Consider the following 288,358-nt stretch of genomic DNA (forward strand, 5'->3'; position numbering starts at 1 on the left):
TATTTATGTATACGTGTCCTATTCCTAGTACAACACATAGTACCTTGTAGGCACATATCACCTCTTAACTGACTTTATTCTCCATCTCATAAGAAGCATGAGAATAGCACCCAGAAGAAACACATGACAAACCAATGCATTGGAAGCCACTTTCAACACGACCGAGGAAAGCATGTCATGTTGTGACGGTTGCCTGCCTCAGCCTTCTGCTCAGGGACGTGGATGTGGTCCCAGAATCAATGACTGGTCCTGTACTCTACTTATAGTCTCCCTTAACCACCTCAGAGCCTACCTCCCTTCTTTTCCTGGCCAATACTAAGTCCCTAGTGTGGGACAGGTTCTTTGCTTTTGTGTTATAGGACCATGTATATAAGACCTTAGGGCTTAAGGGAGGTCTCCCTGGGGAAGTGATGATCAAAATGAGATCCAGGGAAAATTAGGAGCTAGCCAGGGAAGGAGAAATGAACGAGTGTATTGCAGACAGAGAAAACAGAATAACCATGAAAGCAACGTTCACTGAATGTCCAGCCTTAACGTCACAGAGGCACTAGGGAGCCGGGGACGGTGAACACTGGAGAGCTAACGTACTCAGCTCCAACAGACTGTGGCCGTGCAAGAAGGGTGGGGGGAGGGGTGTGAATGCCTGTTCCAATTTTTCAAAAGAAACTGAAAACCTGGATTTTTATGAGAAATTCCCTGATTTTAAATGTTGGCTCAACTTTAAAAATACACTGCTTGTGCCAAATAAAACACACCTGTGGGTTTTAATGGGCCAATGGGTAGCCAATTTGAGAGCACTGGGTTAGAATGGATATAAAACGTGAGGTAGGAAGCGGCTAGCAGTGAGCAAAGGTAGAGGTCAGAGAATGAGAAAAGTTTCAAGGTTTGTTAAGGAGATTAACTGGCAATGAAAAGACGTTGGAGGATTTGAAAAAAAAAAAACAAACCACGATCAGATTTATATACAGGAGGACTATTCTGGTTGCAGTGTGGAGAATCAATGGGAAGGGATCAGCAGGGTAATGAGGAAGACCAGTTTAAAAAAATGATTGTGATAACACAGGTGAAATATGTAGGGGTCTGGTCTCAGGTGGTAGCAGTGGAGGAGAGTAGAAGTGAATTCACTCAAGAGAGACTCCGGATATAGTATCACAGCACTTGGTGTTTGGTTCAATGCAAAAATGAGAGGAATAAAAGAACAGTCAAGAATGATGTCCAGGTTTCTGGCTTAGACAATGGAGTGTGTTTTAGCATCATTTAACAAGACAGAAAAAAAGAAAAAGAAAAAGCAGATTTGGGAAAAGTTGAGTTCCATTTTGACCATGTTGAAGTTAAGGGGCTGGAGACACATCCAGATGGAAATTTCTAGCGGGCAATTGGATTTCAATAAAAGAAATATGTGTTAAAAAATAGATTTTGGTCAGGCACGGTAACTCATGCCTGTAATCCCAGCACTTTGGGAGGCGGAGGTGGGCGGATCACTTGAGATCAGGAGTTCAAGACCAGCCTGGCAAACATGGTTAAATCCCGTCTCTACTAAAAATAAAAAAACTAGCCAGGCATGGTGGCACATGACTGTAATCCCAGCTGCTCGGGAGGCTGAGGCACCAGAGTCACTTGAACCAGGGAGGTAGAGGTTGCTGTGAGTCAAGATTACACCATTGCACTCTAGTCTGGGCAACAGAGTGAGATTATGTCTCAAAAAAATAAATAAATAAATAAATAAATAAAAAACCCTAGATTTTGGAGTCATCAGCAGGTTATAATAAAGCCATGAAGGAGCTTGCAGTCCCCAATGGAGAGAGTGCAAGGTAAGGATAGAAAACAGCCCAGCACAGAGCTTACTTTAGGAGTGAATAGAGGTGAAGAAGTTGCAAGCAGATCAAAGTAAAGTCAGAAAAGAAGGAAGAAAACCGGTAGAGTGTGGTCTCATGGAACCCCAGGAAAGCTTTTGTTTCTAGGAGTAAGTGGACTGCTGTGTCAAATATTGCAGAGATACCAAGTAAGATAAGGACTGAAAGGTACTCATGAAGTCAGTGATATAGAGATCCATGGTGATCCTAGGGGCCACGGTCTCACGGAAGTGGTTAGGATGAAATCTAGCTTACAGAGGATTGAGGAGAAAATAACACTTGAGAAGAAATATACGCATTTGGACAGCTCTTTCGAAGATTCTGGCTGTGAAGGGAAGAGAAAGAAAAGACCTGAAAGAGGGTGCAAGATGAAGGGAAGGTTTTGAACATGTTTTATTCTGTATGAGAAGTCTTTCTAGAGGGAGAAGGAAGTGGAAGAAATAAGAGAGGAGAAAAAGCATCAGTAGCCCTAAGGTTAAGAAGGCAGGAGAGGATAGAATCTCAAGCATGTGGGGAGAGATCACCTTAGACAGGAGAGACCTTTGGAAGGAAGAGGGAGGAGGAATGCAAGTAGGTTGTGAGCTTCATTTGAGGGCTTCTGTGTTTTCCCTCTGAAATCAGAGTTGACATTACCAGCGGAGAGTAATTGTGGAAGTAGAAGCATTCTGAGAGTTGAGGGGAAGTGAATCATCTTTGTGAACACCTGGAGAGAAAGTGACTGTCTTGCTCTAGTTCCTACAACTGGTAAGTTTGGGACTTTCTGTGTGTTCTAGTAATCCCTCTTCTCTCCTTGAGAGGGCAACTGGATTTCTAAGCGACAGACCACAGGGTATGTAGCACTTCCTACCCCTTCCTACCCCAAGCCTACCACAGAAAAAGGCTTGAACTGGAATCAGGAAGCCGGAGTAGAATCCCAGCCCTACCACTTCCTAACCTGGATTGAAGATAAACACACCAGCGCATGAGGGGCCAGGAGGGTAATGCCAAATAAAAGGAGAGGTGTGGGCCGGGCATGGTGGCTCACGCCTGTAATCCCATACATTGAGAGCCAAGGAGAGCGGATCACTTGAGTCCAGGAGTTCAAGACCAGCCTGAGCAGCATGGTAAAACCATATCTCTGCAAAAAATACAGAAGTTAGCCAGGAACATTGTGGTGCACCCCTGTAGTCCCAGCTACTTGGGAGGCTAAGGTGGGAGAATCGCTTGAGCCAGGGAGGTGGAGGTTGCAGTGAGCCGAGATAGTGCCACTGCACTCCAGCCTGGGTGACAGAGTAAGACCCTGTCTCAAACATGAAAAAAGAAAAAGAAAGGAGAGATGTACATGTGGATGTGTGTGTGCCTGAGCACACTGTTACCCAGAGCCTTCACACCATCTTCAGTGCTAAGTGCTTGGCCCTCATCTCTGCCTCTCAATTCCGGTCTCCAACAGTTCTCTCTGAAAGTATTCAGTCTTCAGGACGTTACCACTCCCATATACTGAGTAGCAGTAGTTCTCTATTGTTCATGCCCAAAGCTTTCATTTCCAGGTTTGGCTTCGTTCTGATACTCATCCTCTCTCACTAATGTTAGACAGAAAATAAGGAGTCATTTTCCTCTGGCCTCTACCTTTTAAACCCAGTCAGGTGGCAAGGTCTAGGGGACATCACAAGGGTCAGGCAGCAAACTCAGACGAAGGCAATGCTATCTGCTGAGTGAGCCCAGAGAAGATATTCTCTCTGATCTTTCCCATTTGGACTGAGAATAATACCGTGCTCTTCAGACGGCTGGTGAGATTCTACTGGCCTCCAGATTGACCTCCTTCTCTGGCCTCCAGAAGGGGCGACATCTAAAGATTCCAGACAAATGAATGAGTGAAAATGCAGCTCACTGCCTTGCAGGAAAGAGATTTTGGCTCCTCTATCTCTTGCTAAAGTGAAAATGCATGCACTTTTTTTCTTTTTCTTTTCTTTTCCTTTTTTTTATTTTGAGATGGAGTCTTGCTCTGTCGCCCATGCTGGATTGCAGTGGCTTGATCTCAGCTCACTGCAAGCTCCGCCTCCCGGGTTCACGCCATTCTCCTGCCTCAGCCTCCCAAGTAGCTGGGACAGCAGGCGCCCGTCACCACGCCCGGCTACTTTTTTGTATTTTTAGTAGAGACAGGGTTTCACCACGTCAGCCAGGATGGTCTCGATCTCCTGACCTTGTGATCCGCCTGCCTCGGCCTCCCAAAGTGCTGGGATTACAGGCGTGAGCCACCGCACCTGGCCCCTTTTTTTCATCTTTTCTCTGCACACAGGAGTTTCTTCTTGCTCTTCTCAGAATTCACGTCATATCTGTCTCAGACTTCTACTTCTAGTCTCCTATTGCCCATTGTTCCTTTCAATTTAGTTTTGGTCCGTGAATGGCAATACTAATGCTACGTAACAACATAGAAAAACTTGGATTCTCCAGAATTTCTCTTAGGAGGGAAATTGTACTTTAAAAAATAGATGTAGGTAGTATAAGTGCACTTGTGTTACATGGATATATCGCATAGTGCAAAATCTGGGTTTTTAGCGTAGCCATCACCCAAATAGCGTACGTTGTACCCAATGGGTAATTTTTCTTCCCTCACCCCTCTCCCTCCCTCCCACCTTTTGCAGCCTCCAGTGTCTGTTATGCCACTCTGTATGTCTGTGTGTACCCAGTGTTAGCACTCACTTTGAGTGAGAATATGCAGTATTTGACTTTCTGTTTCTGAGTTATTTCACTTAGGACACTATCCTCCAGTTTCATCTATGTTGATGCAAAAGGCATGATTTCATTCTGTTTTGTGGCTGAATAGTATTCCAAGGGGTGTGCGTGTGTGTGTGTATGTGTAGTAGTTATACCATATATAGTACTGATATATTAATTATTAATAAATAAATAAATGATATATTAATATATACTATTTATATGGTATTAGTATTATAATATATGAACATTAAAATATATTTATATTAAAATATATTCATATATTACAGTATACAAATATGTGGTGATATGTAAATACAGTATATATTAATATGTATCAATTATCAATTAATTATTAATATATTACTATATTAATACTATATAGAGTTAATGCTATACTTTAGTACTAATATTAATTCTACTAATTAGTATACTAAAGTATTAGTATTAATTCTATGTATATACTATTTATAATATAGTATATATAACATTCTATATACTATAATATATGTACTATATATTATATACCAATTAGTATTGCTATACTAACTAATATTAATACTAATATTAATATTGGTACTAATTAGTATTAGCAATATACCATCAATTAGTATAGTAATCCTGATTAATACTACTATATTGGTACCAATATTAATATTAATACTACATGTACACCATGGAATACTAACTGTGGTCTATACATAAATATACACACACATATATAAATAAATACATATATATACACACACACACACACCCCACATTTTTTGTATCCACATTTTCTGCATCTTCCGCCTCTGTTGCTGGACACTTACATTGATTCTGTGACTTTGCTATTGTGAATAGTGCTGCAATAAACAAACGAGTGCAGGTGTCTTTTTTACTATAATGATTAGTTTTCCTTTAGGGAAACTGTAGTTTTTGACAGGTGCTTGGGCCTGAATATAGGTAGAACTGTTTGTCACAGGTCAAGGGAAATAATATGCTACTGTCCATTGCTCAGGGGAAAGGAAAAGAGAGGAGAGGGGATGAAGTCTCTGCTTGCCCTAAATTCTCATGAAGAATACCTCACTCATAAAATAGTTGGGTCTGTCTAGATATTTTTGTGGAAAACAGGGTAGGGGCACAGACACACGATTGTGAAGGCAAAGAGAAATAGGATCGATATCAAGATTCTATGGAAGTTTATTATCTACTGTGTGACAAATTACCTCAAAACTTAGTGGCTTAAAACAGTTTGTTTTTGTATCTCAGTGTTTCTGTGAGTCAGGAGTCTAAGCAGAGGCTGAGCTGAGTCCTCTGTCTCAAGGTCCCTTTACAGGGAGACAGTCAAGATGTTGCCAAGGCTGGGGTCTTACCAGAAAACTCTACAGAAGAACGATCCTCTTCCAAACTCATACATTGTTGGAGATCTTTATCTTCTCTCTGGTTGCTGGCCACAGGGTGCCCTTGGTTCTTTGCCATGTGGACCCACCCAGTAGAGTCCACTAGCAAGACAGAAGTCAAAAATCTCTTGTAACCTAATCACAGAAGTGCTGTCCTTTCAACTTTGCCGTATTCTATTGATTAAAATTAAGTCAATAGGTCCGGCTCATACTCAAGGGGAGGGAGTTATATACAAGGGCAGGAATACCAAGAGGCGGGGGTCACTGGAGCCACCTTGAAAGCCTGCCTGTCACAGGTAAGGTCTGGATTTTCACAGGGTTGTGAAATAGGGGTTCAAGCCAAATATAATCATGTCTTAGAAAGGTAGAGTGGCCCCAGCTTACCCGTGGCTTTTAAAAAGCTACCACCAGTTGGCACAATTATGTGCCAGACACTGTGTAATACACAGGCATTTCTCTTTTAATGTACAAAATAATGTTAAAAATAATGTTTTCAGGATCCAGATGTAAGATGAGGAAAGGAAGTCTTATATTAAGTAATTTGACCAGAGTACAAAGCCAGTTCGTGGCAGGGCCAGGACACAAACACAGGTTTGTCTACCTCCAGACCTGTACCATGAAAGGTACATTTGTGCTCTCCTTTCAGCCAGTTCTATGCACTGGACTCTGCTGCCTACTGTGCCTCACCTATGGGTACCAAACTCTGGATCAGTTAAGAAAGAGTCTGGCTTTAATAATCAATAACTTGGAAAATAAGAAGGCTTAAATAAAAGCTATGAGCTAGGCAGTCCAGGGTTGTGTCGGTGGCTTCACAATTTCATCAGCATCCCAGGCTCCTTCCGTCTTTCAGTTCTGTGAACTTCAGTGTTAGTAGATGACTGCTGCAGCTCCTGGGGTCTTGTCTACCTCTAGGCAGAAAGAACAGAGCCATTTTCTTCACCTTTTGTAGCTTTGTCTTTTTATTCAAAAAAGAGATCCTTCTCCAAGCAGATCTGCATGTATATGTCATTGGGTAGAAATGGCGCTGTCCTACTCTCCCTAGTTGCGAAGGATGTTGAGATGGCTACAATTTTAGCTCTCCAACTTCTATTAAAGAAAGAGGATTCCAGATAACTGGGGGCTGATATAGTCTGTATGTTAGTCCCCTACAAATCTCATAGTGAAATGCGATCCTCGGCCGGACGCGGTGGCTCACGCCTGTAATCCCAGCACTTTGGGAGGCCGAGGTGGGTGGATCACGAGGTCAGGAGATCGAGACCATCCTGGCTAACACGGTGAAACCCCGTCTCTACTAAAAAATACAAAAAAACTAGCCGGCCGAGGTGGCGGGTACCTGTAGTCCCAGCTACTCAGGAGGCTGAGGCAGGAGAATGGCGTGAACCCGGGAGGTGGAGCTTGCAGTGAGCTGAGATCCGGCCACTGCACTCCAGCCTGGGCGACAGAGCGAGACTCCGTCTCAAAAAAAAAAAAAAAAGAAAGAAAAAAAAAGAAATGCAATCACCAATTTTGGAGTTGGGGTCTGGTGGGAAATATTTGGGGCATGGGAGCATATCCCTGTTGAAAGGCTTGGTGCCATCCTCAGAGCAAGGAGTGACTTCCCTCTCTACCAGTCCCCACAACATCCGATTGTTCAAAAGAGCCTGGCACCTCCTCCCCTCTCTATTTTTTCCTCTCTTGCCAGTTGATGCCTGCTCTCCTTCCCCTTTCATCAAGAGTAAAGCAATCCGAGGCCCTCACCAGAAGCACTTGCTGGCACCATGCTTCCTACAGTCTGCAGAGCTGTGAGTCAAATGGACTTCTTTCCTTCATAAATTCCCCAGCCTAAGGTATTCCTTTACAGCAACACAAAATGGACTAAGGCTAATACAAAAATACACTCATAACAAACCTTCTTGAATATCTATTAGATTAAAGTAGGCATTTTTCTGAGCAACAGTGGTCAAATAAACAGATTCTATTGACTGCAGACCTCCCTGCCTCCCATATTAATGATGAAGAAATAGGTACAATTAAACTTCTTCTCACCTCCATCTCAACATTTCTTATTACTTTTATTACTATTTCTTTTTATGAGACAGTGTTTTGCTCTCGTTGCCCAGGCTGGAGTGCAACGGCACGATCTTGGCTCACTGCAACCTCTGCCTCCCAGGTTCAAGCGATTCTCCTGCCTCAGCCTCCTGAGTAGCTGGGATTACAGGCAGGCACCATCATGCCCAGCTAATTTTTGTGTATTTTTAGTAGAGATGGGGTTTCTCCATGTTGGTCAGGCTGGTCTCGAACTCCTGAGCTCAGGTGATCCGCCTGCCTTGGCCTCCCAAAGTGCTGGGATTACAGGCGTGAGCCACTGCGCCCGGCCCTTTAGTATTTCCACCTTGTCAAATTGATAGCACTTACATTCTCTTCTGAAACCACAATTCGTACACTTTTAAAATTGTCATTCTGTATTTAAATTCTTTCAACATAGCTCTTTCATTTATCTTTTTGTGAATAAATAGTATGTGAAACCATATAAAATTGCTGATATTTGACCACTGTTGCTCAGAAAAATGCCTATTTAATATGCTTAATCTAATAGATATTCAAGAAGGTTTGTTAAGTAGTGTATTTTTGTATTTGGTATATATTTTGTATATTTACAAAATTGCGTATGCTTAAAAATATCTGTCAGTGCCTTTATATGAAACAACAGCTCTTTCTATATACTGTTCTTGTGTGACACCATTTCCTTGAGGTTTTATAGACCTTGCTTCACTTTCCTCTAATGTAAGAATTTTTGTTGTTGAAGTCTCAGCCAGCCTGATAGTATTTTGCTCAATTTGGATGCCCATAATATTATTTATTATATTTATCATTTTTCTGATTTAAAAAATCCTTAATCCTATAATTCCAGTAAATTTGCTGAGATACCTATCAATTTAGATCATTATCAAATATTTTCCTGGAACACAATTTGTCCAGGCAATTGTGGGAAACATGCCTGTAATCCCAGCACGTTGGGAGACTGAGGCAGGTGGATCACGAGGTCAGGAGTTCAAGTCCAGCTTGGCCAAGATGGTGAAACCCCATCTCTACTAAAAATACAAAAATTAGCCAGGCATGGTGGCGGGCGCCTGTAATCCCAGCGACTCGGGAGGCTGAGGCAGGGAATTGCTTGAATTTGGGAGGCGGAGGTTGCGGTGAGCTGAGATCATGCCATTGAACTCCAGCGTGGGTGACAGAGTGAGACTCCATCTCAAAATAAAATAAAATAAAATAAAATAAAATAAAATAAATAGGTTTAGAGAGGCTGAGAAAATGGAAGAGCTGAAATTCAGCTCAATAATTCTTAGGTGATTGATAGATGATAGATAGATGATAGATAAGATAGATAAGTAATGAATTAGATAGTATTTCAAAAACCTTTCAAATGATAATAGTCTGTAATCATTTTGTGTATTAATTTATTATCCCACAGTATCGTGAATTCTTATTAATTTTAATAAACGTCCCTCAATAAAAGACTGCTAAAACAAATTGTGAAGTATCATTAATATGAATTACAATCAGCTGTGATAAAACAAAGCATAAGGAAACTTTTGATGTACTTCTATAGGAAGAATACCAAGATACATTGTCATACAAAAAAAATCGCCGTGCAGAAGAGTGGGTATTGTATCTTCCTGTTTTCACATTAAAACTGTATCTGGAAGGATATAAAGAAAGACTAATGACAGTGGTTTTCAATTTGGAGTAGAAGGGAATTTGTGAGAATACATGGGAGGGAAACCTTTCACATGATACATTTTAATGCTTTCTGATGTTTGTGTTCATTAGCTCTAGCTTTTTTTTTTTTTTTTTTCCTGAGACATAGTAGTGCAATCTCAGCTCACTGCAACCTCCACCTCCCAGGTTCAAGTGATTCTCACGCCTCAGTCTCCAGAGTAGCTGGGACGACAGCTACATTCTAAGAATTGAGCTTAAAGGGCTATGCCCTCCATGTCCTCTCTTTCTCTCCCTCTACTAAGCTAAAGTAAAAACAAATCAGTGAGACATGTTGAGTCATATGTGTCACAGCAACAGCCTTGAGATGGAGCAGTAAAATAGACCACCTACCAGTCCTGAGTTGCTTATACCCAGACTACTACATAAGAGAGTAATAAACTTCTATCTTGTTTATTTGACTGTTATTTTAGTTATCAATTATAGAAGTCAACCTGTATTCCAACAAATATTCACTGGATCAAGGAAAGAGGGAATCCAACAAAAGAGAAAGTCAAAGGAAATTCCCAGGATGCTTCTGCAGGCATATCCTAGGATTATACCTGTGCACCAAGCCTAAAAAGTAACCAGTAAATTGCGGAACTGGTTAGAAGGCTCCAAGAGAGCAATGTCTTCAAGAAGATGAAATTGATGAAATCCCTGATATATTTGAACAGGCTGAGAAGCACAGGTGTAAATTAGCTATATGTACACAGAAAACTAAACAAAGAAAAAAACTAAAAGGTAATTAGTAACTATTGAAAAAACAAAACAAAAAATATGTATAAAAGTAAACTAGGTCATAAAGTGTTACATGGTTAAACTATGAATGCGTAATATATAATGATGTTCATTTTGAATATTGATCTAAGGGAAATTATAACTGTATTGGAAGGGTAGTGAAGCCAAAAGTGTATTTGTGTGTTGTGCTAGAGTCAGAGTAAAAAGAAAGCTAATTTCTCACCTTCTATTATAAGAATTTAATAAGTAATTCGTAAGTAGAAATGCAAGATGGAAGTATAAACTATTATTTAAATATGTGAAAGTAAATACCGAAAGAAATGGCTTTACCAAAAGAATCAAAAGTTGTTGCTTCTAGGGACTAGGAGATGAGACAGGAAGTGGAACAGGGGAGTTCTCTTTCTTATAATAAATCTTGTAGTTAATTGCTTCTTTAAATTATTTGTACCTGTATCTTTGACTTTTAGAAAGAAAAACCTTCAAATTATATTTATAGATCAAGTAAACCTGACCACCTTTAAATAAAAATCAGCAAACAATTTTCACTTATGAATATCTAAGGAAAGTGTTGATCCCAGAATTTGTAAGGATAATTCAATATTTTTAAATCTTTGATATAATTCTTCATTTTAATAGATTAAAAGATAAAATGCTACATGGATGCTGAAAAATAAAATTAAACATCTTTTCTTCTGTAAAATGCTTAAGAAAATAAGAATAAATGAGTATTTTCTTTATTTGAGAGCATACATCTATCACACCTAAAAGTCAAGTATCCTCCTAAGTGCAAAAATATAAAAAGGAATCCTATTAATCTCAGAACAGGACAAGGATGTTCACTATCCAGGAACCAGAAAAGGTAATTAAAGAAGAAACAGAAATCTGACATAAAATTAGAAAGATAGAGATCAAGTATCATTACCTGTAAATGACATTATTGTATATGTCAAGGGTTGTCAGACATTTACTTGGAATGTCCAAATAGCAAAGACTGCAGACTTGGTGGGCTGCCTATGGTTGCTGTTACATATCTTTCTTCTTCCTCTTCTTTTTTTTTTTTTTTTTGAGACGGAGTCTGGCTCTGTCTCCCAGGCTGGATTGCAGTGGCACGATCTGGGCTCACTGCAAGCTCCGCCCCCTGGGTTCACACTATTCTCCTGCCTCAGCCTCCCAAGTAGCTGGGACTACAGGCGCCCGCCACAATGCCCGGCTAATTTTTTGTATTTTTAGTAGAGACGGGGTTTCACCATATTAGCCAGGATGGTCTCGATCTCCTGACCTCGTGATCCACCCGTCTCGGCCTCCCAAAGTGCTGGGATTACAGGCGTGGGCCACCGCACCTGGCCTTCCTCTTCTTTTTTTTAACCACCCTTTTAAAATGTAAAAACCAGTCTTAGTTCTTGGCTGTATAAAAACATGCCATGGCGGGATTTGACCCATAGGCTATAGTTTACAGTTCCCTGGTATATTCGGAAAAAAAAAAAATCAAATAAAACCATTACAAAACTCCAACTGAATTCAATAAATTCCATTTATACATGTGGAAATCAAAAAGCACTCACATCTACAAAAATAGCTGGTTAGAAGATATAAAGAATGAAAAGATCCCATTTTAAAATGGCAACAAAAAATAAAATTCCTAAGAATAAACTTAAGAAATATGCAGGACCTATAATTTAAAATGTTAATGGTACAGAAGGACACAAAAGAAGGCTTAACAATGCAAAGAAACATCATGTTCTTAGATTCTCAACATCATAAAGCTGTCAAAGACAGTTAATCTATAAATTTAATGTGAGCCCAATAAAAATACCAAAAGGGTATTTTTTGGGAACTAAACTAGCTGGTTCTAAATTTCATGTGGAAAAATTACCAAGAATAGTCAGGAAAACTTTGGAAAAATTAAAGTAACAAGGAAAGTTAAAACTACCATGTATAAAAACCTGTTATAAGTCCTCGATAATAAAAACAAGGTGAGTAGAAAGACGACTAAAACCAAATAGAAAATTCACAAATAGATTTAAGTATATGTGAGAATTTTGTATATTCAGTAAATAATGTTTGTTCAACTGGATATCCATATGAAGAAACAATAAAGGTGATCCCTACTTTACAACTAGTACCGAAGTAGATTGTGATAGATGAAGATTTAAATGAAATCATAAAATTACTAGAAAACATGAGAAGAGTTGATAACTTCATGTGAGAGAAAGTATGGCACAAAACTCCAACACATTAAAAAAAATGATGAATCTTAACCTATTAAAACCTTTTACAACATCTGGAAAGCAAAAATAAAATAATACTACTAATAATTTCTCAATAAAGTCAAAAGATAAAGAACAAACTGAGAAAAATATTTATAATTCATACAATAGGAAAATGCTACATTCCTTAACATATAGGGAACGAAAAATAAGAGAAAAGTCGCTATCCAATAGAAACATGAACAAAGAATAGGAATAGTTCACGACAAAGAAATCCAAATAGCTCCTGAACATTTGAGAAGATGTCAACCTCGTTAAAACAAAGGCTAATTAAAGCTACAATGAAACATCCTTTTTTTCACCTGTAAAGTTGGTAAGGATTTCCTTTAAAGTTTGATAACCTACTGTACTAACAATAATGTGGGCCGGGCGTGGTGGCTCACACCTGTAATTCCAGCACTTTTGGGAGGCCGAGGCGGGTGGATCACCTAAGGTCAGAAGTTCCAGACCAGCTTGGTCAGTATGGGGAAACCCTGTCTCTACTAAAAATACAAAAAATTAGCTGGGTGTGGTGGTAGGCACCTGTCATCCCAGCTACTCAGGAGGCTAAGGCAGTAGAATCGCTTGAGACCCAGGAGGCAGAGGTTGCAGTGAGCCAAGACTGTGCCATTACACTCCAGCCTGGACAACAAGAGTTAACTCTGTCTCAGAAAAAAAAGTGTGTGACAGCATTCACATACTGTTGATGGGAGTATAAATCAGTGCATCCTCTATGCAGGGACATTTGCCAAACTATCAAAATTACAAATTCACATATCCTTTGAGTCAAGAGTTTCATTTCTAGGCATCTATCCTGCAAATATGCTTGCACATATGAAAAATCACTCTTTACAGAAACATTAATTAATGTTTTATTTTCAGACAGGGTCTTGCTTTGTCATCCAGGCTGGAGTGCCGTGATGTGATCTCGGCTCACTGCAGCCTCAACCTCCTAGGCTCAAGCCATCCTCCTACCTCAGCCCCGCAAGTAGCTGGTACTACAGGCGCCCACCACCACATCCAGCTAAGTTTTGTATTTTTTGTAGAGATGGGCTTTTGCATGTTTCCCAGGCTATTCTCATACTCCTGAGCTCAAAAGATCTGCCTGCCTCAGCTTCCCAAAGTGCTGGGCTTGCAGGTGTGAGCTGCCATGCTCCGTTTAATTAAATTTTGATATAGCCATACAATGGAATAGTATGCATGGTCTATTAAAAACTGTATACCAGCTTTTTGTCCTGATTCAGAAAAATTGCTAAGATAAATAAAAAAGACAAGGTACAGAACAATGTATATAATATGCTACCACTTGTATAAAATATACTGTGTATAAATGCATGATGTGTGTGTGTGTGTATGTATGTGTGTGTATCAAGCAGCTGGTAACTGTGGTTGCCTCTGAAGAAAGGAGCCAGGTAGATGAGGAAGAGGGATGGAAGGGGGACTTTCTTTTCATTAAATATCTATTTTTTGTACCATAAACATGTAGAACCTATTTTTAAAGTAATAGAAAATATCAAAACAGTAAGGAAGAAAAACACATAATCTTGCCACCAAATACGACATTTTGGTGTGATTATTTTCCAGTAATTATTATTTATTTTTATTATTTTATTTTTTTATTATTTTATGTTCACTTTGCAGGAGTTGTAAAAAGTTTTTTTCTACACATGTAATTTTTTGGCAGTAGGTGTGTTAAGATCATACCATGGGCTGGGTGCTGTGGCTCATGCCTGTAATCCCTGCACTTGGGAGGCCGTGGTGGGTGGATTGCTTGAGTCCAGGAGTTTGAGAGTAGCCTGGGCAAGGTGGCAAAACCCTGTCTCTATTAAAAATACAAAAATTAGCCAGGTGTGATGGTTTGCGCCTGTCGTCCCAGCTACCGTGGGGCAGGGGTTGGGGGCGGGTGGGGATGCTGAGGCAGGAGGATCACCTAAGCCTTGGGTGGTCAAGGCTGCAGTGAGCCATGATTGTGCCACTGCACTCCAGCCTGGGTGACAGAGTGAGACCCTGTCTCAAAAAAAAAAAAAAGATGAAACCATGTATGCATGTATGGTTTTGTATGTTCATCATTTCCTTTAACATTATATCATGAACAACTGGAATTATGTTGATACTTGTATTTCATTTTACATTATGTAGGCAGCACCTTCTCGGGAAGAAATGCTTTCACAGGCCACACAAGCCATTCCAAGTTTCTGACCCAAGCTCATGGAAGAAAGGAGCTGGAGATTCTCAGGAGCGCTTCTTGTGAAGTGTAGTACCTGATAGGAAGAAACAGAGGTGACTAGACAGTCTGTGGTGGAAGTCGCCAAGTGGTGGAGTAGAAGGAAGACATTAACAATCACCCTGAGGTTGGGTGTCGGAAGCTCCCAAGACCCTGAGGGCAGGGGTTGGGGGAGGGGAGGGGACATGCAAGGGGAAGGCAGGGGCCTCAGAGGGCTTAAACCAGAGCCAAGGCTACTGAGCACACACCCCGAGTTTTCTACTTATAACCCAAGGAATACATTTAGCAGACTCTTTGAGTGCCTGCCGTGACACTGCTGGATGAGGCACTGGGAATCAACAATGAATACGATTCAGGCTCTTCTTCGGATGGGCTCTGCTGGTAGAACTCACTAGCTGCGGTTAAAAAGGAGTGTGGTGAAGGCTCCATGAAGGAGTGCAAGGTGGAGCCGCAAGGCCTGAGTGCCTGAGCGTCCAAGAGGCTGGAGCCTCCTGAGACCTGGAGACTGAGCTCGTCTCTGCAGTGTTCTGTACCGTGTGCCGTGGAGATGGCAATGGGTTGGGGTGATGGCTTCCGTTTCTGGATATTTGACTACACCTTGAAAAATGACGGTAACTTGTGTCTTTCTTCGGGATTTCCTGAAAGCAGAGTTTGAGACAAATATTTGTTTGAAAACATGATTCTAGGGAGCAGAGAGGAAGGGAACATTTATACAAGAATGCTTTATTTAGTTGGCCACTAGGAAGAGCAAAGGATGCTAGATCCCGTGGGATTCCTCTGAGGAGCTCATGAAATGCGTGTCGACCCACGGTCCTGAGAACACAGGGTGAAGCATTTATCCCCAATCTCTTGTATCCCTTAGCTCGAGGGTGACCCCACCAGTTGTGCTTGAGTGAATAGATTCCCCAGAAAGCCCAGGCCCCAGAAGGGGAAACAGAGGCGCAGGTCAGCTGCGTGAGGTGCTGTCATGGGAACCTGAACGAGGCTGTGGGAAGCCTGTGCAGATGGCCACCTTGCAGAGGCTGGATGAAAAGGGAGGGCCAAGAGAATTGGAAATGGCACACGAGTGTTCCGTAGACTGTAGAAAGGCCGCAGGGGCAAAGGCCCTGAGATGGGAAGGGCATCTTAACACAGGGTTTGCCCAAGCATTGTTGGAGGGTCGTGGTGCATCTAGAGGCTGGGGCAGACTTGAGCTGGGAACACACTGCAGTGAGTCCTGAATCCAGGTTAGACTGTAGTAGAAATTATGTGTGTCCTTGTGGTGGAAATGAGAATAAAATAGTCCCCACCTCAGGGCTGCCATGTAAGTTGTCTGGCCTAACAGAGTTCGTGCTGGTTTCCTCTCTTGATACACCATGCGGAGGATTTCACCATCCCTAACAGACATATAGACGGGAAACGTCAGGGAGAGACCAAAAAAAATCAATTTATTTGGCTTTTCCCCAACTCTAGTTCTTTCTAGGGTGCAAATGGTGCTCTTTTAAACTTTGTGACACATTTAACTCAGGGCTTGGACTGTAGTAAATGTTTAAAGGGGAACTAACATTTTACTCATTGTCTCATATGTACCAAGGACTGTGCTAAGTACTGTCTGCGTGTTATTTCATTTAATAGTCCTCAGGATTCTGTGACATACGGGCAGTGTTCTTTTCTCCGTCCCTATAGGTAAGGAAAGCAGGATTCAGTCACATTACATAGTGTATCTGGGATCACACAACTAGTATGATGGACACAGAATTTAAACCCAGATCTCTCTGATTCCAAAGCCCAAATATGCTCATTCCCCTCCACACGTTGCTTGCTACATTAGTTTCCGAGGACTGATGCAACACATTGCCACAAACTGGGTAGCTTAAGAAAACAGAAATTTATTATTTCACTCTTCTGGAGGCAAGAAGAGCAAAATCGAGGTGTTCGCAGGGCTGTGCTCCCTTTGAAACCTGGAGGGTTGAGTCCTTCATTGCCTCTTCCTAGCTCTCGGGATGGCCAGTAATCTCTGGCGTTTGTTGCCTTGCAATTGCAGAGACTTCACTCTGTCTCCGTCATCACACGGCATTCTCCCTTGTTCATCAATGCCTCTGTGTCTCTTCTCTTTTTTTTTTTTTTTTGAGACGGAGTCTCGCTCTGTCGCCCAGGCTGGAGTGCAGTGGCAAGATCTCAGCTCACTGCAAGCTCCGCCTCCCGGGTTCACGCCGTTCTCCTGCCTCAGCCTCCTGAATAGCTGGGACTACATGTGCCTGTCACCTCGTCCGGCTAGTTTTTTGTGTTTTTTAGTAGAGAAGAGGTTTCACCGTGTTAGCCAGGATGGTCTTGATCTCCTGACCTCATGATCCTCCCGCCTGGGCCTCCCAAAGTGCTGGGATTACAAGCTCTTCTCTTCTTACCAAGATACCAGTCATATAGGATTAAGGGCCCATCCTACTGTAATATGGCCTTCTCTTAAATAATTACATTTGCAACAACCCTAATTACCAAATAAGGTGACATTACGAGGTACCGGGGGTTAGGATTTCAACGTAACTTTTTGGGAGACGCAATTCAACCTGTAACACTTGCCTCATCTATATTTGATGAATGGATTGACAGGTGAATGAGTACATGAATAGGAATAGAGGAGCTTGATGAGAAATAGGAAATGTGGTTAATAATTCCTCTCTCTGGTATAGAGCTCTAATTTACATGCTTTTCATATCCATCATTTTCACTCATTCTCAGTGGGAATTGCTGAAAAGTGAATTCTTTCCACATGTATCTGGTGGAATAAGTTAACCTTCTCCACACTCTTTAGTTACTCATTTTTAACCATATCCAAGACCATGTGTCTCCATTCACCTAACCTTTACTGCAACCATGTGAAGTATGAAACAGCATTGTCCCCATTTCACGGATGGGGAAACTGAGATATAGAAGATTAGGTGCGAGGCCTGTTAATAAGTGACAAAACCAGGACTGCAGCCTGGAACTTTTGCCCCCACAGGCATTTTTCTTCTCATAAAAAAATTATTCATTTTTTCATTGCACTTACAATGTATGAACATGTGTTCACCATAAACCGTTTTTAATAATACAGAATTAAACAAGGCAAAATGTTATAGAGCCTTTTTGCCACCCCCAACCCACTCCCAGAACCAATTCCCAGCTGAGAGGTCATCGTATCTGCAGCCTTCTCCTTCCTGGATTGTTTTTCTCTACATTTACTGTCAAATACGTATATGTACGCCTATTTTTAGGGCTTGTTTTTTATTTACCTAAAGGGGATCACACTCCTTGTGCTGTTCTGGTACTGACATTTTCCACTTAACAACACCCTGGAGATTTTTTTCATGTGTCAGCAAAGCTGATCTTCACTCTGTGTGCACCAGGAGGTCAGTGGGGCCAGGTTCTGCTCTGCTGGTCGGGTGTCTGTTCTGACTGGTCTTGCTCAAGCAGGAGCTGCAGGCTTTGGGGGTGCTTTTTTGTTTTTGTTTTTGTTTTTGTTTTTGACACAGGGTTTTTCTCGGTCACCCAGGTTAGAGTACAGTAGCACAGTCATGGCTTACTGCAGCCTCGACCTCCTGTGCTCAGATGATACTCCCACCTCAGCCTCCTGAGTAGCTGCTACTACAGGCATGCAGCACCATACCCGGCGAATTTTTTATAGAGACGTGGTCTTGCTTTGTTGCCCAGGCTGGTCTTGAACCCCTTGGCTCAAGCGATCCTCCTTGCCTTGGCCTCCCAAGTACTGGAATTAAAGGTGTGAGCCACCGCACTTGGCTGGTTGCAGGCTTTGAATATCACCCTGCGTGCCAATACCTACAGGTGTGTCTCACTTCATTTACATTGCCGTGTCTTGTTCTAGAGCATGGAGTTCTCATTTTTATGTAGCCATCTACTATTAGTGCAGATTCAGGTTTTTCTGGTTTTTCAGTATTTTTGAGCAAGGTAACCCTCAACATGCTATACCTGCCTCTCTGTGAACCTGTGTGAGAATGCAAAATACTCTCTCTATCACTGTTTATACAGTAGAGACACCTGTGAGCTCTTCTTGCCCTACAGTAGGACCCTTGAAGAAGGCCCAGGTGTCTGGACCTCAACACCTCCAAGAATCTAAGTCACTGCAGGACCATTAGCTAGGACAGTGGCTCCCCACACTAGCTGCCATTAGGATCATCTGGGAAGATTCTGAAGAAACACCCATGCCTGGGTCTCATCTCCAGAAGATCTGATTTAACTCAACCAAGGTTGGTTCCAGGCATCAGGATGATTTTTTTTAAGAGTTGGGGTCTCACTCCATCATCCAAGCTGGAGTGCAGGTGCAATTACAGCTCACTGCAGCCTCGATCTCCTGGGCTCAAGTGATCCTCCCACCTCAGCCTCCTTAGTAGCTGGGACTACAGGTGTGTACCACCATGCTCACCTAATTTATTTTTTTAATTTTTTGTAGAGGCAGGGTCTTACTATGTTGTCCAGGCTGGTCTTGAACTCCTGGCTTCAAGCAATCTTTGCATCTTGGCCTCCCGAATAGCTGGGACTAGAGGTGTGCGGCACTACACTCATGATTTTTTTAAACTGCTATATGTACTTCAAATGCACACTCAAGCTTAAGAACCAAAGCCAAAGGACCTCGAAGACTTTTATAAAGCGCCTATCAAAAGATTTGAAACCTGAAGAGGGAAAAATACTAACAACAGACAGGGAGAAAGGAAAAAGAAAAAAGGACAGAATTGTTTCTTTCACCCCACAAATGCTGAGACCAGCCCCAGCTCCAGCCCTGCAAGAGCCCACAAGTTGGGCTGTGTCTTTCTCCAGGAGCTGCATCCCCCCGTGTGGCTCTCTCGCAAATCCATTACCCCAAACAAGGCGCCAGCTCTCAACCAGTGGTTCCCAGCCTCTGAGGATAAGGACCCCTAACATCATGGTGACTTTCAGGGCACTGAAACTCTTCCGAATGAGACTGTAATGGTGGGTACATAACATGATGCATTAGGCAAAGCCTGTAGGGACTGTACAACACAAAGAGTGAACTCTAATGCTAACTGTGGACCTGTGGACTTTAGTTGACAATAATGCATGGATATTGGTTCATCTTTGTAACAAATGCATCACACCAATGCCAGATGTTAATAATAGGGGAAACTGAGGCGAGTGACTGGGAGTATATGGGAACTCTTTGTATTCTCTGCTCAATTTTTCTGTAAGTGTAACATTGCTCTAAAAAACAAAATCTATTAATTAAAAAAAAAAAGACCTTCTTACACACAGATATAAATCTTCCCTCTCTATCTCACCTCCCACTTCCCAGGAGAGAAGTTAACATTTTAAGATCTTTTGATTGAGAAATTACAGGATGAGCAAGACTCTATAAATGCCTAAAAGCTTTTTAAAATAGATAAGTAAATAAATCAATAGTTTATTCATCCCCACGGCATCAGCACCCATCGAACGTTGCTCCATCCATATTCAAGTCCTCTTTCTTCTTCAAACTACACGCAGTGCCTGCCGCGCTTACAGCTTCTCCAGGTCCTCCACGGCCATCTAAGGGTTAAGGACCTCCGTGTGTGTGTGTGTGTGTGTGTGTGTGTGTGTGTGTGTGTGTGTGTGTGTGTGTGTGTGTGTCTGCATCCCTACCGCTGCCATTCTCCCTCACTTCACGTTTCAGGGCCCAAGACTCCTTTTGCAGCAGAGGTTAATCTGATTAGAGTGGAGGTGCTAATAACTTAAATGAATGCCTTTAAACACTAGCTGATCAAATCTGCATTTAAACCTGAGCTCCCAAAGGGCCAGAGGCTGTAATGTCAAGCATCTGGGTAGGGCAGGAGTGAGACGAGTGGGGAGGGGGTCTTTTCCCGGTCCTTGGGTAGCCTCCCGCTGTCTATATGATAATCCCTTTCACTGGCACAGAATTTTATAGTTTGTGACGCAATTTAATAAGGACTTTTGAGTGCACCTAAGCCTCAGATACAGTGCTCAGTGCTTTATACAAATCATCTCATTTGATTTTTATAACAACTCAATAAAGGTATTGCTGTCTCCATTTTGCAGAGGAGGCATCTGAGGTTGGGTGAGCCAAGAAACTTGCCGGTATGCAGTACGAGGGAAATCCAAACCTAGTTTGAATCCCGCTTCAATCCCTTCCCTCGCTAATCTACTTCTCCCTAACTAGGTATTAGTGGAGGTTAGATGGGGTAGAATTTCTGTCACTCCTGGGTGACAGCAATGGGCAGGACCCTGGGATGCTTGCAGCCTTCCCCCTGGTGGACCCAACTTTCCACCCTCCCCACCTCCCCGCTAGTCCTCCCTCTCCTCCTGGCCCTGCATCGCTGAAGTTATCAACCCAGCCTGGAGAGCACTCCATCTTTCCTGACCTGACTCTGCCTTCAAGCCAGCTTTGATATAGGCAGGTTTGGTTCTCACGGGTCTGTACATGGCACCACAGTTGGCCCAGGTGTTGGAGCATCATGCCAAAGACACCAGGACCATGGGTGTCATTCACTATTTCCTGTGCACTCATCGAGTGCCTGAAGAAGTACTGCGGCTAGGACACCAACTATGTCCGAGATGCGTTCCCTGCCCTTGGAACGTCCCCGGTCCCATGGAGGAGTAAGAAATCCATGGAGGAGTAAGAAAGAGGCGAGGTCTGGGTGTGGTGGCTCACACCTAGAATCCCAGCACTGTGGAGGCCAAGGCACGCAGATCACCTGAGGTCGGGAGTTCAAGACCAGTCTGACCAACATGGTGAAACCCCATCTCTACTAAAAATACAAAATTAGCCGGGCATGGTGGTGCATGCCTGTAATCCCAGCTACTCAGGAGGTTGAGGCAGGAGAATTGCCCAGGAGATGGAGGTTGCAGTGAGCTGAGATCGCACCACTGCACTCCAGCCTGGGCGACAGAGTGAAACTCTGTCTCAAAAAAGACAAAAAAGAAAAAAGAAAGACAGGTGAGAAAGAGAGGGGAGAATTAGGGTTAGGGGTTGGGCAGGCCATTTATTCTGGAAAATCCACACGAGGAATTCTGGTGTTCCCCCTGCTTTACGAAAAGCACTTTCACAGAGCATATTCCAGTCCGAGGGGTCCCTCTCACCCGTCCCTTTCGGCAGATGTGGCCATTAGGCTTAAGGAGACAGATAAAATCACACGCATGAATGATTTCAAACCCATGTCCTCCTTGTCTGTTGCTCTATTTGACCCACATATACTGTGTGCCCGCCTCGTGCCTGGCACTGTTGTGCCCTCTGGAGGGAAACAAGATGGAGGAGATGCCTGCCTTGAAGGAGCTCACCTTCCAGTTGGGTCACCCGTCCATAAACTGATAAATAAGTAGACATAGTACAATCGCCGGTGACATTTAGTGCTGGGAAGGAAAGAAAAGCAGGGTCAGGGAAAGGTGAGAAAGTATCACGTGAGAAAAACAATTTCGCCTCACAAGTGCGCCAGCGATGTCAGTTCCACCTGAAAAGCACAGCCCTGCCATTGAAAAATAAGTTAACGTGTGCATGCAGATCGCAGAAGGCATGACAGTGTCACACACAGTATGACCAGGCGGCGATCTGGGACTTGAGTGCCTCTGCAGGGCATTGCTTAAGAATTTGAAATCTGGCCAGGTGTGGTGGCTCACACGTGTAATCCCAGCACTTTGGGAGGCTGAGGTGGGCGGATCATGAGGTCAAGAGATCAAGACCATCCTGGCCAACATGGTGAAACCCCGTCTCTACTAAAAATACAAAAATTAGCTGGGCGTGGTGACAGGTGCCTGTAATCCCAGCTACTCAGGAGGCTGAGGCAGGAGAATCACTTTAACCTGGGAGGCGGAGGTTGCAGTGAGCCAAGATCACGCCACTGCAGTCCAGCCTGGTGACAGAGTGAGACTCCATCTCGAAAAAAAAAAAAAAGAAAGAAAAAAATCTGAAATCAGTCCAGGTCCAGATCCAGCTTTTATCATTTGCTAGCTGAGTGATAAGGGGACAGTTACATGTTCTTTTCAACTCTCAGTTTCCTCGCTTGAAAAATGGGGCCGGGTGCGGTGGCTCACGCCTGTAATCCCAGCACTTTGGGAGGCCGAGGCGGGCGGATCACGAAGTCAGGAGATCGAGACCATCCTGGCTAACACGGTGAAACCCCGTCTCTACTAAAAATACAAAAAATTAGCTGGGCGTGGTGGTGGGCGCCTGTAGTCCCAGCTACTCGGGAGGCTGAGGCAGGAGAATGGCGTGAACCCAGGAGGCGGAGCTTGCAGTGAGCCGAGATTATGCCACTGCACTCCAGCCTGGGCAACAGAGGGAGACTGTCTCAAAAAATAAATAAATAAATAAAATAGAAAAATGGGGAGAGTAATATCTATCTTAAAGATTGCTGTGACATTTAAAAATAGATCATATTTGTGTAGCACAGTATCTGGTACTCAGCACTCAAAAAGTAGTAAATACAATTTTTAATTTTTGTTACTAAAAGCTGAGATGGTCCAAAATGTTTTCTTATTTTGTTATTAATAGAAAGCATAATAACTTGAATTTGTAATGCTTTCTTTTTTAAAGTACTTTTACCTATGTTATCTTAATCCTCATAGCAAATCTGAGAGTTGAGTATCATATAGGGACATTTTCCTGGGAGCCATATTGTTGACTTCTCACATAGGATAATGGACACTAAGTGATGTTTTGATCATGCTCCCCTTTGCTTTTGACTCATTAGTGTCTTCTTGTTGCTTCCAAGAAAATGCCCAGAGTCCCTAACATGACTGCCCAGTCCCGCATGGTGGGGGCGCAGCCCTTCCCAGCCCCATCCCACACCACCCTTCCCCTCTGATCTGCATCCTCCCTGCACGGGGCTTCCAGCGTCTGTTCCACGCTGTGCTTGCTGTCCCCGTGGGGCCTCTACCTAGGCTGACCCCCCCTCCCAACCCTGCAGCCCTCTGCCCCAGCACCCGGCCACTCGCCCCCACTCCTCCTTGATACTCGACACCCTCCCCTCACACCTCCATCTAGGTCAGGTTTCCATGTAAACACTGTATCCACTGGGAGTTACATTCATCTCTGAGCAATTACGATTCCTTTCCCAATGGTGGCTTAACCAAAATGGGTAGGAGAACCAGGTGGCAGTGGGGGAGTCCTTTTCTCTCATGAGACTAGCAGCCCAGAGGTAGGCAGTGGAGGCAGGCCCACCTGGTGCCCCTGTGCAGAGGTCTCCTCCTCGGGCTCACCCTCCTGGGGCCTTGGCCAGCACTGCATTCACTCCCTAGTAGAGAGCTTCCCCAGAAGTCCTGCTCCAGAAATTTCACTCTTTAAAAAAAAAATTAGCCAGGTATGGTAGTGCAGGCCTGTAGTCCCAGCTACTAGGGAGGCTGAGGCAGGAGGATTGCTTGAGACTGGGGAGTCTGAGGCTGCAATGAGCCACGTTCATGTCACTGCACTCCAGCCCGAGTGACGGCGTGAAACCCTATCTCAAAGAAAAGGAAAAAGAAAAGAATTTTACTATAGTTTATTCACCTCAAATGAGCTAAATAACTGCTCCAGGGGAGGGTAAGAAAAACGTAGCATTCCAGCTGGACCCCTTTTTCTCCCTAACCAAATAAGGATCCAATGAGGAAAGAAGAGAGGAGACTGGATATTGAGGAATCTATCAGCAGCCTCTGCCGCATCGACTTTCACGGAGCTGTTCCCTGTCCTTCATAGCACTTCCCCTAGTTCGCAGTTACCCATTCCTTAGATTCAGTGCTTGTGTATTTTATTAATATCTGCCTTCCCGCTGGACTGTAAACTCCCTAACAGCAGAGGCTGTCTCTGGTTTTGTTCACTAGTGAATTGCCGATGCCTAGCACACACGTGACGTGGAGTCAGGTGTGTGCTAGGAATGAATGAATAACTGGAGAGCAAGCATGAAGCTGTATGGAGGCGCAGCTATGGAGCTAGCTTCCTACTAGCCTATCCCATCTGGTCACTCTGTAGTGATGAGGGCAAGGTGATAACTGAATTCCTACATATTCAGGGATCTGTAGACAAGTGGAGAGAAGCAACAGATGAATTATGGCTTCCGTAGGAGCTGCCCACGGAGACAGATCACCGGGTGATACAGAGCATCACACGTTTAAGCAGGAAATTGACTCCTCCCCGCTCAGTCCTGGCGGGCACAGTAGCTGTGGGTCCACTGTGTGACACTGAGTACCTAAGCTAAGAGGCCATGACTTCCTGGCCTTGTTTACATCATTCACACCCAAGGCGTGACCTGAAAGTGACAGGTTCACTTCCCTGCGAAGAACTCATTATCTAGAAGCCTCTGGCCTCCTGGAATCGATAGCAGAAAAAGTCCAACTAGTAAGCGTCCAAAACCATACCTTTCATGAACATCCACTCTGGAAAGTAAGTCACAGAATGTTTGTCTCATGAGAGACCACAGCAATGACCTTGCCAACCCTTTCATCTTCCATCCCGGGACACTGAGGCTCGGAAGATGAGGGGTTCCCCCAAGGTACGTGGCAAGTCAAGGGCAGAGGGAGGCCTGCAAGCCAGGACCCCATTCTTCGTACTAAACTACTCGAATCGGAGCGAATCCGAGAGCAGAGAGCAGAGGGCCCACAGTGAGAACCGGGAGTCCTTTCCCACTTCTCTCCCCTCCTCTCTCTGTTCAGCAGCAGAGCAGATTTTCCGAGCAGTCACTACCCATTGAATTGTAAGCAGTGGCTTCATGAGAGCTCCTGCTCTCAGGAAATTTAGATTATTAGAGGGTACTGGATGTGTAGCTGAAACAAATGACCCCTAAATGGAGGTGCTAACGGGCGCTTTTCCCCGAGAGGATGACCAGGTGCCTTCTCCATCCTGCAACTTGCCCTTGCTGTCACCAGCTGCAGTGGAGGCCGGTATAGTATGAATCAAATGATCGCTGTTTAGTCTACATCTAGGTCAGTGTTTTCATCCAAAATTACAAGTTTGGGTTCCTGGCATAACTCTTTACTTATTCATATTATTGTTGTTGTTCTACATATGTTTGTTATACATCAATATTTATTGATTGACTGCCTAAATGAATTAATTAGCAGACATACATAGTAACAACCGGTTGAGGAATGTGTTGCAAACAACTTCAATCAAGATTGTCTTAATTATTATTTATTTAGTATGTATTATGTTCCAGGTCCATTACATACATTATTTTTAATCTTTACAACAAATATGCAAAGAAGATATTTTAAAAGACGATCATTTGCCCAAAGGCATATAGCTTTTTAAGTAATGGAGACGGGATCTGAACTTGGTTCTGGCTGATGCCAAAGACTGCTCTTCTACCACTGTGCTTCCTTCTAACTTTGCAGGATATGCTTGTCCACACAAACATGGCTCAGCTCTGTTCTTTCTACCATGGGTGTCACATGAAATTACTTTTTGCCATCAGCCTCGCTTACAGTTTTCCAGTTTCTGGACCAGTAGGCAAGCAATTATTTGCAAGAATATAGAACACTCAGTAGGGTAGGGGTAGGGGTGAGAAGACGCCTCTCTTTTTTGCAGATAGACAGGAAGCAGGTAGTGGGCATTCAGTATATTTTTACCAGGTAAGTATCCTTAGAGTGGTAGAACTGCTTAAAAGAAACAGGCCAAGATAAAAGGGATTTCTCATCCCCTTTGCAAATGATGTTCTCTCTCTTAAGACTGCCTAACACAATGAACAGAGGCCAGTCTTTCCATCTTTCATGTAACAGATTGTTCAGGCTTTGCCCCTCCGGTGAAAGGGGTCCCGCAAGGTTGAATCTCCTATAACAGCTCCCACACCATCTTATGCTCCCTAAATCACTGGAGGGGACACAGATTGGGCTAGCGTGGAACAAAGGATGCACAGAGGGGGAGAAGGTGAGGAAAGCGGGGAGGAAAAGGGAGGAGTGCGAGATTCCACTGGGAACCTAATGCGTGGTTATCCATCAGCCTCTGGCGTTCCTGACTCTGGGTTGTTTACAAAACCCTCACCCTAGTATGCACTGGACTACCTGAAATAGCCCTTGCTCCTTCCTTTAAGGAGACATTGCTTTTGTGATAGCAAAATTCAAAAGCCTTAACTTACCACCAGGCAGGACACGGAGAGAAGCTGGCCTGGGGAAGATGGGATGACCGCGCAGGTGAGTTCAACACCCACCCAGTGTGGATGCTTTCTCTGAATACTCTCAAAGATGTTCTCCCCTCCCCTCTGCCCACCTCACACTGTTCATGTGAATGATTCTATCCTAAGCACGGGGTGGGGAAATGTGAGTGCTGGGAGCCTTGTGAGGTGAGTGCCAGCAATTCCAAACCGGAACGGGGAAGGACTGTCGCAGGCAAGCCATGAAGCCTCTCAGTCACTTCACGGTGATCTGTATATCCCAGCAAAGCCTAGGCCCCATTAGGGAACCTAAGTACCTAAGCTTCGGGAAAAGGGTACTCCTGTCATCCCAAGTGCTCATTCGTGAGTGAGGGCAGATACGGGGAGCCGCATTGGACAGCATCCGAGATGGAGAGCCGTGTAGTGCAGCATGGTGCCCTCCCGTCAGTGCCACCTGCACACACTCCAAGGTTCCAGGGCACACGTAAACCATCTGCCCAGCCCTGAGACACCATGCCACCTGTTCTGCATATATGCAAGCTCCACTCCCCTCTGTCCTCAGCACTGGCCTCTAGTCCATTTTCCATCCCCATTCTACCTCTCACAAAATAAGTGTGTGCTCAGGGAACGCAAATGCATTGACGAAAGCTTGAAGAAAGGAGTTGAAGGTAGGTCCACTGCCTACCTGTACCAAGAAAAACAAAAAACTCTTAAATATTACTAAGGCTGTGACCCCTGATTAGGGATGCAAATGCATCTCTACTGATCAAGATTATAAATCAATGTTTAAGAAATCAGATCGTTTGGCAGATGTATATTTAGAGGAACTGCATTGTAGACCCTTTTGCACAGTGTGAAACCTCATCTCCCCTAGTACATCTTGACCCCGGGTAGCCATGGGCGTGGGGCGCCGGGAGCTCCTGGTGAAGGCCTTTCCCTGGCATGTCCACAGGCCAATGGAGCTGCAGTGGATGGGGTTTGGTCCAGCGTCTCTCATGGATTTACTTTTTGCAGGAGCTTGAGCTGGCAGATCCCAAAAAGTATTTGCCTTCATCATATTCTCCCTTGATTTTCACACCTTTCCGCATTTCAAGAGTAATGTAACTCATGGGGGCCTGATTCACTGAAAATAGCTCAGCGAAGTCTGGTTCGTGAGAGCCATTTGATTTCTAAGACACCTTTCTTTCCTCATCTTCTGAGCCCATCTACTCCAAACTCCAACTCTGGCTGGAAGTTGGAGAGGCAGAACCGAAAGCAATAGCGGGGGGGGGGAGGGGGGGGGGAGCCCAGGCACCGTGCAGAAGTGTATTTAATCCTCTGAAATCACCCATGATTCTTATCCCCATTTAGCAGATGAGAGCATTGACACTCAGACAGGGGCAGCACCTGCCTTACAGTTTACAAGTGAGAGATCTGCCACTGCACTGCCCCATACCCTAGGGAGCAAACTGCTCAGCCCCGAGATGCCAGCCCAGGCTATGCTTCACTTAGTGGCTCTTTTGAGCTTCCTCCTTCTGAAGCCCTACACTAGCAGGAACCCAGAAAGGTCCACTCACAGTTACCCTGCAAATCAGTTCTGGTTCAGACCCTACTATTGGCATTGAAAGTTTTCCCTGTCCTTAAACACCGGTCCTGGCGGCTTGGGGAGTAAGTGGTGAAGTTGAGAAGGACGAGGCATACAATACTGCCATGAACCTTTGAAGGAGCCTCAGCGGTCTGCCACCCTGGGGCCACATCCTGCTAGGCTTCAGGTTCCCTGGTCACCAAGTCTCCTTCTCATCCTGACAACCTGCAAGGTAAGTGGATACAGATATGTTGGTGCCAGAGGCGATGCTGTTCCAGATTGCATCTGAAGGCAGAACCAGGGGTCAGAGGCTACAATTACAGCCGGAGGATTTAGATTAGAGAGAAGGGCTTCCTGACAAGTTGCTAAAGTCAGCAGGTAATTAGGGAGAGTTTACAGAAACTCTTTCCCAGGAAATATAATCCCATCACCCTACTTAGGAAGAGTCTCCCTAGGAGAATGAACCAGAAAGTTTCAGGCTAGAAAGACTGTGGATGTGAGTCTCGTGAACTGAAGCGGGGTTGATGGGGAGTTCTAGTGGGTGAAATCAAACCTGACCTGACTCCTTTACGGACTTGCCTGGATACAAGGAGATAACATCTCTGCAAGCATTTGTCAGCCGCTTGGTGCCAAGGCGAGGATAAGGGATTTTTATTGTGTGCAGGAGCTGGGGTCTCTCCCATGAGGCTTTAAGGAGTAAATAAACGCAGCATCGCTTTACACAGAGGGTAGCAAACTACTCAACTGAGAACAGTGTAGACTGAGGAGGGCAACAGGCTCCAATCAAAACTTGAAGACAATTCACGAATATCAGGGGCTTCCAGGTTAAAATCGAGGCACGTCGCTGTGGCTTTAACACAACCCAAAAAACTGTGATGCTCATCTCCCTTATCATCCGTCACTCTTTGTATATGCATTTTGCACATTTTCTCCTTTGATCCTTATCACACTTCTGGAGAGCAGCTCAGGGAGGTATTACCCTGTTCTACCAGCGAGGAAGTTGAGGTTCAAAACTGGGTTGTGTGAATCGCCCAAGGTCACCTAACCAGCAAGTGGTGCCACTGCCTTGTTGAACTTCAAGTGGAGGGCAATGCCCTTTCCACTCTAACTTTGCCCACTTTTGTGATCAGTTCCTTCATTCATCCACGTGTTCATTAACTCAACAGATATTTGCAAAACATCTTTAAAACAAAGGAAACAGCAAACTGGAATATATTGTTTTTCCAACCTCATTGTGAAATTGGGACATATTCCGTGAAATAGGAACATCATTTCATTCCCTTGCTCTAAAAACACTTACTGTCGTCTCGTTGTCTGTGACACTTCTTACTAAGAGCTGACAAGGTCTTAACAATTTGCCCCATCCCTCCGACCCCATCTTCTGCTGCTTCCCACCTCCTTCTCTAGATCCTGGGTACACTGACCTTTCCAGTCCTCAGTGACACCAGCTAGGCTGCTTCCTGCCTCAGGGCCTTTGTGCATGCTATTTCCCCCGTGCACACGTGTCTGCACCGTTCTCATAATTCAGGTATGAATACTAATGTCATGTTCCCAGAAAGGATTTTCCTGACCTGCTTCATCACACACAGGCCCTCCCCATCACAGTACTTTTCATTTTCTTGATGGCATTTATTACTTTCTAAATTGTTTATATTTATATTTACTTGTTTGCTATCTGTATCCCCTTGCCCCCAGCTTCAAATTCCAGGAAAGCGAGGATCTTGTCTGGCGTGCTTGCTGAAGCAGGCACCTGCCCTATGTTTGACATATAATAAATTAATTAAATCATGAATTGTTGGTCAAAAGTATTCATTACATTACACTCGATTGCACAGTACAATTATTGTTATAAGCTATAGCTTAAAAAAATTTTTTTCTTAGGTTGCACTGAACTCTAATTGCAAGGAAACTGTGTCTGCAGCAGCAGTCAGGTTCCCACAGAGTATATACCCTGGATCAGAATACTGTTCCCTTCATTCTGTGTTTTGTTTGTTTACGTAAGGCTTCAACTTGCGGACACAGTTTCTTCTGCTTCCACACTTACCTTGGAAGTCCTTAATAAATGCTGAATATGGACAAAGTTTCAGTAAGTTGTGACCAGTGGACAGCAGTCCACTTAGGAGTTATTGTGAAGTTAAAAATCCTGACAGGTCACAAAGGAGGCTGGGTCTCCAGCCAAATCGAAGACTTCTGCCCCTAGACTTAGAACTAGACCTGCAAGAAATGAAGCCAGCTTGAGCCTCTTTCATCAGCTGTTTTCTTCATGGCTGGCAGCTTTTCCTCAGCTACTTCTCCTTTTCTCTTTCTTATTTCCCTCTTTCCTCATCTCACTTGCTCTTACGAAAGGAGCTTTAAAAAAAAAACCTTATTCACATTAAGATGTAAATGACTGTCAACTTCCCAGGAGTCCCTGCAGACTGAGAGAGAGAACCCACACTAAGGAATAAAGCCGCAGTGGGAGTCCAGGCATGCAGCAGCACCTGCTTAGAAGGCTCTGCCCTGCTCCTTCCTGCTCCAACTCTTAAGTGTCCTGAAAAAAGAAAGACCTTACAGGCCATCTAGCCGTGCTGATGAAAATGGAGACCCTGGATCTAAGGAATTGATAACAATAAAGTGTCGCACGGCCTGAAGATAAATCTGGAGGGACCTTCAAGGTACTCGCTGCGTCTTCCTTGCTGTCACCACTCCACATAAAATTTCCATCGGCAGGTGTATCTTACAGGCATTTGGCTGCAGAACTCTTAACTCTTCTCTTGTCCCAGTGATATGGGAGGTAATCACAGACAGTGAGTGTGGGTTTAAGGAACTTTCAGGAAAATAATCACTCATTTACAAGGCACTCCCTTTATAGTTGCTGTTGTCAGGGCAGGACTAGCACCTGCTTCCTTGCTGTGGTTTGAGCTATGTGATATTAACATGACTCCAAGAACACTGTAATAAATACATTTCTATTTATTGAAGAGTGCTTTATGTAATGCCCACATCTATCCTCTGAAATAGATATTGCTACGTCCATTTTTCAGCTGAGAAGAAAACTGAAGCTCATGGAGGTAAAACTAATTTGCCCAAGTTCACGTAGCTGGACATGGTGAGGCCGGGATTCCCCCTGACTCTGAAGGTCTTGATCTTTCCCTTAGTTTCTGTCTTCAGGTTTGCAGCTCATAGTAACCTATTGTAGACTGAGCTCATAATTCCCAATAAAATGTATGCAATTACATTTCTAAGTTCCCGAATGAGAAGTAAGCGTTAAAACTATGTTTTGAGTCGTTTCGTTGAGTTGATCAAGTCAGTCTATGTGATAGTCACTTTTTAAACAAATATTGACTGAGCAGATACTAAGTGCCAGATGCTATCATTTGAGGACACAGGGAAAACTGTTTGTGACCAGAAGAGCCCAACAACTCTGTCTTCAAAGAGCTTACATTCTATCTGGGGAAGGTGGAGAATCAACAAATAAGGAAAACCTAGACTGTGTCAGGGAGTGAAGAGTATTTTGGTATCAAACAAAGCAGAGGGCAGAATCGGGAATGCCAGGAATGGGGTTTGCAATGTTAAATAGTCTGTTCAGGGGAGGCCTCGCTGAAAAGAAGGATTTTGAACAAGGAGCTGACAGAGTTGGGGAATACAGCATGGGGTTCTCTGGGGAAGCCTCATTCCAACAGTGGGAGAGCAAGGACAAAGGCTCTGAGCTGGAGTACCCCACTTTGCTCAGTTACTTACAAAGACCGATTAATATGACAGATGTCAGTCCAATAAGTTGTTTGGTATTTTAGATGCCAAAAAAAGAGGGAGAAAATCTTAAGATCAATCTCTGAGATAGAATCAGGAGGCAAGGTTGCTGTAGGAGAGGGTGGGTTATGGCTGAGGGGGAGGGGGCTGCGGGGTGAGGGGGCTGAGGGGGGAGGGGCTGCGGGGTGAGGGGGCTGAGGGGGGAGGGGCTGCGGGGTGAGGGGGCTGAGGGGGAGGGGGCTGCGGGGTGAGGGGGTTGGGGGGGAGGGGGCTGAGGGGGGAGGGGCTGAGGGGGGAGGGGGCTGAGGGGGGAGGGGCTGAGGGGGGAGGGGCTGAGGGGGGAGGGGCTGAGGGGGGAGGGGGCTGGAGGGTGCTGGGGTGGTTCCACATCTTGATCGAGGTGGAGGTTAGAGGTTTACTATCACCTGCTGCATGTTGAGGACCGTGCACTTTACTCTGTGACGTTATATCTCAGGGTTTTGTTTTGTGTTTTGAGATGGAGTCTGGCTTTGTCTCCCAGGCTGGAGTGCAATGGCGCCATCTCAACTCACCGCAACCTCCGCCCCTGGGTTCAAGCAATTCTCCTGCCTCAGCCTCCCGAGTAGCTGGGATTACAGGCATGCACCACCACGCCTGGCTAATTTTTGTATTTTTAGTAGAGATGGGGTTTCACCATGTTGGTCAGGCTGGTCTCGAACTCCTGACCTCAGGTGATACACTGCCTCAGCCTCCCAAAGTGCTGGGATAACAGGTGTGAGCCACACTCTGTTTTTATTCCTTATCTCAGTTTTTTAAAATGCATCCGGCCCATTAGCTCAGTTTTTTAAAATGAATTTAAAAAAGAGGCCTTAGATGTCCACTTCGGGTATTCTGAAGTTACATATTCACATGCTGTGTAATATCAGAATTTTTAGTGCACATTTCATGGTTCCTTCTTTGCTGCTTAAGCTTATGAGATTCACTGAGAAAAGTGCAAGCTTAGAAAGAACAGGGATCAAGTGCTTGCTCTGGGATCTTGAGAGAATTGACCATCCTTCCTGCATCTGAGTTTCTAAACTATAAAGTAGGACTGGTAATAGTGGTATCCACCTTGCAGAGCTATTGGGAGGCCGAAACAAGATCATGTCTGGGAAAGTTCTCATTTAGTTGCAAGACCACAGAAATCTTACTTCATGTTATAATTATAGGTGCATCCAGTGTTTTACTGGAGTGCCTGCGGGGTCACCACTGCGTCAGCTCCTACTTTCCTACTTGGGCTATGTCCCTTGCCTCTTGTCTCCTGCCAGTCACGCTCTATTAGGCAGTGGCCACTGCCACACATGGCAGGTCACTCAGCCAAATGATGTTCTATGGTGGGGGGGCAAAATGACTCCTCTTCCTTTTGGGTAATGCTCTGACTCTCAAACAGATCATTATACTCTAAAATCTCAGAAGGTGACTCAACAGCCCTTTCTCTAGTCACCCCCTCAACCCTGCAAGACTCAGACCTGAGTGCAGGGGAAGCTGGACCAGGAGAGCCTTGTGACTGGTGGGAGAGGCGAGGCTGTGAGCTGCTGAGACCTCCACCCGTCCCACTGATGACTAAGACTTGTCACTAGATCATGCTTGTCCTCCTGTTCCTTCAGGAGAAGGTTCCCAGGTATCAGTCACTTACATGGAGACAATTAAGTTTGCAGGCGGGGGGCGGGCGGAGGGGTGCATCATCAACAGGGGATCTGGAACTTAGGGAAACGCAAATGGGTTTGACTTTTATTATCACCGTGCACTTGAAGTTCTAAAGAAAGTCAGTGACACAATACTGCCCCCCTCAAGACAAACCTTATCTGTCTAAGTCCCAAATAGTTGCTGTGCTTACTGTTTATTGACTTTAATTACATATAGATATATAATTACATCTGTATAATATTGTTATATGATGTAGATGATTACCTTTTCATTGTTTACTTTTAATAAACATTGTGTTCTCTATGGCAGTTAATTTTGAGAACTCCCAATTGTATAGTGCTCTCCCCAGCTACTAACCCCAACCCCCAAAGACTTAGCTAAATTCCTCTGTTTCCAGAGCTATTCCTAATGGTATAATGGTTTGGAATGATTAGAGCTTTCTTCCAGGTATAGTCTGCCCACGTGGTATCACATATTCTTGCATTTAAACAGTTTGCTTGAAAAAAATAAGCACATTGATTATATTAATAAAGGCAAAGAAACAGAATGTGAGTGAGTTCAATTCTGCCATCCTATGTGAGAACTTAGAGTTTTTATCTGTGTTTAAAATTGAAAACAGTGAAATAAAGTGTGAACTGCAAGGTATAATGTTTTGTTTGGTAACAGTTCATTTGGGTTCAAATATAAAACGTTTTACAAACTATGGATATCTTTAATATTGCTGCTTATTTTTTAGTTGTTATTTTTAAAGTTAAGAACAAATCAAGAAAATAAAGATGATTACATGAAGAACAAATCAAGAAAATAATTATTACTACATGGCTATTATGGAAAACAGTTTTGCGGTTCAGAGGGAGGAGGTATCAAATATTAACAACGCCAGGTTCAGATGCACTAGGCACAGTGAAGAGTGTGTGTACCGCCCAGCCGAACATACTGAATGCCAGTGATGGACATATTTGACTCTCAAGATCCATGCCCAGTGATGTTGCTCTTGCTACCCTCCCAGGATGGTTTCAGATACAGCCCCTTCAAGAAGCAAGGGGGTGATGCAGATGGCCTAGGAGCTCTCTGCTGTTATCACTCATACATTCAAAAAGCACTTATTGGGCAGCCTTAGTGCACATTGGCCTGGCAGAGCTCTGCACTTGACCTGGAGGTTATAGGGTTAAGGAGGCTAAGGTCTCCCAGTATATACCCAAACTGAGAAAACCAGCACCAGATGAAGGCTAAATATCTTGCTGTTTGGTTGGACACAGTGGCTCACACCTGTAATCCCAGCACTTTGGGAGGCGGAGGCGGGCAGATACCTGAGGTCAGGAGTTTGACACCAGCCTGGCCAACACGGTGAAACTCCGTCTCTACTAAAAATACAAAAATTAGCTAGGTGTGGTGGTGTGTGCCTGTAATCTCAGCTATTTGGGAGGCTGAGGCAGGAGAATCGCTTGAACCCAGAAGGCAGAGGTTGCAGTGAGCTGAGATCACACCACTGCACTCCAGCCTGGGCAACAGAGTGAGGCTCCATCTCAGCAAAAAAAAAAAAAAAAAAGAAAGAAAGAAAGAAAAAAAATCTTGCTGTTTAAAAGGCTACAATTACAGTATCATTTCCAAAGCACATCTATTAAAAAGACAGCTTTATAGGGAGGAAATGCACACCTATAATGTAATCGTTGATAAACAGAAAACCCATTTATGTTATTATACAGTTAGAAGATGAGTCCTAACCTGCTGTGGAGAGACTAGTAATTGTGGAGAAACTCGTCCGTAACGGAGGACAACACATGCTCCAACATCACCCGAGCATTTAGAGGCCTCTTGAGGTGTCTCTGGAACTGCTGTAAAGTGCATCTTCCTGATTTATTTAATAAAAGCAATTCCTGCTTGTTATTCCTCTTATTATCATTGGTAATAATAGTCACAGGGTGTTTGAACATGTTAGTTTAGCTCTGGGATTGGCCAGGAGGAGAGGCTTATATTCTACTGTTTATTACTCATCTAATAGCGAAGACCCGTGATCCAACTGGAACGAGCATGGGAGGCTGGGAGCGGTAAAGACACTGCCAGGCAGGCCAGGGAGAGGGTGATCAGTGTGACATGTCATTGGTGGCAAAAACCATTGGACACTGGTAACTGACTCCCTCTCCGTAAGAGCAGAGATGCAGACGTCCTCCCTGGTATGAAAACAGTAACTAGCAGTTTCATAACTTGCTGGGTTCTCCAAACTTTCTCACCTAGGAAAGGTCTTTTGGCTCATTTGTAAACACTGGTGCAGTCCTTTTTGTTCTAGACTCTGAGGAGCTGGAAATCAACCAGGAATACCAGGAAAAGCAAGCTCTAGCATTGACCTGAGTTTGAAGCTCTTTTACTGGCTGTAGGTGAAACTTTCTAGAAGTTTCTCAAGCGTCAGGAGCCCTGTGTTCCTCAGCTGTTTAGGGTACACCATATTACCAAGCATTTGGCACGTTATGAGAATTTGATGCAAAGCTCTATGTTAAAGCAGCTAGCGGCCGGGTGTGGTGGCTCACGCCTGTAATCCTAGCACTCTGGGAGACCGAGGTGGGCAGATCACCTGAGGTCAAGAGTTCGACACTCGGCCGGCTCGGTGGCTCACGCCTGTAATCCCAGCACTTTGGGAGGCCAAGACGGGCGGATCACGAGGTCAGGAGATCTAGACCATCCTGGCTAACATGGTGAAACCCCGTCTCTACTAAAAGTACAAAATATTAGCTGGGCGTGGTAGCAGGTGCCTGTAGTACCAGCTACTCGGGAGGCTGAGGCAAGAGAATGGTGTGAACCCGGGAGGTGGAGCTTGCAGTGAGCCGAGATCGCACCACTGCAATCCAGCCTGGGCGACAGAGCGAGACTCTGTCTCAAAACAAAACAAAATAAAACAAAACACAGCTAACATACACTGTGGATCCGCCCTGGTACACAAATACATGGTTGTACTTCTGTGCCCAAGTACAGCTCCTGTCATCCTCATTTTCATTACAGTCCTGTCCAATGGGGACTGTTGCTGTCACTGCTCCTTCTTCTTACTCAAAGTCTTGAGAAATTCTTCCTTCCACATGCTAGTAATGGTCAGAATAAGAAGAATTAATTAGAAATGTCTATTTCCTAACACGGCACTGAAAGATCGGTCTGATTAAAAAATTACTTCACTGGTGTTTAATAACTGCACTAAGGGCAAAGTGTAATTATTCTCATGCTTTAAATAGAGAAACTGAGGCTGGAGACGTTAAGGAAGATGCTCAAAATCATGTAATAAGCCCGAATTTTCGTTCAGGGAGTGCTGGATGTTTTTTCCCTCTTAGGGATGCTTTCCGCTATTATCAGGTTGGTTAACAAGAAAATCCTTTCTTGAGTATGAGTGAAATAAATTGGAACCAATATTAAACAGAGTTCTTTACGGTTTTACAAAGCACTTTTACAAAAAGTTTCTAACTTCATGCAGGATTACTTGTATTACTAAATAGTACTACTAAATATTATCATTTTACAAAAGAGGAAACCGAGATTCGGAAACATTGCTTGACCTGTGCAAAGTCACGATATTCAGACAAGTAGAGCCCAGACCACTGTGGTTCCAAACACCCGTCCTACCATTGTATTTGCTAGACATGTAAAGTAAAAATGGTATGGGTGTGCTCCCCATCCCTGTATTCCTCACCACCTGCCTCCTGCATCTTTTCTCTCAGTCCATGTAGCTTCCAGTCTTCAAATTGCTTGCTCCACTATTAAGACTTCCTTGATTAATACCTTTCTTTCTGACCTCAAGGAGTTTTTTAACCTTGTCTGTGTAGTCCCGACACTCCAAGAACATTGGATGTGAGTCATGTGTTTGCAGATTTCTATTTTATCACCTGATTTTAAAACCCAATCCCTCATGAAGGATAATCTAACGTTTCTGGGTCCTGAAGCTATGCAATTTGGGGAGTCTTTTGTAGGATAAAAGAAAGAAAAACAAAATTAGATACAGAGCTTTGAAAGAAGCCCATCTATGTGAGGGGTCGGTACTAATGCTTAAGCTTCAGAGCTTTAAAGTAGAAGCTATGAATTCACCTCCAACCCCATGTAAGATTCAACTCCAGTCTGGTTCTTCTTCAGTGAATCTACTTTGGGCCAATACTGAGCTGTCCGCCTTGCAGGTTTAGCTCACCTAACTCTCACAGCAACACAGACAAGAAGGGATGATTGTCTATTTTCCTTTTAGACAGAGTTTTACTCTTGTCGCCCACGCTGGAGTGCAATGGCACTATCTCAGCTCTCTGCAACCTCCGCCTCCTGGGTTCAAGCAATTCTCCTGCCTCAGCCTCCCAAGTAGCTGGGATTATAGGCATCTGCCACCACGCCCAGCTGATTTTTGTATTTTTAGTGGAGCATGTTGGTAGGGCTGGTCTCAAACTCCTGACCTCAGGTGATTTGCCCGCCTCAGCCTCCCAAAGTGCTGGGATGACAGGTGTCAGCCATTGGGCCCAGCTGATTGTCTGTATGTTATAATTTGACTACTTTCTAGTTCACTGTTTTCAATTCAAGTTTCAGTTTGTTGAGCCAAGGAATCTTGCTTCTAATTTCTTGGTAGGACCTCCCTTGATCCCAGCACAATCTTGAGTTCTTAAACGTTTTATGAATGAATGGATATTTGAACAAATGAATGAATAAAGGAACATGTGCAATGACTACTTGTTGAATTTATAGCAGAAAATGTAATTGTTATAATAATTGCTACTTTTTGAGTGCCTATTATGATCCAGTCAGTCCTCATGTATTATTTCTAATTCTCACAGCCTCCCTGCGGAGTGGGTATTATTATCTCTAATTTATAGCCAAGGAAACTGAGGCTCTTTGCAGTTAAATTATTTGCCCAAGGTCAAACAGTTAGTAAGTGGCAGAGCCAGATCCGATTTACTCCAAAGCCTAAGTTATTTCCATCTCACACCACATCTCAGAAGCGACACTCCGGTTGCTGTGGTCAGGGGCTGTGTCCTGCCTGGTGCCGTACCTGCTCACAATTATGCCTCGCCTGTACATGGAGGTGGGTGAGGCGCCTTCCTGCTTCACCAGGCTCTTTCTTCTCCTGCCCCCTGTGCTCCCATAGTACCTTGGACATGCTCTGCACATGTAACATGCTTGTCACATGGAAATGAGCAGTGGGCAAATTCCCTTATGGGTCTACAGGAGGAAGTAGAATGAAATAGGAGTTGCCTTGGCAAACAGAGAATGCTTGCCAAGGAGACCACGGTGTTGAAAGAAACAACTACCTGGGCCCAAGCAGAAGGGAGGAGGCAAACAAGATCCTCTGGGACTTTTTACTGTCTGCCCAGGACGGACCACACGAAAGATGCCCTTTGTGGTCTCTTTGGACCAACAAGACTCTGTGATCATAGAGGAATGTGAGCATGAATGCCAGATTCCCACCAAGTGCTGGTAATGATGAAGTGTCTCTTGGGCAATTTTTATATGATGAAAATGTAGTCGTGCTTTTAAGAGGTTTCAAGAGCCTTAGGCAAAAAGATGCTCTGATAACAGTGGAATGGGATGCTCAAAGACTCTCACCTCCATTATCTCATTGAAGTCTCTCCAGTCCTGTAGGGATAAGAGGGAAGCAGTCAAGGTAATTCCCGTCTTATAGAGGGGAAATTAAAAGCCCAAGATCTTAGAGCCCAGAAGTTCACCATGTTTATTCTATATTAGCTTAGTAAGTGATTACCTTTAATACAAGAAGTTTCTAGTAGACAGGACAACTTGGAATATTTCCTTCCTTTACATTAAAATTCAATATAGCATCACTGAGAATTTGGTATTTAAAAAACGCTGTTTGCTGCTGGGAAAGAAGGTTATGGTGAAGATGGTGGTGATGCTGACAATGATGACTATGAACAGGACCAGAGACCTGAATTCATTCAGGAATAACAGTACAAAGAACACCTGTCCCCAGGTCCTTCAGCACTGAGGCCCAAACACCTTGCAGAATCCCCCCAATTTGGGGACAAACCACTCCTAACATGAGCTAACAAAAAAGGGGAGCAGGGAGATTGGGATAACCAGCTCTTTAGTGGATAATCCGGGTCCGTAGTCTATGGTTCTGGATTCCGGATGATTCCCTGAACCAGCCTGTTAATAACTGATTCCAGCAGGGTTGTCTGGCTTGGGCTGGGGGCACTGGCAGATAAGGACATGCACTGCTCAGACACCGCTTCAGAAAAGGACTTGCAGAGTGTGATTAGCTGATGGGCTCCAGCTTGTAGCTCCCCGGGGGTCTGCCATGACTTCCTAGCTGAGGTCACACATTCCTTGCAAGAGGGTGGATGGGAGTCAGCCAGTGGTCGAGCAACGTGCCAGCACAAATGCATGTCCACTTCCATGCTACTCCTTCATTGGGCAGTCTTTGCTCTGGAGCTGCCCATTGGGCTGGTATGGACTTTGTTGGATGTACATGGTAATCTTGTGCCTCCCTCTGCCTGGTTCTACTTTCTCCCCTTTTCTCTCACAGGTTTTCCTCCTGCAAACTTTCTGCACTCCTAACTCCGCCACAGCATCTGCCTCTTGGAGAACACAGCTGTCACACCTGTGTTAAGCTCCAAAGCGCTGGAGGTACCCAGTGCCTGGATGAAACTAGAAACATGGAGATATTGCACCCAAGAGGAGAACAAGGATGAATCCAACCCACAGGCCACCAGAGAGGAGGAATACAGCTAAGTGGCTGAGGGCATGGATGTTAGCAGCTGCCACCAGCGCTAACCAAGAGCTTATCAGGACAAGGGAGGCAGCTCCCCTCCATGCCAGCCAACTGCACTTAGGTGACGATGCTGAGGATTTCTGCAATCTAACTTACTCTGAAGCTTGGGTAAATCATTTTACTGTCTTCAGCCTCAGTTACCCCGTACATAAAATGGGATAAGTGACATGTGTTGTTAAAGTTCACCTTTCACTGGACCCCACAATGATTCTAGAGATAGAGAGTAGATTAGGGGTCACTTAGGGCTGGGGAGGATGGGGCTATAGGAGGATGATAGCTAAAGGGTACAGGGTTTCTTAATATAATGAAAAAGCTCTAAAATTGACTGTGGCGATGATTGCACAACTGTGAACATACTTAAAAATCATTGAATTGTACACTTTGAACGAGTGAGCTGTATGATACGTGAATTGTATTTCAATAAAGCTGCTGTTTTAAAACATATAGCTCAATGAATCACTGCAAGATGAATAAACCAGGTAACCATCACCCAAGTCAGGAAATGGAATATTCTAGAATCCCAAAAGTCCACCTACCGCCTGCAAGGACATGTAGTTTTTATTTGTTTGTTTAGTCTCCTGTCCCCAGAAATCTTATGGCACGTCTCTGAAATAGATCATTTGGTGTGACTGGTATTAACTTCCACTGGGTCTACAAGGAAACCTGGTGGCTTCTCTGGTGATCCTCATGAAACACAGAGTTCATTCCTGGCCTCCTATTTTAAAAGGGATACTGGCAAATCTGAGCCTATCCCAAAGGTGTGTGAACAGATAAGGAGAGGACTAGATCACGTGAACAAAAGCTGAGGACCCAGGTCCACAAAGCCTGAAGAAAAGATTTCTGGGGGACCGAATAGTTGTCTTCCCATAGTAAGGGGTTACCACATGGAAGTGAAGGCACCTGTGCTTTGTCACCCACAGGGCAGAACTAGGAAACAGGAGATAGGGGCAGTGCCAACATGTATAGTGTCCAGCATTACCTATGGCACGTGACACACAAACACCACCAGAGTCATTTATCAAGGGCCTACTACACAGTGGGCTTTGCGTGTTCTCTCGAATCCTCACAAAGACCTTGTCAGATCGGTATAATAATCCATGTTTCGCAAAAGAGGAATGAACTGGGAGAAGAAGATTTGCCAATGGGGACAGATGGGACAGTGTGGTCCTCTTGGGGGCCAACATCTTTATCCTGCATTACATGAACATGCAAGCTTGTCCAACACATAGGCATCAAAGGGTGTTTAGAAGACGAGGGAAAAGAAATGGAGAAGGAGCAGAGAGTCTCCCAAACTCATTGCAGGTGTGGCCCTAAGAACTGCAGACGCCTGGCCAGACGCGGTGGCTCACATCTGTAATCCCAGCATTCTGGGGGGCGGGCGGATCACGAGGTCAGGAGATCGAGACCACCCTGGTTAGCATGGTGAAATCCCATCTCTACTAAAAAAATACAAAAAAATTAGCTGGGAAAGGGGGTGGGCGCCTGTAGGGAGGCTAAGGCAGGAGAACGGCGTGAACCCAGGAGGCGGAGCTTGCAGTGAGCTGAGATTGCACCACTGCACTCCAGCCTGGGCAACAAAGCGAGACTCTGTCCTAAGAAAAAAAAGAAGAAGATGATGATGAAACTGAGGATCAGGAAGGTTAAGTGACTTGCCTGGGCCAAGTCCATCAGCTGCATGAACCTCTTCACAAAATGTTGGTCTAAAAAGCTATGTCAGGCTTATTCCTCATTCCTCATCTAAGCTGCTGTGACATTATTCACACACGTCACCCTTTCCTTGGCCTTAGTTTCCCAATCTTTGAGCGTGGGGCCTGAGCAGAGGGCTGTATAGCAGCTTGAGCAAGTGGTCTGGCAAGAAGAAAGAAAGCGCCCTTTGAAATTGAGTCTGTTCTGTAGCAGCATTTGGGTACAGCCCCCGATTTTGGCCCAAATTGCGCAAAGAGTTGACCATAAAGAAAATTAAACAGACAAGTGAGATTTGCGCCGGTGGTCTCAAGATGGGACAGGTTTGTTCTAGATCTGAAAGTCATGGTTCGATGCCCCAACGTAGCAAATTTTCTGTCCCCGGGGCTCTGGGGAAACCCTTGTGTAGTATATCTGCTTTCAGTTTCCTTTGACGGAGGTAGGGAGCTGGTGAGTGGGGGAAACACGCTCTTTTTCTAGGATCCCTCAATGCTTAATAGACGTGCAATCACCATCATCCAGCAAGGGCGTTGACAGCTTCTCAACTTCTGAACATTAACCCAGCAACCCGCGCCATGCGCCTGCGGTCTGGCCCTTGTCCAGCCTGCTGAGCCTTCTCTGTCAGAACCTTCGTGAAAACAGGAACAGGATTTCTGATGGCCCAGAGGCTAACTCTGTCTCCTTTCTTGCCCATTCTACTCTGGGTCCTCCCACGTGCCCTCCAAACTCTGAAGGGAAGATTTTCTCTACGCAGTGAATGGCCACGCATGTGTCTCGCTTCTGCAGTACTGGCTTGGAGAACTTTAGTGTCTCAGAGCTGGAAGAGGCTTGGAAGTCATCAGGTTCATCCCACTGCCTCTGGGTTGGCCACGTCGAGAGCAGGACTCTCTGCCTCCTCATGTTTCTTAAGCCCACATCTGTGCAGAGTTTGTGGATCCTCAGTCAGATCAACCAGTCAATCTCCAAAGCTGCTCACCATCCAGTGCCAATGAGAACCTTAATAAAGATATAGATAGTGACCTGGTAGCTCACATGTACTACCCAGGGCTTTAGAGAATACTCAAAAAGTACAAGTCCTTGTATGACTCAGGATGAGTCAAGTAGGTAGCTCCCGGGAGACAGGGAGAAGTCAGGTAGCCCCTCCACTGTGTGTTTAGCTCTTTCAACAATCTCTTGTAAGGTCTGTTAAATTATCTTGGGCACACAGCTCATTATCTCAAATAAAATTTGTTCACTTTAAGGAATAGAGATGCTTTATCCCTCCTCCTATTATTGCTGGCATCAAACCCGGCAAATAGTAGTAATAATAATAGCTATGAGTTATGAGTGCCTACTGTGTTCTAGACACCGGAAAAGGAACTGTAAATACATTAGTTTACCTTACCTTGACGACAATTCTATGAGTCAGATATTGATACCATTTGAAAGACAAAGAATGAAGGATCAGATTCATTCAGTGACTTGTTCCATCCTGACCTTTCAGCCTGTAGCTGATGGAACCAGCGTTCTAACCCAGGATGATCTGAGAAAAGGCTGGATTAGTCAGGATAAGCCAAGCTGTGCTGCAGGTACACGTAAACTCTAAAGTTTCAGTAGCTTTGTATCATAAAAGTATATTTTTCACCCATGCAAAAGGGGTTGCAGATCTGAGTGCATCTCCAGGGTAGTTTTCCTCCTTGTGGCAGCTCAGCTACCCTTCCCTTTTCCCACCCCAACGTGGGGCCTCTGTTGTCAATATCCCTGAAGACAAAGGGCTGGAGCTTCACGAAGGGGCTTCCATGCTCAGGGCTGAAGATGACCTGGCTGTATCACCACACACACACTCCATTAGCTGGTCATTCACAGGGCCCCACCTAACTTCAAGGAGGCTGGGAATGTAGACTTCTCTGTGTCTGGGAAAGAGAAAAACCAGGTATGGAGAGTCCCTAGTAATCTCTGCTACAAAAGATAACATGCTTTCTACATGCTAAACTGCCTCAAAACTGAAAGTAAAAACTAAAGTATGTTCTAATGACATTGCCACTGAGGTTGTCATGTGCATACAAAAGACTGGAGTGGGTGAGTTAGGGGAAATAGAGGAGCTGTTCATGCTGTAGACAAAACACAAGACTTTTTGGTACATCGAATCAGCCTTCAAATCCCCGACCTAATTAGCACCCAGACAGAGGAGCTGTACTGTCCCCATCTTTCCCCTCAGATGGATTGCCATTCTTCTGTGACTTCTTCTCATCAAGATGCCCCTCATATTCACTGTAACAAAACCTCCCACATACACATCACTTGCTGGTGGGGTGCATAGCAGAGAGAGAGGAAGTTAGGAGGTAGGGCTGGCATATGTGACACTTTACATACATTTTCGCATTTCATCCTCGCAGCAAACCCACTGGGTGTAGCTCTGGGTAGTTTCACCATTGAATAGTACAGGAAATTGAGACTCCGAATAATTAAATAACTTTTGAAAGGCCACTTACAGGGATCTTCTTACTCCAAATTGACTTTTTCTCACCACTACCACGTCGAATTTGCCCCCAGTCTGTTTCATTTACTTAAGTGGATCTCAGTTGCATGGAAATGGATTAATCATAATACTTATTTAATGATGCACTCCTGTAGTTGCCCCATGCGTAACCTACTTGATTGTTTGGATATTGTTTTGAATAATGTAACACGCTCCTAGAAACATACCACCCAACACATGGTTCTTCTTCATCCCATTCTCCCTGCCTCTTCCATGCAATGTAATTAATATACTACATTTTAGATGCATCATTATCTTGCTTTCCTTTTATATAATTTCATTTTGTTTATTTATTTATTTTAGAGACAAAGTCTTGCTCTGTCACTCAGGTTGGAATGCAGAGGTGCAATCGTAACTAACTGCAGCCTCAAACTCCTGGGCTCAAGCGATCCTCCTGCCTCAGCCTCCCAAAATGCTGGGACCACCAGCACTCACCACCATGCCCAACTACTTCTTTCTAATTTTTTTTTGTAGAGATTAGGTCTCACTATGTTGACCAGGCTGGTCTTGAACTCTTGGCCTCAAGCAACCCTCCCATCTGAGCCTCCCAAAGAGCTGGGATTACAGGCATGAGCTACTTTGCCTGGCTGCTTTATTAATTTTGAACACTGTGTAATATTTCGTTGTGTGAAATACTACAAATAATGTTTTCAGCTACTCTCTTATTTTTGCTATTGCGAACAATTGCTATGAAATGTCTTTTGCTGTGCGTGAAAAGTTGTTTGTGCAACCAGGAGTGAAATTGCTGGGCTATAGAGTATGTGAACATTTTTCAAAATGGTTGCAATCATTTATACACCCTTAAGGAATGAGAGATTTGTGGATTTATTAATACATCTTCTGCAACATTTGGTTTGGTTAGACTTTGTAACTTGCCAGTAGAATTAACACATTTCTCTGATTACAATGAGGTTGAGTATCTGTTTATTAACATGTGTGTTTCCTCTTCTGCAGAAGACCTATCCAGGTCTCTTAATAATTTTTCTATCAGCTTGCTTATGTTTTTCTTATTGATTTTTAGGAGTTCTTTATAATATTCTTCAAACTAATCTGTTTACAACTTATCTTTTCTGTTTATTCAAGGCATTACCTGACGTTCTTTGCTTTAATATCTCTAAGGTTAGCACTTTCTGTATTTTGAGAAACTGTTCCCTGCTCCGAGGTTTAAAAGATATTTGCCTATGTTTTCAACTAAATTTAGAATTTACAAGCTGAAGTTTAAAAATTTTAGGTTTTCTTTTTGACAATTAAGTCAATCTGGAGTTGTTTGTTTTTAGATAGTGTGAGGTAGGGAATAATTTTCATATTTTCCTTATAGATAACTTTTCTTTCAGCTTTATTTAGCAAATAGTACACAGGTCTGTTTCTGCATTCTCTATCCTATTCCATCAGTCAAGGTGCCCATCCTGTGGCACTACCACAATGTCTTCATTACTCAGGTTGTGTGTGATTAGCCTCTCGTGGCTCTGTTTCCCCTGAAATTGGCAATGATGTTATCTGTCTCTTTAGAACTTTATGGTTCAGATGAATTTTCTTTTCTTTCTGACCTACTTAATTGTAAACTGATACTTGTCATACCCAAAAGGTCTTCACACACGGAGGGAGCAGGCAAAGTAAGCTCTTGCTCCCATCAGGCACCTTCCTCTAGGTACTGTCGCCTGTTCACCCTTCAGTGGCCAGGGCCTGGAATCTCAAACTTGCTTGCCTCTAGCACCAGGCACCTCTGTCCATCCCAAACAACTTCCATCACCACTGGAAAGTCTCACAGTATCCCAGCCAGGCATAGTCCCCATCTCCAGTTTTTTGTTTTCGTTTTTGTTGTTGTTATTGTTTTCTTTTTTTGAGACACGGTCTCCCTCTATCACCCAGGCTGGAATGCAATGGTGAGATCTTGGCTCACTGCAACCTCTGTCTCCTGGGTTCAAGTGATCCTTTTGCCTCAGTCTCCCAAGTAACTGGGATTACAAGCATATGCCACCATGACAGCTTAATCTCTGTATTTTCAGTAGAGATGGGGTTTCACCATATTGGCCAAGCTGGTCTGGAACTCCTGACCTCAAGTGATCCACCCGCCTCAGCCTCCCAAAGTGCTGGGATTACAGGTGTGAGCCACCATGTTCAGCCCCCGTCTCCAGTTTTACTAAATCCCAGCAAAGCATTTGTGATGGGAAGAGAAAAACTTTACAACTTCTGTGGCTGACTCTGGTGGATGAGTGAGTCTTGCTTGTCTAAGATTTGATCCAGTTCAAATTAAGAAAACTGTAATTTCAGAGTTTCTCTTGGTTCTTTGTGTACTTAATGACAAAACACCTGGGGTTTAGGACATCTCAAAGGGATGCAAAGGCAGATAGATCTCAGAGCTCAGTGTGATATTGAAGTTAAAAGTGAAATCGCTTAGTGATCTGGTAAAGAGCTATCTTGACATTATATAGATGTTGGAACTCTGAAAGAGAGGAGATGGGTGCAAAGGTCTGGAAAGGAGGGTCTTCAGTAGGAGCATGCCCAGTAAAAGCATTCCAGATCAGAGAAGGGACAGCGGGTTTCCAGAAACAGTAGTGTCTGACCTTCAGTGTGTAGTTCTTCCTGTTCTGTGCCACTCAGCCAGGGATTCTCAATCCTTGGAAAAATCTCTTCAGCACAATAACCTTGTGTTAGTGATGTTTTGCAGGGAAAAGAAGGGGCTCTGCCTTCTGGACAAGAGAGAAACGAGAAAGAACAGCTGCCCCATGGTGCGGGTGGGGAGTGGGGAGCGAAATATAAGTGAGAATCAAGAACTTCATGAGGGAAAGAATTAGGAGAAAAATATGAACATGAGAATATAAACCCCCAGTAGAATTCTGGGAAATACTTGGGAGGGTTCTAGGGAAGGCTCTGGGCTTCCCATGGTACTGCCATGAATATGCAAATTGTATTATTTGGATATTAAAACAAAGGTAACAACAAGAAGGCAGAGGATATGAATTCATTTAGTGATGCAGGAACAGAGGGGTTGCCAGGGAGGTGATGGTCATGAAAACATATGGGGCCTCTTTAAGTCTGGTCTGAGCCCTTCATTTCACAGTTGCTTTGTGGAAGGAGCAGAGACAGCTAAGTGGGCAACTCCAGGAGCTGAAGGATCAACTTACCAGAGCTGAAAGACAAAAATCCATCCCTTAGGAGACCCTACGTTCTAACAACAGGCCCTTTTCTGAGGCAGGAGGCTGGCCAGAGTCAAATGTTGGCGGAGACCTTTCTTTCTTCCTCCCTCCAGTCTCCTCTGTTGCCCATGGATATGATCACCCCAGAGAGCATTGGTCAGGCCTATCTGAGCTTAGGCTGCACCGGGCAAGCTTGTATGAAGGAAAAGGACACAGCCCTTAATGTGGCACTGGGTCAGAGGCCCCCAGCCACTCACCACTGATGACTGAATCTTCTCTCTCTCTCATATACATTTTTATTCTGATAAAATATAAATTTCAACATTCACCATTTTAAGCATTTTAAAGTATACAGTTTAGTGCTATTAATTATATTCACAATGTTGTGAAACTGTCACCACTGTCTATTTCCAACATTCCTCATCATCTCAAATGGAAACTCTGTACCCATTCCCCCATTCCCCACCTCGCCCAGCCCCTGCTAACCAACCTCTAATCTACTTTTCGTCCCCGTGAGTTTGATCTAGATACCTCATGTAAGTGGAATCATGCAATGTTTGTCCTCTTGTGTCTAGCTTACTTAGCATAATGCCTTCAAGTTTCATCCGCATTGTAGCATGTATCAGAACTTCATTCCTTTTTATGGCTAAATCATAGTCTATTGTATGTAAATACCACATGTTGTTTATACATTCTCTGTTGATGGAAATTTGGATTGTTTCCAACTTTTGGCTATCATGAGTAATGCTGCTATGAACACTGATGTACAAGCATCTGTTCAAGTCCCTGCTTTCAATTCTTTTCGGTGTATACCTAGGAGTGGAATTGCCAGATCATATGATAACTCTATGTTTAGCTTTTTGAGAACTCATCAAACTATTTTTCCATAGCAGCTGTTCCATCTTACATCCCACCAGCAATGCACAAGTGTCCCGATTTCTCCACATTATTTGCATCATTTGTTAGGTTCTGTTTTTTTTTTAATTTGTTTTTCATAATAACTATCCTAAGGGGTATGAAATGGTTTCTCATTGTGGTTTTGCTTTGCATTTCTCTAATGACTAGTGATGTTGAGCGTGTTTTCTGGGCTTATTGGCCATTCATAGATCCTCTTTGGAGAAATGTCTATCCAAGTTCCTTGTCCATTTTTTAATTTGGTTGTCTAGTTTTTTGCTGTTGAGTTGTAGGCATTCTTTATATATTCTAGATATTAATCCCTTATCAGATACTTAATTTGCAAATATTCTCTCCTACCCTGTGTGTTGTCTTTTCACTTTTTTTTTTGAAATGGACTCTCACTCTGTTGCCCAGGCTGGATTGCAGTAGCATGATCTCAGTTCACTGAAACCTCTGCCTCCCAGGTTCAAGGGATTCTCCTGCCTCAGCCTCCAGAGCAGCTAGGATTACAGGCATACACCACCACTTCTAGCTAACTTTTGTATTTTTAGTAGAGACAGGGTTTCACCATGTTGGCCAGGATGGTCTCAATCTCCTGACCACGTGATCCAACTGCCTCGACCTCCCAAAGTGCTGGGATTACAGGCATGAGCCACTACACCTGGCCCACACTTTCTTTTTTCTTTTTTCTTTTCTTTTTTTTTTTTGAGATGGAGTCTTGCTCTGTTGCCCAGGCTGGAGTGCAATGGTGCTACTTGGCTCACTGCAACCTCTGCCTCCTAGATTCAAGTGATTCTCCTGCCTCAGCCTCCCGAGTAGCTGGGATGACAGGTGTGTGCCACCACACCCAACTAATTTTTTGTATTGTTTAGTAAAGAGGAGGTTTCACCATGTTGGCCAGGCTAGTCTTGAACTCCTGACCTCAGGTGATCCACCCGCCTCGCCCTCCCAAAATGTGGGGATTACAAGTGTGAACCACTGCACCTGGCCCACACTTTCTTAATAGTATTCTTTGATGCACAGCAGTTTTAAATTTTGATGTGGTCTAATTTATGTATTTGTCATTGCCTGTGCTTTTGGTGTCATATCCAAGAATTAATTGCCAAATCCAATGTTATGAGAATTTTCTCCTTTTTCTGCTAAGAGTTTTATAGTTTTAGCTCTTACTATAGGTCTTTGATCCATTTTGAGCTAATTTTTGCATATAGCATAAGGTAGGAGTCCAATTTTATTCTTTTGCTTGTAAAATTCAGTTTTCCTAGCACAATTTATTGTGGAAACTGTCCTTTACCTATCGAATAGTCTTGTCTCCCTTGTTGAAAATCATTGACCATGTATTTGAAGGTTTATTTCTGGACTCTCTATGCCATTCTGCTGGTCCACATGTCTGTCTTTATGTCAGTACCACAGTTTTGATTACCATAGCTTTGTACTAAGCTTTGAAATGAAGAAGTGTGAGTCCTCCAACTTTGTTTTCCCTTTTCAAGATTGTTTTGGCTATCTGGGTTCCCTGAGATTCCATGTAAATGTTAGGATGGGTTTTTCTATTCCTACAAAATAATCAAATTTTAATAGAAATTGCAATCAGTCTCTAGAAATAGAATCTCAAGAAATGAAATTATTTTACTCTGTTGTCAGAAATGAAGTTTAAAATATATCTTGAAAAGCACTTTGGGTATAAATTTATGATAACAAATGAATGACTAGCATTAGATCCTCCCTTTGGAACAATTCTTAGACTATTAGAACTTGTAGGAACTTTAGAGATCACTGTAGCTGAAGGCCCAGAAAGGTTAAGTTTTTCTGACTCTTTTCAAGTGCTATTTATGTTATAACACACAGCAAAAACACAAAACAGGCCCCTGCAACTCTATAGATAAGAAAAGGATCTCGAAAAGCAGAAAAGGCACAGAACGGGGTGAAGCATTGGAGAGTTGGATTGGTTCTGAGGACAAGTCCTCACTACTTCACAATTTGGCTAGCAGTCACCCAGAGACAAATTAAATTGCACAGCCCTATTTCTGAAAAAGGCGTGGCATGGATCTGAATGCAAGAAAATCAGGTCCAGTTGTAGAGTTCAATTCTAGAAACTACGGGGAAAGCAACCATGGGAATCTTTGGCTGGCAGAAGTCCGGCCTGCATCATCAACGTTCTTAGGGTTGTTCGTTTCTCACAGCTACGTCTCTCTACTCTGCCTGCCTCTGTCTTGCTATCCTACTCTCTACCCTAGCCTCAACCCTAGAGGGCAAAATGGAAGAGCAGGGAGCAAGTAATGAGAAAGCCTTCAGAGAACATGGCTGAGTCTCCACCCTGAAGTTCAGGGAAGGTCAGAAGCAGGAGTCAGAAGAGTTGGATTTGAGCTTCATTTCTTTCTTTAGCTTGTTTGTGTTCCTGAAAAAAAGAAAAGAAAATAAATCACTTTACTGTTCTTGACCTCAGCTTCCTCATCTGAAAAATGGGGAACTGCATTAGTTAAGATAACACTAGCTAATAATATGGCAGTGAAAGTCCCAAATCTCAGTACCTTAAGACAAAGGAAAGTTCGCATTCACTTAAGGTCCGCCTGGTACCAAAGATGGGGAGCCACTTCACAATATCATTCAGGAACCCAGGCTGGCACTGGCTCTGCCATCTTCAACTTGGCTTCCAAGGACACCTAGATGGTGACATCCAGCTGCCAGATGGAGTAGAGAAAGTGGAGTGAGGATTCTGTGAGAGGCGTCTATTCTAGGGACCCGGCCTGTAAATTGCATATATCATTTTTTACACATTCAATGGCAGCATCCCACCGCAAGGAAGACTGGGAAACATAGATGAGCCATGTACCTCAGGGATAAGGGGAACAGGCTTCGTGAGTAGCAAGTCAGCCTCTGTCATAGGAGCCCAATATCTGCTTCGTAGGGGTCATGGGATTGTTTTGACTTTTAATTAGATAGTAGGTATCAAAATGCTCTGAAATATCAACATTGCCACACAATGTGTGGAAGTGATGATAATTGTGATAACAATGATTCATCACTGGTCCAATAAATAGTTGTGCAACACCTAATATATGCTCTGAGCACTGGAAATTGAGCATTTGCAGACCTTGCACTTCTAAGCCTTGCTGCTCTCAGCGTGGTTCGTGGACCAGCAGCAGCATCATTTCCTGGGGAAGTATTGGAAAGGCAGAAGCTCAGATCCCGCCCTAGATGCACTCAGTCAGAATCTGCATTTTAACTAGAGCCTCCGGCAGCCTGTATGCACATTGCAGGTGTGAGAGTAAGTTCTAGTAAGGGGAAATGAGGACGCGGGTCCAGCAGCCCAGGTTACCCGCTGACAATGCGGAAGGACTGTGGAGTCCAATGATCCAGCCTGAATCCTGGCTCTCCCACTCGTTACCTGCATCATCTCGCGCAAGATCCTCAGCAAAGTCTCAGTTACCCCGGCAGGAGTAATTAATCACAGTGTTTGCTTCTCAGGGTTGTCAAATGAGACAAATGACCAAATAAGGCCATCCACGTGAAGTCCTGTTCACAGTGCCTGGCGTGCAGTTTGTGTTCAATACATGTTAACTAGCATTAATCATTTAATCTGTTAATGTTGCCACAAGTTGATCCCCTTACCTTCCACAAACCAACCCCAGCACAAACACATGGTGTGTGTTTCACTACTTTAGTCTCCCGTATCCATGATAGGTGTTGATGATCAATCAAGACATACTTTCTCCTAGAGCCCAGACTTGCCTTAGAATCTGTCTCACACACGTCTCCAGATAGCTATTACTAATTAATGGAAGCAGGTATGCAAGATAAAAGCCATTGGCCATCCCTGGTTGACTTGGGCATTCCCAAAGACCAGATTTTCCCTTTACTCTCTGCAACTCTGATATTCTTGTTAGTGGCTGAAATGGAGACAAGGAAAGGCAGGAGGGCAAAGACCTGCAGTAAGTTTCCTGTCTGGGAGCCTATGAGAATGGTAGAGTCATCAGCAAATCAGGGGACTCAAGAGAGAGAGAGAGCTGCCCTGAGGAACGTGCTCAACCAGGAGTATGTTAAATGTGAGGCAACTTTAAGACCTCCAAGCAGACATATCCAGAAGGTAGTTGAAAATACAGGTCTGGATTTAGGAGAAACATCTGAGTTGGAGACAAAGACCTGGACACCATATGTGGCAGACACGGTTGATGATCCAACAACTCTCTCCCTTTTCTCAGCTAACTGTGCCCCATGTTTGTTCACACGTCGAGTGGTCACATTTTCAGAGGAGGCTGGTTCCTAGTCCAGCCTTAGACCCTAGCAAAATCTTGATTAGCCCAATACAATCACAGAGAATTCCATTCCCTTGGCCAGTGTTTAAGATTGGAAACCTAATACAGGTCTGGACAATGAAATGCTAGAGGAAGTGTGCAAGGAGGATTTGAGAAAAGTCATCTTTTATTTTTAAAGGGATAAAAAGAAACAAAAAGAGCATCTCCCCTGCAGTTATGGCTCTGGGAGGAGGCATTGCCAGAAGCTGCTGCAGCCATCCAGGGACCATGAGAGGACATGGCTGAGGCCAAAACCAACAAGCTAAGGATGGCAGAGCAGAAAGAGGAAAAGAAACTGGGTCTCTGATGATATCACTAGCCCACCAAGTTATCCAACCCTAGAAACAACCACAGGACTCCTGTCCTTCTTGTTTAAGCCAGTTGAGCCAAGGTCTCCATTACCTGCTGCTAAAAGTATTCCAAGCAATCCACCATCTCTGCAGATAAACGTCCACCTAACAGGGATGCCCGCTAACGCCATGGGTGTGTTTGTAAAACTCAGTGGAGTGTGCACAGGGAGGAAAAAGGCAGTGGGAAGAGCCCATAGTACAGAGGGAGAGAAGAAAAGGAAAGAGCACGGGAGAGAGAGAAAGAGCACCACCAGGGTGGGAAGAGAATCAGCGCACACTCCGCCACACCAGCTCAGGGCATGAAGACGGTCAAGAAAACATTCATGACAAGCAGAATGAAATCGTGTGTGGAACTAAAGCTGGACTAGCTCTGCAACAACAGAGCGGTGCAGACGCCAGTGGCAAAAGAGGGAGGGGAGAGTTGTATGTTGGCTGACTGACACTACCTGTCTCGTGAATTGCCTGTTGGACAGCTTTGCTCCTCCTCACTGGCCCCTTCATGGCGGTCAGGATCACCCTGGTGTCTAGGACTTGGGAAACGGTGACCTTTGGGGTGAGAAAGCAGCAGCCCTCTGTGGATGTGAAAGTCATATGCCCAGGGTCTCCCGGGACCGTGGGGTTTACAGAATGCTGCCCATTGTCAGAGCAAGAGTCCCGACACCTGGTCCCGACCCTATCTTCTTCAGACAGAATATGAAACACAGAGCTGTGTTTATCAGCCGTGTGAGTTCTGTTTATCACTTGATGGAAACCACTTTGTTGCATTCTTGTTACCAGTACAGGGAGCTTCCTGGTCCTCTCCCCCCTCCCTCTTCCTTCCTCTTTGTTCCCTTCGTGTTGCTATGCCCTGGGCTTCCTGGCCTTTGATCACACGGTTCCCACTGTTGTGAATGTCCTTCCTCCTCATCCCATCTCTACTTGGTAAAATCCCTTTCTTGTCCTTCAAGACTGACACCTCCTCCGTGAAGCCCTCCCCAGTCTCCACAGGGGAACATCACCCCTAGCGTTTCGGCACTCCTGTTCCACTTGGGTGGAACCTCTGTTTCCCTAAGTACCGGGGAGGAAGTGTCTGGGGCATGTGTGGTCTCCTGGGAGACAAGAACGTAGACCAAGAAATAAACCCACCTATACACGTAAACACAAAGCCTGCGCAAAGTCTGTCCCGTGTAAGTGCAGAGGGGGACACAGTGGGGTGAGAAAAGTATCCGGACTCTCTCCTCCCACCTACAAAATAGCCCTGCCCCTCTTCCTTTCTGAGATTATCTTTAGGGTAGAACAACCTTGGCAAAGTGGACTGTGTAGCCCCCCAGACATTGACTACGAGCAGCCCTCCCAGGCCCCAATATGCACTGTCTGCCTTCCCCGCCTTGTGACAGCAAGTGACCTGACAGGCCTCCAGACAAATGCCCCTGCCTTTGGGCCAGCCTCGCTCTGAGCCTTCCCTCCTCTTGGCCTCTCTCCACCTCGGCAGCCCCTCTCCTGGGCTCCAGTCCCAATGTCTGACCACTCTCTCCTTATCCCTTTCTCATTCTTTATCTGTTACTGTTTCTTTCTCTGACTGCCCATCTCTCTCAGACACTGTCCTTGTCCTTCCTCACCTCTTCCTCACTCCCTAGTCTCACTGACTGAAATGAAAATCTTCCAAAGAAAACAGATGGTTTTCCTTGCACACAAGAAGTGAGAGGTTGCTAACAGATCCTGGGAAACTAGGAAGCAGACCCCAAGGAGACGAGATTTTAAGCTATACTGAGCCTCATGGAAACTTACACATGTTGTAACTATTCCGGGTCTAACTGCAGACCCAGTTAGAACTTGGGGTGAAAGCATCTATCAGGATCTGAGAATCCTGAGCCAGAAATACAAACTGCCCCCTGAAACTGGTGGCCCATTTTTTTTTATTATGCACCTCTATCCATTAAAAAATGGACAGTCCTCTCGATATATGCATATCTACTTAATGACAAATCATAAAATAAATAAGTAGATAAATAGAAATATCATCAACTATAGCAAAGAATGCTCGTTGTCTCTCAATATCCTATTTACCTTCTACAGTATTAAGCCCCCGACATGTCAGGTGGGGCTGTAGCTACTCAAAATTCAGACTCTGGTTTCCATGCCTTAGCAGCTGGGCATGGCCATTTGGACCACGTTCTGGAGACTTCAGCAGAAGTGATGCGTACATTTTTGAACCTGCCCTGCTGTAGTTTGGATGTTTGTCCCCACAAACCTCATGTCAAAATTGGATCCCCAGTGTTAGAGGTGCTTGGGTCATAAGGGTGGATCCCTAATAAATCGCTTGGTTCTGTTCTCACGATACTGAGTGAGTTCTCACTCTACTAGCTTCCGCCAGAGCTGGTTGTTGAAAACACTCCCCATCACCCGTCACTCATTGCTCCCTCTCTCACCATGTGATGTCTGCACACACCAACACCCCATCCCCTTCCTTCATGAGTGGACGCAGCCTGAAGCTCTCACCAGAAGCAGATGTTGGCGCCAAGCTTCTCGCACAGCCTGCAGAACCGTAAGCCAAATAAATCCCTTTTTCTTTATCAATTATACAGCCTCAGGTACTCCTTTCTTGCAACACAAATGGACTAAGACAATCCCCTATACTTCACTTCCTTCACGCCGCCCCTGGAGCATGGACTGGGGAGCAAGCTCTCGCGGCCTCTGTGGATAAGGACAAATCTAAAACTGTTGAAGGAACAGGAAAAGGAGGACACAAGTCTTTGGATAGTCTGACGGAGCAGAGATGTCTTAGCGGCCTGGGTCATCTGCCTCTAGACACTTCTATCTAATTTGGGTGCTGCTGTCATGAAGCAGAATCTATATTTTAACTATGTTGTGCTTTTAGAATAGCATTGCGTACATCCCAAAACACCTGTAAAATATAGACTATGAAAATATTAGTATTTTAAAATCAGCTTTTAATTTTAGAATAAGCATAGATTTAGAGAGAAGTTGTGAAGATAGTACAGAGGGTTCTTTTTTTTGTTTTTTGTTTTTGTTTTTTTTTGTTTTTTTTTTGAGATGGAGTCTCGCTCTGTCACTCAGGCTGGAGTGCAGTGACTGGATCTTGGCTCACTGCAAGCTCCGCCTCCCGAGTTTACGTCATTCTCCTGCCTCAGCCTCCCGAGTAGCTGGGACTACAGGTGCCCGCCACCTCACCCGGCTGGTTTTTTGTATTTTTTTGTAGAGATGGGGTTTCGCCGTGTTAGCCAGGATGGTCTCGATCTCCTGACCTTGTGATCTGCCCGTCTCGGCCTCCCAAAGTGCTGGGATGACAGGCTCGAGCCACCGCGCCCGGCCATACAGAGGGTTCTTACATACCCCACACCCAGTTTCTCCTATTAGCACTGTAATATCTTACACTACTGTAGCACATTTGCCACAGTTAATGAACCAATATCGCTATTGTTAACATATTATTAATAATAATTACACTGGTACATTGTTAATGTCACGCTATCATTACCATATTATTATTGGTACTTTATTATTAAAGCCCCTGCTTTACAATGGTATTTTCTTTTTTTGAGACAGAGTCTCACTCTGTTACCCAGGCTGGCGTGCAGTGGCACCATCAGGCTCACTGCAGCCTCAATCACCCAGGTGCAAGTAATCCTCCCGCCTCAGCTTCCCGAGTAGCTGAGGCCGCAGGTGTGTGCTGCTTTGCCTAGTGAAATTCAAAAAAAAATTGTAGAGAAGGAATCTCCCTATGTTGCCCAGGCTGGTCTTGAATGGTGGTGTTTCTTAAGTCATTAGTTTACCGTGCTCTTCCCAACCCCAGCCATCTCGTGCAGTCCCCGTGGTGTATATACATCCCATGGGAGACTATTATGGGAAACTGAGGACCAGAGAGACCGATATGGGGAACAGGAGTATTGTTTATTTAAGGTATGCACCGGCTCAGTGGATTCATATCCAAAAATCTGAGCTGGTGAGTAACTTAAACAAACAATCCTCCTGTTCCCCATATCGGTCTCTCTGGTCCTCCATTTCCCACAACAAGACCATTGCCTTTAATGCTTAAGCGCCTGTATCAAGGCCTGTCAGTCTTCTTCCTAGTCACACAACATAGGAATGAGGCACTGAAAGGGAGCATCAGGTGAAAAGAGGCCAAGCTTTCCATATTAGCATCCGAAGTGTTTAGGTACTGTGCAGGTACTGAGAAAGGGAGTGGTTGGTGTCACTAGGGATGAGTTCAGAAAGCTTCTTGGAAGTGGTACCAGGGAAGCTAAGTATTACTAGGAGAAACAAGGACTGATGGAGAGAAGGGTGTGGCATTTCCAAGGTGGAGACGAGCCCATGTGCGGACCCCGCGAGTGGGAAGGAGCACAGGCGAGGTGTGGGTGGCAATGAGGTGGAATCTGGGTTGCCTGAGGAACGTGGGCTGGGAAGCAGCACAAAGCAAGGCTAAAAGTCAGAGTGATGGTTGGGAGACTTCTGCCCCCGAGTCTTGGGTACTTTCCTTGGTGCAGACCCTGTCTGCATTGCTCGAAGCCCAAGGCACTGTCTGTTCTGCCAGGCTCTGTGTGTCCTGGCTCCTCATGAAAGCAGTGGGAATTTTCCTTGACCCTTGGGGGCCCATGTATCTGGAGGGCAGCCATCATTTTGGAGAAAATTTATAACAAGACTCCCATTTCCTGGACAGGCCATGAGATAAGAGCTATCAGGAGAATTAAGGCTTTTTTTTTCTGAAATATAGATTGAATGTATCCAGAGCATACATAACACATCCCTTACTGACAGCTTCTGTTTAAAATCTGATTCCCAGAAAAGAGGAGGAAGAACAAGGTTTTGGGGTTTTTTGGGTTTTTTTTGTTTTTTTTTTTTGAGACGGAGTCTCGCTCTGTCGCCCAGGCTGGAGTGCAGTGGCCGGATCTCGGCTCACTGCAAGCTCCGCCTCCCGGGTTCCCGCCATTCTCCTGCCTCAGTCTCCCGAGTAGCTGGGACTACAGGCGCCCGCCACCTCGCCCGGCTAGTTGTTTTTGTATTTTTTAGTAGAGACGGGGTTTCACCGTGTTAGCCAGGATGGTCTCGATCTCCCGACCTTGTCATCTGCCCGTCTCGGCCTCCCAAAGTGCTGGGATTACAGGCTTGAGCCACCGCGCCCGGCCAAGAACAAGGTTTTATGTGGCTGTGCAGGCAAGATGCCTGCGGATTGGAGGAGTTCAGGAAGCAGTGCCTCTGAGATCACTTACATTTTTTTCTCATTTGAGGACAAATTAACCCAGGGAGTTGTGCCTGATGGCCCGGCATCCTCACTATCACCTAGGTCTGGTCTGTAGAAACAGAGGCATAGAACGACGAGGTCACAGATAGTCTTGAAGGACAGAACATAAGGCCTCATAAATACCTGGGGTTGTGAAACCACCTGCTTATTTGTGTAGACTGTGAGCACCCCTGAGGATAGAGGCTGGGTCTTACTCATTTTGGATCTCCAGCCTAGTGCCTGGCATGTAATATGTGTTCAGTAAATGTGTTGAATGAATTGTCTTCCCAACCACCACTTACCTCACTCGTGGCAGAATCAATGGGAGCCCGGGTATCCTGAGCCTTGGGTCTCAGCATCCTGTTCCCTACACTGAATTGCTTCTGGACCTCAGTCTCACTTACCAGAAGTTCCAGCTACTTTCTGGTTCTGCCAGCCATCTTGCCCCTCCACTCTGAGAATTTCCACACTAGCCTCCTCCTCTGGTGCCTCACCTGAGCTGATCAAAGTATGTGCTAACCAAGGCAGTTGTGTTCGCAGGGTTGCTGCTCCTCTGGGCTGGTTAACATCTATCTGGCTGGGCTCTGGCTCCAGGCAGTCTTCTTGTAAATGGGAAAGTACAAATGAGTACAGATGGCGTTGCTCAAACCCATAACTTTCCATGGATCCATAGAGGACAATGGTCTCCCATGGGTCCACATACCACAGGGGAGCATAAGACACATGGGGTTAGGAAGAGCAAGGTAAACTTCTACTGATTTTAAGAATACCACCATATAGCAGAGGTTTAGTTAATAATAATATATCAGTGTTGGTTCATTAATTTTGACAAGTGTACTGCAGTAGGGTAAGGAGGCTGGGCTTGGTGGCTCACACCTGTAATCCCAGCACTTTGGGAGGCCGAGGCAGGCGGATCACGAGGTCAGGAGATCAAGACCATCCTGGCTAACACAGTGAAACCCTGTCTCTACCAAAAACACAAAAAAATTAGCCGGGTGTGGTGGCGGGTGCCTTGTAGTCCCAGCTATTTGGGAGGCTGAGGCAGGAGAATCACTTGAACCCAGGAGGCAGAGGTTGCAGCGAGCCAAGGTCGTACCATTGCACTTCAGCCTGAGCAACAAAGCAAGACTATGTCTCAAAAAAAAGGAAAAAAAAGATATTAATAGTAAGGCATATGGGTGTGGAGTATAAGGGAACCGTCCACCTGGAGGATGAACTACAAAATCTTTAGGGTAGAATTACAGTCCTCCGTAATCGGGCTGGAGCCCCTGTATCTCCAGCAACATCTTTTATGCTCTCACTTAAATCCTTACTCTGATCATCTGCTTCCCCCTCAAACATCCATGGCTCAGTCACATCTAATATTGACCATTTTTCAGACACGGCATTTCCCTTGCCCCTGCTCTAATCTCCCCATGCCTGGGAGTGCCATCTATCTATCTCTCCCGGTGAAAATCCTAAATTCTGAGTAAAATTCCATCCCCTTTTAGCTTTCCTGACTCCTCTTCTACCTGCTGGGTGGTGATGAGAATCTCTCCATCCTCTGCATTTCCATAGCCACATTTACTCCCCAGTAATATAGTTAGTTTTATATACACCTGTGTCCAGCAAGAGACTGTGAGTTTTGAGGGCCATGGATGTGGCCTTGTTTTCTGTCTCCCTCACGTGGGATGCCCCTGGCACAGTCTACACTGAGGAAGGGTGAGGGCAAGGGCGAGTGGTCAGTAGCATTTTCTCTGTGTTGAAAGAGTAGCACTTTCTTATTAGTTCACACTATGCATGAGAACATCCCAAATGGACCACCCTTCCCTTAAGCTTGGTGAGACCATTACTGTGCAAGGAGTTGAGGATCTTGCTTGGAAATCCTGAGATTGAGCAGGGTCATTTGAATTAGTCTGTCTGTCAGCAGAAGCATCTAGACATGGGAGGCGGAGGCTGTTTAGGGCCCAGGCTGGGAGAAACTGGCTGGCCCAGTCCCTGGGAAAGTTGCCCAGATACCCAAGTGGGCAGGAGAGCTGAGTTGTGAATTCACAGGAGGTTGAATGGCTCCTGAAGAGGAGAGGAAGCGAGTCCCTGTGAAGGGCCCCAGCCCCTCTTCTATTTCTCTCCTCCTCCCCATATCCCATTGCAGGGTTTTCCCTGCTACGTGGAAGCTGTGCATGCTCATGCTCCTCCCACTGCTACTTCTTCCCTCCTGCAGAGGTCTCTGGATATGCACCCTGAGAAGACATATGAGTGGGTTGTAGCAGAATTGAGGGTATGCTGTTTGAAATCATAAAAGGCCCTAAAGAAACCCAGTGGCCCCCAGAAAGTCACTGAGCCCAGAGCTTTAACAGAGCTAGTTCCCATCAGTGGCCTTCTCCTAAAATCCTCCATGCCGCCCTCCCCGCATTCTCTCTATGCCTTTTCCCTCCAAATGCTGCTGGGATCACTGGATGGAAGGCGCTTGGCAGCTCTATGGCTTTCCCAGGCTCTACTAGGCCCGTAGACTCTGGGTACTGGTAACCTCTGCTCTGACACAGCCATGACCCTTGGGCTTATGACCAGAATCATTAAATCCATCTTTCTCTTCCTCTGCAAAGGGGGTGGAATGGACTGCTTCTAAGAAGCAGCCGCATTTCCCTGCAGTGTTTGACTTCAGAGCGAGCAGGAAAAATAGAATAGCCTGGGAAGAGCTGGCCATGCTTCCCTCAGAGAGGCTCGTCTCAAAAACACGACTAGCTTTTTCTCCATTAGCTGTGAGATCCCCCACTGTCTCAGAAGGAAGTATTGGATCATGCGCACTATCATAAGGAAGAATTGGCCAGGATATTACAAAATCATGAAGAACCCCAAACAATCCCGGATGGCTTTGGAGAACGTTATGATTTTCTTTTATTTTCCTGAAGCTGACTTTCCTGACACTAATGAATATTAAAATCCATGCATTCCCTGGTCAGGGATAGGGGAAGCTGATTCCTGATGAGAACTGGCTACAGACGCGTCTCAAAATAGACATTCTACGTGGCAATGTCCAGGAAGCCATTCTCCGGAAAGTTTTTAAAAAGTCACAGGAATAGAGGAGAGTCTAAGAGCTGTATGTGTTCAATATTTTCTCTGCTTTGAAAACAAAAGCAGTCATAAAGTATCAATGCTGGAAGACTATTGAATCTTAACCCTTCCTCATGTGGATGAGGAAACTGGAACCCACATGGTGGGTAGACTCGGTAGGCTGCAGCTGAAATATGATGGCACATTTCCTCTCATCAAAACCTTAAGTCGTATATTCTTATACCACCTGGAAACCCACCTACCCAGTGCCCCGCACCAGTGGCTCTGCAACTCCGCAGAGATTTCTGCCCAATGGCTATTTTTTGCACCTGCTGAGTTTGCCTTTTTTGTATGTGTCATAATGTACATTTTAACGACTTATTTCCCCTGGTAACCTAGAAGCTAGAAAAAACCGGGGCCTTTGGGATTCTTCTTGTAAACTCCATGTTAATGACTTATAAGTGTCTTGGCAAAAATACCTAATGACTTCTAACTAACCTCCTACTGACAACTATCTCAGGGTTTAAGTTCTGACTCTGCTAGTTTCCAGCTATGCAATCTTCAGCAATTGACTTAACTTCCCTGTAGAAGTGGTACCTTTGCTTGGCAAAGGAGGGTTTTAGTCCCCATGAATGTCATAGCCACTCTCAAACATGCAATGTGTGGAGTAAAAGCAACACAGAGCAAAAATCAGCTTCAGGACAAAACCTCCTGGTACCCCTGCAACCAAATTATAATCCATAAATCCCTGCCATAGGTTAACATTCTAGAGCTGCCACTGCTTCCTTCCTCTAAATGTCCTTATCTGGAAAAGAGGGGAAATAATAGATTGTAGGGTTTTTAAGTTGATATGTAATATTTTACATATTTATAGGGTACATGTGATATTCTGTTGCATACATGGAAAGTGTAATGATCAAGTTAGGATATTTGGGGTATATATCACCTTGAGTATTTTTCATTTCTATGTGTTGGGAACATTTTAAGTTCTCTCTTCTAACTACTTTGAAACAGACAATACATTATTGCTAACTGTGGTAACCCTACTCTGTTGTCAAACATTAGAACTTATTCCTTTTATCTAACTGTTATGTTTGTACCCATTCACCAACCTCTCTTCTTTCCCCAACTCCCACCAACCACACACCATTCCCAGCCCCTGATAAACATCATTCTACTTTCTACTTCCATGAGATCAACTATTTAAGCTCTCCCATATATGAGCGAGAACACATTAAATCACTAAATTTGTCTTTCTGTGTCTGGCTTACTTCACTAAACACAACAACCTCCAGTTGCATCCATGTTGCTGAAAATGATAAGATTTCTTTTTTTATGGCCAAATAGTATTCCATTGTGTATTTATACCACGTTTCCTTTATCTATTCCAAGTGTCTGTCCCTTGGTGGACACTTAGGATGATTCCATATAATTGCTATTGTGAATAGTGCTGCAAAAATATGTGAGTGCAGGTATCCCTTTAATATACTGATTTCCTTTCTTTTGGATAAATGTGTAGGAGTGGGATTGCTGGATTGTATAGTAGTTCTGTATTGAGTTTTGTGAATAATCTCCACACTGTTCTCCATAATGGCTGCACTAATTTACATTCCCACCAACAGTATTTAAGAGTTCTCTTTTCTCCACATCTTCACCTGCATCTGTTATTTTTTTGTCTTTTTAATCACAGCCATTCTAACTGGGTTAAGATGATATGTCACTGTGGTATTGATTTGCATTTTTCTGATGATTAGTGATGTCAAGTATTTTTTATATAACATTGACCATTTGTCTTCTTTTGAGAAATGTCTTTTTATGTCCTTTGCCAAATTTTTAATGGGATTATATGTTTGTTTGTTTACTGTTGAATTGTTTGAGTTCCTTGTATATTCTGAACGCTAGTCCATTATTGGGTAAATAGTTTTCTCCCATTCGGCAGGTTTTCTCTTTACTCTGCTGATTGTTTCCTTTGGTGTGAAGAAGTTTTCTTGTTTAACATAGTCCCATCTGTCTATTTTTGGTTTTGTTGCCTATGCTTTTGAGGTCTCAGCCATAAAATATTGCCTAGACCAATATTCTAAAGTGTTTTCCTTAAGTTTTCTTCTAGTATTTTTATAGTTTCGAGTCTTATGTTTAAGTCTTTAATCCATCTTGAAATGATTTTGTACACGGTGAGATAAGGGCTCAATCTCACTTTTCTGCATATGGATGTCCAATTTTCTCAATACCATTTATTGAAGAGAGTACCCTTTCCCCAATGTATGTGCTTGGCACCTTTGTCAAAAGTCAATTGGCTATAAATAAGTGGATTTATTTCTGGATTCTCAATTCTGTTCCATTGGTCTATGTATCTGTTTTTATAGTAATACCATGCTGTTTTGATTACTATAGCTTTGTAAATTATTTTGAAGTCAGATAGTGTGATGCCTCCGGCTTTGTTCTTTTTGCTTAGGATTTCTTTGGCTATTCAGGCTCTTCTTGGTTCCATACAAATTTTAGGATATTTTTTTATTACTGTGAAAAATGACATTGGAAATTTGATAGGGATTGTATTGAATCTACAGATTGCATTGGGCAGTATCATCATTTTAATGACATTAACTCTTCTAATCCATGAGCATGGGATGTCTTTTCAATTTGTATCCTCTTCAATTTCTTTCATCAGTGCTTTGTAGTTTTCCTTGTAGAGATCTTTTACATCCTTAGTTAAATTTATTCCTAGATATCTTTTACAACTGTTGTAAATGAAATTGCCTTCTTGATTCTTTCTTAATTATTGGTTTATAGAAATACTACTGATTTTTGTATGTTGATTTTATTTCCTGAAACTTTACTGAATCTATCAGCTCTAAGAGTTTTTTGGTAGAATCTTTAGATTTTTTATATGTAAGATAGAACCATCAGCAAAGAGGGACAATTTGACTTCTTTTTCAATTTAGATGCCTTTTATTTCTTTCTCTTGCCTAATTGCTCTGGCTAGGACTGCAGTACTATGTTGAATAGGAGTGTTGAAAGTGGGCATCCTTATCTTGTTTCACTTCTTAGAGGAAAGACTTTCAGCTTTTCCCTATTCAGTATGATGTTAGCTGTGGGTTTGTCACATATGGCCTTTATTATGTTGAGGTATGTCCCTTCTATACATAGTTTGTTGAGAGTTTTTAATCATGAAGAACTGCTGAATTTTATCAAATGCCTTTTCTGCATCTATTGATATAATTCTATGGTTTTGTGATTTATCTGTATTGTTTTTCAGAATTCTCTTGTATCTCACTGTGATTCTTTAGTATCGATATTTTAAATTCTTTTTCCAGGATTTCATGAATTTCTTTTTGATTGATATCTGTTGTTGCACAATTATTGTGTTCCCTTGGAGGTGTCATATTTCCTTGCTTTTTCATGTTTTCTGTGTCTTACGTCTGCTCATCTAATGTTTAACAGTAGTTTCTTCTAATTTTTTGAATTTGCTTTTGTGGAGAAGGACTTTTTCCTGAAGAGGTATCTATGGTGGTGGTTGGGTAGAGCACTTTGGATTCTGGGTACACACAGTAGTGCAGTTTCTGTATAAATTTTTTTGGCTGTAAACAGCATCAGCAGTGCCTGTCATTTCTTCAGTGGCTTAGGGTGCAGTTGGTAGAGGAAGCTGTGGTGAAGTTTTGTTGGAGACCAGGATGCCAGGTGGGTCAATTGTTGGGCCCCAGTGATGGCGGCAGTAGTGTGAGTGTGCCTGTCCTTGAGTGCCAGGGTGGCACTGGTGTTAATGAGTCTGGGCAGGCCGTTTCTTGGGCCTTTAAGTGCCTTGCTTGCATTCTAGCAATGGCAGCGGTGGATCAGGCATATGGGCAGATTCCCGAGTTCCTGGGTGGTGGGTATGGAATGGGTGATGGCAGTAGCAGTGGCAGGACAACCCTCTGGGACCTAAGCGGTTCACCCTGATGTGGGCAGTGGCTGCAATGAGTTGGGAGGACCAGTCCCAAGACTCACAGATGGCATGTGCAGGTGAGTGCCAGCTGCAGTGGTAGTGGCAGATTGGGTAAGCCTGACCTTAGGCCCCCAGGAGAAGTGCTTAGGTATCAATGGTGGTGGACTGGGCTGATTGCTCCCCAGGGCCCTAGACAGTGTGCATGGGTCCTGGGGGTGGTGCAGGGCCATGTGGATCTGACCTTAGTCTCCCTGGTGGTGCATGCAGGTGCTGACTGTGGTAGCAGAAGCAGGGTAATCTCCTGGTTGCCACAGAATGCTCAGGTGGAGACAGCTGATGAGAGCCATCCTTCAGGCCAATGCAACATTCTCCTAGCTGCGCTCCCTGCTACTGGGAAGGGTGGGGTTGCGCTCTTATGGAACGGTAGTAGGCAGGCAGCTGGAGAATACAGGCTTTGCTCTCACCTCAGCCCTACAGCAGCCTACAGGGGCAGTGGTTGTGGGCAGTGAAATTTGTCCTTGGGGTGCATGAAAATGCATAGCTGCCCATCTGCTGGTGGGGATCATGAGATAGTTGCTCATGGCCCCTGTCTTGGCCCCAGAAGCAGAGTAGGATGCAGTGTGTGAGGGCTGAGCTCTCAAAGGGGCACCATGCTGTAGCTGCTTAGGACTCGGGTTTGTGACACCCAGCCTGAGCTCCCTCTCTGGAGCAAGCCTCTGTGTGGTCTCCAGATAGCTCCTTATGTTAGACTTGGGGCCTATGAGGGTCAAGATGCTCCCGCATGGCTAGGATTGTAGGAGTCCACAGCAGGAATGTGGACCACTAAGGGCCTCTCACTTACCCTTTCCCCACAGGTAGGGAGCCTCTCCAGACTCACAACTGATCCCGGCCTAGCAGGCTGCCTTGCTTCTCTCTCCTTCCCAGCCAAGCAGGCTGCCTTGCTTGTCTCTCTCCTTCCTTGCTTTTGGTGCTTCCTGTCACTTCACTGTTGAATTCCAGTATTCTCTCTTAGATGATCTATTTGAACTTGTATTATCTACTCACTATGTTGGTTTCTCTCCATGGAAAAGGTGAGTACCAGATGCATCCTGAAGCCCTCCATCTCTTACAGGGTTATTAAGGAATTTAAATAAGATAATCCACGTAAAGCACATGATACTTTGAAAAACTTTTCAGTACACATTAGTGTCAGGTACTGTAACTGTCTTTAGGGATTGGTGACAAATAAAACCTGGTCCCTACCCTCAAGCTGCTTGCAGGTCCATGGAACAGACAGCGATATGATTGATGGAGTAACAGAAGGATAGAGAAGGCAGTGTACCTGAACAGGTGTTTCCTAAGCAAGCATATGAGTGTCACACTAGCCAGAAGGATTGCTCTGTAAAAATAGCCAGAGGCTTTACACTGCGTGGCACTTTCAAGGTGTGTGAGTAATAAAGTAAGGGAAGTGAGAAGCAGCAGACAATGAGGCTGGGGAATGAGACACTGTGATGTGCAGTAAGGGCATGAACTTTGGAGTCAACAAATCTTTGGTTCCAATGATGGCTCATCACAGGCCAGATACATAAACACATCCCTTTACCTCTCCAAGAGCCATTTGGATGGAGGTTGCATCCACAGAGAGAGGCATCCTTCAGGCCATGGCAACATTCCAGGAAAATGCTGACAAGGGGCTCAGCCACTCATGGAAACAGTGGGGATGCCAGTGGAAGGAGGGGGTTAAGAGACTCAGTGGGCATGGAGGCAAAATCAACATCCTGGAGAAACTTTAGATGGGGTGAATGATGGTAAAGAGGAATTGTGAAGCCCTTTTATAAAAGCTTTTTGGGCATGAATTAAAAGAAAAAAAGGAGAGTACATAGACAGCACACAAAAGTTAGCATTACTATTGCACTTTTATAGATGAGTTTTCCTTTTGGAAAGAAATCTTGCCCCTCTCCCCTCCTTTCAGGTTGAGAAAGCTGAGGCCCAGAGTTGCCAGATCGCTCTTGCAATTGAGGTAGAGGTAGAGGGTGGAGGTGGAGGGTGGAGGTGGAGGGCGGAGGTGGGGGGGCGGAGGTGGGGGGGCGGAGGTGGGGGGGGCGGAGGTGGGGGGCGGAGGTGGGGGGCAGAGGTAGAGGGGCGGAGGTGGGGGTGCAGAGGTGGGGGTGTGAGCTGGAGGGGGGTGCGGAGGTGGGGTGTGGAGGTGGGGTGCGGAGGTCAGGGGTGCGGAGGCAGGGGGGGCGCGGAGGCGGGGGGGCGCGGAGGCGGGGGGCACGGAGGCGGGGGGGGCGCGGAGGTGGGGGGGGGTGCGGAGGCGGGGGGGTGGAGGAGGGGGTCGGAGGTGGAGGGGGGAGGTGGGGTGGTCGGAGGTGGGGGGACGGAGGTGGGGGGGAGGTGGGGGGGCGGAGGTGGGGGGCGGAGGTAGGGGGGCGGAGGTGGGGGTCGGAGGTGGGGATACCCAGTGATGGGGCTGAAACAAGGATCAAGGTCTCCTTGAGTCAAAGTCATTGGTTCCATGGCCATGTGTAGAAATAGCTACACGCTTTCATTTTTAAAACCGTGTTAGGTGCTATTTAAGCTGGTCTTACCATGCTGTGTACTGCAGAAAGGGATACGGGCCCTTTTACGAGAGGCCAGTCAATGTCAGGGGCCAGACTATGGAAACTGCAATCCAGTGCCTAGGAGGATAAAACCAAGTCTGGAGGGCTGACCTTGAAACGCCAGAATCCTGAGGTGGTGGCAGTCACACCTCAGGTAGACCTTTGTGTCAACTCTGTTTCCCTGCCCCCTGCACTGCCAGGCTACCTTCCTGCCTAGGGGGCCGGGCAGAAGAGAGAACGGAGAGTGTGCCAACACACACCGGTGCCTGCAGGAGCAAACTGGAGAGTCCTCTCCGTCTGAGTGCCTTCCTGAGGGTGGAGCTAATGTGTATGAGTGAGGAGGATTGGGGGGAAGAGCCACGGGGGTCTCTGCACTCCAGGAGCAGCAAGGGAGGCCTTGAACTTTGCAGATGATTCTAGTCAAGCAAGGCGCTTCCTCCACTGGAAGAGCCAGCCAGAGCCTGCCAGGCTCAACTCTGTTTCCCTCTGGTTTCAATGGGCAGTGCGCACCTTATGCCCTGCCTGCTGGCCCTGGACCTCTCCAGCATCCCACACACAGGTCCTCTGAACCTCGTCCTGCCCCCACCCAGAGTCCCTCATGCATTGTCTACGCTGAGAGCAGGCGGCAGCCCCCAGGCCCAGCACAGGCTGGCGGGAGAAGGCTCTGACCCTGCTAGCGCTCCACCCCCCAGCTGTCGCTCCCCCTCCATGCCCACCGGCACCATTTGGCAGAGAGCGGCCCGCCACCCCCACCCCAGCCTGGTCCAGCAGGCACAGCTTAAGTATCCACAGAAACTCTGCCTTTCCTGGGGTTTGGAGCAAGCCAGGCAGGGAGGGAAGGAGGTGGTTTCTGCCGGCCACAGGCTCAGCGACCACACTTCCCTCTGGGTTCCAACCGCCGCTGGTTGCTGGAGCCCCTCTCCTCCCAGGGCTTCTGGTGGGGGATGGCCACCGCCACTGCAGAGGCTTGGCAAATTCTGGCTGCCAGCGCTGGGGAAGCCTCGTGTAGGTTCCTATTCCTCCACTCCCTGAAATCCAGGATAACAAAAACCACACTTACGTGTCTCTCTTAACTTTTCTAAGAACTTTCCAAACTTTCTCTCCCTAGATCCTGTTTTCCCTACAAGGCAAGCAGGATGATTAAGATGAACCCTTTTTGACCAAAGGAGACACGGAGACTAGAGAGGATGAGATGACTCACGGCTATTTACTGGGTGTGGAACCCACGGGACCTTCCCTGTGCCACACAGTCACCAGCATCACACATTCCATACCCCCCTGCAGGTGCCACAGTGCACTCCCAAAAGCCACTGCGGAAACATCTTTGCCCTTTTCATAGTTTCCCCTAACACTGAAGAACCTGGAGGTGCTCCACTTAGGGAGTGCACGGGGCAGCCGAGGGGATGCAGTCCCCTTCTGGGCAGCCTCTCCAGGTCTGGCCACAGAACCTGCCCTCGCTTCTCTTCCAAAGAATGAAGCCCCTCCCAAGCCTGCTGGACTCATAGGCTTTGTGATCAATTCTGTGTCCTGCAAGGGTTTTTCTTTATTGACATGAAAACCCCATGAAAAGATGCTTTGTCTGCATTTTCCCGTAGAGGTGATAGGCAGGTTCAAAGGGTAAAGGAAACTAGAAAAGACTGGGAAGGATGAGGACGGATGAGAAAAAGGTGTGCAGCCTGATGTGTGGGCAAGGACAGGTGTGTCTGGAGTTTGCTCCATATATGCCCACCTCTCGGTCCCTTGTGTGGACTTACTGCCTTGGCCCTACTCTGGCTTGAGATGACAATGCCCCCAAGGCCAACACTCCTCCTCTCTCCTGAATCCACAGGGCCGACACCATTGAGTCCATGCCTCTGTCTCCGTGCAGGCCCTTCCCTAAACTCCCCAGATGACGAGCCTGAACCCTGGCCTTCAAGATCTCCAGAGAAGGACATGTCTGGGTCTCTAGATTCAGATGGTTTCTGTCATCTTCCTTGGATCTAGCCAAAGTCTTTCTTCTGGATTTGTAAAAGATCTCTTCTTCAGAAGAGAAGATATCTGTGGAAGAGAGCAGGCATGGTGCCAACAGACAGGAAATGAAGTCACGATGCTGGTCATTTTCCTCTTCTCTTCCCTCTCTTCTCCCCCTCCTCCTTCCCCATCAGCCTGCTGCACCACCCTTGGGACTGCTTGTCAGATGTTTTCACTGTGATGAGCAATGCCTGCCTGTACAGTGCCTTTATGTGGTGTTGATTTTTGCCGTGAGCCTTCAGGCTTCTCCTTGTAGCCCTGACAAGGGAAATCCCATAATGAAGGATTTCACGGAGCTCTACAGGCTGGTGGAGGCTTTTCTTTCCATCTGTCATTTTACTTTAAGCCTTGACCTTTCTGTTCCCATGTGAGGCAGTACCAGGAAGGGGCTTGGGCTGGAGAGCAAACGTCTGGATTTGGACCCCGGATTGGGCTGCCAGTGAAGCAGAGAAGGTGGCCTAGGGTTTCCACAACATTAAAATAAGGAAGACAGTGCACATTGTAGGCGGTGCGATGGTGGGGGCGGCGCAAAGATGGGATATGGAGAGTTTAGATAAAGGAGAGCCCCTTTGCTTTAGAAGGAGGTCCTACATGGAAGTAGGAAGGCAGAATAGTGTAGGCATCCCCCTCTCTGGCCACCTCTGGCCACTGAGGGATTCCATTATTGCTGAAGAAAGCAGAGGCTTCAGAGTCCAAAATATCTGGGTTTGAAGATTGGCTCCACCACTTGCTGGAGAGCAGGAGCCACGTGGCAAACAGCCTTGCCAAGCAACCTTGGGCAAGCGGCTTATTTTCTCCAACTCTCAGTTTCCTCGTGTGAACGTTAGAGGTCTCAACGCGCATGTCACAGGTTGCTCTGAGGCTAGAACAGGATAATGGCAGGTGCTTGGCAGAGCACCTGCACACAGGTAACGCTTAATCAAGAGTGGCCACAAGTTTGTTTCAGATGAGGATAGAACCTCAACATAAACTGGAAGATAACAGAAACCAAAACGCCCAGCCTTGGCCTCTCTCGGCTGAGAGAACCCCCCAAAACTCTCCAGAGGGGCCTCAAAGCAGGACAAACAGCCAATAGGAAAGCAAGCTCGGGGCTTTGATGGCAGTAAAGGGCCATCTTCTGACCAACTTTCCCATGTCAGGTCGATAGGGAGACTGAGAAAAAAATTACAGTCTCCAAGGCTCCAAGACAAAATACCCACCCGGCACTGCTTTGAAAGGGCAAACCCTTCGAGATACACAAGGATTTTGATTGTTTGAAATGTTGGTAACATTTCATCTTCCCAGAGACCTTGTTCATTTATCAGGGTTCTTAAAACCCTTTTGTTCATAAGCTTGTGGTGAGGACAGAAAACATTCTATCTAATATCAGAGCACAGCTGTTCAGCGACAGAAAGACTTAGGGGAAAAGCCCTTCAAAAAAAAAGGAAGGGGGGAAAACACCAGGGCTATAAACATGGGAAAAGCGACTGTGGCTGAAAGAAGGCCTTGCAAGCAACAGCTGCCTCACAAGAATATGCTGTTTGGGGAAGTGTGAGAAAGAGAATCAGCACACTGACAGCAGGGCCTCTGCAAGGGCTGGGTAAACACTGGGACCAAGGCGAGGCCCCCAGAGCTGGGCTCCTCCTCTCTGTAGGGTTCCTGGCAGTTCTGCGCAAGGCCCCAACCAGGGCCCCTAAAAATGTTTGAAGTAGGTGTGGAGGCTTGAGTAACATCTTCTTAAGGGCCAGTGTGGCCGGAAAAAAAAAAAAAAAAGACCTAGTGGAAAACTCTGTCCATCCAATGCCACAGAAGACTATGAAATATTTTCTAAAAAGGACTTTGACTGCTCCTGAAAGCACAAGACAGAGCGAGCAGAGTCAGGCCAAGGCAGGGACTGTGTGGCACTAGCCACCGGCTGAGTGAGGCCAGGACGGACAGTTCTGGGGTCTTGGATTCATTTTCAGCTCTGCATTTTTCAGTCGAGGGTCATGTTGATCTTCACGAATTCGAATAAAGGAACATCACATCCACATTTATGAAATGTCTGAATAGTAGCATTTTTAAAAATGTGGTTTTGTTTCACATTTCAAGGCAGATTCTAAAAGGGAATAAGGATAAAGTTGACAGAAGAAAATGTTCACTGTGAATTACAGTCACCTTGTTACGTGATATTAGCATGTGATAGCTATTGCAAGCGGGAGCTCTAGAATCAGAAAGACCTGGGCTTAAATGCTGGTGCTGGGTGACCTTGAAAAATGTGTCTACACCTCTGTGCCTAAGATTCCCCATCAGTGCAAGGAGAACCCAAGCATCTCCTCTACAGCGCTGTCATGATGGTTCCGTGAGCTTCTACGGAGGAAGTATCTAGAAGAGGGTTGGTCCTAGTGAGCTGCACAAAATTGAAGCTATAATTTTAATGAGATGGGAGTTATAATGAGATTTTGTTGCAGTAAAAAGAGCCAAGTCAGGAAGCGTGGGAGATCTGAGCTCGACCACTAATTAGATTCCATGCCACCTCCGGGCCTCAGTTTTCTCTGTTGGAGGCGAATGATACCTGTCTCCCTATCTGACATGAAAATTATGTCATTATGACATGAAAATTATGTGAGCCAGGTGTGGTGGCTCACGCCTGTAATCCCAGCACTTTGGGGGACCGAGGCAGGTGGATCACCTGAGGTCATGAGTTCGAGACCAGCCTGGCCAACATGGTGAAACCCTGTCTCTACTAAAAATACAAAAAAAAAAAAAAAAAAAAAAGGTGTGGTGGTGGGCACCTATAATCCCAGCTACTGGGAAGGTCAAGGCAGGAAAATTGCTTGAACTCAGGAGTCGGAGGTTGTAGTGAGCAGAGATTGTGCCACCGCACTCCAGCCTGGGTGACAGAGTGAGACTCCGCCTCAAAAAAAAAAAAAAAAAAAAGTTATGGTTAAAGAGACTTAGGAAGTATAAAGGCATTTATGAATGTGATCTACAGTTATTATAAAATCTCCTTATTACACAATTTATTTTCCCTCATTCAGCAAAATTCTAATGCAAGGACCCTGAATGATCAGCTCATAATTCTACCTGATAATCTTAATTCTAATAAACCAATTGCAGAGAGAGAGAGAGATGTAGTAAGAAAGACAATCAGTGAAATTTGGTGAAATTAAGGATGTTCACTCTTTTTAGTTGTGACAGTTGCACTGTGGACATACATGTATGTAGGAGAGGCTTCACACACTGTTACACACGGAGCAGCCACAGATGAAATGACATCATGTTTGGATTTGCCTTAAAGTCATCTGGGTGGGAGGGGGAACTGGGGTCAGGTGTAGAGAAAAATAGATTGGCCACGTGCTAATAATTGTAGAAGCTGGGTGAGGGAGCGTGGTAGTTATTTATATCTCCTACTTTTATGTTTGAAACGTTTCCATAATGAAAGGAAAAAATAATAACAATGAAATCCAAAAGAGGGATCAATGATTAAACATCAGTGATGGCAGCTGAGGACCAGGTAGAGAGGCCTGACTGGGAGGGTCCGCTTCCCTGCATACCTCAGATGCAAACAAGATGCACAGTAAAGGGGAAAGCTGGAAACTGGGCAGCCTGTTACACACACACACAAGACTGTGGGACGAAAACAAGTCACATAACCTCTCCAGGCCACAGTTTCTTCATCTTTAAAGTGAGAACGTGAGACTCAAATGCCCCTTTCAGTGTTAATGTAATAGGATTTTTAGGAATTTCAAGCAATCAGATATATCTTGCCAGATTTTCTGAATATAATAGATAAATCTCACTTTCAAGGAAATGAAACAATTTAAAATATACCCGGCAAAGAGCCGGGCACGGTGGCTCACACTTGTAATCCCAATGAATCGTGAGGCTGAGGCAGGCAGATTACTTGAGCCCAGGAGTTCAAGGCTGTCATAAGCTCTGATCGTATCTCACTGCATTCTAGCCTGGGCAACAGAGCAAGACCTCGACTCTAAAAAATCAAAATAAATTGACAAAATATACCAGAAATGTTCTTTATTAAAGAAGCACAGCAACAGAGAGTCTGGCTAAGTGCAAATCCTTTGGGAAGGGCCCACCTTCCTCCCCAGTGTATTTGTGGCTTTAGATTCGGCTGGTACAGTAAAAGATCCAACTGACCAAAACACTGAGTTTGCAGAAATTCTTCCAAACTTATTTTTACAAGTGGAATGTTACCTTAAGGAGAAAAAAAGTCCTTTATGTTTCTCTTGAAATCAGGTAATTTCTCTCAAAAACAGGAGTCTGCTTTCCCTTAGGAAGAGGCTAGAGCGAGGCACGCAGTCTTCTTGGTGACCTTGCAGGGTTCCTGCTTGAGGTGGCCGCAGGGCACCAGCTCTGTGTCCGGAACTAGAGAGGTAGACGGCACAGGTGGAGACCAGGAGGAGTCTGCCAGTTTTATGGAAGATTCTCCTGGAAGTGGGGGACAAAAGAAAGAGGGCCCATTAATAAAAGCTTCTGATTGGCTGCCTCAATTACAGGGCTTTCCTGCATCCTTCATTCCCAAATAGGCTTCTCACATGTCTCCTTGTTACCTTAAGGACTTGGAACATGGCCGGGCACGGTGGCTCACACCTGTAATCCCACTACTTTGGGAGGCCGAGGCGGGCAGATCACTTGAGGTCAGGAGTTCCAGACCAGCCTGGTCAACATGGTGAAACCCCGTCTCTAAAAAATACAAAAATTAGCCAGGCGTGGTGGTGCATGCCTGTAATCCCAGCTACTCAGGAGGCTGAGGCAGGAGAACTGCTTGAACCCTGGAGGCGGAGGTTATAGTGAGCTGAGATCATGCCACTGCACTCCAGCCTGGGCAACAGAGCGAGACTCTGTCTCAAAAAAAAAAAAAAAAAAAAGACTTGGAACAAACTTTTCTAATATATGGCCTAAAAATCTCTCTCTCATTTCTTCTAAAAAGCACCTGATTTTGTCTACCAAGGATTCAACACTCTTTTGTCCTGTTAAGAGCACCCTGTCTCGCTGATCATTAAAAAAACCAACCTAGAAATGTCTTTGAACAGTCAGTGAAAGCCCACATTTTTTGAACAACTACTGTCTACAGACACTCACCAGGAGCTACGGGAGATAGAAGGGAGTAAGACAGACTCTGACTTCTTTTTGTTGAGAGACAAACCAGTGACAAATCAGATTTTGATGGCCGGGGTTCCAATATTGTGTTTGAGTACCAGCTCATCCCGTAGCCACTGAGTCCTTAGGCCCCTGTTTCCTTCTCTGTAATATGGTGATAAAAATAACAACAACTCGTGGGCTTCTTGGGAGAATTAAATGCGATAACCCCACAAAGCAGTTACACTGGTGGGTGGCACATGCTAACCGTTCAATAAATGTTGTCTGATCATCTGAGAAATGTACTCGTGCAAGAAGCCGCTAACACCAGGAGATGTCATACCAGCGAGGTCACATGATACCTAACACCCAAGGCCAAATGAATAGTAGAGAGGGTAGATTTGCTGCAGGAGAATAGGGTGTGAGTGTTAGTGGGGGCACCAGGACCAACTGGGCTAGCCTCCAGAGTGTCTGAGACTTCCATCACCCAAATGACTGGTCCGAGCCACAGCCCACCCAGGGATGAATGTGGACCAGCCTGGACCTCAGGGCACTTGGGCTTTCTGTCCCCCAAACAGAACTTGGAGTCTTATGGGTGTGGGGGAGGGCTGGTCAGGGAAGGATTCGCAGAGTGGAGTCACTGGCGCCAGGGGCTCAAAGATGGACAGGGTTCCCAAAGGTGAGAGGCAGAGATAATAAAGAGGCCGGCCTAAGCGCAGCCCATCTCCTCTCTCTAGAGGCCCCCTTCATGGTCACCTCTTCCAGGGTTGAACATGACGCACTGTCGGGAGTGGATTCCTCTCGCTCCCTGAAATTCCCCAGCTGCTGCTCAAACAGAAACCTACTTTTGCTTGCCTGGCTCTTGGGAGAGCTGTTGCCTGCATCCCCTCCCTACAAAGCAGCCCTTCTCAGAGCTGCGGGCTGAGGTCCCATCAGCCCTTCCCCGGGGCTTTCTCCTCTCCCGAAGACCACGTTCTGCTGCTCTCCTGGAAGCCACCACTCGCCTTTGTGCATGGCCCAGCACAGGGAAGCCAACCCTCGAGAGGACTTTGAGGTCTCACCTGGCAGGGACCCAGGCTTGTGGCAGCTGTGTAGTCGCTCTCTCCACCGCCTCCACCTTCCAGAGCTGTAGGGGACACAGCTGCCACTGGCACCCCTTCCCAGGTCAGCTCAGAAGCTTTATTCTCAGGACGCTGGCATTCCACTCTGGGCCATCGCAGGGGATTTCAAGTGAAAAACAAAACAAAACAAAAACTGAGGAATGTCTTCCTCGGTAAAACAGAAGCCCTGTCCAGCTCACTTACTAGCTGGGTGACCTGAGGAACATTATATGACCTTTCTGTGCTTCAGTTTCCCAATCTATTAAACAAGGATAATAGTAATCTCTATTGTGCTTGTTTGGAGGAGTGAGTGAGTTGACATAACGGATGCGTTTAAAACAGTGCCTTTTAAAACATTAGGGAACTATTGGCATGTTGTTCTTTTATAGTGGTTACGGGCGAAGGGTACTAAATTAGGCAGACGGTGGAGACATCAATGAACCTCTCTGAGCTTCAGTTTCTTCATTTTCTTAAAATGAAGATAATGACAGTACCTACCCATTAGACTGTGGGAGGACCAAATGAGGTGATGCATGCTAGTGGTTTTATGTGAATGATTTAGCACAGTCCTTGGCATGTAGTAAACCAGAAAAAGGCTCACACCTTGAACGAACGAACAAACGAACGAAAGAAAGAAAGAAAGGAAAAGAAAAAAAGAAAGAAAAGAAAGAAAAAAGAAAGAAAGAAAGATCTTGAAAGAATAAAGGAAGGAAGGGAGGAAGAGAGAGACCAAGAGAGGGAGGAGAGGAGGGAGGGAGAAAGAAAGAAGGAGAGAAAGGGAGGGAGGGAGGAAGAAAGAGAGAAAGAAAGAATGAGAGAGAGAGACAGAGAAAGAGAGAAAATAAAAGAATGGAAGAAAGGAAGAAGGAAGGAAGGGAGGGAGGAAGGAAGGAAAGAAGGAAGGAAGGAGGAGGAAGGAAGGAAGGAGGAGGAAGAGGAGGAAGGAAGGAGGAGGAAGGAAGGAGGAGGAAGGAAGGAAGGAGGAGGAAGGAAGGAAGGAAGGAAGAAGGAAAGAAGAGAGGGAGGAAGGAAGGAGGAGGAAGGAAGGAAGGAGGGGGAAGGAAGGAGGAGGAAGGAAGGAAGGAAGGAAGAAGGAAAGAAGAGAGGGAGGAAAGAAGGAAGGAAGGAGGAGGAAGGAAGGAAGGAAGGAAGGAAGGAAGGAAGAGAGGGAGGCAGTAAGAAAACCCCCTGAAAAAATAATGACCAGACTCATTAGAGATCTAAGACATGCAACCTAGCCTCCAAAATGCAGCCGGCTACAACAGTTCCTCCAGTCTGCAGCCTCCTCCAGAGTGGTGTCCATGCTGGGTTGTCCTCATGCCCTCTTACTGTTCCTGGTCTGGGTCTTGTACATCACAACCACTGAAGTAAACAAGCGTCAGATGAACAGCATGTTCAAACATGTCTACTCAGCCCCCAGGAAAACAGTGGAGGAAAAAGAATCCTTTTAGAATTTTTCTCGACTTGTTCAACACACAGGGTTCCACCATCCAAGAGAGGGCTGTGTGGGGGTGGCACCAATGGCATGAAGCAGCCACTGGACTGTTGAGGGTAGTCGTGAGTGCCCAGGCTTTGGCTTTGGAGAGATTGTGGTTCAAGTCTTGATTCTGCCCATTTCTGACTGCAGGATTTGGGCAAGTTTATTAATCTTTTTAAGCCTCAGTTTCCCTCATCATAAAATGGAAATTGCAAAACTTACCTCATGAAGGAGCTGTGAGAATTAAATGAATTATTTGTAAGATACAGACAGTGTCTGGTAGAGGTAAGTGCTTCATCCATTTGGGCTGTGTCAACTCTGGGTTTCCCAAAAACTTGAAGACAGCAGGGCGTTCCGTACATTCAGTTGTAGGGAAAATCTTGTACCTTCTTAATTTTTCTGGTGGTGGGGCAGGAGAAGAGGGGTGTGGTCATGACCTGAGCCCCTGGAATGCTTCTGCCCAGCATCACTGAGCCGTGCCCACCCTGCTTCGGGGTCATTTTCCTCCTCTGACTGCCACTGTCATTCCCTTCACCATCAACACCCCCTCCTTCTGCAGAGATGGTGAACATTCTGGCATTGTTCCTTCCAGCCAATGACTTCTCTCTGGCCTGTGATTGGTACCCCCCAGATTCCAGCGCAATCCAGGCATCCCAGCTATGTCAGCGTGACTCACATCGTGTGTGCCTGACATCCACACGGCCCCGTAGAAGGCTGGCTCCAGCAAGAGGGTATGTGGAACGCTGCTGACTGTTTGATGGCTGTGAAGTTATCTTTTTTGGGGTCAGGCCATTAAAGTTGCATCTGATGTTTTATGGAACAAACCCAAGAGAAACTGCATGTTGAAATCCATGAGACATGAAGAAGATTTTTACAGATGAAGACACATCGGCAGCTAACGTTAGGTGGGTTTTTTCCCCCCTCAAAACTTTGTAGTTTTTCTTCCATGTGGCTATTTCAAAGCAGAAGCAATCCCCAACAGTGAAGCATAGAGGCTGCCATCGCAACAGGTTCGGTGAGGCCTGGAGCTGCCGGGGCACCTGGAAAGAACATGGGTCTGTCTCTCCGCTCTCATCAGCCCAACCAGAGTCGTCTGCTCCATTCCTAAATTCTCTACCCAACTCACCTCACAAACCCTGAAGAAACATCATTTTCTGTGCAAACCTAAATTCGTCCTGGGTGCTTTTTAGTGCATGCTCCCAACCCTCTCCATTCTCATGCTACTTGCAAGTGACCAAGGAGCCGGTCACTCCACCCAATTCCTGGCCCTCTGGGCACACTGTGCACCTTCCAACTTTTGTTCCCGGGTGTTGTCACCTTTGTCCAGAGCACCCTTCCTTTCCACTTCTGCCCACTGTTCATCCAAGCAAATGGTCCAAGAGGAGTCCACTCAAATAACAGGCATACTGCCAGGCAACGATACGATAAGAAAGATTAGCAGACCAAGCATCAGAGCCTTTTGACCCTTGAACCCAGGACTCAAGCACACCTCCTCCAGGCAGCCTTCTCAACCATCCCCTCGACTGAACCCCTCAGTCTCCCTCCTCCTGCACTCCTTTAACTTTTAGTTGACCCTTGTCTCCCTAAGTAAAAGCTATGTGTGTGTCTGCTCCCCTCCACACTGTAAGGCTGTTGAAGAGGGAGACCTCAAGATGCTCATTCTCGTTCTTGGACCACTTAATTAATAGAATCAGGACTTCGAGATCTTTCTCCTTCCACTGGCACTTGAATGCATAAAGAAGCAAGTGCGACAATGCTCATGGCACATGACGTATAAAAGCAAACAACTGGGGAAGGAGGGCCCCCAAATGCCCATTAACTGTGGGAAGTCGTACAATTCTGGCATATCCTTGCTATTGAAAACTGTTCTGGCCAGGCGCAGGCTCAAGCCTGCAATCCCAGCACTTTGGGAGGCCGAGGCGGGCAGATCACAAGGTCAGGAGATCGAGACCATCCTGGCTAACAAGGTGAAACCCTGTTTCCACCAAAAATACAAACAAAAAAAATTAGCCGGGCGTGGTGGCGGGCGCCTGTAGTCCCAGCTGCTTGGGAAGCTGAGGCAGGAGAATGGTGTGAACCTGGGAGGCGGAGGTTGCAGTGAGCCGAGATTGCGCCACTGCACTCCAGCCTGGGTGACAGAGCAAGACTCTGTCTCAAATGAAGAAGAAGAAGAAGAAGGAGAAAGAGGAGGAGAAGGAGAAGAAGGAGAAGAAGAAAGAGAAGATAAAAAATAGGCCAGACACAATGGCTCACGCCTGTAATCCCAGCACTTTAGGAGGTCAAGGAGGGCAGATCACGAGGTCAGGAGATCGAGGCCATCCTGGCTAACGTGGTGAAACCCTGTCTCTACTGAAAATACAAAAATTAGCCAGGCTTGGTGGTGGGCGCCTGTAGTCCCAGCTGCTCGGGGGGCTGAGGCAGGAGAAAGGTGTGAACCCGGGAGGTGGAGGTTGCAGTGAGCCGAGATCGCACCACTGCACTCCAGCCTGGGCGACAGAGCGAGACTCTGTCTCAAAAATAATAATAAAAATAAAAATAAAATAAAATATAGTTCAGGTGCGGTGGCTCACGCCTGTAATCCCAGCACTTTGGGGGGTCAAGGAGGGCAGATCACTAGGTCAGGAGATTGAGACCATCCTGGCTAACATGGTGAAACCTCGTCTCTACTAAAAATACAAAAAATTAGCCAGGCGTGGTGGTGGGCGCCTGTAGTCCCAGTTACTCAGGAGGCTGAGGCCGGAAAATGGCGTGAACCCGGGAGGCAGAGCTTGCAGTGAGCCGAGATAGTGCCACTGCACTCCAGCCTGGGTGACAGAGCGAGACTCTGTCTCAAAAAACAAAAAATAAAAATAAAAAAGAAAGAAAGAAAAAGAAAAGCATTCTGCACTTACAATGAATGAAGTAGATCTATATGTACTGGCATGGAAAGACTCCAAGAGATTATTATTAACTGAAAAAAATCAAGTCACAGAACAATATGTCTGGCACGATCCTATTTAGGTTTTTAAACTGTTATGTTCCAAAAAGAAAACCACAAAGATCTCTCGGATGTGACTGGGAAAATGGTGAGTTATCTGAAAACGTCGGGAAAGTAAGAAATCATAAAAAATGAACCACACCTACCATACACATTTGATTTCAAGTTAACTTACATTGATTTACCAATCTCTGGATAGCAGTCCAAAGCTTTTCCAGTCTGGGTCTGTTGATTAGAGCTGCACACCGTTTTACTTGTGTAAGCCATACTCAGAATGCATTGTCTAAGACTTCTAATTTCATTTTCTTTGAGGTGGAAATGAGAAAAAGTTACGGATATGGTCATTTGAGCGCAGGATCCTAAATTACGCTATGTAGAGGCTGTGTGATCTATATAAGTTACATAGCATTGTTGAGCATAAATTTCCAATCTGCAACACAGGGCATTAATAATATACCCACGGGTAACTGATAGGAAAAAGGACGATCCGGTGTGTACAATGCCTGGTGCTCAATAAGGGTGAGCTAATCTACTAAGTATTTTACTTTCCTCTCATTATAGGGGGTAAGAAGACAAAGCAGCAGCAGGCCATCACCCTACCTGGGACTCTGGCCACTTCCTCTTTCTGCCTTAAAGATGCTCAAAGTCTGGGCCGGGCACAGTGGCTTATGGCTGTAATCCCAGCACCTTGGGAGGCCGAGGTGGGCAGATCACCTGAGGTGAGAACTTCGAGACCAGCCTGGCCAACACGGTGAAACCCCAGTCTCTACTAAACATACAAAAATTAGCTGGCGTGCTGGCGCATGCCTGTAGTCCCAGGTACTCGGGAGACTGAGGCAGGAGAATGGCTTGAACCCGGGAAGTGGAGGTTGCAGTGAGCCAAGGTTGCACCATTGCAATCCAGCCTGGGCAACAGAGCGTGACTCTGTCTCAAAAAAAAAAAAAAAAAAAAAAAAAATGCTCAAAATCCATAGATACCAGTGGGAAATTAGTATCCAACATGAAGTGTGAATGGACAAGAACCTGCTATGTGCCAGATCTGTACTGGGTGGATGGCAGCATATACTGCCCAGTAAGTTCATCTTAGTTCATTTTGGTTCCAAAGGACATTATGATCCAATGATGAAGGTTTGATATACATGGGAAGATAACAATAATAATATACAGCATCAATGAGGATATCAAGGACATTTTCAGTTACAGATGATTTTAAAAACTAGGGACATTATGATCTAATGATGAAGGTTTGATATACATGGGAAGATAACAATAATAATATACAGCATCAATGAGGATATCAAGGACATTTTCAGTTACAGATGATTTTAAAAACTAACAAATTAGCTTAAATACCAATTTAATTTTTGAAACAGGGTTTTGCATGTTGCCTAGGCTGGAGTTAACATAATCATAGTGCACTATATACCTTCAAACTCCTGGCCTTAAGCAATCCTCCTGCCTCAACCTCCTGAGTAGGTGGGACTACAGGTGCGCACCACCTCACCTGACTTATAAGTATGCATTTCTATTTATTGTTTTAGAGACAAGGTCTCACTATGTTGCCCAGGCGGGACTCAAACTCCTGAGCTCAAGAGATCCTCCTACCTCAGCCTCTTGAGTAGCTGGGACCACAGGCAACCACAGGCATGCACCACCGTGCTTGGCTCCCCAAATTTTTAATTGGCTCAAGCAACGAAAATTCTGAAGGTCAATGGGACTTCAGGAGATATCTGATCAAGCCTCTGGTTCTAGTTCCTTTGCTTTTCTCAGTTCTTTCTTACTACATGTGCCAGCTTTGTCCTCAAGCTGACTTCTCTCTAGTTAAAACCAAAACAAACAAACAAGCAAAAACACTCTAGCAATTCCAATTCCAAGCCTCATACCTGAGACCACATCCTCTGCATTCTGCAAGCCACTCTAAACTAGTCAAGTTCATTTACCCAACTCTGACTCAGTCACTCTGCAAGATGGGATTATGTTGATTATTTTGGGCCAATCAGGGATTACCCCAAGATCTGGTGAAGGAGTCAATTTAATGTGTGCTTCTTTCATGTGTCAGGCACTGTGCTACTTGCCTTTACATGGATTATCACATTTATCCTCGTAATAACCCTATGAAGTAAGTGCTACTAGCAGTTCCAGATTATAGTTGAAGAAACTGAGGCCCAGAGAAGTTAAGTAACTTTTCTGTGGTCGCACAGCCAATAAGTGGTAGAGCCAGGATTCATACTTTGGCCCTCTGTCTCCAGACCCCACATTCATAACCACTAGACCACAAAGTCTGCCAAGGGAGAAGTTCCAAGGTGATGCCTGATGTGCTGTGCAAACATCACTCTCTGGGTAAATTGGGAGGGAGGAGCACTTGGCCTGCTGTGATGATGACAGGTTAGGGCTTGAGCTAGGTCTTAAGCAAGGGTGGGAAAGTAAGATCAAGTGAACCTTCAGAGATGGGAATCATGTAGCAGAAATAACAAACACAGTGGGATCAGACAGACTGTCAAGTTTGCTGCTAATAGCTGAGTGAACTTTGTCAAATTATTCACTTCTCTGAGCTCACAGGTGAAATAAGAAGCCATGAGAGTGAATCAAAGGCCCATGGGAAAATCTAAAGTGAGAAGTGGGCTGAGAATATGATCCTGGAAACCCTGAACAGGACCAGTAAAAGTCAAGCCAAGTCCTACGGGAAAATGGAAAGTCCCTTGGAAGGGTACACATACAAAGGATTCGCTACAGTGACAAATCTAGAGAAATTATTCTAATCTTCCTTACCATTTCCTGCCAGCCCAGGAAACAAGGAAGAGGAAGACAAAGATGAAGCCTCAGGCGTTGTAAGACTACACTTTACAATCACCCAGTTCCGGAGCTGGATAGGACAACAGACAACCTGCTTATTGCACAGATAAGAAAGGAGACACATTTTGAACACTTACATGAAGAGGCATACAGGTAAAGTGCCAGGCACAGTGCCTCATAAACAGCAAGTACTCAATAGACAGTGTAAAATATTATTGGTGAATAATAATAGTTACTATTTTCATAAGTGACTTATCCAAGACCTCAGAAGTTGATTAGCGACCAAAAAAGATAAGAATCCATGTCTTTTAATGTCTAGTGCAGTTTCTTCATCACTCTGAGCTTTTTTCTCTGATGAAGGATGCCAGATACCACTGTAAGAAGGGAGAAGAAATAGCAACCTAACGTAGGAAAAACTATCAAAGACGGAAAATGTTGGAATAAGCATTGAACAAGTAGTTTGGAAACCAAGATTATGAATCTTGGTCTGCCATTAACTGGCTCAATGACTTAACCAGCTCAGGCCCCGGTTTACTCATCTATAATGGTAGAGATTTGAATAAGATCATCTCTGTTTCCTTCCAACTCTGAAATTCTATGAAAGCAGGTTCCTCTCTTAACATTTCAGTAGTCTTCTTTATAAAAGATGTAAATACATTCTAGGAAAAACAATGTATAGGGGCAAGGTCACATAAAAAATTGGAAGTAAGAAAAGGCATGAGAGTTGGCTTCAAATATCTGAAAAACCTTCTAGTCATATATGTGTTAGATATATGTTGTGTGAGGCTCCAGACAACAGAAATAAGAGTAAAAGCAACACAGAGGCAAGTTTCTGCTCAATACAAAACAGATTTTTTTCCATGTATTTTGGAACACTGCTATTAGGTGCATATATGTTCATAATTGTTAGGTGTTCAGATGGACTGACCCTTTCGTCATTATAAAACATTCTTTTTGTCTCTAGTAACAACTTGTCTCTTAAAGTCTATTTTGTCTGGTATTTGCATGGCAACTCCAGCTCTCTTTTGGTTATTATTTTCATAGTATGTCTTTTTTCCATCTTTACACTTATTTGCTTTTTAATTTAAAGTGTTTCTCTTACAGACAACATATAGGTGGATCATATTTTATTTATCTATTATCTCCCTTTTGATTAGAGTGTTTAGTCCATTTACATTTAATGTATCTATCAGGTAGAATTTATGTTTGCCATTCTGCTATGTTTTCTATATGCATTATGTCTTTTTTGTTGTTCTATTCCTCTGTTACTGTTTTTTTGTGTGTTAAATGTATATTATCTAGTGACATGTAGATTCTTTTGTTTCATTTCTTGTATTTTCAAAATTATTTTCTTAGTGGGTGCTCTGGGGATTACAATGAACACTTAAATTTTAAACAATCTGGTTTGGATTAATGCCAACTTAATTTCAGCACTATATAAAAACTTGACTCCAAGACAGCTTAGCTCTCTCCCCTCTCCTGTGTTATTATTGTCATAAAAATTATACCTTGTAAGTCCATCAACACTTTTAAAATTATTGCTTTATGTAGTTAGTTGTCTTTTAATCAGATAAACAATTACAAAAAAAGAAAACGTACATCTATATTGTCTTATATATTTACCTGTGTTGTTGCATTTACCAGTGCTTTTTATGTGTTTATATGGATGTGAGTTACTGTCTAGCATCCTTTCATTTAAGCCATAAGAACACCCTTTAGTATTTCTTGTAGGAAGGGTCTACTAGCAATGAAACCCCTGTTGTTTCAAAAAAAAATCTGGAAATGTCTTAATTGTGCCTTCATTTTTGAAGAATAATTTTGCAGATATAGAATTCTTGGTTGACTATGTTTTTCTTTCAATGCTTTGAATGTGATAGCCCACTGCCTTCTGGCTTCCATGGTTTCTGATGAGAAGTCAAGTGTTTAACTTATTGAAGATTCCTTGTATGTGATGAGTTGCTTTTTGTCTTGCTGTTTTCAAGTTTTTCTCTTTCTTTTGAAAGTTTGACTGTGATGTGTCTAGGTGTGACTCTCTTTGAGTTTAATCTACTTACAGTTTGATGAGCTTCTTGCATGTGTAATGTTTTAAATAAATTTAGGATTTTTCAGCCATCATTTCTTTAAATATTCTTTCTGTACTTTTTTTCCCTCTCCTTCTTCTGACACTCCAATTATGTGTACGTTGGTAGGCTTGATGGTGCCCCACAGGTCTCTAAGGCTCTGTCCATTTTTCTTCATTATTTTTTTCTCTCTGTTTCTCAGACTGGATGATCTCAGTTAACACAGCTTCAAGTTAGGTGATTCTTTCTTCTGCTAATTCAAATCTGCTATTGAACCCCTGCCTAGTGATTTTTTTTTTTTTTTTTGAGATGGAGTCTTGCTCTGTTGCCCAGGCTGGAGTGCAGAGGCACAATCTCGGCTCACTGCAACTTCCACCTCCAGGGTTCACGCCATTCTCCTGCCTCAGCCTCCTGAGTAGCTGGGCTACAGGTGCACACTGCTATGCCTGGCTAATTTTTTGTATTTTTAGTAAAGATGGGATTTCACTGTGTTAGCCAGGATGGTCTCGATCTCCCGACCTTGTGATCCGCCCACCTCCCAAAGTGCTGGGATTACAGGTGTGAGCCACCGCGCCCAGCCATGAATTTTTTATTTTAGTTATTTTACTATTTGATTTCAGAATTTCCATTTGGTTCTTTTAAAGAATTTATTCCTCTTTACTGACATTCTGTATTTCTTATAGTTTAATTCTTTAGAGATGGTTTCATTTACTGCTTTGAGCATATTTATACCTATAATAGCTAATTTAAAGTCTTTGTCTAGTAAGTGTAACATTTGGGCTGCCTCGGGTACTGTTTCAATTAATTGCTTTTTTCCCCTATGCATAGGCCATAGTTTCCTGTTTCTTTGTGTGCCTCATAATTTTTTATTGAAAACCGAACATTTAAAATAATACAAGGTAGCAACTCTGGAAATCAGAACCCCCCAACATTCTGCTGAATTTATTGCTTTTGTTGTTTACTTAGTGATTTTCCTTGACTAATTCTATAAACTCTGTATTTTTGGTCGTGTGCAACCACTAAATTCTCTCTTTGATTTGCTTCATGGTCAGCTAATGATTAGACAGAGATTTCCTTAAATGCTTTAAACCAATACATTTCCCAGACTTTGCTGGGGGACTCTGTATCTGTTGGAGCATGCCTTCAACAATCTGGTGGGAAGCTTAAAGTTCTGTCTTCACTGTCACTTTCTACCTGCACAGAGTCTCCAGGTCAGCTGGTTTGGTGAAAGAGTAGCACCTTCTCAGGTCTTTCTCGGGCATGCACAGAGCCATAGATACACACGTGGTCTTCTAGATTCTCAAGAATACGTTAAAGCTTTTCAAAGTCCCTTATGGACAGGACATTCACCTGTTCTTCTTTTTCCTTTTTCTAGTCAGCCTCTTGGTAGCACCAACTGGTTGATCACCACCTCAGGTAGTTGAAAGGGAAGCTCAAACGTGACTTTGAAAGGCAGAGAAATTTGAGAAGGTGAGAAAACAGATGCAAACCCACCTAGGGACACAAGTTACAGGTCTGGTGAAAAGCAAGGTAACTGATCCAAAAACCCAAAGTAGGGAGCATCACTAAAGCAAAAGTAAGCAATAGGAAGTATCTAATGTCATTCATAGGGCAGAAATCATTTGTGAAACAATACATGAATGAAATATTGTCAGAAAAAAACAAAAAGAATGAGAAAATTGTAACGATACTGTTTAAATGAGAAGAATCCATGCAAAGTCTTAACGTCCGTAGTTTTAGTAGTGAGACACGCTAATTTAGTCCCAGCTCTGTCACTAACAGGCTATATGATCCTGGGTCAATGTGAGCGCTGTCCCTCTCTGATCCGGAGTTTTTTAAGGAAGCAATGTTTCCTAAATCTTAGTTATTTGCATACAACCTTCCTGATTTAAAAAAAGTGTATCTAAGTATCACTTATTCAACTTAATTTTTAAAAAATCAATTCCCTTTATAAACTTAAGTACTATTGTAATACCTGTGAAATTATGAGTTTAAATGTTACTTTTTTCCTAATACTCATTAGAATAAACCTCAAATTACTAAAATACAAAACACATGCTCCTCCGTATACCTCCTCTGATATGGTTTGGCTGTGTCTCCACCCAAATCTTATCTTGAATTCTAATGCCCATAATCCCTATATGTCAAGGGAGGGACTCAGTGGGAGGTGACTGGCTCAAGGAGGCAGTTTACTCAATGCTGTTCTGATAGTGAGTTCTCATGAGATCTGCTGGTTTTATAAGTGTCTGGCATTTCCCTTGCTTGCACTTCTCTCTCCTGCTCCCATGCAAAGAAGGTCCTTGATTCCCCTTTGCCTTCCACCATGATTGTAAGTTACCTGAGGCCTCCTCAGCCATAAGGAACTGTGAGTCAATTAAACCTCTTTTCTTTATAAATTACCTACTCTCGGATATGTCTTTATAGCAGTGCAAAAATGAACTAATATATCCTTCCTCACTTTGGGAAACATTGGATTGGATGCCTAAGGTTCTTTGCACTTCTGGGATTCGGTGGATGAGTTTTCCCTGTGCCTTCTACTCAAGTTGGAAGGTTACCTCTTAGTACCTGTCAGTGAGGACGAGGCAATCTGGAGTTCAGAATAGACTGGTTTGAGATTACAGCATGTTGGCCACAGTCATTGAGTGACTGATCCATGGTGAAGTGAAAAAGGAAAAATCCCCCAGAGCTGAGATCTGGTACAGAAATTCTCATACCTTCACACAGTATATGACATACATTAATAATTCCACAGACTCCTAGAGGTAAATTGGTTCTGAAAGAATGCAACACAATAGACTTGAATTACTGTTAAAGTTTAAAAAACCCACTTAGCTTTGTTTCAGTGCTTACTATGCCAGGGCACTGTATTAAACATACTATAAACATTTACTCCTCATAATCACTGTGCTTGGTAGGTATTATTACTTGCATTTTACAGACGAGGAAACCAAGGCTCAGAGCAAATAAATGACTATTCAGTCCCCTCATAACATCCTAATGAGTTGCCATAGGCACTTTACCTGATTCCTAAAGTCAACCCCACTGTGTAGGGATGGCTTGCAGAGGAAGCTCATTATACAAACAGAAATCTGTCTTCCTTTTTGAGACAGAGCCTTGCTCTGTTGCTCAGGTTGGAGTGCAGTGGCGTGTTCTCAGCTCATGGCAACCTTTGCCTCCCAGTTCAAGTGATTATCCTGCCTCAGCCTCCCAAGCAGCTGGGACTACAGGCATGCGCCACCACACCCAGCTAATTTTTGTATTTTTAGTAGAGATGGGGTTTCACCATGTTGGCCAGGCTAGTGTCAAACTCCTGACCCCAAGTGATTTGTTCACCTCGGCCTCCCAAAGTGCTGGTATTGCAGGTGTGAGCCACCACGCTGGGCCCAGAAATCTGTCTTCAAATGTTTAATCAGTGACACTAGTTTTATTCTTTGGGGCCACAGAACACAGATGAGATAAAATGATCCCTCATTTAGTTCACCCAATTTACAGATGAGAAAATGGAGTGCAACTTGGGGTTTCATTAATGAAATCAGCTTCCAGAGGATGAGATAACCGTTTTATCTTTCCTGTCTAGACCAGTATCCCCAGTGGTACTGGAGGTGCCTTGCTCCAGGAGCCTGGGGTAGAGAATGCAAAGATGGCAGTCATGCCCTATTGTATTCTTCTGTAACTGCCTTGAGGGTCCGCAGGTTTCTGAAGCTGCTTCAAATTGCTCTCTCTCTCATAAGCCACACATTAAGAAGGATACAACACTTTAAGACTGATATCAGTGAACTCGTCAGGATCGAGAGGAGGGCAGCCTGCTGGTGGTCTAATGTCCAGCTGAACAGCTGAAGAGAAAGGGTAATTCAGTCTAAGGGACAGAAGATGAAGAGATGGTGCTTTCAAATATCTGAGCAGCTGTCAGTATAAATGAGGGAGATGGCTTGTTCTGCCTAGTTTCAGTGGCTGGAGACAGCACTTAAGGGTAAAAATTGCCAGGAGGTAGGAAGTTTGGGCCCCCAACTCCCTGTGTGACCTTTAGTAAATCATTTAACTGAATAGGTACTGCCATGATAGATGGGAGTATGACCTCAGAGACCCATGAATTTTCCTTACAATCCTACATTGCTGTGATCTTGTTCAAGTCTTGCCCCAAGTTACACAGTTTGTGGCAGAATGGGGACTAGAACACACCTCTCCTAACCCCAAATCCAGCACTCTCTCCATGCCATATACCATACATCTAAAAAATTATATAAAACATTGTTTAAAAACTATCCCAGATATAATTATTTGTCAATTACTATGAGTTTCTCTTTTGTAGTAGCCACACCTTAAAAAGGAAGCACGTGTCTACAAGCATATCATTTTGTAAAGCAAATAATTTGCATCTAAGTGGACTTCACTGGAGTGCATGTAACCTCAGCGAATGATGTTTCTCCCATGTTCAATGCGGTGAAAAACGAGGGAGAAAAGTGGGATACAGCAGAAATCTTTCCTTGCTTGTTTCTGGTTATCAAGACTTGCCAGGAAACAAAAAGGGATGTCTTGTCCAAAGACTGCAACTCCGCAAAATTTGCTTAATTCCCTTTTCACTAAAGGAGCAACTGATGCTCCTTGAGTTCTGGGGAGCTCAGAACAAGCTTTGTTTAAAGAAGTTCACCAGGGCCATGGACTGTCACCTAAAGAAGGATCTGCAAGCTGGGGTCCATTCCAAACCATGCCTATATGTGCTCTGATGGGGGCTTTGTTTGACTTGTAGGAATAAGCTTTAGGTTAGTTTAAGCTTTAGGTTAAACTAACCTGCTAGGATTTCCTTAAGCACCCTGGAACAGTGTTATATTCTGTATATTCCTATGTTCTATATATTTTTGAAGACTGCCTTAACTTAGGACAAGGAAAACGGCATTTGTCCTCAGCGGACAACATGTACCAAGCGCCCATCTATACGAGGAACTAAATGTTAAAAGTTCCAACTCTTGATAGATTAATTTTCCCAGATACCTAGGAAGTGAGAACATACCTAAACCCACAATTTAAGAATCCTTGTTTAAAACATAAAATATATAATACATTGATTCCTATGTTGATGATGATAATAAAGTCACTGGAATTTTAGAGATTTTGAGCTGAAGGGGAACTTAACGATCATTTACTACAGCCAGTTAATTTTGTAGCTGAAGAAACTCAATCTTGGAAACACATACTCTATCCCCAAGGTCACAGTGCTGGTTAGTGGCAGAGTAGGAGCAAGAAAGAGAGTACAGTCCGCCGTCTCTATCCACAGGTTCCGTATCTACAGAGACACCCAGCCACGGATCAAAAATATTCAGAGAAAAACACACAGTAAAAAATAACAACTACAACGAGAAGCAATACAAATAAAAACACAGCATAACCGCTTCCAAAGCATTTGCATTATATTAGGTACTCTAAGTAATCTAGAGATAATTTAAAGTGTATGGGAGGAGTAGGTAGGCTAGTTGCAAATATTACACCATTTTATATCGGGGATTTTTACATCCTGGATTTTGGTGGTGGGGCAGGAGTCTTTGAACCAATATCCCCACGGACACTGAGGGATGGCTGTATGCTGACTTCTAGGCTAGAGCTGTTTCACCGACATGATGCTAATGAAAAGGACAGTATTTTCTGCATCAATTCTAGGAGACAGTCAAGCTAATAATCGGAGGTCTATATTCTCCTCTCAATGTCTGGGTGTCCCATGACAAGAAAATGAGCTATTGTGACCTCAAATTCCCTAGCCAAAGGAGTGAAACACTAATCAATGCCCTGCCAGATACAGGGAGGGTTCGTTCAGACGAGAAACAGATGCTGTGGGAAATACAGCTACTCAAAGAAAGGAATGCTCTCAGAATGATGGACCAAGGAAACGGCTCTATCTTTGGCTACTTTAAAGGGACTGAGTCCCAAATATGTGACATGTGAATCAGACATCCAACCAACTTGTTCCCATAGATTATAAACAAATTAAGAACATAATTTAAGAACATAATTCTTAAAATCACTATGCAATCCAAGTAATCGTTGCTTGACTAGACTGAGTTTTAAAGAGAAGATAAATTTCCACCTCCCTGGTTTAAGGTGTGTTGTATAAGGTGGATAAAAGAGCATATCATTTTATGCCTTTTGTTCTATGATTTTATTTTTTTTTTAAGAACATGTACTTATCCGGGATATTGTTTCCCATGCTAAAGCACTAGACAATGTGCTTCCCAGGGACAGGGACTGTATGAGTCAACTCTCCTTCCTGTCTACCTTCCAAAACATTGTCTATGTCCACGATATCCCCAATGCCTAGCACAGTGTTTGGTGCGTGGTAAGGACTCAATTTTAACCAAATAAATGAATGGATAAATTGCAAAACCCAAAGGCATTCTCCAAAGCACAACAATCTCAGCGTATTTAACTCTTCCATTAAAACCACTTCAATTCTACCTTACAGATTGGAATCATATCCCTGACATGTTCTGATGTATCTGTGCACAGACCTGTGATGTTATCCGTTTAACACATATGTGATCTCTCAGCATGAATAACCTTAATGAATACAATATATAGTTTCGTCGCAAACTTGCAGACACAGAAGGCATATTCTATGACTGGCCAAAATAGCATGAAGTCCTGCGGTCCATTCCCCTGGCTCCAAGCAAGACTGCATCTAATCTATGGTTGAGAACAATGCTTTCCTGAATGAGAAAGATTTCCGCTAAATGAAACATACAGTCTGCCTAAGTAAAGTCTTAAGTGTCTAAATGGAAGGTCAGACTTTGATTTCTTGAGGTAAGTATGGTTTTCATCCCAAGTGTAGCAAATTTCACTGGCGTTCCATTACCGACTTACTTAAATCATTTGCTAGATGACATAAAATTGCTGGTAATTACACTACAAAGAGTAATTATATGAACTTTTCTTGTACAACAGCAAGTAAATTTGAGTCTTATTCAATATTTTGTTAGGGAAATTTTAAATTAAATGTGCCATTTTATTTAAAAAGAGAAATATTAGGAGAATATATATTCAAAAGAAAGTAGGGGGTAGAAAAGGTTGCAAGTCACTAGTTTACTGGAACTACACAATGGGGATCATGTGCTGCTACTTGATACAACTAAATTTCCTGAGTTTAAATAATTTCAGGGAGACCCCCACACAAAATGGCCTGCACAGCCCTAATCCATGATCTAGGCTCCTCTCTCTCAAAATATTTTTTTTAAATAATGGTTCACGATCCTGAAATAATTGGTGGCCATGGGATGCCAGATGTGAGACATTTCATCTGAAACCTTATGTAAACTAACCCAAACCATTTGCTTCAGAATATCTTCCTTGACACCAGGAAAAAGTTTGGGTCCTGGGTTTGCATGTGCCTGATGGACCAACTGGCTGTTCTCAAAAACGGAAACATATGTGGGCACGATGAAGGAAAGGCTTTGGAAATTACACAAAGGAATTTTCTTGTTCCTTTTTCATCCTGTGTCTTTTTTTGCTACCCCTAGGCAATAGGTATACTAAATTTTGGTGACTTTTTATTTTCAAAAGCACAAAATTAAATGTTTTTCATGTTATTTCTCAGAACAATAACCTAACATTGGCATCCATATTTTTTTTACAATTTGATGACAATGTTTAAAGAAATAAAGTGAACATCCCCCCCACGCTCATCGAAAGAATAAGGAAGATAATTTTTGTTATTATCATCATCATAATTACTATTATTACCAATGAAGCTTGAAGGAACTCACCTCTATGCATCACAAATAAATAATTATTTGGTTTATAACTGATGAGACCACAACGAAAGTATGATTTGAGATAGCTAAGAGCAGAAATAAATTTGGATTTTTTTGCTCTAATTTCACTTTCCACATAAATCCCCTTTGCTCTGGATTTGTGCTTTTTGAGTTGTTGGCATCATGCATAGGTGTAGACTTTGTTTCAAGTTCTTGTAAGAGCAGATGCCCTGATTTAAGGCTGAGCAAAGAGGAAATGCATTCCTCATAGGCATCTACATCCAACTGGCTTGGATTGTCTAGTCCCCTTATACCAACCACCTATTTTCAGGTCAATTCTAAAATACAACATTTCTCTCCAGAGGTATACATTTTGAAGATTACAAAACTTTAAAATCAACCTGTTTCACATTTCAAAACTCATTCCTTTTAATGCCAACAAAAGAACAATAAGAAAATGATTTTAGAAAAATTTTAAATCTGCCTCCTGAAAGTTGCCACAAGGAAAACAAACCAAAAAAAGCCTCAAGAAGAGAACTATTTCTCCATTTTAAAAATTAATGTTTTTTACAGTTTGCAGAATATGAATTTAGCATGTTATGGAATTATGTTATAAACTGTACTAATAGATGCTAGTAATTCTTAAGTTTAAAGATTGAAAATTAAAATATGAAATATTTATTAGAAATACTTTATATTGCTTCAATTGGCTGTAACTGATACACAGCTGAATAAAACCATGAAATCGAAAGAATATTTAATCACATTGGGAAAGTGGACATTTTTAAGGGGAATGAATGTTTGAATTTGGACACAAAGTGTTTAGAAAACAAATAAAATTGACTATTGTTCAAAAAAAAATTCTGGTGGGGATAGTCTTGACATTTTACACAGAATTTACATCTCTAAAGTGCTTAACCTCCACTACTTAACTGTCTGAAATGAAGCTGAAGCAAAATTTAAAGGACATTTTGCCTTTTTAGTTTTTTAAACACTTCCTTTGGCTCCTTCCTTTTCTTTTAATAATTTATTCTGTTTTTTCTACCTTTATGCAGACAAACCAAGTGTCCATCAAATCAGGCACCAAAAAGCAAGCACTCTTAAATACAGTTCACTCGGGCTAAGCATGACAGTAATTACTGACATTTTTATTAATTGTAGCTCATTTTTTCCCCCAGAAGAAACAAAACCAAGTCTCTTGGGTCAGAGCAGCAATCATAAAACGAAAAAGAAATAAATAATAAGTTAAAAATAGAGGAAATGTGTTAAAAAGAAGGAAAAAGTACTGTTCATAACCAAACTGTGTCACCTTAAAAAAGAAACATTTCCACACTTAATATCTGAATCAGACAGAATGCTTCTCTCCTACTTTTGAAACAAATAGTTCCACTTCAAATCCACATTTTCAGAGAAGCCCCTAGCTTTCTGCATCTGATTCCTACAGCAGCCTCTCTACCTCAAAGAGGTAAAAGTCAGTTCACAGTATTTCTCTTCCAAACATCCCCACTGAAGCTCCTTGTAAATTTCAGCATAAACTCAGAACTGTCACCGTGGGTTTAGAAAATCATGACACATTTCAGCTATAACTCCCCAGATTGAAAGATTAAAAGGACTTTGCCCAAATTGAGGGGAAATGAAGGTGCGTGGGCTCACTCTGCAGCTGCAGTTTTCAGCCCTTGCAGTTTAGAAGATTCTCCATGAGTACGGATGCCACCGGGGTATCCAGCGAGTGGGAAGGGAGTCGCTCTACACGTTTTCACATCGATTTGTTGAACTGTTTTGAAAAGGGTATTTCTAGATCCATTTGTTCCAAATGCAGCAAAATTCATCCGATAGCGCTCACAATGCATGCACGGGATATCTTACACGTAATAGCCATCGCATTAACCAACCCAGCTGATACTGAGATGGTGAATGGGGCGGGGGAGCAGGGAGGACTATGTCGCGCGTGAAAAACTCCGGGTGTAAAAGGCAGTGCAGAACTCACTCCCCGAGGAACCGAAAAAGACATTCACGACTCCCTTAGTGGAGAGAGCATGGAAAGTCAAGTGGCGGGGGTCGCCCCCAGTGATCGCGACTTCAGTCTGATCTCAGTCCCCAGCGGAACAGGGACCACAACCCAAAGAAACGCGCTTTTTCCGGAGCAAAGAGCAGCCCCGATTTCAAAGTAGAAAAAATAAAACTGCTTGGGGGTGGAAGATGGCGGGGGGCGGGGAGGGAGGCGGGTCGCGGCGCTGGCTCCCGGCTCCGCGGCACGGCCTCCTCCGCGGCGCTGCCCGGGGCCCGGACCCTGCCCGGCGCTGCGCCCACCCCGAGGGTACCGGACCCGCCGCGCCGCCGCCGCGCTCTCCCCGCCGCGGCCCCCTCCCCCGCCGCTTCCTCTCGCTCTCCCAGCCCCTTCCCCCACGTGTGGATGACGTCAAAATTCCGCGAAAAAGCCGCGTGGTGGCTCCCCGAGCGGAGGCGCGATTCCGCCGCCCAGCGGCCCCCTCCCGGGGGCGCCCGGAGGGGGAGAAGCGCAGAGGCGGCCGGTTCCTTCTCCTCCCGGGAGGCAGGGCCCCCCGACGCCGACCGCCCGACGCCCTCCGCCCCAAAGCTGATTGGAAAATTCACTTTTGTAAAACAAATGTATTTCCAGAGCTATTTTCGGCCGCGTGAGGCGTGTCCTAAGCTGAATCAGACAGGAAGAGGGGGAAGTTCGGGTCTTTTAATTTTTTTTCTCCTAAGGGAGGGGAGTGAGATGCTTAGGTGGGTGACAGACGGCAGGCGCTCGCCTTCTTAACTCACGCCTGTCGCATCTGCCGTCTCAGGAATCCAGCCCCGTCCAAGGCGAAATTCGCCGAAAGGAGTGCGGAGGCACAGGCCGGACGGACTCTGCCCCCCTCCAGCGCGCAGCGCCCCAGCGCCCCAGCGCCCCGGCGGGCGCGGCTGCGACCAGAGGGTCCCGGAAGCGAGTTCACACCTGCAATCGCACTGCCTGTCACCACCCACCCTCCTCCCCCGTGCTCTCCGCTTCCCGACGTTTCCCTCTTCTCCTTGTCCGCATTTTTCTACTTTGCCTGTCCCTCCTTCCTCTTGATGTGCCTCCTATGTGTCCCCTCGGATTTCTGTGTCCCCTCGCCTTTGCCAGTCGGGTGTTCGGTTTTGACTGACCATCCATCCCTCCACGGAGAAACACAAACACAGCTCCACTCTTTGGGGGAGCCGAGGGGAAGGCAGGGGCTCCCATTTCTGAGCCTGAACTCAGTCACTCCCCGCACCCCACCCGGCCAAAGCGCCCCTGGGCGGACAAGGCGGGACTCGAACTCGCGCTGCTCCCGGGCCTCGAGCCGACCTCGGAATCACCTGGCTGGCAGGCATCCGCCAGGTGAGCTTGGGAGTCTGTGTGCTTAGTGCTGCAGGCTCCTGCAGAAATGTGCCTATAAACGCCCAACACGCTGCTGCACCCTCCACCTCCAGGCTTTGTACACTTTCCAACCGAAACTCCAAAACGCTAGAGTAGAGGGTGGGGAGCCGGCCGGAAAAGAAATAAAAGTTCAATAAAACTGGCGTTCGCTGAAGTTTATCACCAGCGCTACACGGGATACACACACACACACACACACACACACATATATATACATATATATATATTTTTTTTCTGTGAAGGGTGAAAAGGAGGTAAGGAAAAACCAACTTTCTACCGCCCCTCGCCGCCCCCCACCCCCTCGCCACGGTGATCAGTTTGGATTTAAAAGCCGGAGCACAGGCTCTTGCGCTTTTTCTCTAAACCTAAGTCTACACTGAAAGAAAATGTGCACTTTTGCCTAGAAGGCAAACCCGCGTGCTAGGTGGAGTGCATTTTAACAAGAAATTAGAGTTTTAACACATGGCCGGAGTGGCAACCAAAAGGGAAAACTCAGTTTCCAGTCCAAGCCTCCTAGAGACATTCCTGCCAACCTCCGCACCCTCTCACGCCCCACCCCACGTGTGAGAGTCTGCAAAACCACCGGGGATTGGATTCGATGGCGAGCTTCACGCTCGGGAACAGTCAGTAATCGGAAGGGGAAGTGGACAGGGGAACTTCAAGAGGCCAGCCTGCCACGCGGGAAGCGCCCGAACTTGCGGGTCTCCATGAATGCAGAGGGCGCCGGGAAGGGGGGGCATCCGGCCGCGACCCTCTCTGCCCCTCCCATTCGCTGCCCCCTCCCCGCTGGAATTTCTCTGTAAAGCAAGACGGAGTGGGGGGAGGGGGAGAGGGAAGGGGCGAGAGGGCCCTCGGCTCACTCCCGAGACGTGAGGACTCGCCACCCAGGCATTCTCCTCGGGGTGGGCAAGGCCCCGGGACGACCACCCGCTTCTTCCTCGCCCCCCCCGCTCCCACTTCGGGAGACCCAGAGCTCGAGATGCCTTTCCCCGGGGGGGGGGGAGTGTGCGGGGAGGTGGGGGTGGAAGGGACCTTGCTCGCAGAGCTATCAAGTGATGTCCAGAGGCTGGGAGCCCCGGTGGCCTCTGTCCTTGCCTGTCGGGTTAGATTTATACTTTAAAAATACCTCCCGCGCTCCCTCCTTTTCTCCCCTCTCCCCGCTGCAACTTTCTTTGATCCGCTCAAAGGTGGCTTAGGTGAAATTGGAGTAATTCCCTTATGGGGGTCTTAAAATGTAAGTGAATGTATTTATCCGAGGTGACTCAAAAGCTTCAGTCCGGAAGTCCAACGTGACTAAAATCAATAGGGGACTGTTCGGGACCGACTGTGTGCGGGTGAACACGGTATTCGGCCCGGGTGTCATCCGCGGCGCTGGACTGTTTCATTTTGAGTTTGCAACTTGGGTTTTTCAGCGAGCTTTTTTTCTTCCTGAAAGCTAATGGCTTCCACAGCAATTAGACATTTTCCTCGCCCGCCCCTTCCCTCCCCTTTCTTTACATATAGGAGATGGCATACTCATTCCCGCTGCTATTGATAAGGTCGGAGGCGGCCGGGCCTCTCCCCAGCTTTCGCCCGCCCCAGCGCCCGTTCTCCCTCCGCCCTCCCTTGGCTTCCTTTTGATGTAGTGGGGAACGCGTCCTACTAAAAAAAAAAAAAAAAAAAAAAAAAAAAGTAATCTGCCCGGTAACAATCAGCGCGCAGTAGCAGGAGCCCCAGAGCTATTGGCTATGCAAATAGAGGGAGGGGAGACGGCGCCCCAAACTCTTACTCACCCTTTTAAAGCGATATCCCCTCCTTTCCCCCCCACAACCCCTTCCGCTCCACCCTCGTTTAAGGAGGCTGGCTCCGGGGCCTGAGTTAATCGCTTGCACCTCTGGTTTCTTTGCTCCCTTCCTCCGCCTTGCAGAGAACCTAGTGTACGGCTCACCCTGCCCGCGCCCCACCCTGCCTTGCTGGCTCTCCGCGCCCCTGCCGGGGCCCCCTCTCTCGGTGAGGGAGGTACTCGGTCGGCCTCGGTGTGCCCAGAGAGCTCAAGCCACGCCATGCCCGCTGCACGTGCCAGCTCGGCCAGCACATCAGGGCGCTGGTCTGTCCCCTTCCTCCTTGAAATACACCGAAGGGCAGGGTGGGGGTGGGGGGTGACAGGAGGAAGGAGGTGAGGAAACGCCACCAGATCATATCTCCTGTAAAGACAGCCTTGACTCAAGGATGCGTTAGAGCACGTGTCAGGGCCGACCGTGCTGGCGGCGACTTCACCGCAGTTGGCTCCCAGGGAAAAAGCCTGGCGAGTGAGGCGCGCAACCGGAGGGGTCGGCGAAGATGCGGACGAAGGACCGAGGGTGGAGGCCTCATGCCTCCGGGGAAAGGAAGGGGTGGTGGTGTTTGCGCAGGGGGAGCGAGGGGGAGCCAGACCTAATCCCTCACTCGCCCCCTCCCCCTCCCGGGCCATTTCCTAGAAAGCTGTATCGGTGTGGCCACGCTCAGCGCAGACACCTCGGGCGGCTTGTCAGCAGATGCAGGGGCGAGGAAGCGGGTTTTTCCTGCGTGGCCGCTGGCCGCGGAAAAACCGCTGGGAGCCCTGCCCCCGGCCTGCGGCGGCCCTAGGCGCTGCACCGCGTCGCCCCAAGGGCCCCCAGAAGCACTATGGTTTCTGCTCGAGGATCACATTCTATCCCTCCAGAGAAGCATCCCCCTTCCTTCCTCACACGCACCCCTCCTTCTTCTTTTTCCTTTGCACAGTCTGCAGGGGGGCAGAAGGGACGTTGTTCTGGTCCCTTTAATCGGGGCTTTTGGAACAGCTTCGAAGTTATCAGGAACACAAACTTCAGGGACATGACCTTTATCTCTGGGTATGCGAGGTTGCTATTTTCTAAAATCACCCCCTCCCTTATTTTTCCCTTAAGGGAACTATTTCCAAATTGTCTGAGGTCACCCCATCTTCAAACAATCTACCCTACGTTCCTGGATCTTAAATTCAAGGGCAGAAGTATTAGGATCCGTTTTGAAGAAGCCAAAGTTGGAGGGTCGTATTTTGGCGTGCTACACCTACAGAATGAGTGAAATTAGAGGGCAGAAATAGGAATCGGTAGTTTTTTGTGGGTTGCCCTGTCCGGGGCCCCTGGCATGCAGGGCTGGAGGGAGGGAGAGGGGTGGGGGGGCGGGGGACTGCGTTTGAAGTTAGGTCGGGCCAGCTGCTGTTCTCCTTAATAACGAGAGGGGAAAAGGAGGGAGGGAGGGAGAGATTGAAAGGAGGAGGGGAGGACCGGGAGGGGAGGGAAGGGGAGGAGGAACCAGAGCGGGGAGCGCGGGGAGAGGGAGGAGAGCTAACTGCCCAGCCAGCTTGCGTCACCGCCTCAGAGCGGAGAAGAGCGAGCAGGGGAGAGCGAGACCAGTTTGAAGGGGAGGACCGGTGCGAGTGGGGCAGCCCGGAGGCTCTGCTCGCCCACCACCCAATCCTCGCCTCTCTTCCGCTCCACCTTCTCTCTCTGCCCTCATCTCTCCTCCGAAAACCCCCTATTTAGCCAAAGGAAGGAGGTAAGGGGAACCCTTTCCCCTCCCCTTCCAAAAAACAAAAAGAGAAAAACACTTTTCCAGACCGGAGAAAGCAGGGGAGAGAGGGGTCGCCGGGCTGGCCATGGAGCTGCTGTGCTGCGAGGTGGACCCGGTCCGCAGGGCCGTGCGGGACCGCAACCTGCTCCAAGACGACCGCGTCTTGCAGAACCTGCTCACCATCGAGGAGCGCTACCTTCCGCAGTGCTCCTACTTCAAGTGCGTGCAGAAGGACATCCAACCCTACATGCGCAGGATGGTGGCCACCTGGATGCTGGAGGTAGGTCGGCGGGCGGCGCTCGCTAGGAGCCAGGACCCCTCCCGGATTCTCGGGTCCCCGGCCGGAGCCCTAAACCTGGGAGAGGGCAATCCCCGCGCCGACCGCCCAGCTCCTGTGCGGGAGGTCACCGCACGCCTTTTGGCGAGACGCGTGGCTTCTTTTTTGTTCCTCTCCAGATAAACTGGGGAGGGAGAGGGGGGAGGAAAATCTGGGAGACGCGAGGCTGCCCTGGGCGGGGGTGGGGGAGCATCCCGCGCGCGTGTGCCTGCCTGTGGCTGCCTCTTCTTCCCACCCCCCTCGCGACCTGTCTTTTGCGAAGCCGCTGCGGCTGCTTGCGCTGCGGTCAGGAAGGGAGTCGGGGCCTGAAATCGGGACCCCAAGTAGAAAAGCAGCCCCCCAAAAGGCCAGAGCAAATTCGTCTTGGCCTCAGGTCCCCGCATGTGGTCGCGACTCCGCGCTGGCACTTCAGGGGGGAGGTGGAGGGAGGAGGGAGAAGGAGAGAAACGGGGAATTCAGGAGCCCCGGAAGTCCCATTGAAGAAACGTGTGTTTCAGGGGAACCCAAAAGAACCACTTCTTGCCCCTCACTCCAAGTCTTTGCCCAGTGAGCCGTGTGCCCACGTATGCACAGCTCTGGACCTGCCGTGGTTTCGCCATGTTGCTTTGCAAACTCCCCTTGGAAAGGCTGGGAAACGTCGCCCGCTTACCCTCGCACCCCATTATCCCGGCCACCCCACTTTTAATCGTGCCCTCTCCCCCACCCCCCACCTCACGAAGGTTACTTACAGTTTGGTTTTCCAGCTTCCTCGGTGCGGAGATTTGGGTGGGGTAGGAAGGGGGGGGGAGGGGGTGTGTGTAGGGGGGATATCGGGTCACCCCTAAAGGAGAGGTTGGAGCCCCCCGTGCCTCTTTCCAGGGCTCCCTGCTCCCGTCTTTCCCCTAGCTCGTCACCACGTTCCCTAGTTTCTGTCCTTGTGGGCCGCAGCCGGACACTCCCGCCGCGGCGCTCACCCCTTCAAGTTTCCTCCCGGGATCCAAAGCCCCAGGGGTCGGAATACAGACCTTTCTGGCACCCGAAACCTCCCTTTCGGGAAGCCTGGCTCCTCTTTGGGGTTTTCACGCCAAAAGGGCTTTTCTAGGATATTTCCTCGATTTTTAATTATTTTTTGAAACCGTCCCCCCCCTGCTCCGACTCCAGCTGCCGAGGCTGCGGCGCTCTTCCTCCTCTCCTCCCTCCCCCTCTCTTCCCCACCTCTCCCCACCCGCCCCCCCAATAGCGGCCCCTGGGCCGCAGGGACCCCCCCAGACATTTTTTCCAATTGTCGGGAATGATAGAGGAGGATCTGGGGATCCGGATGAGACCAAGAAGTGGACCCCCGGAGCCTCCAGAATATTTTTATTGATTTTTTGAAAAGATGACGAAATCCAAAAAAGAGTGAGTGAGTTAGAGTGCGCGAAGGAGTAGCCAAAGGGAGCGTCGCGGAGCTGCCGCGGCTGCTGCGCACTTCTCCGACTCCCCGTTTTGGAGCTGTAGTTCACCCCCTTTTATAGGCTCCCTGGAATACCAAAGCACGGATGGACTATTCTGATTCACCCCAGTTTCCTCATCTTTGTTCTTTTTTCTTATCACCCATTTTACTCCCCTCCCCCTCCCCACAAAAAATTAAATTTTTTTTTGCCATAGATTATGCTTTTTCATTCTTTTTCTCTTTTGCTGATGCTATGCTCTCCACCCTCGCCCCCCAACCCTTTCCCACTCCCATTATAGGTCTGTGAGGAACAGAAGTGCGAAGAAGAGGTCTTCCCTCTGGCCATGAATTACCTGGACCGTTTCTTGGCTGGGGTCCCGACTCCAAAGTCCCATCTGCAACTCCTGGGTGCTGTCTGCATGTTCCTGGCCTCCAAACTCAAAGAGACCAGCCCGCTGACTGCGGAGAAGCTGTGCATTTACACCGACAACTCCATCAAGCCTCAGGAGCTGCTGGTAATGACCGGTCCCTTCTTCCCTTCCTTTCTGCGATTCCCGCTTTCCCCTGGCCAACAATATGCCTTCTACTCACCACTTCCAGAGCGGATTCTTGGGATCCAAAATGACCCCCCCAATAGAATTTACACACTGACGGGCAATAACTCATTTAATAGGAAACCACTGTCTATATTTTTTGTGTTCCTACTATGTGCCCAGGCTCCGTGCCCAGCACTGAGGCTACATCTGTGAATAAGATCCTCGAGGAGATCTGGTGGTGAGACTCACTTGCAATTGTGTATGTGTGTAGGGGACGCATGCAATATTTTAATTAACAGTGATATTTTAATTAAATTGCAAATTTTCAAAAATAGTCTGAGAATGTGTTCACATGGTAGGTATGCGGCTGCGGTGTGTGTCTCCTAAAAACTTGGAGTTCAAAGGTAATGCCCTCTGCATCTACAAAGCCTCAAGATACCAACACATTAATAGCTGTTCACTAAATATCAGTCCATTGACTTTTGAGCAAAGTCAAAATGCGGCCTTTCACTGAAGGAGTCCGAGGCCTGGGTTCCTACCTCCAGCGGAACTGTGACCTTTGTACAACCCCAGGGATCCTGTCTTATCTCTGGTTTTCTACCAGGGAACCTCTTTCCCACCTGATCTAACTCCTTTTCCCTGCAGCTTGACATATAAGACGGCCATATTGCAGCTGTACTGGATGGAAGAGCGGCTCCAAGGCCCACCTTCCGTGGTTTGCACACCCCTCTTTGCACTATGTAGAAAAGCACCCCCTCCTTCCCCCCCTCCCCCTCCTTACTGGCAGGGCCTGCACAAAGTCCACAGGGCTGAGGCTGGCTTCTTGAACTGAGCTCTTTGTGAGGAGCCTCCTTTCTGGGGCTGTGCTGCCATCTAGTGGAAGACATGCACAAGGTTGGGGGAGGAATTGCCGAGAATGTGGAGAGGGGCCTGAATGACTTCACCTTTGAACCGCTGCCAGATTTGAGCTGCTTCTGGTTTGGTCCGAGAGGCCTAGAAAGGTGCTGTCTTCTGGGAGATCTGCTTCCTTTAATAACGGTGCAAGACCGGTGGTTCGTACTCGCATTGCCCTGTGAAGAGGAAGGGCTGGCATTTCAAGCCATCTTTGAAGATGGTGGTGGTTTAGTAGTTTATTAGGTCCCTTTACCCCAACTGTCCACAGAAAGCCAAGGCAGACTTTAAAGCTTATGAAGAAAACATTGTTAGAATTGGGAACCGATTTGACTTTCTCATGAGAGAGCAGGAAAAATAATCTTCATATGATTCTTTTGTTTCAAGAGGATGGTGAACTGAGATGTTCTTCAGGACACCCAGATCTTTCCAAGACTAGCCAAGCACTATATTGCTCCAAACAAACTTGGCTGTTTCCTGTTCCCTTTCCCTTTATCCCAGAAGTTGGGATTTGGAAGAGTCCTATTTTACAAATGAGAAGGCTGAGGCCTGGGAGGGAAAGGGAGTCACCCCCGCCCCACAGCTCTGGGACTGGTGCTCTGGTTGCTAGTTTAGCAAATGAAAGAGAGTCCAGGTTCTCCAGGTGAATGGGAGAGGGGGTGCAGTGGCAAACAGTCCCTGCCTGTGATTCTGATGACAGCTCAGCGGATAGGCATATTTTCTGGTAGCACTTACAATATTTTTAATGTTTTATTTTGGACTGTTTCCCTTTGAGCACAGTTTCCCATAAATATCTCAGTGAAAGAGGGAAACAAAGTTTTTGTTCAGGTGGGTTGCTGGTGAGAGACCCGAAAGAGACAGGGCTGTGTGGTCCCCACAGGTGCACCGAGGGATGCTGTGACACTAAGCAGGCACCTTCACCTTGCCCCGAATCACCTCCATCTGCAAAATGGGTCTGCTAATGACCATGTGCCCCTTTAGTCATGATGACAACGGCCCCTTGAAACATTTAGGTGAAAGGGCTGGGGGTCATATCCCCAAAATCTCTGCCTGATGGGTCAAAGGGGAAAGTTTGAACAGCAGAGAGATAAAGGCACTTTTTGGGACTAAGTAAAAGCAAGCTAATTGGTTGCCAAGGAGTTGGGCCAAGGAACCTTATTTTGAGCTTTATCTGTGTGCATCATTTTTCCATGAAGATTAAAAAGACTATTAAATCGGTGATAGAGACATATACAATAAATTACCACGAAAAGGCCACAGTGACCTTGGCCGTATCTCATTGTAGGTTCAGCTTTCTGGGTGGGCGGGAAGCAGTATTGCCGGCAAGTCAGGGTTGGGAGCGGGTAAGGGGAGCTGGAGTGGAAACGAAATAGAAGAAAATAGAATCTTGGCAACAGCTACCTGGGCTCTCATTATTTTCAGTGGAGCCTGACATTTGAAGCATAAGAAGAGCTGTCAACAACTTCAAAGCTTGAGGGGCACATTGACACATGGGCCCGCCTTACAATCTAGCAGCCACGTCCTAATGAGCGGCCTTAAAACTGGTCTGGAGCCCAACTCCCAACCCCCTACACCAGGTCAGCCTGTGGAGTTTAGATTCTCCTCTTCTCTTACTGCCTTCCCCTCCAGGAGTGGGAGCTGGTGGTGCTGGGGAAGTTGAAGTGGAACCTGGCAGCTGTCACTCCTCATGACTTCATTGAGCACATCTTGCGCAAGCTGCCCCAGCAGCGGGAGAAGCTGTCTCTGATCCGAAAGCACGCCCAGACCTTCATTGCTCTGTGTGCCACCGGTAAGATGAGGCTTGAGCCAGGGAGGGAGACGGGAGAGGTCTTTGGGGAGACGTCCAGGGAGAGGCAAAAGGCCGTACAAACTTTGATTTTAGTTGAGGAGCTTAGAGGAGGGGTGGTCTTGAGTAGTCTAAAGTCCGAAGTTTCATTCCTGGGTTGCTTTTTTAAACTTTATCTGAGCTTTGTATATTCGCTTTCTCTGCTAAACTCATAAATGGTTTATGAGGACAGGTGTGGTTAAGGCAAAAAAAAAAAAAAAATGAGTGCCCCTGTTAAAATATTCTTTATGATGTCTAAAGTGCTCTTTGAAGATAATATACACTGCTCACTGGTTGTGTTTAAATCTTTAATCTTTTAAGGAAAAGGATGGCTTGGAGATAAGCCCAAGAGGAAATCTCGGGGGGATGGGGGCAAATACAGGTTAAAGGAACAATGTCAAGATAAATATGCTGTCTGCCTTGATTAGTGGTAAGGGAGACCAAAGGAATTCTTTTTTTTTTTTTTTTTTTTTTTACTGTAGGGCATTTATGGCCTTCTAGCTGTTCACTTCTCTAGCTGTTTGCCCCACTGGGCAGGGGAGTGAACCCGGTTGGCTTTCGGTAAGGCTTTACCTTCTGAGTGCAGGGTTCTGATGGCCTCATTTCATGTGGAGGTGTTTTGATTTTGGCTGCAGCCTTTAACATTGCAATTCTGCCTGCCACGGGGATCCCACAATTGATACACAGTCCCTCCTGGCCCATTTGCTTTGTATTTTCCTAATAAACTGGAGGCAGTGGTTTGCTATTGTCTTATTAAACAGCCTTGGCCAGTGTCTACTGGTTTTCTTTCTTTTTTTTTTTTCTTGGTAGTAGCCATGGCAGAGACCCCGGAACCTTACTCATCCAAGGCAGAGATGTCAGCAGTTCATGTTTTGACAGTCAGAAACCTTAGGTTAAAAGCTGATCGCTTGAGAAGACGTTTTGGTGTGGTTCACCTCAAATTCGCCAAGAGTAGTTAAATTGCTAGGTGGAGTGGGGTGGTAACTTTTTTCAGTAGGTTGTTACATGTTACTCGTGAGTGCTACAGATGATTATATGATGTACAATGTAGTGCATATGCCCTGTACTCACAGTCGGAAGTTCAGGCTTTGCTACATATCAGTGGGGTGACCTTTGATTGACTGCTTAACCTCTCTGAACCCCAGCTTCTTCATCTCCAAAACAAGCCTATTGATACATCATCCTGTGGCCTTTTCCGAGCAGCTAGGAAAATGAAAATCAGAAAGGTGATGCCCGTGGAAATGCTTTGTAAACCAGAAGTGTAGGTTGGACCTTCACTAATTGTGAAAATGCTACCATCTCCGAGGTTAACCCTGATTTTAACTGTTCCAGCTAAAGTGGATATGATGGCTTTCCTTGACTGGCTGCCCTTGTCTGTTTCTAGCAGGACCTGTGTGTTCTGCACTTGTAGGCTTGAGTGTGGAGTCCTTCCCGCCTCCTGCCTGTTCATCTAGGGCACAGGTTTCAACCCTTTGCTGGTTTTTTGTAGTCCTGTTCTTCTGGATGCAGGCCAGGCCTCATGGCGTGCACATGCGCCCCGTGCGCCTTAGTGGGAGAGTCCATTGTCCTTCCTGTAGCCCTGGGGGTGGTTCTTAGGACCCCTGTGGCCCCCTGCTGCCTTTTGGACCATAGTGGTCACTCTGGCTTCCTTCCCTTCTGCTGTCTGGCGGCGGCCCGAGAGGTCAGTCCTCCAGTGACCTGTCATTTTGTCTCCCAGGCTCGGCTGTCTCCTTCCTCTCTCATTTGATTCACTGTAGGGGAGGGGTCAGCCAGTTCTTTCTCTCTGGCCCAAGGACAGCTGACCCCCGACCCTAAACTCCCCCATTGCCCAGTTGTTGATAGCCAGAGCTCTGATTTGACATTGTCTCTTGACTAACAGATCTTTTGGGGTCATCCGCCCCTTCCTCCTCTCTGATCTCTGATTGGGGTAGGGGTGCTGGGTGGAGTTACCCGGGTGTGGGCAGATCCCCAGATTCCGTCTAGACCCATTCTCGAAAACTGGGGATCCCATCCCCCATCCGTGGCCTTCTTGCCCAGATCTTTGGGCTGGCTGCCAACTCCGGGGCCAGAGTAGGGAGCCTGGGATTCAGGGACTGAGGACAGAGGCCCAAAGGGAGACAGAGGCAGTTATAAAGACTGTGTTTTGGGGACCTTGAACTAGCTCTGGTCAGGGACTGGGAAAGGACACCCCCAAACCAAATGAAAACCGTGTGCTAAGCACGAAGCCTCAGGCGTGGAATGGGCAGAGCAGAGGGAGGTCCTCGGCAGTTTCCTGGGTCTGGAAAGGATGGGTCTGTATCTCAAGATGTTGCTTTCCCTGATCTGCATCTGGGTTTGTGCAACTGACCGAGTCACACAGAATCCTGGCTACGTGGAGTTTTACAGCAGTTGGCCTCACAATACTAACACCAAAGGCCGCTTTTCTTGAAGGAAACACTTTCCATGCAGAAGAGATTGTGCATTGTAGGGCCAGCGTATGATGAATGGGCGAGGACCCAGGACTCTGGCCAGTAGCGGGCACAGAGTGGCTGAGGACCAGAGGCAGGAGATGCGGATTCCCCAGCCCGAGCTGTTGCTCTCACCTGCCCCTCACATCCCGCACTTCTCTCCTTTTCCCCCAGTCCTGGATGTTCCATCCTGGAGCTGATGAAACACCTGTGGCCAGGGTCTTGGAGGCCCACAGTGGGTGGAGGGTGGGGGTCCCGAGAGATGGCAGCCAACCCTCAGGCTCTGCAGCTATTTGATGGGAAAAGCTGGTTGTGAAAGAGCTGGCAGTGGTTCTGCAGTGTGTGGGGAGCGTATGTGTGTGTGAAAGGGGAAGGGAGAGCGGGAGAACACAGACGGGCTGTGGGAAGTGTGGTGAAGTGGTGGTCTTGCTTTATGGGGCTCTAGGGTAAGATGGTGGCAAGGTGGAGAGGAGCCCTCCTTCCTTCCCTGCTCAGCCTGAAATGGCTTCTGGAAGAGGGAGGGCCGCAAGGACAGGGTATCCCTCTGCAGCAGGTCCTGGTCAGTGCAGGCGTGGGCGGGTTGGGTGGGGGATCTTCCTGACTACAGCTCCTAGCATTCCAGTTCCTGGAGTTCCCAAAACTGGGGAAGCAGAACTAAGCCATAGCTTCCCTGGTTGCAGCTCTGCTGATAGAGCACCCAGGTCTGCAAGTGAGGAAAGAAGACCGTTGGAGATGAGCCGGGATCGCACTCTGGCATTGGGAGATTCTTGACATGTGGTATCATGCTCGGTGGATGATTCCAGTTAGTTTAGCAGAGCCAATGGCATTGAGTTTACGCCTGGCACCGGGGAGGGGGAGGTGCTCGCCCTCCCCCTCCAGGCACCCACGTCCCCTCTTTCTTCACTGGAAGCCCACCCTAAGATGCTGCACCTTGCTCTTTCTGCCGCACACAATAGCCACCCCTAGGCCTCACCACGCCAAGGCCAGAGTCCCAGTGTTGACTATAACCCATTATGCTGTCCTAGCCCTTGCCCTGGCTTTACCTACAGGTGTTCCCTCAGATTCCATCCCCAAGTGAGAGGGAGATGGTGGTGGCCCAGAGAAGTTCCGTGATTTGGCCCTTGATCTAGAGTGGGAGATTCGCCTTGAGGGGTGCTGGGAAGGAAGAATGGAAACCGTCTGTCCATCTGCAAGCCTCTGAGCTGCCCCTGAAGCTGAGAGGTCATGGGACTGAGGGGAAGTCGTTAGCATGCCCTGTGGGGACAGGCAGCCAGACAGTGTGGTGCTTGCCATCTCTCTTCTCTGCAGATGTAAGATGAATGGGTAGCGGAATCCTCATCGCCCTCCAACCAGCCCCCTCCCCAGCTCCTCCCAGCAGGCCTTGCAGTTTCATGGGCCTTCCCTTGTCATAGCAGTCCTGCCCCACAAGGACAGGGCATGCTGGTCCTATTCCGGGGGTGGCAGGTGAGGTGCGTGCCCAGTGATGTCCCTGGCCTGAGAACACTCTGGTTCTGGCCCTTTGAACTTCCACCTGACTGCAGGTTGGAGAAGAGACATGGGGAAAGCCTGACCTGGCCTTCCCTTTCTTCTCCAGCCTCAGAGTGCGCATCTCTCTCCCCCATTGGTGAACAGGAGCAAAGCCATCACCCCTACACCCCACGACCTTGGCCACCGTAGCCAAAATGATAAGTGCTAACCTTACTGGGCAGGGCGGTGTATTCCATGGTTTTAAACTTATTTAGCTCTGACCTCTTTCTTCAGTAAAATCCTACCAAGAAGTACAGATACGAAGCTGATGAAATGCACACTTTTCAGGGTCCGTGCAGGTGAGGGAGCCCAGTGGGACCGCCCGGGGCTCTCAGGGCATCCTTGAGAGGATAAGCCATTTGTGCTTGCTGGTACCAAGTCCTTTGATTCCTGAGCCAGAGTGCCACCTTTGGGGCTTTTCTCCCACTTCTGACATGAAAGGCTGCCCTATCCTCCTGAGTGGTATATGGGAGGTGACCTTGAGGAGCTGGTCAGCTTCCAGTAAGTTATGAAGAGCTCTGGATCTGGAGTCCCAAAATCTCATCCAGACCCCAGGCCCAACACTCACAGTGAGTGACATGAGCCAGACCACTTCATCTCCCAATACTTCATTGATTCACCTGTAAAAGGAGATGTTTGGAACAGATGAATTTTAGCTCCATTTCATTTATACCTCACCATCACCACCGCCGTCATGAGCAAGCAGGCAGCCCACACCAGAGCTGCCCCTGGTGCCTGTGGGTCCAGCTGGGATTCCCCTAAGGTGTGTCCCTTGTCTCCACCACTTTGCCAGGAGGGAGGCGGGAATGTCGGGTGTTCCTGGTTATGAGGGCATCGTTCCTGGCTCGGGTGAACCGCATCTGAATGAATTGTGGAATGTGCTGGGTTAGCGTTGCCAACTTCTCTCGTCCATTCGCTGAGTGTTCGTGGGGTTCTTTTCATTCCCCCGCGGGGCTGCACTTTCTCCCTGTTCTGCAAAGCAGCAGGAGACTTTGGGGGACTCGATGATGTCATTTCTGGGACACATACACAACTGGATAGTGACAGATTCTCCAGGAAGCACAGAGCCCTCATTCTTCCTGGCCTGCTTGGCCTGCTCCCTGCATCTGCCTGCAATCCAGGGATGCTGGGCGCCTTTCTCCTCACCTCTCCAGACACTGGAGAGCATCTCCCGTCAGAACTCCCCACCACAGTCCTGCAGGAAGTCCCAGGAGTGAGAGCAGAGGAGGGGCAGGTTGCGGAGGATGCTGGCTGACATTCGTTGCTTGCCTTAAACCAGGCACTGTGCTTTTACAAGGGTAATTTTAAGTTAATCCTCAGAACAACGCTACGACGTGGGTATTGCTATTCTCATTATTTGCAGATCAGAAAATGAAGACTCAGAGAGGTCAGGTAACTTGCCCAACTTCACACGCTTGGTAGGTGGTAGATGGAGATTCAACCTCAGTCTGATTCCAGAGCTAATATTTTGAACCAGGGAGCTGGGTTCTCCAGAGGTCTGCTTTGGTTGGAGGGGAGCTGGAGGCCGAGGCCCTGGGACGGCCTCTGTTCCCCATGGCAAGGTGTGTGGCTGCTCCTGCTCTCTTTAGATCCCCAGATGCTGCAACCTGGAGAAAGGCCCTACTGGGTCTGGTGGGGACTGGGGCAGGAGTGGAGGCTGTCCAAGCTCCATGCCCTTCACCTTCTAGCTCGGAGCTTTTTGGGTCTACTCTCCAAATCCTTCCCATCTCCCTGGAGAGTCTTCTGAGAAGTGTCTCAAATGCTCCTCTTCACTCTAGAGCCTCCTTTCTTTTTTCTTTTCTTTTCTTTTTTTTTTTTTTAATTTGAGACAGAGTCTTGCTCTCATCACCCAGGCTGGAGTGCTTGGCACAATCTCTGCTCACTGGAGCCTCCACCTCCCAGGTTCAAGTGATTCTCCTGCCTCAGCCTACAGAGTAGCTGGGAGTACAGGCGTGCACCACCGTGCCTGGCTAATTTTTGTGTTTTTAGTGGAGACGGGGTTTCACCATGTTGGCCAGACTGGTCTCAAACTTCCAGCCTCAGGTAATCTGCCCACCTCGGCCTCCCAAAGTGCTGGGATTAACAGATGTGAGCCACTGTGTCCGGCCTTCAAGAGCCTCCTTTCTTTGAGAAGTTTCTTTAGAAGTTATCCCTATAGTAGTACAGACCTAGCCATTATAGCACACCATCCTCTACTATCTAATGCATTGATGCCCAGCCTTAAAAAGTCTTAACGTGGTGCATTTTGGGGGGAGTCCTCCATGCTGCCTGGAACAGGGAGGAGCACATTGTAATGCGTCAATGAAAATGGATCGCTGATCAGTTCATTCATTGCCTCTCTCTGCTGCAGGAGGAGGGATCTCAGGAAGTTGCCAGCATCTCACCTCTCCAGGTGGGCAATTAAGGATGGAGAGGGTATACCCTCACCCCTGAGCGTGCCTTCTGCACCAGTGTATAGCTTGTTGGCATTTTGATCAAGAGACTTAAGGGACTGCTGAGAAATTTTTACCTGGTTTTTATTTGTTAAAATAATATGTGAAAAATTTACAAACTCATCTGTGTTTCTCCCACCTAACAGAACAGCTTTGATTTTCTGTGCATCCTTCCGGTACACCCACAGGCATGTATGTACGTAGGTACCTATGGTTGTAATGTTCATCATCGCATGCATGCATGCAATTTGGTTTTCTGCTTCCTTCTTCTGAGTGGATATTGCGACCATTTCTCCACCCTGTCGTAGCGACAAAGCTGATGGTTTCCAGGAATGGCTGCATTGGGTAGGTGGAACTTTCCACAGCTGAGGGTGGGGGTTTGCTAGTTACAGCTAGGAAGCTGGTGCACAGATGAAATGATGTTTCATTTTTCTGTTTTCTCTCTGTTCAGTACCCCCTCCCGGTAGAGAGAGGGATGTCTTTGAGAGTGGTCCTGGAGCAGCCCTGGTGCTGGTGCCACGGGGAGGTGGCGCTGCTCTGTGGAGACGGCTGCTTTGTGACTTCGCCGGCTGCTAGTGGCCGCGATACATTCCATTGTCTCCTCATTGTTCTTCTCCTTGGGAATCATTCCCATTCCAGATTCTCAAAGAGCAAAGTAGAGCTGTAAGGCACCTGGGACATTATCCTGCCCACGATCTTTAAACGCTTTCTGACCTAAGCCATGAAGGAAGAAATACATTTTATAACACAACTCAGGATACTTGTACAAGTATATGAAACGGATACAAAAGTTTGTCCGAACAATATTTGCTCTTCAGTACATGCAGTGAGCCTGATACTTTCTATCCTACTCTATTTGGTTAAAGGAGAACAACAACAAAAAATGCTGGTCACGACCCACAGATGCATTTCATGACCCATTAATGACCTGCAGCTAGAAGTTAGAAAACACTTGTCTCACCCAACCAGTTATTAGACAAATAGGAAAGCAAGCCTTTGGGAAGAGGAAGTGATTTGCCCACAGTCCCACGTCTGGACCTAGCTGGAGGGCTGATGTTGCCTCAGTATTTGACTAACCTGGAGGAGAGAGGTGGGGCGTGCTCAGGGATCCAGTGGAAGACGCTCCTCTCCTGGGTAGCAGGCAACAGAGGGCAGCACAGCCACCATCCTGGTCTCCGGCGGCTCTTCTCCTCTGGCTGTGGGAACACGCTGCTCCTTTGGTGCCACTCTGAACTGCTGAGAGGCAGCCAAGTTCAAGCACAAAGTGCTCCCCTATTCTGTGGGACGGGACAATGTCCCCAGGAGGACTCCCCTGAAAACTTTCTTAGTAAAAGGAAAAGGGAGGTAGAGTCTCCCTGTGCCACTGGTACACCTGTTCCCCCATGCCTGCTGGCTTCCAGGAGTTCATTCATATGCCAGTAATAAGAGTTGGTTTTGCTAGCAGTGGGACAGCAGACACGGGCATGTGTGAGGTGTGCTTCCCGGTCTGAGGCCTGTGGCAGAGGGAAGGGAGGGCCGGGGATGCTTTCCTGCCCCTTCCCTGGCAGATGCTCCCACCCGGGCCTTTGTGGGCCCAGGGCCATGGGCCGGCTGCCCTGCTTGTGTTATGAATGTCACAGGGGGGAGCTAACGAGGTTATTGGGCAGAGAAGCACTCTCCTGTGACCCATGTGGAAGAGACCTACAGCAGAGCAAGAGGCAGGGAGGCCGGCTTTGTCACACTGTCCATGGCGACAGAGAAGATGAGAAGGCATAGGAGGGGCGGGTGGACAGCAGGCGTGGGCATAGCACCATTATATACGTCCCTCAAGAGGTGGAGATGGTGAGAGGGCGATGGGAAAAAAAGCCAAGGAGACAGGCAGATGGCCAGGTTTGCTCTGCCTTCATGATGGGAGGGGAGGGCTGTGCTTGGCTCAGGGATCCACAGTGTCTAACTTGATGCTGGGGCAATGGGCCCACCATTAAAACAGCTGCTGTAGAAAATGCGTTTGTAATAGAGCGTGTATAGGAAGAAGGGGAGATATGAGGGGCTGGTTTTGCAGGTTTAACCTGATTATTTTTGCTGTACGTTGAAGGGTGACCCACGGTTCCCTGTATGCTCTGTCTCCTGCCCCCATGTGCCCCTTCCACGTCTACACACAGTAAGTTCACTAGAGGAACGCTAAAACTGGAAAGAGTATGCTTTGGAAGACTTACTGCACTCCAGGACCGTCACTAGGGTGATGACTGAAACTATACCCACTCTAATGTCATGTCAACATGAGCAGGGGCAACTTGAACTCTCAGAAATCTCAGGGATCTCACCCATACCATTAGGGTGACGCTCTTGTGCACTTTCTGTGGCTGATGGGTGAATTAAACAGGACGTAACGTGGAGCAGATTGCATATGGTGGTCATTGGTAGCTGTCGGCAGCAGTAACAGGAGGAAGTTGGCTGTCTTTATTTCCCCTCGATGGACCAAGCAGCTGCTGGATCATAGCCACCCAGGCCCTGGGGTCTGGTCTTTCAAGAGGAGCCCTCCAGCACACGGGAGCATCCTCTGTATTTGCTGTCAGAAATAGCAGTGGATGGGGTTCAAGCCCCTCTGATTTATTATCCTCATTCTGCACTTCTCTGTAGCAAGTCACATTTTTTTCTCTTAGTAATAAAAGGGGGACTTCAGGCTCATGAGTCATAACATTGAAACCAAGTCACCCGTCTGATTCAGATGCAATGATTAATCTTTGGTGCTTAGTTAGAGCCCTATGTTGGGGTTAGAATCCTCTGCCCTAATGTTCTGAGGGTTCTTGCTGTTGGGCCAGAGGTTGGGAACTGGGTGGAATTTAGCCCCGACTCGCCCACTTGCTGCATTGCTGCTTCTCTCATTTCCTTTTTTAAATCAAATCTTTTTTTTTTTGGGGGGGGGTCATATTAATCCTTGATGCCTGTCCAGAGACTAGCAAGATCCCATCTGAATTAGCATTCTGCATAGATTTTGCCCGTTTCTCCCACCTCCTTGTCCTTTCCCTCCTTCTCACATCTGGAGCCCCCGGTCTGTCTTGCTTGCATGGCCCATGGGGTACCTTATCTGCACTGGTCTCAGGCATTCTCTGCTCTGTTCCCACCATCACCTCTAGAGACCATGACTCGCTCACCTTGCTGCCCCCACCAGGGTCAAGAATGTTACCTCGGACATGCTTAATAATATGGCTGGCATTTGGGGATTGGGGACCTTGAATCCTCTGTGCATTCGTTGTGTGCACTTAGATAAGCTGCCTTCCTTCCCTGCCTCAGTCTCCTCCGTTTAAGTCTGGAACAGCCATGGTGATGGTAAATAAACACAGGCTTCTTGTGAAAGAACTCGAGGGAGGACATGCCTGTAGGGCACGGGGTCACTCGTGCTGCTGACGCGCTGCCCTCCTGTTTCTGAGTCTCTGCAGTGTCGGGGAGCTCCAGGATCCGAATGTGTTCCGTGGCCTGACCTTCTGCCTCTCATTCCTTGCAGACTTTAAGTTTGCCATGTACCCACCATCGATGATCGCAACTGGAAGCGTGGGAGCAGCCATCTGCGGGCTCCAGCAGGATGAGGAAGTGAGCTCGCTCACTTGTGATGCCCTGACTGAGCTGCTGGCTAAGATCACCAACACAGACGTGGTAGGTGGCCACCACCTTCTTGGCTAAGTCCAGATGTCTCTTCTCAGCTCAGGGAAAGAGACGACGGATTTGATTATGTTGTGTCAGAGGTATTTTTTTGGTGTGTTTTCTAAGATCGACATCAAGGGAGTACAAAGTTCAGCAGGTGACATGCCCTCTTAAGGTTCTGAAAAGCTATGCACCACAAAATACAGAAGAAAACTCAGCAAGCAGATGCGGGGGGCAGGGGGTGGGAGGGCTGTTTACCGATGTTCCTCTATGGCGTGGGCTTCCCAGTGGGTCTGAGTTGTTGCTTCATTGCCATATTTGTACACGCTGCCGGGCTGCCTCTGCCCGGCGGTGAAGAGCCGCCGTGTCTGCTCACACACGCTGGGGCTGTAAGGCGCACAGAGGAGAAAGGAGAGCCAGGACTCAGCTGCAGTGGACGGAGCAGACACACAAGAGGTGCCCCACTGTGAGAACGGTGTCCGCCCCTGCAAACCTCTCGACCCCTCCCCGCTCTCTCTTCCCTTTTGTTCAATGCAGTAATGGATTACAAAGTGCTTTCAAAAGACAGAGTGCCATACAAACTCAAGAAACTATTATTAGCTATGGAGCTTCCCCATTCTGTGTGCCCTGTGGACGGCTCAGAGGCTGTTACTTCCTGTTGCCAGAATTCGGAGTTCCTGAGAAGAAAGGTTTTGAGAGAGACCAGGGTCAAGTGAGACTCCGAATTGAATTGGTAGGAAGCTGCAGTCCTAGGGCGTTCGTTGGAGCCAGGACGGTGCTGAGAGGTCAGAGAAGCGGTTCCTTATTTTCCATGGGCAGGGCAGGGGTTGAAGTAACCAGCCAGGAGGGGCTGGGCGGTGGCTGAGCTGGGACTAGAACCCCCAAGCTCCGACTGCCCCCTGGAAACTTTCCACTCCACCCTTGCTGCCGCTCCTGGGATCTTTTGGTTTGAAAAAAACCCTTGGGTTTAAAGTCAACCCGAGAGAGGGTTGTTGGCCCTCAGCCCTCACGCATCACCATGGAGAGGCGGAAGAATGCTGGGCACTTCACGATGACACCCTCTGGATGGTCCAGGGGGATTCAGATGCCCTCTGTGGGCTTTTATTGAGTTAAGGGATCATGTGATTTACAGGCCTATGCCTGAGGCCTGCACAAGGGCTACTGAACAGATTAAACTTCAGAGAGCCCACGGCTGCAGCTCGCTGGCTTCCTCTCCCGCCCACCTGGATTTTTCCTGGCGTTTGTTCCCCGCTCAGAGAAATGGCGCAGGGAGATGCTGACCGAGCAAATCCGGGGTCCTCCTCCGAGATAGTTCTTAGATATGGTTTTAAAATGCGGGCTCCAAACATACGCTTTTTAAACGAGGGCTCCAAAACACAGACTGAAAAGCTCCCTCCAGTGCAGCATGAAGAATGCTTTTCTAATCCTCCAGAGAAAAATCGTGGACAGGACTTAACATTTATAGAAATGGTACACTTTCCTCCTTTTCTCAATGTCGCCAATTAAGGCTGCCTTACAAATAGGACTCCCGGCCAATTTAAGACAAGCCCTTCCTCAATGCGTGAAGACAAAAATGTCAGTGACAGGAGTTTGAGCGGCCACCCCCCTCCTCCTGCCCCCAGGCATTGTAACCTTCCCCACCCCCGCGCTTGTTGATAGACCTGCTCCGATGGGCTGACCACCCTACCGGCTCCAGCCTTTTCCCACCTGCCTCTGTCCTCCCTTACTGATCTCACGTGGACAGTGGTGTCAATTTCACTCCTGGGAGTTGCTGCTAAGTCTCTTGGCTTTTCAAGACTGCAGGCAAGTCAGTCTGTCATCTCATCTGGAGAAACGGTTTGCCTTTTTCTGATACTACGTAGCCAGTCCATTTAAGTCAGCTGACCAACTCTGTCAAATGGATATGAAGTGGATACGAAGCTGGTTTAGGGGTGTCCTCCTATAAATCCCAACTGTTGGTCGAGTTGGTATCTCATTTCTATAATGGGCACACACCGTGTTTCTTAACTGGGGCTGCCTGTGTATGCCTCATTCACACCAGTGGGTCTGGGTTGAACATTTTCATACTTGAAAACCAAGAGTGAACGTAGTGAAATGTAAAATTCATAACACTTTTTCAAATAAAAATCTGAGACCTCAGGAAGTTCCAGGCTTACCTCTGGCACCCCAGATGCTTGTTCGCTCTCCCTGAAAATGTTTTTAGTGGAAACGTTCAAGCAGCTCTGGGCTAGGCTGTGTGTGTGTGTGTGTGTGTGTGTGTGTGTATGCAACTTCCCAAATGCTAAATCTCCCGTCCATCAACCTGTGTTCTCTGAAAAGCTGACGCTCAGAGGGAAGAAAAATAAAAGGACTAGAATTTAGAACACATTAGCATTTGGAGGGAGGTGATTTTGCTTCCTGAGCTCTGTTTACCATTTCATGAGTCAAGAAGTGGTGTATTTCTTTCATTCATTTCTGGAAGTCTTTACTGAAGGCCCAGTTGTTGCTAGAAGTTGGGGTGGATGGGTGGCATGTGGGAAGTAGAGGATGAGATTCCTGCATTCAAGGAACTAGCAGTCGTATGATGAATCAAGAGTAAAGCATGCAAAACCCTGGCAAATTAAGAACATAAATGAAGGTGTGCTAAGTAATGTGTTATGAACGCCAAATGCAGTAGGAAATCAGGCCGGAAGAAGGAGCTCGTGAGGCCTAATGTAGAATGCCAGACTCCCAGAAAAGAAAATTTAGTGATAGAAACTATTCTTAGAGTAGAGAAACAAAATGTACGGACATGCAGTTATTCAACTGTAAGAAGAAATGAAAGTCCAGTCCATGTTATAACATGGGCAAACCTTGAAAATACTACATTAAGTGAAATGAGTCAAGACACAAAAAGACAAATACTGTATGATTCCACTTATATGAGGTACCTGGAATCATCAAATTCATAGAGACAGAAAGTAGAATAGAGGTTCCCAGGAGTCTGGGGAGAGGAGAGGATGGGGAGTTAGTGGTTAATGGGTATGGAGTTTCAGTTTGGGATGATGAAAACAATTCTGTAGATGGAGAGTTCTGATGGCTGCATGAGAGTATGAATGTACTTCGTGCCATTGTACGTTTCAAAGTGACTGAAAAGGGAAATTTGACATTACGTGTATTTACGACAGTAAAATGTGTGTGTTATATGTATATACATACACACATACATAAATGGATATATATATATGTATGTACACATGTCTGAAACATCCTCGGGCCACGCTATGAAATGCCCATAGGTTGATGTTGAGCTCTTCCCTGGAAAAGTGAAATACACAGGACCACATTTTGCCCCCTGGCCCTAGGGCATTGACAAACAGGAATCGGGAAGAGCTGACGGTTTCCCCCAGAGCCCCTGAAGTTACACGTCAGCTCCTACACACCTTGCTGTTTATGATCTCTTCGAACTTGCAGTGCTCTCTGCCACTTTGGGGGTTAGGTTGTGGGTTGTCGGGGATCGAGCTCTTGAAAGAGGGTCCCCCTGATTCTTGTGAGATGGCCAGTCAAGTCTGTGGCTCCCTGGCCAGCAGCAGATAGCTTTGATAGGAGGGACCCATGCGCCTCTAAGAAAGTCGGCCTTTGTTGCTGCGTCTGGTTGCCAAAATAAACCAGAACGCTTCATTCCAAAGAGAAAGCTGAGTGAGGGGCCTGACAGTTTTATAGGGAATAAAAGTCTCAGAGGGTGGTATATTTTAAATACTTTTTCCTTCCAATCCTAAGAGTTGCTAAAAACAGCCAGAGAGGCAGTTTGGCTTTAGGGGGAACGTCTATTGGGGGTGTCCAGTGCCTGGGTAGGTTTGAGAGAGGAGGGTGCCACTGGCCTGGGTCCCCGGTGACTGTGGCCCTGCTTGCTTGGGCTGAATCGGGGTCCTCTTCCGTCCCCTCTGCACACTACTCGGGCTGCCTGCCAGCATTGATCTCACTGCTTCCTTGTCTATAGAACCTCTTGAATAAGGCCCAGCTTTTCCTCAGCTCTTTATCCAGAGCCCCTGGCAGAGTCATCGGGAGTGATGCTTAGGAGAGGAAGGGAAGAGGAAGGAAGGAGCAAAGGACAAAGGCAGGCAGATGGGCTTCCAATGTGTTTCCGACTCACTAGTCTGTCCATGTCCTTTGAAAAGCTTTATCTTTTTTTTTAACTTCAATTCTGTGTCAGGGCCTTCCGAGCCTTCTGAGTGTTCCCTAACCTTGTCTTAGAGTAAGTGGCTTCGTTTTCACATGACACAGTTGCACAAATTCATTAACTAAAACGTGGAATTGAGGCTCATAGGCCATAAAGATGTTGTGGAGTTCATTGCAAGATATTTAACAGAATAAGACTCTAGTCATCTGTTCCTTATATTTATAAACCTTATTTTGTCTAAGGCACATCAAAACTCTTTGTCACATTCTTTAAAAAAAAAAACAAAAACTTTAGATTCAGGGGATCCATGTGCAGGTTTGTTATGTGGATATATTGTGTGATGCTGAGGTTTGGGCTTCAGTTGAATCCATCACCCAAATAGTGCACACAGTACCCAATAGAAGTGTTTCAATGCTCATCCCTGTCCCTAGACACGTTCTTGAATATTGCCCAGAGAAGATTCCAGGATATCCCTTCCTTAGGGTCATCCTGGCATTTTCTGATCCTGGTTGTCAATGAGCTATTAAAAAGCAGGGAGGTGGAGGTGCCCCGGAAGGAGTCTCAGTTTCGACACGTGTGTGTGATTCATGGGCTTTAGCTTTGTGTCTGCTCTGTAGCTGGAGGCGCCGGTGCACTCTCCGCACAGGCCATTTTCAAGGCTCCACTGTTACAGATTCTGTCTTCTGTGGACTCTTGAGGGCCTGTGGTCAGGAACCTTGTGAAGTGTTGCTGGAAGCTGGGGGTGGGGAGGTGGAATCGAATCGGGGGCTGATGCCTCCGTCTCCTGCCTCATTTTTCTGTGGGCCTCATTTGGTATGCAAGGAAATAAGCCAAACAGCCTGTGAAGAAAGGAAGAATGAGATAGTTTCCTAAGTTGTCTCTGCCTGAGTTGGCCGCGGGTCTGGGGCTCATTCAGCCCTTTGTCCCCCTGTTGAGTGCAGTGCGTGTGTGTGACAATGGAGTTGTGCAGTTACACTGAGGGCTAATGGTAGGAGTTCCGTCAACCCATTCATGGAGGCAGAGGAGGGTGCAGGGCGCGGAGCTCGAGCCAGCAAGCAGAGGAAGTCAGAGGCCCTTGTAACGAGCTGAAGATCACAAACACTGCTGTCAGGGCTCCAGGCGTGGGGGCGGGGGCAGCCAGGAGGGAAGGGGGCAAGGGAGGGGGCCTATCATCATGGAAGCTGGAGGTCTGCCCGACCTCCAGCGCAGTAGGGTACCACCTGTCCAGGCTGACAGACGAGCATTATGGCTTCCCTTTTAATCAGCTTAATTTGGGGCATCTTAACACAATGGCTGGTGCTTTGGAGGCTGCAGGAAAGCTGATGTCCTAGAACCGCCGCACTTTACATGCGTGTAACATCTTTTGATTAGAGGCGCTTTCGTGGTTTTCCAGCCACTTGGGCTATGTCTCTCTTTCTTGGAGAGTCTCTGGTCTGTATGTCTTTACTTAGAGCTTAGAAGTCGAGGTATATAGGAAAAAAGGAGTTCTGAAATTGGAGGCTTGCCCTTTCTAAAGCCAGTCTGAGCTTTTAGCCAGATGTCACTGCAGGGCAAGCCACGTCAACTCTCCACGCTCCATTCCCTAGCTGGGAAACAGGGCATTTGGCTACTTGATTTCCAAAGGCCCTTTAGACCTCCACATTCTCCAAGTCTGTGATTATTTATGTATGTCTTCTTATAATCCAGCCCCTTTGGAAACACTAACTCCACTCTTCTCTCAGCTCGATCCTCTCACAGAAGCAACCTGGTTGGATTTAAGATGGAGGTCTTCCTCTCTCCAGGTGGCTGTCCCCATCCCCACCCCCACCCCCCAATCCCATGCATTCTCCTGCCCTCCTGCTTTGGGCAGGACCCAGACAATGTGGAGTTGGCATGTCCAGTTGCAGGTATCAGCACCAGTGCCCAATCTCCTCTCCCTTCCCTTCCCACCAGCACACAGAATTTATATGCCCTTCACAAGTCCAAAAAGGGCCCCTGCCATGCTAAACAAAGGTATTCGTGTGCAGGGCGTGAGCTGTGTCTCATGGAAGGGACAGGCCAAGTTCTCTTTCCACCATCAGAGAGTAGTGTTCGGCATCATTTATACAAGACAGGCTTTTGCCCTTTTAGTCTTGCTGGGCTAGAATGAGGGATTTGTGTCGTTGAAAGTCGAGCTGATCATTGTCAAGTTTCATGGAAGTGGAACCTGAAGGAAGGTTAGGTGGAGACTGCAGAGAGGGTTAGCGTCCTGCTTTGCCACAAGGTAAGTCTAGAAGAGGGTGGGGAAGGGAGTTCAGAATTCTTCAATCCATTGAGTACCTGCTTTGGTCATCCTTTTATCTTCCAGTCACAGAGGGGTCATCAAGCAAGAGCTGGCCAGGCTGGGCATGGTGGCTCATGTCTGTAATCCTAGCACTTTGGGAGGCCAAGGCGGGTGGATCACCTGAGGTCAGGAGTTCGAGACCAGCCTGACCAATATGGTGAAACCCTGTTTCTATAAAAAATACAAAAAGCAGCTGGGCATGGTGGCGTGCGCCTATAATCCCAGCTACTCTGGATGCTGAGATGAGAATTGCTTGAACCTGGGAGGTGGAAGTTGCAGTGAGACGAGATCGCACCATTGCACTCCAGCCTGAGTGACAATGAGACTCCATCTCAAAAAACAAAACAAAGCTGGCTGTAGTCAAGTCAGTGATGATTTGGATTGAAATCAAAATGTGACTGAAGAAAAGAGAGAGTATGCAGTTTTGTCTATCTATGAAACCTTCCTCCGTTTTGTGTGGGACAGCCCATGCGCTTATTCTTGGCTGGAACTTACATAGAACGCCACTGTGCACGCACATGCCACCTCAAGTCGCGTGGCTCTGAAAGTCCAGTAGAAGTGACAGTCAGACATCCCAGTCGTTCCTGTAGGGTTTTCTCAGAACTGTTCCTTTAAGGTCTCAGGCTGCTGGAAGGGAAGGCTAATAGCAGAAAAAGTGGGGACACTGGGAACCCCAAAGGGAAGACGTGCATGGCCTGAAACCGAGGTCTTTAGCTTTCTGGAGCCTGGTCTCCCCATGTGGAGGGTCATGCTGGCATGGTTAATTCACTAATGGCCATAGAGTCCCAAGTTGGCCATGTTGCAGTAGAAGATGCATTAAGCCAGATGACCTTGCCGGGGGCCAGAACACAGCCTGTGAGGAAGGAGAGCAAGGCAGGATTGGGCAGGAGGTGAGAGCGTTTTTGTTGAGGAGCAAGGTCTTCCACAGGAACTGCAACTTGGAAAGTATTCACCAAGGGCTATGTCATGCGAAACCCTCTTTCAAGGTACCACATTGCTACAACTAACAGGCATTTCCTTTTTAAAGTAATGGTTCAGAGCTATTGTCTACCATACCTCCCATGCACCCACACATGCGCGCGTGTGCACGGTCCCTCAGTCAGCTGAGAATCCTGCCATCTCCTTTACATAACAGAAGCTCTTAGGCCTTATGCTTTGGGTAGGATTTGTCTTCCATGGACAGGTATTCAGTTGGAAACAAGTATATAGTCACTGAATCTATGGTATGGAGGTACTCTGATTTAGCCCCTTTGCCTCCTGGAAAAAAACAATTGTAAACATCCCCTTCGACAGCTTCTCAACAGTGGAGGAACATTACACATGAACTTCCTGGATTCAATGGATTCTCCTGTGCAAGAAAAAAAAAACAACAACAAAAAAACAGAGAAAGAAGAAAATATGAATTTAGATTGTTAGGTCCAACGTTTCACTCAGTGAGTGGCTACAGGAGATGAGGGAGGACAGATGGAATGTGGGGTGGAAGCTGCTGTTCTGGATCTCAGCTCTTGCCCATGTATGGTGGAGAGAGTATCACACCATGATGATTCCGGCATTTAAGTGAACTCCTTCACGCGGTGCTCAGATGGAGAAAGGGCTGTCTATGTCTATCCCAGCTTTAGAAGAAAAACTGATGGTATGAGACTTGCCATTCCTCTCTGATGTGGAACCTTCCTAAGGGACATTCCACAGTAGTTTTGACCATAGTCACTTTTTGCCCCCACATTTAACCCCCACATTCATTTTGATTCTATATTTAATATTAAATTTTTTAGATTATAAGGATTTAAGGTTTTCACACATCTACTGAAATGCAAGTGCCCCTAAAAACATTATACTTTTAGGCCGGGCTCAGTGGCTTATGCCTGTAATCCTGGTACTTTCGGAGGCCAACGCGGGCAGATACCTGAGGTCAGGAGTCCGAAACCAGCCTGGCTAATCTGGTAAAATTCCATCTTAACTAAAAATACAAATATTAGCTGGGTGCAGTGGCTGGTGCCTATAGTCCCAGCTACTCGGGAGGCTGAGGAAGGAGAATCACTTGAACCTGAGAGGTGGAGCTTGCAGTGAGCCGAGATCGCGCCATTGCACTCCAGCCTGGGTGACAGAGCAACACTCTGTCTCAAAAAAATAAATAAATAAATAAATAAGAAAAAAAAAAGTAAAGGAACATTACACCTTAACTTTTCCCACCTAGCAAGTGGTAACCTATGAGGACAGTGCTGCCACATGGTCCTTGAGGGTAGAACTTGGGGAAGAACTGTACAGGGATGAGGCGGGTGAGCCCCAAGCGATTTCTCATCATTCATTCAGCTCAGCAGGTCGGACAGGGTAAGGGGCGTAACCAGGAGATGCCACAGGAACGTCTGACAGGTGTTAGCAAGTCCCGGAGGCCAGTGCCTGACTCCGTTTCAGCCTCGTTCAGGGTGGCACGGAGACTCCTGCCGCTGGTTCACGTCTGTCATGTTCAGCGCTCGCCCCAGAACCAGACACACAATCTTGACGCACACTTCACCAGTCTTGACTGAACGCAATTCTATACCTCATTTCAAATAAATCTGAGGGATTCTTTCAGGTTCCAGGACCAATGTATTGTTACACATAATCATGATCATGTATCGAGCTCTACTTAGCACTGCATGTATATCAATATCATCTCAGTTGCCCTTTACTCTGAGTGTTTTGTGGGGAAACTCTGAGATAAGAAAAGTTAAATAACTTGGGGGCCACCTGCAAGTATGGTAGGTGGACAGCAGATACCACCCTTCTTCATCTCCTTGTTCCCGGTGATATTTCGTCTCTGCCTTTGGCCTCTTAGTCTGTGGTTGTTCCTAATCTTAATTTTCATTGAAAGCTGTAGTCTGAAATGTGGAATAGACGAGCGATAGGAAAGGAACATTTGAGGGGTATGGAAATTTTGTTCCTTAGTGGTTAGTTCCAGCTTTATTTCATTTATTTATATGTTTGTTTTTAAAGATGGGGAACTAGCTATGTTGTCCAGGCTGGTGTCGCACTGGTTTCAACTTCCCGCCTCGGCCTCCCAGAGTGCTGGGATGACAGGTGGGAGCCAATATGCCTGGCCTGCTGTATTTTAGATCTTTGGGAAATAAAGAGAATGCTTTTGGACTTGGCAAAGTTAGAAACCTCTGGGTAGGGAGAATTACACGGTGAAAGAAACAAAAGGGAAGTTTGTATTAAACTCTGAAAAGACACAGGGAGGTTCAATTGAACATATTTTGCTTATATATGTGCTTCTTAACAGAGTGCACAGAGGCACCTTTGCAGAAGAGAGAGGCCAGAAAATGCCTGTTAGAAGCAAGTCTACTGTTCGCACCCTCTTACTAACACCAACAATGGTCCCTGTCTAGTGATACCGGTGACTTGTCATTGCATTGCATGTCACCTGCCTAAGGGAAGCTCCTGCTTGGGGCAGACATACTGTCCATTTCCCCTACAGTATAGACTGATAACTAAAGCAACGCTGCATATTCTTGCTTACTCCCAGATTGGATGGCTCAAAGGTCCAGAATGTTGTAGACATTTTGCATTATATCTTTATGAGAGTTAAGGAAATGGTAAAGAAGCAGAAAAAATTGGGGATTTTTTTTTTAAGTCTTTACAGTGAAGCACGGTGGCTCACGCCTGTAATCCCAGCACTTTGGGAGGCCGAGGTGGGCAGATCACAAGGTCAGGAGTTCAAGACCAGCCTGGCCAATATGGTGAAACCCCGTCTGTACTAAAAATACAAAAATTAGCCAGGCATGGTGGCAGGCGCCTATAGTCCCAGCTACTTGGGAGGCTGAGGCAGGAGAATCGCTTGAACCCGGGAGGCAGAGGTTGCAGTGAGCTGAGAACGCGCCACTGCACTCCAGCCTGGGGGACAGAGTGAGAAAATGTATTTACAGTTTATGTGAGTGTCAGTACATTGGTTCGTTGGCTTCCTTCTTACCTAGTTCTCAGGGGCTGAGTTTGCTAATGTCATAGCACCTCTAGTAGCCTTCCCCTTTTCTAGTAGCCACTTCCTAGCTTCCCCCAGGCAGAAAGCATCTGGTCGGCCCCTTGATTACCAGGCATCTGTAAGTGGACCGTCATTTAGGCCAGTGCTTCTCAGAATTCCAATCACCTGGGCTCCACTAAAATGCAGGTTCTGATGAGCTCGACCTGGGTTGACTGAGATCCTGCGGTTCCAGCGAGCTCGCAGGTAATGCTGACCCTGCCAGCCCATGGACCCCACCTAGAGTAGTGAGGTTCCTTGGCACTTTAAGAACACCCCTCCTTTACTTCACATTGATTTGAACTGGGAACTAGCGTAGACTTATGCAAGCTAAATTATGCATGTTTTCTTGAGAGGATGCTCTATGTCCTGTTTCTCTTGCTAACAGCTCTGGTCTGGACCTTTGTTCTAGGATTGTCTCAAAGCTTGCCAGGAGCAGATTGAGGCGGTGCTCCTCAACAGCCTGCAGCAGTACCGTCAGGACCAGCGCGACGGATCCAAGTCGGAGGATGAACTGGACCAAGCCAGCACCCCTACAGACGTGCGGGATATCGACCTGTGAGGATGCCAGTTGGGCCGAAAGAGAGAGACGCATCCATAATCTGCTCTCTCCTTCTTTCTGGTTATGTTTTTGTTATTTGTGTTTTAGGGTGAAACGTAAAAAAAAATTCTGCCCCCACCTAGATCATATTTAAAGATCTTTTAGAAGTGAGAGAAAAAAGTCCTATAAAAACGGAATAATAAAGAGCATTTGGTGCCTATTTGAAGTACAGCATAAGGGAATCCCTTGTATATGCGAACAGTTATTGTTTGATTATGTAAAAGTAATAGTAAAATGCTTACAGGAAAACCTGCAGAGTAGTTAGAGAATATGTATGCCTGCAATATGGGAACAAATTAGAGGAGACTTTTTTTTTCATGTTATGAGCTAGCACATACACCCCCTTGTAGTATAATTTCAAGGAACTGTGTACGCCATTTATGGCATGATTAGATTGCAAAGCAATGAACTCAAGAAGGAATTGAAATAAGGAGGGACATGGTGGGGAAGGAGTACAAAACAATCTCTCAACATGATTGAACCATTTGGGATGGAGAAGCGCCTTTGCTCTCAGCCACCTGTTACTAAGTCAGGAGTGTGGTTGGATCTCTACATTAACGTCCTCTTGCTGTCTACAGTAGCTGCTACCTAAAAAAGATGTTTTATTTTGCCAGTTGGACACAGGTGATTGGCTCCTGGGTTTCATGTTCTGTGACATCCCGCTTCTTCTTCCAAATGCAGTTCATTGCAGACACCACCGTATTGCTGCCTAATGGGGAAATGTAGCTATGGGCCATCACCAAAACTCACATGAAACGGAGGCAGATGGAGACCAAGGGTGGGATCCAGAATGGAATCCTTTCTGTTATTGTATTTAAAAGGGTAATGTGGCCTTGGCATTTCTTCTTAGAAAAAAACGAATTTTTGGTGCTGATTGGCATGTCTGGTTCACAGTTTAGCATTGTTATAAACCATTCCATTCGAAAAGCACTTTGAAAAATTGTCCCCGAGCGATAGATGGGATGGTTTATGCAAGTCATGCTGAATACTCCTCCCCTCTTCTCTTTTGCCCCCTCCCTTCCTGCCCCCAGTCTGGGTTCCTCTTCGCTTCTGGTATCTGCCATTCTTTGGTACACAGTTCTGGTGTTCCTCCCAGGACTCAAGAGACGCCCCTTCCTGCTGACATTCCCATCACAACATTCCTCAGAAAAGCCTGTAAACTAAAATCTGTTACCATTCTGATGGCACAGAAGGATCTTAATTCCCATCTCTATACTTCTCCTTTGGACATGGAAAGAAAAGTTATTGCTGGTGCAAAGATAGATGGCTGAACTGATATCAGGGTGTGGCATTTTGTTCCCTTTTCCGTTTTTTTTTTTATTGTTGTTGTTAATTTTATTGCAAAGTTGTATTCAGCGTACTTGAATTTTTTTCCTCTCCACTTCTTAGAGGCATTCAGTTAGCAAAGAGGTTGGAGCAACAACTTTTTTTTTTTTTTTTTTGCACAATTGTAATTGACAGGTAATGAAGCTATTTGTTAAAATATTTGCCTTTTTAAGTGAAAAAGAAAAATCAGAACAGGGCTATTTGAAGAATTATTTTAGACACAGATTCTGCCTTGTTTCATAGTATGAGGGTTGAAGATGGAAAATGATCTAAGGGTCTCTTATTTTTTCATTTTGTTTTGTTCAGTTTGGTTTTTTTTTTTTTTTTTTTGCGCTGCTAAGAAGCTAAAATCATCCATCGTTATTCACATTGACAGTACCTAGCTGTAATGTTTCACAGAGTGTGCTGCTATTTTATAAACATTTTTATAATATATTATTTTACTGCTTAAATTCCAAGTCCTGAAGTAGATGGTTGAGATATGAGTTCTTCGTACTGGAAAAGCCCTTCCGTGGTTTGTTTTTTTTCTGGTAGCATATTCATGGTGGTTGTTTTTTCCTTTTTTTTTTTTCCTCTGGTCACATTCTTCAAAGACGGAGTATTCTTTACCTCAGGTTTACTGGACAAAATCAATAACTACAAAAGACAATGATTCACGCTTTTGTTTTCATAATACCTCACAACCGTACAGTTTCTGCCTGGAGCCCATTCACGTGAGGAATAGAGAAGCAGTGTGAGCAGGGCCAACTCCCTCTCAGGTGGAAGGCAGGGTGGTCTCACTCCCAGGGACCTTTTTGGTTATGGAGGCCATCGGGCTCCCATTTAGACCCCCCGGTATCCTCATCATGATGGAAAAAATACATTGAACCAAGGGATCCTCCCTCCCCTTCAAGGCAGACGTTCAGTACACACATTTATGCAGTAGACTCAGATGTCGTAATTTGCACTTAGGTACCAGGTATCAGGAAACAGACTAAAAAGAATTCCAGCAGGCTGTTTGGAGATCTTCATCTTGCAGCTTTTTCAAAAGCGGGGCTTCGTGTGCAAAGGGCCCTTTCCTCTTGAAGTTTTTCCTTCCGTCTTTCCCCTCCCCTGGCATGGACACCTTGAGTTTAGGATCATCTCTGTGGGTTTCCTAGGTCTGAATCTGCAAGTAGCTGAATCTGCAGCAAGCAGCAAACAGCGTTGACGGTGCTTCCGTCTCCCTCCTCTGTCTCCAGCTGCGCAGGCAAGCACTAGGCAAGCCCAGGTCCTCTGCTAAGCGGTACTAAACGGTCAGGTTTTCAATCACACTGAATTGGCAGGATAAGAAAAATAGGTCAGAGAAGTATGGGATGATAGTTGAAGGGAGGTGAAGAGGCTGCTTTTCTACAGAGGTGAAATTCCAGATGAGTCAGTCTCCTGGGAAGTGTGTTTAGAAGGGTTCAGGGCTTTGTGAGTTAGCATGACCCTAAAATTCTAGGGGATTTCTGGTGGGACAATGGGTGGCGAATTCTGAAATTTTGGAGAGGAAAGTGGAGCGGCCAGCAAGTTAGCTAGCCAGAGTTTTCTCAAGAGCCGGCTTTGATCAGCACACTCTCCTGGGCCCCAAGGAGTCCCACAGAATGGGGAAGGCGGGAACCCTGGCGTTCTCGGGAACCTTGGAGCCTAAAGAGAAACTGAGGTGCAAATTCATTTCACGGCGACTGACCCTTGAGCTTAAACAGCAGCAGCAAATGAAAGAACCGCACAAATAAGGAAGGGCACAGGCCTACCCGACTCTAGTTACAGTCTACTCTTCCTGTAGTCCTGAGGCCCCTGGGTCCTTCTAGCTTTTCTCTTTTCCATCCTTGGGGCCTTGTGTGATGATGGGTGTGGGGCTGCTGATGGGAAAGTAGGGGGTTGTTAGGCTATTCTGCCTGCTCCTGCTTAAACAAAAGAAGGAATCCTGGATTTTGCCCTCTCCTTGGATCTTAGTCTCTTTGGTAGGAGTTTTGTTCCAGAGGGGCTCTCCCGCTGTGGATTTGAACTTGCTCTTTTTTTTGTTGTTGTTCTTTCTCTTCTTTTTCTTACCTCCCACTAAAGGGGTTCCAAATTATCCTGGTCTTTTTCTACCTTGTTGTGTTTCTGTCTCGTCTTTACTTCCATCTGTTTGTTTTTTTCTCCATCAGTGGGGGCCGAGTTCCCCCAGCCTGCCAAATTTTGATCCTTCCCCTCTTTTGGCCAAATCCTAGGGGGAAGAAATCCTAGTATGCCAAAAATATATGCTAAGCATAATTAAACTCCATGCGGGTCCCTAACAGCCAAGAAGCCTGCAGGAGAAAGCCAAGGGCAGTTCCCTCCGCAGAACACCCCATGCATGCTGAGAGGCGAGCTCCTTGAAGAAGGGACTGCTCTTCCAGGAGGCTTTACTTTGAACTGCCTCAGGACCCCACTGGAGAGCACAGCATGCCTTACCACTGGGTCACCTTTGGTCTATGTGCTCTGTACTGGAGGCTCTGTTCTGCCTCTTATCAGCCAGGTCAGGGGCACACATGGCTTAAGTGACAAAGCCAGAGAAGAAGACAACCCTGACAGCATCACACTGCATCCTTTTGCTAGCAGGATGGGCAACTCTTCAGACGGAGCTGCGCTTTCCTGCCGTCTAGCACCTCTAGGGCCTCTCCAGACTGTGCCCTGGTCGCTCTGGGACTGAAAGGTTAAGAACATTAGGCAGGATCAGATGACTCTCTCAAAGAGGGCAGGGGAATTTTCTCTCCATGGGCCACAGGGGACAGGGCTGGGAGAAGAAATAGACTTGCACCTTATGTCATGTAAATAATTGATTTTCTAGTTCAAGAAGATAATATGGGTAGCGTGGGAATTGGAGGTAGGAAGGGGAGGAAGTCTGAGTAAGCCAGTTGGCTTCTAAGCCAAAAGGATTCCTCTTTGTTTATCTCTGAGACAGTCCAACCTTGAGAATAGCTTTAAAAGGAAAATTAATGCTGAGACTATAAAGTCCCCTTAAGCCAGCAAACCCTCTGTAGCTATAGAATGAGTGCAGGTTTCTATTGGTGTGAACTCAGAGCAATTTACAAGAGCTGTTCATGCAGCCATCCATTTGTGCAAAATGGGGTGAGAAGATTCAAGAGGACGTTTATTACTTCCTCATACCGCATGGCTTTTGATGATTCTGGATTCCAAACAACCCAGAATGGTCATTTCAGGCACAACGATACTACATTCGTGTGTGTCTGCTTTTAAACTTGGCTGGGCTATCAGACCCTATTCTCGGCTCAGGTTTTAAGAAGCCATCAGCAAATGTGTACGTGCATGCTGCAGCTGCAGCCTGCATCCGTTCGCCTGCAGCCTACTCTGGGGAAATAAAGTGCCTTACTGACTGTAGCCATTACAGTATCCAATGTCTTTTGACAGGTGCCTGTCCTTGAAAAACAAAGTTTCTATTTTTACTTTTAATTGGTTTAGTTCTTCCTGCTGGCCAACTCTTATATCCCCAGCAAATCACCGGGCCATTGGATTTTTTCCATTATGTTCATTACCCTTATATCATGTACCTCAGATCTCTCTCTCTCCTCTCTCTCAGTTATAGTTTCTTGTCTTGGACTTTTTTCTTTTCTTTTCTTTTCTTTTTCTTTTTTACTTTTTTTTTTTTTTTTTTTTTGCTTTGAAACAAGTGTGATGCCATATCAAGTCCATGTTATTCTCTCACAGTGTACTCTGTAAGAGGTGTGGGTGTCTATTTGGTCAGGATGTTAGAAAGTGCTAAAGTAGCATGATCAGTGTACGCGAAAAGGTTTTTAGGAAGTATGGCAAAAATGTTGCATTGGCTATGATGGTGACATGGTATAGTCAGCTGCCTTTTAAGAGGTCTTATCTGTTCAGTGTTAAGTGATTTAAAAAAATAATAACCTGTTTTCTGACTAGTTTAAAGATGGATTTGAAAATGGTTTTGAATGCAATTAGGTTATGCTATTTGGACAATAAACTCACCTTGACCTAAATCATCTGGCCTTTTTTGATTTATTTATCAACCAGCAGTCGTCGGAATGGAATACACTTGTCTCATGTCAGAGCTCTGCTTTATGCTGCTGCAACAATTGGCAGTGGCATAAGACACATTCTAACCTGGAATAGAATCTACACGTGCCTCTGTGTTATGGCAGCACAAGTCATTGTTGACATTGCTAGGGGACGGGGGCTGCCCATGCAGCCGGCTTATAAGCTAGAAGCCTCAGTCCACCTTCAGAAGGTTGGTCCATCACAGACACTATGACTGGTCCTCAGAGGATAGCCCCTGATTGTTGCCAGCTACTCATTCTGGGCTGTGAGGAAGCATCTCCTGGCATGAGAGGTACCAGAAGCCTGCAGTGCCATCTCCAGATTCTAGGGAGTCTCTGGGGAACCCTGTCCCTGCAGCTTTCCTGGCTCCTGCCTGCTATTCTTAGTGGCTCCCACCTGATTTCTGATCCTTCCTGCACCCCTCGTCTGAGACACAGGCCACAGCTACACTTGGTGGAGTCTGGAGAAGCAGAGCCTGGGAATGGGATGTGACCGTCTCAGTACTGTTGAAATGAATTGCCAGGCCCTAGGCCCAGCTGCTCTTGGACCTTAGCTCAGACTAGCTTCTTTCCCAAGAGTGATGGGTGTGCAGAAGGTAAGGGCCTAATGAACTTTTTTTTTTTTTTTTTGAAACAGGGTCTTGCTCTGTCCCCCAGGCTGGAGTGCAATGGCACAATCCCAGCTTGCTGCAGCCTCAAACTCCTGGGCTCAGGCAATCCTCCTGCCTCAGCCTCACAAGTAACTGGGATTACAGACGCCCACCACCATGCCCAGTTAATTTTTTTAAATTTTTAGTACAGACGGGGTTTCCCTTTGTTGCACAAGCTAAAACAGATATTTTGATGTTACTATAAAACTCATTTTCTCCAAAGCTCCCTGTCTCTGAACGTCATCGAAGGCTGTTTTCCATTTTAGTTCTGACCTGAGTTGTAAACAAGATTTAAAACTGGCCATTGGGGAAGTCCAGATTAAGATATTCCCTGCTGATCTCAAATAACTTCACTTAATAACACTTTTAAACTTACAAGGACCCTAGAAATTCCCCTTCGTTCCCATTCTCCTTGACATCCACTGTTCTTAGAGACACATGGGGGTAACTTTTTTCTTGGGTTTTTGCCTAGTGAAGTCTGCTGGCCTCTTGGGAGTTTCAAGGGCCTCTGGTTGCCATTCTTAACCATCCTTGGAATTCTCTTCGGCATGACATAATGTCCAACTGGGTTCCTCTCCCTCCCCTTCCCCATCTTTGCTCTGTAGGATCAATGCTATATTTGTTTATAGCATGACAACTCCACTCCCTTTCCCAAATGCCACCCAGCAACGCTGCTGGGCTTCCTCCATTCTGAGCAATGGATGTTTTAAGGGTGGGAAGAGCAGATGAAGCACACAGCGAAGCAGTGATAAATCTGACTGCCCCATCTACGCTCTTTCAGACCCAGATCATCTTATAACTGGAAAATCTCAAAACTTGAAAGTGCCTTTCCTGAAAGTGGCAGTTAAAAATGCAATGAAGACCTGGAAATCCCCAATCTTGTGTGTGTGTTCAAGGGAGTGCTTTGGTATCTCTAAGCGACTTTCTGAGATCTGGAGCTTTTATTCGATATGCAGAGGTATCACCAAAGTTCACCTTCCCAGTTGGCTTAGCAGTAATATTGTCAAAATACTGACATGAAGCAAGTACTCAAAAGCTGAATATTACACCAGATTACTTCTTCCCTGTTCTGCTAGCAATTACAGCAAGAGCAAAGATGCTGTGGACAGAGTAGGGAGAGTCAGACAAGATAAGCCCAGTACTCACAGCTGATGTATATGTGGGGCCTGTACTGAGCCTTTAAGGAAAAGCACAGAAAAACAGGACACACAGGCTTATGAAATTGCAGAGAGAAACAGCAGCAAATGCAGATGAATCTGGCGGGGAAATCCATGCAAAGGTGTGGGAGGGGCCCTTTCAGAGGAACAGGTTTCCTCAAGCAAGTGAGTTTTAGGAAAACACTTTTGTTAGGAAGTTCATGTGGGTCAGCATAGTTTGGAAACAGAAACAAGAGTGTGACCTTTTCCAAAAAATAAAAGGGATGGGAAGTAGTTTTTTTTAAATGAAGGGAAAATATTCAAATAGGCGACTTGAGGGGCACAGACAATTTAATAGATTTTAAACACTATAAACACAGATGTTACGCTTGTGAAACAGGATCAGCACAGCCACAAACATTGATTTGGGATTACCACCCACCTCATTTCTCATGAGGCTTAAAGAAAGAAGGCTGGACGTTTCCATATGACTGGGGGCTTTCCTTGTCTTTGGGCTTTGGGGGCCTCCCCATGCTGGAGGGGTGGATTCCATCCGCTTGGACCACAGGCTCAGGCAAACAAGTGGGCGGCCTGAGAAAGCAGCAAGACCAGCTCCCCTGCCTCTGTCTCATTATCCCCCTGAAGCTTCGAGTTTATTCATTATTATGGTCTCTTTCATGCTGACTTGCTTGGGCCCTGGCCGTTCTGCTGCTCTCACCACCAACACTCTGGTAAATAAATGACTGTCCACGTGGTTTGAACATACGGTTCTTCCTGCGAAGTCCACTAGGTGGTACTAATGCCACAGACAGGATCACTCACAACCCCAGAGCCAGTCAGGTGCAGGATGGCTCTGCCCTACAGGGAAGGGAGCACCTCCCTCCAGCAGACAGCAGGAGCAGCACCCCGCCTCCGCCATCTCCCGAGGGCAGCCTGGGGAAGGAACGTCAGGCCTTTCCCGGCCGCACCTGGCGCGGTTCCCTCACCTGGTTCTCTCACTACCGCCGCATCGTGACTCCATCTGGGGTGGCTGGTGCTGGTTCCTCACCTTTCCTGACTCTCTTCAGTGACTAATCCAGAGATGGCACACTGGCAGCTTACAGACCAAATCCAGCCTGCAGACATAATTAGCTCGACTCCCACAGTGATTGAAATTGTCTTGGATTTACTTGCCAATACAAGATGAGAGCTTTCACATAAAAGTCAGGATTTTAACGACTCTTGGGAAATGTAAGTCCTGGCAACCACAGGCCCATGAGGGCGTGAGGACTGCAGCTGAGTGTGACCGGTCCCCTTTCTCTGCCCCCTGCCCACCCCGCAACCCACTGAACCCGCTGCTCTCTCTTACAGCGCCTGCCAGTCCGCTTAGGGCTTACAGCTCTGCAGCCTAATCTGTCTGTTTTACCTCCCTGGCCAGGAAGGAGGACCCGGTAAGGAGGACTCCCAAGTGGAGTCATCCTCCTCCAACCCTCTCCACCACAGACAGACCTGGAATGCTCCCTTCAGTTTGTGGACCATAACCTCTCCTTCTCAGATAAAGAAAGACCTTAACGCCTCATTAAGCATTAAGATCTCTTTATGTCTTTATGAGTTTTTAGTTATCAGATTACCCCAGGGCTGGGCCAGATTTTTGAAATTCCTTTGAGGTCCCAACATTCAGCCCCACGCCCAGGTCTGCAGGTAGGCCCAAATAAGCTGGGGTGGGTAAAGGTCTGCTTTTTGTTTTGTGGTTTTCTTTTGTTTTGTTTCTGGAGATAGGGTCTTCCTTTGTCTCTGAGGCTAGAGGGCAGTGGCGTGATCACAACTCACTGTAGCCTCAACTTCCCAGGCTCAAGTCATCCTCCCACCTCAGCCTCCCAAGTAGCTGGGACCACAGGCATGCACCACTACGTCTGGATTGTTTAAAAAATGTTTTTATAGAAACAGGGTCTCACTATGTTGCCCTGGCTGCTCTCAAACTCTGGGCCTCAAAAGATCCTTCCCACCTCAGCCTCCCAAAGGGCTGGGTTACAGGTGTGAGCCACTACGTCCAGACGGCTTCTGCTTTTGTTTGTCTGGAGAGTCATTTTTAGTGCTCCTGGCACCATGGAGATTCCATGAGAAGACAAACCTGTGAGATTTCTAGATGTGTTGAAAAAGTACAAATCTCTGTGGATATGTTTCGGTCAACCCATTCACTGAAAATCGTTACTCTTCGTCACCGTCTTCCCACACAGGGCTCCTGGGCACTGCTCGTTTATTCAACAGATGAGAGCTGGGTACAAGCCTGGTACTCCTTATGAGACTCCTCATTCAACAAACGTGTCTTCAGTACTTGCTTTTCCAGGGATGAGATCTCTGCTCTCCTTGATCTCAAAGGCTAAAGACAGAGACAGATAAAAAGACAACTGCTACTTGGTGGCTGGCCTAGAATACAAGTGCTCTATGCTCTGCTCTGGAATGCCCGCCCGGCCACCCACTCGCTTCGTAACCTTGCGCTCATTACTGAGCCACCCAGTAACTCGTAGTACACTCAGTGACTCAGTTTCTTCATCTGTGAAATGGGGCTTTGTAGTTTCAGAAGAGCTTTCCCCAAGCCTCTCCTGTAATCCTGTTATAACTCTCTGGTGAGTTTGGTGCCTTGTTTTGTAGCTAAGTGAATGGAGGATCACATGGCTCACTCAGCTTATCACACAGAGAGGCTAGGACTGGATCCCAGATGTGTCTGAATTCAAGTATCATGCATCGTCTGCTGCGTTGGGCTACTTTACTGATCCATAGTTTGCTTACTGAGCATTGAGCTGAGTGAGACTTTTAGCCCAGCGTGAGTTGGAAGGTGGAGGGGAGGGGGCTGGATGATGACATCACTTAGTGAAATCATCTGGGGATCGTTTTTTAATGAAGACAAAGTCCATGAAGAAAGCAAAGGGCCTTGTAATCTAAGGAGGAGTTTGTCAGTGAATGTACACCAAGGAAGTAGCCTTTTCTTTCCAGCGTCTTTGCCTTGCCCCTTGGCTGTTCTTCATGCTCTTTTCATTCAGGTTATAAATGAGTTGCTCATAAACTCCTGGGAAGGAGCCATGGGTTCTGCTTTCCTCCCAAATCCCCAAACCTATGTCAATTACAAAAAGAATCATGGCCGGGCACGGTGGCTCAGGCCTGTAATCCCAGCACTTCGGGAGGCTGAGGCAGACGGATCATGAGGTCAGGAGATCAAGACCATCCTGGCTAACATGGTGAAACCCTGTCTCTACTAAAAATATAAAAAATTAGCTGGGCGTGGTGGCGGGCGCCTGTGGTCCTAGCTACTCGGGAGGCTGAGGTAGGAGAATCATCTGAACCCGGGAGACAGAGGTTGCAGTGAGCCAAGATCGCGCCATTGCACTCCAGCCTGCCTAAGTGACAGAGTGAGATTCCATCTCAAAAAATAAATAAATAAATAAATAAAAATCACATCTCTAGTTTGTCCCTATTCTTCAGGAACCCACGAATATCTGTGTTATTATTACTTCTCCTCCAACACTCCCTCCCTCCCCCACCCAGCCCAGAGAATCTCAGTCCGGAGCCTTGCTTTTATCACCAGTCTCCCAAGCCTTTGCTATGTAAAGATTCCTTTCGTTATCCTATAGGAAGAGATATTCTTTTTCTTTCTTCGTGGCCACGTTCCTTGCCCCGAAAAAAGGGATACAAGAGGAAGGGCCCAAAAATGTAGAGGAAAAATCCTGGAGGAAAAATGCTGACTAATATTTCAAAAAATATTATTTTACCATGGATGCAATGACCTGAGGCCCTACAAGGGTGACTACCATACTGAAGGTCACCCAGCAACGTACGAATGAACCTGAAAGAGAACTCCTGGCCTCTGCAGGCTTCCATTCGTGGCTCAGCTCTGTGAGCTTCAGGATTTCTTGGTGAGTACTCTCTCAGAAAATCTTGAAGCACCACATGTTTTAAAAGCAGTCACTCACTTATGTCTTTCATATGTCACTGTAAACTCATAATGAAGGAACTATGGGAGATTTGCTTCCATGTGGCACTGCCTAGGTATTAGGGCCAGGACACCTAGGATTTTAGGGCCTAGTGGTCTTCTCTTTTCCTTAGCATTCTGTCAGGGCTCTGGCAAGAGCAAGAGCGTTGGCCTTTCTAGTCGATGTCCCCCCAGTGATTGCTACTTGCCTCGAATATTATGGACAGTATCATACATTTCTGGCCGGGCGCGGTGGCTCAAGCCTGTAATCCCAGCACTTTGGGAGGCTGAGACGGGCGGATCACGAGGTCAGGAGATCAAGACCATCCTGGCTAACATGGTGAAACCCCGTCTCTACTAAAAATACAAAAATCTAGCCGGGCAAGGTGGTGGGCACCTGTAGTCCCAGCTACTCGGGAGGCTGAGGCAGGAGAATGGCGTAAACCTGGGAGGCAGAGCTTGCAGTGAGCTGAGATCCGGCCACTGCACTCCAGCCTGGATGACAGAGTGAGACTCCGTCTCAAAAAAAAAAAAAAAAAAAATCATACATTTCTGTATTACATACAATCGTTGTGACAGAGTCAGGATGCTGTAGTGGAAAAAGGCTTAGTTAACAAGATGATGTGACTTTGAATCCCAGGGCTGCCACTTAGTTGTACAAGCTCTGAGTCTCTGCTATTCTTTTATAAAATCTCCCTGGATTATTAGAAGGATTAAATGAGGTAATCTATGTAAAGTGCCTAATATGTAGAAAGCTTTAAAAAGAATCAGCTAGTCTGAACATACGCAAACACACCAAGGACTGTGTTAATTGCTTTTGAAGGCGTTATAGACGCAAGGTTATTTTCCCAAAAAGTCAGGGGTGGAGGTGGATATGGGTTTTCTGTGGATCCTGATGAGACTATGATCAAGAGTACAGCAGTGAAACATAAGCATTTACAACTCTCATAATATCCCCTTGGTGCTGCTGCCCTTCTTCTAAACAGCAATGAACTTGGGCTTGGGGAGCGTTCTCTTCCCCACTAAGCAACAGGCTAAGAGGCAAGGCATGAAAAGGGATTAGAGGATGCATGTATTCAAATAAAGGGGAGTTCCCCAGAAGCATGGCAGGCTGAGAAGGCATCTTTCGACTGTCCATCAGTAGGAAAGCTGTTTGACTGGCAGATATAATTTTTTTGGAACCAGAAATAATGGGGAGCTATTGGTGACAGATGTCAGATGTTGGCAGAGCGGCTGCCAACAGAAATCTCCCTCCACCTTCAGACATCAAGCTGATGTGGGCCTGGGAGTCCCTTCTCACTTGGATCATTGGTCACATTATTATTTCTCAGTGGCTGGACAAAGCAGATGGTTTACCATGTATTTGTGATTTTCTGTTGGCCTAGAAATTCTGTTCTTCCATCAGGGTACGGCATGTAATCAATTATGACAGTGGGTGGTGCAAGAAAATCCCTGCCAGTAAAAACCCAAGACTTTCTCTTTTATTAAGTCTGCATAAACCACTACAATTTCCAACTTCAAAGCAATAGAAGAAAAAAGCAAAGTAGTGGTGTTATAAATAACTTGGGTAATCACAAAAACCACGGTTCTCAGTTGGTCCTAAACACTCTCAATCTGTACTATCTGATGTCAGTTTTGTCTGCCCATCTTTATTCTGAAACTTAAAATCCTCTTGTCTCTATTCTAGTAAGTCTTAATAATTTTTTTTTTTTTTTTTTAAGACAGAGTCTTGCTCTATCACCCAGTCTAGAGTGCAGTGGCACGATTTTGGCTCACTGTAACCTCCGCTTTCCAGGTTCAAACAGTTCTCCTGCCTCAGCCTCCAAAGTGGCTGGGACTATCATGCCCAGCTAATTTTGTATTTTTAGTAGAGACAGGGTTTCGCCATGTTGGCCAGGGTGGTCTTGAACTCCTGACCTCAAGTGATCCGCCTGCCTTGGCCTCCCAAAGCGTGCTGGGATTACAGGCGTGAGCCACTGCGCCCTGCCTCTATTCTGGTAAGTCTTAAGGAGCTTTATCTTAGAATCACAAAGTGACCTAATTAAAAATAAACAGAACAAATACCAGGAACATACTACCCCTCAACTAAGGTTTTTTAAAAAAATATTCTCAGTTGTATTCTATTACATAGTAAAAATAGTAAGTTGCCTTGCTTTAGTATGTCTGAATAGCCACATAGAACAGTTTATATGTTACCCACCCTCTGGAGAATTTTCTTTGTGAAGGACACCTTGCTTATTTGGATGCATGTGTCTCAGGAAATAAATTCTTTAGTAAGAGAGCAGAACAAGCATTTTTAACATTATAACTACCAAGTAGAGAAATCCTTGACATAGATTACATGTTTTTTCTTGTGTTTTAAAAACATGTATGTATTTTTTCTTAAAAGTCAAGCTCATAAATGAATGGCTTTCTGCTCTTTTTTCATTTAATCTCCTATCAGGGGAACGTTGTCATACGATTAAATATTCTGTAAGAACATGATTTCTAGGGCTGAGCACCGTAGCTCACACCTGTAATCCCAGCATTTTGGGAGGCCAAGGCAGGAGGATCACCTTAGGTCGGGAGTTTGAGACCAGCCTGGCCAACATGGTGAAACCCCATCTCTACCAAAAATACAAAAATTAACTGGGTGTGGTGGCGGGTGCATGTAATTCCAGCTATGTGGGAGCTGAGGCAGGAGAATTGCTTGAACCCTGGAGGTGGAGGTTGCAGTGAGCTGAGATGGCGCCACTGCACACCAGCCTGGGCGACAGAGCGAGACTCCGTCTCCAAAAAAAAAAAAAAAAAACCACCACAGATGCTAATGAATTGTTTGGGCTCCTACTACTCGAGGCACTGAAGACATACAAGGGAACAAGCAGCCAGTTCCCACCATCAAGGAATCCATATCCTGGTGAAGAAAGACAAGCAACAAACCTACAAAAATAGTTCGTAAATGATATAATTTCTGAATAAAATTGGATGAAGGATAGTGACTGGGCAGGCTCCTTTGCTTGACGGAAGGACTTCTGAGTTGATACCTGAAGGCTGAGAAGGAGGCAGCCATGCAAGTATCTTGGGAAAGAGCTCTGCGAGCAGAAGGAACAGAGAATGCAAAGATCCGAAGATAGGAATGAGCATGACATGGTCTACGAACAGAGAGAAGCCCTGATGGCTGGAGCTGGATGAGGACGGGCAGTGAAGAGAGAACTGCAACTGGAGGGCCAAGAGGGGCCATGCCACATAGGCCTTGCAGGAGTTGAGACTTGATTCTAACTGCAATGAGAATTCAACAGAGAATTTTCCAGCAGGGGAGTGACACATAGGGACATCTCTTCAAAGGCTGAGAACCAGAGTGGAGACAGCAGAGCTATGCCAACAGGCTATCACAGCAATCCAGACGAGAGGTGATGGAGGCTTAGCCTGGGACACAGTGAGACTCCGGAAGTGGTGGATTCAGGATATAATTTGGTGATAGACTCCATAAACTTTTTTTGAAAGGTTTTGGACAGATAGCTTTTATCATTTATTTATTATTGAAGATATGTACAACACAATAAATCAGCTTGCTTCAGACGTATATATAGAACTCTGCATCTAATAATGAGTGAATCCACAGTCTTCACAAGGACACACGAAACATTTCTATGAAATGCCTGTGGACTAGTCCACAAAGCAGGTCTCCATAAATTTTAAAAATGTATACCCTTGAAAATCTTTGAAGTCCTGGAGATTTAAGTCTACAACTATCTTAGTCTTACTACCAAGAATAGCCCCTAAGGTGGGGGAAAAAAAAAAACCTTTCAATCAAAATAAAATGATAAACAAGAAGAATGTAATTTTCACAGACTCCGGCTAACCAGCTTTTGGTGGTTAGTCAACAGGCCAGCTTTTGGTCACAATGTAATTAATTTCATTCTTGATGCATTGCTGAAAGTATTTAAATGCCTGGGGAACTGGCTCCAACCCACAATCTCCTCCCCTACCCTACATTCCAAGTAGATCAGGCATTTTACACTTGGCTCATCTTCAGTGAAGACAGTAATTAATCTTTATTTGAAAACAAGATTTGGGAGGCTGAGGCGGGCAGATCACCTGAGGTCAGGCGTTTGAGACCAGCCTGGCCAACATGGTGAAACCCCATCTGTAATAAACATACAGAAAAATTAGCTGGGCGTGGTGGTGTGCGCCTGTAATCCCAGGTACTTGGGAGGCTGGGGCAGGAGAATCGCTTGAACCTGGGAGGTAGAGGTTGCAGTGAGCTGAGATCGCGCCACTGCACTCCAGCCTGGGTGACAGAGCAAGACTCTGTCTTAAAAAAAAAAAAAAGAAAGAAAAGCAAGAGAACGAGTAAAAGTCCAGCATTCACTGCATTATGGAGCCTACAGAAATCTATGATGAATTTGACAGGGAATGTTAGGATAGGTAAAGAATCAAGGGTTTAATGAGCAGTCATGTGGATGGTGTTACCATTTACTGAGATGAGAAAGACTTGAAGACCAGCTGTTTATAGGGGTAAAAATTAAAGGTTCTGTGTGGACAAAGCTAGCTTGAGATGTCAACTATAGACCCAAGCGTAGATGTTGAGTAGGCAACTATAATAGATAAATGAATGAGGAACTCAGGGGAAAGTCCAGGCTGGGGATATATCTAAGATCTATACACTGGATTAGATCACCTAGCTGACTGCACAGTTGAGTAGAGAAGACAGCCAAGGGCAGCATCCTCAGATACTCCAACATGCACAGGGTTTATGGGATTGTCTACCCACCAAACATTCATGTGTACCTCATGTTTCCCATCACCTGCAATTTGGTAGGGCCATGTGAGTGGCTCTGGACAATGAATGAAGGAAGCATCTAAGGACTGGTTCAAGATCCTTGACTATTCTCATCTCCTGCCTCAAAAATCGTGAATTCTTATGTTTCTGAAGTTAACATGTCTGTCAACCCTAGGCCCTGAATGAGTATGTGGCTTCAAGACCCTTTCTGATCCACGTCAGGCATATAGCATGAAAGAAAAACAAACACTTGTGTGTGAAGCCATGGAAATTCCAGAGTTAATTTGTTACCTTGGCATAACATGGCCTAATTCAGAATGCCATCATATGATGTGCTTCAACAAAGCACCATTTCTCATTTTTTAAAAAAGGCATGTGTGATTTGAGAGGTTGTCAACAAAATATACTGGTGGATGGCTGGGTGTGGTGGTTCATGCGTGTAATCCCAGCACTTTGGGAGGCCGAGGCAGGCAGATCACTTGAGATCAGGAGTTTAAGAACAGCCTTACCAACACGATGAAACCCTATCTCTACTAAAAATACAAAAATTAGCCAGACATGGTGGTGTGTGCCTGTAGTCCCAGTTACTCGGGAGGCTGAGGCAGGGGAATTGCTTGAACCTGGGAGGCGGGAGGCAGGAGGATCACTTGAGCCTGGGAGGCAGAGGTTGTAGTGAGCCAAGATCATACCACTGCACTCCAGCCTGGGGCAATGGGAGTGAAATCCTGTCTCAAAAAAAAAAAAAAGAACATATATATACACACACACACACAAATACATATATATACACATATATATACACGCATCCCGCTTATAAAATGAACAGGGAGCTCACGTAAACTTTAATTCAGATAGAACCTAGAAATACATATGTATATATATGTATTTATGTATATATGTATTTATGTACACATATGTATATATATGTATTTCTAGGTTCTATCTGAATATATATGGATATACACACACACACACACACATATATACACATACATACACATATGGGAATTTCTAGTTTCTATCTGAAATACAGTTTAAGTGAACTCCCTGTTCATTTTATAAGTGGAAGGGCAATCCCTGAACTACTGAGTGAATAATGTAGGACAATATTCATTATTTCAAAGACACCTCATTTCTCAACCTGGTTTTTGCCCCTGATAAGGTTTTTTTTTTTTTTTTTTTTTTTTTTTTGATGGAGTCTTGCTCTGTCGCCAGGCTGGAGTGCAGTGGCACAATCTCGGCTCACCGCAACATCTGCCTCCCGGGTTCAAGCGATTCTCCCATCTCAGCCTCCTGAGTAGCTGGGACTACAGGTGCACACCACCATGCCCAGCTAATTTTTGTACTTTTGGTAGAGATGGGGTTTCACCATGTTGGCCAGGATGGTCTTGATCTCTTGACCTCGTGATCTGCCTGCCTCAGCCTCCCAAAGTGCTGGGATTACAGGCGTGAACCACCATGCCCAGCCCCTGATTCTTAAAATTTATGAAGACATTGTTTTTTAAATTTATTCCTTAGATAATTAAAAGAAATAACATTGGTGGGTGCTTTGTAACTTTCTAAATTTCTCCTAAAACAATAATCCTCTCCCATATGTCAGCCTTTTTTTTATACATGTATGCTTCATTAGACAAATTGATCATAACAGGTATTCTTCATTCATTTGACAGATTTTAATGGAATCTCCACTGTGTTCCAAACATTTTCTTAGGAACCAAGGAATTAATGAAATAGAGCCAGTAGTTACCTTCATGATTTATAGTTTTGAGACCTCCTGGAGTATACTTATCTGGTCTCAAACTCAGTTCTGAGATCTTGAGAGGATGGGAAATTAGTTTTGTTTGTTTGTTTATTTTTTTTGTTTTGTTTTTGGAGATGAAAGTCTCACTCTGTCGCCCAGTCTGGAGTGCAGTGGCATGATCTCGGCTCACTGCAATCTCTGCCTCCCGGGTTCAACCAATTCCCCTGCCTCAGCCTCTTGAATAGCTGGGATTACAGGCGCCTGCCACCATGCCCGGCTACTTTTCGTGTTTTAGTGGAGGGGTTTCAGCATGTTGGCCAGGTTGCTCTCCAGCTCCTGACCTCAAGTGATTCGCCTGCCTTGCCTCCAAAGTGCTGGGATTACAGGGGTGAGCCACTGTGTCCGGCCTAAGAAATGGGAAATTAGTTAACCTCTATGTGCCTTAATTCTTCATCTGTAAAATGGAAATAACTCCTACCTTGCAGAGTTACTGTGTGTATTAAATAAGACAAAATGGAAAGCTGTTTTTATTTAGGCTTTAGAAATACACTTGGATCACCTTAAAGTGAAAGAGGTTTTACTATACAAACTGGAACCTTTAAGGTATCTGGCACAATGGCAGTTTGAGTGACTAGTGACTGGGTACTCTCTGCATTACTCACTTGTGTCTGTGTTTCTCTGTGTGTCTCCTTGCTTCTTCCATTGACTTTGCTTCTTCGTACCCTCTCCTCTGTAAATCTGTTCTCTCACTTGTATTATTCATGGCTTCTGTTTCTTCACAACTTCAATCAACATGCCCCTTCATAGCCCTAACACTATCCTGTGATTTCTTTCTGTGCTTTCTTTCTGCTTTGCCCCTCATAGATAACTACTTAATTTCATTTTTTCAGCTCAAACTTGGAGGAGAATCTGCTGGGCTGATTCATTCATTTGGGCATTCAGAACATGAACACACACACACAAAGAATATCCGGGCCCCACTGTTAGGGCCCTCTGAATTATCCCTCCACGCTCATCCTGAAAATGCCTCCTGTTGACCTGCAAGCTGTCACAGATGCTGAATTTGGTCCCCACTCCAATCTAGGATCTCCGGAATCTACATTTTAACACTGTGCCCACCTGCTTTGTGTGCACATTCAAGTTTATGAAGCATTGCTTTAAACTGTTAGCTCTCAGAACAGCCACCCGTAGGTTGGAAACAGGTGGGGATTAAAAACGTACAGGTACTGCTGCTGGAGTCTTTCCCCCAGAAGTTCAGATTTGATTTTTCTGGGGTGTAGTCTGGCAAAGGTCTCCAGACAATTCTAACATAAAGATAGGTTTGAGGACCTCTGAACCAGTTCTGTGTCACTGCTGACCAGTGGTGTGAGCCTAGACAAATTGCTGTTTCTCTCTAGGCTATACTTCTCATCTTTTTGTTGCTGCTGTTGTTCGTTTGTTTTGAGATGGAGTCTTGCTCTGTCACCCAGGCTGGAGTGCAGTGTCGGGATCTCGGCTCGCTGCAACTTCTGCCTCCCGGGTTCAAGTGATTCTCCTGCCTCAGCCTCCCGAGTAGCTGGAACTACAGGCGCCCGCCACCATGCCCGGCTAATTTTTTGTATTTTTAGTAGAGACGGGGTTTCACCGTGTTTGCCAGGATGGTCTCGATCTCCTGACCTCGTGATCCGCCCGCCTCAGCCTCCCAAAGTTCTGGGGTTCCAGGCGTGAGCCCCCACGCCCGGCCATATTTCTCATCTCTAAAGTGAAGACAATGCAGCCTATCCTGTCTACCTCAGAATTGTTCTGAAGGCCAAATGTGAGAATACATGTAAGACTGTTTTGAAATGTGTGCACATGAATCTAAATATCTCATTCATCTCTTCTCTAAACACATCTTTTCATATATAAGTGGGGATTCAAGGAAATAAATGCATTATCAAATAAGAGAATTTAGGTAACAGTGCATGGAAGACAATGTCACCTAGCTAACATTACTGTTACTTGTGTCACATTGCTAGGTACTGCTGTCCCAGGTTACCTGCAGCAAAACCCAGGATTAGAGAGGTTAATGTTATAAATAAAGTTTCCATGCCACAAAAGAAATAGCACTGAATATAAAATTTTCTTTTTAATTCTCAGCAAGGCAAGGTACTTTTATAGAATGGTGTGCCCTAACAGATGGAGCAATGTTGAGCACACACTTGGACAAGGGAGGGGAAGGGGTTCTTATCCCTGACGCACGTGGCCCCTGCTGCTGTGTCGTTCCCCTATTGGCTAGGGTTAGACCGCACAGGCTAAACTAATTCCGATTGGCTAATTTAAAGAGAGTGATGGGGTGAGTGGTTTGGCAGGAAAAATGGTTATGACAGAGCAGGTAATCTGAATGAGTCAGGGTGGAGCACGTAATCAGGAGTCAGGGTGGAGCAGGTAATGAAAAAAGCTTGTGGCTGGGCGTGGTGGCTCATGCCCGCAATCCCAGCACTTTGGGAGGTAGAGGCGGGTGGATCACGAGGTCAGGAGATCAAGAACATCCAGGCTAACACGGTGAAACGCTGTCTCTACTAAAACTACAAAAAAATTAGCCGGGCGTGGTGGTGGGCGCCTGTAGTCCCAGCTACTCGGGAGGCTGAGGCAGGAGAATGGCGTGAACCCGGGAGGCGGAGCTTGCAGTGATCTGAGATCCGGCCACTGCACTCCAGCCTGGGCGACAGAGCGAGACTCCACCTCAAAAAGGAAAAAAAGAAAAAAAAAGATTGCTTTACGAGAAAGTTAAGTTTAAAAGTAGAAAGAAAATAATTGAACACACTGACATACTGAGTCTTTGAAAAGAAATTTAGAACTCAACTCTAACATTAAGTAACTCCCTCAAGGCTCTGAAGGCTATTAAAGAGAAATCACTCGTCTGACGCTTGTGAAGAACGGCAAGACTGCTGCAATAGGTGAGAGAGACTGAATTCGACTCTAGAATACAACGGGGACCAGTGGAGATTTATAGCGGGGGGCGGGATGGAAGGGATGAAGGAGAAGATGAGAAATTACCAGAACGTGGTAACCTATCGAGGGGGAGGGGGAGGGGGAGGAGGAACTTGATTAGAGTTCCTTAGAAGGGTCTTAGGAGAGAGTATCAAAAGTGAGGGGGCTCTTGATAAACAGGCTTAGCAGGATTCTTTGGTAAAACCGGGCTCAGCTGGTTTTACTGGTTTTATACTAGAGGATGCCCGTCTAGTATAGAAAAGGCCTCAAAGGAGCCCGATTAAAGTTTGGTCAAGGAGGGCGTCTGTGCCGGTGGAGTTCGGGTGGGTGGGTCTCAGTCTACAGACCTTGCTGACGCTACGTCCCTAAGGTTAGGGACTAACAGAGCTCATAGAACACAGTCTGTGGGTCGCTGTACACCGTGAGGCATTCATCACAGTGGCCAGCTATAAGACTAACGGTTGCGTTCCAGCCTCAATCAGATCAACCACAAATCGGTGCGCCGGGTTCCTTATCTGCCCGAACGCAGGCAGCCGGCTAGCCGGGGAAGGAATCCTGCCGCGGACTCCGCGGGCTGGGCGCCACGCACCTGCCGCGCGCCAATCACAGGCCGGCGCGCAGGGGCGCACGCGCCGCAGCCCTGGGCGGGGCCTCCGAGGCTCCCGCATCACCCCCGCCCCGTCGGCCTCGCCCGGCCCTGAGTGGCCTGCGGGGATGACGTGCGAGGCCGCCTGGGCCTATGGCGGCGGAGCCGGCCGGCGCCTTGGCGGAAGTGGTGTGGGGGAGGCGGCCCGCAGTGCAGGGGCGGCGCGGAGCGGCGCGGGGCCACAGACGGGTCGCAGCTCCGGGAACATGGCTCGCTTCGCTCTGACTGTTGTCCGGCAGTGAGTATGGCTGTGGCAGGCGCCTTTCTCTCCTCCTTGAGTGTATTGGAGCGGGCGAAGGGAACACGGGTCTGCCCTCCTCTCCCCTCCCTGCTCGCTCCGCCCGGGGAGGGCTGGCTTGGAAGCGCTTTTTCCGGGGCGCTTGCCCTGGGGCCGTCTCGTGTCGTCCCTCGTCTCACCCTAGCAACCCCGAGGGAGGACGGCAGGTCTTAGATAGCTGCGTCCCGTGTTTCAGATAAAGCGAGACCCGGAGGAGCAAGGGATCGGGGTTCGTAGGCACTTGGTGGCTGCACCCAAAACGGTGCCCAGACAGGTCCACAGACCTGTCTGGGCACCGTTTTTGCTCCCCGGCAGATTGCAAAGAGTTTGCAGAATTACTCGTCCGTGGCTGATGTTTTTGATGCCGGCTGCCTTCTGCTATCCTCTCTGTTTCTGAGGTTCCCCCTCGTTTCCCCAGTCAGTCAGCCCCCCAGGCACATATATGAGACTTCTTTCCTTTCCCCAGAGGTTACAGTTCTGGGAGAGAAAAGAGGGTCACAACTCTGATCTCAGCAGACCGTATCATCCTAAATAAATGTTTTTTATTATCATAACATTACACGGAGCTGACTGCTGATAGGTCTTCATGTTTCTTATCTTTTCTTATCAACATGTATTTGCCAAGTGTTAACGGGAGATGAGATGAAAATCAGGGTAGTTAAGAGCATAGATTTTTCTTTTTTTTTTTTTGCGAGATGGAGCTCGCTCTGTCTGTCACCCAGCCTGGAGTGCAGTGGCGCTATCTCTGTTCACTGCAACCTCCCGCCTCCCGGGTTCAAGCGATTCTCCTGCCTCAGCCTCCCGAGTAGCTGGGATTACAGGCATGCGCCACCATGCCCGACGGATTTTTGTATTTTTAGTAGAGACGGGGTTTCACCATGTTGGCCAGGCAGGTCTCGAAATCCTGACCTTAAGTGATCCACCCATCTCGGCCTCGCAAAGTGTTGGGATTACAGGCGTGAGCCACCGCGCCCTGCTAAGAGCACAGATTTTTCAGGCAAGGTAGACCTCGGTTGGAATCTGTTCTCTAGCTAAGAGCCAGGTAGCCTGGACTTAAGTTTCCTGATATGCAAATGATAGTGCCTATCTCACTATTTTAATGTGAGAATTAAATGGGGGACAGGTAAAGTGTATGATGCAACAGGGGAAGAAATATATCTGAGAAATAACTTCTATAAAGACAGCTCCAATAAAAGTGCAGTTTATTCCCAAATACGAACGTATAGTTTAGCACACCAGCATTTTGTGTGGGTACTGTGTGCCAGTAGACTGGATCATACAGATAAATAACATACCATTTCTGCATTCAAGCTCACAAGGGACATTAATATGATTTAACTTTGTCAATTGACTTGAACTGCTATCTTTTCTGGCCTGTCCTTCCTTTATAAGAAAGATAATCTTAAGAATCCTCTAAAATTGTCCGTTTGGGATTAGCAGGATTTTAATGCCTACCTTAGAAATCTAGTTCCTCCCTATCTCTTCTCCCACCCCTTTCGGTTGTATAGAATGCCTTGGGAGAATTCTTAACTTACTAAAGGTCATACAGCTAACTGGTAGCAGAACAGGAACTAGAGGCCTGATCACCCTTTCTTCCAATGTTAGAGCACTTTCTAGACGCCTGACCCAGCCAGCCCAGTGTCATATTTAAAATTGAAACTCAGACCATCAAGGTGGTTTACCCCTGTAATCCTAGCATGTTGGGAGGCGGAAGTGAGTGGATCCCTTGAGCACAGCAGTTCAAGACCAGCCTGGGCAACATGGTGAAACCTCCTTTCTACCAAAAAAAAGCTGAGTGTAGTGGTGTATGCCTGTGAACCCAGCTAATAGGGAGGCTGAGGCAGGAAGATCACTTGGATCACGTGAGCCTGGGAAGTCAGGGCTTATAGTGAGCTGTGATTGGGCCACTGCACCCCAGCCTAGGTGACATAGTGAGACCCTGTCTCAAAAAGAAAAAAAAAAAAAAAAAAGAAAACTCAGAAGTTGTAGAATATTTGGGTTAAGGCAACCCCTAAAAAGATGATTCCTATTTAGATTCTTAATAGACAACAGTCATACAAATGTGGATTTTATTCCCTTCCTGCTGCTTAAAAAGGGTTTGATTCCGGAGGCCCTCATAGGAATCATTTAAAAAATAAGTCTTAATACACTGTTGTAATTAAAACCTGACAGTTTAGTGAGTTAAGGACTGATATCCTCGTTTTTCACATGAGGCAGCTGAGACAGAGACGCCTTGTAACTTGCTTAAAGTCACATGGCAAGTTGAGGAAGTAGGAGTTTAACCAAAGCAACTTTACCACTCACCGTCTTTTGTTTCCTACTTAATGTGTTACAACCTGGTATTTGTAGATTACTTGAACATCACCAGCCGTTTTTGAGGCTACTTTTTATTCTCTTAATATAATTGTGTGGAGTTATGACAATAGTTTGTTTTGTTCTGTTTTATGTGTAGGAAGATGGAGTGAGAGTGTTGAAATAATTGATAGGGCTGGTCCAGTGCTTTCCTGTCTGGACCATCCCTCTTCTTGTCTTCAGAGTTCTCAAAACCAAAACCTGGTGATTCTTTCAGGAAAAGAAGTGATTTTAAATTTGACTTATCACCATAGTTAAATGTAATGACTTTTTGAAGAGTTAGAGAATTTTATTGGACTTACCTCTTCAGATAATGCAAAAAAATCTTTAAAGCAATTTAAGTTCAACAGAACCCATTAGGAATCTTGTGCTGTTCCTGTATGTGGTTTATCTTTCGTCATACTTTGACATGGAAGTACCAGTGTGTATCATTTCTGGAATAGACTGCCCAAGGCTCCAGAATTTAAGTCTGTCATCATTGTCAGACTGTAACTTCTCATGATCTTATGGCACAGCATTGTTGAAAACTCCAACACGTGTAGTTGGCATTACCATCACCTATCCAGCACTATTGAAGGGTCTGGTTCCTTGAAATGTTATTTGTAGGTGTTTGCAGTTAGTCCCAGGCAAAACCATCCATTTCACTTCCTTTTTTTTTTTTCTGGCAGGGCGGGGGAGATATGTGTGCCTTTATTAGCTGAGCCACTACTGGAGGGGGATGAAGCGGGAGGAGTGGGTGGCCCCGAGGCCGGGCCGGCAGTGCCTCACCGGCTCGTAGGTGATGGAGAACTCGCCCAGGTAGTGGCCGATCATCTCTGGCTTGATCTCCACCTGGTTGAAGGTCTTGCCGTTTTAGACGCCCACCATGCTGCCCACCATCTCGGGCAGGATGATCATGTCCCCCAGGTACGTCTTCACTACTTCCGGCTTCTGCACTTCCGGCTTCGTGGCCTTGCGCAGGCGCTTGGGCAGTAAGTGCTGTTTCCGCCACAGGCCCGGGTTCAGCTTCCGCCGCTGGCAAGCACTGTAGAGTTGCATCAGCTGCTGGTAAGAAGTGTCCCGCTGCTGGTCCGAGTCCACGCCCCGGTAGGTGAATTTGGGGAACGTCAGCTTCTGCTCTACCTCTGCCATCTTGCCGGATCCTCAGAAAAGTTCATTTCCATTTTTAGGCAGCTCTTAAAACTTTAATATTTTTTGGCAAACTAAATTTAATTTACTTTTAATGATTTAAAAATGAATTAGTAAAGTTTTTTTGTTTTTGCTTTTTATTTATTTATTTTTTTGAGACGGAGTTTCACTCTTGTTACCCAGGCTGGAGTGCAATGGCAAGATCTCGGCTCGCCACAACCTCCGCCTCCTGGGTTCAAGCGATTCTCCTGCCTCAGCCTCCCAGTAGCTGGGATTACAGGCATGCGCCACCACGCCCGGCTACTTTTTACTTTTAGTAGAGTTGGGGTTTCTCCATGTTGGTCAGGCTGGTCTCGAACTCCCGACCTCAGGTTATCCGCCCACCTCGGCCTCCCAAAGTGTTGGGATTACAGGCGTGAGCCCCCGCACCTGGCCGAATTAGTAAAGTTATTGACAGCAAGACTCATTTAGTTTTCTTACTGTACCTCTGTTGGCAGTTACTTTTTGTGTAAGGCTAATAATCGTTCTGTATATTAATAAAGCAAGCAAAATACTATTAGGTAATCTGTAATTTAGTACTTTTATAAAGCTAATACTTTTATAAAATTTTAATGCTTTATAAAAGTATAAAGGTACTTTGTACAGATACTTTATAAAGATCAAGGACAGCCAAAAGTCCTGTAATCCCAGCGCTTTGGGAGGCCGAGGTGGGTGGATCACCTGAGGCCAGGAGTTGAAGACCAGCCTGGCCAACGTGGTGAAACCCCGTCTGTACTAAAAATACAAAAAATTAGCCGGGCGTGGTGGCAGGCGCCTGTAAATCCCAGCCACTCAGAAGGCTGAGGCAGGAGAATCTCTTGAACCCGGGAGGCGGAGGTTGCAGTGAGCCCATATTGCGCCATTGCACTCCAGCCTGGGAAACGAGTGAAACTCCCTCTCAAAAAAAAAGGACAGCCAGAAGTCTAGTGTTACTAGCTCTTGAAATCTTCTATATTTGCAAATGAGTTTATTAGTGTAAAGGAATTAGGACTAAGCTGTATTCGTGATATCAGGTGAGGGTTTACATTTACATTTACACTAAAGAACATCTATTTTGAAAACTTGACCCAAATTTGCACTGATTTCCCATGATTTGTCCCTCCTTTGTAGCAAGCTTCGTATTGTGTGTTGAATTTGAATTCCTTAAAAGGAATTAAAGGAAATTGAGCTTTCTATATGATTTTTGAAGAAATGCTGCAGAGTATAAATCCAGACTAAGAGGACAAAATATCTTTTAAGTAAGAACTGTGAGATAACCTACAAAATGAATGATGTATATTTGTAGGTCCTATAAATGGCTGATCCTAAGACTTAACATCTTGGCATAAGCACTTGGATTCCTGCAGAGTCAGGTTTCTGTTTTGGAAATGGACCACACTGCAGATTTTGAAAATGAGTGGTGTTATTCCTGACTCCTTCAAAATATATCCCTCTGACCTTTCAGCTTCGTTCACCTTCTCTGCTGCTATCGCAAGTCAGACTTGGTTAAGGGAAAAAGATTAATAATAAAACTGTTTTAGCCATCAGCTTTCCCTTTCCATTCCCCAAGCATACTAATTACACAGTTACTTCAAGGATTTATATAAACCTCTCAATAAAGCTGATAAAAGCTGTAAAATTAAATATTTATGAAAGCTTTTGGAAAAAAATCTATTTTTGGATTCCTACTCTTTAATATTTATAAAGTGATTTGAACGCAGAAATGCCAAATAGAACTAAACCGAATGCTGTGAGTGTTAATACTATTGAGTCTGCAGCAGCCTCTGTTGATATACGGCTAAACGAAGCCTTCATTATGTCGCAGCGGTTATGCTGCTTTCACTGAAAATCGTTAGATGGTGGGGCAGTACTTTTACGAAACTATCAAATTTCTGGGATTCCATTTTTTAGAAAGTGACATTTTGACAATATAAACCTTTGTTTTAATTTGCATCTTTCATTATCTACTTTGATTAAATAAAAATGCTGAGTTAATCTTTTGAGCGAGTATACAAAAGGTAATCATCTCTGCCAAATTTCTGTGATTGTAAATACTGAGTTTTTTGGTGGCTCTCACATGATTTCCTGGTTGGTAGATTATTAAATTTCTTCTCACCCCTGATTTCAAAATGAGGGTGTGTCTTTGGCTTTGGCTGGAAATTGTGTTAGCTATGTTAAAAGAAAAACTTCACACAAATTAGACTTTGTTTATTTGAGCAAAGAAATGATTCATACATCAGGCAGCACCTAAACAAGTAAAGCTTCAGAGTGCTCAACCCAGCGACATAGGCAGGCAATATTTATAGACAGAGAAGGGAAGTGACATGGCCAGGCATGGTGGCTCACACCTATAAACCCAGCACTTTGGGAGGCCAAGGCAAGAGGATCACCTTAGGTCTGGAGTTCGAGACCAGCCTGGCCAACATGGTGAAACCGTGTCTCTACTAAACACAAAAATTAGCTGGACGTGGTGGCACTTGCCTGTAATCCCAGCTATTTGGGAGGCTGAGGCAGGAGAATCGCTTGAACCCTGGAGTTGGAGGTTGCAGTAAGCCAAGATCACACCACTGCACTCCAGCCTAGGCTGCATAGTGAGACCCCATCAGGAAAAAAAAAAAAAAAGAAAAAGGATGTGACATATAAGAAGTAGCCTGATTGGTTACAGCTCCACTTTGCCTTATTGGGACATGTCTGAGCAGTTTGCAGCCCATAATTGGCTGAAAGCTCAGCTGCCATGATTGGCTGAGACTTGGTTCTTATTACAGGAATATACTCTCAAATTATGTTGTAGTTTGTTTACATATTAAGTTAGGTGACAGCTCCCTAGGCATGGAGGCAGTTTTAGGCCAGGTTTAATTAAAGGGCTACAAGCCACTGTCTAACGAGGATGTTATTTGTGTTGAAATAACAGATATTTTATTCTTGGTCTCAGCAATATTTTGAGGCTGAGACAGGAAGTGAATCCAATACATGGTAACTGTTTTCTAGGTTAAAGATGACAGGTTCCCCATGTTTACCCTGAATGCTTCTGCTTTATCCATCTGAATGGTAGAGGTTGATATCCTCTTTCATGCCCATTTTTTAAGATTCTGAATGACTTTTGGAGTGTAGGAAATCGTTTTTCTTGTTGTTGTTGTTTTTTTGAGTTGAAGTCTCGCTTTTGTCGCCCAGGCTGGAGTGCAATGGCACGATCTGGCTCACCACAACCTCCGCCTCCTGGATTCAAGCGATTCTTCTGCCTCAGCCTCCTGAGTAGCTGGGACTACAGGCGCCCACCACCATGCCCGGCTAATTTTTGTACTTTTAGTAGAGACGGAGTTTCACCATATTGGCCAGGCAGGTCTTGAACTCCTCACCTCGTGATCTGCCCACCTCGGCCTCCCAAAGTGCTGGGATTACAGGCATGAGCCACCACGCCTGGCCAGTTCTGTGTAATTGTATTTCTTTATCATACATTTATTTTGTAAGCTAATACATCTGCATATTTAGAAATCAAAACAATTCTCCCTAATCTTCCTATTCTCCCCGCAACCAATAGGTAACCATGTTTATTAGTTTCATGTTTATCCTTTCATTGTTTCTTTGTGCATATCCAGTGTTTATTTCCCTCCTTCCTAAAAAGGTAGCTTTCTTTTTATATTATTCTATACCTTGCTTTTTCTACTTAATCATATCTCTTGGTGAGCATTCCGTATCTACATGTAATCTCTCTCTTTAAAGGACACATTTACATAGAATTCCATTAGGTAGATATGACACTGTTTATTTGTTAATATAAGTAATGGTTATTCTGGCCACAGTTAAGGAAACTAATTTCCTTGTTAACGGACATTTGGGTTGTTTATAATCTGTTGCTACTAGAAATAATACTGTAGCTAATGATCTTTTTTTTTTTTTTTTTGTGAGATAGGGTCTCGCTCTGTCATCCATACTGGAGTGCAGTGGTGTGATCGCAGCTCACTGCAACCTCTGCCTCCCAAGCTTAAGCAATTCTCATGCCTCAGTCTCCCAAGTAGCTGGGATTATAGGCGCCTGCCACCAGACCTGGCTAATATTTGTGTTTTTAGTGGAGACGGGGTTTCACCATGTTGGCCAGGCTGGTCTCGAACTCCTGACCTCAAGTGATCCATACTCACCTCAGCCTCCCAAAGTACTGGGATTACAGGCGTGAGCCACCACACCTGGCCGCAAATGATCTTTTAAATATGAGTGAATTCAGTTATTTCCAGTAATTGGGTTATTGGGTAAAAGGGTAAACAGATTTGTCATTTTGATAGATGTTTCCAGATGACCCTCTCTAGGCAAAAGTACATTCATGAAGTTCTGTCATTTCCCAGGATTTTCTCCAGACCCTGGGCATGTTGAGGGTATGCAGTCCCTGCTTGTGCCTTTAAGAAACTGGAGCCAGGATAGACACACAGCTACAAAGTCAGTTAGCACACAGATGAAAATTTATGTCGGTAGTGCCAGGGGACAGTGGGAGCATAGAGTGTGGGTATTAAACAGAGTAGGTAGATGGGGAATGGTACTGGGGAGGGGGGCCACCTAAAAGAACCCGGTCTTGTGTTGGGTCTTAAAGAACATTCGTATTGGCCAAAGCCGGCAGTCTGCATCTTGGCGGAGGTTGGCACACAGCTGTCTTTGTAAACAGGCATCAGGACTCCAGGCCGAGGCCTGAGTTTATGATTCTGACTTCCAGGTCTGGTAGATTTTTTTTCTACATCTGAGTAAATCAATCCTTTGTGACATTTTAATTATTACAAACTAGTGCTTCACTTAAAAACAATGGAACGATCATTTTCCATCAAAATCAAGGAAATGCAAATTAAAATTAAAGTGGGATGAATTGTTCAGGTACCAGATTGGCACAGATTGAAGAAACCTTACACCACTGAGTCTTGTTGAGGGTGGTATACCACACTACAGGGTGGTGTAACTTGCTATGACACTTTGGCGTTACCTAATAAAGCTGGGTATTTGCACACCTTATGGCCCAGCAATTCTAGTGCTAGGTTGGGTCAGCAAACATTTAAGTAGCGCTCAAAGAAATCTCAACTGAATTCTCCTTGATTCTGCTTTTCATGTATTTGACAAGTGCATTTATTGTTCACCTGTTCTGCTGTCTGTCCAGTGTTGCCCATGCACTTCTGGCCCTTTTCCCCCCACCAGCCTCAGTAACCCCAGTTATTTTGTGACAGAGTTTCCAGTTCTTTTCCCCTGCTGGTTGCTTCAGATTGCTTTGATTTGTTTTGGTATTTTAGTTTTTAAAAGTGTAGTACTCAAACCTCAGTTCAGTGTGCAGTTGGTCTGCAAGATAGCTGTCAGTACTACAAAAAATAACTGCTGAAGGCCTAGGAACTAAGAGAAGGCAGGGGGTTCTGAAGGTTTGTGGACTTCTCTCGCATTCCATTCAGATTCTCTTTCACTTGCTCATTCAGTCCAGCAGTGAAGAGACTGACTCTCACGTTTTTGGTCCTGCTGCCAGTGAGAGTAGTTTTGATCAATATATTTCTTTTAACAACATTATTTGGCTAAAATGGTATTTGCATTATATTTTTTAGTAGGATTTTCCATTTGCAATCCACTTAAGATTGGTTCCTGATCTATATGTTTTAGTTTGGAGTAGTTTGAAGTTCTTAGCTCTTCATTAAAGAAGATGATTGCAAATATTAGTTTAGAATAAATTGTTTTTACGGGTTGGATTATGAATTATGTTACAAGTTTCATAAGATATCTTTATTAGTATAATTACACTTCATTGCTTCTTTTTTTTTCCTCCTCTCAAAAATAGTATAATTTGGCTAATAAGTTTTTCTCTTTCTATTTTAGTGGAGAAACAAGATTTAACAAGGAGAAGATAATTCAAGGTTGGTATAATCCGATTGTTATTTTAGCTCTCACCCTTGTGTTAATAAGATGTGTGAGTTAAGCAGATTTGGTGGGGTGGGGTAGACTGGGGGCAGCTCCATTGTGAATTGGGATTACAGAATCAAAGCATCTTAACCACAGAAATACGATCAGAAATATGGTCAGGGCTGTTAGTAACCAGGAGGAATAAATCTCTCAAGTGAACTGGGTGTGAAGTACAGTTCTCCAAGTTATTATTTATGTATAGCTTCAAAGTGGTTCTGTCAGCTGATTAATTATATTGGGTCCGGGTGTCTTAAAATATAACTGTCTGGATTTGAAATTATTCTATATTTGGAAGCATGAAGTTTACTGACCAGTGTTAATGGTATTTTTTCTGCTAAGATATTTTAGTTTTAGTAGTAATAAAGGTTTAAAAAAAGAACGATTTTCATATGTGGTTGTTACTTTATTCTGAAGAGATTCTTTCTCCCTTTTTCTGTTAATTTGGACTCAGATCTTTTATTTGCCCTGTGATCCAGCTAATCTGGCTTTTTAAGAATATCTTGGGTGAACTTTAGGCTAGACATGCTATTTCTATGCTGTGATTATAAAAGCTTTTAGTTTTATTTTTTTGGTTAGGGACTTCTGGGGTTTACAAAAACTGATTTTCATATTCCATGAGCCTGACTCCCTTTTATGGGCACTAACTGGTCTGATTCTCAAAGGAACCTTTGTTTTCAGACAAAATATGCCCCACCCAGGTTATCCTTTGGACTGAGGCCTCTTACCACCTGGCCTTTGGTATTGCTCACTTCTCTTATTTCCTAAGGCATTGACAGTGGAACGTCAAGAAAGTTTTTGTGTTCACACTTGTTTTAGGTTTGTGTTCTTTTCCTGACCCTGTCAGTTGGATACTTTAGTTCTTTAAGTTACAGCCTTTTGTGTGTAAGCATTCAAGGCTCATATATTCCTTTTTTTTTTTTTCCTTTTTTTTTTTTTTGTTGAGGCAGGGTCTCACTCTGCCGCTCCAGCTGGAGTACAGTGGCACGATCTGAGCTCACTGCACCCTCTGCCTCTCGGGTTCAAGCAATTTCTCATGCCTCAGCCTCCTGAGTAATTGGGATTACAGGCTCATGTCACCATGCCCAGCTAATTTTTCTATTTTTGGTAGAGATGGGGTTTCACCATGTTGACCGGGCTGGTCTTGAACTCCTGACCTCAGGTGATCTGCCCGCCTCGGTGTCCCAGAGTGCTGAGATGACAGGTGTGAGCCGCTGCACCCGGCCTCAAGGCTTATATATTTCTAAGTACTGTTTTTGTTTGCATGCCCATAGTTTTGACACGTGGTAATGTGGTAAGCATTCAGCACTAAGTATTTTAAATTCCCATTGAGTGACTTCCATTGTAAATGCTTTTGTGTTCTGTCAGTATGGTTTATTTGATGATACTTCTTTGAAATGTGTTAATTATGGTCAGTTTTTATAATTTTTCCATTGTATGCTTCAGAAAAATCTATAATCCCTCATTGTTGGCACTGGAGTTATGTATCAAATAATCAGCCTTCTCGATTTTGATTTTCAAATCTTACACACTTTATTAACTTTATAAATGCACTAGTTTGCCTGCATGTCCTAAATATCAATTTATGAGTACAGTATTTTTAATTCCCTGCTGCGGTGGCCAGTTTGCCCTTTAATAGTTGAAATTCTGTCCATTTTTGGTTTCTGTGTTCTGCTTTTGTACAGACTGAGGTTATTTTATTAGGCTTACACAAGTTTAAATGATTACATCTGAGTAAATGGGATCATTGATTTTTTTTTTTTTTTTTTTTTTTTTTTTTGAGACGGAGTCTCGCTCTGTGCCCCAGGCTGGAGTGCAGTGGCGCGATCTCGGCTCACTGCAAGCTCCGCCTCCCGGGTTTACGCCATTCTCCTGCCTCAGCCTCCCGGGTAGCTGGGACTACAGGCGCCCACCACCTCGCCCGGCTAATTTTCTTGTATTTTTAGTAGAGACGGGGTTTCACTGTGTTCGCCAGGATGGTCTCAATCTCCTGACCTCGTGATCCGCCCGCCTCGGCCTCCCAAAGTGCTGGGGTTACAGGCTTGAGCCACCGCGCCCGGCCCCATTGATTTTTTTATAGTGGTCCCCAAATCCTTAGTGAGACTTTTGCCATAAAGTCTTACTTTTCTGATAGTAATATAGCTACTTGAGCTGTTTTGGAGATGGAATTTCACTGGTATGTATTTTTCCATCTCATTCCTTTCACCCTTTGTGTGTACTCATGTTTAAGTGTTATCTCATAAATAGTATGTAGCTACATTTTGGCTCTTTTAAAAATATATATAATTTGTCTTTGTTTTTTTTTTTTTTTTTTTGAGACAGAGTCTTGCTCTGTCGCCCAGGGTGGACTGCAGTGGTGCGATCTCGGCTCACTGCAGCCTCTGCCTCCCGGCTTCGAGCAGTTCTGCTGCCCCAGCCTCCCGAGTAGCTGGGATTACAGGTGCTTGCTGCCACACCTGGCTACTTTTTGTCTGTTCGTTTGTTTGTTTATTTATTTATTTATTTTGAGATGGAGTCTCATTCTGTCACCCAGGTTGGAGTGCAATGGCGTGATCTTGGCTCCTGCAACCTCTGCCTCCCAGGTTCAAGTGATTCTCCTGTCTCAGCCTCCCGAGTAGCTGGGACTACAGGTGTGTGCCACCAGGCCCGGCTAATTTTTGTATTTTTAGTAGAGACGGAGTTTCACCACGTTGGTCAGGCTGGTCTTGAACTTCTGACCTCGTGATCCACCCATCTCAGCCTCCCAAAGTGCTGGGATTACAGGTGTGAGCCACCACGCCCGACCTAATTTTTGTATTTTTAGTAGAGACGGGGTTTCACCATGTTGGCCAGGCAGGTCTCGAACTCCTGACCTCAGGTGATCCACCTGCCTTGGCCTCCCAAAGTGTTGGGATTACAGGCGTGAGCCACCACGCCTGGCCTAGAATTTGTCTTTTGGCTAGCAGTAGTGGCTGTTTGCCTTTATTCTGGTCACTGATGTGTTTTGATTTTTTTTCTTTGTTGTTGTTTCCCCCTTCTTTTTCTAGTCTTTCTTTTTTATCTTACCTGCTTTTACTTCTTAAGTGCTTGGTTTTTTCCTGTTCAACACTCTCTTACTTTCCCCACTACCTTTGAATTGATGTACCATTTCATTCTTTTCATGGTTATCTTAAAAGTTTTACCCTCATACCTGTCTTAGCCAGGGCTGCTGTAACAGAGTATCATGGACTCAGTGGCTTGAACAGTACACAGTTCTAGAGACTGAGAATTCCAAGATCAGGGTGCCAGCAGATCCAGTGTCTGTGGAGGGCCTGATTCCTGGTTTGCAGACTGCTGTCCTCTGGTTAATATCCTCACATGGCAGAGAGAGAGAACGAGAGCACTTATAAGGACACTAATCCTGTTCATGAGGGCTCCACCCTAGGATCTAATCACCTCCCAAAGGCCTGCCTCCTAATACCGTCACATTGAGGGTTAGGATATCAACATTTGAATTTTGGGGGGACACATTCACTCTGACAGTACCTAATAAAGTATAATATTAATATCCCCTCTTCCAAAAAATACAAATAACTTGTCTAGTAGCTTAGTCCTGTCTTTTTTTAATTGCTTGAGGTAGATGACATTATCTTCATTTGTTTAGATGGCATTTAAATTTATGAATATATTTGCAAGTTTCTCTGCTCCTCATTTGTTTTCATCTCAGACCATTTCTGAAGTACATTCTTTGAAAAGTCCTCTAGTGTATATAGAGCAGCTGGTGGTAAACGCAGTGGCTTCAGTCAGTACACACTTCGAACTGGGGATTCTCTCAGCCCTTGGAAGATAGCATTCTGCAGTGTTTGGTTCCACTTTTCCTGGTAGGAGGTTTCTGTCAGCTGAATGGTGTTCCATGGTAGGAAGTGGGTCTTTCTCTGTAACTTCGTTTAAACTCTTCAATTTTGGTATTCTTCAGTTTCTCATAATGTATCTAGGAGGGTTTTTTTTAAAAAAATTTATCCTGCTTGATTTTCATGTGTTTTCTTATTCTGTGAAATTCTCAGCTATTTTCTTTTCATATTCCTCTCCTTCATTTTTTCTATTCTTTTTTTTTTTTTTTTTTGGTTATGGAATTTCACTCTTGTTGCCCAGGCTGGAGTGCTGGATGCTGTGGTGTGATCTCGGCTCACTGTAACCTCCGCCTCCTGGGCTCAAGCAATTTTCCTGCCTCAGCCTCCCAAGTAGCTGGGATTACAGGTGTGCTCCACCACGCCCAGCTAATTTTGTATTTTTAGTAGAGACAGGATTTCTCTATGTTGGCCAGGCTGGTTTCAAACTCCTGACCTGGAGTGATCCACCCACCTCAGCCTCCCAAAGTGTTGGGATTGCAGGCGTGAGCCACCATGCCCAGCCATTTTTTTTCTGTTCTTTTAGCGTTCCAATTAGATGCATGTTATAAACTGAATGTTTTTCTTCCCAAAAGTTACATGTTGAAATCATAACTCCCAATATGATGACATTAGGAGGTGGGGTCTTTGGGCGGTCATTAGGTCACAAGGGTACAGCCCTCATGAATGGAATTTATGCGAGACACCGGAGAGCTCTTTCCTCTTTGTGCCATGGGAGCACTGAAGGAGAAGTCAGCAGCCTGTAACGTGGAGAGGGCCCTCACCAGAACCCAACCATGATGGTACCCTCATCTCAAACTTCCAGCCTCCACAACTGTGAGAAATAAATATCTGTTGTTAATAAGCCACCCAGTCTGTAGTACTTTGTTATAGCAACTAAGACAATGCATCATTAGGAATTCTCATTCTTTCCTTTGGAACTCTTGATATATCTGAGCTGTGTTCTGTCTCCTTGTATCTGTGCTGTGTACTGGGCAATACCTTCTGCCCTGTCTGAGTTCATTAAACCTCCTTTCATCCAAGCCTCTGTTTATCCATCAAGGGCCCCCCACCCAGCCCCTGGCAGTTCTGATTTTTATTATTAAAAGATCTATTTGGTGATTTTAGAAAACTGTCTGCTTATTTTTGATGCTTACTGTTAATTGCTTGTTTTTGTGATTCTGTCTTTATGTTTTATTCATAGTCATTGTAAAGTCCATATTTGCTGATTTCAACGTCTGAAGTCTTGATGGGTGGCTTTGGTTTGTGATAGATTATTTTCTTGTGTGTTGAATCTTTGGCTAAACAATGACTTGTTCTAAATTAGTGGAAAACCTGTTAGCCTCTTTTGAGAATGATTTGCTCTGAAGAGGATTTGTATTTTATTTTACCACAGGCCTGAGGCTGCACATTAAGACTCCTTACAGGAGCCCTTGCTCCCAAGAATTTTGTGTTTAGTCCTCCCGCTTGCCGTCCGCTCCAGCAGGCCTCCTCCCCCAGCCCCACCAGCCTGTCCTGGTAGCCCACCACCGTCATTTTCTTCATGTCGGTTTCACAGTTCAGCGCAGGGTGTTGGGGTTGCTTTGCTTTGTCCCTTGGAGATTTTTTATACGTTCTGTGGGTCCAGCAATGCAGCACACACACACACACAAACATACACACACACACAGACACACACACAGACACACACACACAAACATACACACACACACACAAACATACACACAGGCACACACACACAAACATACAGGCACACACAGACACACACACATACACACGCACAGACACACACAGACACACACACACAAACATACACACAGGCACACACACACACAAACATACAGGCACACACAGACACACACATACACACACACAGACACAGACACACACACACAAACATACACAGGCACACACAGACACATACACACATACACACACAGACACAAACACACACACAGACACACACACACACAAACATATACACACAGACACACACACACAAACATACACACACAGACACACAAATACACACACACAGACACACACACAAACATACACATATGCACACAGACACACACAGACACACTCACAGACACACAAACACACACACACACACACACATGCACGCCATTTAGATCTTTTGTAGTAGGAGGTCCCTTCAGAGTGTCCAGTCAGCCGTTATCCTGGAAATAGAGGTTTCAAAGCATTTTTTAAATGAAAAAGGAAAAGAAAGGGAGGGAGGAAGGAAAGAGGAAAAGTAATACCATTATAATACTGAGCATTTGGATGATGGGAATGAAGAAGGAAAAAACTTTTAGATGATGGTCCTACCATCCCAACACATTACCTGTAAGATCAGAGCCAATTATTGAAGAGATGGGCAAACATAAAAGAGGGAAAAGCTAAGACATTTGTGTCTCATCATCACCTAATTCCCATTAGGCAAGCATTCTTTTGGAAAATAATTGAATACCTGAGCCTTTATAGACTTACAACTTACTTTTACTTGCTAATAACTCCCTGAAAAGTTATGTGGAAAAGTCCTTAAAAAAATCTTTCATTAAAATACAGATAAATGCAGCCTATATTTTCTACATGTGATTTATACATCTCTTATATGTAGTTTTGAATGTTATTGTTCCTCTTCTTAATATATCACAGGACAAGGAGTAGATGTACCTCTTTCAGAAACTGGATTTAGACAAGCTGCAGCTGCTGGTATATTTCTGAATAATGTGAAGTTTACTCATGCTTTCTCCAGTGATCTCATGAGGACAAAGCAGGTAAATTTTTTTATTTATTTGTTTTGAGACAAAGCCTCACTCTGTGCCCAGGCTAGAGTGCAGTGGTGCAGTCTCTGTTCACTGCAACCTCCATCTCCTGGGTTCAAGTGATTCTCATGCCTCAGCCTCCCAAATAGCTGGGATTACAGGTGTGTGCCACCACACCTGGCTGATTTTTGTAATTTTAGTAGAGATGGCGTTTTACCATGTTGCTAGTCTCAAACTCCTAACCTCTGGTGATCCACCCGCCTTAGCCTCCCAAAGTGCTGAGATTACAGGCGTGAACCACCACGCTCAGCAACAGGTGAGTTTAGAGTTAAGGTCTAATATGATGTACCAAAAGTCTCAACAATTGTATAATCTTGAAAAATCTGCTACCAGAGTCTGTAGGGAATTAAACCCCACACAGACATGACCTTCCTCAACAGAACTTATTTATTTTAATTTTATTTTGTACTTTAAAAAAAAATAATTTTTAAATTAGAGTAGCCTAGAAAAAACTGTCTAACAAGAATATAAATAAGCTATTATGAGAGAGCAGGGAGAAATGACAGGAGAAATTAACCCACCGTGACATCAGGTATTATGATTACCTGATAGAGTAAGAAACCACCATGTCACTGTAAAGAAATAAAAGACTTGTTAGAAATATCTTCAGGGAGCAGATTACTATAAAAATGAAAAACCAGTTGGGCATGGTGGCTCATGCCTGTAATCTCTGCACTTTGGGAGGCCGAGGCGGGTGGATCACTTGAGGTCAGGAGTTCAAGACCAGCCTGGCCAACATGGTGAAACCCTGTCTCTACTACAAATGCAAAAATTTACCGGATGTGGTGGCGTGCACCTTAATCCCAGCTACTCAGAAGACTGAGGCAGGAGAATCGCTTGAACCCAGGAGGCAGAGGTTGCAGTGAGCCAAGATTGTGCCATTGCACTCCAGCTTGGGCTACAGAGCAAGACTCTGTCTTGAAAATAAAAAAAAAAAGTAAAATAAAAACGAATGCAGTCTACCTCTAAAACCTCAATGGAGGGAGAGTTTTGTGACCAACTGTGAGTGAACTATTGTTGGAATTTCATCTCCCCCATAAACAATTAGAAAATGTGACAAAATATGCAAAACCACTGTTTTCAGACATTAGACTTTGGGCACTGTGGGCCTATGATGCCTGAATGAAGTGGAACAAAGAAGGTGAGCCCTAGAAGTGTCCTGGTTTTCTGGCTGAAGCCATTTCTAGACTCTGGTAGGCGAAGCCAAGTAGAGCTTAGAGGTCTCGGTGAGTTAAGGAGACAAAACTTGGAATTTGGGGAGGTTAATTTCTACATAACTAAAATTTGTGGGTCAGAGTACTGGAAGAAAGAGGTGGATAGAGAAATAACTCTAGAAATATGTACAAGAATCTCCTTAAATTGAAACATTTCTTGAAACAAATGATAATTGAAACACAACATACCAAAACCTGTGGGATACAGCAAAAACATTAGGGAAGTTTATAGCTATAAGGGCCTACATCAAAAGAAGAAAAACTCCAAATAAACATCTAACAATGCATCTTAAAGAACTAGAAAAGCCACTTGGGGAGGCCGGGATGGGAGGATTGCCTGAGCTCAGGAGTTCAAGACCAGCCTGGGCAACATGGTGAAACACTGTCTCCACTGAAATAACAAATCAGCCCGGCGTGGTGGCAGGTGCCTGTAATCCAATCCCAGCTACTCAGGAGGCCGAGGCATGAGAATTGCTTGAACCTGGGAGGCAGAGGCTGCAGTGAGCTGTGACTGTGCCACTGCACTCCAGCCTGGGCAACAAAGCAAAACCTTGTCTTTAAAAAAAAAAAAAAAAAAAAAAAAAAAGAAAGAACTGGAAAAGCAAGAGTAAACCAAACCCAAAATTATTAGAAGAAAAATAATAATGATCAGAGTACAAATAATTGAAATGAAAACTCCAAAAGATCAGTGAAATGATAAATTGGCATTTTGAAGATAAAATTGACAGACCTTTAGGTAGACTTAACTAAAAGCAATAAAGATCCAAATAGATAATATCAGATGTAAAAGGAGATATTACAACCAGTATCTCAGAAATTCAAAGGAGCATTAAGGGCTACTATCAGCAACTATATGCCAAAAAATTGGAAAGTCTAGAGGAAATGCACAGATTCCTAGATACATGCATCCTACCATATTGAACCAGGAAGAAATCCAAAGCCTAAACAGGATAATAACAAGTAACAAGATTGAAGCCATTATAAAAGTCTCCCAGTAAAGAAGAGTCTGGGACCTGATGGCTTCACTGCTGAATTCTACCAAACATCTAAAGTACTAATACCAATCCTACTCAAACTATTCCATAAAATAGAGGAGGAGGGAATACTTTCAAACTTATTCTATGAGGCCTGTAGTATCCTGATACCAAAACCAGACAAAGACACATTAAAAGAAGAAAACTGCAGGTCACTATTCCTGATGAAGATTGATGCAAAAATCCTTAACAAAATACTAGCAAACCAAATTCAACAATACCGTTAGAAAGATCATTCTTCCTGACCAAGTGGAATTAATCTCAGGGATGCAAGGATGGTTCAACATAAACAAATGAATCAATGTGATACATTATATCAACAGAATGAAGGACAGAAACCATATGATCATTTCAATTGAGGCTGAAAAAGCATTTGATGAAATTTAACATCCCTTCATGATGAAAACCCAAAAACAACCTAGATATAGAAGTAACAATATAAAACAATGCAATAAAAGCCTCAACACAATAAAAGCCATATGCAATAGACCCACAGCTTGTATCATAGTGAGTGAGGAGAAACTGAAAGCCTTTCCTCTAAGATCTAGAACAAGACAAGGAGGCCCATTGTCACCACTGTTATTCAGCATAGTACTGGAAGTATTAGCTAGAGCAATCAGACAAGAGAAAGAAATAACATTTAAATTGGAAAGGAAGAAATCAAATTATCCTTGTTTGCAGATTATATGATCTTATATTTGGAAAAACTTGAAAACTCCACCAAAAAACAATTAGAACTGATACGTTTGGCAAAGTTGCAGGATACAAAACAGTGTACAAAAATCAGTAGCATTTGAATATGCCAACAATGAATAATCTGAAAAAGAAATTAAGAAGTAATCTCATTTACAGTAGCCACAAATAAAATTAAATACTCAGGAATTAACCAAAGAAATGAAAGAGCTCCACAAGGAAAACTATAAGACACAGATGAAAGAAGTTGAAGAGGACAACAAAAAAATGGAAAGATATTCTATGTTCATGGATTAAAAGAGTCAATATTGTTAAAATGTTCCTACATTTTAGCAATCTACAGATTCAATGCAATTTCTATCAAAATACCAATGACATTCTTCACAGAAGTAGAAAACAGCATCCTAAAATTTATGTGGAACTACAAAAGACCCAGAATAGTCAAAGCCATCCTTAGCAAAAACAACAAAACTGGAAGAATCACATTACAGGACTTCAAATTATACAAAGAGCTATAGAAACCAAAATAGCGTGGCACTTACATAAAAACAGACACATAGCCAGTGGACCAGAATAGAGAACCCAGAAACAAATCCATACATCTGCAGCTGCAGCAAATTCATTTTTTATGAAGATGCCAAGAAGATACATTAGGAGAGTCTCTTCAATAAATAGTGCTTGGAAAACTGGATATCCATATACAGAAGAATGAAACTAGACCCCTGTCTTTTTCCATGTATAAATATCAAATAAAAATGGATTGAAGACTTAAATCTAAGACCTTAGACTGTGAAACTACTACAATAAAACATTGGGGAAACTCTCAAGAACATGTTCTGGCCAGAGATTTCTTGAGCAATACACTGCAAGCACTGGCAACCAAAGCAAAAATGGACAAATGGGATCACATCAAGTTTAAAAGCTTTGGTGCAGCAAAGGAATCAATCAACAAAGTGAAGAGACAACCCATAGAATGGGAGAAAATATTTGTAAACTACCCATCTGACAAGGGATTAATAGCCAGAGTATAGATGGAGCTCAAACAACTTTATAGGAAAAAATGTAATAATCCAATTAAAAATGGGCAAGATGTCTGAATAGATGTTTCTCAGAAGACAGACAAATGACAAAGAGACATATGAAAAGGTGCTCATCATTGGTAATCGGAGAAATGCAATCCAGACTACAATGAGATATCATTTTACCCCAGTTAAAATGGCTTTTATCCAAAAGACAGGCAATAACACATGCAGGCAAGGCTGTGGAGAAAAGGGAACCCTTGTACACTGTTGGTGGGAATGGGAATTAGTACGACCACTGTGAAAAACTGTTTGGAAGGAGGTCCCTCAAAAAACTACAAACAGAGCTACCATGTGGTCCAGAAGTCCCACTGCTAGGTACGTTCCGGAAGAAAGGAAATCAGGATATTGAAGAGATACCTGCACTCCCATGTTTATTGCAGCACTTTTTACAATAGCCAAGATTTGGAAATAACCCAGATGTCCATTAGCAGATGAATGAAAAAAGGAAATGGACACATACACACAATGAAGTACTTTTCAGCCACAAAAGAGTGAGATCCTGTCATTTGCAACAACATGGATGGAATTGGAGGTCATTATGTTAAGTGAAGTAAGCCAGGCACAGAAAGACAAACTTGCCATGTTCTCACTTATTTGTTGGAGCAAAAAATTAAAACAGTTGAACTCATGGAGATGGGGAGTAGAAGGATGGTGACCAGAGTCTGGGAAAGGTAGTAGGGCGAGGTGTTGGGGAAGTGGGGATGGTTAATGCATACAAAAAGAAAGAATGAATAGGACCTAGTATTTGATAACACAACAGGGCGGCTATAGTCAATAATAATTTAATTGCACATTTGAAAATAACTAAAAGGATATAACTGGATTGTTCATAACAGAAAGGATAAATGCTTATGGGGATGTATACCCTGATGACCGGGATGTGATTGTCATGCATTGCATGCCCGTATCCAAGTGTCTCATATGCCCCATAAATACATACATTTACTGTATACCCACAAAGATTAAAGATTAAAAACAGAAAAAAGTCAAAAAATGGAAACCTCAGTGGAAGTACTAAATTGTAGATCATACACAGCTAAAGTGATCATTAACTCATAGATAAATGTGTGATAATAACCTAAATGTAGCATGGTGTGATAGATTTAAAATATGAGAGTTTAGTTGGGCACAGTGGCTGGGACCTGAAATCCCAGCACTTTGGGAGGCCAAAGCGGGAAGATCACTTCAGCTCAGGAGTTTGAGACCAGCCTGGGCAACATAGAGACCTCGTCTCTGCAAAAACTAAAAAAGTTAGCTGCGGGTGGTGGCGCTTGCCTGTAGTCCCAGCTGCTTGGGAGGCTGGGGTAGGAGGATCACTTGAGCCCAGGGAGTTGAGGCTGTAGTGAATCGTGACTGTGTCACTTCACTCCAGTCTGGGTGACAGAGCGAGACCTTGTCTGAAAAAAAAAGTCCCTTTAAAAAATAAATAAAATATGAGAGTTTAGAAGACATGAAGAGCATGATGAGAAGTTCTGGTGTCATTCAGAAAGAGCAGAGAGAATGGGGAATGGGGAGGAAGAGGTGATATTCAGAGGTTATAGAATATTGACAATTTTATAGAATTGTTGAAAGACAGATCCAAGAAGTGTACCAAATCCCAACCAGGATAAATAAAAAAGAAACCCATATCTACATTAATTATAGCAAAATTGCAAGACTCCAAAGAATAAGGAGGAAAAAAATCATCCATTAAAGACCATTAGTTAGGCTTTCATCAGATGTGTTCATATTGATGATTTCTTTATTGTGCTGAGAAATAATAAGGATTAACCTAGAGTTTTATACCCAGCAAGATTTTTTTCTGCTGTGTAGGTGAAATGACATTTCAGACAAAGAGATCCTGAAGTAACTTTGAAAGGAAAAATGAAAAAGAAGGAAAATAATTCCAGAAGGGAGATCTGAGTTTCAGAATACAATAGTGAACAAAGAAATTGGTAAAGGTATAGGAAAATGCAAGGAAATATTGACAATACATGTAAAACAGTATGCTGATGATGTCTAATTTGTCGGGAAATGTGTTTTTAAAAAAGGCAGATCATGGACCTAAATTATTTCCAGAGTTTTGCAAATACAGGGTCACTTTTCAATCAAAAATCGCTAGACATACAATGAGAAGGAAATGCGAATAAAAATGAGCTAAAGACAACAAACAGCCACATGACTTACCTGATGGAGTTATCAGACACGAGCTTTAAAGTAACTATATTTTTGTATAGGTGCAAGATGTAGAATTTCAGCAGAGAACTATAAAAAATAAACTGTAAAAAAGAGCCAAATGCAAATTCTAGAACTGAAAATACAATTGGAATTAAGGCACACAATGGATGGGTTTAACAACAATTTAGACACATTTGAATGGCGAATTAAGGAGCTAGAACAGGGATCAGTAAACGTTGTCTGCAAAGAGCCAGATAGTAATTTTTGTAGGGTTTATAGCCTGTACAGTCTTGTTACACCTGTTCAAGTCTGCGGTCATAGCAAGAAAGCAGCCATCGACGATGCATCAGTGAATGCTGTGGCTGTGTCCCAGTGAAATACTTGATTTACAAAAGCAGATGATGGTCTGGATTGTGCTGACTTCTGAACTAGAAGATAGGTTCGAAGAGAATATCAAAATCAGGAATGAAGAGACAGGGATGCGCAGTACACAGAGAGGCAACTTTTGCAAAGAAAAATCATTTCTAATTTCTTTTTTTTTTTGAGATGGATTCTCGTTCTGTCACCCAGGCTGGAGTGCAGTAGCGTGATCTCGGCTCACTGCAACCTCAGCCTCCCGAGTTCAAGCGATTCTCCTGCCTCAGCCTCCAGAGTAGCTGGGACTACAGGCGTGAGCCACCACATCCGGCTAATTTTTTGTATTTTTAGTAGAGTTAGGGTTTCACCATATTGGCCAGATGGTCTCGATCTCCTGACCTCATGACCCACCCACCTTGGCCTCCAAAAGTGCTGGGATTACAGGCGTGACCCACTGTACCTGGCTCTAGTTATTTTTTGTTCGCTAAGATGACATAGATTCTTTCAGTGTTTCCACCAGAATGGTGATTATTTTTATTAAAAAAAGGAACAATTGTCTTGATTTTCAGACCATGCATGGAATTTTGGAGAAAAGCAAAGTTTGCAAAGATATGACAGTAAAGTATGATTCAAGACTTCGGGAAAGGGTAAGTAACTTATTTACATGTTATTCTTCACCATAAATTATCAGTAAGCCACCGCAGTTTGTCACTTGGCTAAAAGCTAAATGCATTTCTGCTAAGGATTTTCAATCAGTGAAAATATTTAAGAATCTACCATATGACAGTCACTGTTACATGCCCTCATATATAGCATCTTATTAAAATCAAGCAAGATAAGCATCTTAAGGTATAAAAGAGGGCACACTCATAAGAACTTAACACAGTATAGAAGAGTTTAAAGGTGAAAAATATGGATATTGCATAATTCATGTAACCTAGCTACTGCTGATGGACAGCTAGGTTTTCACTAGATTCCCACTGATGTAAATAACGTTAAACTAAACATCTTTGTAGTTAATTCATTGTAGACCTATAGATTTCTAGAAATGGACATCAGTGAGTGTATACTTTTTTAAAGGCTTTTATATACATATTGCCAAGTTGCTTTCCAGAAAACCTGTGCCAATTTATAGTCCCGTGAATGACCTAGGAGAAAGTTTTGTTTTTTCACACCAACAATTGGTATTATTAGACTGTGATTTCCCAATTTAATAGCTTAAGAATGGTGCCATGTGGCTGGCATGATGGCCTGTAATCTCAGCACTTTGGGAGGCTGAGGTGGGCAGATCACTTGAGTTCAGGAGATTGAGACCATCCTGGCTAACATGGTAAAACACCGTCTTTACTAAAAATACAAAAGATTAGCCGGGTGTGGTGGCACGTGCCTGTAGTCCCAGCTACTCAGGAGGCTGAGGCAGGAGAATCGTTTGAACCCGGGAGGCGGAGCTTGCAGTGAGCTGAGATCGCGCCACTGCACTCCAGCCTGGGTGACAGAGCGAGACTCCATCTCAAAAAAAAAAAAAAGGAAAAAAAAAGAAATAGATCTCTCATGTTAATGTCTTAAAACTCAACTTCCTTGTAACTATGGTGATATGTTTGTTTAACTATTTCATACTGCTGTCATTGGGATCAAATGGGATAGTATGTGTGGATGGGAGGTGGCTGAGTTGGTACCTTTTGCATGTTAATCTCTAGTCCTACAATCTGTGCAAATCTCTGTATTTATGTGTTCAATAAATTCCCACCATCTACTTAAGATTGCTTAGCAAGTTATTTTAAAATAACCCGTTTGGACTAAGTGTACAACTCAATATTTCAATTATATTTTCTAAGGTTCATGGCCCTCTACTGAGTACATTCTCATTATCAGTTCAGAGGAGATACAATAAATTAAGTGGAGGAGATTTAGCTTATTCCTGAGATGAATGTTCTAAATTTGCCATAAACATAAACTTAATTGTTATATTGCAGTCTCCTTTGAGAAACTGTTATCTGTTGGACTATTTCAGAAATACGGGGTTGTAGAAGGCAAAGCGCTAAGTGAGATGAGGGCCATGGCCAAAGCAGCCAGGGAGGAGTGCCCTGTGTTTACACCGCCCGGAGGAGAGACGCTGGACCAGGTGTGTGGCGCTACTGATGTCAGATGGTTGAATTAAGACTCATAAATTAGATGTTTTGGAATTTTAGCTAAGCAGTTTGAATGTTGCTTGGTTCATTCTCTTTTCCTTTTTAAATTATCTATTTACTTAGCAAATTATTCTTTTCTATTTAAAATCTTATTTATTCTTCAGTTGCCTTTGTCATTACTGATAATGGACTTAAGGAAAGTTGTTATTGGGTGGTACTTCTAAAAAAGACCTTTGACTATGAAGCAGTGGCTTAGTGGTGGGAGTGGAGTTCAAAGAGGGTGATCGGGCAAGTCACTCGAGGTGAAGTAACTCAAAACATGAAGTCCTCAAGCCTCCGCTGCCGCCTCCGCTCTGTTCGTGACGGCATCCCTGTGCTTGCATTTCTTCCTCCACTGCCTCCTCCGCTCTGTTCATGACGGCGTCCCTGTGCTTGCATTTCTTCAGTATTCTGCTTTGAATTGCATTATTGGTGATTCCCCCAACCCACCACCACCTCCTTAATCTTTATCTTAATTTTCTTGAAAATACATTACTTTAGTAAGGGAAGGATTTGTTGCTGCTGTTGTTCCAGTGGCACTGAAGTGCCAGAGACAGCTTCCTGTTAGCACTGTTTTATGAGTTTCTGTTGGCTTGTAGATTTCCCTAACTAGACCGTGAGTGCTTTGAAGTCAGGAATTGGGAACTGTATCTTCTTCTTCTTGGTCTGCATGGTGCTTTCATAGTTCCAGAAATGTGGTGGATGCTTATATACATATATATGTCCCTGAAACTACTGATTGAAGGAATAGAAATGTAGATGGAGATTCTTCTGTTTGTGTAGTACTTGGCATTCAATATTAGAAAAAAATCCAGTCAGTTATGTTCTATGTTAACATTTTAAGGAAATCATTAATGGCACTTTATTTTGACTTTTATTTCTTTTCTTGTAGGTGAAAATGCGTGGAATAGACTTTTTTGAATTTCTTTGTCAGCTAATCCTGAAAGAAGCAGATCAAAAAGAACAGTTTTCCCAAGGATCTCCAGGCAACTGTCTGGAAACTTCTTTGGCAGAGATATTTCCTTTAGGAAAAAATTGCAGCTCTAAAGTTAATTCAGACAGTGGTGTTCCAGGATTAGCAGCCAGTGTCTTAGTTGTGAGTCACGGTGCTTACATGAGAAGTCTGTTTGATTATTTTCTGACTGACCTTAAGTGTTCCTTACCAGCCACTCTGCGCAGATCCGAAGTTATGTCAGTTACTCCCAATACAGGGATGAGTCTCTTTATCATAAACTTTGAGGAAGGAAGAGAAGTTAAACCAACGGTTCAGTGTATTTGTATGAACCTACAGGATCATCTAAATGGACTGACTGAAACTCGCTAAGGTTAAATCTGCATCAAAATTTAACCATTTTGAGCCTCGGAAGGGAGTGCCATTGGCTTTATTTACTTCTCTTCTCTGCTAGTGCTGATTTGGAAACAGTTAAAAGCCAATTTTTAGCTCAAATGGAATCATAGCCACATAAAACTTTAACGGACAACTAAATAGAATTAACTTATTTTGTCTAAGTACAGTTGTCATTTTCCAGAATAATTTTACCACCCTGCTACGTGTCGTCTCTGGATTGCACGTGGATGATGAAGGAACTCAGTATTGAAAGTTGGGGGATTAGTAACCTCATTAACAACGGTTTCTTTTTCATTTTAGCCTGTTTTAATGGCTGTTGGTAAGATACTGGTTTTTTTTAGTATCTCATCCAGTGCTTGGAAGAAAGAATGGTTTATAATTCCCAATACATGTTTATATTGACTATGTGTTATATTTTTAAAATCCTTTAAATAAAAAATCCTTATAAGTTTATGTAAAGCAAAATAACACTAGCATGTTTTACATAGAAATCAACTGTTGGAATATTTTATTCTAGAGGGCTTGAAATGTGGATGAATACAGATTATGATTACAGGATGGTCTGGGGGAAGAAGTTAAAACATTTGATTTAAATACAGGAAAGAAGGAATCTTGGAGCAGAAGATAAAAGAACAGCCTTTTCTAAACAATACCTTGCAAAAGTCAAGTTAGTGGAAACCAGGAAAGCCAAAAAAAATGAAGAATATCCACTTGCTTCTTATCTAACCTATAGGCTGAAGAATTTCCAGTTTGAGGAAGGCTCTAAAGAAAGTAAACAGTTAACAGTACACCACACAGTAATCTCAGAATAAAAGAGGGACCTTCTTTGTAAAGAATGGTGCTCTAGGCTGGGCTCAGTGACTCACACCTGTAATCCCAGCACTTTGGGAGGCTGAGACGGACGGATCACAAGGTCAGGAGTTCAAGACCAGCCTGGCCAACATGGTGAAACCCTGTCTCTACTAAAAATACAAAAATTAGCCAGACGTGGTGGCAGGCGCCTGTAATCCCAGCTACTTGGGAGGTTGGGGCTGGAGAATCGCTTGAACCCGGGAGGCGGAGGTTGCAGTGAGCCGAGATCGCACCACTTCACTCCAGCCTGGGTGACAGAGGGGATGACAGAGGGTTCTGTGGGGGTGGGGAGTGGAGGTGGGTGGGGGGGGGGTAGAATGTTGCTCTGATAACCGCAGCTGTGGTGTGGTTATTTTATGGCAGGTATAGGTGAGATTGCCTCTTCTTTCCACCAGATGGCGCTGGAGAAAAGGGATTTTGATTAACTTAATTTTATACACAAGATTGGTCTTTGAGAAATCTTTATCTAAATGAAGAAACTGTTTTACATGTAGTTCGCTTTTAAGTCACCATGTTGCTAAATGCTGTGAGTCTCAATTTTAAAGAGGATTAATACTAAAGTTGTCAGGTAAGGCTATAATCACCTATAGTCAAAATTTACTTTGACATCATTTTAAATCATATGTAAAATTCAGTATTATATTGTTCTTAGTGTGTCTAGCGCTACCAGTTTTCTACCAGTATTGAAACAGGGCACGTATTTGAGCATCAGAGGAAGTATACTGTAAATAAATATTTGAAAAATAAGCAAAAAGGACATAATAATTATCTCCATTCCCACCATACTGAAGTAATCTTTCCATTTTTTTTTTTTAAAGAAACAAAACATAGAGATAAAAGTAGAGTTTTCTTTAACCAGTTCTCACAGTCCTGTTCCCTCCAGAGGCAGCCACTGCAGCGAGTCTGTGTATATGTTCATCTGTTCCTTACATTTTCACCTAGTGTCTGGAAGGAGCTGGTATCGTTTTGGTACTTTAAAAATAAATATCAAGCCATCTGTGTTCTTTATTTTTACTTATATCTTGGAGGCATCTCTGTGTTGATATATATAGATCAGTTAATTATAACCACTGTATTCTATTAAATATAGCACATTTTTGTTTATTCTATTAGCAGGCATTTAGGTATACTCTTTTTTGAGACAGAGTCTCTCTCTGTTGCCTAGGCTGGAGTGCAATGGCGTGATCTTGGCTCACTGCAACCTCCGCCTCTTGGATTCAACCAATTCTTGTGCCTCAGCCTCCCAAGTAGCTACAGGCCCGCACCACCACGCCTGGCCCGGTTTTTTTTTTTTTTTTTTTTAGTAGAGACGGGGTTTCGCCAGGTTGGCCAGGCTGGTCTTAAACTTCTCACCTCAGGTGATCCACCTGCCTTGGCCTCCCAAAGTGCTGGAATTGTAGGCATGAGCCACCGTGCCTGGCCTATGATGCATTTTTTTTTAATATGTGTTCTCAATTTTTAAGACAAACCAATATACCTTATCCTTTTTGGGTTTTTTTTGGTGTGTATCTTTAAGAAGACCTCTCTACCATGAGGTCATACAGTAATCTCTCCTTATAGTTTCTGAGAACTTCTGAATGTCAAATCTTGAACTTAAACTTTGCTTTTTACAGTATAATGTAAGAATTTAATTTTTTTTTATGTGGTTGAAACAGTTATCCCAACACCATTATGAAGACTGTACTTTCCCATTTGGTTTGTGATGTGTGCTGTCAGGCCTCACACACCCTCATTTGCTAAGAGTCTGTGGACTCTGTTCTATTTTAGTTATCTATGTATTCCCTTATTAGTGTCATACTTAGTGACTGGCTTTGCAGCTGAGTATCTTGAAGGGTGGATACCTCCTCTTGTCCATTTTTAAAGTTGTCTTAACTATTTGTGCACTTTTATTCCATGTAAATTTTGGAATTAATTGGTTGATTTGCAGAAAAATTGTGTTACAAATTTTATTGGAGTCACATGCGTCTCTTCATTTATGTAGTTATTCAATACTTATTTTTTGAGCATGGCACACACATGCCAGGCTATTTTAAGAACTATTACAACTGTGATAAAGCTGTGAATATGTAGCAGTGAACCAAAACACAAAGTCTCTATCCTTGTGGAACTTTTGTTCTGTCAGAGAAGACAGTGTGTTGGCCCACATTGTGGTCAGTGCTGTTGAGTAAAATAGGGCAGAGTAAGGGGGATGGAGACCGGCGGGAGGAATGCTGCTTTATCCAGGATGGGCAGGGAGGACTCGATGACGTCTGTACTGAAGGAAGGAAGATCTGCTGCTCTGGGGAGAGGAGCAGCATGGAAGGAGTAGAGTGCAGAGGCCATGAGGAAGGATCAGGCTTGACTCCTTTGAGCGAGGGGAATGGGAGAGTGATGGGAGAAGAAAACAGGCCACATGACCTGGTGGCCTGTGCTGAGGCTTTGGGCTTTTACTTGAGTGAGATGAGACACCATTGGCCAATTTGGGCAGAGTGATGTGATCAGACTTGTTTCAGTAGGACCACCCTGCTTGCAATGTGGAGAGCAGGCTGTAGGGGGTGCTATAGGAGCACAAGGCTGGAGGCAGGGAAGATGGCAGCACTGGCTGTTGGGCCATTTGAAGAAGCAAGGCCAGGGATGTTGGCAGGGACCTGGCCAGAGTGCCTCCAATGGCTGACCAAGGAGCCTGCACATTGAATTTCTAGGTTAGCTTAGGATTTGTCATCCTCCCATCTGTGAATGTCATAGAGCTCTCACTTTGCCTGAGTCTTTTATCCGATGACGTTTTATTTGTAATATTTTCCCTGGTTTTTGTTTGTTTTTTAACAAACGCATTTTTTAAGAGTTAATTTTTTAAGAGAAACTTCAGTTTCCCAGCAAAAGTGAGAGGAAGATACAAAGATTTCCCATCTGTCCCCTGCCCCCACACATGCATAACTTCTCCCACTGCCAACATCCCCCACCATTGGTCACCATTGGTGAGCCCACGCTGACGCATCAACCTCACCTGAAATCCATAGTTTAGGGTTAACTCTTGGTGTGGCATGATCTGTGGGTTTGGACAAATGTATGAAGACATGTATTCTGCCATCATAGTATCACGCAGAGTATTTTCACTGCTCTAAAAGTCCTCTGTGTTCCACCCACTCATCTTTCCCCACTTGTCTTGACTGTTTCTGTTAGGTTTAGTCTGAGGCCGAGCAGAGGGAATGGGCAGAAGTTTCCAGTTCCAGGCTTCACCCCAGGCTCACAGCTTCAAGCGTAGCCTGTTGCTTAGGCTTCCTTGCACCTGGAGTTGAAACCATGACTCCCATTCACCTGCCTCTTATTTTCCTGTCCTTCCCACTCCTCACTCACCTACTGTTCATCTCCATTTTTGGATGAGGATTCTCCTTTATTTCGTTTTAACTAAAAACCTGTTTTAGCTAGCATCTTTATTCTGACCAATTTCTTTAAATGCTGTGTGTCATACTCAGCAAAGACATGCTCATATTAGGGGAAGCACATAAAGTAAGATGTCCCTGAGAGAACAGTGCATCTCACACTCATTCCATGGCTTAGGCTTATGCAGGAAGTGCAGTATTTGGCCATATCACTTAAGTAAAGATGCTTATATTATGTATACTTGCATGCATATTACATTTACAAGTAGTTGAATTCGTGTAAGTTAAATGGTTCTATTATATGTCTTCACTATATTAAGGCCAGTCACAACTTAATTAAAATGGATCATCCTAGGTGAATCCACCGGGTGTAATTATCAGCCCCATTAAGCACAGACACAGGAGATGCAAAGGAAAGAAGTGTTCAGTAGAGTGGGGGTGCCGTGCTGAGTGCCTGCTGTCAGACGGAGCACTCACCAGTTTGGAAATTAAATGGGGCTCCTAGAAAACATCCTTGTTTTATGTAAATGCTGCTTTTTACCCCTCTTTCTTTGGGCCCCATCAATTTGGAAGTACAGCTTTCAGATTGAAATATATGTCAGTTCTTTTGTCTTCAAACAAGATGCTCTAGTAGGTCATCATGACAGGTAACTACCAGTGCGTTAAAAACTTCAGGATTTCCCCCCACAGTTCTCAATCGCTTGGTTCATTGTTCAGCAATATGGCCTAAGGGGGTGATTTGTTCATTGATAAGTGACAGGGCAGGGACACTGGAAAGATCTATTGTCAGAAGGCCTGGATTCAGGTTCAAGGCCTGGTTCTTAGTCATTTTGTGACTAAGCAACTGTCTTTAAATCGCTGAGCTGGCCGGGTGCGGTGGCTCACGCCCGTAATCCCAGCACTTTGGGAGGCCTAGGCGGGCAGATCATGAGGTCAGGAGATCGAGACCATCCTGGCTAACAGTTAAACCCCGTCTCTACTAAAAAATAGAAAAAATTAGCTGGGCGTGGTGGCAGGTGCCTGTAGTCCCAGCTACTCAGGAGCCTGAGGCAGGAGAATGGTGTGAACCTGGGAGGCGGAGCTTGCAGTGAGCCAAGATGGTGCCACTGCACTCCCACCTGGGCGACAGAGCGAGACTCCGTCTCAAAAAAAAAAAAAGAAAAGAACACTGAGCTACTGTATCCTCATAGAGAATAATTACAGAAACGTGTATGTGCATGTGTTTTGGTAATCTTTTATTTTGGAGTTATCAAACCTACAGAAAAGTTGCAAGAACAGTAGAAGGAATGGCTATATACTCTTCACACTTATTCACCACTTGCTTACATGTTGTCCCACTTGCTTTGTCATTTTTTTTCTCTCCCTCTGTTTTCCCCTGAAACATTGGAGAGTAACTTTGAGTCCTCATACTCTTCCCCTACAAAATTTCACTGTGTGTTTCCTAAGATCAAGGATGTTCTTATATATAACCCAGAATAAATATCAGAGTCAGGAAATTTGACATTGATATTGCCTATTAGCTAATCCAAAGACCATATTTAAATTGTGTCAATTATTTTGTTGATGTACCTGTGGGGTTTTTTTTTTTTTTTTTCTGAATCAATCCAATCAGGACTGTGTGTTGTGTTGCATTTAGTTGTCATGTTTCTTCATGTCCTTCCATCTACTCCTTTGCCTTCCTTTGCCCTTCTTTTTTCTGCCACCATCTGTCTAACCAGATGAACTCTGTCTTTCTTGACCTTGTTACTTTTTAAAAAATAGGTGAGTTCTTGTGTTTTTTTCCTGACATACCCTCATTATTAGATTTGGATTGTATACTTTTGTCAGAAGCAGCCCAAAAAGGATGTGTCCTTGGTCATGTCAGGAGGGACAAAATGTTATATCAATATGTCTGGTTCTTCATTAAACTTGCAACTATTCTTTTAGCCTTTATTATTTATTTTCTGACTTTTTTTTTTTTTTTTTTTCATTTAGCCAACTCACACCATGACTCTACTTTGCTTCTATATTAGTTGGCATTCTGTACTAAAAGAGCTTTCCCTTCTTGCTTATTTATGTCGGTATGAACTCAGAAGTTCTTATTCAGGGGCTTATACTATAGTACTCTTACTATTTTATGGTTACACAGTCCCAACTTTGTCCTGTGGGAACCCTTTCAGGCTGGCTCTTATGTTCTGGTGACATAATCTCATCATTCTTTAAGTACTTTCTTTCTGGTATTAACAGTATGCTCCAGACTCATTCTTCCCAAACCCCAGCCCCAGAATCAGCTTTTTCTCTAAAGAGCCCTGGTTCTTTGGAAATGAAATGAAAGACACCTGGTATACATGGTATTTAGAAACCAAGATCTGGGTGCTGGGGTGCTCATTACTAATTGTGCCTTTTAAAAAAATTACTGCGTTGAATTCCAATGTGTAAATATACAACAGTTTGTTCTTCTATTGATGAACAAGCTGCTATAAATATTTTTACAAGTCTTTTTGTGGACATATGTTTTCATTTCTCTTGGGTAAATAATCTAGGAGTGGAATTGCTGAGTTCTTTTTCCATGGTGGTTGTACCATTTCATGCTTACCAACAATGAGTTCTAGGTGCTTCACACCCTTGCCAACATTTGTTATCATTTTTTAAAATTTTAGCCATTCTGATTGTTGTATAGTAGTATATCACTGCAATTTTAACTGATGATATGGAATGCTTTTTAATGTACAGTTCTTATTGATCATTCAGCTTTCTTTGTGAAATGTGTATTAAAATCTTATCCATTAAAAAAATGGTGTCATCTTTTTATTTTTGAGTTGTAGGAGTTCTTTATATGTTTTGGGTATACAAGTTCTTTGTCTGCTGTCTGTGTGTGTGTGTGTGTGTGTGTGTATATACACATGTATCTGCATATATTATATATAATTTCATTCCAGGCTATATATTTATTATAAAATATAATTTTATTCTACCATTTATCAAATTTTTTAACTTGTTGATTTTCATAAGACTGATTTACCATTGTGTTTGTTTTATGATCATTGCTTTCTTTAAGAAATTTTTGTCTATCCCCTGGTCATGGAGACTGTTTTCTTCTAGAAGATTTGTGATTTATAAGTTTTATATTTAGGTCTTGATCCATCTGGAATTTTTGTGTATGGTGTGAGGTAGCAGGTTGAGGCTTATGGTGGTTTACCTGGATATCAAATTGTTCTAGCAGCATTTGTTGAAAAGACTTTTCTTTTCCCTTGAATTTATTTGGTTCTTTTGTCATAAGTCAACATATTGTGTAAGTGTTGATGTATTGATGGGCTCCTTATTTTATTCCATTTACCTTTTTGTCTATCCATATGCAAATATGACATTGTCCTGATTATTCTACATTCATAGCAAGTCTTGAAATCAAGTGTATAAGTCACCTATGTACTTGTTCTTTTTCAGGGTTGTTTTAGCTCATTGCAGGTCCTTTGTATTTCCATGTAAATTTCTAAAAAATAGACTTTTTAGAGCAGTTTTTAGGTTTATGAAAAATTGAGACAATATGCAGAGTTCCCATACACCTGCATCCAGTGTCTGTTATTAACATCTTACGTTAATAAATTGATATTGACACATTATTAACCAGTCCATAGTTTATTCAGTTTTCCTTAGTTTTCACCTAACAGCATGTTTCTATTCCAGAATCCCATCCAGGATATCACATTACATTTAGTTTTCATGTCGTCTTAGGTTCCTCGTGTGTGTGTGTGTGTGTGTGTGTGTGTATACACATTTCATTACCCTTGCTTTTTTAATGTGGAAAATATACATAACAGAATTTACCAAATCAACTATTTTTAAGTAGACAGTTCCGTGTCATTAGATACATTCACATCGTTGTGCACCTACCGTTGCTTTTTAAAAAAATTGACAGATAATTGTACATATTTATGGGGTATAGAGTGATATTTTGATAACTGTATACAACATGAAGTGATCAAATTAGGGTAATTGGCATATCCATCACCTCAAATGTTGCTCATTTCTTTGTGTTGGGAACATTCAAAATCCTCTCTTCTAGCTATTTGAAAATGTACAATAAAGTATTGCTAACCATAGTCACCACACGGTGCGATAGAACACTAGAACCTATTCCTTCTATCTCACTATAATTTGGGGCCCATTGATTGGCCTCTTCCCATCCGTCTTCTCCTCCCCTTTCCAGCCCCTGACTATTCTTCTGTTGGATCAACTTTATTTGCTCCTACACATGAGCAAGATCGTGCAGTGTTTGCCTTTCTGTGCTTAGACTCCTCTTGGCTGTTAACAGTTGCTCAGACTTTCTTTGTTTTTTTTAATGACCCCGGGAGTTTGAGAAGTGCTGGTCAGATGTTTTGTAGGATGACTCTGTTGGAATTTGTCTGATATTTTTCTCATCATTAGACTGGGGTTATAAGTCCTTCCCTTCCCTTCCCTTCCCTCCCCTCCCCTCCCCTTCCCTTCCCTTCCCACGCCTCCCCTCCCCGCCCCTCCCCTCCCTTCCCTTCCCTTCCCTTTTAGTTTTGCCCTTGTCGCCCAGGCTGGAGTGCAGTGGCACGATCTCAGCTCACCACCGCAACCTCTACCTCTTGGGTTCAAGTGATTTTCCTGCCTCAGCCTCCTAAGTAGCTGGGATTACAGGCATGCGTCACCACCCAGCTAATTTTGTATTTTTAGTAGCGATGGGGTTTCTCTGTGTTGGTGAGGCTAGTCTTGAACTCCTGACCTCAGGTGATCCACCTGCCTCAGCCTCCCAAAGTGCTGGGATTACAGGCGTGAGCCACTGCGCCCAGCCTGTAAAGTTCCATTTTTATTACATCATATCAAGGGTAGATGCTATAAATATGACTTGTTTCATTTGATTGTTGATGTTGACTTTGATCACTTGGCTAAAGTAGTGTTTGTCACGTTTCTCCTTTGTAAAGCTGTTCTTTTTTTCTGTCTTTCCATACAGTACTTGTGGAAGAAAGTGAGGAAGACACTGTGCACTCCCTACAAGGAGTAGGGAGTTGTGATCGTTCTTTTTGAGGAGGGAGTATCTATAAGTTATGTGGAATTCTTCATGGATGATTTTTTTTCTTATTACCTTATTTATGTATTTATTTAATCATTTATATCATTTTGGACTTGTGAATAGTTATTTTATACTTTAGGTTATAATCCCATGCTACTTTTTGTTGTTGTTTCTCAAATTGCTCCAGCTTTAGCCATTGGGAGCTCTTTCAGTTGGCTCTTGTGTTCCTTTGAAATACCCCCATCAACTTGGCTTGTTTTTATTGTTGTTGCTGTTGTTTTAACACAGATGTACTTTCTGTCAGTATTAGACACTCCAGGCTCCTCTTGCATATTTTGTGTCCCATTCCTAGAACCAACCATTTCTTCAAGGCACTGTGGTTCCTTTTATTAGAGAATAGTTTTAAAAAAACCAAGACGGGAGCTAGGTGTGCTCGTTACCGTTGAGGTGTTGTTTCTTTTAGGCCCTCTCAGCTAACAGAACAAGGAAATACATGTGTGTATACTACTCCACGTATGTATACGTAGCTATAAATATTTCTGTATGTGACCATCTGTATTCATCAATGTAATGCTTATGTGCAGTTCCTTTTGGCCATTAGTCTTGGAGACTTCACTCATTTCCAAAATTACTTAGGTCAGTCAGCATCTTTCCACACCACCCCAGTGAGGTTGCTTTATGCACATGTAATGTAGTTAGATTACCTTGTTCCATATACATTTTTAAGTCAGCTTGTTCATTTCTATTTTAAAAAGGCTGCTGAGAATGTACTTGTGGAATAATTGACATTTTAACGAGACTGAGTCCTCCAAATCAGTATCTCTCTCGATATAACAAATTTTTCTCATGGGTGTTTTGTAATATTTATGTATGACATTAAATTTGTCCCTAATTATTTTGTTTTCGTTTATTCCTATTTTATGCTTACGACCCTGTTATAAATTGAATTTTTACATTTTAATTTACTTTTCAGTGTTTGCTGCTGGTATATAATGTGTGTGTGTGTGTGTGTGTGTGTGTGTATGTAGCTAAATTTACATGTTATTTTTAGCTTTAGTTGAGTTCTGGTAATTGCTTTGTGGATACCCTAGGGCTTTCTATGCAGACAATCATGTCCTCCCAAAGTAGAGACGTTTTTGTATTTGTATGCCATTTGTTTCTTGCCTTATCGCACTGCCTGAGACCTCCAGCAGAATTAAATAAAAGTACAAGTTGAGCATCCCTAATTCAAAAGTTGGAAATCCTAAATGCTCCAAAATTCAAAACTTCTTGAGCACTGACATGAGACAGTGATACCTTTGCTTTCTGATGGTTTAATGTATACAAACTTTGTTTCATGAACAAAATTATTCAAAATATTGTACAAAATTACCATCAGATATAAAGTACATATGAAATGTAAATGAATTTCATGTTTAGACTTGGATCGCATCCCTAAGAATATCTCATTATGTATTTATAAAATCTGAAAAAGTAAGAAATGCAAAATGCTTTTGGTTCCAAGCATTTTGGAAGAGGGAAACTCAATCCATAATGAAAGAAAACATTTTTGCTTATTCCTCATTTCAGATCAGGTTGTGAGGCTGTCTTAAGATACGATGTTAGCTGTACGTTTTTCATAGATGCATTTTATCAGGTGGAGAAAGTTCTCTTACAGTCCTAGTTTGCTGAGAGTTTTTGTCATAAATAAATATTAAACTTTGTCTAGTTTTTTCCTGTGTCTATTGAACTGATACTATTTTTCTTCTTTCATTAATATCTTGAATTACATTTTAAAATGTTAAATCTTTCATACTACTTGGAATAAACTCAACTTGTATTATTAAAATTTTTATATATTGTTGGGTTCGGTTTGCTATATTTTGTTAAATATTTTTGTATCTGTTCACAAAGATTTTTAATTTGTAGGTTTTTTTTTTTTTTTTTTGTCATTTCTTTGCCACATTTGGAAGTCAAAGTTGTTTTGTCATTATATAACAGGTTAAGAGGTGATAATGCTCTGGAAAAGTTTGGGTAGGATTGGCTGAAATGTTTAGTAGAATTTGCTGCTGAAACTATCTGAATCTGGAGTTTTGTTTGTGGGAATTTTTTGATAATTTAACTTTTAAAATAGGAGGTATTCAGATTTTCTGTGTCATCTTGTGTCAGTTTTTATAAATTTAGATTTTTCAAGTACTTTATCTTTCATCGAAATTGTCAAATTTATTGTCACAAAGTTATTTTTAATGTTCACTTATTGTCTTTTTAATTTATTTCGTGATATCCCCTCTGCTATTTTTCTTTTTTAAATATTTAAAAATATTTATTTATTTACTTATTTAGTTTTCACTCTATTACCCAACCTGGAGTGCAGTGGCATGATCTCAGCTCACTGTATGTACCTCTGCCTCCCGGGTTCAAGCGATTCTCCAGTCTCAACCTCCCAAGCAGCTGGGACTACAGGTGCCTGCCACCATGCCCGGCTAATTTTTATAGTTTTAGTGGAGACAGGGTTTCACCATGTTGACCAGCCTGGTCTCGAATTCTTGGTCTCAAGTGATCCACCTGCCTCGGCCTCCCAAAGTGCTGGGTTATACAGGTGTGAGCCACCACACCCGCCCCCCCTCTGTCATTTTTCATGCTGGTATTTTGTATTTTCTCTTTTCCTTAATATTCTTGGCAAATAATTTTTCAGTTCTATTAATTTTTTCTTGAAACCAACCTTTCTGTTGTCTCTTTTCTAATTCATAGATTTCTGTTCTTATATTCTCTGTCTACTTATTTGGGACCTAATTTGTTTTTTATTTCCTCCTAGAGTCTTAATGAATAATCTTAGATTGATTTTAACCTTCTCTCTTTTTATATATAAGTTTTTAAATTATAGAGCTTTTCTAAGCACTGCTTTAGCTGTGTATCATAAAGTTTGGTATGTTATACTTTTATTGTCGTTTAGTTAGATGTACTTTCTAATTTTATTTTTGATTTGCTCTTTGATTCATGTATTATTTATAAATGTACTATTTGATTGAAAATATTTGGGGATTTTTTTCAAATAGCTTGGTCATTTCCAATTTAATGGCAGGAGAGAATATTCTCTAAGATTTTGAAATTTTCAGTGAATTGAGACTTCTCAGCCAAGCATATAATCTGTTTTGATGGCTGTTTAATTTGTACTCAAGAGAATGTATTCTGTAGTTGTTGGGTTTCGTGGTCTACACATGTCAACTAAATGAAGTTAGTTAATAATGTTGTTCAGATATCTGTATCCTCACTAATTTTTGGGTATTTGCTTAATCAATTACTGAGAGAGGGGTGTTCACATTTCTGAGATTTGGACCTATTTTTTCAGTTTTGTCAGTTTTCTTCATGTATTTTATTGCTTTGTTTTTAGGGACATGAGTTGTTAGGAGTTTTATGTCTTCCTGATGAATTAGCCCATTTATTATGATGAATTGTTCCTCTATTTATACAATATTCCTTCACTTGAAGCCTATTCTCTATGATATTAATATAGTAAGTTCATATTTTTTATATTGAATGTCTTCACTATCTATCTTTCCACTCTTTAAGTGTGTGTTTTGTACAAAACATATAGTTGGGTGTTTTTTTTAATCCAACTTGACCATTCCTGTCTTTAGTTATAGTGTTTGGCCCATTTACATTTAATGTAACTATTGCTATAATTTGGTTTAGTCTGTCATTTTTCTGTTTGTCCCATTTGATTTTTATTCTACTGCTCCTCCTTTTCTTCTCTTCTTTGGAATAATTGAATTTTCTTTAGTATCCTATTTTAATATCTCTATTGACTTTTTACCTACACCTCTTTTAATTATTATTATTTTTAAATTTTTCATTTTTAGAGACAGGGTCTGACTCTGTCACCAAGTTGAAGTGCAGTGGTATGATCATAGCTCACTGCAACCTCTGCTTCCCAGGCTTAAGTGATTCTCCAGCCTCAGCCTCCTGAGAAGCCAGGACTACAGGTGCATATTACCACTCTTGACTTATTATTGTGATTATTTTAGTGGTTGCTTTAGGGACTACAATATGCATCCTTAATTTATCACAGTCTAGAGTTAATATTGTATGATTTTTACATACAGTGTTATAATCTTGTAACCATATTGTTTCATTTATCCCTCCCATCCTGTGTGGGAGTTTTGCCTTATATATTACATCTATATGTGTTACAAAACCTGCATACAGTGTTATAATTTTTGCCTTAAGCAGTGTCTTAGTGAAATCGGGGAAGAAGGTATACAATATATATAGTTTAAATGTATTCACACATTTAATGATGGTTTTCTTTCTGTAATTCTAAATGTCCATCTGGTGTTACTCCTTTTCAGCATGGCAATAATTTCTCTCCATTTTTATTCCACCTTAATTTTGAAGGATATTTTTGCTGTATGTGTAATTCTGGGTAGGTAGATTTTTTATTTTCTTTCAACCTTTTCAATGCGTCATTCCATTATTTTCTAGTTTCCATTGTTACGACGAGACATCCACCACTATTATAGCTGTTCCTCTATATATAAAGTGTCATTTGTCTACAGTAGCTTTCAGATTTTCTGTTTATTTTTGATTTTTAACAGTTTGACTGCAGTATACGTAATTGTGATCTTTGCATTTGTCTTGCTTGGAGTTTTCTGAACTTCTTGTATTAGTACACTTGTTTTTAACCAATAATTGGGAAATTTTCAGCCACCATATCTTCAAATATTTTTTACTCCCCAATTCTTTATGCTCCTTTTCTTCTGGGACTCAACTTACTCATATGTTGGACAGCTTAATAAGGTCTCACAGATCATTGAGGTTCTACTCATTTTTAGAAAACTTATTCTCTGTTAGGTAAGGTAATTTAAATTAGCTTTCTTTATCTTTAGATCATCTTACTAGTTTCTAGTGATAGCATTTTCTCTTGACTGTGCACATGTTTTTTTCCTATTCTCATGTTCAGTTGTTTTATTTTACTGTTACTGATTGTATAGGATACCATGTATTAAGTCTGAATCATGTCCTCTTCCTTTAAAAGGTGTTAAGTTCTATTCTGGCAGTCAGTTAAATTATTGGCAGATCCTTGTAGTTTTGCCAGGATTGGTATAATTCTCTCTTACAGCAAGTCTATTTCAGTTTTGAATTTAGTTTTAGGATATACTCCTTGCCTCTGGGGCTTAGTCTTATAAGAACAACCTTTTGAGTTCTGAGGCACTCAGTAAGTTCTCCTCACCCAGGTTTGGTTGGATTTCTAATGTGTTTCAACATTGCATAGCCTCTGGTATTGCTCGCTGTCTATCTCCTACTGCTGTAGCAGGCAATCTTTGTGGGACTCACTCTATCTTACCCTGTGCATGTGCTCCCCAGTCTTTGGCCAAGGACCTGTAGTGAATGCTCATGTGCGTATGTAAAGTCTCTCCTTTTCATAGTTCCCTCTGAAGGAAGGAACGCTGGGAACACCAATCTCAGAATGTAGATTCATTCTCGTGGTGTCCTGCTATCAAATCTCACAGGACAGTAACACTGTGTATGTGTTAAGTGCATAGCATTTGGTTTACTGAAATGCTGATGTGGTTGTGTTGGTGTGTAGTTTTCAAATAAAAATTCCCTCTTAAAACACGGCTGGACGCGGGGGCTCACGCCGGTAATCCTAGCATTTCGGGAGGCTGAGACGGGTGGATCACGAGGTCAGGAGTTCGAGACCAGCCTGGCCAAGATGGTGAAACACTGTCTCTACTAAAATTACAAAAATTAGCCAGGCATGGTGGCAGGCGCTTATAATCCCAGCTACTTGGGAGGCTGAGGCAGGAGAATTGCTTGAACCCGGAGGTTGCAGTGAGCCAAGATCATGCCACTGCACTCTAGCCTAGGTGACAGAGCAAGACTCTGTCTTAAAAAAAAAAAAAAAAAAAAGAAAACACTTTAGGGTAGAATCATCAGAAATCCAATATTGATAAAACTTAAATAATTCTGTCCAGATCAATTAAAATTGTTGAGTCTGCTTATGAATGGAAGAAATCTTTGAAAAATTTAAAATTCTAACATATTTTTTTCAATTTTGCCTTCTCTGGATTTCCCTAATGTTCCCCTCCCATAATCCTTTTTATTCTTATATTCCAATGTGCTTTTAAGTAATACTACAAAGAGAGTAAGCTAACAGAAGCTGAGATAAATTTTATTTTTATTTTAAACAGAAGAAAGGAAAAAGGGGTTACATTTTTATAAATATCTATAAATATAGAAGGATAGGCAAACTTCCAAATAAATAAATAAATATTGCCACATGATGAGGGATATAAGAAATTGTAGGAACTATTATGGCTTTGCCATAAAGAAAACCCCTGATGGTAGTGTTAAGTTTGTGAGATTACAGCCAGTTTTCCACCAAAATCCTTTTGGGATCTTTCACTGGGGAGCCTCCAATAGCTATTATGCAGGATAATATTTCCAACAGGAAATGAAAACAGAAATATTAAAATATTTGCCATGCGTGGCTATATACTATTATACATAGTTTTACTGTTTCAGAATAAGAACCAATCCTTCAACTTCAGCTTAAAACCATCAGGTCAAAACAGTTGCCCCATGTTCCTCTGATAACTAGAAAGAATAGATCAAAGGATAAGGTTAGTACGTGATGGCAGTGAGAAAAAAAGTGACTGGGAAGAAGCTGTTGTTGAATCGACTTTGCTTGTTAATATTCTGTCCTTTAGGTGGTCATTTAAAGAGAGGTAGGAAAACGGAGTCCCCTTACAGGAAGAACCGCAGTAAGGGGGTAAGGCTGGGATGAGAGCTGACCGTCAGGCCCACCTGCCTGGTGCTCCTCTGCGCCTCTCCTGCTTGCTCTGGGAAGCTTTGTTTCCTCCAGATAGCACTGGGGCTCCTGGGACTGAAAGCCGACTTCATCTAATGCACCAAGAATTTCCAAGGGGATTGAGACCCAGATGTGTCAGCCTAGGAGTGTTTTAATGAACCCAAGAGCCACTGCTGCTGCAGAGCCCTGGAGACCACAGTCAAGAACCTGACCATGTGGTTGCTTTTTCATAACTTCTGTAACATACCCCCTGATTATTGGATTTCTTTCCCCCTGAGTCCTTGATGCCACTTCATTTAGAGGAAAGCACACAGGTTTTCAGTCCACAGAAAACCTAACCCAGAGCGGCCCCAGTCTCTCAAGGCCCCCTTCTCAGTCACATTTTTGTAGTTTGTTCAGAATGGATTCCTACTCAACCTGGAAGTACAGCCTTAATTAAATGCCTCTTAGGAGAGTTGGAATTTATTTCCACTTTGAAAAGCAAATCCTAGCAGGGTAGATTTTCATGAACCAGTATAAAAGCTATTCCTTAGACCACATTTTCAAAAACCAGAGATGGGGCCAAAAGGTGAGGCTGTATCATGAGCCACTTGGGAACAAAGTGGGGCCATTCTGGGCCCTCTGGCTGTGGCTGCAGAGAGGGAGACAGCGAGACACAGGGTGCTCACCCTGTAGGGAGGCTGAGTTTTCTATTATGATTCCTGCCTCAGTCCAGCAAGCATCAAGTTTACATGTCAAGTTTTCACCAGCCTGCCACCGGTCTTTTGACAGCTCTTCCCCAGAGATGCTCAAGGAAGAACGAAGGCTTGAAAGTAGTGTTTTCATCAACTTGCCCCGTTCAGCTGTTAAGGTTTGCATACTCAAATGCCAGTGGGATCGGGGCATGTAACATAAATGTATAGGGCAGTGGGGAAGCTTCTGGGATCTCTGGATCGCCTCTTCCCCCACACCTTCAAAGTCCTGAGCTCAGGAACCCACTGCTTTTTTTTTTTTTTTTTTTTTTTTTTGCTTAAAGGTGATAAAGAAGAGAGGCACAGGGAAGAGAAATATGTTGGGAGAGACCCCTTCTGTCTCCCTTCATGAAGGGGAAATTTCTAGTTTACCTGTTGGGGTTTCCTATTCGGAAAGGTGTTCTATGTGGAGTGAGGAAGGGGGTGAAACCCCATGACTTGGGCCTCAAAGGTTGATTCTCACAGGACCTCCTGTGGAAGGGACCCCAGAGAAGCAGCAAATTCCATCCATTGCCCCTGTCACCTTTCCCATCCTCGGAACGTCAAGGGAGCTGGTCCTTGGGAAGAGCTGCTATGCTGAGGGATGGGTTAAAGAGGGTGCCCTTCCAGCCACCCTAGATGAACTTGGGGAAGGGGCGGCAGCCTTCCGGGCCCGTTCCCCCAGCGTGCGTGTTCACCCGACCGCCCCTGACCACCCCTAACGGGTCGCTGGCCACCGGGCTGTTGTCCTCGGCACTCGGGAGCTCCTGTGAGCAGGAGGCCGGGGCCGGGGTCATCCGGGCCCGGGGCTTCAGCACGTTCAGGGGGTCCCGCTCCGAGTCGTCCTCGGCGCTCCGGGTGTGCCGCCGTGGTCTGGGGGTGTTGAAGTGGATGAGGGGGATCTCGTTCCTCCGGGACAGGAACTGGGAGTAGGGGGGTGGGTTCATGCCTGGCAGGAAGGCCCTCTTCGCCCGGCCCAGACTGACCAGAAAGTGATGCTGGGGAGAGTGGTAGACGTCGTAGCCGTTCTCCAGCGTCCAGTGTCGGAACCTGCAGTTCTCCGGGTTGAAATAGTGCTGGAAGGGCAAGAGCGAGCCACGTGAAGCCTGGCCCGTGGGGGCCCACCCACCCCCCGCTCCTCCTGGGGCCACACGCTTGTGCCAGCCGGCCTGAAGCCCTGAAGTGCTGAGGGCGTTGAGCCTTCACCCCTTTGTTCTCTGCTGGGGTCAAGTGGTTCTCATTAATGCTCAAGCGCTGACCATAGTTCCCCCTTTCAGAGACTAGACTACTGGGGCCTCTGCTTACTGCCTGGAGGCCCGGCCTGGCCTGGCCTGTGGTTTTCCTGGAGTAGGCACCACCTCCTCCTTCCCGCCCTCTACCTTTTCCAAGTTTCTGCTGGCTGACGATTGGCTTGGGTTTGTCTCCTTGCTGGAGAAAGGAGAGGGGATGGAGTTTGTAGGGTCAAACATGAATGAGGGCACTGACGGGATTGGAGACATGAACTTTGCTGGCAGATGAGCTCGGTTTGAATCCTCTACCACTAGTACTGGGTTTTACTGAGTGCTCCACAAAGGCCTTTGCATGTTATTTCTTTCTTTTTTTTTTTTTTTGAGATGGAGTCTCGCTCTGTCGCCCAGGCTGGAGTGCAGTGGCCAGATCTCGGCTCAGTGCAAGCTCCGCCTCCGGGTTCAGGCCATTCTCCTGCCTCAGCCTCCCAAGTAGCTGGGACTACAGGCGCCTGCCACCTCGTCCGGCTAGTTTTTTTTTTTTTTTTTTTGTATTTTTAGTAGAGACAGGGTTTCACCATGTTAGCCAGGATGGTCTCGATCTCCTGACCTCGTGATCCACCCGCCTCGGCCTCCCAAAGTGCTGGGATGACAGGCTTGAGCCACCACGCCCGGCCTGCATGTTATTTCTTTTAATCCTCAAACTCCACAAAGTAAGCAGTTTACAGACCAGGACTGTCTACATGCCTAGATGGGTTCAAGAGATGTTTAGTTAGTTCCCTATATTTCAATAGTTGTTCAACTGATTTTTTTTCTTTTCCTACTCTAGCCAGACACTACTGTAGGGGCTGGGATGCAGCAGAAAGCAAAACAGAAAGTCTGTTCTTGTGGAGTTTCTCGTGGGCAAGAGCGGTGGTAAGAGAATCCTGAGATAAGCAGTCCTACTATTTGACTATCTCAAAATCCTTGAAAAGAGGCCAACAGCCTTCAGTTTGGGAAATCCTTTGCTTACCAATCCAAATGAATAGCGATCACAATTGGGGCAGGAGTTATTAATTAAAAATCTTTAACTGGAGGGAGATTCACAGGTCACGTGGTCTATTCCACTTCACTTTTTCCAAGTGAAAATGCTGAAGTTTGGAGACGTGAGGAGATTTACCTAAAGTCACAGCTAGTCCCAGAACCAAGAAGACACCAATGGTTTTTCACCCTTTTCTAATGTACTTTACAACGTGAATTGACATGACTCGAGGACCTGCGACTACATACCAGGGCCTGTGCTAGATCCAAAAATGGGTTCCAGTGGGCAGTGCAGACTAGGGGCTGAGAGCCTGGGATCTGGAGCCAGACTGCCTAAGTTCAAACCCCAGCTATTAAACCTGAGCATTCAATACCTGGACCGCATGAAGCATCAGTGGAAACAGGTCACCAGGGTACACTGCATATGGAATTGTTAAGCTAGAAAAGTCTATGTCCTGTCAAAGAAACTAGGTTAATTGTTTGCATATGGTGACCAATACAAAAAAGAAACTCACGGATCCAAAAATGTTGCCTCTGAAATCCATGCAGAGGTATCTTCTGCTCATCACACCTGTAATCACCACAAAGCCAGCATCCTCTGATCTGATCATCAGGGCACCTATGGAGAAAACCAGGCAGGACCAAGACTCACTGAGCATCCAGTTTCCACCTTCAAGCACCTCCTGAAAACCCACCTTCATGAAACCTCCCTGGATTGATTTTTAAGGGTGATCATGACTTCCACACCCCTAAATTCAGCCTCATTTCTACATATTCAGCATTGCTTCTGACATTCTGTCTTGCCCCCAGCACACATACAGTCATTCACCTCCTGCTTCGTCTTGCTGCCTGTATGGGGCACTCTGAGCTCCTGGCATTCTTCTACCTGTGCTGAACACATGTGTCTCTCTCTCTACCTATTTTCCCTTTTGCCTTACTAATGCCTTTGAATGTTTGTGGTGATAGTCACATTCTTCCATGCCTTCTATTTTGTGATTTTTAGATCTATGCTGAGATGTCTTTCAAGGATCCAGCTTGTCCACAGAGTCTGATTCTCCACCTGGATGTCTGTGTAATCGTCTCATACATCAGTCAACACCCAGTATGTGTACAGAACGGTGTTAGGGTTGATCTCTCTCTTCCTTCTCTACTTATTGAAGTCACTCATTCTTCAAGACCAGGCTCAGGCGTCACCATCTCTATGAAACCTTTCCTCATTTTTCCATTCAAAATCAGTTGTTCTTTCTTCTCAGCTCCTCAGGACAATGCCTTCGCCTCTATTACAGCATGTATTCCATTTCCCTTGCTTTAACTGAGTTTACTTATCTAGCACCTTCCTTAGAGTGAGCTACTTAGGAGCAGAGGGTATATAACTGTTTGTGTTGAATCAATACCAGTGATGGATGGAATTTTCTTCTTGGGCTTTTCTTGGGTTGGTTCTTTGTCATTTTCTCACTTGGTGGTGACCCCTCCAGGTGCCATCCCTCATGGACTTTCAGTGTCCCCTCTCAAAAGCTAGTCTCCGACAAGAGCCTGAAACCCATTCACATGACCTACCTCTTAAGTAATTGATAACGGCTTTAAGTGTGCAAGTGTGCTTTCTGTTTTATGGCAAAGGCACAATTAGACCATATGCTAGTGTAACATGAGTGATAATTCAGCAAGACTTCTCCCCCAAATGTTGTTTAATTAGCTGACATTTTCTGTTAAAAATCATTACTTTAGGTCTTTGGGGCCACTTCCAGTTGCCTAGCACAGAATTTCCAGGTGCATCTCATCTGACCTCACAGCCCCCAGGGAGGCAGCTAGACTCCCATGCAGGGATTCGAATTCCTCTTCTGCAACTGTAGCTTGGAGAGGTTGTAAATGCCCAGTGTCTGTGCCTAGCAAGTGATGGAGCCTCCTGGGGGTGATTGAAAGCCCAAAGCTCCTCTCCCATCCCACGCAGGCTCAATACAAGGACCTTTGAGGAAAATAAGCAGCAATAATTCGATACTAGCTCAGTAGAAATCATGATAGGGACTGAAATTGGAATGACGTGGAACAGAGGGAATGAGAGTGGAGACAAGCCCCAGAAAGGTGAGAAAGGAAGAGGGCCAAAGAGAGAAGTTAATTTGTTTGAAAGTTTGGCTGAGGGGAAACTTGAGGGAAGCTTCCAGAAGGTGGACTGGGGTATGGCAGGCACAAAGGATGCTTAAATTCCTCCACAGTGGTATCTGCCTATGTGTCTCAAATGTATGGCTAGTTTTGTGGTAAACCTTTGGGGAAACAAGGAACGTGTAAGAAATGGTTTTTGTTCTGGTGACTTTTCAGTCTAACTGGGAAAAAATTACATTATTAATGGTCTTTGAGTGGTTGCACTCTAAGCACTTTACGTATTTTGAATTCTCAAAACAAATGTTACATTGTTAGTACTAATTATTATTATTATTATTAGTAGTAGTAGTAGTAGTAGTAGTAGTAGTAGTGGTAGCAGCAATATCCTAATTAAGTGATAAGGAAACTAAGGCAGGATTGAAACTCAGGTCAGAGGCATCTTCCTACTACGCGGTAGCAAGCCTCCAGCAGAAATCACTAAGAGTCTGAGAAGACAACATCAAATGCTAAAATACATGCTGCAGGCAGTGAGGACAAGGAGTCACGGCACCGCTGAGGGCTCAGGGCAGAGGCACTGCGCTAGGCGCCAAGAACCAGGGAACTTGGATTTTGGTCCCAACTGTGCCACTTGCTGACCTTGCAGCCTTGGGCAACTTATTGCTCTAGCCTCAGTTTCCTCAACTGTGAAATAGAACAGTAGCTCTCCTGCCTACTTCATAGGGTGATGATCAAATGGGATAATGGTGGTGAAAGTGACTCGAAAGTGTCGCACAGAGGACATCACGTGGCGTCTTCTGACCTGCTGTTTATGCCGGGCCCAGGCCTTGACAGGCGTGCTGGCCTGATGCTTGGGGTCAGCGTGGGCAGTGCGTGTGGCCCACGTGGTCCCGGTCTCCAGAGCCAGTCCCCCTGGAAAACCTCCGGCAGTGGCTGAGGAACTGTGAGCAGCTGGTACAGAGGGACACAGACTCTTCCTTCAAACAGTGTGAGTCAATGTGAAAGTGCAGAAAACGTGAGAGTCACGGTTTCTTTCCTTTGCGCTTTCAAAAGGCATCTTTCCGCAGTCTGCGCAGATTCACAGGAGAATTTTGTGGAAGGAAGGCACAAACCACTGACTGCCGGAGCCCCCCGCCCTGCCTGTTGGAGCTGAGCAGGCTGAATGGACTTTGCCTTCAATGACAGAGCTGTCTGCATGCGTGTGACCTTGGAAGAGCGTGGGATTTGGGGTCAAGATGTCCTGTAGGTCTTTTACTACCTGTCTGACCTTCAGCCAGTTATTTAAGTTCTTTAACTCTCGTTTTTTCACATATAAAATGAGGATGGCAGAAACATTTACTTACCTCATTTGGTCCTCTTGAAGACATAATGAGATAATGTTTTTATCTTTTAGAAAGTACTTCCTAAATGCTAGTAAGTTTTACTATGACCGCTTTGCCTCAACCTCTGCTTATACAAGTAGGAAATTATCTACTCCGTTCTACTCTTGTGGCCAGTAAGTGATAAATAAGATGATAGCAGTGAAGTGCTTTGAGCACCTCAAAATAAAAATGTATGAAGAAGGCTTAAGGAGCCCAGCAGTAACTCAGCTTCAAGTAAAGACAGTTCCTGTGGGGAAGATGGAAGAAGTGAAAATGGCAGGATCTAGGACGTGATATTACCAGGGGCAATAAACATCTCTCTCTTGCTGGTTCCATATAATGAGGATAAAGGGGAGTCAGAGGATGGCCTTGTTCATGAAACAGGTGATAGGGACATCAGAGGGGTACCTGGCAGCAGTGCTGGTGAGTCCCAAGGGAGCTTGAAGAATCTGGTAGGCAGGAGATGATTTCGTTTTGTCAAGTCCAATGACCCAAAGATGGGTCGTGCACTCAACTCTTAAGAATTTCTTACAGCAAAATAATAAGATGAACCAGAATTCACTAGAAATGGATAATTAGGAGTGGAAAAAATACCCCTCACATTGTAGGTTTCCATCAGTGTAAAAACATTGCTTAACAGTCACTGATGAGGTCATTACAAATCCTTCACTAGACATTTAATTAGTTGTGATTGTTATCTATGTGCATTAATTTTTCCTCTTTCTTTTGGGTAACTTTTTTTTTTTTTTTTTTTGAGATAGAGTCTCACTCTGTCGCCCAGGCTGGAGCACAGTAGTGTGATCTCAGCTCACTGCAACCTCCGCCTCCTGGGTTCAAGCGATTCTCCTGCCTCAGCCTCCCAAGTAGCTGGGATTACAGGCACGCACCACCACGCCCAGCTAATTTTTGTATTTTTAGTAGAGACAGGGGTTCCCCATGTTGGCCAGGCTGGTCTTTAACCCCTGACTTCAAGTGATTCTCCTGCCTTGGCCTCCCAAGGTGCTGGGATTATATGCATGAGCCACCACACCTGGCCTCTTTTGGGTAACTTAATTGTATTGTGTAATTTTTTTCCCCCATAATACACGTGACAACTGATGGAACAGTACAAATAGTTATCTACATAGACTAGGAAAAGCAGATCTCTCTCCCACTCCCCTGACCCTAAGTTCCCCTCCCCGTATTCGCGTTTAACTCTTTAAAGATGCAATGTTTAGCTAGTGCCTGTGTCTAAGAAAACAAAACCGTATTTCTGTTTTTAAAGATCTGAAGTCAGTTCCATTTGTTTTCCTGCTTCTCAGTCATTTTAATTCAACTAGCACTCAGTGATCCCTTGGGGCCTGATATGAGGTGGGTTTTCAAGGAAAAGGTCTACAGTTCAGACTGCCAGCCCAGGAGGTCGACTCTTCACACTCACTCCCCACCGTAGCCAGCCTGTTCTGTTCTACCCTAATTCTTGTTCAGGAGGAAACATCTTTAAGGAGTTCCTTTCAGCAATGGGATTCCAGGATTCGAGACAAGTTGTGTAAACATTCTCTAGTTGGATGCCGCCCTTTCCATCTAAGAGAATCAAAATAATTTACCATAATCTACTATTCTGCATTTTAAATCACACAGAGTCTTGAATTAGAGTAAGAGTGGCCGCTCCATGAGAGGCGCAAAGTCGCATTTCCTAAAAGTCTGGTAGTGAGCTGGCCGACAAGGCAGGATGACAGACCACAAGGTCCTTGAGGGATTGTGTCTTACTTTTCAGTCACAGAGCTTGATAGAATGCCAGGCACGTTGTAGATCCTGTTAAATATCCATTCAATAAAATGAACAACACTTTGGGTTCATCAAGTATATCCGGATTTAATTGAAATTTTTGCCACGAGACTCAACCTTGGTTTCCAAGATGTTGACTCCTGAGTCTTACTATATCCTCTAGAGTTCTGGAACCTGTTTGGTATTTGGAGAGAACTTTTCTGTCTCCTTTTATCTCCTATCAATAGGCATCTAGCACTTGAGGAGGTTTAAACTGTCAATTTCGCATGTCATATATCTTGCAACTTAATTTTGCATGTTATATATCTTGCAACCAGGTTTAAGGACCTTTGGTTCCTAGAAGAACAAATGCCTCACACACAGCAAGGTCACAGCAAAAATAATTAACTTATTACAACAATAAAAGGCAAATCATAATTCCTATGTTTTCTTTAGTTAGAGATTGTCTAACTAATTTTTCTTTCCCTTAATTTGAGCTATATTGGATCAGTTTGCATTTTTGTGTATCCTTAGAGGTATTTTCACATGTTTTCTTAAAATAGAAGATCCAGTCTTTTTCAATATCCCTGCTCCCACAACATTACCCCTTATATAGGTGCACACAAAGTGGCCCTCATTTGAATCATTGCTAATGGATTGATTATTATGGATTGTGATCCAATTCTCCACAAACCTCATCTTTAAAAACATTCCAGTGGTCTCACGTTGCCAATAAGTTTCTAACTAGCTTGACTTGCTAATGACTGGACACCTCTCAGTTCCACAGAGAAGAATCACCAATGCGTACTGGGTACCTGGGTACCTGAGTATCTGAAACAGCCTTTAAACCTCTTGGATGGATGGTTGGATGGATGGATGGATGGATGGATGGATGGATGGTTGGATGGATGGATGGATGGATGGATGGATGGATGGATGGATGGTTGGATGGATGGATGGATGGATGGATGGATGGATGAACAAATGAATGGGTGGATGGGTTGTGTACTTGGCCATTCTCACCAAGACAACATGCCTGGACAGTCTGTGTTTAATACATCTTTCCAAGAATTTTTATAAGGCCAGAATTGGAAAGAGCCCCCAGATTTATCTATCACAATCTGGGTATGACCCAGGAATCTTCTTTCCAACCTGCCTAGTTAACCCAGCCTGAAGTCCAGGAGCTGAAACTTAGTTTCTGTTGATCTGCCTGGCTTCTTTTTCTCTTAGACTCCTTGCCTTTCTTTCAGTACATTTTCTGAATCTTTTGACGGGGCAAAGGGAATATGGCTACTACTGTGGGAAGGGTTTTAGTTTAAACAAAAAGTATGCATGTTAGAAAAACCAGCAAATACTAATTACGAGAGTGGCAGAATCTTCCCCTAAGATTTAAATACACACACACAGACAATAAGTAGTTCCTGGGCAGAAAGCTTGGAGGGTTGGATTAGCCCTCCAGTCTAGTCCCCAACCTCCCCAAGGCCCCTGTAGGTGGACAACAGGGGCGCTCCCCTTCTTCCCAGCCTGAAGTCCTACTCACTGTAGATGGTCTGATGGGGTGCGCCATCCACGTGGCCATTCTTGTGGATCTGCAGGTGGTAGCTGTTCCTGGCTGTGGCTGTGTACAGGTGGATCAGGCCACCCCAGCTGGAGCCGAGCAGTGGGGAGGCATTGGGATAGGCTCTGATGACGCTCATGCTGCAGACGCTGCACAAGGCACAGACCCAGAGCCTGAGGCGGGCCCCCAACATCACGCCCTGCTCTGAGTGGCTGGTGCTGAGATTGAAACCTGACACTCCTGTCGGGACTCTCCTGGCCCAGGCCTCACTGGCCTTTTCCTTCTCCCTTGCAAGTAGCTGGTGTGAGGATCCTAGACTGAATTCCCTCCTTTTTGCCATCAGACTTTTAAAGGGTAGCAGTGTGACATCAAACAGGAAAAACTCCACTGTCCACATCCTCTGTGTTGTAATCAGCCCATTGAAAGAGAGTGCAAAGACCCCGGAGGCGCACGGAAGGCACGTCGGTTCCAGACACACACACACCCCTCAATTTCAAGCCAACGCTCCAAAAAATGAATGACGTGTGGGCAAAAGTTATCTGCCACTCTGGGCTGTCTGTTGACCTGTCCCACTTCCATCAGGAAATGTGAAGGCAGCCAGCGGTTCCCAAAAAAAATCCAGCTTCAGTCAAGCAGTCAACCGACTCCTAGGCAATTAATCTCCCGTCGAGTTTACTTATTTTGGTTTTCTTTAAATTCCAATCAGCAAGTATGTATCCAGTGCTTAATCTATGAGCAGGATTCGGTGGCTAGCTTGTAGGATATAGAGATACATGACACCGTCAGGCAGATGGCATCCTCTGAGAACCCCCAATTCATGAAAGATGGGAGCTGGGAGCAGGGGCACAAAAACCAAAGTTGCCATTTTGGGAAGATTTTGAAATGGAAGAAAAAGAAGCAAGGTCTTGAGGTCACTGAACATGCCAAGGTTCGATTTCTCAGCGTCCTTAGTTTGGACTTCGCTGAACACGCCAAGGTTCAGTTTCTCAATTTCCCTAGTTTGGACTATCGAGGACAACTAAATGAATAGTCTCTCCAGGAGTAAGGAGACCCGTTCAGAGACCTCATGGGGATTGGAAAGGCTGCTGGCTGAGCACCGGGAATCCGAGCCTCAGGACAGGGTGTCCCCATATTTAGTGTCTGTACATGAGTGCTCAGCTTGGTGCTGGATGCTGCCTGTAGATGCTGTTCACAGTGCGCCCTCTGGGAAGCTACACCTCATTTTGGGGGGAATAGTCCTGGCACGCACAGTCTAAAGGGGAGCAAGCTGCTGCAACATACACCCGAAAAAATACCCAAGGAGACTGCTCCTCTTCCAGTCTCCCATGTACTGAGTACATGCCATGTACAGGCATCAAGCTAGACATCACGTACAAGTTGATATAGGAGACAGCAAGATGTGATTCCTATCTCGAGGAGCTCAAATCTAATGCAGGAGGCAGATAAAAATAAGTAACCCTAATACAAAATGAGTGCAAGCATACAGGTATAGACAGAAAGAAATGGCATCTGTTACCCTACATTTGTGCAGTTTTTAAATATAGTTTACAAAGCATTTTCACATCTATTAGCTCATTTGAACCTCACTGCCACTCTGTGAGAGGGGCACACCATGCATTATCAAGATTTTAATACTTTACATGAAGAAATGGAGATCTCAGTTTTTGCATGTCCAAAGGCACAAAGCAAATAAATGGTAGAGCCAGGACAGGATTTTCTCCTTCCCCAGGCTGCTTCTCCAACGAATCACAGCAACAACTAACACTCATGGAGAGCTTACTGTTCCACTTACTGCTCTAAGCGCTTTACTTGTAGTCACCCAGTTCATCCTCAGAATAACTCTTTGAAGAGATGCTGTTATTTTCTTTATATAGATCAGGAAACCGATGCCCACGGTTTAAGTAACTTGCCTAGAGATAGAAAGGTAACATGTGGAAGGGGTTGGATTTGAATCCAGGTCTGGACCCAAGACCTCCTAAGCACTTTTCAAGATGTCCAGACCCACACAACATGCTAGAGCTAAAACCGTGAGAGCCAGGAGCTTAATAAGAAAGTGCAGGTGGCAAAGCAGTCCTCTATCATTCTCTAGAAACCCAGGCTTTTACCCAGGATGAATCTCTAGGTCACATGGTGCTTGTCTCCCCAGGGTTGAATGGAGGAAGTATGACATGACATGTTTATATGTAAAACAGTCTTCTTTGCTAATGGCCACAGAATGGATTATAAATATCCTGCCACGTCTTAGCTAACTGAAGAAATAGCTAGCTTTCTTTGAGAATTGAGATGCAAATCGCTTAGGAACATTTGCCCCTGCATTTCTTCTTCTGGCTGTGAAAGGTAAAGCAATAGGAAGTAACTCTAAAGCAATCAGCAGCAATTGAGAGCCTTCTCCGTGTACGAGATGAAAGGGAGGGCGAAGGTCTACAAAGCAGGACTAACTTCTCCAGGGGCTTGCAGTGTAACCTAGCGGGAACATCTTTGTTCAATACAAGGCACTGTGTGGGAGGAGCTTCATTACTAGGACCAAATTAGTGAAGATGTGGTACTATATTTATAAACCATTCTGTGGCCATTACTAAAGAAGCCTACTTTATACATACACATTTAGTGTCATTCATCTTCTAAACAACCCTGGGGAGACAAGCACTATGTACCCTAGAGATTCACCCTGGGTAAAGGCCTGGGTTTACGAGAGAGTAACAGAGGAGTGCTTTGCTGCCTGCACTTTCTTACCAAGCTCCTTCACAAAGAAAGAAAGGTTGACCAGGTGTGGTGGCTCACGCCTGTAATCCCAGCACTTTGGGATGCCGAGGTGGGCAGATCGCTTGAGGTCAGGAGTTCGAGACCATCCTGGCCAACATGGTGAAGCCTTGTCTAAAACCTGTTTAGTAGAAACCCTGTCTCTACTAAAAATACAAAATATTAGCTGGGCATATTGGTGCACACCTGTAGTCTCAGCTACCTGGGAGGCTAAGCCAGGAGAATCACTTGAACTGGGAGGTGAAGATTGCAGTGAGTAGAGATTGCACCACTGCACTCCAGCCTAGATGACAGGGCGAGGCTCTCTCCCTCTCACACACAGACACACACACACAGACACACACACACACACACAGACACACACAGACACACACACACAGACACACACACAGACACACACACACACACAGACACACACACACACACACGTCATAGTGGGTGGACACTGTGGTCAAGGAGGGCTTTGAGGGAATGAGAGAACTGAGGGAGCTTTGTAGGATACGCAGGGAAGGGTTTTCCCCAGTACCTGCCAAGCATGGTGGAGAGGGAGCACAGGTGGCTTGGGATAAGTCCACAGCCGTTGGGTCATTCCCTTAGCTCCTGGAGGGACTGAGGAAGGGGCTCCTCCGTGGCCACTTCCGCTTGTCTTATTAGGAAAGAGAGCCCTGTGCCAGCTTACCCATGTCCAAAGGCTCTCTTCCAAGACGAAGCCCTGTGTGCTTAGCATGTGGCTCTGATGGCAGAGTCCAGTCCAGAGGAGTAGATTTATTTTTAAGGAGGATGGAAGGAGACGCAGCATTTCCCACTTGGAGAGAGTAAAGGAAGGCACAAGAATCTCAGACTAACTCTGCCCATTTGAGATGAGGAAACATTGAGAGTGGAAGTGAGGATTTGCTCATTGGAACACGGAGACGGCAGAATGTCCAGCTCCTGGCTGAACTCCCTACCAGCGGCTTCCAAATCTGGTTGCTCACTGGAATTACCTGTGGAGCTTTAAAGTCATAATTGCCCCAGGACTAATCTTAGACCTACTGAATCTGCAGGAGCAAAAGCCAGTTATCTGTACTTTATTCAAAGCCACCTGGGAGATTCTTATTCTCCACACCAGACGGGGCTGATACTAAAGTACTTACCAATAAACAGGCTTTGAACGCCAACCACACATCAAGCACCGGAAACAGGACACAGAGACCCAAGGCCCTCTTCAGTGGCTGGCTCAACTTTCCATTCCCTTCTAGGATGTCTAGCCTAACTGCAGGTCAAGATGTAAACGGGTCTTTCTAGGGAATTTAGTGCTGAATGCTAAATCAGTACCCTGTGCTGACAAGTACCCTGTCCTTGAGCCCAGTGCATGGTCTCCTCTGAAGCTCTAGTGGGTAAGAGAAGGGAGAGGCCAGGAGATGTCGGTTCCTGTCCGTTGCACCTAGAGGGCACTCCTCCGTCACAGTTCAGGTCCAGGGGTCTGGGAACCAGTGTGACCTTAGGAGCCCAAAGAGAAACACAGATACCAGCTGTGAGCAGGAAGCCGGGGGAGGAGGCCCTGGGTGTATACTGCTTGGATGTCACTGTCGTTGGTTCCCAAGTAGCTACCTGAACACAGCAGATAGGCTGGTCCCATGGCAGGCAGAGGAACCTGTTGTCTCCAGCCTGGCCTGGAAGGCCTTCTCTGGCATCAAGAGAATTTGCCTCGGGAGCTGTGTGGAAGCATCAAGTCTAGTCCCTGCATTTACACTCGTAGAATCAAGGCTCTTAGTGTAGATAAGGGCGTATAAGAATCTGTAAGAATCTGTATTCCGGCCGGGCGCAGGGGCTCATGCCTGTAATCCCAGCACTTTGGGAGGCCGAGGCAGGCAGATCACCTGAGGTCAGGAGTTTGAGATCAGCCTGACCAACATGGTGAAACCCTGTCTCTACTAAAAATACAAAATTAGCTGGGCGTGGGGGCACATGCCTGTAATCCCAGCTACTCGGGAGGCTGAGGCAGGAGAATCGCTTGAACGTGGGAGGCGGAGGTTGTGGTGAGCCTAGATCGCGCCATTGCACTCCAGCCTGGGGCAACAAGAATAAATCTCTGTCTCACCAAAAAAAAATCTGTATTCCGGCTGGGAATGGTGGTTCACGCCTGTAATCCCAACACTTTGAGAGACTAAGGTGGGTGGATTGCTTGAGTCCACGAGTTTGAGACCAGCCTGGGCAACAGGGTGAAACCCTGTCTCTCCAAAAATTAGCGAGCATGGGTGCATGCCTGTAGTCCAAGCTGGTTGGGAGGCTGAGGCAGGAGAATTACTCGAACCTGGGAGGCAGAGGTTGCAGTGAGCTGAGATTGCACCACTGCACTCCATCCTGGGTGACAGAATAAGACCCTGTCAAAAAAAAAAAAAAAAAAAAAAAAAAAGGAAAAGAAAAGAAAAGAAAAATCTGTATTCCTGCAAGTTCATTACTCTCCTTCATCTCCTGACTTCCTTTTATCAGCATCTGCTCTGAGAAGGTCCTCAAGAAGATTATCTCACCCAGATCATATTCACTCAATGTAAAGACTTGGCAATAATTTTCAAACAATAACATCAACTTCGTTGTCCTTATCTATGATGAAAAAATGTCAGAGGAATCAAGGAAAAAAAAAGCTGGGAGGTAGGAGAGAAGGTGGTCTCATGGTGGCTCACAGATTTCTTTTCTTGTTGAAACCCTGGAAGGACCTGGCAGGCCTCTGCTCCCTGTCCCTTCACTCCTCCTGAGTCTGTCTCCACCATCTCTGTAACGGTGTCCCTGCTCTCTTGCTTTCTCAGAGTATTACACGTCATCCAGACCTCCAATGTTCAGGGAGATGGATATCTAAGCCATCCAGAACAACAAAAAAAATTTTTTTTGGCTTCTTGAAGTTCTCTGGAGAGGTGCCATTCCTGTGTCTCATCTGAAAATGCCATCCCAGCGTCATCTTGACAGCGAAAACGTGCTTCCCTATAGCCAATCTGATTCTCTCTTGCTTTAATGCATCCACTCGACCAACACATAACTTTTTATGGAAAGCCTGTTACATGGCTACTACCTTGTAAAAATCTTTAGAGAAATCTGAGAATGAAAAGGTACAGTCCTGATCTTCAGGGAATTTGCAATTTACTAGGCAGAATATTCTTTGCATTTCTCCAGCACTTCACAGCCCATAAAGTACACTCACATCTATTGTCTCTTCTGAGGCTCAAAACAGTCCTATGGGCAGGTCTGGGGGGTGTCCGGGGTGACTTTTCCACAAGGATCCTGGCTCCTGATACACACATTCCATATCATAGGAATTGAAAGAAAAGAGAGAAAAAACCCATTATTTTTAAAAATCTGTTTTTATTAGAAAGTAGATCAATGCAGAAATGAATAAGTAGAAAGTGAACATCCAGTATAGTTTGTACCCTCTAGAGGTAAAATGTTATCGAAGACAAATTATAGGTTTAGGGCACATATATAAAATATACATTATATTTAATATAATAAAATACATTAATATATTGCTAATACAAGTTAATAAAAATATAATATATTAATAAATATTTAATAAAATATGCATATATTTATATTTATGTCTTGCTAAATATCTATATGTTTAACATTATATATTACTAAACTGCATATTATATATATTTAAGTATATATATACTTAAATATGCACTTTTATTTTAAAATTAAAAATTTTTTTTGCATCTAGTAGCCAGAAAAATATGCACTTTTAAAAGACAAAATTGAGGGCATGCCGTATATAATATAAACCCACTTTGTCCACTGAAGTCTATTTTGACCACCTTTCCAGGTCAGTATGCCTATCTTTACCTCATTCTTTTAAATTATTCCATTCCATTGTATTTGAGAGTGGTCAGCTCTTCTGAAAGCTTCATTTCCTTCCAAGGTCTGCCCCAGAGGCTTCTGTGGTTGTTCCCCAGGCCACAGGGCTTTATATTTACATGTACGTGTATATACATATACACACCCATTATATACATGTGCATGCATACATATATACAGACACATACACACATATACATATAATAATGGCCCTGCATGGGCTGGCACTGGTGGCTGGGGTTACCACAGTTCTCTGCCACATCAAGAACTTACCCCCTTTTAGTCTAGAACAAATACCTCCCATAGAATCAATCTCCAGTTCCCTTCTTTCCCTCCAAATGACATGTTCCAATTTCTCTTCCCTGAGACAAAATTTCCAGCTTATTTTTGTCATGGCAGCCTTTCTAAAATAAAGGCCCATGGGAGGGTTTGTCTTCAGGGCAGCCCTTCTCCAGAGGGCAAGGGAGCCTGGAACTCCAGCAGTGGGGGGACATCAAGTCCTGGAAAGGGGTTCGAATCCACAGAAAATGTGGAGGTGCTTCTCCACGGTTCAGCTGGGGATAGTTTTCACTTCTGCCACTATGGCCAATAAATCTCCACACTTTCAGTGATCTCGTAAAGAGCACACTTGTTAATTTATAAATATTGCCACTGAGAGCTGGTAATGACTGCTGATGACAAGGTGACAAGGATGGGCGTAGAAGTGCAGTTTACCGAAGCCTTTGGAAAATAAGCTTCAATTTTCAAACGTGTAATATAAAAATTTGCATTATATGAGGCCGTGCATTAGGCCATTATCCTAAGCAAACTAATGCAGAAGCAGAAAAGCAAAGGCCACATGTTCTCACTCATAAGTGGGAGCTAAACGCTGGGGATGCGTGGACATAACGATGGGAACAATAGACACTGGGAACTACTGGTGGGGGAGGGTAGGAGGGAGGAAAGGCCTGAAAACTACCTATTGAGTACTATGCTCACTACTTGGGTGACGGGTTCAATCATTCCTCAGACCTCAGCATCACACAATATGACCTTGTAGCAAACCTGCACATGAACCCCCAATTCTAAAATAACAGTTGAAAAAAAACGTTGGGGGGAATGGCTGGAAACCAGCAGAAACAGACAAACCAAAGGGCTAATCAACGGCAGGTGCAGATGAGAGAAGCCAGCCAGGAGCTAATTACATCAGCCAATGACATAATTACAGGCAAGAGCATCACTGGCAAGTGCCCCACACAGTAAGTATGGCCCTGTAAGATGTTAGGGGCTGCAGCTGAATATGGCTGATACGCTATAGGCTGTCATTCATGGGTCGTTAGTTGTCACTTGGTCCACTGCCTGAGACAGCTGCACAATAGGAGAACTGAGCACAGGGAGGGCACACAAAGTCAAGGACTGGGGCACAGGGATGTTTGGAGCAGTGGCACGCTTCTGTACGATGCTGTGGGTACATGGCACTATGCATTTGTCAAAACCCATGGAACTGTATGACACAAAGAGTAGACCCTAATGCAAATGGCAGACTTTAGTTAATAACAATGCTTCGTAGTGTTTCATCAGTGACAACAAAGGCACCACACTGATGCAAGATGTGACTAGGGGAAATTGTGTGCAGAGTAGGGAGAAGGAATATGTGGGACCTCACGCTTTCTGCTTAACTTTTCGGTAACCTGTAACTGCTCTGAAAAATAAAGTCTATCAAAAAAATGAGAGCAAAATTCAGCAAAATGGCGAGCAAAATGAACAAAATGGTGTTTGCTCAGTAGGTGTCCAACATTTCATCACTGCCTGGAGTTATTCATTCCAGGATCAGATCAGGGAGATGTGCCAAAGCAGCATATATTTCACTGCGTACAGTTACCTTTCAGTCCTTTAAAACAAGACAAAAGAACATTTCTCGCCCATCCCTCTCACGTGGGTTAGCTTCGCCACATGGTCCACCTGCCTCGGCCTCCCAAAATGCTGGGTTTACAGGTGTGTGCCACCGCCCCCTTTTAATGAATTAATTTTATTTAATTGAAAGTAATGGAAAAATTAAAAATAATTAAAAGTAATGGCAAAAACAGTTTTTTGTTTTTGTTTTTTTTTTAGTTGTGTCTATGCAGCCTTAGGCAAGTGACTCCTCTCTTGCACTTGCTCTCCCATCTTTGAATTGGGGAGGGGGACGTGGATGAAGTCATCAGTGAAGCTCCTCTCAGCTACTGCAGACTGGAGGTAGGATGCTGTCTCGTCGTCCAGCTTCCCCAAACTGTTTGCTTTATCTCCAGCTACAGTTGATCATCTACATAGGAGTTACCCACCTGGTACATGGCGACTGGGAGTGGTTACATTCCCTGCTGGTGGATTTGTTTCTCTCTCTCTGCTTTGCTTAAAATGTCCACACTGGGTTAGGGATAAACTTAAGGAAGGCATAGTCCTTTAATCTAATACATACTATTAGATTACGTATTTTTATAATGTAACGTTACAGGTACCTATGACAGCGCAACAGATTTCCTCAATAGCAAATCTAAATATATACATGGAACCTTCACCCTGCTTCCCAAAAGGAAATACAAATGGCTTCTGTAATATTATGAAATCCATGGTCTTGCTCTCTCAACTTTGGTGCCCATAACCTGAAGCTCATTTTGCCAGGAGAAGAGCAGGCTAAAGCACCTCAGGTGCCCTCAGCTGGGGAATCCTAGAAAACTGAAGGTCGTAGCAGAACTGGAGAGCAAAGGCCGTTGAAGTCCAGGCCATTGATCAGTAGCTGCAGCCTCAACTCCCTTTTCCTTCCCTCTCAACCCCTCACCCCCTCACCCCCTCCTCTTTTCCGCCAACACACTCTTTTTCCTGGAAGCCCTCTCCTGGCCTCCACTGCTACAGCTTGTGGGAGATAAGACACGTGTCCCACGGGTGGGGGAGGCCAAGCCTGTGTGAGTGATTTTACAAAAGGTTCACTTTGGGTGATAAGAACAGGGTTATGACTGTTGTGCTTAGAGCTAAGCCAGGGAAGAGGGGCACAGTTTTGAAGGAAGGTTTCTCAGTGGAAGATTTGTTCATTTGTTTCCTCCCTCCTGAAACCCTGCAAATGTTCTTACTTGCAGGAGTCTCCTTAACTCTCTTTTCTTTCTCTCCATCACTCTTCGCCCTCCAGGAAAAATGTATTTTCACTTTGTATTAGAATGGTGCTTTTTAACTTTTCGAAATATTTTTATAATGGTTGTCTCATAGAAATACTGTACTTGGACAGGCGCTTCTCCCAAGCTGTTATTCCTACAAGTCATTGTGAAGCCAAGGCTCCCTTTGGCTGGCCGGACTAGGGCATTTATGGAACTTACTGGAGGAACCAAGAGTCCCAGCCTCAATGTGCCCACCCAGGGCCTCTCCAGGTCTCCTCTTTGGGTCTTTTTGAATCAGAACCCCACCCGTTTTCTGAACTTGGGAGACTTATATCTCCTCCCTCCGTTTCTTCTCCTTCCTTTCCTACCAATGCCCCCAAACCGGAGTGACCCAGGAGTCTCTTCTCCCCACCCTCCTCTTTGTATGAGCCATGAAAACAGAATCTAAGAGTTGGACATTGGGAACCCTGGGGGTCATCATCCTCGCCTGTTTTTATTAGGTCGGTGCAAAAGCAATTGCGGTTTTTGCCATTACTTTTAATTAATTATTTTTCATTTTCCTATTACTTTTAATTAAATAAAATTAATTAAAAGGGTGCAGTGGCTCACACCTGTCATCCCAGCACTTTGGGCGGCCGAGGTGGGTAGATCACTTGAGGTTAGGTGTTCGAGACCAACTTGGCCAACATGGCAAAACCCTGTCTCTACAAAAAATACAAAAATTAGCCAGGCGTGTTGGCATGTGCCTGTAGCCCCAGGGACTCAGAAGTCTGAGGCACGAGAATTGCTTGAACCTGGGAGGAAGAGGTTGCAGTGAGTTGACATCAGGCCACTGCAATCCCGCCTGGGCGACAGAGCAACACTCTGTCTCAAAAATAAATAAATAAATAAATAAATAAATAAAGGCAAAAACTGCAACTTTTGTAGTGACCTAATACAAGAAGAAAACTGAGGTCTCCAGAGCGATTTGCCCAAGGTTACAAGGCCAAGTTGAAGGCAGAGCTTAGAACTAGAATCAGGTTTCTGACCCTGAGCACAGAGGCCCTTCCAACACCCCTCACTACAGTAATTCATGTGAACACACTCACCGGAAGGGAATCAGCCGCCTGGGCTCTGAGGCTGCCTCAGGACTAGCAGGTGACTTTTCGTCTGCCCCACACAGGCATCTCACCCCCGTCTGTGCCACCTGGAACATGCGTGCTGTGGAGATCACGGAAGCCACACTTTGGCACTGGAGGAGTCCTTTGCACACAGACCCCTCCTGGCCTTCTTAGTCCTAGCACTGCCCAGGGAGCAGTGAAGCTTGACTTCCCATAACTTCATGGCCCTCATCTCAGGGGTATGAACTCCTTTTAGCACCTACAGGGAAGGTTTCGGAATCATTTCTTGCACACTTGTTTTGTCTCCAGCCCTGATCTTTCCCGTATGAACTCACATCATGGAGTGGCAAGAATTGAGCCAGGAGTCTTGGAAGCCGCCTTCGCCCTCCCCTCTGTAGGTCTTGTTTCTGGCTTTTGTTGAATACGGAGATTCAACTAGCAGAGGTGTTCCTTCAGGCAGATCCAGCTCTGAAACCTGTGTGCCTCAACCTTCCGTCACGGCTGCACTAACCATTGGCTCAGCATTATCATTTCCAGACCCAGAAATCGAGCTTCTAGAGTTAAAAAATATATATATGGCCTTCTTTACAGATGTCTAAGAGTTTGTGTCTTGGTTGAGGCATTCCCACAGCCTCTAGAGACCTCCACTGTCCTCAAACTAATCTCACTTTTTCTGGGGGTAGGAGGGAATTACTATTATTTTTGATTCTAAGGTAGAGCTTCCTGAACTATATGTTCTGGAAGCTGCCATGGGGGTAAGAGAGGCATACAGACAGTGACGCTCTGAGCCTGCAGTTGCTGGAATCTGGGCTGATGGATTGCCTCTGGAGTCAGGAGTGGCCTCTGTGCCCGAAAAATACTCTCTCTTCTTTTTCTTTTTTTTTGAGATAGAGTCTCGCTCTGTCGCCCAGGCTGGAGTGCAGTGGCTGGATCTCGGCTCACTGCAAGCTCCGCCCCCCGGGTTCACGCCATTCTCCTGCCTCAGCCTCCCAAGCAGTGGGACTACAGGCGCCCGCCACCACTCCCAGCTAATTTTTTGTATTTTTAGTATAGACAGGGTTTCACCATGTTAGCCAGGATGGTCTCGATCTCCTGACCTCGTGATCCACCCATGCCGGCCTCCCAAAGTGCTGGGATTACAGGCGTGAGCCACCGCGCCCGGCCAAAACATTCTCATTTTCTATGTGGGCCATGATGTGAAAAGATTGGAAAGCCGTTGAACCAAGGTCCACACACTAGCTACAGGTATAATAACAACCACAATGACAAAGTGCTTTTGCAGACCCACTCTGGGCTACATGACGCAGGCTGGGGCAGTGTTATAACATGACAGGTTTAAGTGACAAGCCCAAGATGACCTGTAATTGAAGCCGGGACTAGATCCTGCGCCCTAAGTCGCGTACTAACGTCCCTTACATTTGCAAATAACTTTCCTAACTGTACACTTTTTACGGAGTGTTCTCACAGGCATTCTCTTATTCTATCTTCCCCAAACCCCGTGAGATATGAGGAATCCTCATCTTTCATTTGAAGAAACTGAGGAACAATCTGTGACTTGCCTAAGAGTACACACTGAGTAGGTGCAGAACTGGGGGTCAAATCCAGGTTTTCTTACTTTGAGTTCAGATCTTTGTCAATGACACCACAGCCCTCTTCTGTGAATGTCCCTGTTTTCAAGGACGTATTTTCAGGACTGAAGCCACCAGGATGGGCACATGACGGGCTAAGGGCAGGGACTGGGGGAGGGAGGGGAACTTGGTACATGGGGAACAAGTTCTATTCAGGGCGAGATTTGATATTTCTTTTCTAGGTGGGGGACGAAGGAGCAATGGTTAGAGCCTTTGGTTCCTCTGCCTGCGGTGCTCAGCCAGGCTGCTGTCTCCCCCTGTGAACCCACTCAATTCCTTGATCCCAAACCAGAGGGAAGGCAGCCATGCTTCCAAGGCTGGGATTCTGCCCGAGGAAGGAACAATGGAAACTTGGGACTGCAGAGGAGCCGTGTGTGTGTGTGTGTGTGTGTGTGTGTGTGTGTGTCCACACAGGCTGTCCAATCTGATCGGTGTTCAAAGGCTGCCCTAGAGGACCCAGCCCACCCTCTCAGGATGCCTGGGGCTTGTCACGCAGCCCACGTCGGGGAGCAGACATCCTGGTTCCCACTCACCTCGTTGGAGCCGGTGACCTAGGCCAGCCCACCACGTTTGGGACTCTGCACATCCGGACTGGTGTTATCTCGGGATCCTGGGACTCCTTGGCTCCCCTGCCCTGCCCCTCCCTTCCCTGTGGACACGTAGCCACCACACACTTCTCGGAGGGCTATTTCTAGCCGAGGGGCCGGTCTTTCAGCCCCAGCCTGTCAGCTCCCGCCGTCTGTGTGCTGCAGCTGGGACGGGCGGCCTGACACATTGTGGGTTCAGCAGAATGCAGGATGTGGGGGCTTCCGGAGGCAGCATCCCCTCAGCCTGCTGGAGGTCAGGGTTGCTGAGAAGTGGGGGTGGGGGCAGACAGGATGCTCCTGCCGCATGGTCAGGAGGAGGTGGGTGTCCATGGGAGAGGCTAGACCTCAGCCTCCTCACACCTCTAGCAGGTCTCCGACCCTCAGCAGCCCTTTCCCTGGCAAGAATCATTTATTTGTCTTTAGTAGAGCAGATGGTGAACAGCCCTGTGGTTGAATGCAAGCCCTGGGTTAGACAATCTGCCTCAGAAGCCAAACCATGCCCTGTACCAGGTGTACCATCTTTGTCAACTCACCTTGCTTCTCTGAGCCTCAGTTTCCTCATCTGTGGCAAAGGGAGTAATAGTACCTGCCTCATTATATTGTTGACAGGATTCAATAATATGACCCTTATAATGCTTCATCTCACATGAAGTGCTCACATGTGAGCCCTGCTGGGTATGTGGTAAATGTTTGTTGTTTTGTTGCTGTTGCTGTTGTTATTGTCCCTTTTCTAAACCCCAACCTCCTATCACAACTTCAGGTCATTCCAACAAGCCTCTCGCCTCCCAGCAGGATTCCTCACAGGGGGCCAAAAGAATTACTGCTATTTCAGACTGATTTCAGATACCTGGCACATTTTAGGGGCTTCATACGTTTTCACCAAATGAAGGAATAAATTCTTCCCTTAGTCTGACATGCTGGAAAGAACACTGACCTTGCAATTAAAACAAAAACCAAAAACAAAACTTGGGTTCGTTCTCAGCCATGCCACTTGGCCAGTGTTTGATGTGGTAGAGGAAGCTCACTCAGTGTCCCTAAGTCCCCCACCTGTCACCCGAGGCCCTGGCTCCCACCTAGCCTCTTTCCTGGTTGGGAGGACAAACGTGCACAGGGTTGGCGCTGCTCTGTAAACCACACAGGGCTGTGCAGTTCAAGGCAGATGATTCTTTATCTTCAGCGATTTCACATTTCAGATTCCCCACTCCAGAAAGAAAGATAGATCTGTGTGTTTTTTTTTTCTTTTTTTTTTTTTTTTGAGATGGAGTCTCGCCCTGTCACCAGGCTGGAGTGGAGTGGCACGATCTCGGCTTACTGCAACCTCTGCCTCACGAGTTCAAGCAATTCTCCTGCCTCAGCCTCCCAAGGAGCTGGGACTACAGGTACACACCACTACACCCAGCTAATTTTTGTATTTTTGTAGTACAGACGGGGTTTCACCATGTTGGCCAGGATGGTCTTGATCTCCTGACCTCATGATCCACCTGCCTCAGCCTTCCAAAGTGCTGGGATTACAGGCATGAACCACTATGCCTGGCCGATAAATCTGTTTTATTTAACTTTCTTTCAAGTTGCCATGTTCTCCACCAGTGCTGAGGTTTGCCTTAATGGTGCCACAGTCTCTTCCATCTTTTTTATTCTCTCCCCCAGAACATGGGTCTCCCTTCCTTCCAAGTTCAAGGAACTGAGCCAACTCACCCCATTAAGGAAGTGTTCCCCCACCAGCTTCACCCAAATCCAAGAACTCCATCCAACTCATCACCCAATGCTGCCTGTACAGAGGCATTGAGAATGACGTACTCTTTTCCTCTGAGTGTATTCTCATATTTTTGAGAAACTCATTCACTTATTTGCCATAACTTTGTGAGAATCATCCAGGCACCTTCCACCCTCCCTTGGTGTCTTTCTAAGCAAAGTCACATGATCTTGCTTGAACCTCACCACAGCTCTCTGAGGGAAGTAAGCCTAGTCTTATTGCCTTTGTTTTTCTAGGTGAGGTCATGGACACCTAAAAAGGGTTATTGACTGACCTAAGGTCTCATAGCCAATGCACTGTGCCCAGGTCTCCTGTTTCTTGTGCATTATGGCTGGGGGATCCTGAAGGTGACACTGGGGGTGTAACAGGGTTCATCTGACGTGTCACCTAATGTGGGAAATCCAGCTTGAGGTGTGATATATTCGAAGCTTCCAGTCCTCTTACCGGCTGTCATCTTGGACAAGCTACATGATGTCTCTGAGCTTAGTTAACATGTCTATAAAATGGGGCTATAACATCTACCTCATATGCAACGTATCTGGCCCCTCATAGGTACCCAATATTTCCTTCCATTCCTTATATTTCCTCAAAGAACCCAACCATCCCTAAAAAGTGCATATTCATATTTCTATTCCCCCGCCCCATCATAAAGGTCTTTCAAAGTAAGGTGAACTGAAGATTTATCCAATTATTCAATGAGTCTACACTGGGTGCCTAGTATATACAAGATGCTGTGCTGGATTCAGAGATACTTGGATGAAAAAAAGACACTGTTCTTGCCTCCAGGGAGCTTCCAGTATAATGGGGAAAAGCACCTGCTAAAGAGATAATTACTCTAAGTGTGATGTGTGCTGTGAAGGAGCAGGTGTTCCAAGGGCTCTGGGAGCTCAGCAGGAAGAGCCTATAAATGGCCAGGGGAAGTGAAGTTGGGCTTTGCAGAGGGACTAACAGCCGAGCTGAGGTACTAACAGCCGAGCTGAGGTTTGAAGGACTAAGAGTTGCCCGAACGAGCAAGATATGATAGAGGGGAGAGTACAAAAGGAGAGATCATATGTGAAAAGGCACAGAGTCATGAAAGAATGTGACATCTTGGTACATCTGTAACAATTTCAATATAAACACAATGCAAAAGGAGGCATGGAGGCTGGGCGCAGTGGCTCACGCCTGTAATCCCAGCACTTTGGGAGGCCGAGGCAGGTGGATCACCTGAGGTCAGAAGTTTGAGACCAGCCTGGCCAACATGGTGAAACCCTGTCTATACTAAAAATACAAAAATTAGCCAGGTGTGGTGGCGGGTGCCTGTAGTCCCAGCTACTTGGGAGGCTGAGGCAGGAGAATGGCGTGAACCCGGGAGGCGGAGCTTGCAGTGAGCCGAGATCGCGCCACTGCACTCCAGCCTGGGTGACAGAGCAAGACTCCATCTCAAAAAAAAAAAAAAAAAAAAAAAAAAAAAAAAAAAAAAAAAAAAAGAAAGAAAAAGGAGGCATGGAGTATTGGGAAATTGGGAAATTGGGGGAAAGGTGAACAGAGTTGGATTACACATGAACTTATGTGACATGTGAAGGGATTTAGATTGTAACCTTGAGCCTATGAGGACACGCTGGAAATTTTAAGCAGGGAACTAACATGATTAGACCTGTGTTTCAGATGGTCACTGTGGTAGCCGTGTGGTGAATGAATTCAAAGTCATGTTCAATGAATGAACATGACTATATGCAGGGAGACCAATTAGAAAATTTCTGAAATATTTTAGATGAAAGATGGTAACAGGTTGAACCAAAGTGGGGTCATTTGAGGCTGGAATAAAAGGATTACCCAAGATCTTCAGAAAGAAGAAGTCATGGGAATAAATGATTGATTGTATTTGGGGTTGGAGGAGCAGAGAGGGAGGAGTGAAGTGTGAGCCCTGGTCTCAGAGTCGAGTGCCTCCAGGAGGCTGCAAAATACTAGAAAAGAGAAGGACTGGAAGAAGGGATGAAGGGTTCAGCTTGGTTGGACTTGGAGTTCATTAAAAGATGTGTGGCTCTGGGGTAGAAGATCAGGCCTGGTAGTAGAGAAATGGGAGAATGAGTTGTTTGCCTAGAGGTGATAGTCAAAGAGATCTTAAAAAGAGATAATCCAGGGAGAGCACATGGAGGAACAAAGGAGGACCCAGGATGAGAAATAGCAACATTTAAGAAGAGGATAGAGGAAGAGGAACTGACAAAGGAGACCAAGAACTGTTGCTCAGCAAGTTTCGGCTGAGAAACCCGAGTGCCTGATTCCTGGATTAACGTTGGTTGCCGTGGATTCCTGAAGGCTAGAAGATGTACAGTAGATGTCACCGGCGAGTATGCTGCCTTTGTCGTGAGCAGAACTTCTAGCCTGGTGAACTCTGCTGTGTAATGTGTGAATGCTAAGGCCTCACAACTAATTTGAAATGCTGACTAAAGACAGACAGAAGACAGTTTCTTCTCAATCTCTTTCCTCCAAGCTTCTACTCCTCACCCTTGGGGTTTTACCTTTCCAATTGCCAAAGGAGGAGATGCATACATGTATTTAAATAAATGAAAGATTGAAGGCTTCTTTCCTAAAGGCTTGAGCAGAGGCAATGTAGCCTCTTCTCCCTCTACCCTCCTTCCAGCCCCATCACAGTGGGCTAGACTTCTAAGGAGATAGGGAAGGAATAAAAGCGATCTTAGTGGCTGAGAAGAGGGCACGGTGAGATTCACCCACTGCCGCTTCCATGTAAAGTTCATTTATTCCTCCTACTGAAAAGCTCCAGCTGAGAGTAGCAGGACCCCAGTGTATACCTCTTAAAGGAAGAAGCCCATTTTTCTATTGACTCATATTGCCTCCATTCCCTGGAGGTGGAGCTAAGAAGTCTTAAGCTCTCTTTAGAGCTCAGAATGTGTCCTTAATTATAAGGAATGGGGAAAGGAAAACAGGAGGGTAGGGTGTTAGGGAAGCCAGAGGAAGCAAGATTTCCAGAAAGAGGACATAAGAAACCGTGTCCAATGCTGCAGACAGGAGTCATAGCTAAAGGACCAAATACTTTTTTATTTATGAGTTTGCAACGAGCTGTTCTAATGGAGTAGGATTGGGGGCCAGATTGTGTAGGTTAAGGACAGAATGAGGAATGAGAAAATTAAAATACAGAGTATGGACACACTTTTGAAGTCTGGAATAGACAATGATAGGAAGGGACATAGAGTGACGTTCCAAGATAATTAGTTGGAAAACTCAAAAGAAAAATGCTGTAATCATCAGACCACCAAAAGAAATTGTTTGGAGGAGTATTGCTTCATTTATTTACTTCCATTTTTCTAATCGTTGGGTCAGTTTCAGGAGGGTTTATAGGACAATGCGTGACTGTCTTTTCAGTCAGGGAAACGGAAAGCTAGGAACTACATTTTGAATTTAAAAATGATTTCCTCCTTAAATGTCCATGTAACTTTTTTTTTTTGAGACAAGTTTTTACTGTTGCTCAGGATGGTGCTATCATGGCTCACTGCAGCTTCCACCTGCCTCCCCAGATTCAGATGGCCCTCCCACCTCAGCCTCCTGAGCAGCTGGGATCACAGGTGTGCGCCACCACACCCAGCTAATTTTTGTATTTTTAGTAGAGACGGGGTTTCGCCAGTTGGCCAGGTTGGTCTAGAACTCCTGGGCTCAAGTGGTCCACCTGCCTTGACCTCCCAAAGTGCTGGGATTACAGGCATGAGCCACCACGCCTGGCCCATGTACCTTATAGCCTGACAGGTTTGGCAAAATCAGAGGATTCGACTTAGAAAATAAAAACCAGTTGGTATATGCTGCTGTTTGTTGTCTTTGTTCTGTGATACAACTTCAACATATATATTCACTTAATATGTATTTAGGCTGGGCACAGTGGCTCACACCTATAATCCCACTTATATAATTCTTATACAATTACTTATACAATTCTATAAGTAACATTAAAGTGTGATTAATGTTATAATAGGGGTAGAATTCAGCCCCATGAGAAGGTGTGACAATGGGTCCTATCCAGACAGGGGAATTGGTGAAGAATCAGTAAGAAATGATGATGTCTAAGCTGACATCTGAAAGATGAACAACCTTGAAAAATATAGAAAAATAGAAGGGTAAAAAAATCCATAATCTTTCTGAACATAAATGATTATTTGATAACATCTTCGTTAATTTTCTTCTGATCTTTCTTTCTTAATTTTTTTTGTGAAAATAATACTCATAAATACTTTAAGAAAAAAGAGTAAAAAGAACAAAGTAAAAAAAAAGAGCTCACTTGGCCAGGCACAGTGGCTCACGCCTGTAATCCCAGCACTTTGGGAGGTCGAGGTGGGTGGATCACGAGGTCAGGAGACTGAGACCATCCTGGCTAACACGGTGAAACCCCGTCTCTACCAAAAATACAAAAAATTAGCTGGGTGTGGTGGCGGGTACCTGTAGTCCCAGCTACCCAGGAGGCTGGGGCAGGAGAATCCCTTGAACCTGGGAGCTGGGAGGTGGAGGTCACAGTGAGCCGAGATCACACCACTGCACTTCAGCCTGGACGACAGAGCGAGACTCCATCTCAAAAAAAAAAAAAAAAAAAAAAAAAAAAAGCTTACTGCCTTTGTTAGTCTGTTTTGTGCTCCTATAACAGAATACCTGAGACTGGTTAATTTATAAAGAACAAGTATTTATTTCTTATAATTCTGGAGTCTGGTAAGTCCAAGGTTGAGGAGCCTGCATCTGGTGAGGGCTTGCTTTCTGTGTTATTCCATGGTAGAAGGCAGAAAGGCAAGAGAGCATGGGGGCAGGGGGAGGGAGAGAGAAAGAGAGAGGGAAAGAGGGAAAGACAGAGGAAGAAGGGAGGGAGGAAGAGGAAGGGAAGACAGGAAGGATGCAGGGAGGGAGAGATTGAACTCACACCTCAAGCTTTTTTATAATTGGCATTAACCCATTTATGAGAATGGAGCCCTCCTAGTACTGTTGCACTGGGGATTAAGTTTCCAACACGTGCTTTCTGGAGAGCACATTCAAACCATAGCACCACCCATACATATTCACTCTTGAATGAACATTATTTCATATATCTATATCTATGTATATGGATAGAATAATAGGTAAAAATGTTAACAGACATACTCTTATAAAAATGGGATCATGCTATTTGTGCTATTTCTTTAAAAACAACTGTTTAATTAAATGTTACTTGGATTTAACAGAAGAAAAAGAAATGGAAATCAAACTGAAGGAATTGGTGAACTTTAGTTAAATTTGTCTTTTTTATTAAATGTGTCCTTTGCACAAGAGGTGTTGTTTTAATAAAATCCTTCTACATTTAAGAAAACAGATAGGAAAATATTATGAAATATTTTTCATAATGAATATTTTTCATAATGAATATCTCTTAATGAAATATTTCATTAAGAGATAAGAATAATTGGCTATATATTTTTCGATACTTATTTAAATTAGACAGTTTGGATTGGGTAAGTGCCATGAAAAATAAGGTAATAAGCATTTCTTACATGTCCTCTTTCCTCACAGCTCCCTAATTTTGTTAATTATATTGTTAATTTTACACTGTCAAAAGTTATCAGAAAATTGTCAAAGTTTATGTTGTTGAAATTTGTTCTGTAATCATAATTTCCACAATTGTTTAGTCTTCCTTCAGTATCTAATAGATTCAGTACTTACCACCAGTACTTTTTTGACTGTTTCTCCTTTCTTGAATTTTTATTTGGATTTATATTTTAATATATAAAATCTTATAATCAAGTAGATTTATTTTTCTCCCAAATATGATTCCTGGGTGCTATCTTTCTAAGTTCTTTTTAGAGAGAGAACTTAAAAATTATTTTTTCTTTTTGCCTTTGTGTTGAATGACTTCATGATGGTTATAATTTTGGATCCCATTTTCTTTTCCTCAAAACTTTGTAAATATCACTACATTGTTTTCTGACGTTAAATATTGCTTTTGGAAGTCTGAGGTTGGCTTGGTTTTATTCTTTGCACATTAGTTACTTTTGTGCCTAGTTTTTGTTTTTTTGTTTGTTTTTTAGGAAGGCCTTACTAAGTGCCAGGCACTGTTCCTTTTTTTAAATACTTGAATTATAGTAACTCATTTAACATTTTATATCATCTTCAAGATGCCTGAGGAATTCTTGAAGTTCAGTACTTTAACTAGATATATCTTGGTGTTGAAGCTTCCATGTTAGTTTTTCACGAAACCAGTATGTGCAGATTTGATTCTTTCTGCATTTCCTGGAAAATTCTTGTATTATATACCTTTTCTTGGCTTCTCTACCTCAGGGACATGAAATAATTTATGTTGTGTTGTCTCTCACCATCCTTTAGATTTATTGTTTTTTTCTCTAATTGCTTTTAGTTCTTGTCTTTGTTTTCTGCATCCACTGGCACTAGCTAAAGCCTTTTCACTGGCAAATACATTCATATGAAGCATATCTGTTGACTGCTTCTTATTTATTTATTGCTTTGCCTTCTTATTTCTTTCCTTAGCTCTACAATTTTCCTCTTCTGCTCTCTCCCACCTCCCTCTATGGTTCTTTTTTTTTTTTTTTTTTTTTTTGAGACGGAGTCTTGCTCTGTCGCCCAGGCTGGAGTGCAGTGGCCGGATCTCAGCTCACTGCAAGCTCCGCCTCCCGGGTTTACGCCATTCTCCTGCCTCAGCCTCCCGAGTAGCTGGGACTACAGGCGCCCGCCATCTCACCCGGCTAGTTTTTTTGTATTTTTTTTAGTAGAGACGGGGTTTCACCGTGTTAGCCAGGATGGTCTCGATCTCCTGACCTCGTGATCCGCCCGTCTCGGCCTCCCAAAGTGCTGGGATTACAGGCTTGAGCCACCGCGCCCGGCCTCCCTCTATGGTTCTCTCTCTGCCTCTCTGTCTCTGTCTTTCTCTCTTTTGTTCTTATTCTATTATTTTGTCATCTTGTCTTTGAGTTTTCTTTTTAATCAAATTCATGTTCCTTTAAAGATTTATTTTCTATTGTAAAACACTTGTGAAGAATTTTCTTCTTTTCCTTGGGTTATGTTTTTCCTTGGGTTCTTTGTTTTTTACATGCTGTGATTCCTTCTTTGCTTTTACTTTGCTTTTTCTCTTCCTCTCTCACTCCCTCCATCCCTTCTTCCTTCCTTCCTTCCTTCCTTCCTTCCTTCCTTCCTTCCTTCCTTCCTTCCTTCCTTCCTTCCTTCCTTCCTTCCCTCCCTCCCTCCCTCCCTTCCTTCCCTTCTTTCCCTTCCTTCCTTCTTTCTTTCCTCTGTAGTATTTTTGCATAATTTCCATGCTATTTCTTTGTATCTTATTCATGCCTGGGCAGCTCCATGCCCACCTTCTGTTTGCTCTGGGTTTGGAGATGAGGCTGAAGAAAGCTCTGCAGAATCTATATGGATTTCTATTGGATTATTTAACTCTCCTTTCCCTTCTGAGATTTGGTAAAGTTTCTAGTGTCATGGGTTACTCTATCTTCTAGATTTCGAGGCATAAAACCTTTTTTTAAAAACTGGGGTAACACTATTGTGGCGGATTAGATTCAGGCCAGGTGCAGTGGCTCACATCTGTAATCTCAGCCCTTTGGGAGGCCGAGGTGGGTGGATCACCTGATGTCAGGAATTTGAGACCAGTCTGGCCAACATAGTGAAAGTCCATTTCTATCAAAAATACAAAAACTACCCAGGCGTGGTGGCACATGCCTGTATTCCCAGCTACTCTGGATGCTGAGCAAGGCAGGAGAATCACTTGAACACAGGAGGCGGAGGTTGCAGTGAGCTAAGATCACATCACTGCTTCCAGCCTCAGAAACAGAATGAGACTCTACCTCCAAAAAATATATATATGTATGTATTTCAAATTCTTCACTGTTCTTCCTGTTAAGAGACAAAGGCTATCTCTGCTCCCTCAAATCTGGATTGGCCTATGACTAGTTTTGGTCGGGAGATTATGGCTTAAGTGGCATCGCCTAACTCCCAAAGCTTAGCCTCAAGAGAGATGAGGCTTCTGCCTTCTTACACTTGGGATGCTCCCTCTTGGAAGTCAGCTATCACATAAGCAGTCTACATGGTCTGAGACCACCATGCCATGAGGAAATCCAAGCTAGCCACAGTACCAGACATGTGATGCCTTCTTGGACCTTTCAGCTACCAGGTAAATGCAAGTAAGTAAATGATCCCATCTGATGACACATGGAGCAGAAGAGCTACCCATTTGAATACCATTTTGTCTCTTCACTCTGCTTCACAGAAGCCTTCTTTGGGATCCAATCCTCTGTCCAAAAAGTGATGCTCAGGTTGCCCTGTCCCTGGAGCCCTGAGAGCTGCTTCGGGGCTGGAGCACTCATTGGCTCATGGTAGTGTCAATCTCCACTGCCTGGGGACTCTGTGGACAACCTTCCACCTCCATTTCCAGTGAAACGGGAGCTGAAGGGCTTTCTTTTCGAGGGTCCATGCGGTCTGAGAGGGGACAGGATGCTGTGAAGGGCCTGCCTTTATCAAGAGATGGGGACACGGGTCCTAAGAACCAAACAGAGAACACCTGAAAATATATGGGGACAGCCAAGAAACTGCAGGGAAAGAGGGGCAGCAGAGTCCAGGGGTCTTGGCAGGTGCAGAAACCTCAGGGCTAGCAGACTGAGGAAAAGAGTAGAGCCCTTTCTTCACTGCCTCCCCTGAGATTCGTGGAACCAGAAACTTTCCTTTTGGAAAAGTCACTTTCTTTATGCCATTTTTATTTTCTGCCATTACTTCCTTGTTGTTTCACCTGAAGACTTAGAGAAGTTTCTTTGGGAAATGCCAGAGGCCTAGGAGAAAAAAGCGGTTTCAAGGGCTGGGCCCAGGGTCTTTGTGCTGTGTGCAGCCTAGGGACTTGGTGCCCTGCATCCCAGCCATAGCTGAAAGGGTCCATGGATTTGGAGGATGCAAGCCTCCAGCTTTGGCAGCTTCCACATGGTGTTAAGCCTGCAAGTATAAAGAAGTCAAGAATTGAGGTTTGGGAACCTCTGCCTAGATTTCAGACGATGTATGGAAACACCTGGATGTCCAGGCAGACGTTTGCTGTAGGGGGTGGCTCTCATGGAGAACCTCTGCGAGGGCGGTGTGGAGGGAAAATGTGGGGTCCCCATGCAGAGTCCCCACTGGGGTGCTGCCTAGTGGAGCTATGAGAAGAGGGCTACCATTTCAGATCCCAGAATGGTACATCTGCTGACAGCTTGCACCGTGTGCCTGGAAAAGCTGCAGAAACACACCACCAGCTCATGAAGGCAGCCAGGAAGGGTGCTATACCCTGCAAAGCCACAGGGGCAGAGCTGCCCAAGGCCATGGGAGCCCACCTCTTGCATCAGTGTGATCTGGATGTGAGAGTATGGAGTCAAAGGAGATCATTTTGGAGTTTTAAGATTTCACTGCCCTACTGGATTTCAGACTTGCATGGGGTCTGTAGCCCCTTTGTTTTGGCCAATTTCTCCCATTTGGAACAGCTGTATTTACCTAATGCCTGTACCCCCATTGTATCTGGGAAGTAACTAACTTGCTTTTGATTTTACAGGCTCATGGGCAGAAGGTACTCACCTTGTCTTAGATGGGACTTTGGACTGTGGACTTTTGAATTAATGCTGAAATGAGTTAAGACTTTGGGGGACTGTTGGGAAGGGGTGATTGATTTTGAAATGTGAAGATATGAGATTTGGGATGGGCCAGGAACAGAATGATATGGTTTGGCTCTGTGTACCCACCCAAATCTCATCTTGTAGCTCCCATAATTCCCACATGTTGTGGGAGGGACCCAGTGGGAAATAATTGAATCATGGGGGCAGGTCTTTCCCGTGCTATTCTTGTGATAGTGAATAAGTCTCGTGAGATCTGATGATTTTTAAAAAAGGGGATTTTCTCTGCACAAGCTCTCTCTTTTTGCCTGCTGCCATCCATGTAAGATGTGACTTGCTCCTCCTTGCCTTCCACCATGATTGTGAGGCTTCCTCAGCCACATGGAACTGTAAGTCCATTAAATCCTTTTTCCTGTATCCCAGTCTCGGGTATGTCTTTATCAGCAGCATGAAAACAGACTAATACAGGGGGTGTAAGTCCCAACTCATTAACAGCTTTCTTTCAAGTGTGAGGGTTCTTGGAGCTCCTTGCTCGTACCTCTGGATTAGCCACAATTCAAGGACAATAGGAAAAGTCCCACCCAGCACGTACAGTATTTTAAATGAGACCATCCCAAACATTCCTCTACATTTGGTAGATGGCAGGAGATGGGCTGTAGGATGACATTGTTCCCATGGAGACACCCACATGCTGGGACTTTGGGACTCAGAAAGGTGGCAGCAGAATTGTTCCAGCTCTTGAGGCTCTAGTGTGATGGTCTTAGACGGAATGTGGAACAGGACAAGACCAGAAGCCCCAAGGCCTAAGAGCTAATGAGCTGTGGTAGAACCGAAAGCCTACGCTCTATAAGCTTGACTTTAAGGCATGTTCTAGGTTCATTTCCTGGTAGTTCTTCATTAGTATTTAGAAAATTTATGTTGAGTGTCAGCTTATTTCAAAATACTAAAAAGAATTTAAAGCTGGTAAGGGATTTTGGTTTTTAATAAGAGCATTTTGAACAGACCAATAGGTACACAATATTTTAGCTATGTACAATATAATATGTTGCTGTAGAGATGTCCTGTATTTCTGGTGATAACACTCAAAACACAAAAATCAAGATGCATTGAACTGTATGGACACATGTGTTGGGACAGTGGAACAGAGTATTTAAGATTGGGACTGTCCTGGAAGATCTAGAACATGTGCTCATTGTTCCTGTGGAGTCAGCCACCTCCCTTGACCCAGTTGCTCTGCTTGGTTCTAGGCTGCCAGTACAAGGGATTTGGGAGCCAGAACAAACACAGAATGTTAAGGTCTAATGGGAGCTTAGTCCCATTCTCAGATGGAGAAACTGAGGCCCAAAGAGAAGTGTGTTGTCCATAGTCATGTGGTTAATAAGATATTTAGATTTAATTTAGGGAAGTACACATTGACTACGCATGTCTATAAAAAACGGCTAGAAAGTGAAGGTAAATTGGCCAGGCGCGGTGCCTCACGCCTGTAATCCCAGCACTTTGGCAGGCCAAGGCAGGCAGATCATGAGGTCAGGAGATTGAGATCATCCTGGCTAACATGGTGAAACCCTGTCTCTACTAAAACTACAAAAGATTAGCCGGGCGTGGTGGTGGGCACCTGTAGTCCCAGCTACTCGGGAGGCTGAGGCAGGAGAATGGTGTGCACCTGGGCGACAGAACAAGACTCTGTCTCAAAAAAATAAATAAAGTGAAGGTAATTTACCCAGTCACTCAGAAGTTTGACCCACAAGATGTCCAACAACTGTCTTCAGACAGTTTTTTGGTTTGTTTTGCACTAGTTGTTTTTGTTTTGTTTTGTTTTGTTTTTGAGATGAAGTTTCACTCTTGTCACCCAGGCTGGAGTGCAATGGCACAATCTTGGCTCACTGCTACATCCGCCTCCTGGGCTCAAGTGATTCTCGTGCCTCGGCCTCCTGAGTAGCTGGGATTACAGGTGCCTGCCACCATGCCCAGCTAATGTTTTATATTTTAAGTAGAGACGGGGTTTCACTGTGTTGGCCAGGCTGGTCTCGAACTCCTGACTTTCAGGCGATCCACCCACCTTGGCCTCCCAAAATGCTGCGATTACAGGCGTGAGCCACTGCACCCAGCCTGTTTTGCACTAGTTTTTAATGGTTGTCATTACCTCTGGGTGTGAGAGTATTTTACAATTTACAAAACACTTTACTATCTATGGTCTCAGTCCTCTTAACATTGGTGCATGGTGGTGTATCAGGAATGCATTTGGCTGCGATTATCAGGAAACCCAACCACAATGGCTGAAACACAGAGAGGGTTATTTTTCTGACATAACAATAAATTCGTAGATTGGCATCTGTTGGTGATGGTTTAGTGGCTCAATAATGTCGGGGCTGACATCGCTGTGATTCTTTACCCCGTGGTTGAAAGATGGCTGCTCTAGCTCCAGGCATCATATTCATTTTTCAAGTCAGGAATAAAAGAGAGGACACAAGTTACTTCCCACAGCCCTGGGTAGAATTCTTCTCATTGGTCAGAAGTATGTCACAGGTTCACCTCTGGCTACAGAGAGGCTAAGTAAGTGACTTTTGCCTGGAGTTGGACACGTTGCTGGCCCAAGCAAAACTGAGTTCCATCAGCAAGGCAGCCAACAGTGCCTGCCGTAGGTGGGTCTCAGCTGCTCCTTCTCCCCTGCCTGGTTAGCAAGGATGTTTGACTTTGCTGCATTTTCATTTCCTTTTTCTGCATGAACCTATTTATATAATAACCTTCATTCCTCCTGTGATTACAGAGGAAGAAAACGCTCATTGTAAAGCCCTAGAAATTTCAGGAAAAAATAGAGAGCAAATCATCTATAATCTTATACCTAAAGATAATGACAAATGTCGGCATTGTAGAGTATTTCCTTCCTGAAATTTCCCCACACATATATAAATGATATTGCATTATATATTTATGATTGTATCATGCTTTTTTACTCAACAGTATATTGCGTGTTCCCAGACCATTAAAGTTTTTCAAAGTAATAATTATTTTTTAATTTTTACCATTTTTCTGATCACCATAGTAACATATGCTTGTTGTAAAACATTAATGTTTAGCATATGAGTATTCCTTATATTTCTACCTCATGAGAAAACCACTATAAACAGTCAGGAACTTTCTCAGAATTTTTTGAACTATTCCCGTGTTATTGGACATTCAGATTATTTCCTATTTTTCATTATTAAGCACACTATTTTGATGAATAGCCTTATACATGGATTTCGTTCACATTTCTGATTATTTTCTTTGTGTAGATTCCTAGAAGTGGGATTACTGGGTTAAAGGCTGTGAACATTTTCAAAGCTCCTGATGCTTATTGCCAAATTGCTTTCTGGAAGGACATTTACTCTGACTAGCATTTTATAAGCATGCCCAACTTCCTCCACACTCGCCAGGATTTCAGAATCTCTTTCAGCCCTTTTGCAAGAAAGCAATGTGGCTTAGCAGAATGTACAGCAGTCAGAAGTTCAACTAATTTTGACTAGTAGTCAGAAATCCTGATTTTAAGTTCTGAGTATATCAGAACTTGTGTGTGACATTAGGTAAGTCGCTTTATTTCTCAGTTTACTTAAAAAATATTGCATAGTGTAGTGGACACTGTTGGTTACTTTTCTTTTTTTTTTTTGAGAAGGAGTCTTGCTCTGTCACCCAGGCTGGAGTGCAGTGGCGTGATCTCAGTTCACTGCAACCGCTGCCTCCCAGGTTCAAGCGATTCTCCTGCCTCAGCCTCCTGAGTAGCTGGGATTACAGGCATGCACCACCACGCCCCACTAATTTTTGTATTTTTAGTAGAGATGGGGTTTCACCAGGTTGGTCAGGCTGGTCTCCAACTCCTGACCTCGTGATCCACCCACCTCGGCCTCCCAAATTGTTGGGATTACAGGCTTGAGCCACTGCGCTTGGCCGGTTACTTTTTCAGTAATTACTTCCTCTTTATTTCATTGTAACAGAGCCCTGATCTGTTCAGATGTGCACCTCTCCTCTCCACAGCCGTAGAGCTTCGGGAGATGCTGACCTCCACTTTGACGGGCTGACACCGATTAATATCAGCAGGTGCTTATCAGAAGTTTTGGTCTCAGATCCCTTTACAATCTTAAAAATTATCGAGAAACCTGAAGAAGGTTTGCTTATGTGGGCTATATCTATTGATGTTTACTGTATTTGATGCTAAAATTGAGAAATGTAAAAACTATTATTGTAAAGATAACAACATATGGGAGACTGAGGCATCCATATGGATCGCTTGAGCCCAGGAGTTTGAGACCAGCCTGGGCAACATAGCAAAACCCCGTCTGTACTAAAAATACAAAAAATTAGCTGGACGTGGTGGCACATGTCTATAGATCCTCCCACTTGGGGAGGCTGAGGTGGGAGGCTGAGGTGGGAGGATCACCTGAGCCCATAAAGCCAAGGCCTCAGTGAACAGAATTCAGTCACTGGACTAAAGCCTGGGTGATAGGAGTGAGACCCTGTCTCAATAAAAAAAGATAACCACACGTAAGTTCATAATATGTTACTCTGATTAACATATTTTAATGAAAATAACTATATTTTTGAAAAAATGTAATAAGAGCAGTATTGTTATGCATTTTTGCAAATCTTTTTACTTCCTAGCTTAATAGAAGACAGCTGGATTCTCATAGCTGCTTCTACATTCAATCTGTTGTGATCTCACACGTCACGTAGTCTCTAAAACTTCGTTGTGAGAGAATGAGGAAGAAAAAGGGGATAATATTATGAAAATAAGTTTGGCCTCATGGACCCCCTTAAAGGATCTCAGGGGCTCCAGGGACCCGAAACCACACTTTGAACCAGCCATGGTGATCCCATTCCCTTTGCTAGTAATTGATTCAGGGGTGGGCTAGTGTGCTTTCCTTTGGGGGCACGAATTTTCCCGAAGGCCACCGGCATCCTCTCCTGATTCCTCACTGGTCAAAATTAACTTTTGCTCCCAAAGGAAAGCATGAGAAACATATGTGTTGTTTTCTCTGTACGTGACACCAGGAAGTGCTTCAACAATTTTTCTTCCAGCCTGAGGATGACGCCAGCCCATGTGAAAAGCAAAGACTAGGGATGGTGTGCAGGCCAAGCTGGGGGCCATGCTTGGAGTCCACCCTCATTGTGTGACATGGAAAATTGATTTGGAGAAGGCATGTTCACAAAATTTGGGATGAGGAAGTAGAGGCGCTACATGCACCATACCCTAAAATAAGGACTGGGGTGAGTCGAGGAGGTGTCTCTGCAGGCAGCAGGAATCGAGAAGCCTGCTGTTCCAGGCTGGGAAGCTGGCGACCGTGTTATGTGATTGTAAATTAATGGATCCCACTATTTTCCGTTGAACTTGGGGACAGTAAGTGCCCATCGAGAGCACTAGGGGAAATGGTTTAACATTTAGGGTATTAATGCGCATCGGCTATTATTTTGGTGGCCTTTGGTAGAGTGCTATAAGAAAGAAACAAACTTATGCCTTTTTTTTTTTTTTTTTGAGACGGAGTCTTGCTCTGTCGCCCGGGCTGGAGGGCAGTGGCCAGATCTCAGCTCACTGCAAGCTCCGCCTCCCGAGTTTACACCATTCTCCTGCCTCAGCCTCCCGAGTAGCTGAGACTACAGGCGCCCGCCACCTCGCCCGGCTAGTTTTTTGTATTTTTTAGTAGAGACGGGGTTTCACCGTGTTAGCCAGGATGGTCTCGATCTCCTGACCTCGTGATCCACCCGTCTCGGCCTCCCAAAGTGCTGGGATTACAGGCTTGAGCCACCGCGCCCGGCCTTATGCCTGTCTTAAAGCAGAGAAAGCAGGAATCTTATCTGCAGGAGATATCGAGGCCCAGAAAATCCCTACTGGCCAGGTCTCTCTTAAACACCTTCCTTTAAGCTTCTCCACTGACACACTGGACAGGCTTTGTCAAGATCAGCTTGATGGGGGACTCCCTGCCTGAGAATATTCTGGATTGTCTCCAGGCAGAGGTCTTTAAACTAGCTCCAGGGAGATGGGCAGGGCACAAACGCCAATGACCAGGAGACTCGAAGAACATATATCCAGACAAAGTCTTTGACCTATGCTTAATAAGCCATGGAACTGACCAGAAACAAATTGGTGGAAGCCTACTAACTTTCAAAAGCTGTACTGTCAAAGAAACCCTAATCTTGGCCAAGAAAAGCCATGATATTTTTACTCTGTAGGGCAATCCCCACACCTTGAACCTATGGTTGCTAAGGCCCTTTTAATTAATTTGTTATCATTATTATTTTGAGATGGGATCTCTCTTGCCCAGACTGGTCTCAAACTACTGGGCTCAAATGATTTTCCTATTTATTTTTAATTTTTCTAAAACTTTTATAAGTTTTGAGAGGGGAGCTTAAGTTTTAATATTTTGAGATTTGCTGTATAAAGTCTGCATTTATCCTAATTATCCTTAATTATTTTGCAGATTTTGATATTGTTATATCTCTGCCTTTTTCTTAGTACTCACTTTTTTCTCTTTTCAATCTCTTTAAACTTAGGACACGATCTGGCTGATCTTAAAGAATTATGGAATTTTAAAGCCAGAAAGGACCTGATATGACTATTCTCTAGTATTGGTTAAGTGACCTGACTCATAACCTTTAAAAGAGTGAGTTTATTTAGTATACTTCTAATACAATTTTTATGTACCAAAATTATCTTTGGATGCAGTTTTTATGAAGACAGCTAATATAGAAGCTACTGTTAATCTGTGCTCAGTTGACTTCTGGTAACGGTCCTCTTTTTCTCCCCCTTTATGTCATCTTCCTGGTGAAACAGACCAGCAGCAGAGGACAAGGGTACACTCTCTTTCTGTAGTAGCCATATCCCCCTTCATAACTCTAACCCTGGTCTGAGCACAGGACATACTTAATGAGTGTTTACCCATGAATGGGCTGAATGAATGGAGGCAGCCCAGTGCCTGAGACTTGTCCTCCTTTATGGCGAGGCATAAATAACATGCAAATTCCGGAAACAGCAATAAGGACACCATTCCGGTAAAGAGAAGAAGAGACTTGTTTCCGGCCAGCACCTGCCAAAATTGGTCCAGGAAAGAGGACAGCAATGATGATTATTTCTCAGAAAATGTTTTGTCCAGGCATGGATACAGCTGCCCTGGGAAACAATACCATGTAGAGGTACAGAGGCCAGGGGTCTTTCTGACCACCTTCCTTTTCCCCGATCCAACTTTCCCCCTCTCTTCCCAGGCATGCTCGTCAGCAGTCTACCCCAGTGTACGGTTCCGATTCCAAGAAGCTTCGGAACTTGGAAAGGGCCTGAATCAGTAGGACAGAAGGAAAGAGAGGCAACAATTATCTGTTTCCTTGCTAATGAAGAGAGGCAGAGGTGTGGCTCATATGGAAAAGTAGAAGCTTCAGAAATCACGTGTACAACACTTGGGGAACCCTTGAAAAGTTGTAAGAGATACTCTTTGGAGCATATATCTACTGATGTGAAGTTTTCAACAGAAATAAACATAATGGAGGATCTATACAAGAGGCCAATGAAGAAGACCGGTTTATTCAATGTAGTGAGGTCTGAGTAAAAGAACATAAAAGAAAGTCTCTTTGTTAGTGTCTGGTTAACATGGGCTGTTTGATTTAGTATACTTCATCAGTTTGACCATTTCTGAGAGATTTGTTCATCCTGGCTGAATTAAGGAGGACGATCAAGCATGAAAATCATATAGGAATCTGGACTGATTCCTAAGCAAGCCTCAAGTGTTGAATCAGTCTATTGCAGACCACACTTAGCTGAAACCTTTGGCACTTGGGATGGAATTTGCTTTATTTATTAAGTTGGCGAATGTTGAATTCTTCCAATTTTTTGTATTTATAAAATTGTGACTGATACTAACTCTTTTCTCTCCTCCCCTTGTGGAGGGCTTGAAGAAATTAACGATAACATTTAGCTCCAGGCTGCACAGAGGGGAAAATAGTGAAAGGGCAGGAGAGTTCCTGCCTCCCTTGAGTTCAAAGAGGAAGCTGAAGCTCATTATCATATAATTATAGGGAATATTGGGGGCAGCGCCAACGCAGTGCCTCAGAGGCTCACATGTGGGTACCAGATGTAGTTCCTATGAGATCTGAAAAGCAGTATTGTTCCTGCGTAGTTAGAAATGACCTGAAGTTATTTATGTCTTCTGGGCCTCACTTTTCTCATATGCAAAAGGAGAGGGCTGGCTGGGACTATTTACTCTCTACTCAAGCTATACATTATATCACCTGGGCAGCTGCAAAATATAACAATAGAACAGGCTGCACCAGAGGCGAATGGTTGAAAAATGATTCTAATTCGGAATCCACAAATGACTCAAGTGGAAACCAGGCATCAGTATTTTTTAAAAGCCCCGCAGGTGATTCTTAAATGCAGCCAGGTTGACAACCACCACCCAGGTGATCTCTGTGGACTCATACAGCAAAAGCTTCCAAAGTTTAGAGCTGATGGACAGCTGAATAATGGCACATGCATTGCAGTCATTCTTTCCGGTTTGTAATCGACCTCTGAAGGGATACTCGTAGGAATGTGCTTATTTTGTAACTGATGACGGGCAAGGATGCGCTTTTTAAAAAGTTCGGAGGGCCTTGATTTCAACTTGGGCCTTCTAGCTACATTAATCCTTTTCCATGTGGGGGGTGTACCCATGAATCTGCTTCTTGTGACCTGGAAAATGGTATGGCCAGAAAAGCATAACCAGTTTAAGAAAGGCTTGCTAATTTGGTTCATAATGCAAGCAAGGAACTTTCAGGAATAATTCTCTAGCCCATCAAATCATCTATCCACCCAAAATATTTACTGAATGGCTGCTTTTTCTAGAAGATGCTGTCCCAGGTGAATTCTTTTAGATTGCTCTGTGCGCTCTCTTGAGCTCCTGTCAGAGAGATTCTACCAAACAGAGAAAGCCACGCTTCCGTGCTGGGATCGCTTTTCTCCTCCTCTGATATCGTTAACGTCTAACAATGAAGATAGCATGGATCCACCTTCTCTTCCCACGTGGGCACTTCTGTCTCTGTAGTGTCAAAATAGTAGCAGCTGAAGTTGATGAAGTTCTTACTGTGTGCCAGGTATTGTGCTGTTTGTTTGTTTCGTTTTTTTAAAAAATAGTTTGTATTACCTCTTTTTTTCGTTTTCTTTTTTTTTCTTCTTCTTCTTTTTTTTTTTTTTTTTTTTGACAGAGTCTCGCTTTGTTGCCCAGGCTAGAGTACAGCAGTGCAATCTCAGCTCACTGCAACCTCCGCCTCCCAGGTTCAACTGATTCTCCTGCCTCAGCCTCCTGAGTAGCTGGGACTACAGGTGCGCACCACCACGCCTGACTAATTGTTGTGTTTTAAGTAGAAATGGGGTTTCACTATGTTGGCCAGGCTGGTCTCAAACTCCTGACCTCAAATGATCCACCTGCCTCGGTCTCCCAAAGTGCTGAGATGACAGCCGTGAGCCACCATGCCCAGACTGTATTACCTCATTTAATCCTCCCAACTACTCTAGGAAACAGGCTGTATTCTATTATCACTCTGGACTGAATATCTGTGACCCCTCCCCACCCAAATTCATATGTTGAAATCCTAATCTCCAATATAATGATGTTTGGGGGTGGGGCCTTTGGTAGGTAATTGGGGTTAGATGAAATCCTGTGGGCAGAACTTCCACAATGGGATTAATTCCTTTATAAGAGGAGGAAGACACACAAGATTGCTCATGAGAACATAACTGGGAAGAGGGCCTCACCAAGAACCTGACCGTGCTGGCATCCTGATCTCAGATTTCCAGCCTCCACGACTTTAAGAAACAAATTTCCATTTTTAAAGCCACCCGGTGTATGATATTTGTTATTGTTATAGCAGCCTGAGCTGACCAAGTTTTTTTTTTTTTTTTTTTTTTTTTGAGGCAGGGTCTCGCTCTGTCACCCAGGCTGGAATGCGGTGGCATGATCACGGCTCACTGCAGCCTCAAACTCCTGGGCACAAGTGATCCTCCTACCTCAGTCTCCCAAGTAGCTGGGACTACAGGTGCACACCACCATGCCCAGCTAATTTTCTGTATTTTTCGTAGAGAAGGGTTGCACCACGTTGCCCAGGCTGATCTCAAACTCCTGGGTTCAAAACAATCCACCTGCCTCGGCCTCCCAACGTGCTGGGATGACAGGTGTGAGCCACCTGTAATTATTTTTATAGGTGAGAAAATGAGGCCTTAGAGTGGTTAACTAACCCGTGCAAAGTCACAGGTTTGGGAACTGAGAGTCAGAACACCAACCAGGACTCTGACTCCCAAGCTGTACTTGCGTTATTTCCCACAGCCCAGAATGACTTCTCAGATCCTCTAGCTGCCTCCCACCCAAGCCCGCTTGTCAGCATCTGATTCAAGACTCCCCATGAGGCCTATTCCAGTTTCTCCAACCCAGCCTGAGGCTTCCCTCCTGCACTGAGCACTCAGCAGTGATCACACGCTGCGCTCGACCTTCGGCGTTGCTCAGTGTCCGTTTCAACGATGGACTTTTCATGTTGCAGGCTTGCCTCCATCCAGGTACTGTAAACCTCCTGAGGGTCTGGACTCAGCTTTCTCCTCCCTCCACTGCCCAGCTCAGAGTTAGGCTCGTGTGAAGACCCAATGCTTGTTTTATGAGATAACTGAATAAATGAATAGATTGACAAAGCTTCTAGGTTTCTGCTTCCAGAGAAAGAATTACCAAAACACCAACTACATCCTTACCTTTGATTTATTTGTCATGTTTATTCGGCACTTATGTGCCCGGATGAGAGGTCCCCACATGGTCTCTCTAAGCATTTTATCTTCCCCAGTTCTTTTCAAGTTGCCCGAAAATGTACTTTTCCGTCTTATAAAATCAAAGGAGCATTTGAATGCAGACTTTATTTTCTGAAATGTGTGTTTTCTATTACAAACGAGATCTTAGTAAAAATGAACAGACAAATGTCAAAATTGAGACCCAGGCAAATTGCCCAAAGTCATATGGCTAGTAAGTGCCAACGCCAAGGTTAGACTGCGGGTCTCTAACAAAGCGCAAACCTTTTTTCTCAATACCATGACATGTCTCCACTTTGAGTGGGAATTAGCAGAGCAGGGCCTTTGACTTGGGTGCCTTGCTGGATTTCTGCCCTGGGTTATTTTAGTATCTCCTCAGGCCCTGGACGACAGAGAGCACCCCACCCTGTGTTCCCACCCTCAGCGTGTGTGATGTGGGCAAGTTGCTTCAATCTCATTTTTCTCTGCAAAATGATGGATCTGTATTAGATTGATTCTAAGGCTACTCTCAGTTCTATGCATTTAATTCTGGTCGCAAATGATTGCCTTTATTACCTCGATTCTAAGGCTACTCTCAGTTCTATGCATTTAATTCTGGTCGCAAATGATTGCCTTTATTACCTCTCATTCTTATATTTTCTTGAATGAGATAAAGTATAAAAAGCATGCTATAGTGTAGAATACATAAATACTTAGGATGGTGCAAAAGAAATTGCGGCTCTTGTCATTGCTTTCAGTGGCAAAAAACCATAATTACTTTTGCACCAACCTAATAAAACACATTCTGCTGCTTATATTAGTAATAATGATGGCCAGGTGTGGTGGTTCACGCCTGTAATGCCAGCACTTTGGGAGGCCGAGGCGGGTGGATCACGAGGTCAGGAGATTGAGACCATCTTGGCTAATATGGTGAAACCCTGTCTCTACTAAAAATACAAAAAATTAGCCAGGCGTGGTGGCTGGCACCTGTAGTCCCAGCTACTAGAGAGGCTGAGGCAGGAGAATGGCGTGAACCCGGGAGGCGGAGCTTGCAGTGAGCCGAGATAGCACCACTGCACGCCAGCCTGGGCGAAAGAGGGAGACTCCGCCTAAAAAAAAAAAAAAAAAAAAAAAAAAAAATTGGTAATTGCGGCTCTTGTCATTGCTTTAAATGGCAAAAGCCATAATTTTGCACCAACCTAATAAAACATATTCTGCTGCTTGTATTAGTAATAACTGGTGTGAACATGTCTGAATCCCCAAAAGGACTGTGGCAATAGCTGACATGGATTGAATGTTTACTACATGCCAGGCACTGTTCTAAGCACTTGAGATATATACCCAGACCTCAGTATTGTGGGTTCTGCATCTATGAATTCAAGCAACCACAGATCAAAAATATTCCAAAAAATTGCCATCTGTACTGAAAACATGGAACAGTTTTTCTTGTCTTTACTCCTTAAGTGATACAGTATGACAACTACTTATGTAACATTTCCATTGTATTAGGTATTACAAGTAATCTAGAGATGTTTTAAAGTATATGGGGGATGTGCATAGCTTATATGCAAATACTACACCTTTTAGTATCAGGGACTTGAGCATCTGTGGATTTTGGTATCCAAGGGAGGTCCTGGAACCAGTCCCTCATGGATGCTGAGGAATGGCTGCATTTCCTGGTTTAATTCATAGAACAACTCTATGGGGGAGGTACTAAGGATCACATTTGTTTTACAGGTAGGGAAACTGAGTCTCAGAAACTGTGCCTCACTAACTCAGGGTAAATGACTTTCCCAAGATCACACAGGTAGGAAGCCAGGACATGGACGCAGGTGGTCTGTCTCTAGGGACTGTACCCTCATGCCCCAGCTCTCTGGCCTTGCCTTGGGTGCAGGGACCGGGCACTATTCTCCTTGGTGTCCTCCCCCGGCAGCTAACTGCGTTGAGCACACAGTGGCACAGAGTCAGAAAATGAAGTGGGGTGGACTGAACGGAAAGCGAAAAGAGGCTGGCTGTGGGTGAACTCGCTCAACTGGCGAAACTTCCAGAACAGGTACCCCCAGGCAGCTGTGAGCAGCCTCCTGAGAACTGCTAAGAACTGAGCGGCTATCTGGGGTATGCTCAGCCTCCAGGGGAGATGCAGGCTTGCTGGCCCCTGTCGGTTCTTTCCAGCTCGAGGATTCAGTGTTCCGCTGATTCCTAGAACTGTAGGCTGAAAGGGAACTGTTTACCATGAACCGCAGCACGGTACTAAACGTGACAGGAATTGTGCGTGCGTTTGGCCTGATGCTTATCTCGTGGGCCAGCCCGTGACAGGTAGCCATTTGCCAGCGTGTCATCAGCTGCAGAGGGCTTTCCCCAGCAGCTTCCTTTCCAATTACTCACAGCTACTGTAAGGGTGGGAGAATGAGGGCGCGCGGGGCAAGGGAGCTGTCTCCCTGCAGCGGTGGACGATGCTCACAGAGGCAGCAACAGCTGCCCAGAGCAAGTGTGATTTCTGGGGCTCTCAAAACATCTGTTTGCCCTTTGTCCTCTTGTTCTCTCTCCAATCACTTAAGCAGATAATTCCTGTAAATGCAGGTAAGGTGAGGGTAAGCAGAATCTGTCCCTCCATGGCTAGAGCAAAGAAATTACTAATGCACGTCAAGAATATTCACATCCATCATTTGACCCTTAAATCCACACTGTGCAGTTGGTACCATCATCTTCATTCCTCCCATCTTTATTCCACATAAGTTAATGAAACTTGGAGAGACCAACTGATCTTCTGCCAGCAGGGTATGGAGCTGAGATTCAAACCACATCTTCTCTGTATCTATTTCCTATTCTTTTCACTTACATTGACACTGCTTAAATTTGTAAGGATAAATAACCGATATGGGAAAGGAAGAGCAGGAAGGAAGAGGTTTCCGAAGGGCGCAGAGGGGCGTGGGGAGAGGTCTTTCAGGTGAAACACAGGACACTCAGGGGAATTTGAATTTCAGATAAATGATTAAGTTACCAAATATTCCATGAAGGCATACTTGTACTGAAACATTTTTCATTGCTTATCTGAAATTCTGTAATTCAGGTATTGTGTTTCTATTTGCTAGATCTGCAGCCCTACGTGAGGAGTATGAAAAGATCCACAGTCAAGGATCCTGAAAGCAGACTTCATGGAATTCAAAGTACGCGGTCAGGCTAAGTCTACATTTCTCTCCCCAGTGTGTGTGTGCATGAGAAACCGTGGCGCGTCTCAGGTCTGGGGTCTGGTTGTGTGTCCGGAGTTGGTTCCTTCCAGTGGGTTCGTGGTCTCGCTGACTTCAAGAATGGAGTCTGGGATCTTTGCAGTGAGTGTTACAGCTCTTAAAGATGGCACAGACCCAAAGAGTGAGCAGCAGCAAGATTTATTGTGAAGAGCGAAAGAATAAAGCTTCCACAGAGTGGAAGGGGACCTGAGCTGCTTGCTGCTGCTGGCTGGGGGTGGCCAGCTTTTATTCCTTTATTTGTCCCTGCCCATGTCCTGCTGATTGGTCCATTTTACAGAGCGCTGATTGGTCCATCTTACAGAGCGCTGATTGGTCCATCTTACAGAGTGCTGATTGATCCATTTTACAGAGTGCTGATTGGCCCATTTTACAGAGTGCTGATTGGCCCATTTTACAGAGTGCTGATTGGTCCATTTTACGGAGTGCTGATTGGTCCATTTTACAGAGTGCTGATTGGTCCATTTTACAGAGCACTGATTGGTCCATCTTACAGGGTGCTGACTGGTCCATTTTACAGACCTTTAGCTAGCTACAGAGCTCTGATTGGTGCGTTTGTGTGTGTGTGTGGTTTTTTTGCTGCTGTTGTTTTTTGACAGAGTCTCACTCTGTCTCTCAGGCTGAAGTGCAGTGGTGCAATCTTGGCTCACTGCAACCTCTGCCTTCTGGGTTAAAGCGATTCTCCTACCTCAGCCACCCAAGTAGCTGGGACCACAGGTGCCCGCCACCACGCCCAGATAATTTTTTGTATTTTTAGTAGAGACGGGGTTTCACCGTGTTAACCAGGATGGTCTCGATCTCCCGACCTCATGATCCGCCTGCCTCAGCCTCCCGAAGTGCTGGGATTACAGGCTTGAGCCACCGCGCCCGGCTTGATTGGTGCGTTTTAACAGAGCACTGATTGGTGCATTTTACAAACCTCTAGCTAGCTACAGAAAAGTTCTCCGAGTCCCCACTCGACCCAGGAAGTCCAGCTGGCTTCACCTCTTCACCTTAGGTTAGAGGGACCTAAGAATTCAGGCTGCTGCCACAGCAGGCAAGAACCTTGATGACATGGCACTAAATGCTATGAGCCAGACAGATATCGCATCATTCCATCCATATGAAGCACCTGGAACACGCACATTCATGGAGACAGGTAGTGGAATGGTGGTTGCCAGGGGTTGGGGGTGAGGGACAATGGGGAGTTAGTATTTAATGGGGTAGGGTTTCAGTTGGGCAAAATGAAAAAGTTCTGGCGAGGGATGGTGGTGACGGTTACACAACATTGTGAATATAGGCAACACCACTAAACTGCAGAGTTAAACATGATTAAAAGTGCAAATTTTGTGTTATGCATATTTCATCACAACTATACACAAAAATATTTCAGTTCGAGGTCTTGCCCTGTCCTGAAAAGAGCTCTGTAGGGAGCGGCAGCCAGCTCGCCCCCGGGTTGCCCTGGACATGAGAAACACAGAAATACACATGAAGCTCAGGCTTCTCCGTACTGCTCAGCATCCAGGGTGCAGGGGCCAGGCACTGAGCGCCAGCCAGGACCGGGAGAGGTTTATGTGACTCGGTGGAGGTCACACTGCAGACACAGGCGCAGGGAACCCAAGTCCCCCAGCCTCCATGTGGGGCTCATTCCTCTGCCTTAAAGGGAGAGGAACACACAGCCCTCCTGCTGCTCCTCCCCTCTAACCCCTGCGCAATGAGCTAATCTCCGAAAAGAGCTTAGAGCTCTTCTCAGAAAGATGCTCTATAAATACAGCGTCCTCTTGCTAACCAGGACTCCAGGGGTGAGGAACAGATCGCCGGAGGGATCCAGATGGGGGGAAGGGGTCCCTGGGGGACTTAAATTTAACCCCAGAAACTAGGCTCAGGTCACTGGCTGCAACAGCCCTGTGCGTTGTCCCCAGGAGAAACCATCCGGAGAATACTGTTTGTTCTTTGTAATTCAGGGGCTTTCCCTGCCCCCAGTCACAGCCTAGGAGGATCATGGATTAATACGGGCTTTTGGATAGAATATGAATTTTTATCAGCAGCTGTTAGGACATCTTCCCTGATCTTTGCTTTAGGGGCCCAGGCTCTGCTAAATTCAGACCAGACAGAGTTAGTTGCTTCTCAGACAGACCTTACAAGGAAGCAGCAAGGCCACAGAAGCATGGGGTAAATAATTTCAATGACAGTTCTCGATCTGCCGTGGGAACAGATCACCAGGGGCTTCTGAGAGCTTTCGCTTGACTTTCTCCAGTTAAACTACCGCAGTCCTTCTCTCTCCTGTCACCCCAAACAGCACTTTTAATAACAAATATTTTGTAACACTCTCTTTACTATTAAAAGTGAAACTGATGATCAATATAGTAGTACCTACACATATCACTTAAAAATTAGCATGATGCCTTAACTGTAGAGAAAAAAGGGGGAAAGTCACCTAAAAGATTGTATTTCAAGATCTAAATGCTCAGGCACAGCCACATTAAGACAATGGAGGATGCAGATGTTCATAGTGACTTATAATGAATACATTTGGATTTGAGAATGGCAAGAAAGTGTTCCACTAAAAGTTATGTGCCACTTTTGACATTTGAGACAGGATTAGGTGTGTCTGTGTAAATACATATAGTGAGACAATCACTGTGAATGTGAGAGCTACAAATGTACTGATAACTGACTGCCACTAGTGGTGTAACATGCTAGGGTTTTTCAGATGGTGCACTGTGTTTGAAAGGTTTCAAACAAAATACAGTCTTCCCTAGATTGATACCCTGGTTGGGAAACTGCGTCTTAAAGCGATGGAGAAAAACATTCTCTGCTTTATGTAAAGCAGTTTGATTCTAGCTCAGATTTATAAACAGGTGTTCTACCTACATGACATTCTGAAAGCCAAGCAATGTGCAGGACAATTCTTCATGATGGGAGGCTCTCCTCTGTGTTGCAGATGCCTCTCATCTGTGGCTCCTGTTCCCTGATGCTAGTAGCATCCCCAGTCACTGTGATAACCAGACACCCTCCCAAAGTGCCGAAGTGCTCCACTGAGAACCACTGATGCAACAGGGCTGAAAGTGCCTAATCCTTACAGAGATTTCCCTTCCCTTCCCTTCCCTTCCCTTCCCTTCCCTTCCCTCCCCTCCCCTCCCCTCCCCTCCCCTCCCCTCTCCTCCCCTCCCCTCCCCTCTCCTCCCCTCCCCTCCCCTTTTCTTCCCTTTTCTTCCCTTTTTCCCTTTTATCTTTCCGTATGATTCTAAGAAGTGGGATCCAGGAAACGGAGAAAATAACTCTGTCTTGCTATGTGGAGTGGCTCAGGAAAAACCAGATGAGTTGACTATGAGGGAACATTAGGGCAAAGGCCTTAAAGATCTTACTAGGAATCCATTTTCTAAAATCATTATATTAAAAAGATACATGCACTCATATGTTTATTGCAACGCTATTCACAATAGCACAAAGATATGAAATCGACCCAAATGTACATCAGTGGATGACTGGATAAAGAAAATGTGGTATGTGTGCACAATAGAATACTATACAGCCATGAAAAATGAAATCACGTCCTTTGCAGCAACATGGATGGAACTAGAGGCGGTTGCTTCAGTGAAACAATTCAGAAAGTCAAATACCACATGTTCTTACGTTTAAGTGAGAGTTAAATAATGTGTACATATGGACATAGAGTGTGGACTGATAGAAGTTGGAGACTTGGGAGGGGGAGAGTGAGAGGTGGTTGGGTGACGAGAAATTACTGAATGAGTTTGCATGATGGATACATTAAAAGCCCAGACTTCGCTACTAAGCAGTATATCCATGTAACAAAACTGTGCTTGTACTCCTTAAATTTAATCTCCTAAGAATCCATTAACAGTAGGGATTCTCATTAAGAATCCATTTTCTTTCTTTCTTTTTCTTTGAGGCAAGGTCTCACTCTGTCACCCAGGCTAGAGTGCAGCGGTGCAATCACGGTTCACTGCAGCCTTGAACTCCCCGGGCTAAGCCTCCCAAGTAGCTGGGCTACAGGCATGTGCCGCCACGCCTGGCTAATTTTTCCGCTTTTTGTAGAGACGAGTGTTCACCACATTGCCCAGCCTGGTCTCAAACTCCCGGGCTCAAGCAATCAGCCTGCCTCAGCCTTCCAAAATGTTGGGATTACAGGTGTGAGCCACTGCGCCAAGCCAAGAATCCATTTTCATTCTTACTTCTATAAGTGACTTACACTTCACAAAACTCTTTCCAGCATATCCTCTCATTTGAATCTACACACTGATTCTGCTTGGTAGGCAGGGCAGGAATATAAGCTACATTTAAGAGATGAAGACATACGGGCAGAGCGAGCTTAAGCGATTTATTTATCCAAAGTTATTCTCTATCTTACCCCTGTGTATATTTCCTTGCCAGCCCTCCCATGACATGAAGTAATGCTGTGCTGTTGCGTGGGAAACTCGTGGATGTGTCTACTCTCTGTTAGAATGAAAGCTCCCAGCAGACAACAGTCTGCTTTCTCTCTAGTTTACTGTTCTTCGCAGGCACCAGCATAGTTATTTAAAACTAGTAGGCTTAAAATGAATATTTATTTCATAAATGAATTAGCAGCCTTGTTGCTTCCAATCCTTTATCCTTTTCATAGAATTCTCCTCTTAAAATAGTCGAATCACCTCATGCCACCTCATTGCAAAAATCTACTGTGGTTCACTGCTGTGTAGAAGATAATTTTAAGCTCCTTAGCTTGGCATTCAAGCTCTGTCTTCAAATTCTATTCCCCTCTGCACCCGTAAATGCCACCATACTCCAAAACAACCTGCACCACCTGCCATTAGCAGCTAACATTTATCGAACACTTACTGCAGGCCAAGTACGGTGCCAAGCACTTTACGTATATTCTTCTACTTAATCTTCGCAAGGGCTCTGTGGAAGAGGCACTGTTGTCTCCATTTTAATGAAAAGGGAAATCGAGGCTTCAATAACTTACCTGAGATCGTGCAGCTCTTGAATGGCACACGTGGGACTTGAACCCCCACCTTTCTGCCCCCAAGTGCATGCACTAAGTCCTACGTTAGGTTGAACTTACTCTGCCTTTACACCTTGGCTGGGGCCTGTGCTTGGGTTCCTTGCTCGGGCTGGGATATCCCTTCTCTTCTCCACGTGCCTGCATCCTTGCTGTGCCTGCATCCTTGCTGTGCCTGCCTCAGTGGCCTTTCTTCCATGAGCCTTCTCATCCTATCCACTCTCGTGAGCCACTTTTTCCTCTGCAACACAATGCATGCTGAGTTAACGCAGTATTAGCCGGGCAGGAGACTGTCCTCCACAAGGGTCTGTGAGCTCTTTTTAGGCGAAGACTATAAGCCATTCATTAAAAAAAATTTTTTTTAATTACTTTATTTTAAAATTGAATAATTGTACATATTCAATAATTGTACATGTTCATGGAGATACATGGTGATGTTTCAGTATATACAATGCTGAATAAATGAGAGTAGTTAGCCTATTCATCCTCTAAATATTTATCGTCTCTTTGTGTTAGGAACATTTCACGTCCTGCTATTTGAAACTACGTAACACGCTGCTGTTCACTAGAGTCATCCTACAGTGATGTAGGATACTAGAACTGATTCCTCTTACCTGATAGGATTTTGTATCCTTTCACAAACCTCTCCCTATTCCTCTCCTCTAAAATCAGCATCCCAGTCCCAAGTTACAACTGGTGTTCAGTGACTGTTTCTTAGACATCTCAGGATGAAGTTTAGTGATATTATTATTAAGGAAATAGCCACAAGGGGGCAGTACCAACGGGTCTTAGGATGGATTGCCCGCCCCGTTCCACCTGGGAGACGGGTGTTCTGCTCTAGACACTCTTCCAGCTCACACGATGGCCCTGAGGGGCAGAGGAACCAAGTCTAATATAATTAAGTGTGCACAACCAAAAGGTAAACAGCAATGGGAAGCGTGGGAGGAAAATTGGAAGAAAGTTAGAAAAAACACCAATTTTTTGGAAGCGCTTGAAAACTTTTGGAGTTTTGAAAACGTTTGGATAATATAGGGAATATAGTTTTTTTTCCTGCAGAGTGTTATTTGGTTTTCTTCATACAACATTTACATCTTTAGTTCCCTACACATCATTCTGTTAGCAAACTAAGAAACACATAACACATTCCGTGTTATTGAGGAAAACTCACATTTAGGTCCATAAAGAGGGCTAAAAATAATGAATGCTATTTTCTGTTGTGCTTCCTCAAATTTTCTATTGTTCTTTCTCCACCTTCCTCCTAACTGTTGTTTATGAGATTATAAGTTATATTTTCACTTATTGTTATTGCTGTTTTGCCTGTTTTTTTTTTTTCTAGTTAAAAAGGGGTGGAAAATCATAAAAGTTGTGAGATATGTTATTTTTCTAGCCCTATTGGAACCTGCAGCTAATTCTGGCAAAAGATGGAGCAGGGCTGGGTGGAGAAGGATGGAGAAGGGCCACAGAATATTGACGGGCCTTACAGGCCTATGCTTAAAAATCCCATGGGAGTCATGGGATTCAAGGCCGGCACAGTGGCTCACACCTGCAATCCCAGCACTTTGGGAGGCCCAAGTGGGCAGATCGCTTGAGTCCAAGAATTCAAGACCAGCCTGACCAATGTGGCAAAACCCCGTCTCTACTAAAAATACAAAAATTAGCCGGGCTTGGTGGCGGGTGCTTGTAAACCCAGTTACTCTGGAGGCTGAGGCAGGAGAATCGTTTGAACCCAGGAAGTGGAGGCTGCAGTGAGCCGAGATTGCACCACTGCACTCCAGCCTGGGTGGCAGAGTGAGACTCTATCTCAAAAAAATAAATAAGAAGAATTCATGGATTCACCCATATTGAGGGTTGGAAAATAAAAGGATTTTGAGAAGTCTTTCTGAGGGAAACACATTTTAGGGGACCTTTCAGGAAGGCCTGAAATAGCTTCATGAGTGAAGAGAAACTTCAGTGACACTCCATGGAAGGCTTGACATGTGTCCCTGAAGCTGAGGGGCACCGTGGGCCTCTGTGTGATGCCTACCTGGAAATTCCAAGGCAGGAGACAGCGTGCTTCCTGCTGCTGCAGTGCTAAGAGTGAAGGGCAGGCTGCCTCTGGCCTGGACTCAGGCTTCATTCCGGAGTTTGCAGGGGCCAGGATTGTCTGCATGTTTCCCAGAGACCGGGTGTGAGCCACACATGAGAGCGGGGATGACTTACACCCCGTCCAGCAGAGCCACCTGGACAGGTAACAGGTCCTGGTGCAAAGAAGCTGCCGGTGGACAGCTGGCTTCCCGTGGGGCTGGGAAAGGAGGAGGCAAAAGGCCCCCAAGGAGGATGAGCTTGCGGGGCCCTGGGTATTGTACGGAGACGGATGGGTTCTGCAGGGTCTTGAGTGGCCGCTAATGAGAGAGTCCATTTAGGCAGTTACAAGGCCCAGGAGCACAAAGCCAATTTGTAACAGGACTTGTCAGGTGACAACTTCCCTACTCACCCCTTTCCTCTTAGCCTCTGTCTGTAGCCCAAAAGGGTCAGAAACAAAGTCAGTAAGCTTGGGAAGAGGTATCTGGGAAGAGAGCAGAAATTGACCATGGTCATGCCTCCCGACCCCACCAGGTCCTAGCTCGAGGTGGAGGAGGACGTCTTAATTTTGAATGAAGACCAAAGTGTAGAGTATTCTGGTGCCTGGCATGGTAATTTCTGAATTGTGGCTGTGCTTCACCTCTGGAATAACCATGTGGCTTTGTCTTAGCCGTGAGTGGCTAGGAGAATCTAGAGACAGCCCGAGTTCTCCTCCAGGGACGCTGGTTTCATCCAGCATGTTTGCAGAGAGCAGTGAGAGACAAAAATAAAATTGCCTGGCGGTAACGTCTCACCGACTGTGCGTGTTCCATGTGCTAGATTTGTCTTCCATATGAAAGACTGAAGGGAAGTACAACAACATCTTAATAGCGATGATCTTTGGGTGGTGAGATGATGAGGGGTGAGATTATTTTTTAATTTCCTGGGTGTTGTAAATTTTCTATCATAAACATGTTTTAATGTTATAGTCTTAAGAAAATGAAAATAATATTCTTTGAAAAAGGAATGAAGAACTTAAGATTATGTAGGTAAAAACTATTTCTGACTCAGGTTCTGTTTGCCGGTGGAGTGGGGAGGAGGCTAGAGGCACAGGCGTCAGCCGGGTGTGAGAAGAGGAAGGGTGATGTGAGGAGGAGGTCACCTGCCCTCACAATGCTCCTTCAGCCCAGAAACTCTTACCTGACACCCAGGTCCAAAATTCCTCAGTGCCCATCTGCCAGTTCTATACTCTGGACAATTCCTTAGAACTCATTGCCCTTACCACCTTCCCAAGGGAACTTCCTGGGGACACAGTCTAGGTGTAAGGGTTGACAATGGCATCTGAAGCTTATCTTCCCCGCCTTCACTTCCTAACCTGGGTCTTCTGTGAGAGTTAACAGAAGAATTTCAGGCCAAGTCAGACGGGTGCTATACCCTGCAGCAGCGTTTCTCAACCTCGGCACCAATGATGTGTGGGGCCGAGTAATTCTTTGTTGTAGGGGGATGTCCTGTGCATTGTAGGATGTTTAGCATCCCTAGCTGCTACCCACCACCTACTGCACAGTGTCCCCAGCCATCACCCACCACCCACTGTACAGTGTCCCCAGCCACCACCCACCACCTACTGCACAGCGTCCCCAGCCACCACCCACCACCCACTGCACAGTGTCCCCAGCCGCCACCCACCACCCACTGCACAGTGTCCCCAGCCGCCACCTACCACCCAACCCTCAGCGTCCCCAGCCGCCAACCACCACTCACTGCATAGCATCACTAGCTGCTATCCACTACCCACTTCCCTTCCCCAGTTGTGACAACCAAAAGGATCTTCAGGCATTGCCAAATGTCCTCTAGATGTCAAAATTACCCCCATTTGAGAATAGCTGCCTTTGAGGTAACTGCCTATCACATCCAAAAGAATAGGGCCCCCACCCCCCAATTAGGGCTACTTTTGATGATAGCAGACCACTTGGGGGCCTGGTAAATGCACCAGCTGCTGACATCTGTCTTGGTGCAGGAAGTTAGAATGACACCCTGTGTGAGGGCAGCCTTCCCCAGCTGGCAGCAAGGCACCGGTATGGACTGAATGTGTGCTCCCCAAGTTCATATATGAAAGCTCTGACCCCTAATGTGGCTGGATTGAGAGTTAGGGTCTGTAAGGAAGTACATGAGGTTATAAGGGTGGGCTCCTAATCTAATAGAACTATGGCCTTATAGGAAGAGAAAGAGACACGCGGGTGTGCGGTGTCTGTCCTTATGCCCAGAGGAAAGGCCTTATAAGGACATAGTGAGAAGGTGGCCTTCCACAAGCCCGGAAGAGAGGCCTCACAGGACATCCATCCTGCCAGACCTCGATCTTGGGCTTCCAGTCTCCAGGACTCTGTTGTTGAAGACACTGTGTGTGGCACACTGCTCGGGGGCTCCAGCTCTGGATGTGCATCTGTGCCAGTAGAGGCAGGCCCCAGGGGTCCCTGGCACCACGAGTAGCTGTGCCTTATGGGGATGTGTGCTTGCTCTATTGGACGCCACGTGACCCACGAACACCAGATGGGAGGGCTCTTGTGTTCTTTGTAAGAAAAGCGAATGGCCAATATTGACATTTACAACCAACCCTTCAATTGGCCAACCTGGTGACCCTCCAGCCTCCTCCCGAATGCCGCAATCAACCTCCCTTCTGTCTTCACGGAAACCTTCGTAGGAATGCGCAAGGAAGGGAATATGCTGGTTGGTTGATTTTGAAAAAACAAACAGCATTAAACTTGTTGGGGAGGTGTGTCCAAAATTTTGTGTTGAAAAATCTTTTTAAAGTTATGCATTCGTTTTTAAATAAACATGCTTCTTAACTGAGCATTTTGTGGGTTTAGCGTTTTCATCCTGAGCATCATTTGTCCTTAGGATGATTGGACTGTAGATGAAGACAGTGTAGAAGTCTTAATGGAATATGGACACATTTCAGAATGTCCCTGGGATATTGTTTTCACGGGATCTGTTATTAGCCTGTTTTCTTGGCGTTTTGGCTTTTTTCCCTCCTAAAGCTGGAGGAAAGGAGGAAAAGCAGCTGTCCTGGCCAAGTGTCTGTGTGTGAAATGAGGCTGTGGTGTTCGTCTGCTTGTGTTTAGCACCATCGGGTTTAGTCTCAGGGCCCTGACAATAGACAGATGGCAGCAGGGCAGCAGAAGGCTTCTTGCTGGTTCCTTTAGGGACATGAATGGTCAGGCAAGGAATATGAAATCTCTTGGGATCTCCCTCAGAAAATGGAGGGAACTGGTTCTTGTGGGCTTTACAAGAATCGGAGTCAGCCCGAGAGGCACTCCCTGGAGTGAGGGTTGTGCCGTGAGCCACACATGAGGACTCCTTTTACTTTTTTTTTTTTTTTTTTTGAGGCAGAGTCTCACTCTGTCACCCAGGCTGGAGTGTAGTGGCGCAACCTTGGCTCACTGCAACCTCTGCCTCCCAGGTTCAAGCCATTCTCCTGCCTCAGCCTCCCAAGTAGCCAGGATTACAGGGTGAGCCAACACGCCCGGCTAATTTTTGTATTTTTAGTAGAGACGGGGTTTCATCATACTGGCAAAGCTGGTCTCGAACACCTGACCTCAGGCGATCCGCCCACCTTGGCCTGCCAAAGTGCTGAGATGACAGGCATGAGCCACCGTGCTCGGTCCACACACGTGGGCTTCTTTCCGTCCAGACGTCACTGCTCTCTCCAGCGTCGTCGCCTCTAGCCTGGAACACTCCTGTGTGGGAGCCTCCAAATTGCTTTCCCTGCACACAGGCTCACCTCACCACATCATTTTATGGGAGACAGTTCTGATGATCATTCTAGAACCCCTACCTGGTCTTGTTACTTTTTCTTTTTCTTTTGTTTTTTTTTTTTTTTTTTTTTTTTTTTTGAGATAGGGTCTTGCGCCATCACCCAGGCTAGAGTGCAATGGCGCGATCTCGGCTCAGTGCAACCTCTGCCCCCGGGTTCGAGCGATTCTTGTGTCTCAGCCTCCTCAGTAGCTGGTACTACGGGTGTTACAGGAAAGGGGTCCCAGTAAAGACCCGAGAGAGTTGGATCTGACACAAGAAAGAATTCAGGGCGAATCCACAAAGCAAAAGCAAGTTTATTAAGAAAGCAAAGTGGTGAAACGGCTACTCCCTAGACAGAGCAGGGTGTTTCCAAAAGCACGAGGAGGAACGTGTCCTCCCTAAGTACAATACTCATATATAGGACAAAAACAGATCACGGGGAGATGGGTTCTGCTACAAGGGTTTTTGATGAAGGATTAATTTTCTTAATTACTATATTTTGCAAGAATCAATATTATTATCTTTAAAACAAAATTAGGAATGTTTTTGTTCTCAAGATATCAGGATACCAGGGCACTCTGATTCACCTACAGTCTACTGTAGATGAATACATCTACTGTATTCATTTACAGTCCAGTCATCCTATAGAAATCCTATAGACCAAAGTCTGGGTGCGTTTATTAAACGTCAGTCTGTTCCCTTAACCTTAAACATCTGGAGGCCAGGAATACCTAACTTCCTGGGAACACGGCCCAGCAGTGGCAGCCTCATTTTCCTAGCCCTCACTCAAGAGGGAGTCACTCTGGTTCAAACACCTCTGACACAGGCACATGCCACCACCCCCGGCTAATTTTCTGCATTTTTAGTAGAGATGGGGTTTTACCATGTTGGCCTTGAACTCCTGACCTCAAGTGATCCGCCACCTCAGCCTCCAAAGTGCTGGGATTACAGGTGTGTGCCACCCTGCCGGGCTAACATTTGTCTTTTTAGTAGAGACGGAGTTTTGCCGTGTGGCCCAGGCTGGTCTCGAACTTCTGACCTCAAGTGATCCTCCTGCTCCGGCCTCCCAAAGTGCTGGGATTACAGGCATGAGCCACCATGCCCGGCCTGGTCTTGTTACTTCTTAAACCTCAGTAAGGGCCTCTCAGTGTTTTCAGATTAAAATTCAAGCTCCTCTGGTGAAAAGAAGCCAGACACAAGAGACTGCATATTGTGTGACAATAGGAAATATCCAGAAAAGGGAAAATGATGGAAACAGAAAGTAGATCCGTGGTAGCTGGGGTGAAAGCAGGGAGGAGGGGATTAAATGGGCATGAAGAACAAAATGAGCCCTCATCTTAAAAAAAATGTTTTTTTAAAACTAGCTGTTTGTGGTGGTGTCTGCCTGTGGTCCCAGCTACTCAGGAGGCTGAGGCAGGAGGATTGCTTGAGCCTGGGAGTTCAAGGCTGCACTGAGCTATGACTGTGCCCCTGCACTCCAGCCTGGGACACAGAGAGACACCTCGTCTCTAAAATAAACAAGTACATCCTTTTAAAAATGTGCATGATGGATTTTAATGGAATAATGAGATGCTCTAAAACTGATTTATGGTGATGGTTAACTTTACCTAAAACTCATCGAGTTATATACACTAAGGGTGGATTGTATGATACGCAAAATTAAAAAAAATTCAAGCATGTTAGCACAGCTTCCCAGCGCTCCGGGATACAGTTCCTGTCCACCTATCTTGAGTTCCATCCTGCCCTTGCTCCTCTCATCCTGGATACAATACCGACCCTGCTTAAATTCTTGAAGGGACCATGTTTTTCCCCGGCTCTACTGGCAAACACCTGCTGCATCCTTCCTTCCTCGCAACACTCTTCCCCTACCTGCCAGCCCCTACCCCTGCCCTAAATCTGGCCGAGACCCTTCAGAGCTCAGCTTTCCCAAGGATGGATCCTCTCATCCACCAAGAGGAGGTCCTGATCCTGTTCTGTGCTCCCGTAATATACTTGAAGTTTGTCTTTTGTGCTGCTCATTATGTTTTGCTGTAATTATTTTATTTTTATTTTTATTTTTCCCGCCCTGAGATGGAGTCTTGCTCTGTCACCCGGGCTGGAGTACAGTGGTGTGATCTCGGCTCACTGCAAACCCTGCCTCCTGGGTTCAAGTGATTCTCCTGCCTCAGCCTCTTGAGTAGCTGGGATTACAGGCATCCACCACCATGCCTAGCTAATTTTTGCATTTTTAGTAGAGATGAGTTCTCACTATGTTGGCCAGGCTGGTCTCGAACTCCTGACCTCACGTCATCCGCCTACCTCGGCCTCCCAAAGTGCTGGGATTATAGGTGTGAGCCATTGCGCCTGGCCTATTTTGATGTAATTATTTATGTAATGTCTGTCTTCCTTGCCAGTTTATAAGCCCATATATAGTTTTCACAGTGATATTCCCAGGGCCCCAAGTGGTTTCTGGCACATAGTAGGATGTTAGAAATATTAATTGCATAAATAATACAGGAATGAGGTGCAGAGTCCGAAGGACCAGGTGACTCTTCCAAGAGAACGTAGATTTATTCGGAACCCAGAGTTGCTTGACTGAAGGCACATTGGGATCCCCCGCAGAGATGGCATGAAAGGGGCGTGAGAGAGGGGGTGGCCACCGCAGGAATGTGGCACGGAGATGACAGGGTTGATGACAGGACGCTCAGGAAGGGAGCAGTGTGAAGCGAGGGAGGAAACTCAGGAGGCTGTGGGATCCTCGTGACTTAAACTCTGCAGTCATCTTCTTTCTTTTTATTTAACCCATAAAAAGATGGCACAAATATGTGCCCCCCAGCTCAAACGTCCTCTGCCATCCCAGTCATCCTACTAGATGAGTGCTTCAATGTCAGACCCACCTGGGGTGTGTATTAAACATGTAGACTCCCGGGCCCTGCCTGGCGTCGTCAGAATATCTGGGACTTGGAGATCTACGTCTTAACATGCTCTTGGGTGATTTTTTTTAATGCAAGTTAACGAGAGCGTGCAGACTGCATTTACCTTGTTCACATGTGTATCCCAAAAACCGAGCCCAGTCCAGGGCAGGGATGAGGAACTCTGTATATCTTGATGGGTGAATACATGAATGAATGAATTCTATAGTCATAGAAATGTGTGTATTTGGTTTTGACCGAGGCAAACAAGGAAGAGGGATACTGCCTCGCGATGGTCTCCCATCGCTTTCTTCACCCTCCTGGGCCAATTTCCCCATTGGCAAGCTATAGGGCAGTTGGACTGAGTACCCCACCAGACTTCTTCCCGCCTTAATCATCAACAGCACCATGATTCAGTGCTTTCGGTTTCTCTTTGCCTGCCTTCCTGCAAGGGGGGAAAGAATCAAGATGAAAATCAATGACAGCCCAGAGATTTGTTGTCAGTTTTAATAGGAGGAGTGTAGTCAAAGAGTTTAGAGAAATGTAGAAAAAGACCTTTTACTTTTTGCTGGAACATGATATGGTTTGTGCATGGCACATACATATTAAAAAAATAGAGGTATCACATTTCACAATCACATGACTGAACAGCATCTGGGGTGTGCTATGCGCTGTGCCTAAGCTGGAGGGCAGCTGTGCCCTGGGACCAGCCTGAGGTACTTAGCGATTTACAGAAAGAGGAAACCACGCAGGACACAGCTCTCTGGTGCTGGAATTTCAGTCGTTCAATGAGGTATACAAACATGGTTCTGCGTTGGCCATCTGCATGATGGACCAGATTCAGGACCTGCTTGGGGCATAATCGCATCCTCCTGCTGTTCTGGGAAGAGGAAGCATCAACTCCGATGTAAGCAGAGACTGGAGTATTTCTCTCTATTCTTCTGGCCTTGTCCCAAACATTCCTCTCTTTGGAGATTTTCTGGGAGGTAGCAGAATGAGTGGCTGCTTTCTTCAGGGGATGAGCAAGTGTTAGAGACCCACTTTATAGACACAGGCATGGTAAGCGGCAGAGGATGCTTCCTCAGTGACAGCTGACCCAGAGTCTTTGAGGGAAAACATTGGGATATAAGGATGAAGGAGTTTTCTTTCTCTCTTTTTTTTTTTTTTTTTTTTTGAGACAGAGTCTTGCTCTGTCACCCAGGCTGGAGTGCAGTGGTACGATCTCGGCTCACTACAAGCTCCGCCTCCCGGGTTCACGCCATTCTCCTGCCTCAACCTCCCGAGTAGCTGGGACTACAGGTGCCCGACACCACGCCTGGCTAAATTTTTTTTTTTTTTTTTTTTTTTTTGTACTTTTAGTAGAGACGGGGTTTCACCGTGTTAGCCAGGATGGTCTCGATCTCCTGACCTCGTGATCCGCCCGCCTCGGCCTCGCAAAGTGCTGGGATTACAGGCCTGAGCCACTGCGTCCAGCCAATGAAGGAGTTTTCTAGCTTGTGTCCATACGAAAGGGGGCAGAAGGAGAAAGAGGGCAGAGGGGAGATCCTGGTGTCTTGGAAGACATTTGTAGATGTGCATTTGGTAGATATGTTTTCACCAGTGACTGTGACACAGAATGGGGAAAGGCAATGGACTTCAACAAGGGGAGAAAGGAGAACTGCAGCTCGTGGACTCTCCTATTTCTTTTTTCTCTCAGGACTTGCATAGAACAAGAACTTGAAGGGTCTGAGGTCTAGGACAAGAAAGTGGCCCAGAGCCAGTGTCGAAGGAGAATTGCAAACTGCCCAGGACACGATGAGGGTCAGGAGAGAATTTCAGGCCTGGGTTTCTGGGCAGGAGAGATATCCATATGTCTAAAGAGGGGAGAGGTTTGTACCCTGAATCAGATGGCAGAAGAAAATGTTCTTTTTGTTAGGCCATAGACTGGCCCTGACCAAGGGCTTGGCATGTATATTAGGGTACTGTGGGATGTGGTGGCAGAGGGGAAGGCTGCGGAGGATAATGGTAGGGTATTAATTACAAAATTGTATGCTGCTTTCCAGAGAGGTTCAAAAACGTATGGGAAGTGGGAAGGGAAGGGGTGTTACAAGGCAGTGAATGATGAAACAAACATAATCAACAACTTGAACAAGGCATTTGGAGTTTTCTGGTTTCCTATGAGGTTCATCCATTGCCCTGAAAAGGGTGGAGGTTTTACAAGGAGCCTGGGGCTCCCGCATTGCTTCTAAGCTAACCTCTACAGCTGCAGCTGAGAAGTGCATCTTGAAGGGTGTGTAGATATGCTGCTCTCCTCTTTATTATTTGCTCTTGAAGAGACAGCAAAACAGCCTCTTGGCCCTTGGAACTCCAAGTTTGCATGGAGCTGCCAAAGAAGATTCAGGATGAAAGAGAGGTGCATTAGCTACAAAACTCTATAAACCCGGCTGATTGCTCAGCACTTGGGGATGGAGGACCCAAGTCTTAGTACGTCCTCAGTGGGAAAGTGGGGTGCACTCTGGTTACCCTGCATATAGCAGTGTCTTCTGTAGCCTTTGGGAGCCAGTGGGCCTGACAGCTGAGTTCAGGACTCAGTGGACACGTGACCAGATAGGAAACAACTCTCCACGCCCGGGGAACAGAAACAGAAGCCAGAGAGAAGGGACCGAAATGCGTTCTGCTGATCTTACTCTGGCCTTGTCCCTTCACTCACTTCTGTGGATGGGGATTGGCTTTTCTGAAGCCCAAGACACTTAAAGGAAAACAGAAAGCCCTTGAGAGAATTCCTTTGCGTGGGAAGGATTTAAAAGCGTCACCCACACATACCTGCCTCCAAAGGTGGTATTCAAAATACTTAGCAACCAGCTAGGCGCCGTAGCTCATGCCTGTAATCCCAACAGTTTGGGAGGCTGAGGTAGGTGGATTGCTTGAGCCCAGGCGTTCAAGACCAGCCTGGCCAATATGGCAAAACCCTCTCTCTCCAAAAATAAATACGAAAATCAGCTGGACCTGTAGTCCCAGCTACTCGGGAGGCTGAGGAAGGAGAATCGCTTGAGCTTGGGAGGTGGAGGTTACAGTGAGCCGAGATCACACCACTGCACTCCAGCCTGGGCGACAGAGCGAGACCCTATCGCAAACAAGCCCCAAATACTAGCAACTGAGACAGCACCGGCCCTGGTACCAGTTAGACAGACACGCAGCCTCTCATAACCGGCACTGGTGCAACTGCAGTGCAGCGGCTCAGTATCATGCCTGCTTGACCGTAGGCACTTCGTAGCTTCTCCTTCTCACTCCTAGCATGAAAAATGGAAGTGGACGTTTGGGGAAATGCCTTGCCAGGATTTGAGCAACGTTGTGATTCTCTAGAGACCTGAAGGAAAGGGCTGGCAGCCTGAGGCTTTGGGGACTCTCTTGAAGATGGGTCCTCTCATGCCATGTGAGCTGAAAGATCTTGGAAGAAAGGAAAGTATGCTCTGGGACCTAAAACGTCTTTCTTCTTTTTTTCTCTGGATCACAGTCACGCCATCCACCAGCCATCCCACACTCCAAGCTCCACTAGGAACCGATATGCACCTCAGGTCTGGAGTGCCCGCATTCCTGATCGACCGTGTTCAAGAGACTGATTGCACTGGACGAGACTCCCTAAAAAACAGTGGAGAGCTTTATCCCCGCCTCCAAGCTGACCTGCACTTCAATATTCCACAGACTCAAGATGGACCAGTTTTCTCCCTTTTCTACCACATCCAAGGGTCGGCCGTGCTCCAGGGCTTCTACTCTCTCTTCCATCTTTGCATACCTGGATGTGGCCTTTTCCTCCTCACCCAGCACATGTCCTCCCTGACATTTGCAGGGCAGAGGAGGTGACCAGTAAGGTGTCTCTCCCTTCGATTGCCAGCCTCCATCTTCAGCTCAGAGTCCCTCAACCCGGATCTATCTATAGATGGATGCAACTGCAAATAGCAAGGTATGTTGAAGATGAAGGTATTTGCAACAGATGAGGGATTGTCTTGCAGGCCGGGGCCCCCGAGAGTCGCAGAGGGCGTCAGGCCATTTTGTAACTCGATGGTTCACATATGCCAGAAATATTTGCACTCTGATACGGCTCTCTCTGGTTTCAGATTTAGGAACATTCCAATGGTTCAGGAATCCGAAGGCTCCAGGCAGACAACATTTATAGTCACTTGGGGAACCTCTGCTTTAAATATTATCAAAGGACAGGAGGCAAGAAGGCATTGTGCAGCAAGGAGCTGCTTCAGCTTGGCTGCTTGACTCCACGGGATTATCACTCCTCTTCTACTGCAGGGAGGAAGAGAGCACAAAGCCTGGAGGTCACGGTGCCCATTCTGCTGCATCCAGGCACAGCGCGTATGTGAGATGAGGATGAGCAAGAAGGAAGTGAGGGTATCAGATGAGAACTTGGGTGCGTTTCCTGGACATACTTGGAGAGGAATTACCATCTGCAGTCCAAAGCCTCTCTACTTCCTTCGTGCCCTAGTTTGTCCCCCTACCCCTCGCCAAAGAGGTTGCCATTATTAGGATCCTTGTCATCTGAGGTTAAAATAAGACCAGTTCAAAGTGAGGAAACGTTATGGGCAGGCAGCCTAGCCCCTGCTTGTTCTTGGAGCCACACACAGCCTGAGTTCTCCAGGCAGAGTGGCTCTCCTAGAACATCCAGTCCCTTCTGCTGCCTCCACAAGCCTTCCTCAGCTGCCCTGGATGCTGCTCCACCCCTTTCCTCCAAGAGGGGAACCGCTTCTCCCCCAGCTTCCCTGACAATTCATCCCAGTGTCCCCAGAGCCCTCACTGGCAGGAAGCTTGAAGTGCCTGATCACTCTCTGGTTTGCCGTTCAACCTTACACCCTCTCACTCTGCCGTCTCTGCCCTTTGAGGACAGCTGCTCCCCGCTGACCTGTGCAACCCATGTAGTTAGTGGCCTCTGAACGGAAAGATAATTGGAAAGAGGCAGAATGGGAGCACACATCAATCTTGCTGGTTTGACAACTGACATTCTTATAGGCAGATTCCTGCAGCGATGATGCTAGGAGAAAGAAACCTGATGCTTTGAAATGCCATTGCTATGAGAATGTATAATGTATATAAAGCTGTATGGATATACAACAGTGCACACAAACTCCTACCCTGGCCTTTTCCTGTGCATATGGTCACATTCCACAAGTGTCACCGATACCTTCTCTCCTGGAGGGAGGTCAGAGCATGGGATAAATTGCCATTCTAAGGTTGCTGATTGCAGCCCTGGTTTAAATGGGCAACATGCTGTGGGGTCCCGTGGCCAAGGGAAACAACTGGGGTCTCCCCAAGCACGAGATAAACCTGACTCAGAAGCCATGGAGGGCAAGGGGAGTTATTCGCTTGTGCAAAATTCCAATAGAACAGATGCTGCTTTAAATCTGTGAGCCTTCTTTTGCGGGTCCTTATATCCTGGGAAGGAAATGAGTGACAGTCATGGTCGGGGACACCTTGCTGCCCCGCTTTACCCGTCCGTATTTGCTCAGGGCGATGTAGGTCCCTCGGTACAAGTCTGACTCATAGGCGTTGTAATTGTTGGGCAAGAGGGTTTCTCTGAACTTGCACTCTTCTTGGAAGCTGGGCTGCGAAAGACATGGGCAAACAGCAGAGACTGGGTTACAAATGAGGAGTGCTGCAGATGCCAGCTGGGCCGCGCACAGTAGGCCCCCCTGCCAGGCGCCCCTTCCCTACTCTTTGTGAGACAACCACTGTGAGGTCTGAGCATCCTGGGTGGACAGAACGGTGAAAGGTTAGGATGGGAAGAGGCTGCAGGCTCTCATGGTTTCCTCTCACCTTCCCTCCTTTACCATAAGGAAACCAAGGCCCAGGGACACAGGGGATGATGGTCTGTGCCACACGGGGCAGAGCTGAGGCTCTACCACGCAGGTCTCCTGACTTCCAGAGTACTTTCTACGAAGTCCCCAGATGGTAACTTGCGCCATTCAAAGAACAGACCAGGAAATGACACAATAAGCTGTTTTCTCAAGTCCACTGTGAGAGGGAGTCTACTGGAGCAGGAATGAGAGCCCAGGGTGCTATTTCGTGACTTTTCTACTTCCTAGTTGTGTGGCCTCGGGCAGGTTCCTCCCCTTTCAGCCTCAGTTCTCTTTTCTGCAGACTGTGGTTGGGGAAGAAGGAGAGAGGTGGTTGGTGGAGGGGTAGGAGACACAGGGGATCTCTTAAGCCCTTTCCAGCACTGTCTGTCTCTTTCTTTCTACTTGTGGTTCCTCAGTCTGTCTTTCCTGGTTTAAGTCCCAAGGTTTCTATCCCTCAAAAGGGCCCATTCTCTGTTTTGACAGTCGCTGGTGAAAACATATCTACCAAATGCACATCTACAAATGTCCTCCAAGACACCAGGATCTCCCCTCTGCCCTCTTTCTCCTTCTGCCCCCTTTCATATGGACACAAGCTAGAAAACTCCTTCATTGGCCGGACGCAGTGGCTCAGGCCTGTAATCCCAGCACTTTGCGAGGCCGAGGCAGGTGGATCACGAGGTCAGGAGATCGAGACCATCCTGGCTAACACGGTGAAACCCCGTCTCTACTAAAAATACAAAAAATTAGCTGGGTGCGGTGGCGGGCACCTGTAGTCTCAACTACACGGGAGGCTGAGGCAGGAGAATGGTGTGAACCCGGGAGGCGGAGCTTGCAGTGAACCGAGATTGCGCCGCTGCACTCCAGCCTGGGGGACTTTCTCAAAAAGAAAAAAAACATTTGTGCCACAGCTTTGAGGTTAGACTGATGAAAATGGCCTCTTACTTAGCTATGTGAACTTGGACAAATCATTTAACCTCTAAAGCTTCAATTCCCTCATCTGTGAAGCAAGAAGAGTAAGAAAAATTATGTCATAGAATTGGACTAAGCATTAATTGAAATAATGCATGGAAAGTCCTGGGAACAATGCTTGCTATATAGTAGAATTAAAAATAAATTAGTAGTTGTGGTATTCTTCTTCAAGTAAATCATGAACTACTTTACATTAAAAGCCTCAAAAGACTGCCTTACCCTGGATCACCGGTCCCGGAAGACTTGCTGTGGGTTACTGGACAATTTAGCTTTTTAAGCTCTGAGGTTTTTGACGGAGTGCCTGGGAGACAGTGAGCTTGCGTGGAAGAGCAGGAAGCGAGAGAAAGGGCAGAGGCTGGCGCTGGCTCTGAACCACAGCCCCTCATTAGGAGCCTCTCTAGACCCTGGTTTCTTGCCCTGTGCATGGGGCATAGAACCTGTCACAGGACTTCCCTTGTTGGTGGGCAAGCTTGGGAGCAGCAGCACCAGGAAAAGTTCAGCTGGGGACTGATTGAAACATTCCAAGTAAAGCTACGTGAATGAGAAGTCCAGTACAGGTCAATGAGCAAAATAGAGTCCGGCGGTAGATCCCAACACATACATGGATGTAAAATAAAATGAATCTGACATGAACATAAAGTAAAAGTGGTATTTTAAATCACTAGAGAAAACATGGTGTCGGAACAACGGAATGGTATTTTATTATAATAATAATAAAGTTTGGTGTGTATGACTTTATTCCTTACCTCAGAATAAATCCAAATGGAGCAAAAATTTAAATGTAAAAAAGAGAACCATTAAAATCCAGAAAAGGTTTTTTTAATAAACTCAGAATCAGGAACATCTTTCTAAGCAAGACAAAAAAAAGTTAAAGCCATTTAAAAAAAATTAAGAAATTAGTCTTCTACTTGAAAAATATTACCTGAAATAAAATAAGAACAGAAATGGCAAACTGGATGAAAATCTGTACAATCCACATGTCAAAGAGTACATTTTTTTACTATATTCAGAACCCTAAACTCACCAGAGAATGAACAACATTTATAAAACAAGATTCCCAGGAAAAGAAATATCAATGGCATTTGAGCAGAAGAGAATATGCCTAATAAGAGAAATGTAAATTATAACTGTGAGATCACATGTTTAGTGGCCAGATTTCAAAGAGAAAAGCATTTGACACTATGCTCTCAGTGAGGGCATAGAAACTAGGAATTCTCATTTAATGTCCTCCGACGTATACACCGTTATAATCTCTATAAAGACCAATTTGACCGCATCTACCAGAGTAAAGGATGACTATAGCAACTGGTCAGCAATCCCACTTCTAGAAGTTTATCTTACTGATATATTCCCACACATGCACAAAAGTTACTGCAGTATTAAATAACAAAAGACCAAAAACAATGTTCTATTAGGAGAGGAGTAACTGAGGTGGCTCAGGCCTGTAATCCCAGCACTTTGGGAGGCCAAGGTGAGTGGATCGCGAGGTCAGGAGATTGAGACCATCCTGGTCAACATGGTGAAACCACATCTCTACCAAAATATAAAAAATTAGCTGGGCGTGGTGGTGCACGCCTGTAGTCCCAGCTACTTGGGAGGCTAAGGCAGAGGAATCTCTTGGACCTGGGAGGCAGAGATTGCAGTGAGCTGAGACCACACTCCAGCCTGGTGACAGAGCGAGACTCTGTCTCAAAAAAAAAAAGGAGTAACTGACTCAGTTACGGTAGATCCACATGATGGAATTCTACAAGCCTTGAAAAGATAAGAAACCTCTCTGTACTGACATGAAATGGCCTCAAAGATACATTGCTAAGTGAAGACACAAGGTTTGAAAAACTGTTAGCATAGTATGCTCCTGTGTGTGTGATTTTAAAAAGATGATAGCAGTGTGTGCATGTGTGCCTAGGCTATTTCTGGAATGATATACTGGAATGATACACTGGTAACTGTGGCTGCCTCTAGGGAGGAACTCAGTGGCTTCAAGACAATGGTAGGAGTGAGACTTTCCATAGAATATTCTGATACCTTTTCTCCTTAAAACAAGTTCATGTGTTACCTAGCCAAGTAAGTACATTATTTAAAGTGGGAAGGGAATTTAGGGTAGCAGATGGGCCAGGAAACGAGCGAGAAAACATTTTGATCAGAAACGGGTGGTCTCCTCCTTGTTGGGTCACAGCCCCTCTCCACCCACCAGCCTCCCCTCTGTTCTAACTTTGTATGTCCCTGGAGAGTAACCCGCCCAGCCAGTTCCAGAGAATTTATTTCTGATCTGGATGGTGGTTAAGGGAGAGGTTTCATGTGTTGTTTCCATGCTCTAGAGAGGAAATGAAATATTGAGGTGGAGGAAGGGGAAGTGGGAGGAACTGAGTGACTCGGACAAGAAACTCTCAAGCCATTGCCCACTTCCCAGTGCCTAGAATGTATCCATTTGAGAACCCAGCCTCTTCTAAACGTCTGGGCCTCCTCAAACATGATTGTTTAAGCGTGCGTGACCATGGATGTATAGATTGTACTTTGTTTCTCTGGTCGTTAGATTTTGGATCATTCAAATCCACTCCCCCTCAACATACACACGGTATTTTTTTTTTTTTTTAAAGTTTATGACTTTTTTTTTCTTTCCATTCCGCTCTTTTCTCTAGCCTGTCTCATATCTCTGGCCTTCCCCAGAATCCTATACAAAAGTAAAGTGAAAAAAGACAACTGGTAGATAAAGCTTGTGCCAGAAGCCCTAACCTTCCCCTTGCCGCTCTCTCTCCGCCCTCAGCACCCCCACCTGTGGCACGAAGGGGAGATCATGCATTTTCCCTGAATGCTTCAGGTTGACTGGATTTTCCTGCTGCCCAGAGTGATGCTCAAGACCCAGCCCCTTAATGCATCTTCATCAGAGCCCTGAGCTTTTGAGTTCTCATGGCTTGGGAATGTTAGCTCCTCAGCTCTGGTGAAGAACGCCCTCAAGCCAAGTGAACGCCATGTTCATAAAAGCAGCTACCGTTTATGATTACTTGGACAAATGAAAATCATTCCACTGGGTCACATTTCCTGGGCCTGCCGGCCTCGAGCCCCAGCCTGGCAATGTCTTCAGTTCCATGTAGGTCCATTCAGACTTACGTGCATTTGGCACGTGCTATGGAGAAGGGCATTTCGCAGAGGAGCAAGCACATCCATGGGGTAGAAATGCCTCTAAAAGTGTGAGGTGGACAATGTAGCCACCCTCTTGCCTTTAGAGCTAAGTCACCTGGACCAATGAGGATCTAATCCTGTCTTTAAACATCTTCATCCTGTGACTGCTGGGGCCATTTGCCCCTGTTCCTCCTGGGAGTGGTTGGATGGAGAAGGATGGGGTGGAAGGATGTGGGCAAGAAGGAAAAATAAGCCAACTCTTTGTCCTAAGACTTTCTTCTACAGCCCCTGACTGCTTCTTTTCCTGTCTTTAGCTGAAATATCGTCAGCTCTGAAGATGCCTGCATTTTCCAACTCTTTTTCCTAGCGCACAATTGCACTGTTGATTTAGGAATGTTGGAAAGTGTTTCATCGGGTGTCTCATTCTTCTCACTCCTGTGCGGCTCTTTGTAGCAGGCGGGGATTTGTATGCAGGGCCTCAGGCCCCTCATAAGGGCATACACCTCCCGCTGCTCTCCGGGTCCATCTCCCAGCACTTCCTCATGGTGGGTGTCCTTTGTCCCATTCCCTCAGGAGTGCTGTTTTCTGCTAGAGTGGCAGCTGAACCAAGGCAAAGCTGGTCCTCCCCTCCCGCAATGCAGTGCCCCAGATACTAATCAAAAGTCTCTGGAGAAAATCAACTTTCTCCTTTGCACATTGTCATACTGTTGATGAAAAGCATGTAAATGCAGTTATTCTTAGTAAAACTGAAATCACTTGAAAGCATAACTGAGTTGCTGGTATCTTTTTGCTAGTCTGTATTCTTCTCAACCAAAGGATTCTGATAGAGCCACTGTCAGGTGAAATCCTTGATGTTTTGTTTTGTGAATTTTAAAGGGGACCCAAGGGGGCCTAGAATTCACTGATTTCTGCCTCATCCTGAGAGAGCAGAAGTCCAGGCCCAGAGAAGTTCAGTGACGTTGCCCAAAGTAAGACAAGTAGCTAGAGGGTAGGTCGGCCAGGAACTGGAACTCGGGTCACGGAGCCCTGAGACAGGGCTGCACACAGCTGTGGCTGGACGTGTGACCCTGGAGACCCGGTGTCCGCAGCTGCAAAGGGAGGGTGAAGATCAAATGCCCCTCCTAGGGGTGCTGTGAGATCATGCTCGTAAAGCCCTGTGCAGCCTGTGCAGCCTGACACAAGCAGTAGGCCAGTGCTCAGGGCACGGCAGCTGTTTATATTGTCTAAAGGGGGGGCCCGGCAAACTGTCCTGAGCCTCCCCGCCCCTCTTTCCAGGAGACAGACATGTGTGAAGCCCCTTCTAGCCAGGTTTCCTTGGCCCTTATTCTCTGCCCATGAGTTGCTCCCTTGTCCCCCTCATCAACACCTCAGCCCCAGCCCAGTTTCCCTCCCCCACCCGTGAGAAGTCCCATGTAGTGGCAGTGGCAGCTGAGCCTGGGAGATGAGGCAGCTCAGAGGGCTTAAAGGGAAATAGTGTGAATGAAATCATCACCCAGCGGGAGTCTTCCTGGCTCCAGGATCAGTCGGCAATTGTGTTTTTAGACTGTGATAACGGCCTCTGAGGGGCAACGAGGGAGGGGTAGAAGTTGCTCAGGAGCATCTGGTCCTGAGCCACACGAAACGTCAGGTGCCCCAGGCTTGGGGCACAGCTGTCCAGCCCCACTCTCTGTGTGCAGGCCCGGCTGGCCCTGAGGTCCAGGGAGGAGAAGCTCCCTCCCTGGAGAAGATGCTCTTTGGCCAAATGCTACTGAGGGTGAAGGTAGGAGGAGTGGGAGGGCAGAGGTGAAGGGGGCGGGGTCCTTTCTCCAGAAGTTCCCGGTTCTCCTGGACTCTGCTCGTTTAGTGAGCCCAGCAGTTCATCAACCTGCTTAACTGCAGGTTGAGGTGCAATAATAGTGCTGCAGAGTGAGGGCTGGGGCTGGGGCGGGGGTTTGAGGCATTGGGAGTCAGCCTCCTTTCCCTTTTGCTATTCTGAATGCTCTTCCCCGCTTCGTGGCGCTTTCTCTGATGGTTAAATCTTATATTCCCTTCCCCAGCCTTTCCCAGCTTCTCCTTCCAGGGCCAAGAGATTTCAAGTGGGAGGTGGGTAAATATCCTCTCTATTTGTGCATTTTCTCCTCCCCACAATTCAATTCCTTTCTGGGTATGAAGAAAATAGTAGTAAGTAGCTTGTTGATAAAGGTGACAAGGAGAAAGAAGAGTTTATGAAATTTGTGCTTTCTCCCAGGAGACTTACTTGCTAAAAACGTTCCTTGCTTGCATGGAGTCCCACAGCCAACAGCCCAAATTCCCAGCTTTCCTGATCCTATGGGATCCCGGGCAATATGCAGGCTGGAAAGAAGGGGTTCTTTGGGATGCTGCACTCTCCGGGGGGGGGGGGGGAACCTGCTCCACCAAAACCTGGGTTGGCCCCAGGCCTCTTCCTGTCCTCACCACCACTTTTCCAGAGAGAGTAACAAGGACATGTCTCTTCTGTCTCATCTCACCCACTCTCCAGCTCTCAGGTTCAGTGTAACATGCGGAGTGGGTGGTATCCCGCCCTCCAGAGGCCATGTAGCCTGCTGTCCCCCAAGCCTGCCTATGCCTCAGAAACACCTGGCAAATTTAAAATACAAAAACAAACGGATTTCCAGGCCCACATCTCAGCTCTGTTGAATAAGAATCTCCTAGGTAGGTACCTGGAAATGCATGCTTTTAACAAGTTTCCAAGGTGATAGAGATGCAAACAGTCCACGGACCCGTGCGGGAGACCCACTGATTTTAATGCATGCCATATGTCCACATAAACCAACCCAGACTGAGAGATGTTAGCACCAAAGATTATGGGACGGAGGCCACCTGGTGAACCTGTTCTTGTATTTCATAGATCTCCTATGTTGGGCCCCCCCTGGGACCCAGTGCCAGTCCTGGGTCTATTTCTTCACATCCCAATCCTCAGTTTATCCTCCAAGGGGCAGTAGATCAGCCCTCCACACCCTCCCTATAAATAACTTTGATATTTTTTGAGGCCTGCTCTGAGGTCTTCCTTTTTAGCTTGCTTATTTCTGTCAAAGGAACCCTCCATTTCTTCAGCTTCCTAGGGATGTTTGCCCACCATATTTTGGAATAAGGCAAACGATGGGCCGAGGGCTGCAGGAATGAGTAGGTCAGTGAGAGAGCGGAGGTTCTGGTCAATGTGCTTAGAAGTTGGTGGCATTAACCCAAGTACCAGCACTGGCGCTCCCAGGGGTGACCTATGGGCGTGGGGATGGGAATGGGAGGAACTGGTACCTGCCTAAAGGGTGTAATAGGTAGGCTGCTTCTCCAGCTTACACGATCAGAGGGCAGAGGATTGAAAACCCTAGCGCAGAATCTCAGCACACTGGTGAGGACGAAAACAGCCTCCCATTCCGCTCTTTCTGCGGCGCACTAGGCCGGGGCATCTTGCAGGGCGCGTGCCATGGAGCAGCACGCCCAGGCAGAGAGATAGGCTTGCTCTCGGGGCCTTGCCAATGCAGGGAATCACACCTGCCCGCAAGCCGGGATGCCAGAATGCGGGTTTCCCTCTGGCCCACGGGCTCCCTGAGCTGTGGTTTCTGTTTAATCACACAGACTTCAGCCGGCAGGTGGGAACAGAAGAAACACGGGCCAGAGCGGAGGACAATCACCCATGAGGCTGAAGACGCAGAAGCTGCAAGGCCCCTCCCTTTCACAGGCTCCTTTTAACAGCCTTTCCTTTCCCATTTAGATGATAGTCACTTCTCTACTCAGAATTTCATACTATTTTCTTCAACTGCGTAAGCATCAAGCCTTGTAAACCTGGCACTTCCCTGGCCTGGCGAACTCACCGTTGCGTACAATCTTCCTTTACTGTTCATGGCAACGAAGAGCGCACTTCTCACTCCAAAGAGACTCACCACACCTCGCTCCACGGTGGAAATTTCCAGCAGGCCTGACAAGGAAAGGGGAGCCACATTACCTAAGGCTCGTGCAAATCACAGTGGGAACTTGAGCCGACAAGGGCATCTCAGTGCATCCCCATTCTCCTAGAAAGCCAGGCTCTCCATCACCCCGTCCACGATCCCTCTCACTCTAGGGGACCCTGGCTGCTGCAGTCACCAAGCGCTGCCATTGTGCTGTGAAAAATCCAGTTCTGCAAGGGAAAGTTCTGATATCAGAGTTAGGGACTGCAATGACCACTTAGCTACCTATTTAAGATGAGCCTTGACTCTGGGCTTTCATTGACATAATTACTTGAGGTCCTTGACTTGAGTAAAAAAATACATTCTGATTATTACTATTCTTAATGTGTACTCCACATGTTTCAACAAATCTCAACCCCCTTAATCTTGAAAACACAGCAGCCACGCCATGGCTGATGGCTTTCTTAAATCCTGCGGCCCCCATCCTTTCTTGGATAGGAGACTAACCATACAGCAAGCTGACAACTTGCAGGATAAGAACCTGGGGACAGAGGGAGCTCGTTGAAATAAAAAGACGGATGTGCTCCAGTTGGACATTTTGCAATTGAATTTCCTTTCCTTCTCCAAGAAAGAAGCTGAATAAAAATCAGCTTGTGTCAAATTTGATCCAAGTATACTAACTCATTCTCCCTACCCCTGCTTTGCGGGCTTCCCAGACTAATGGTTCCTAGTGGTCTTACAAGGCATCAGATGGGCCAGTAATGCTGAAATAGTTAGTGCCACGGAGGATCTAACCAAGGTGATGGCAAGGAACACCAGGATGCTTGGACCCCAGTATACTGAGCCTGCACCCAGCTAGAGTCACGTGGAATCATCTAAGTGGTGAGCAGCATTTCTGTCCCCTTTATAGTGCATCCTGGCCACTAGAGCATGGCCCCTTCACCTTTTAGCCCGGCATGAGCCCAAGCCCCCAAGCGTCCCAACTGGCTGCAGCTGGCACTCACTGTAGGGGTTCTCCTCGTGGGTCCCGCTGATCCGGCCGTCGGGGGGCACCTGGAGGTGAAAGCCGATGCCCACGTTGCAGTAGAGCCTCCGCTGCCGCTTGATCCCCACCAAATAGCCACTTTCCCAGTTCACCCCGGCGATCTCTCCAGCTAGCCCGGCACGAGACCTGGACAGCAGGGTGCCCCAGACCCTCGAGCCCAGCAGCGTGTTGTTGGCACGGGTGCCTGCAGGCGAGGGCACCACCATGCCCACTAGGATGCCTAGGAAGACGAGAGCCCACAGCGTGCCCCGAAGACGTCCTGCTCCCCGGGACATAGTGATGAACAGCCTCTGTCCCAGGGCCATCCACCTTGCCTCTCAGGCACGTGGTCAGAATTAATGGCCCTAAAAATACCGCCCTTCTTGTTTTTCTCCCTCCGGCATGGCGGCAGGGGCTTATTTTTGGAAGGCAGATGAAGGCTGCTGACATGAAACCAAAGCCTGCATCGGGCACTCGGGTTGAGAGCAGAGGGACCCAGGCTGAGCCGCGGCCGGTAGAGACCATGGCTCGGGGACGCTCTCTAGCTCGCCCGCTTGCTCCGTCCCGAGTTGATGATATTTGATTTGACCTATCTTTATAGTTGGTTCAGCAGCCCGGCCCTCCCCTCCACCCATCATCACCCTGACGTCAACCCGCCCGGCTCACTTATCCAGGGCTGTAACATTAACCTGCTCTTGGGCCTGGCTGCCTCTCCAGACCCCCATCACCCTCCACGCTCCCCAGGGGTTCTGGGAGCCACTGTCATTCCAACTATGAGGCAGGAATGAAGTGAGCAGGGAGCATCTCTGGGGGAGGGGGGAAGCTGGCTGGGGGCCCAGGGAAAGAGAGAGGCGAGAGGCCACCCAGGACCCATATTGGGCAGAAGTTCTTTGCCTGGCAGCGCTGGCTTCCTTATTTAGAGGGCAGTAGGTAGAGGCAGGGATGGGAAAAGGCTGATGACCGTAGCCTGCAAGTCACCCTCGAGAGCTTTGCATGGAAACAGCTCCTGGTGGAGGGGAACACCGAAAGGCCAAACCCTTTCAGCAGGAAGGCACGGAAATTCTCAGCGGGTGGGGATGGGGGTTGTTCAAGGAGCTTTAAGATTGTGGAGGGAGGGAGGGAGGGCAAGGGCAAGGTTTGCCTGCTCACTGTCCTGGTCCCGGCATCCACCTGGGGTGGAAGTAGTGTCTGGCCTTTGACGTAGCGCCCTGGCCATTCTCCTCCCTGGATTTATCCCTGGCATGTGACTGATATTATTCCCATTTCACAGATGAGGAAGCTGAGGCTTAGAGAGGTTAAATGACTTGCCCAAGTTACCACAGCTAATAAGTAGCAAAGCCAGAACTTCTAAGGTTTGCCTGAGTCTAAAGCCTGTGCATGTCTAACGTTTTCAGTAGAAGTTGGCTGGCCCACAGAGTCTGTTTAGCTCCTTAAATGCCAATAGCACATCACAGAGTGATTTCAGTAGCATAAAATGATTCATTTGTTAAAAAAAAACTTGAGTGTCTTTGATGTACATGTATTTGCAGATAACTTCTGTATTTGCAGGTAACTTTTGCTGGGCTGATATTACATTCAGAAACTAGTAAAGTATTTCTGCCAGGAAGTTATTCCTACACTCATTTTTCCTTTTCCCATATTACTTTTAAATAGATTACATGTCTAACTGAAGTGAGAAAAAAATGTTAAGCTACCAGAAAACCCACCCCACAAATTGCTATACGATATAAGAAGGAACTGTTAATATGTCTCTGAGGGTGAATAAGTTAACAAGGGTCACCTGGGGAATTGAATTAACTTGAGTTTAAAATCCTGTTTCTTGTACTTCCGTTCAGGTCTTAATCTGTTGGTGAGACATTAGTGCTGATTGTGCAGGGATTGGAAGGAGTGTGTGGGGGGTGATGACAGTGGCATACAGATGGATTTGAGCGTCCTGAGCAGTAGAGTTGGTCCCAGCAGGCAGCTCCCTTAGCCACACTCTGCACCCACGTTGCAGGCTGCAGGTAGCCTGAAAAAGCTCCTGGGGTGAGTTCCACGGCCCAAGGACTCTACCGAGGCACCACCACCTTTCCTCTGATTCTAAACCTTCTGCTGTGCCCTGGGTCCCAGCCTCTGGTCTGTGGCTTCTACCTGCCTTCTCTGCCCTTCTGCCCGTTCACTGGGTTCGATGCTTTGGTTCAAATTTCTGTCAAGCCATGTGTTTCAGTGTTGCCCTAGACATGCCTTCTCGGATCCTGTGAAGCCCAGACATCTGTCATGACCCTCAGCTGGTAAACTGAATGGGGAGGGACATAGGCACCACTTGTTCCTAATGTCACCACGGGCCCCTGGCTTCCCCATTGGCTTCCTCTCCCTTCCACTGCCATTGTCCTAGACCCAATCTCATCTCACCAGCACTGCCGTTTCCCACAAGGAAAGATGATGCCTTAGAGGTTCAGATTGAGTCTACTATGTAGGCCTTTGTTGGAAAACTGTTGTTAAAAATCCTCCTGCAAAGTAAGAGGTTCATGAATAATCCGAAGACAAAGTTGTCAACAAAAAGAACTTCACTTTGGATTTCCAGCGGAGTTTCATATAGTTAAGCTTTCATGGATGCAAGAGCAGTGGGGACACTTTTTCAGTGATGTTTGGAATCTTGTGTTAATTATGCTGGTGGTCCTCACTTAGGGAAGAGACAGTCCAGAAACATGTTGGATGGTAAGGAGAAGTCAGTCTGAAATTAACACTTGCCTTGGATAATTGGAGAGGTGCTCACCAGTAGAGCCCAGAATCTCTGTGGAGTTTCTTGGAACCCATCCACTTTGGGACTGCCTTAGGAGAGAGATTAAACTATAACAAGGTCCATGCCATATACCAATAAAAATGGTAAAGCTTCTTAGATTCACCTCATCCTGGGTTCCTCTCTGTGCGGAGGTTGTGGTTCATGTCTCATAAAGCAATGGGCTTTGGAATGGGGACACCTGGATTTGAATCTCAACTCCACTATTTAGTGGCTCCGTGACCTTGGGAAAGTTCTGCATCTCTCTGAGCTTCATTATTTTGTCGTCTGCAAAATGAGATCATTGCTTCCTAAGCTTGTTACAATGACTCGCAATAATACATGCGACTGGCGCAGTGCAGAGCACGGTAGAGCTATTTCTCAGAAATTTTCCTGAAACACATCGAAAATCTCACCCAATTAAAGAGGACAAACCAAAGTGAGAAAGACCATCTCTTATCCCAGGGGGTGGGAGAGACACGTGGGCTTCCAGCTCTTCACTGCCATCCGCCAGAGCATATGTTGTGATGGCTGCTAACATATGCAGAAGCAGGCAGCCCAGATTCCTCAAATGTTCTGAAAACCAGTGAGTGCCTTGGTGTCGTCCCCTGTTAAATTTAAAACTTAAGTAATTCATGCTATTAAAAAGCCTGGGTCTTATTTTTATCGGGTGATGCGATGAGGCCCTGTTCTAAATGCACCTCCTCTGCCTGTCTCTATAGCAACTTTACTGTGCTTATATAGCCATATATTTTTCCTGAAGGCTAATTAAGTTGACAACTGCTAGGTCTTCTTGGCTTACCAGATTTGTACTTGACCCTTCTCTTGGGGCTTAGGGACCCCTATGGATGTGAAGTGATAGAGAAAAGAGTAACAGGTGGAAGAGGCCTCCCTCCATGGACCCCTCTTGCAAATAGTTGGCCAACAGCCTTTGGGGATTGTCAATCACTCTCGCTGGATGAGCCAAGATCCAGTGGAGGTGAGTAGGAAAATATGTTCATGTCTGTCTCCTTCTACAACAGGGTCCTTATCCCCAAGGGGGATGCCACAAAATACAGGTTTGTCAGATTTGGCAGTGCTTAGCCACACCAACCTTCTGCATCATCTGCATGGCAGAACGCCCTCCGTCACACCAGGTGGTTGCTCTCTGTGACTCCTGTGTGTTACATAATCGAGATCAAATGCCTGAGGGGTGACCAAAAGGAAAGCACATAAAACCCAGATACGCCTCATCCATGTAGATTGTGAAAAGCTGAGCTTACTTGTACTTTTTACATTCGGTTTTGAAAAGCTAGCATTTGCCTCTTTCTATAGATAATTTGGAAAATACGGAAAACGATAAGGTGGAAAACAAAATAGCTGTTTGTGCTTAGCATCTTTGTCTCTTTTGTCTCAAGGTCTGTCTGTGTGCGAGCTTGGCACAGCGGCCTGGAACCCTCCCTGTATCTCCACCCCATCTTGCTCAGACAGGCACCTCCCTGCTGTTTTTAGTGACAGAGGTTGCTCACGGGATTTAATCAGCATGAGAAGGACACTTGTAGAGATGAGGATCTAGGAAGGATTCCTGCCCTAGGCCTGAGCAAACAGGCACATTTGCAGCTCATAAACTTGCTACAAGAGGGAGAATTGAAGAGAAACAGTTTCAACTGATCAGCAGTGTCCAGGTAGAACTTCTGCAAGGATGAGCCAGCATTAGCTTGCTAGCGATTCCCTGGGGAAACCTAAACTTTGTACTTTCCTAGTGGAACTCAACTTCTCCCAGGCCTCACCCGCTTACACGGTGGGAGCCATTAATAGTCATAATCCACATTTCCCTCGTTCTTCCTTCTTCCAACTCATGTGGAACTTCACCCCACTACAGATCACCCCCGAGAGATTTCTGCAGTTCCAGAGCAGTCTCACACATGTTCACGAGCACGTGACTGCTTTTGCCTGGGCACACTGCCAGGCACCTGTGTGGCTCACCCTGTTCTCCAGCCCTTCCACCTCCTGCTGGGCAGCCCAGGCGTGTTCCCTTTCTCACTACAGCTCAGCACCTGAAGCCCTCAAGGAGCCAGAGCTGCTTTATGTTCTGTTTCAAAGCCAGGAAGAATACCTTAGCCCCTGTCTTCATGTTATACCTGTGAAAGAAATACCTGGCCAGTACTACTCACGCCCTGGTGATCTGCTCATTTGAAGTTTTTGCAGACTCCCTGACCTGCAAAGGACTCAGTCTTGTTATGGGTTGAGCTGATCAGGTGGTATTCCCATTTCCTTCCATGTGGATTATTTTTCTGGAGGCCCCTCAACCCCTCAGACAAATAGACTTCTGCTGGGGCCGGCCCATCTGCATTGTCCATATGTGTCTGAATCCTGGCTTGAGTTTAGACTGGAGACACTGCCCCACTCCCAGAGACCCCTACGATGGGGAGGGAGGGAGCCCCTGAACGCACGGCTTTGTGGTCTGGTTGGTCACCAAGTATTTGCAGAGTTTTCTGGGAGAAAGCATGTAATTCTCCTCTCGACACCAGAAATCATCTTCTTGCTTTATGATCTGTCCCTTCAATCTGAGCCCCACTGTGGCTGTGTCTCTCAGCGTGACTTCCTGTCCCCTAGTGCTGTCTGTCTTCTCTGTCTCACTCACGCTCTCCCCTTCTCCCTCCTTACTATGCTCCAGCCACAGATGCAAGTCTAGAGGCTCAGCCAATTGCCGAGAAAGCAGCACCTCAGGGCTGGCTGACCACCACTGCCACACATCTCAGCTGAATTTGCAAAGGGGCAGAGGAGTCGGATAACTTTCTGGAACCTCGGAACCGAAGGGATTTTGGCTCCGCTCAGAGTTTTGCGGTTTCTCAGATTTATCTCTCATGATCATCATCTAATAATACCTGCTGTGTGCTGAGGCGGGCATGCACCCTGCCAGCCACCATGCAAAGTTATGTAAAAGACTCAGCCCTTAGTGGCAGGCTCCCCAGTGTGACACAGAAGACCCTCCCTGTCGTGACCTCTCCCGGCCTCTCCAGCTCCATCCTCTGCCTCTCCCTCTCTGGGAATTTTTGCTTCAGCAACCTCAAATGGCCTGTTGTTCCCAGGCATACTGGGTGCTGTTTCTGCCTCATGTTTTTGCTCAAACTGTCCTCTCTTTGCCTGGTGAGTTGCTTTCCTCTTTAAAGAGTCAGCTTAAGTGTCACCTCCGGAAGTAATCCTTGACAACCTTCCACCTGTCTCTAAACTGGATTCAGCGGCCTGTTCCCCTCCCCGCTTTCCCTGCCTCATTGGTATTTCACACGATTATCTCTGTCACTGCCCTTACTGGGTTTTAACACTCTGACAAGGTGCTGACTGTGACAGTGAAATCCTTAAGGCATCAGTGGCGTCTTACTGTCTCTGTATCTTCAGAACCGAGCACCGTGCCTGCCATGCAATACGGTTTATGACATGTTTGAATAAATGTGGTTGAATTAAAGGCTTTACATCCATGGATTTCACTAGACGAGCTATTCTCAAACAAGGGCCAGCCCTCTGTAGAGGAGTGATCAGAATTTTGGTAGGAGTGGGATATTCATTTAAAAAAGCGCTTTCAATATAAAGATTTGCATGTTGTCATTTAAAACACTTACATTGAAGACTTCTGCTTTCACTGTGATGGAGAAACCTATACTTGACTTGCGCTCCCATAATAAACAACAAGAAAACTGGGCAAATGAAACAGCAGTTTTTAAACACTGGATAACAGAAAGCGCAGGACTATGATCCCTGAAAAAAAGGAAATAAGTAAGATGGACCCCCATGATCCCCTCTTCTTTCTGCCTGGAGGCACTCTCCAGACCTCAGCGCAGGAAAGCAGAACCCACGCAGAGCGCAGGGGTGACGGTGAGTGGAGGGTTCGGAGACTGAAGTTTGGTGAGGCTAAGGCAGTCACAATTTGCAGGATAGAAGCCAAAACAGAGGAAGCAGCTTAGAGAAAGGGCTTCAGAAACAGGTATAGGTTTGCTCTTGTGTTTGTTGCTGAAAGCAAAGCCACATAAGCATGGACGAAACTCCATGAAACTAGGAAAAGCGCTGCCAGAAAGCAGTAAGGTGAGCCATCCTGAGCGCGCACACGGGGAAGCTTTGTTCAGACCAGCCAGGTGGAGAGAACTAGGTGTTCTCAGTGGAGAATACTCAGTAGAGACCCCAGAAGGGTCATGTCTTGGTAACAGGGATAAATAGGCTCTGCAGGAACTGGATTTATTCTCTTGCCCCAGATAACAAAAACATCGGAAAAATACATCGAAGAACAGTTTTCAAGACATTAGACATCAGGCAGCAAAGAACAGTGATTCTTGAGAAACGAGGAGCTGAGATGACTCCTACACGTCTACCAGCTTACTGATTTAATAGAGATTTCAGGCATGGTGCAGGGAGGAAAAACCTTGTTGGAGCCTGGAAGACACCTTGAATTGAGGAGATGAAGCAAACTGAGAAAGACTAAGGCAAAGAGGGCTTTCAGGGAAGAGTACCAGAGAAGAGAGAGCTGCACAAAAAAAGAATGTAGAGATGCATTGAGGGACCCCCTCAAGTGGTCACAGAGTACTGATTAGCACGTGTGTACAGTACCTGAGGCTGGAGAAGGAACTAGGGTAAAAGATTAGAGGGAGCAGTATCTGGAGCTCATACAAGACCGGAAACAGTACCTGTTCCCACCAGCGAGACTGGAAAATATCCTCATTCCTGGGGTGCTGGGTTGAGTCTTGCCTCACTAGTGGGGAATGATTATCCTCAGACCAAATGCTGCTCTGATCCCCCCCTAACAAATATTACAAGCAAACACAAAAAGGATCAATCTCTTTCCAAGTATATTAAACGCACTCTAGGACAAATTTCAAGAATATTTATAGAACATCAGGCCAGGTGTGGTGGCTCAGGCCTGTAATCCCAGCACTTTGGGAGGCTCAAGGCAGGCAGATCACGAGACCAGCCTGACCAACATGGTAAAACCCTGTCTCTACTAAAAATACAAAAATTAGTCGGGCATGGTGGCATGTGCCATAATCCCAGCTACTCAGGAGGCTGAGGCAGGAGAATCGCTTAAACCTAGGAGGTGGAGGTTGCAGTGATCTGAGATGGCGCCACTGCACTCCAGCCTGGGTGACAGAGCGAGACTCCATCTCAAGAAAAAAAGAAAAGAAAAAGAAATAAAATAATCCAGCCCTGAACAGGGCAAAATTTGTATATTAAATCGACATATAGTAAAAAAGGCCAGTCATGCAGAGAGGTAGGATAATATGAGTCATAATGAGGAGAATAATAATAAAGTTGAAACCAACCTGGAATTAACACAGATGTTAGAATTAGCAGACAGAGGCATTAAAACAGTTATCATAACTGTATTTAATATGTTCAAAAAGTTAAAGAGAAGATAAAAAAACGTTAAGTAGAGACATGGAAGATGTAAAAAAGATCTAAATCAAACTTCTGAAGATAAAAAGTACAATGCTTGAGATGAAAAATGCACTGGATGGGGTTAATGACAGGTTGGACATTACAGTAGAAAGCATTAGTGACAGTGAAAATATAACCATAGAAACTTTCAACATGAATCACAGAGAAAAAAATCTAAAACATGAACAGAACAGACGTCTGGGTTACAGTCTGGTATATAAGTAGCTTGAAAGTTGTCATTCCATCCTAACAACAAGTAGAAGCCCAAACACACTAAAAAACAATCAACGCTTTTTCTCAGATTTGTGAGACAGAGGATGTCACAGGGCAAGCTGTTGCTTGAAAAACTAGAGAGACAGGCACATACAAAGAATCACAACTTGCTAGAGCTTAAACCCAGAAGCTGAAACCTCCATGGAAACCAGAGCTGGGGCAGGGAAACCAGAGCTGTAACTGATCGATTGTTGGAGGCTCAGTGAATAAGACTGAGTGATAAAAACTCCACTGGAGGGTGGTGGGGGGTGGTACACTTTTGTGACTTTTGCCTCCAGAAGCTCTACCAGGTTCTCATGGTGAATATCGGAGAAATCTAGATCAAAAACACTGCAACAGAAATGAAGAATACCTTTGATGGGCTCATTCGTAGATTGGACATGGCTGAGGAAAGAAGCTCTGAACTTGAGGATATGACAATTGCAACTTAAAAGCGAAGAGAAAAATGAAAAAAAAACAGAACAGAATATCCAAGAGCTCTGAGGCTACAGACGATGTAACTAATATATGCACAATGGGATATCAGAAGGAGAAGGAAAAGAAAGAAATAGAACCAACATTTGCAGCAATAATGACTGAGAATTTCCCCAAATTAATGTCAGAAGTCAAACCGCAGATCTAGAAAGTTCAGAGAACACCAAACCAAATAAATGCCAGAAACTGCCTATAGGAAATTATATTCAAATTTCAGAAAATTGAAGATTAAAAAAAAAATTCTTGAAAGGAGCCAGAGGAACAAACACCTGACTTACAGAGCAGTATTGGGGCACACCCTGAAGTATGGTGCCTTGGCATGCTGATTACTTGGAACTGAAGATTGGAAAGGTCTCGGAAGCAAGGTCTTTCTGACCTCCTTCTGCTTTCCTATCTCCTGCCCCTCCACAAAGTGAGTCATAGAAACCAGAAAGAATCCAGCTGGGCAGGGTGGCTCATGCCTGTAATCCCAGCACTTCAGGAGGCCAAGGCAGGCAGATCAGCTGAGGTTAGGAGTTCAAGACCAGCCTGACCAATATGGTGAAACGCTGTCTCTACTAAAAATACAAAAATTAGCCGGGCTGTGGTGGCACATGCCTGTAATCCCAGCTATTCAGGAGGCTGAGACAGGAGAATCACTTGAACCTGGGAGGCGGAGGTTGCAGTGAGCCGAGATCGTGCCCCTGCACTCCAGCCTGGGTGACAAAGGGAGACCCTATCCCGCCCACTCCCACCCCCACCAGAAAAAAGATTCCTTCTTCCCCAAGGTGAGTCATAGAAACTAGAACCCCTCTCCCCCAAAGCAAGCCATAAAAACAAGGAGGGCCACTCTCTCCCTTTTCCCTTCTCCCTTGAAGACCCTCATTCGGAGAGTCCTGCTCCATTCCCAGGAGGAAGGAAGGTTACACAGAGAAGTCAAGAAAAATCTGAACAGACAGGCATTGCTGGGTTTCCCCTTTTCACTCTATTACCATTAGATCATACCTTTTGGTCCAATTCCATTTCTACATGGCTGTCCATTAAAGCACAAAAACAGAAAGTTTCCCCTGGGTCCTTGTGTCTTCATTTCTGAAGTCTCAATTCTAGTTTGGTGGATTTTTCTCTCAACACTTTAAATATTTCACTCCACTCTCATTTGCATGGTTTTTGAGGATGTCAGATATAATTCTTTTTTTTTTTTTTTTGAAATGGATGATGTCAGATATAATTCTTATCTTGGTTCCTGTGGGAATGAATAGATGTAATACCTCTCCTCACAAATCACAAGGTTCATGGCCAACGAGAAAAAAATGATAATAGCAATAAGGTATTCAATTATGTATGTTTATGTATGTATAATATAATTATGTATGCTTATGTAGAAATGAAATATACTATTATACAATAAATGGGAGGGAAAATTAGAAATGTTTTATTATAAGGTACTTGCACTATCTGTGAAGTTGTATTGTGCTACTTAAAAGTGAACTTGGCCTGGCGTGGTGGCTCATGCCTATAATCCCAGCACTTTGGGAGACTGAGGTGGGCAGATCACTTAAGGTCGGGAGTTTGAGACCAGCCTGGCCAACATGGTGAAACCCTGTCTCTACTAAAAATACAAAAATTAGCCAGGTATGGTGGTGCATGCCTGAAATCCCAGCTACTCAGGAGACTGAGGCAGGCGAATCGCTTGAACCTGGGAGTCGGAGGTTGCAGTGAGCCGAGATCGTGCCACTGCACTCCAGTGTGGGTGACACAGTGAGATGCCGTCTCAAAACAAACAAACAAACAAAAGTGAACCTGAGGATGGGCATGATGACTCACATCTGTAATTCTAGCACTTTGGGAGGCTGAGGTAAGAGGATAGCTTGAGGCCAGGAGTTTGAAACCAGCCTGGTCAACATAGTGAGACCTCATCTTTATTTTTTAAAAAAAGTTAAATAAACAAACAAAAGCAAAAAGTAAAAGTGGGCTTGAATTTATTGTCAATGTATGTTGCAAACACTAGTGTAACCACTGGAAAAAAAGTAAAGAAGATAGAGTTGATATGCTAAGAAATGAGAGAAAAGAGAATTATGTAAAATGTTCAACTAAAACTGAAAAAGGCATAAAAAGAGCAGGCAATAAAAATAGGAACAAATACCAAGGACAATGAATAGAAATAAAGTAACAAATATGAGAGAGATTAATTCGATGATACCAACAATCACTGTAAACACCAATAGTCTAAATTGACTAATTAAAAGACAGAGACTGTCAGCGTGGATGCAAAAACAAGACCCAACTATCTGTTGTCTACAAGAAATCCACTTTAAATACAAAAACATATATAGATGAAAAGTTCAGGAGTGGAGGAAGAAATACTATGTTAACACTAATCAAAATAAAGTGGGAGTAGCTATATTAATTTCAGACTGTGCAGACTTCAGAGCAAGAAAACTTACCAGAGATAAAGCAGGACATTATAAAATGACGAAGGTGTCAATACTCCAGGAAGACATAGTAATTCTTAATAAATGAATCCACTATTATAGGTAGAGACTTCAGCACCCCTCTATCAGAAATAGACAGTTCTAGCAGGCAGAAAATCAGTTACGGCATAGTTGAACTCAACAGCAACATCAATCATCTGAATATAATTTACATCTATAGACGACTCCATCTAACAACAGCAAATTTCACATTATTCTCAAACATACATGGGATATTCAGGCCATAAAACACACCTTAAAAAAATGTAAAAGCACGGAAATAACATAATGTCTGCTCTCAGACTGTAATGGAATTAAACTAGAAATCGATAACAGAACTACAGATGGAAAATCCCCAAATACTTGGAGACTAAGCAATGTGCTTCTAAATAACACATAGGTCAAAGAAAAGATTTCAAGATAAATGTAAAAATACTTTGAACTAAATCAAAATGAAAAGACAACTTACTGAAAATTGTGGGATGCAGTGAAAGCAGTGCTTTAGGGAAATTTACAGAATTGAATTCATGTATTTGAAAGGAAGAAATATCTAAAAATCAATAATCTAGCTTTCACCTTAGGAAACTAGAAAAAGAATAGAAAATAAAATTCAAATTAAGTGAAAAAATAAAAATTATAGTAGAAATTAATTAAATTGAAAAGAGAAAATCAATAGAGAAAATCAACAAAACCAAAAGCTGATTTTTGGAATGGATTGATAAAATATATAAGCCTCTTGCCAAGCTAACTAAGATAAAAAGAGAAAAGACACAAATTGCTAATATAAGAAATGAAAGAGGGCACATCACTACAAGTTCCAAGGACATTAAAAGGATAATAAAGGAAAATGATGAACAACTCTATGCTCACAAATTTGACAACTTAGGTAAAATTATTCAAGTCATTAGAAGACACAATCTAAAACAAAAACAAACCAACAAACAAAAACAGGCAACCTAAATAGGCCTATCTCCACTAAAAGAAATTGAATTAATAACTAATAATCTTCTAAAACAGAAAGCACTAGGCCCTTACAGATTTATCTGGTGAATTCTCCCAAACACTTAAGAAAGAAATTATACCAATTCACGACAAACTCTTCCAGAAGATAAAAAGAGGGAATATTTTAAAATTCATTCTGTGAGGCCCACATTACTCTAAACCAAATCTAGGCAAGGACATTCAAGAAAAGAAAATCACATACTAACATCTCTCATGAAAGGCGATGCAAAAATTCTCAGTGAAATATTAGCAAATTGAATCCATTAATTTATAAAAAGAATTTTATACCAGAACCAAATGCAATTTACCTGAGGTATGCAAGTCTGTTTCAACATTCAAAAATCAATTAGTGTAATCAATCACATTAATAGGCTAACAAAGAAAAATCACATAATTATGTCATAAAATGCAGAAAAAGCATTTGACAAAATCTAACATCTATGCATAATAAAGAAAACTCTTAGTATACTAGGAATGGAGGAGAACTTTCTCAACTTAATAAAGAACATTTACAAATGCCCAAGAGTTAACATCATACTTAATGGTGAGAAACTAGATGCTTTCCCATTACCGTCAGAAATAAGGAAAGGATGTCTCCTCTAACCACTGCTTTTCAACTCATACTGGAAGTTCTAGCTCATGCGACGAAACAAGAAAGAAAAGGTATACAGATTGGGTAGAAAGAAAGAAAACCGTCTTCGTTTGCAGATAATATTATTGTCTATGGAGAAAAACTTTTTAAAAATCAACAAAGAACTCTCCTAGAACTAAGAAGCAATAATAACAGGTTGCAGGATACAAGGTTAATGTACAAAAGTTCATCACTTTCCTATATGTCAGCAATGAACAAGCGGAATTTGAAATCAAAAACACATTATCGACTAGTGCAGTGGCTCACGCCTGTAATCCCAGCACTTTGGGAAGCCGAGGGGGGAGGATCATGAGGTCAGGAGTTCGAGACCAGCCTGGCCATCATGGCGAAACCCCGTCTCTACTAAAAATACAAAAAACTTAGCCAGGCATGGTGGCAGGTGCCTGTGATCCCAGCTACTTGGGATGCTGAGGCGGGAGAATCGCTTGAACCCGGGAGGCGGAGGTTGCAGTGAGCCAAGGTCGCGCCATTGCACTCCATCCTGGGCAACAGAATGAGACTCTGTCTTGAAAAAAAAAAAAATTTACACTGGCACCCATAAAATGGAAATACTTAGGTATAAACATAACGAAGTATGTATAAGAGCTTTATGAGGAAAACTACAAAACTCTAATGAAAGATATCAAAAAATAACAAATGGAGAGACATTTCATGTTCATGGATAGGAAGACTCAATATTATCAAAATGTCCACTCTTCCCAACCTAATCTGTAGATTGAATGCAATATCGATTAAAATCCCAGTAAATTGTTTTATAGATATCAGCAAACTTATTCTAAAGTTTATATGGAAAAGCAAAAGACCCAGAATAGCCGACAAAATATTGAAGAACTAAGTTGGAGAATAGACAGGACATCAAGACTCACTATAAAGCTATAGTAATTGAGATGGTGTGGTATTGGTGAAAGAAGAGACAAAGAGATCAATGGAATAGAATAGAGAGCTCAAAAATAGACTGACATAAATATAGTCAATTGCTTTTGACAAAGGAGCAAAGGCAATATAATGGAGAAAAGACAATCCTTTCAACAAATGGTGCTGGAATACTTGGACATCCATGTGGAGGAAAATGAATCTAAACAGACCTTATACTTTTCACAAAAATTTACTCAAGATGGATCATAGATCTAAATGTAAAATGCACAGCTGTAAAACTCCTAGAATATAACATAGGAGAAAGCCAATATGATTTTGGATATGGCAGTGACTCTTTAGATATAACAGGAAAGGCAAATCCATGAAAGAAATAATTGATAGGCTAGACTTCATTAAATTAAAAACTTCAGCTCTGTGAAAGACAATGTCAAGAGAATGAGAAGACAAGCCACAGGCTGAAAATACTTGCAAAAGGCACATCTAACAAAGGCTCGTTATCCAAAGTACACAAAGAAATCTTAAAACTTAACAATAAGAAAAGGAACAACCTGAATGAAAAATGTGCCAAAGACCTTAACAGATGCCCCACCAAAGAAGATACACAGATGGCAAGTTAGTATATGAACACATGTTCAACATCATATGTCATTAGGGAATTGTAAATAAAAGCAATGAGATATCCCTACATATCCAATCACATATCTGTTGGATATTAACATTTCTATTGGGTATGTAGGGATATCTATTAGATATTAACATATCTATTGGATATGTAGGGATATCTATTAGAAGGGCATATCTATTAGAAGGGCAAAAATCCAAAATACCACACCAAATGCTGGTGAATATGTGGAATAATAGCAACACTCATCCATTGCTGGTAGAAATGCAAAATGGTGGCCGGGCGCGGTGGCTCAAGCCTGTAATCCCAGCACTTTGGGAGACCGAGACGGGCGGATCACGAGGTCAGGAGATCGAGACCATCCTGGCTAACACGGTGAAACCCCGTCTCTACTAAAAAAAAAAAAAATACAAAAAACTAGCCGGGCGAGGTGGCGGGCGCCTGTAGTCCCAGCTACTCCGGAGGCTGAGGCAGGAGACTGGCGTAAACCCGGGAGGCGGAGCTTGCAGTGAGCTGAGATCCGGCCACTGCACTCCAGCCCGGGATACAGAGCAAGACTCCGTCTCAAAAAAAAAAAAAAAAAAAAAAAAGAAATGCAAAATGGTATAGCTACTTTGGAATATTGTTTGTAAGTTTATAAAAAAGAACAAAACATAACTCTCATCAGCAATCACACTCCTTGGTATTAACCCAAATGAACCGAAAACTTAATGTCCACACAAAACTTGCATACAAAAGTCCACACCAGCTTCATTCATAATTGTTAAGACTTGGAAGCAATCCATATGTTCTTTAATAGGTAAATAGGGCCAGGCACGGTGGCTCACGCATGTAATCCCAGCACTTTGGGAGGCTGAGGTAGGGGGATCACGAGGTCAGGAGTTCAAGACCAGCCTGGCCAATACGGTGAAACCCCGTCTCTACTAAAAATACAAAAATTAGCTGGGCTTGGTAGCGCGTGCCTGTAATCCCAGCTGCTCGGGAGGCTGAGGCAGGAGAATTGCTTGAACTTGGGAAGTGGAGGTTGCAGTGAGCCGAGATCACTCCACTGCATTCCAGCCTGGGTGACAAAGCAAGACTATCTCAAAAATAAATAAATAAATAAATAAGAAAAAAAAAAAAGAAAAAAGTTAAATAGATAAATAAACTGTAGTACATCCAGACAATGGGATGTTAACTAAAAATAAAAGACAGAAAAAAAAAGAGCTATCAATCTATGAAAAGACACAGAGGAACCTTAAATGCATATCACTGAGTGTAAAGGACCCAATCTGAAAAGGTATGATTCCAACTCTATGACATTCTGGAAAAGGCCAAACTATAAAGACAGTAAAAAGATTAGTAGTTGCTAGGGGTTGTGGGGTGGGAAGGATGAATAGGTAGAGAACACCAGAATTTTAGGGCAGTGAAACGATTTGGTATGATACGAAAATGGTGGATACGTGTCATTACACATTTTTCAAAACCCATAGAGCGTACGCTACTGGGAGTGAACTCTTATGTAAGTTATGGACTTTGGATGATAACGACATGTAAAAGGAGGTTCATCAATTGTAACAAAAGTACAGCTGTGGTGCAGGACGATGATAGTCAGGGGGGTTGTATGTGTGTGGGAGCAGGTGATATATGGGAACTGTACTTTCTGGTCAATTTTCCTATGACCCTAAAACTGCTCTGAAAACAACTAACATTTCTGATGAGCAGAGCATCATTTAAGCAACCTAATACATGTGTAATGGGAGTTTCGAATAGAGGGGAAGGGATGGAAAAAATATTTGAAGAAATAATGGCTCAAATTTTCCAAATCTGAGGAAAACTATAAAGTAACAGATCTAAGAAGCTCAAGTAGAAGAAGCATAAAGACATTTGTGAGGTGTGGGCCGTGTGCGGTGGCTCATGCCTGTAATCCCAGCACTTTGGGAGGCCACGGCGGGCGAATCACAAGGTCAGGAGATCGAGACCATCCTGGCTAACACGGTGAAACCCCGTCTCTACTAAAAAAAAATACAAAAAATATCCAGGCGTGGTGGTAGGCACCTGTAGTCCCAGCTACTCGGGAGGCTGAGGCAGGAGAATGGCGTGAACCCAGGAGGAGGAGCTTGCAGTGAGCCGAGATCGCACCACTGCACTCCAGCCTGGGTGACAGAGCCAGACTCTGTCTCAGAAAAAAAAAAAGAAAAAGAAAAAAAAAGAAAACTATAAGGTGTGACATAATCAAATTGCTGAAAAACAGGGATAAAAATTCTTGTAAAAATTTCACTTTTCTGTATTTATTTTTACTTTGTATATAATTGATACATAATAATTATATATGTTTATGGAGTGCAATGTGGTGTTTCAGTAGATGTATACATTGCATAGTGATCCAGGCAGGGTAGTTAGCATGTCTGTTGCCTCGAAGCTTTATCATTTCATTGTGGTGATAACTTTCAAGATCCTCTTTTCTAGCTATTTTGAAATTTAACGACATTGTTATTGGCTATAGTCACCATGCTATGTAATTGAACATCCCAACTGATTTTTCCTAGCTGTAGCTTTATACCCATTGACCAGCCTTCGCTTGTTTGCACTCCTTCTCCTAACCTCTAATAGCCACTATTCTATTCTGTACTTCTATGAGACCAACTCTTAGATTTCACATGTGAGTGAGATCATACTGTGTTTGTCTTTCTGTGCCTGGCTTGTTTCACTTAGTATGATGTCATCAGGTTCATCCATGGTCCTTCAAATGACAGGATTTCATTATTTTATATAGCTGAATGGTATTCTATTGTATATATATACAACATTTTCTTACAAAAAAATCTTAAAGCATTTGGGAGGCCAAGGTGGGCGGATCACGAGGTCAAGAGATCCAGACCATCCTGGTCAACATGGCGAAACCCTGTCTCTACTAAAAATACAAAAATTAGCTGGGCGTGGTGGCACATGCCTATAGTCCCAGATACTTGGGAGGCTGAGGCAGAAGAATCACTTGAACCCGGGAGGCAGACATTGCAGTGAGCCGAGATGGTGCCACTGCACTCCAGCCTGGTGACAAAGCGAGACTCCATCTCCAAAAAAAAAAAAAAAAAAAAAAAAATCTTAAAGCAACCAAAGGAAAAAACAAAGTTGAGGATGACCATACATTTTTGTAGGATATATTGAAAGCAAGAAGACAGTGGACCAACATATTTAAAATACTGCAAGAAAACAGTCAATCTAGAGTTCTATACCTAACAAAATATATTTTAAAAAGGCAAAATGACGACTTTTTGGCCAATAAGAGTTAAATATTAAAGTAAGTCCTTTAGGGAGAAGAAAAATGATGCCAGATAGAAATGTGGACTACATAAAGGAATGAAAAGCACCCAAAATGGTAACTATGTTGGCAAATATATAATAAGTTTTTTTAAAAAGCCATTTAAATATATTTAATAGATAATTGGTTAAACACAAATAACAATGTAGCATAGAGTTTATAATATATGTAGAAATAGAATTTATGATAATAGCAGAAAATTCAAGAAGAGACAAATGTTATAAAGTTCTTATGTTACACAGGAAAAATATAATGACACTTGAAGGTAGAGTGTGATAAGTTAAAAATGTACTATTAATGATAAAGCAACTACTAAAAGAATAACAGACTTCCAGTTAATAAGTCAACAAAAATGGGATGTTTAAAAGTAGTCAGTTAACTCAAAGAAAAGCAGACAAAGAAGAAAAAGGGAACAGAGATGAGACAAACAGAAAAATAGCAATGTTAGATTTAAACTCAGTCATACCAATAATCACATTAAATACAAAAAGTATAAATATGTCAACAGCTGAGATTGGCATATTAGATAAAACAGAATGATGATGTATGCTGCCTAGAACAAAGACATGGTAAATATAAAGATACAACTGTCTCGAAAATAAATCAAGAGAAAGCTTGAGTGTCTAAAAGCTGGAGTGCCAAAATAGATTTCAAAGCAAAGAATACTACAAGCAACAAAGAAGGTGATTTATAATGGAAAAGGAGTCAAATAATAGAAGTGAGCATACAATCATAACTATTTATGTACCTGATAGTAGAATTTTAGAAAACATGATGCAAAACTGATATAATTACAGAAAGAAATAGACAAATCCACAACTACAGTCAGAGATTTCAATACTCTGTCTCAGTAAGTCATAGAACACGTAGACTGAAAATTAGTAGGGATAGAAGTTATCAATAAATCTTACCTAATATAAGTTTCAAGAACTCTCCATCCAACAATAGCAGAATACTCATTATTTTGAAGGGCACATGGTACATTTACCCAAGTAGATCATGGCTTCACTGGTAAATTTTACCGAACATTTAAGGAAGAAATAATATCTGTTCTACAAACTCTTTTAGAATATTGATAAAGAGGATACTTCTCAATTGAACCAGCATTTTTACCATACCCAGATAAAAACATTAGAATTAATAACAACAACAATTATAGACCGATATCCTTCATGAACATAGATGCAAACATTCTTCTTCTTTTTTTTTTTTTTGAGACAGAGTCTCGCTCTGTCGCCAGGTTGGAGTGCAGTGGCGCCATCTCAGCTCACTGCAAGCTCCGCCTCCCGGGTTCACGCCATTCTCCTGCCTCAGCCTCCCGAGTAGCTGGGACTACAGGCGCCCGCCACCACGCCCAGCTAATTTTTTGTATTTTTAGTAGAGACGGGGTTTCACTGTTAGCTAGAATGGTCTCGATCTCCTGACCTTGTGATCTGCCCGCCTTGGCCTCCCAAAGTGCTAGGATTACAGGCGTGAGCCACCACGTCTGGCCAGATGCAAACATTCTTAATACAATTTTAGCAAATCAATTACAGCAATATATAAAAGGATAACGTATCATAACTTCATGGGATTTTTCCCAAAAATGCAATCTTAGTTTAACAGTCAAAAATCAATCAATGTAATTCACCATTTAACAAACAAAAAAAATTATAATAATCTCAATGTACACAGAAAGAGCATTTAACAGAATTAATATCCATTCCTAATGAAAACTCTCAGAAAATTAAGAATAAACTGGAAATTCCTAAGCATGGTAAAGGGCATCTGTGAAAAACCTATGCTAACATTAAACTTAATGGTTTAAGGTTAAGTACTTTCACCCTGATATTCGAAACAAGTCAAACATATTTACTGTCATTACTTCTATTCGACATTATACTAAAGGTTCTAGCCAGTGCAGTTAGGCAAGAAAAAGAAGTAAAAGTCATCTCTATTGGAGAGAAAGAAGAAAAACTGTATTTGCAGAGAATACGATTTTTTAGAGAGAAAGTCCCAAGGAGTTAACAACAACAACAAAAATGTTGGTAGTATAATGAACAACCCACAAGTGAAATTAAGAAAATAATTCTATTCACAATAGCAGCAAAAAGAAGATAATACTCAGGAATAAATTTAGCCAAAGACTTCTAAACATATACACTGAAAACTACAAAGGGTTGCTGAGAGAAATGTTAAAAGATCTAAATAAATGCATAGTCATTTGTGATGGTTAATTTTGTGTCAACTTTGTTGGGTTACGGTGCGCAGATATTAGGTCCAACATTATTCTGGCTGTTCCTGGGAGGCTGTTTTTAGATACGTTTAACATTGAAATGGGTAAACTTTGAATAAAGCATGTTCTCCTCCATAATGTGAATGAGTCTCACCCCGTCAGTGGAAGGCCAGAGTAGAACAAAAGGGCTGACCTCCCCCGAGCAAGAAGGGATTCTGCAGCAGGTGGGTCTTCAGCTTAAACCTCTACCTCTACATATACAAAACCAACTACATATACAAGACCATATACACAAATCAACTCAAAATGGATTAAAGACTTAAACATAAAACCCAAAACTATGAAACTACTATAAGAAAACATAGGGGAAGTACTTGACAACATTAGGTTGGATAAGGAGTTTTTAAATAAGACCTCAAAAGCACAGGTAACAAAAGCAAAAATGGAAAAATGAGATTATATCAAACTAAAAAGCTTTCCAAGGCAAAAACAAAAATAAAAAACAATAGAGTTAAGAGACAACCTACAGAATGAGAGAAGATATTTGCAAACTCTACATCTGTTGAAGGATTAATATCCAGAATAGATAAGGAATTCAAAGAACTCAACAGCAAAAACAAAAAACAAAAAACAAAACAAAGCAAAACAAAAACGAACAAACAAACAAAAATGCCTGATTTAAAATGGGCAAAAGACCTTAACAGACATTTCTTAAAATAAGACACAGAAATGGCCAACAGGCATATGAAGAAATGCTCAACATCACTAATCATCAGCGAAATGCAAATCAAAACTACAATGAACCACTATCTCACTCCAGTTAGAATGGCTATGATAAAAAAGATGAAAGAAGGCAAGTGTTAGTGAGGATGTGGAGAAAAGGGAATACTTACACGTTGTTGGTGGAATTGTAAACTAGTACACCCATTATGAAAAACAGTATGGAGTTTCCTAAAAATATTAAAAATAGAACTACCATATTACCTAGCAATCCTACTACAAAGTATAAGTCCAAAGGAAATAAAATCAGTATGCCAAAGAGATATCTGCACTTTCATGTTTATTGCACCACTATTTACAATAGCCAAGATATGGAATCAACTTAAGTGTCCATCAACAGATAAATGGAGAAAGAAAATATATATGTGTGTGTGTGTGTATATATATATACACATTTCATCATATATATGATGAAATACTATTCAACTATAAAAAGGATGCAATCCTGTCATTCATGACAACATGGATGGATGTGGAAGACACCATGTTAAGTGAAATAAGCCAGATATAGAAAGACAAATACTGCATTATCTCACTCATATATGGAATCTAAAAAAATAACAGTTGATATTATAGAAGCAGAGAGTAGAACAGTGGTTACCAGAGACAGGGAAGGGGAAGGGGAAGAAGCAGATGGGGAGGGCTTGATCAATGGGAGCAAAGTCACCATTGATGGGAGGAGTAAGTTCTGGTGTTCTATTGTATGGTAGGGTGATTATGGCTAATAGTAAAATACTGTATATTACAAAATAGCTAGAAGAGAGGCTTTTGAATGTTCTTACCACAAAGAAATGATAAATGCATGAGGTGATAGATGAGGTGTCATTAGAGAAATACAAATTAAAACTACAGTGAGATATCCTTT

The 288,358-nt window shown here is 44.8% G+C and overlaps 4 protein-coding genes, 1 long non-coding RNA gene and 1 pseudogene across 7 annotated transcripts; 2 read left to right on the plus strand and 4 right to left on the minus strand.

The window, feature by feature from the left end:
- Window positions 1–74,236: 74,236 nt before the first annotated feature.
- Window positions 74,237–101,929, minus strand: LOC103218411 (uncharacterized). 3 transcript variants are annotated; one of them, XR_005237223.2, is made up of 4 exons: window positions 101,747–101,929; window positions 77,642–78,924; window positions 75,311–76,513; window positions 74,237–74,656 (listed from the first exon to the last, which is right to left on the minus strand). It is a non-coding gene; the product is annotated as an uncharacterized lncRNA (long non-coding RNA). The 3 variants fall into 3 exon arrangements; XR_012094430.1 differs by having other exon boundaries at window positions 75,311–75,472; window positions 76,369–78,924; XR_012094429.1 differs by having other exon boundaries at window positions 75,311–78,924.
- Window positions 100,199–131,770, plus strand: CCND2 (cyclin D2). The gene is made up of 5 exons (XM_007967271.3): window positions 100,199–100,685; window positions 102,453–102,668; window positions 105,210–105,369; window positions 115,296–115,444; window positions 126,276–131,770. The coding sequence occupies exons 1-5, from the start codon at window positions 100,491–100,493 to the stop codon at window positions 126,423–126,425; spliced, it is 870 nt and encodes a 289-aa protein (XP_007965462.1). The 5' UTR covers window positions 100,199–100,490; the 3' UTR covers window positions 126,426–131,770.
- Window positions 131,771–147,784: 16,014 nt separating this feature from the next.
- On the plus strand, window positions 147,785–174,565 carry TIGAR (TP53 induced glycolysis regulatory phosphatase). Its single transcript, XM_007967273.3, has 6 exons — window positions 147,785–147,898; window positions 157,265–157,302; window positions 163,852–163,973; window positions 171,128–171,205; window positions 172,570–172,680; window positions 173,619–174,565. Exons 1-6 carry the CDS (start codon window positions 147,867–147,869, stop codon window positions 174,048–174,050), a joined length of 813 nt encoding a protein of 270 aa, XP_007965464.3. The 5' UTR covers window positions 147,785–147,866; the 3' UTR covers window positions 174,051–174,565.
- LOC103218412 (small ribosomal subunit protein uS19 pseudogene) lies at window positions 150,908–151,514 on the minus strand (annotated as a pseudogene).
- A 16,869-nt stretch (window positions 174,566–191,434) lies between the features above and the next one.
- FGF23 (fibroblast growth factor 23) lies at window positions 191,435–199,994 on the minus strand. The gene is made up of 3 exons (XM_007967274.3): window positions 199,784–199,994; window positions 193,561–193,664; window positions 191,435–191,875 (listed from the first exon to the last, which is right to left on the minus strand). Exons 1-3 carry the CDS (start codon window positions 199,992–199,994, stop codon window positions 191,435–191,437), a joined length of 756 nt encoding a protein of 251 aa, XP_007965465.2.
- Window positions 199,995–257,188: 57,194 nt separating this feature from the next.
- Window positions 257,189–267,370, minus strand: FGF6 (fibroblast growth factor 6). The gene is made up of 3 exons (XM_007967275.3): window positions 266,668–267,370; window positions 265,589–265,692; window positions 257,189–257,438 (listed from the first exon to the last, which is right to left on the minus strand). The coding sequence occupies exons 1-3, from the start codon at window positions 267,011–267,013 to the stop codon at window positions 257,262–257,264; spliced, it is 627 nt and encodes a 208-aa protein (XP_007965466.1). The 5' UTR covers window positions 267,014–267,370; the 3' UTR covers window positions 257,189–257,261.
- Window positions 267,371–288,358: the final 20,988 nt, after the last annotated feature.

Source organism: Chlorocebus sabaeus, chromosome 11 (assembly GCF_047675955.1).
Source record: "Chlorocebus sabaeus isolate Y175 chromosome 11, mChlSab1.0.hap1, whole genome shotgun sequence".
NCBI classification, from domain to species: Eukaryota; Metazoa; Chordata; class Mammalia; order Primates; family Cercopithecidae; genus Chlorocebus; species Chlorocebus sabaeus.

What these genes read in the sequence shown, in the direction of transcription:
- CCND2 (XM_007967271.3), top strand. Translation starts at nt 100,491, where the DNA reads ATGGAGCTGCTGTGCTGCGAGGTGGACCCGGTCCGCAGGGCCGTGCGG. An exon ending in TCAAGCCTCAGGAGCTGCTG is followed by an intron (nt 102,669 to 105,209) that starts GTAATGACCGGT and finishes CTTCCCCTCCAG; the next exon opens with GAGTGGGAGCTGGTGGTGCT. An exon ending in CATTGCTCTGTGTGCCACCG is followed by an intron (nt 105,370 to 115,295) that starts GTAAGATGAGGC and finishes CATTCCTTGCAG; the next exon opens with ACTTTAAGTTTGCCATGTAC.
- FGF23 (XM_007967274.3), bottom strand. Translation starts at nt 199,994, where the DNA reads ATGTTGGGGGCCCGCCTCAGGCTCTGGGTCTGTGCCTTGTGCAGCGTC. An exon ending in ACCCCATCAGACCATCTACA is followed by an intron (nt 193,665 to 199,783) that starts GTGAGTAGGACT and finishes TTTTCTCCATAG; the next exon opens with GTGCCCTGATGATCAGATCA. An exon ending in GAGGCAACATTTTTGGATCC is followed by an intron (nt 191,876 to 193,560) that starts GTGAGTTTCTTT and finishes TTGCCCTTCCAG; the next exon opens with CACTATTTCAACCCGGAGAA.
- TIGAR (XM_007967273.3), top strand. Translation starts at nt 147,867, where the DNA reads ATGGCTCGCTTCGCTCTGACTGTTGTCCGGCA. An exon ending in CAAGGAGAAGATAATTCAAG is followed by an intron (nt 157,303 to 163,851) that starts GTTGGTATAATC and finishes AATATATCACAG; the next exon opens with GACAAGGAGTAGATGTACCT. An exon ending in ATCTCATGAGGACAAAGCAG is followed by an intron (nt 163,974 to 171,127) that starts GTAAATTTTTTT and finishes CTTGATTTTCAG; the next exon opens with ACCATGCATGGAATTTTGGA.
- FGF6 (XM_007967275.3), bottom strand. Translation starts at nt 267,013, where the DNA reads ATGGCCCTGGGACAGAGGCTGTTCATCACTATGTCCCGGGGAGCAGGA. An exon ending in CCACGAGGAGAACCCCTACA is followed by an intron (nt 265,693 to 266,667) that starts GTGAGTGCCAGC and finishes TTTCCTTGTCAG; the next exon opens with GCCTGCTGGAAATTTCCACC. An exon ending in AAGGAAGATTGTACGCAACG is followed by an intron (nt 257,439 to 265,588) that starts GTGAGTTCGCCA and finishes TGTCTTTCGCAG; the next exon opens with CCCAGCTTCCAAGAAGAGTG.